The 288,358-nt window shown below is 44.4% G+C and overlaps 4 protein-coding genes and 2 long non-coding RNA genes across 17 annotated transcripts; 3 read left to right on the top strand and 3 right to left on the bottom strand.

Moving 5' to 3' along the window:
• Positions 1 to 53,611: 53,611 nt before the first annotated feature.
• LOC308472226 lies at positions 53,612 to 60,105 on the bottom strand. The gene is made up of 2 exons (XR_013983369.1): positions 59,555 to 60,105; positions 53,612 to 55,211 (listed from the first exon to the last, which is right to left on the bottom strand). It is a non-coding gene; the product is annotated as an uncharacterized lncRNA (long non-coding RNA).
• A 49-nt stretch (positions 60,106 to 60,154) lies between these two features.
• On the top strand, positions 60,155 to 144,812 carry FLNB (filamin B). Of its 5 annotated transcripts, XM_080996638.1 has the most exons (47): positions 60,168 to 60,614; positions 85,450 to 85,698; positions 86,844 to 86,941; positions 88,041 to 88,188; positions 89,733 to 89,851; positions 90,239 to 90,316; positions 90,865 to 91,027; positions 92,851 to 93,048; positions 94,807 to 94,944; positions 96,533 to 96,659; positions 97,734 to 97,870; positions 98,630 to 98,823; positions 99,228 to 99,341; positions 100,134 to 100,277; positions 101,344 to 101,467; positions 101,813 to 101,973; positions 102,924 to 103,014; positions 103,475 to 103,644; positions 108,138 to 108,255; positions 109,853 to 110,115; positions 111,210 to 111,807; positions 113,056 to 113,229; positions 114,024 to 114,186; positions 115,236 to 115,396; positions 116,154 to 116,321; positions 118,129 to 118,221; positions 119,470 to 119,593; positions 120,290 to 120,446; positions 121,677 to 121,866; positions 123,207 to 123,454; positions 124,137 to 124,214; positions 124,825 to 124,927; positions 126,991 to 127,131; positions 129,122 to 129,250; positions 130,032 to 130,205; positions 130,676 to 130,834; positions 131,465 to 131,668; positions 132,077 to 132,229; positions 132,933 to 133,055; positions 135,629 to 135,895; positions 136,128 to 136,265; positions 136,358 to 136,473; positions 138,916 to 139,048; positions 140,277 to 140,453; positions 141,740 to 141,958; positions 142,159 to 142,362; positions 143,128 to 144,812. In XM_080996638.1, the coding sequence occupies exons 1-47, from the start codon at positions 60,323 to 60,325 to the stop codon at positions 143,313 to 143,315; spliced, it is 7,908 nt and encodes a 2,635-aa protein (XP_080852764.1). In that variant the 5' UTR covers positions 60,168 to 60,322; the 3' UTR covers positions 143,316 to 144,812. The 5 variants fall into 5 exon arrangements, with proteins under 5 accessions (XP_080852768.1, XP_080852764.1, XP_080852765.1 ...); XM_080996639.1 differs by lacking the exon at positions 124,137 to 124,214; XM_080996640.1 differs by lacking the exon at positions 118,129 to 118,221 and having other exon boundaries at positions 60,169 to 60,614.
• A 2,123-nt stretch (positions 144,813 to 146,935) lies between these two features.
• On the top strand, positions 146,936 to 151,227 carry LOC308472072 (protein SPMIP1). The gene is made up of 2 exons (XM_080996558.1): positions 146,936 to 147,676; positions 149,398 to 151,227. Exons 1-2 carry the CDS (start codon positions 147,220 to 147,222, stop codon positions 149,514 to 149,516), a joined length of 576 nt encoding a protein of 191 aa, XP_080852684.1. The 5' UTR covers positions 146,936 to 147,219; the 3' UTR covers positions 149,517 to 151,227.
• An 11,237-nt stretch (positions 151,228 to 162,464) lies between these two features.
• On the bottom strand, positions 162,465 to 186,344 carry DNASE1L3 (deoxyribonuclease 1L3). Of its 2 annotated transcripts, XM_080995433.1 has the most exons (10): positions 185,633 to 186,344; positions 183,772 to 183,920; positions 182,143 to 182,231; positions 178,681 to 178,769; positions 176,955 to 177,038; positions 175,626 to 175,738; positions 173,201 to 173,313; positions 172,330 to 172,487; positions 170,259 to 170,355; positions 162,465 to 162,771 (listed from the first exon to the last, which is right to left on the bottom strand). In XM_080995433.1, exons 4-10 carry the CDS (start codon positions 178,746 to 178,748, stop codon positions 162,661 to 162,663), a joined length of 744 nt encoding a protein of 247 aa, XP_080851559.1. In that variant the 5' UTR covers positions 178,749 to 178,769; positions 182,143 to 182,231; positions 183,772 to 183,920; positions 185,633 to 186,344; the 3' UTR covers positions 162,465 to 162,660. The 2 variants fall into 2 exon arrangements, with proteins under 2 accessions (XP_080851559.1, XP_080851558.1); XM_080995432.1 differs by lacking the exons at positions 183,772 to 183,920; positions 185,633 to 186,344 and adding an exon at positions 182,492 to 182,929.
• A 346-nt stretch (positions 186,345 to 186,690) lies between these two features.
• LOC308472183 (monoacylglycerol lipase ABHD6-like) lies at positions 186,691 to 229,076 on the top strand. 7 transcript variants are annotated; one of them, XM_080996838.1, is made up of 9 exons: positions 186,691 to 186,876; positions 210,075 to 210,220; positions 213,173 to 213,329; positions 214,313 to 214,426; positions 217,218 to 217,350; positions 219,835 to 219,992; positions 221,991 to 222,045; positions 223,556 to 223,656; positions 226,137 to 229,076. In XM_080996838.1, exons 2-9 carry the CDS (start codon positions 210,102 to 210,104, stop codon positions 226,311 to 226,313), a joined length of 1,014 nt encoding a protein of 337 aa, XP_080852964.1. In that variant the 5' UTR covers positions 186,691 to 186,876; positions 210,075 to 210,101; the 3' UTR covers positions 226,314 to 229,076. The 7 variants fall into 7 exon arrangements, with proteins under 7 accessions (XP_080852964.1, XP_080852961.1, XP_080852962.1 ...); XM_080996835.1 differs by lacking the exon at positions 186,691 to 186,876 and adding an exon at positions 186,883 to 187,085; XM_080996836.1 differs by lacking the exon at positions 186,691 to 186,876 and adding an exon at positions 196,794 to 196,946.
• A 14,949-nt stretch (positions 229,077 to 244,025) lies between these two features.
• Positions 244,026 to 247,242, bottom strand: LOC308470751. The gene is made up of 3 exons (XR_013982626.1): positions 247,141 to 247,242; positions 245,396 to 245,568; positions 244,026 to 244,835 (listed from the first exon to the last, which is right to left on the bottom strand). It is a non-coding gene; the product is annotated as an uncharacterized lncRNA (long non-coding RNA).
• Between the last annotated feature and the right edge of the window lie 41,116 nt (positions 247,243 to 288,358).

Consider the following 288,358-nt stretch of genomic DNA (forward strand, 5'->3'; position numbering starts at 1 on the left):
CAAAGCCATGAGGTTGCATCAGCATCACAACAGTGTTTTGTTGACATTATAGTTATTTGCTGCTGATGTAAAGGAAGATACCAGACATCTCGGGGTATCCACTGTCCTTGTCCTTCTGTAGCCCTAAGCAACAGGCAACTTTATATGGTTACAAAGACGGTGCTGCCAAACATGGCAGCCCTGTATTGAGTCTTCTACCATCTCCAGTCTGCCATGTCTTGTACAACTTACCCCATTCCCTGATGCTATTACAATGTGTATTTCACCACATCACACCTATCTGTAGATATGCTTGTATGAGCTAATATTGAGGCAAAGCTGTGATAGGCATAACACCTTGTTCATCCAGTTTCTGCAGTTGTATTTGCACTCTTAAGCACACAGAACTTCACCCAGATTGTTAAGCAGTCTTCTGGACAAGTATGGAAGTTGGAATACACCATCTCAATAAAAGACTATATGGACCTTATATACACCTTTTGGGTGTTTCTGAAAATAGAGTTTGACAGGCTGTTCTTGCAATTCTCTTTGCAAATGTACACTGAAAAAAGCAAGAATTTCCAGAAGCTTTAAAAAAAGTGTGTAGACACTGAAACTGTCCTGAATTGCAGTTGCTCTTTAGATGGTATTCTGTTGGACCACAGTGTTTTTGAACAACCTGGGATTGAGTTTCTGTTGCACTGCCCAGTTTACTACAGATAAATTGGTGTGACCTACAATGATACAAAGGACTGCCCCCCAAAATTGAATGCTTCTATTTATTCAGGATTTCTTTTACAATTCGGCCAAAATACTGGTGCTTATGTTCAAAGGCTTGATTCATCAGCATATATGTAAGAGGGAACCTTGTGAATAAGTAGGACCACAGTATCATTCTTGCTCATCTTGTTTCCCATTCAAGACTGTCCCTGGATTAAGTTTGTGTGTTTATCATTCCCTGAGATAATATGGGTCCAACCAGCTCTGTAGCAAGATCTGTTTTGTATTAATGGCATCTCAAATTGTATTCAGCTTAATTAAAACAAAACAGAACAAAACACTGAGCCATCTGAAGACCTTTGATCAAAACTGCGGTATTGAAATAGCCCTGTTGTTTTTCTTAGCCACAGAGCAATCTCATTTGTGATATAGAACACATCCACAAATGTTGAGACGATCAGACACCTGCACAAAATGGGAGCCTTGGGTGGCAATGATATGGGAAAGGGGGGAGTGGGAGAGGGACCCAGTGGATCTGTGTAACTAGGGTTGCACATCCCTATATTGACTTACCCCTTTTCTCCACATCTTCAGCCTTTGTTGGTCAAAAACGGAATACATAAAAGTGAACAACTAATGAGAGAGCATGCAATATTAATTGTTAAGAGAATTTAACCCCTGAAGAGGGTTGCAGTCTGCCAAATATTGGGGTGGGGTTGTACCCTGTTTTCCTTCCCTCTGTATGTGTGTGTAGGCTCAGTTGTAATCAGGGCTTTTTTTCAACTGGAAAACCTCAGATGGGCACCGTTGCCATTATTAGAGAACAAGGGAGGTGTTCATGGTAAGTTCCAGCACTTCTTTTTGTAGAGAAACAGAACTGGTTGTAATCAACCTTCCTCATGTATTCCTGTCTGATAGTTTTTGATCTCACACATTTTTGGGCACTGTGCTCTTGCATGAGAGCATGGTCTCTGAAAACAGGAAGCCCTGGTCAGTTGACAGGTATGTGCTATGGACCCCCTGGGTGGGTTACCAATTGGGAACCACTGGCTTATAGGATAGCACCTGGCATAACATTGGTGTTATATAAATGCTCAATAGTAATAATCCTACTATAAAATACTTGTACAAAAATATATGTTACAATGAGTCAGTGTATCAATTCCTCTGATATCTTTGGGAATATTTTTATATATATATAAAAGTAAAATGCTATCACATCATACTTGGCAGTGTTAGCATGACCATTTGCAGAGGTGCTAATGTTTTCTTTTCATTGCTGAAACTTCAGATTCTGCTAGTTGGGCTCATTTACTTTGTCACAATGGTCATCATATTCATATTCATTTTCATTCACACAGTTCAGTTAATCTTTTCCCCTGCATGCTGGCATAAGGGTTTCTGGAAGGAGTTGCTCCTTTAAAAGAAAGAACTGGCAAATACTAGAGAAGACAGTTGAATTAGTCATCTTAAATTCATATCCTTCTTTGATCATGAAAGCCAAGCAGTGCGACACACAAGGATGGATGGCTACTTGTATTGAAATTTGTATTTTGTGTGAAATCGTCCGGTAGCTGTGCTTCAAAGCTGAGATTCTACCCCTTCTGAGCAAAATCTGAGGCAAGTGAGGCTACATAGGAATGAGAATGCTTCTTTCATGTTGGTTATTGTAATGAGTATGGGTTGCTCGTGCGTAAGTTGCCGCCTCTCCTGGCTTTGTTGCTTTGTTAAACCTTTCAGTCTGGGCAGCCCTTCACTTCGTGGCTGCCTCAGTCGCTAGCAGAATCCGTCAGTGGGCGTTTCTTAAACCTTTTCCAACATAAAAGTTGTTTGACACCCAGTCTCCTCCTACTCTCTCTGCGCGGAAGTCTTCTGCGCAGGGAGGGCGTGGGTAGCGGAGGACCCGTGCTCTCCCCGCTGGTGTCCGCTGAAGAGTCTGGGAGCCCTCTCGCCGATTCCCCCATCTGCCCCTCTTTATTCCTGGTGTTGCGCTGAATTGCTTCCCCATCTGCTGAGCTGCCTCTCTCCCGGCTGGGCCCTTCTCCAGCATCATTTGAGAGCCTTCCCTCCGCCTCTAGCTCTGATGTCAGTTCCCTGACAGTTATATTTGAAGTGCTATGAGGTCTAGTGGTGGGACTCTTGCTTATTTCTGATGATCTCCTCAGGTGAGTTGAAACACACCGCCAAAACCAACAGCACTTGCCTTTCATCACATAAGCTGCCAGCATTTTCTGTTATGTCTTGGTTTATATCTGTAGTATCCTGAACTTCCCCAGCTCTGCACATCAGAAGATGAAATTGCTCCTCCTTGTTTGTGAGGGAAGTGCACAAACTATCTTCAGGAGTGTTGGGGATCAGCGTTCTGCAGAGAGGTACCCTTGGGCAGTTCCTCAGGAAGCCTTAAGGTGTTAACTTCCTTGAACTGGGTGCTTGGGCTGTAGGGCAGGCCTTCCTGTTAGGCAAAGTGCGGCAGCTGCCTCAGACATCAAATTCTGTGGGGTGGGCAGCAATGATGAGCTGTCAGAACAGCTTTGTGATGCATAGCAGGCCCCTGCACCCCCTAAGCTAGCCTGCTGCCCTCAGTTGCAGTGGAAGATGCTGTTCCATCTCCAGTTGCCAGCCCAATTATTAACATGATTTAGATGCCACTTAATATACAAATACCTCAAAGGAGTTAAGGTAAAACAATGTAAAATATTCATAAAGCACCAGTAAAACCGAACCTGGAAAATGAATAAAAGGAACACTAATCAAATTATAAGGAAAAGCAAGTAGTTTAAAAAGAAACGGGTATGCCAGGGTAGAATTGGCTAAACGGAAATTTTTTTTTTGCAGGTACTGAAAGCAATTTAGCAAAGGTGCCTGCCTAATATTAATGGATAGGGAGTTTCCAACTGTAGGTTCTGCCATGCTGACGGACCGATTCCTTGCACCTGTGAAATGAACATTATTTGCCTCTTGATCTATAACCCACCCAAACAGCTTTACAGATTGCATTCCACCCAGCGATCTCTGTATTGCAACCCATTCTGTTTTGAAGGTTGGCTTCATTTTTTCAGTATGCCTAGCGCCTGCTGGTGAAAGGTAAAATGCAAATGTAATCCCTCTGTGGTCTCTCCTGAACAGAACAGCTGCTGGATAGCAGAACTAAAGCCAGGTAATTGCTCCCTGTCCCTGGAATCCTTGACAGAACGCCTTCAAACAGGTCAGCATCAGCCTGCTACTGGGACGCTCCAGTGACAGACGGGATATGTGCTGAGTGAGCTTTGAACTGTGTGGTGCTGGGCGACATCCTCTCCGCTTACTAACATATGAAAGGAGATATACCTGTCCGTTTGCAGACAAAAAGGCTAAGGGGATAAGAACATCACATGCATGCTTAATATTAACATTCTCTGTGCTGCTATTTTGGAGATGTGTCAGCAGCTGCTCTCGTATATGAAAACCTGACCCCCAGTATTAAGCACTGAGAAGTGATGAGACCTTGGCAGGAGGAGAGAGGAATAGCAAATTCCAGGGAGGCTGCTTCATACATACCTACGAAACTTACTTAAAGCTGTGATTCGATCACACACACACCGAAGCAAGCTTCATTCAGTGTCATGGGACTTATTTCTAAGTATATATGCCTAGAATGGGTGCAAAGCAACAACAATGGAAGAATGTAACTATTACAAGTCAGTTTCGCCTCTTCTCTTTTCATTGCATACTGCTGGCTATAGCTTTACCTGTTGCTGGTTTAACTGTTTTAATTAAATGGTCATACCCATTAAATAAGCCATATTGCTTGCTTTTATTGCTAATGAATAAAATTGCAAGAGAGCCAGAGTCGTTATGGCCAGCCATGGGACTGTGTGTTGTCTCTCTGTGTGTTGAACGCTGCCCATCTTGAAATACACCATGTGGAATTGTCTCATCTGGGTCAAGTTCTATTAACAGATAGTATGTTTAAATATATAGAATGGTTCATATGCAGATTGAATAAAGCAACAGATCCAATCACTAGGTCTCCTTTTCTGCATCTCCCCAAAGGTTACTTGTATTACTTTAGGTTTAACCAGTGAATTGCTCGCCTGTACAACAACTGCAGCCGCACTCTTAACTCAGAAGTGGGTGTATTGCTGAGGAATTGGGGAGGCATCACCCTTTGTGGTCTTGCTAATGCCTTATATCAAGCAGGGCAACTGTGGGTGGCCATCAACAATGTAATTAAAAGTGTGTTCATTCAGAGTCTATGCAGTACGACGCTTCCCTGTTTCAGCATTTCCTGAGCCTTGCACTACATTGAGTACACTTCAGTGCAGGCCGGTAAGTTAGGCATTATTTAAATAATGGAGGCACACCACTAGGCTATGATTTGTAAGAGGCGATCATAAACTATTGTGTCTAAAAACTCCGCAGCGCACAGATTTGCTCATCCACAGCATCTCTTAAATCCAGCGAAATGCTCAACTTGCAACATGGCCAAAGTCTTAACAGTATTCTCTGCACAGCCAGATTCTAAGCAGCTGCCCCCACCATGCACTGAGTCTACTCTTAGGTCTGCTTCAGCTGGTACTGAAATCCTATTCCACTAGCTCATCTGTGGATGGAAGAAAGCAGAATGCAGCTGTTCTGCCAAAACAAAACAGAAGCTAGTCGGGCTTGTGCTCGATCCCCGCCTTGCACCTCAAAAGTGGGCAGGGGGGGCAGTGCTGTAATTGCCCCCTTGTCATGCTTGGGGCCATGGGAGGTGATGTCCCAGTGCAGCCAAGGATATCCTTGGACTCTGCTCTGAAGCCATCTCACATACTTTGAGCCTTTGGCCTGGCCCAGGGGCCAGCCCAAACACAGCCTGCTCATTATGCTTGGAGGCCTCTAGCTATTTTTGGATGCTCATGGCCCAGCTGGATTCTTGCCTGATGCTTACAGCAGCATCCTTATTCTCAACCAATGTGAGGGATAGGCATTCTATCGTCACGTTGCCCAAAGACATTTTAGTGCCTAAAGTGAAAAACCTTGATTGTCCTCCCCACCCCCACAATCTACCCTGCGCCAGCAGTAGAAAATAAAAGAGAGGAAAAGAATAAATAAAATGACTGACCTGTGATTTGTCCTCATGTGTTTGTACCCAATTAAGGAAAAAACCATTGTACGCAAACCACTGAAAAGCAGCTGAGCGTAGGAAAGCAATCCTCTCTATATGTAGGTCACAGTATGTGATGATCTCATATATGTATTTGGGGGCATATGCACTCATTAGTCTGCCCCAGCAAAGCAAGCAAGTGTGAGGGTGCTACATGAAGTGTTGATCCTTAACACAGCATATTGATTCCTAAACTGCAATACATTTGGTATACCAGCATCGTTCGCTTCTTTTTATGTTTTCTTCTTAGGCATAGATACTGGCATCCAAGAGAAAGGACTGGTTCAAGGTAAAGCAATACCGTTTCTTCAGAGTGCCTGACATTTGAAAATGGTTATCTCCAAGTCAAAAGTATGGCTGCCCCCCTCAGGTCACTGAAGAATGGCAACATGCTAACACTTGCCTGGATCATGCCTTATTTCTCTGTGTTTTGACAAGAAAGCCCTTGATTTCTGTCCTTCTCAATGGATGCAAAGCACATTTGTTGTTGTTGTTGTTGTTGTTGTTGTTGTTGTTAATAATTTAATATTACTTGCGAGAGCAACCCTCAGCAGCAACAGGTCCATTTCTTTCTCTTTTTTCCTCCCTCCCCTCCCTCTTCTTAAGGCTTGATGGGGCATCATTACCACCACACTGAATTAGGCATCATTACCACCACACTGAATTAACTCACTTCTCTGTTTGCTTACATGCCATTTCCAAATTATGCCCTGATCTTGAACCAACCAAACCATTTCACTGCACAATATGAGTCTGAGAAAAACAAAAAAAGAGAAGTGCGCTGGTTTTTGGCTTTTGATGCCAAACTACCTTAGAATCCTGTTCCATTGTGCATATAAACATATTCCCCCTTTCCCCTTATTCCACTAGAATGGTATAAATAAAGCAATGCAGGGACTAGGAAACCGAAGCAATACTTCATCTGACTCAGAAGTAACATGATGCTCCCTGTCGGGTGACTCAATAGCATATTTCCTTCAACACTTACGTGTTTCTTGGAAATCACCCAAAAAATCGACCTAGCCCAGCTAAGGTCCTTAAGCTGCAAATGAACTGAGACTGCAAAAGCTGTTGACCTACAGACTTCAGTGGTTTCTAGTGGAAGCTGCTGTGAAGCCACAACCATAGGAGTATAAAGTTAAAAGTCTGTACAGTATCTGAATCAGCAGGTTTAAAATATGGCTTAATTCAGGGAAACCTTCGGCCAGTGTGTGCACCTTATAAAAGTGCCCCCCCTCATTCCTCCACCAGCCCTCACATCCACCTTTCCTCTCTCATCCCTTAGGGCCAAGAGGTCTCTAATTTTATTCCAAAGCCAGCAGGGAAGGAAAGAGGCTGAGAGAGCCAGTTCAGGAAAAGGATAGGAAATGGCGTGGCTGCCAGAACTGGCATCAGCACCTGGAATCCTTGGGCAGCTTCCAAGTTATTTAGCTGTTTGGTAGGCCCACCGCTGAGACCTCTCTTAGCTCTCCCCCCCCCTTTAAAATGTCTCCCTCAGGTGTCTCGATCTAGCCACCACTTAAATTCCCCACAATGGCCTGGAAGAACACTATGTCAGGAATTAAAATGGCAGCTAGAGCCAATCTTTTGAAGCACTCTTGCTGCTACCACCACATAAGCCCACCAGCAGTCACTGATGGATCGCAGCAAAGAGCTCTTTTCCCTGGGACCCCACAAATCTCTGGAGCTGGATCCTGTTGTTGCAGTCTTCCTTAGTGTAGGGGAAGAGGTGATTAGCTGGATTACCCAAAGAACTTTCTATATACCATAAAATACAATACAGTGGTGGCTGGTGTCCATTGAGACTGAAAGCAGACAGACCAACAATAGGTGGAACCAGAGCTGAGGACAGGTGGAGACTTCCCCCTGATAGGTTGTAAGTAAAGGAGGGAGGGAGGGAGGGTAGACTGAGGTTGGTAGAGCTGTGATTCATTCACTCTAATGGACAAGCCTCCACTAAAAGATTTTTCAATGTGTCTGTCTATAGATGTAACAGGTGAAATATGCTGCTGGTCTAATGGTTCATATTTGCTGCTCGGCATCCTCATGTCCTGGAAGTTGCAGTTTGCTCTTAGGATATGTTCTGTTGCAAGTTAACAACCTGTAGCTAGAACATGATAATCCAATGAGACCTCTGAGAGACATTGGTAGACCACTGGCCACCAAATATGACTCAGTCATATGGGGGATCAGCTGAGACCTGGGGGCTCCACCTTTAATTAGCAGAGGTCTTTTCTATCATTAGACTGAGAAGGTGGAAATGGTCATCATTTGTCCTCATCATGGGAGTTTTCCTTTTAACAACATTCCAGGTTCTCTCTTGTCACCCATCTTATAAGATTTTGTTTGTTCAAAATTGAGGCTCTAAAATGTTGGAGGTGAAGCATCACTGGTATAAAATAGAATGATACAAAAAAAAAAAAAAAAAGGAGAGATTGTGACTTTTCATTTGAGAAGTTGTGTTGGCAAAATGGACCAAACTTTGCTAATGGGACATGTGTACTGGATAAGCCCATTTGCAAGCAAGGATCAAGGTCCCAGCATTCTCATGGACACGCCTGCTGTAAAGAAGCAGACTAAGCTTACTGGGGGAGCACCTGCTTTGCAGATGGGGAGATTCCAAGCTGTACCCCTGGCATCTCCAGTTAAAAAGATCTCAGGTAGCAATGCTAAGAAAGAGCCCCCTCCCCTGCCAGAGAACATGGAGAGTCACTGTCAATCAGTGCAGATGAAACTGGGCCAGGTGGACTCATGCTCTGACTGACTCTGCACAAGGCAGAGATGGTGAACCTGGGGCCCCCAGGTGTCACTGGACTACAAGTCCCATCATCCCAGGTCATTGGCCATGCTGGCTGAGGCTGATGGGAGTTGGAGGCCAACAGCACCTGGAACTTCCCCTATTGCTGGCATAAGGCATAAGATTCCATTGAGGCTACCCATGCAGTTCATATCAAGTATTAAATATATCCCTTTGTGCAACATTTTTATTATGTCACTTGGTAAAAATAAATAAATCTATCACTGTATTGTGGGGAAATAGGCACATGCCTCTGAATGTGATCAGAAGTGAGAGGAATGAAAAGGGTAGACCTGTCTTTCTGTGTGATTAGAAGTGAGAAGAAAGAAGTCACACTTACAAATTGCAAAGCAGCTCAACATGTCCCACAGTGGCTCAATTGATGGATTGCCTTGTTGGCTATGAGCCAGCAGCATAGATTTAAACTTTGAATGATACGCACATGGGGGCGGGGAGATAAAATAGCATTTAACTGAAGCACTGTGCATGTACATATGTGCTGAAAATAAACAAGATAGATTGGGAGCAAATTTGTATTTTGCTCCCAGAGCTCCAAAGCAAACTTTCCCATAGAATTTGACAGAATGGATCTATATTTTAGCCTTTCTGGCAAATTTGTACTGACAACTTTTCACTTCTAATGTTTAAAACATTCCTGACTGATTCTCGGAGCAATTACTTTGATTAATGATGGCGGTGGGGGGAGTTCAGATGGTGAAAAGGAAATGAGCAAAGCAAGAGGACAGAGTCATCAAACCTCTCAGGGGGCAGGGATTTATTCCCTATGGGGTTTAATAGATGAGCTGATCTCCCCATTGAAAATTAATAAACAGTTCGGAGACCAATACTTCTATTGGTGTTAATTCTGCAAATGTATGTGAGCCATTGTGGTACTTACTGGAAACAGCGGAGAATTTACTAACAGACAGTCCCCAGATCTCAAGTCCCTGCAATGACTTCCAAAACAGCTCAAAGACATGGGAGTCTTGCATTTGGCCCCTGGGCAGCCTTGTACATTTCACCTGTCTTATCAGAAGGGGTACTTTCCAAAAGAGAGTATTGGCTCAGTTAGCTGATTGGTTTGAGTGGTTCCTGTTAGGTGCTATGCAGAAGAACTCAGAATTTGAAGGGGAAGGACATGGTCCAGTTGTAATTGCGCGCTCTCTCTCTCTCTCGGAAGTGGTTGTTATCTACCTTTCCTTTATCTTCTTTAGGACATTGGAGGGCAGTTAGATTAGAAACTGCTATTTTCTGCATGTCAGTTTGTGTTTAGTTTTATATGGAATTTGACAACTGAGCAAATCCCGAGTATCCCAGCGTTCCCTGCTTATTTTAAAGGGTGTTTGGAGATTTGATAGAGATATGATGAAACAAAGCGAGGTCAAGAAGTGGGGCTTTTTTTCCCTTTTTTTTTGCTGTGCACAACTATCTGACCTCCCTTCAAGGTCTTTCCATCACTCTGACTTCTACTACACTGCACTCTGGATCTTCAGAGAAGTGGTTGTGGTTCTTACATTTATTTGAAGTTATCGAGACTTTGGAGTGTAGAAGAGATCTGGTCAGGCAGTGCTAGTCTGGAGAGTTGTGTCTGCTCATCCAAAAACCAAACAGCACCAACTCAGATTCCTTCCAAAGGCCCCATCATTAAGCCAATTGTAACAACGCTGGGCTGGAGTTGGACACAGACTCCTTGGAGGATGAACTAGACCTCCCATCAAGTCTTGTCCTCCATGAATTTGTCCGCTTTGAAGGCTATCCAAGTTGGCGGCCATCACTGCCTCCTGGGGGAGCGAGTGCCATCGTTTAACTATGCGCTGTGTGAAGAAGTTCTTTCTTTTATATGTCCTGAACCTTCCAACATTCAGTTTCGTTGGCTGTCCACAACTTCTAGTGTTGCAAAAGAGATTCCCCCCCTCTATCTACTTTCTCCACGCCATGCATAATGTTATAAATGTCTATCATGCTGCCACCTCTGACTCTCTGTTTCTCTAAACTTAAAAATCCCAAACACTGCAATCTTCCCTTGGCACAGTCTACCTCACCACTTCATTCAGCTGTATATGGAACCGATTAGGCCTTAGAAGCCTGCCATCTAGTGAAACATGCTAAATAATGATTGCAGAAACACAGGGAGGGGAAAAGAAGCCAGGAAAAGCTGATGGGAACTTACCAGTGTTATTTTGGCTTTCAGGTTCTTTGTTCTGTAAAAGCACAAACGGGAATGTATAATGTAAATTAGCGTTTCATTACTTTGTGTTATGGTTTGGAGTGCTTACTGGATGGAGAGTCAGCATGAGTGTTTTGGTCTGGTTAATGGGGCAGGGGGTAACTAAACAAAAACCCTGAGGGAATATTCACAGGAAAGGGGGGGCAGGTGTGGTGGTCACCACTCTGTTGCCAATGTAAATCCTTTAGGGCCAAGAAGAACTGTAATTGACAAAATGCAGTTCTGCAGCAACAGAAAACTAGGAGACGGCTCTAGTTTTTATGGAGCGCAGAGAGACCTAACTCCTTCTGTGAGGAGGAACTGCTGGTCTTGCCCAGGGCTGGGGCCCACTTGCTCATTTTAGGAGCTGAGAGAGCTGTTCAGGAGTTGTAGCCCACATTGTAGAGCAGGATATGAAGACCTACGCAGGGTCTGTGTCCAACAACTTCCACTCGTGCAATGGAACTTCCTTCCTTCATCTCCCCCTGTGTACCTTCCCCCTGCTCCTTCTAGATCTGGTCCAGAGAATTGTGGGAAATTAGGGACACATGGGGTGGGGGAGAGAGGAGGGGAAGTTCCACAGTACAGGTGGAAGTCATTCTGCTCATGCAATTATTTTTACTTTGCTACAGCTCTAGGATCGGGACACGGGGGGCGCTGTGGGTAAAAGCCTCAGCGCCTAGGGCTTGCCGATCGAAAGGTCGGCGGTTCGAATCCCCGCGGTGGGGTGTGCTCCCGTTGCTTGGTCCCAGCGCCTGCCAACTTAGCAGTTCGAAAGCACCCCCGGGTGCAAGTAGATAAATAGGGACTGCTTACTGGCGGGAAGGTAAACGGCGTTTCCGTGTGCTGTGCTGGCTCGCCAGATGCAGCTTTGTCACGCTGGCCACGTGACCCGGAAGTGTCTGCGGACAGCGCCGGCCTCTTAAGTGAGATGGGCACACAACCCTAGAGTCTGTCAAGACTGGCCCGTACGGTCAGGGGAGCTTTACCTTTACCTTTTACAGCTCTAGGAGTCCAGTGGGTGGTGGTTTCTGGATTCAACACTGGAATGAATAGTCCTTAATTTCCTTGGAACTACCAGGATTAGGGGTCAGGTCTAGGGCTTGGGCAGCATCCTGGAAACAGCCAGGACACAATGACAATCAGGATCGGAGAACAAGCCAGGAGCCAAGACCAGACAAGATCCAAGGATGAACCAGAAGGCAGAAGAAGCAAGGAATTGGAAGCCCAAGAACAAGACCAGAAACACTGACCATATGGAATATCATGTTGCTCAGACTTGGCATGCTCACCCTTCTCTCAGTGGTGTGTTAAGGTGGAGTCCAAATTGAGTTATCATTCACCACTTTCCCTTGTGCTACATAGCTTTACCACGTGACATTTTTGTAATGAAAGGTCAGTGCTCATTGGTAAGTCCTCATGAAATATCACCAGCATTTTAATCAGATTTCTCCTTATACACATACAAAATATGTAATTTTGCCTAATATACACCATTTGCAAAGCAATTTCCCTAATACAATGCATTTTTTCATACTATTTTCAACAATATCTGCATTTTTATGCTCAACTGACAGTAGTATGTGCATTTTTGTACACATTACTTGGTTTGAGAACAGCATTGCAAAGTTCGGAGAAGTGTGAATTCTGAAGCATGGAAAGTGAAACTTCTTTATCAGCTTGGTTTGAATTGTTTGAAATGTTGAAAAGCTACCTACACTACCTTGCCAGCCCCTTATTTATTTTCCTTTCTCTGATATTTAATTCCTCAATGTTGTTAATTTTATTGATCAGCTTGTTGAAGATCTGCCTCTCATGCTGCTCTTAAAGCCACAGGCGCCCCACCAAAACAAGGCATTAACACCTCCCCACCCCACCCCACCCATGCAACCATTTCAATCAGTCCTAAACTGGAGGGTCTTCAAAGGAAGGAGGACGAATAATAACCATTTTGGATTAATGCCAATAAGAAACAACCTGAGGAATACGAAATGTAATGGCCTTTGGCAGGAATCTGAACACTATTTTTTCCAAGTAGTCCAGATCTCCAATAGGAGGACAAGGTGCTAATAAGTGATTTTTGGACTGCGGCCACTGGAAGCAGATTACCGTATTTTTCGCTCTATAACACGCACCCGACCATAACACGCACATAGTTTTTAGAGGAGGAAAACAAGAAAAAAAATATTCTAAACGAAACAGTGGATGTATGATTTTGTGGTTCATGCTGTGGCCACAGACATGTGATCTGACGGTGAGTTTGAGGTAGCCCAATGCAAAAATCCTGAGGATCCATGTGGATCCATGCTTTGTAACCATGTTTTTGCACCACTGCAGCCACAGGCAACAGTGGGTGCGTGATTTTTTTGGTGCAAGCTGTAGCCATGGACATGCTATGTGATCTGATGGTGAATTTGGGGTGACCCAGTGCAAAAATCCTGAGGATCCATGTGGATCCGTGCTTTGTAACCACGTTTTAAGTGGGGAGGGAAGGAAAAGCACTCAAGGGACAAGGAGCACGCGTGGGGTGGGTGGAGAAGGATGCTGTTAATAATGCAGAAGAGGGGTATAAGAGGAGAAGCAAGCAGGCTCTGCTTCTCTCCCTCCTCCCCAGCTCGCTGAAAAACTTTGCTGCTATGTAGTGAGCTGAGTGGGGAGGAGAGAGGGACAGAGAGCCTGCTTGCTTTAAAGGAGCCAACCGGACAGGAGCCGCTTACACTCGTGTAAGCGGCTCCTCTCCTCTCCCGCTTTGCTCCTTTAAAGCAAGCAGGCTCTCTGTCCCTCTCTCCTCCCCACTCAGCGGCTCTTCTCCCGCTTTGCTGTTTCAAAGCGAGCCACGGAGGAGGGAAGGAAGGGGAACCATGGATCCTCTGCTCAAGACTGCAGCAGATCCCCCCACCATCCGTAGGCATTCGCTCCATAACACGCACAGACATTTCCCCTTACTTTCTAGGAGGAAAAAAGTGAGTGTTATGGTGCAAAAAATATGATACTTGAAATGTTGACCAAGCTCCAGAATGTACAACCTCTTGGTGATTCATTTGTTGAGTTTTCAAGAGGTTTCTCAGGTGCTGTACCATAGAAAGACATATCAAGGGCATTATTCAACAAAACAATGGTGCAAGCAGAACTATTTCCACTAGCATGATAGGACTTCCCTCTTCTCTTCCCCCAACATGTGCCCTGTGCCATCTTGAAATCTGCCCCAAAGGGTCAGGAGAACCCCTAGAACAGATTTAGGGGGCACACAGGGAGAGGAAAGTGGGAGATTACTCCATTTGGGCAAGGTGAAATCCTTGAGCTGATAGAACATTTGCCTTATGAATATTATTATTTATTAAATTTATTAGTTGCTTTATCTTGCCCAAGGCAACCCAAAGCATCTTCCAACCAACCAAACAAGCAACCCCACGCAGACACATTAAAACAAAGGGCAGGGGGAGGAAGAAATAAATTAAAAATATCCCACCCACTTCTAAAAGGCCACAGATAGTTAAAAGCCAAAGGTCTGATTATTGGGGACGTTTTTGCCTTTTATCTCTCACTACATAGACACTATGCTTTTGTTGATGCGGCCTAGAATTGCATTAGCCTCCTGAGTAGAAATGCACAGGACTGCACTCCATGAGACTGATAACAACAAAGCAGAATTATTAGCAAAATTTGGAAGGCAGGCAGGCAATGCCAAATTCTCTCTCAGATGGCTGGGCAAATGGAATAAATCTAACACTGGTGACTTCTGCATAGCTTTACCTCACTTCAAGGTGTGTAATAGTCCTCTTATATTCCAGAGAATAGGCCTTCTCCAGTACATAGAATAGAAGCATAGAGTTGGACCCTGAGGATCCTCTAGTCCAGGGGTCAGCAAACTTTTTCTCCCAAGTGAATTTTTATTGTTTTCCTTACATATTCTTTTCCAACAAACTGTAATAGCACCATACATTCCCTTTGACTCTGCCGAGTCGCGACCCCCCTCCCTCCCCACAACTGGTATATTTATCCTCTTTCCATCACGCACATCATTCTCATATTAGTACTATTATACACTGGAGGTATTATGTCAATCCTGCTAGTGTCTTGACCTCTTTACAATTCTTCTTTAAATATTCAATAAATTTACTCCAGTTATTATTATTTTTTTTTAATGATATTTATTCCAAGTTTAGGATTACAAAAAAGAAAAGAAAAACCATACAAAATAGAATAGACATATAACAAAAAACAAACAATAAAAAAGACTTGACAAAAAATATAAAAATACATTACATTAAAATAAAGCAGAAATTAAACCTTTACCTAACCTTTTTTCCCTTCACTTATTTCCATGACCTCCTCTCACCTCCCAGCTTTGTATTCTAGTTCAAATCGTATTTCCAGCAAATCCTTCTAACCTTCTTTTCATTTACTTATTTTAACGTTCAATGATGTAATTAATCCTCCTCTTCAATTTCCATACCTCATTTTTACTTAATCCATTATATCATATCTGCTAAAACGACCTAATATTCTTTTTCCAACCTCTTTCTAACATTCTTTTATATTGCAATATTTTTGAAGATATATTTTAAATTTTTTCCAGTCTTCTTCCATTGACCCTTCTCCCTGGTCTCGAATTCTGCCGGTCATCTCAGCCAATTCCATATAGTCCATTACTTTCATCTGCCATTCTTCTCGGGTAGGCAATTCTTGTGTCTTCCAGTACTTCCCAATGAGTATTCTTGCTGCTGCTGTCGCATACATGAAAAAAGTTCTATCTTCCCTTCGCACCAATTGGCCGACCATGCCCAGGAGGAAGGCCTCTGGTTTCTTCAGAAAAGTATATTTCAATACCTTTTTTAATTCATTATATATCATTTCCCAGAAGGCCTTGATCTTTGGGCACGTCCACCAAAGGTGAAAAAATGTACCTTCATTTTCTCTACATTTCCAACATTTATTATCGGGCAAATGATAGATTTTTGCTAGCTTGACTGGGGTTAAGTACCACCTGTAGATCATTTTCATTATATTTTCTCTTAAGGCATTACAAGCCGTAAATTTCATACCTGTGGTCCATAACCGTTCCCAGTCAGCAAACATAATGTTATGTCCAAAATCTTGTGCCCATTTAATCATAACAGATTTAACCGTTTTGTAGGGATGCAATAGAAAAATAGCACCCTTGTGCAAGATTGTGCAAGAGGAAGCATCTGCTGACTTGTTCCCCCACACGCCTGGGTCAGTGTCGCGCTGCCTAAACCGCAAAGCTTACGCGGCTGTCATGCTGTCTGATAGAGAAGTTATTCTAAGAAATGCAAACCCTAGCTGTTTTGCACCCGAGTGCTACACGTGTATATGCAACATGATGTAATGTGCGCAAGGCTAATAAACATGCAAGGCTGCTGGGGGAGAGAGCTCACTCCTTGCTTAAACCTTCACCCATGACTCTTCGTCATTTTTCCTCCGCACCTGGTGGGCTGGTTCCCCGACAAATGGTGCCTCGTGTGATTGCCTGAACGGCTTCCAGGACGCGTGCTGTCAAAGACGGTCCTTCCTGCTACTCACCCGCCCGGCACGGGCTCAGGCGCCTTCTCATCTTCGGATCCCCGGTGAGTAGCTATTTTTCTATTTTTATCATGGGTTCTGCGCTCTCCAACCCTCAGAAACAATTTTTAAAAGACATGCAGCACCTCCTTCGGGAAAATAAACAGCAAGTACCTGAAGGTGATCTAATTGCATTGATTCTGGCCATAGATGAACACTGCCCATGGTTCCCTGACGAGGGGACGTGGGAAATTCCAGACTGGGATAGGATTGGCAACCACTTTCATGGCCATGGCCGCATAAATGTTCACGTCCTCAGTGCCTGGGCTAAAGTCCGTGGCTGCATGGCAACTCTTACGCCCAAAAACATTCTCTTGGCTTCATCGCAACCAAAACAAAAAACAGCATCTGCGTTAGACGCACCGCCTCTACCACCACCTTTTACACCTCCTCCACGACCGCCAGATTCTCAGCCTTCACCGGCACCGTCTGCTCCACCCATTAATCCTCAATCGCACCCACCGACGCCACTGGGGACTGCAATTAAACAAGCAGCCCCCCTCTTAGGTTTTTCATCTGGCACAGAACTTTTTCCTGTCTTGGTACCTGCTGGACCAGGGGGAGGGCCACCTCGTCATGAACACTTTGACTATAGACTAATTAAAGAGGTGCACGACTCCGTCCAGAAAAACGGCATCCAGGCTCCTTATACATTGGGTCTGTTGAACACTATTTTTCAGCAGCCCTGTCTTCCGGAGGACATAAAATTGTTGGCTAGGACCATACTGCCACCGTCTGGAGTCATTGTATTTATGCAGGAATGGCAATTTCTGTGCCAACAAGAAGCCCCAAATGTTGCCATGGCTTTAAACAATGCAGCAGCAGCAGCAGCGGCCGCAGCTCCAGCACCTGCCGCAGGAGGAGCACCTCCCCCCCCTCCTCCAGTCCTTACTCCTCAGGACGTTATGCATGGTCTTATTGGAACTGGCAATTTTTTTACCATCGCCCAACAGATTGCTGCAGGCGCTGCATATTGGGAAGTTGCTACCCGCTGCGCCCAGACAGCGTTTCAAAAGGTGCCTGACACGAAGGGTGACAGTACGTCCCGTTGGGGTACTGTTCGCCAAGGTCCAAATGAGCCATATGCTGCCTTTATCGATCGCCTATATGACTCTTTGAAGCGCCAAATAGCAGACACTCAAGTTCAGGAGGTGATCTTGAAACAACTTGCCTTTGATAATGCGAGTGAGGATTGTAGAGTGGCACTTCGCCCTCTGATCAGCCAGCAAGGGATAAACATAGCCGACATGCTAAAGGCTTGTCAGTCCATCGGCTCAGAAAGCCACAAGGCACGGCTACTTGCCGCAGCTTTATCCCAGGCTGCCAACCCTATGAAAGACAAACTTTGTTTTGGATGCAATAAGCCTGGCCATTTCCGCGCACAATGCCGCTCCACTGGCAGTCAGTCTGGAAAGCGCCCCCCCTCTAAGTGTCCTATCTGCAAGAAAGGCTTTCATTGGGCAAATCAATGCCACTCAAACCCTGCTAATCAGAATCAAACCTCTAGCCAAGGACAATCATCCCAGAACCAGGGAAACCGGCAGACGGGCCCTCCCCGGGCCCCAGTAAATCAATAGGGGGACAGTGTCTGATGCCACAACTTATTCTCACTCAGGATGTACGATTCCCGGTTCCATTTTGTCCTCACAAAGCCTTGGTTATAGCCTGTGGATTTGCTATAGACAATTCTCAACGTTGTCTTGTCTTGCCACTTGCCTCTGCACAAACTGTTGGGGTATATGCTGTGCCTGGAACCATTCAAGGACCCTATAATTCAATCACCATTACGCTATATGCTGATCGCCCCTGCCATCTCCCATCTGGCACGCCAGTGGCTAAAGTCATACTGCTCCCTGCGGATGCCACAACTCCTACAGATACCCCCTTAATTGCTGCTGCAATGCCTCTCACAGCTCAGCGCCCCACCTTAAAAATGACACTGGGTGGACGTGAGGTAGAGGGGGTTCTAGATACAGGGGCAGACGTTACTGTGATTGCTAAACAAGACTGGCCTCCCCAATGGCCCACGAAGGCAGCTGCCCAAGTTTTGGGTGTCGGGGGAGAAACCCCAGCTTGTCAAAGCCTTCACCCAATTATGATTCAAGGCCCTTCGGGTCTTTCTGTCACCATTTATCCTCTCATTTTGGACATTCCTGTTTGTCTTTGGGGACGGGATGTTCTTGAAGCCTCAGGCTCTTCCATTCAGACAAATTTATTCTAAGGGCCGCCCCTGCACACCCGAGGACCACGCTAGCCCTCACCTGGACATCAAACACGCCTGTTTGGGTTGAGCAATGGCCTCTGACTAAAGACAAACTTGCAGCGGCGGCCCAGCTTGTCTCGGAACAACTTCGCCTCGGACACATAGAGCCTTCTTCCTCCCCATGGAATACACCAATTTTTGTCATCAAAAAGAAAACCTCTGGCCATTGGAGGCTCATTCAGGATTTAAGGATGGTAAACAACCAGATGCAACCTATGGGCGCATTACAGCCTGGTTTTCCTAATCTTAATATGATACCAAAAGACCACAAACTTCTGGTGGTAGATATAAAAGACTGCTTCTTTTCCATACCACTAGCCCCGGCAGATCGTCAGCGTTTTGCCTTTACATTGCCTGTTCTCAACAATGCTCAACCAACGGAACGCTACCAATGGGTTGTACTGCCACAAGGTATGAGAAATTCTCCAACTTTATGCCAGCACTTTGTCAATTTAGCCCTAAAACCTTTCCGCCAGCGCCACCTAGAGGTTATTTGTTGTCATTACATGGATGATATCCTTGTGGCTGCACAGGACATATCAATGGAATTATTAAAAGACCTTACATCTGCCCTCACAGATTTTGGACTGTGTATTGCCCCAGATAAGGTTCAGCAAACTTTGCCTATGTTATATCTTGGACATAAATTGACACAACAAGCAGCCATTCCGGTTGTTCCCCAATTGTCTTTTCCTGCCCGCCTACGGCTGGTTGACCTTCAACAACTTTTGGGACACCTGAATTGGATAAAGAATTACCTTAATCTGCCTACTAGCACCTTGTCACCATTGTTTTCTGCCTTACAAGGACACAAACTACCTGGAGAAGTCATCCCAGTTACAGAAGAAATGCTACAAGCCTTACAACAGGTTAATGCTTTATTAAGAGACCGAATGGTGGATCGCATAGACACTCTGCACAATGTGCAGTTATCCTTGGCAATTTTTTCCACACCTTTGCTGCCTACAGCCATTCTCTACTCACAGAAATCGGCTGCCCCTTCGGGTGTCAATATTGTGGAATGGATCCACCTTCCGCATACTCCACCGCGCAACATTTATTCCTCTCCAGCGGCTGTAATGGATTTGGTAATTAAAGGGCGCGCTCGAGCAAAAGCCCTCTCTGGACTGGACGTTGAAAAAATTTACTTGCCTTTTTCACTCACAGAAACACAACACCTGATTTCCACCTCCGTGGCTACTCAAGTAGCACTTGTGGATTTTTTGGGAACCATCACGCATAATCCCCCCTCTGATCCACGCCTGTCTTTTCTTTCTCAAACTGTCTATACTTTAAAAACTGCTCTCTCTCCGACCCCCATCCCCTCTGCCCTTACCCTTTTCACTGATGGGTCAAAAACGCGGGGGGTGGTGGCATGGGAGGAGGGTGGAAAATGGAAAACTGAATTTACTGAGCAACAGAGGTCCGCCCAGCGGGCTGAACTTGCTGCTGTAATCCTTGCCTTTCAACTCTTTCCTGATAAACCTTTTAATTTGCTTGTTGATACACAATATGTGTATCGCCTTCTGTCTTCCCTGCCTGTTTCTTATATCACGCCTGCGTTAGATGCTGATTTGTTTGTTCTTTTTTCTACCTTGCAGTATCTGATTCAAGAACGCCGTCGTCCTTTTTATGTTGCACACCTTCGTTCCCACACCAATCACCCAGGGTTTTTGGCTCAGGGAAATGCCGTGGCAGACGCTGCACTGCGATCTGAAGTGTTTTCCTTGTTTTCTGACCCTATTCTCTCTCATTCTACCTTTCACCAGCCTGCTAAAGTTTTGGCAAAAATGTTTAAAATCCCTATTGCACAGGCACGAGACATTGTCTCTCAATGTTCTATCTGTTCTAAGGCTCCAACCATGATTCCCTTTGATGCGGTGAACCCTAGGGGTACGTCCCCTCTTGCGGTTTGGCAGATGGATGTTACTCACACCCCTCTGCTCGCACCATTTTCAAAAGTTCACTTGACAGTGGACACCTCATCTGGATTTATCTGGGCCACCCCATTGAAGGGTGAGACCGCTCGTCACGTCATTCAGCACACCCTGCGCTGTTTTGCTGTGATGGGTAAGCCACAAAGCATTAAAACGGATAATGGCCCAGCCTATATTTCCTCTCAGTTTTCATCCTTTTGTGATTTATGGAATGTGAAATTAATCCATGGTTTGCCTTTCAATTCAACAGGACAGGCGATTGTGGAGAGGGCGCACCTGACCTTCAAGACTCTGCTGTCCAAACAACTTGGAGGTCGAAATGCCCCCTCTGCCGAGATTCCTTCAATCGTGCATACTGTTTTATTCACCCTTAACCATATTTTGTGTCCCCATAATAGGGAATATACACCGGCTGAGATTCATTTTCGAAAAGCAGAGCCTTTGGCTCGACCTCTTGTATCTTACAGACAGCTACCTGATCCAACATGGCATGGTCCTGTGCCACTCATCTCCTGGGGACGCGGCTACGCGGCAGTGGACCTGGATGGATGGCCTACCTGGTTACCAGCGCGCTGTGTGCGACCCTGGCGAGCTTCTGCCTCGGAAGTGAAAGCAGCAACGAGCCATACTTCACCCTCTCTGGCGGACGTCGCCTTCCTGCAGCCCTGAGTCCCTACTGCACTTGGAGACATCGCCATCTGACCCTGAACGTGCCGTGGTTGGAATCACCTGTAACAGCGATACCAGTCTTTCCTGCAAAACTACCAAACCATCTTGTACCTTATTCTTTGCAAGCTCCACGACGCTCCTGGAACCACACAAAAAGGTTCCATTATGGTTTTGCCGCTGCCTGCTTAGGAAACTCTCCTGGCTATGAAGGATGCCCGCGATATACAGGTTTGGCATGGGTTTTGCCGCCCCGTGATAGTACCCCTATTTGTGTTCCCACCACAAATTGGGAATGGTCTTTCCAACATTCCCTGTCACCAATTAACAAAGCCTATATTGGTCAATTGGGATCATGTGTCTGTCGCACTGGTTGTTGGACTAAACCAGGTTTTTGGTTTCTGAAAAAAGGAAATGTTGCCACCCTCTTTCACAGAGGCTGTGAAGAAGTGGCAGTTGCTGTCCTTTTCCCTTATAACCCATATTGCCCACCTGCACAGCTCATCTGGTTCCTGCAACATTGGCCGAAACAAAAAAAATTTACTGGCTGGCTGCATCCACAGCATTTTCGAAGACATCGACGCTCAGCTAGCCATGATCCCAGTATTTTGTCTAAAACTAATCGTTCAGAGGACTATCATGCTCTCTGGACTGATAATACCTTTGTAAAAGACATGGCTCAATTGTCAAAGATTTTGAATTATACTAATTGTTGGATTTGTATGCATATTCCTCCACAGGCTCGACGCTCTGGCATATTGTTGCATGGCATCCCCATTAATGATTCTTTTAAGATAAGTAATAATCTCAAGATTAACCGCACACGTTTTCCACCAGTGGTATTGACCTTGTTAGAACCAGCAGATAGGTGTTTTAAGTTTAAACATAACACATCTGTATTTCTAGGGAACTACCCTAATTGTGCTTGGACTTATGAATATGTCAATACCTCCTCTTGTTTCTTGAACACAACCACACGCAGTGGAAGACCACCAGTAGTTATAGGGAATGTTACCCACCGTATGACATGGGGCCAGCATGCAATGTGCAATGATTTTGATGGATGGATATGGTGGATGAAAAAGAGTAGTAGGACATCCATGGTTTTACAGAATGATCTTTGGCTTTTCTGCGGACGTAAAGCCTATAAGGAAATTCCTAAAAGTTTTTCAGGGATTTGCACCCTTGGTATTGTAGTTCCATTGATTTATAAGTTAGACAATATTTCTTCGCTTCGGCTTCGCAATAAGAGAGATGCTAATGCTCCTATAGTTCATTATGCTGAAACTGCAATTGCTAGGGCTGCCCTGCCCCCTCTTGGTGTTGCCATGAATTACAGGGACCTCCACAGACTCTCCAACTGGACAGAAGGGCTATTCAATGCAACTATAAAAGCCTTGAAAGTAATTAACCAAGAAATGTCCAATATTCGTGAGGTTTCCCTGCAGAATCGCTATGCTTTGGACACCATTTTGGCCTCCAAGGGAGGGGTGTGTGGGTTAGTGTTATCACACTGCTGTATGTATATAAAAGATTATAATCTTAGTATTTCCACAACTATTAATGAAATGGAAGCCATGGTTAAACAAAATCCGATCTCACATCCTCCCATTCCTGACCCTTGGGAATGGCTTTTTTCCTGGCTTCCCGATGGATTTTGGTTTCGTCATTTATTGCTAATAGGCTTAGGATTGGTTATAGGATTTGTGTGTATTTGTTGTTGCATACAATGTGTTCCCTCGCTGATCACCCAATGTATGGGGTGGTGGTCTTCGCGACGCACTTCCTTAGGTGTCCCCCGCCGAGAATATGTTGCCAGATACACGCGCTTTCGCAATGAAATTTATGACTCTGATTAAATAATATAAAAAAGGAGGGCATGTAGGGATGCAATAGAAAAATAGCACCCTTGTGCAAGATTGTGCAAGAGGAAGCATCTGCTGACTTGTTCCCCCACACGCCTGGGTCAGTGTCGCGCTGCCTAAACCGCAAAGCTTACGCGGCTGTCATGCTGTCTGATAGAGAAGTTATTCTAAGAAATGCAAACCCTAGCTGTTTTGCACCCGAGTGCTACACGTGTATATGCAACATGATGTAATGTGCGCAAGGCTAATAAACATGCAAGGCTGCTGGGGGAGAGAGCTCACTCCTTGCTTAAACCTTCACCCATGACTCTTCGTCATTTTTCCTCCGCACCTGGTGGGCTGGTTCCCCGACACCGTTTCATCCTGTGAATTCCATTTCAGCAACAAATTATACATTCTTGACAAATTCTTAGTTTTAGGATCTAACAATTCAGTTTCCAATTTGGATTTTTCCTCCTGGAAACCAATCTTTTTATCTGAACTAAAAGCCTCCCTTATTTGATAATAATGAAGCCAGTCTCGAACTTTGGTTTTTAATTTGTCGAAACTCTGCAGCTTTAGTTTATCTCCAACTTGTTCTAAAATTTCACAATATTTTGGCCAGTTTGTCTCCATATTGGTTTTTTTCAAAGCCTTAGCCTCCATTGGTGACAGCCACCTTGGTGTTTTACTTTCCAACAAATCCTTGTATCTCACCCAAACATTAAACAGTGCTTTCCTGACAATATGCTTCTTAAAGGCCTTATGCACTTTAACCTTGTCATACCATAAGTATGCATGCCATCCAAAGACATTGTCAAAACCTTCTAAGTCCAAAATGTCCGTGTTTTCAAGAAGCAGCCAATCTTTCAGCCAGCAAAATGCGGCTGATTCATAATAAAGTTTAAGGTCTGGCAGGGCAAATCCACCTCTTTCTTTAGCATCAGTTAAAATCTTAAATTTTATTCTTGGCTTTTTGCCCTGCCATACAAACCTCAGTTATTTTGGTATCTTTGATCTCCCTGGTCCCGGATCCTCCCTGACAGTTTGGCAAGTTCTGCATATTCTGTCAACTTCGCCTGCCACTCCTGAATAGTTGGTATGCCTTGTACTTTCCATCTTTGGGCCAGAAGGGTCCTTGCGGCAGCTGTAGCATACATGAACAGATTTTGATCTTCTATTTTAATTTCTGTTCCTATTAAGCCTAATAGACACGCTTCCGGTCTTTTGGGGAAAGTATATCTAAATATTTTTTTGAGTTCATTATAAATTGATTCCCAAAATTTTTTTACATTATCACAGGTCCACCACATATGGAAATAGTCCCCATCTGCCTTTTTACATTTCCAACATTTTCTTTCTTTTTTCCTATACATTTTAGCTAATTTTACTGGTGTCAAATGCCATCTATACATCATTTTTAGCAAGTTTTCCTTTAAAGTCAGCAAACTTTTTCAGGGGTCAGCAAACTTTTTCAGCAGGAGGCCGGTCCACTGTCCCTCAGACCTTGTGGAGGGCTGGACTATTTTTTGGGGGTGTGTGTGAACGAATTCCTATGCCTCACAAATAACCCAGAGATGCATTTTAAATAAAAGCACACATTCTACTCATGTAAAAACACCAGGCAGGCCCCACAAATAACCCAGAGATGCATTTTAAATTAAAGGACACCTTCTACTCATGTAAAAACACACTGATTCCCAGACCGTCCACGGGCCAGATTGAGAAGGCGATTGGGCCAGATCCGGCCCCTGGGCCTTAGTTTGCCTACCCATGCTCTAGTGACTAGTCCACCCCCTTGCAGCACAGAAATTTGCAGCTGTCCCATATAGGGATCGAACCTACAACCTTGGTGTTATCAGCACCACGCTCTAACCAACTGAGCTATATAGTTTCCTCCTTACAAATAAGCTGCTGCTGCTGTCCTGTATGCATTGAACTGAGGCATTTTAGGCAAACTTTGCTTTGTAGAGCTAGACACCAAGGGGTTAAACTTTTTCCTTTTTAAGCTGAAAAATGAATTTATGATTAACCAAAAAAAAAAAAAAGGTCAGCCTGGGAACTTCCAGCTGTTAAAGCCAGAGTAATTCAGCAGCTAAATATCAGGACATACGTTTTGTGGGCTCTATTTCCAGGAAAAGAGAAGACGGCGCAACACTGAGATGGGAAATGCCTAACGTGAAGCAGCTGAAGTGGTAGGAAAACAAAAGCCTAAAAGATCGCCTTGGGACTCAGCAGAGGCTCCTGGCTGCTTCCTTTTTGCTGGTAGGTTGAAGGAGAAATGTTAACGCTTGGTCTGTGAGCCATCACTGAATGTAATATGCTCAAAGACCTTCCCTGTGGCTCGTATTTGATTCGTATTTGATTCAAATTGACAAATATGTGACGCTTAGGATGTTGTGGGTGTCAAATGCTATTAAAATTCTCTGTGCTTCATCATTTTGAAAGGTATAGAGGGAGCTATTGACTAGGTTTGCTCTTTTTTAGAAGAAGTAAATAGCTTCCACTCGTTTCTCGATAAAGCCCGTGAATGGTATTCAGCTACGTTTTACCCAGAGTAGACCTGTTAAAATTAATGGGCGTAACTTAGCCATGCTCATTAATTTCAGTAGGGCTACTCTGAGTAAAACGTAGTTGAATACCACCCAATGAATCAGAAGTTTCACCAACAAAGTTGTTTTTTAAAAAATCAGTTTAAGAACTTCTGTCACATCTTCCAGTGTTTCCCTGTTTAGAGTGAGAATTCTCTGTGCTGCAATGAACAATGCTGTGTTTTTTTCTTTGTCTTTCCTTTAAGGAAGGCATAAATAATGTTTCCCTTTCATCTTTGCTTAGACGGATCAGGCATTGTTTAAAACCAAAACAGTTAATGGAGAGGAATGTTTGTCCCCATGGGCTAAACAGCGGAAGACCATCCCTTTCAAGATTGCATAAACCACCCTTTGGGACACACTGCTCCTGTGTTAGGCTGTGTCAGATGTGCAGCGTGATCCAGTTTTATACAGTCTGCCTCTATCTCCTTGTCTTGCTGGTTTGTCCAATAAGAAGGAAAAGACAACTTCTACATTAGTTTGCAAGTTGCCAGGCTTTTTCTCAGATGATTGTGGATAGCTGGAAAATTATATTAAAATAATCTCATTTAGTCAAGCTAACTAACGTTACTTTAAACTACACATGCAATGCATTTAATTTAATTTCACAGGGAACAGGACAGAGCGCTGTCCAATTATTTGCAATCAGCAAGCACTATCCATTAATTAGTAGGAGTCACGTGTCATTTATGAGAGAGACCGCAATCTGAATATCCGGCAACCAACAAGGGATTCCTTGTTTTCCTCCATTGTCTGTTTAAAAGGGAGTGGCCCAATGACTACCTCTGCCTCTTCAGATTTCTGCAATTTCTTGGCTTGAGTTATTTTATGAGTACAATACACAAGCCATGATTTAAGAAGAGAAAAGGCAGCCAAACTTAAAACTGCTAAACATTAGCTCCAGACAGTTGAGTGGGAGCTGAAATAGGCTCATTACTTTGTGGGGAGGAAAGGCATCACATTTACTAATATGTCAGCTGATGGAAACAAATTCTCAGTCAACTGTTGTGGGGCGGAGATCGGGAAGAATCTTCTGACTTTGTTGGTATATATTTTGGACTTATGGTAACACATGATGTAGAACAGCAGCTCTAGAACACTGTGTTAGTGATGTCTGGGTCACAAGGTCTGGGGTGTGGCAAGAAAAATGCTGCATTCCCCTCAGGGTCATCACATGAAGACATGCGCCACAACCTCAGCTCAGAAATGAGCTCCCCCTTGAGATCAGGCAGGCTCCTATGCTGAATAGGTTCTGGTATTCTGCTTTTGGGGACGCGGGTGGCACTGTGGTGTAAACCACTGAGCCTAGGGTTTGCCAATTGGAAGGTCGGCGGTTTGAATCCCCGCGACGGGGTGAGCTCCCATTGCTTGGTCCCAGCTCCTGCCGACCTAGCAGTTCGAAAGCACGCCAGTGCAAGTAGATAAACAGGTACCACTCCGGCGGGAAGGTAAACAGCGTTTCCGTGTGCTGCTCTGGTTTCGCCAGAAGCGGCTCAGTCATGCTGGCCACAGGACCTGGAAAAACTGTCTGCAGGCAAACATCAGCTCCCTCGGCCAGTAAAGCGAGATGAGCACCGCAACCCCAGAGTCGTTCGCGACTGGACTTAACTGCCAGGGGTCCTTTACCTTTACCTTTTTATTCTGCTTTTGCTGGGCCTTTGAGTATCAGCAGTTACACTGTTTTTTTTAATGAGATAAATATTGTGAGGAAGTCTGCTGCATTCACTGGTTTTAGAGATTTTATTTATTTGTGGCTAACGGTTGTCATTTCTGTTTATGCCATTTGATGTTGTAATCTGCCATGTGACCTTAGGGCTAAGGGTGAGATATAATTTTTTAATAAAGACATAACATACACCAACTCCTGTTGGTGTAACTGACAGCACAATCTTACGCACGCCTGTTCCAAAAGTGAGTTCCACTGAGTTCAGCTGGACTTACTCCCAGGTGAATAGGTATATGGTTGCAACCTAAGGGCTAGTTCGCATAACCAAGTTTGTCACCTGACTTTAGCACCAATTGGTGAACTGGATGTATAAACAAAACAAGCTGTGACTACACTGCTGCACCTGCAGGGAGTAGCTAGCAATGCAACATCATCGGTGCCACGGCTGAAGTTTGAGTCAATTTCTGGTGTTGACAAATGATAAAGATGGGGAACCTGTGGCCTTCTGGATGCTACTGAACTACAATTTCCATCAGCCTCTGTCAGCATGATCAGTGGCCAGGAACGATGGGAGTTGCAGTCCAGCAACATCTGGAGGACCACAGGTTGCTCATCCCTGACAAAAGAGTTCCTTTTGTGCTGTTCCACTAGGATGCTTCTGCTCAAGCCCTAGAGAGCAGGTCCTCATAAAGCTAAATTCAGTTATACCAGTATTTATTTACTATCCATTGTACAAATTCCAGTGTTGCTTACAACTCAACTCCAATAAAACAATACATTAAAAACAAATGGAATAAAACATGTTACAATTAAGTAAAACAAAGTGCAGAAACTGCAATAGCAAGATAATTCTCTGTGCTTTGGTATTACATACCCACAAAAGCCTGGGTGAATAAATGTGTTTTAAGGAGGTGCTGGAAAAGCAACAACTGTTGCCTTATTTCAGGAGGGACATAGTTCCTAAACTAGATGCCACCAGAGAAAAAGCACGCCCTTGGAGGTTGCCAGATGTATTTCTGCAGACTGCAGCACACCAAAGGGCTTCAGCCTGTGATCACAACAACTGGGCTGGCCTACGTGGGCAAAGGTGTTCCTTCAGATAACCAGCCCCCAAGCTGTTTAGTGCTTCATAAATCAGCAGCTGATGTCAAAACTTGGCCTGGTAGCAAACTGGCAGCCAGGGCTGCTCATTCATTGGAGGTGTTGCATGATCCCAGGAGGCTGTTCCGGTTAGCAGCCAAACTGCTGTGTTTTGAGTAAGCTGCAGCTTCCAAAGCAACCTTAAGGGTAGTCCCACATACAGCGCATTGCAGTCATCCAGTCGTAAGGATACCAACGCATGGATCATGGTGCCCAAGCGATTCCTGTCCAGGATTGGCCAGAGCCATCACACCAGCCAAAGCTGGAAAATATCACTCGTAACTGCTCTGGCCACTTTGTCGTCTGGTGACCATGATGATTGAACAAACACAGACCCTCCAAGGGTCCCTGTTTTTCAGGGACAGTCCCGGATTCACAGAAGCCATCCCAGTTTCTGATTTGATCCCAGAAGGTCCTGCTTTTCCTTAGGGCGTCCTTAGTGTCATCAGCGAAAGGTTGGAGGGTATGCAATCACTCCCACGCTACATACCTGTTTCTTAAGGAGAAAGGCAACCCCATCCAGAATAGGGAGTCACTTAAACACAGCCTCTGCTCCCCCCAACCCCGGCATCTTGTCTGGATTCAGTTTCATCTTACTGTTTCCCATGTGCAGAGAGAAACTGCCACTGCAAGACCAAACCTCACCAGGTATTAGGGGGTTATGTCAACACCAATTCTGCCCTTGTTAGCATATACTCTACTTGTAACAGTTGTCTGACATTTTGTGGTAGCTTCAGCCATGCCTAATCAAAGCAAGTGTGTGTGTGGTACTAATGTGCAGATGACTGGTGCTTCCTATTTTTGTGCACAGTTTTTCCTCTCCGAAGCAGCAGGAAAAACAAACGTGTCGGGAAACAATTGGAAAAATGTCCGTCTGGGTCTCTTGGGGATACAGTAGAAGAAAAACAGCATGCCATTTGGATGGCAAAAGGCTTGAGAAAAGGGAAACACAACAGTAATCAAATCAAGGGGGACCTTGGAAGCACCTACACGAAAGCAATTTGCTTTCTGCAGCTGAAAGTCTTTGGAAAGCTAAAACTGCGACATCGATAACAGAACTTTTGCCCGTGCCATAAATCTGGTACTCAGAACAAATGAAGTGCCTGTTCAGACCTGCTAGCGGCTCTTGAGCGTGTGCCAAAGCTTTGAATCATAACTTCAGCCAGATCAAAATCGCAAATATAACCTTGGGAAGTTCTTGGTGTTAAGGATCCATTTGTTTCCAAATGGGATCAAGCCATATCTGAGTACAAGGCATCTCATGAGATGTAGCCTTTAGGCCTGAAAGGGCTGCGATCTAAGGTGGTTGTCCTGTATGCATTAATGGGATGGAAATGGGTTAAATTGTAGATCTCAGGTTTAAATGCACAGCTTGCTTTTGGGGTGGTGGAGGAGCATATTTTCCTCACCTTGGTAGGAACCTTTTAGACAAGACAGATTCTGGAAGAGAGTAGGGTCAGTCTCTTGTAACGCACAGCCAAAGCCAACAAAAGATCAGTCCCGTTCCTTGCTAGTGATTGTGATTAATTGCTTTCTTACACTTATTAAGATTAATTTAGATTTCCACCACAGAAGAAAGTATATGGCCATCTTGGCTTTTCCCCCTTCTGAATCATTTGGTTACAGACATACCACATCCTACATGCTTTTCTGTTTATAAGACCATGCTATTACCAAGCAGCCGAACATTCCTGATAAACAAAATTATGTATAGCTGCAGAGGCCTTGAGTTTTTCTTGGATTGCAACTGTAGGAATGTCCCCTTACCCTGTACTCATACAAAAACTGTATTCTCTCTAATGTATAATTTGGATGTTTCCATAGCAAATTAAAATCCTTCTAATTAAATATGTCAGTGCTAACGAAGGTATCCTTTAATTTTGGAGAGCCTTTAACAAGCCAAAAAGAGGGGCAGGATGAGTATATAGTAGTGGAACAGATCAAACCATTCTGCTGAGTTTTGACAGGATAATGCTTTGTCCTATGCTGGACAACTACTATAGTTGATTGACATGGGATTTCCCCCTCTAAGGCTCTTAGCGATGCTGGGAGCCTGAAGTCCATTTCAAGCGCAGTGAAGAAACAAGCCTTTCCTCTCTCCATACTGCCTTCCCCTGAATCTGTAGTTATTTAAGAAAAACAAGATATGTAGCTGCCTGCTGCCTATTGTGTGCATCTGGTTTGGCCCTACAGTAGATCTGGAGCAGATTCATAGGCATCAGGATGGGAGAATGGAAGTCCATTTAATCTGGAAGTAAAACCATTCATTTCAATGGAACTTTAACTGACATTGGAACCATGGTGCAAAGGATGGGGGCAGGAGGAGAAAGAGATCTTTAGCAATGGCGGAAGAGTCAGACAGGTTGGCAAAAGTTGCATACACTGTGAAGGGCCAGATCAAAAACATATGGTGTGAGTTGTATGAGAGGAGGTCTGTGGTGGAGATTGGTGTTGATGTTGCATCCAATGTTGTTGGACTGCTACTTGTGCACTTGAGTATTTTCTGCAGTCCCCTGTGCAGCCTCAAGATCTACTCCAGAAAGTTGGAGGACTCACCAGGGCAGATTTTGAGAACGTATGGGGAGAGGAGAAGAAGGGGGAAGCCCTGTTGTGGAAGTGGAACTTCACATGCGCAGGGTTGGATTAAGTCCATTGTTCTGTACCAAAAGGGAAGAAGGTGAGCATGGCACTATTGTGTTAGTCTAACAAGTCTCTCCACAGTCCCCCATGTGGGTGAGGGTGTGTGGACATCTTAAAGGTCTGGACCTCATGGATGTATGAAGGTGCTAAACTGCTGCCACGTTGCATAAAAAGACAACAGATTTGATTCCCATTTGGCTCTCAAAGTTGAGAAGTCAACTTTTCCACCAGTACCAAAGTCCAAACCTGAGCATGCCAAGATTTTAAGTAAAGCATCTTGGGAGGATTCTATATGTGTCCTTATTTCTATTTCATCTGTTTAATATGTGAATATATCATGCATGCTTTATAGGTGGTCTGGACCACATTTTGTGAAAATAAAAATAGAACAAAAATAAAAGGTCACTCTGAGCAACTTGGCTGATGGGATACAAAAACACAACAAATGAAAAGAAACACACCGTGTCTTCATGCTCCATGTTATGCTAAATCTCAGTTATTCTTAGAGAATCTCTTGCTCCCTGGGCTTCTCCCATAAGAGAGTAAACTTTGACTCACAGCGTTTCAGGTTCCTCTACCCCTGCTTTCTGGGTCATGTGGAATGTCATTGTAACCTCGTTTCAATAGCCCATTGTGGCAGAGACGTGCCTATCTTCCTGTTGAAAAAGGCTTCTCAGCGGTTTTCTGTGCCTCACTTTCAACAACACACTTCCCCCTCTGCCGTCTGTGAGGACATTCTAGTGTTTCCTCACAGCAGAAGGGCGATGAGGCAATTGTAAGGTGAGTGGGTTTTTCAATGACATAATCGCATGCCTGGAGCATTAGAGGAGAATGTTCACAAATGCTCTTGCCTAATTCTCTACCTTCGATTCATGCTGATCGACTGATACGCAGCCCAGGCTCCCCAGAAGTTTATCGACCCAATCTTATGATAGACCTGCTTTCACAAGGGAAACGTCCGTCTGTTTCTGTGCTTCCTCTATCTGCAATTTGAATGCAAAGCAAACATAGGGGTGCTTCCTGTTGAACCGACTGTGTTGTTGCTACCATTACCGGGAAAGGCGACATCTGGAAGTACCTTAAGATCAAATCCACGTGGGAGCTTCTAACATTCCCTGCTTAACTTCTTAGGACCCAGAATACATAATGATTTTTTTTAATGCCTCTTTTCCAAATTTTGTCCTGCAGCCGCCCCATTTGCAAGTAACCAGTTTCTCCTAAAAGGATGTTTACTGTTGCTTATGAAAATGCCATGACAGTGCAGGGCTGGTGTCACGGGTGAAGATTGTTAGGTGCTTGCCAAGGTCTGCACCCATGTGAGGACCACTCTCTAGAGCCTCCTAACCCTGCCTCCTCTTCAGCCTTTGGGATGCTGCCTGTTCATCCGCTGCAATATTGTGGATGCTGCCAGTTTCCCCACTGCAAGCATGCATGCATGGAATGACCGGAGTGAGAAGGAAGGCAATGACAAGCGCAGGGATGGACAACCCTGTCAATTTCATTTTCTCTCCGTTTCTCACTTTGTCTAGTCTTAAATTCAGTTCACCACTTTAAAAAAAAAAAAAAGACCTCACAAGAATTCATCAGCATCCAAGTGCACATTTCTCCTAACAGACACATTTTGCCATGCAGCTTGCTGTAATATAATGCATTTCCACAAAGCGTATTCTCCTTCATGGAGAGCACGTGTTGCGGTGGGGGCCACCAGGACACTCCAAAGTTGGGGGCGGCCTAATTGATCGTTGGCCACTGATGCGATTGGGGCTTCCCTTGTTGTTGGGAAGAAGTTAATGTTGCCATTTGTTGACTGGCAGCCAGAAATGCTAAAACTCCTTGCACGAGGCTAGGGCTTCCTCTTTTCGACCGTGCATCGGATTGCCCGTCCCCCCCGCCCTAGAATTAGGGTTGTTCGCTTTGACCTTTCTACGCCTGTCATGGGGTCGTCTGCTCTTGGGGCAGGGGCCCGGTAGGAATTTTGTTCATCTGGCTGATTGGCTGGAGCCATTTGGTTTTTGCCTACTGCGTAGCAAATTGTCACAACTTGTAAGGTTGCGGTTAGGCATTGGTTTATGGTTTGGTTGGTTGAGGGGCAGTGGTTGAGTGCCTGCCCTTGGTAGGTTGATTGCCTGCCCCTCTAATGCTGCTGCTGCAAGGCATTCCGTTAAAGGAATTGGGGGCTAACTATTGCTTGTCCACTCTGTCAAGGGGGCTCGGGCCATAGCAACGAGCTCCTGGTTGCATTTGGGGAGGGCTGAGGGCAGGTTCCCTGCTTCGTCGCTACCCCCAAGTGTATTCCCCTATTCTGACTTTCGCATCGTGCGGAATGTCAGTCTGTCCCCCATGGTGGGGGCAGATAGTCGCAACCAATGCCTAAGCAACCACTCACAAATTTGTATTTTAATAAAGTTGTGGCCAAAATTACGCCAAAAATCTTAAACAAAAAATTCTGTGTGATGTGTGAGTTATTGGGGTGGCCCTGGGGACCTCGACATGCAAATATAGGCGCACTTTCCCCTAATATCCAGATTTCCGCGCACATCATTTGGTTGGAGAACTGTACTGCAAAACTAAGAGAAGTGCAAATTTGGCATGCTGGATCGCGTATTGTTTTGGGAAGTGCAAATCAGATAGTTTTGCACTGAACTGCAAACCAAATGAAATTTCTTCCTCATCCCTAGGCAAGAGCAAAGTCTTTCCTTGTGCTCTTCCTCTGGGAAGTTGTGTGCATTGAGCAGAGAGTGGGAGGGCAAGCCAAGGGCAGTTCTGTGGAGAGTAGATGGGCCCAACAGAGAGGAGACTCTGCTGAAGATACCTTGCCCAAGAGCCCCTAAAACCTGGAGCCTCCAAGATACAAGTTCACAGGCACATATGTAAGAAAGCACCTTTGCACAGCATTCAAAATAACAGCCCTGAATATGTTGAGCTGGTTTAATCCTGTGTCTCTTTCCCCCGCCCTCCGAGTTTGGATGGGATTAACATAACACACAGGGCAAATACGCAAAACTATTGCAGCAGTGCTTCTGAGTACAGTGGTACCTCGGGTTACAGACGCTTCAGGTTACAGACTCCACTAACCCAGAAATAGTACCTTGGGTTAAGAACTTTGCTTCAGGATGAGAACAGAAATAGTGCAGTGGCGGCGCAGCGGCAGGCCCCATTAGCTAAAGTGGTACCTCAGGTTAAGAACAGTTTCAGGTTAAGAACGGACCTCCAGAACGAATTACGGTAAATTCTTAACCTGAGGTACCACTGTATTAGAAACGGGATGGAAATGTAATATTACATTTTTAAAAAACTGGCAATAAAAAATACATTGGGGGTGTTGCATCGCATGCTTCACTGGACAACCTTTTCCATAATAATGGTGCCACCCACAGATTTTACTGAAAAGAAAGTATTTAGAGGACAGCCCTCCCAGCAAGGTAATGAAGAGTTGCTCCTGAAAGAACACACAGCCCACGATTTTCTGGGCTGTAAAGATTGCCACTAGTATTTGAATGCTTGGTTTTAACTAACAAACCCCTTGCTAGTTTTATTTGCAGGCGGTAGGTGGCACCAGTGTTGTTTCTGTAAGGCCTCTGCATCCTGGCTTTTTTATATCCTCCATTAAGGGAATATTGCTGTTTATAGTAATGAATATTGGTTCTTTCGTTCAACTTTAGTCCAAAACACACACCACAAACTCCTCATTCGGCACTGAAATGTATCATTTATTTTAGTGGGAACTATAGCAATTCTTAACGATGACATATATTTAGTCATCCAAACAGAATGAAATGTTTTCCTTCCTTTCCTTGCTCAGCGAGTCAAATTTTGTAATCTTATGACTACTCCTCAAATCTGTGGTAGTCGGTTGGTGTAGAAGTTGCTTTACAAGCCCTGTCTCATTATCACAACCGAGATCTCTCACAATCATTCTTACTGTGCTCAGGCCAAAAGAGACGTTTACCAGCAAACTGCACCTTCCCATTCCTGTTCTGCTCGCCTCCTTGACTGATGATCTACTTTCCACTATCTGTTGGAATTAGTTGGTTGGTTATGACAACGCAACAAGCTTTCAGCCCATTTCATAAAAGTAATCAATGGGTAGGTAAAGAGTGCAGAACCATCAATGCAAACATTCATCTTTTCATTTTCTACTGCAGGTCTCTTAGATATTCATATAGTCACCAGATGAACTGGGGACAGGCAATAATGGACACACAGTAAAGCTGCAAGGAAAAGCAACTAAGTCCCTTCAGGGAACAAGGCAGGGTACAAACAAACAAACAAACAAACAAACAAACAAACAAACAAACAGCTTTGGGATCCTATTCATTCTCTCAGGCTAATGGGTCATATTGATTCTACTCACAGCTTGATAGGTGGGGTGGCAAGGAATTTGCCCATGAAGGAGCTGGAACAACATCAAACACAGCTCTACCTGTTATGGTTTAATCTCTCTCCCCACCCTTGTAAAGCCCTGGTGACACAATAATATACAGTAGTTTGCTGAAGTTGTAAGAACAGTGCACTAAACCAAATTATTCCTGGTCTGCTGCTGGAAATTAGTTAAGCCAGGCAGTGGGCAGAAGGTAAACTGGAACTACTGGCAGATTGCTGGATGATTTGCAGTTGATCAAGAAGAATTTCTCTTTCATAGCAACACAAAGCCCCCCTTTCCCTAAATTAGCCTGCCACATCACACATGTGGGTACTAGGTTCTGTTAATACTTTCTTGGGTGCAAACTCAATGGGAACTTACTTCTGAGTAAGATCTAGGATGGCATTAATCCCATGTAGAATGAACAGAGGGAAAGTAGGTCAGGGGGACAACAGGGGCAAAGAACAGGGGGTTTATTTACTTATTATTTCAAGTCTACCTTTTTCTCCAAGGACCTTGTTATGTACTGAAGTTCTCACCCTGGGCCAGCATGGGGATACTGTAGATAGTTATGCAAATGAAGGATCGAAAAGTGACGTTCAGTGATTGGATAGTTTTAGAAAATGGCAACAGTTACATTGTTCTGGAGCTCTATATAAGCAGGCTGACTGAGCTCCTCAGTTAGTTCTGTTCCAGCTTACAAAATAAAGAACTGCTTTGGAGAAATCGCTGTGTCGTCTGCTATGTCAACCCACAACTTAACACTGGCGACGAGGATGGAATCGATGGACATCCGAGCACAGCCAGATGCGGCCATCCTCTGAACTGAGCTGAATCACTGAGCTGAATCGCAGAGCGAAATCACTGAGTGAAATCACTGGACAGAACCAATTCAGAGCTGACTGTTCTGGCTGGAGCACTGTGTTCCATCCATCGCCCTTCACGCCGGCATCGGAATCATGGCTTCACTTGTGCCTCTACCGCCGTTTGCGCCAGCCTCTGAATCGTGGGACTCCTACCTCGCTCGGTTCGACTGCTACCTCCAAGCCAGTGAGCTGACAGCAGTATCAAAGGAACGGAAGCGGGGCCTATTCCTCAGCCTCTGTGGGCCTGAGGTGTTTGAGACGGCCCGAGCATTGGTTGCGCCTGAAGCAGTCCAGGCAACACCATGGGACACGATCCAAGAGAAGCTCCGCAACCACTACGCGCCAAAGCCGTCCAAGATTGCTGCCCGCCATGTGTTTTACCACCGGAACCAGGCAGAGGTGGAGGCAATCAGCAACTACACCACTGCCCTCAGACAGGCTGCAATGCACTGTGAGTTCCGAGACTTAGACGATGCCCTGATGGATCGAATCGTCTGCGGGGTCCGGGACATCCATCTGCAACGGTGTCTCCTCGCCAAGCCAGACCTCACGCTATAGAAAGCCATTGAGGAGGCTGTGGCCTCAGAAGCTGCTGAACGCTCCGCCCAGGAGATCCACAAGTCCAGCAGCCCGCATCTTGCTAGGAAGCCAGTTCCAGTGCATCACGAAGAGGCCAGCAGTGATGAGGCATCCTCCAGTGAAGACAATGACATGCACCAGACAAAGCGGGAGCGCAGGAAGTTCCAACAGAAGTCCAAGGGCCAACTGGAATGTGCCGGCTGCGGAGGCAACCATTCCCGTGCCAAGTGTCGATTCAGAGACGCCATCTGTCGGAAGTGTTCCAGAAGGGGCCACATTGCTAAGGTCTGCCGATCGGCTCCGTCTGACACCCCCCCCTTCACTGACTCGCAAGTCCAAGTCTTCACTCCAGTCTGCCAAGGAAAGCTGTTTCGCTCTCACCAACTGCCGCTGCCCATCTGGAACCACGATTGGCCAAACCGACTCGCCTACGCGACGCAAGCTGAACGTCACGGTGCTCATTGAAAGAGCTCCATGTGACATGGAGATCGACACCGGGTCTGCCCTGTCCATCGTGTCTTGGAGCACCATCAAAAGACTGGTACCCAGAGTGTCCAAAAGGCAACTCGACTCTCACCGTGTACACCTGAGAGACTACCAGGGAAACGACATTCCCGTGGTAGGCGTTGGCCGGTTCCGGATCGCCTTCAAGGATTTTTCGGGCCTGCTCTGGCTGGTGGTGGTCAAAGGTCAGCGGCCAAGCCTCCTAGGGCTAGACTGGTTTGATGCCTCGGCCTGGAAGTCACCGGCATCAACTGCATCTCTAACGCAGAGACTGAGGGTCTGGTCAGAGACTTTGCCGAGGTTTTTGACAGCACTTTGGGGCAATATACAGGTACGCCCATCTCCTTTAGCCTTGATCCACAAGTCGCCCCCATCAAGCTAAAGCCACGCCGGGTTCCCTTTGCTCTCAAGGCTAAGGTGGACGAACTACTGGACAAGCTGATCGCCCAAGGAGTTTTGGAGCCGGTTGACCACGCCAAGTGGGAGACCCCCATCGTCATGCCTGTCAAGCCAGACGGGACGGTGAGAATCTGCGCTGACTACAAGTGCACGATCAACAAGGCACTTCAGCAGCACGCTTATCCGGTTCCTGTTGTCCAACACCTGCTGCATTCCCTGAGTGAGGGTAAGGTCTTCACTAAGCTGGACCTTGCCCAAGCCTATCAACAACTGCCCGTCGATGATGCCACTGCTGAAGCTCAGACGATTGTCACCCACCGAGGGGCATTCCATTGCCGCCGGTTGCAGTTCGGGGTGAGTGTGGCTCCTGGCATCTTCCAAAGCCTTATGGAGCGTCTCCTGCAAGGGCTTCCGGGCATGGTACCATATTTTGATGACGTCTTGGTGTCCGCAGACTCACACCAGCAGCTGTTCGAGCGCCTCTGTGCCGTGCTGACCAGATTGCAAGAGGCCGGGCTCAAGATAAAGAGGGAGAAGTGCCAGATTGCCGTTCCACAGGTAGAGTTCCTGGGCTATCTTATCGACGCCTCCGGCCTTCACCCAACCACATCCAAGATCCGCGCTATCCAGCAGGCCCCCATCCCAAAGAACAAGACGGAGTTGCAGGCGTTCCTGGGGCTGCTGAACTTTTATAACATGTTCCTGCCCCACAAAGCCACGGTGGCTGAGCCTCTTCACCGACTCCTCAGCACAAAGACGCCTTGGTCCTGGGGTCATCGGGAGACGGCGGCCTTCAACGCGGTCAAGGCTCTCCTTTCATCGGACAGTGTGCTGGTACAGTACAGTGAATCCAGGCCGCTGGTCCTTGCCTGCGATGCCTCACCTTTTGGCATCGGTGCTGTCCTTAGCCACTGTTTTCCAGACGGAAGAGAAGCACCGCTCGCCTACTTTTCCAGGACGCTATCTCCGACGGAACCGAATTACAGCCAGCTCGACAAGGAGGCACTGGCACTTGTGGCTGGAGTGAAGAGGTTCCATGAATACCTCTATGGCAGGACTTTTGACCTCATCACTGACCACAAGCCGCTCCTGGGCCTCCTCACCGGTGATCATCCAACTCCACCGGTCCTCTTGCCGCGCATGCTGCGATGGACTGTTTTCCTGGCTGCCTACCACTACCGGCTCGTCCATCGCCCGGGGAAATTGATGCGCCATGCCGACGCCCTCAGCCGTTGCCCTCTTCCAGCGTTTGTGGAAGACCCGGCTCCAGCTTCATCACTCCTCCTGATTGAGGATCTTGCGGCAGCACCTGTATTGGCTGCCACTGTGGCCTCCGCATCTGCCCAGGATCGCACCATCAGCCAGCCGTGTGCTCAACTGGGTGTGGAGCGGGTGGCCACAAGGGCCTTTTGCATCGGAGTTCCAGCCCTTGGCAACCAGACAACATGAACTCTAGGCTCATCGTGGCTGTCTGCTGTGGGGAGACCGCGTCGTGATTCCCCAAAGACTCCGTCAACGCCTCCTGGAGGCTCTGCACGTTGGCCACCCGGGAATTGTCAAAATGAAGGCGTTGGCTCGGTGTTACGTCTGGTGGCCTAACATGGACGATGCCATCACTGCCTGGGTGTCCGCCTGTCAAGCGTGCCAAGAATTGAGGCCTGCACCACCGGCAGCTAAGGGACACACCTGGGAGACGCCAAAGACACCCTGGTCGAGGGTGCACATCGATCTGGCTGGCCCCTTTCACGGCCGGACCTTTATGGTAGTGGTGGACGCTTATTCCAAATGGCTGGAGGTGGCCCTGATGCCCTCCACCACTACCGAGGCCGTCATCCGGGTGCTGCGAGGCCTGTTTGCGACACATGGGTGTCCTGATGTCCTTGTCTCCGACAACGGACCGCAGTTCACGTCAGGCAGTTTTGAGCGGTATCTTTTGGGACTGGGCATCCGCCATGCCCTAACGGCACCATTTCATCCATCCAGCAAGGGGCGAGCGGAGAGAATGGTGCGCTCGGCAAAAGAGGCACTGGTGCGCCTGGACCGGGGAGACTGGCACGAGCAGGTCGCCGAATACTTCTTCGTGCCACACATCACCCCTCATGCGGCCACAGGGCGGAGTCCTGCTGAACTGCTTATGGGCCGCCGCCTCAGGTCACTGCTCGACCGGCTGCACCTGGACTTTGCCGTGGCCGAACCCCCAGGCTGTGCCAACGCGCCACAGTCATTTGTTCCAGGAAACCAGGTCTTTGCCCGGAACTATGTGGGGGACATTCCTTGGGTGCCAGCCACAGTAGTGGGAGTCACTGGACCTCGCTCGTACCAGGTGGCACTCGAAGACGGACGCTTGTGGCGCCGGCACATAGACCAGCTTAGGCGCAGGGTTGGGGACTTGGACACTACCGTGGTGCCCCCAACTGCGCTCGTGGCTCCAGAAGAGACACTTACAGATAGCGAGGCTCCACCTACACCTCCCTCGCAAACTGCCAGCGTGGAGCCGAACCAAGCCGCTTCAGAGGGTCTGCCAGACTTACCATAGGCTCAGACCACTCCACTTGCGGAGGCTCCACCCACAGCAGCGGATCCAGGGAATTTGTTATCAACACCACCCAGGGTCGCACCACAGCCTCAGCAAGAATTATGTGGCCCCCCAGACTTGGCTACCAGTCCCCGGCGGTCTGGCAGAGTTTCCAAGCACCCAACTTATTTGAAGGACTATGTTGTTGGACTTGTATCACTGTTGGTCTAAGTATGGGAAATGTAACCGATATGCTTTTGTGCCTAAGTGAACCATTACGTGTAGTGCTGTATATAAGGAAACCATTACGATTGTAACTAACGCCTTATCTCGGTGGGGAGGGGTGTTATGTACTGAAGTTCTCACCCTGGGCCAGCAGGGGGATACTGTAGATAGTTATGCAAATGAAGGATCGAAAAGTGACGTTCAGTGATTGGATAGTTTTAGAAAATGGCAACAGTTACATTGTTCTGGAGCTCTATATAAGCAGGCTGACTGAGCTCCTCAGTTAGTTTTGTTCCAGCTTACAAAATAAAGAGCTGCTTTGGAGAAATCGCTGTGTCGTCTGCTATGTCAACCCACAACTTAACAGACCTCATGGTAGCGCACAGTCTTTCCCCATTTTAGTCCCAACAACAACCCTGTGAGGTAGGTTAGGCTGAGCGGTGGCAACTGAACCAAGGTCACCCCTTGAGCTTCATGGCCAAGCAGGGATTTGAACCCTGGTCTTTCAAGTTCTAGTCTGACACTCTAGCCACTACACCACGCTGCCTTATTGAACTTCCTTATACTCTGAGTTGTACCCACTGCACATAAACAAGTGCCAGCCCTCTAACTCCTTTAGACTGGAAATGCCAAGGATTGAACCTCAGGCCATCTGCCTACAAACCAGGGATGGACAAAACTATCAATTTTCATTTCTCTCGCTTTATAATTTTCCCAATCTTTCGTTCACATTTCCACACAAGTTTGTGACCCCCCCCCATTCTCATCATTTTAGTGCAAAATTCTCCTCATATACACATTTTTGAATGCAATTTCACTCAATGTTCACATTTTTGCAAAGCAATTTTACCTTGCCTGATGTGTTTTGCCATTTTATTTCCACTAATAAATACACAATTACCCCTAGTGTATACATTTTTGAGGACGCTACTTGGCTAGAGAACTGTGCTGTGAAATCTGGAAAGGTGCAGATTTTGGAAGATGGCCGTTCCTCCTCCGTTCACGCATTGTGTCGGCAAGTAAAAATTGGGTAGAACTGAATCCCCACCCCGTACTACAAGCAAGACCCAAGGTCCAGCCACAGAGCAACTCTCACCTCCATTTCAGAACATGCAGTTTTTATCACTGCTGCATCTCCCCAAATCCCCCTGTGTGCTAATATTATCCTTACTGAGAAAACCCCTTGGCCCCAGCCGCGGCCCAAGACTTCTGCACGGCACCCTGGGGGGTGGATCTATGTCTCTGTGGTGAAAGCAGGTGCCTGTCAGGCTTGCGAAGATGCTTCCTCCTCCTTTATTGCTCTATTGCTTTATTATCATTAACTACAGCCTCAGGGCCTTTTCCCTCAGGTCTGACCTGCCTGGCAAGTACTGCAAGTTAGGGCTCATATTCGGCCCTTCTTGAAGGAGACATTTCTTTCTTACTTTCTTCTGTTGGTTGACGACGAAGCAAAGAGGCAGAAGGTACCGTAAGACAGGACAAACAGGACAAAGGCACCCCTTTTTTGGTCTATGTTCTCTAATACTCTTGGCTATTCTGAACCCATGTTGTCTGCCACACCCATGAGCCACAGAGTTTTCAGTACCCCCAAGCAGCTTATGGGACACAGGAGGGTGACTTAAGACTGAGTCATCCATTGATCTACTTAGCTTAGTTTTATCTATATAAACAAGCAGTGGCTCTCTAGGGATTCAGATCCAGCCCTACCTGCAGATAATAACAATAACAATAATTTTATCATGCATACCTCGCCCATCTGGCTGGGCTTCCCAAGCTACTCTGGGTGGCTTACAGCACATATAAACACATAATAAAACATCTAACATTAAAAACTTCCCGATACAGTGGTACCTCGGGTTACATATGCTTCAGGTTACATACGCTTCAGGTTACAGACTCTGCTAACCCAGAAATAATACCTTGGGTTAAGAACTTTGCTTCAGGATGAGAACAGAAATCATGCTCCGGTGGCACGGCAGCAGCAGGAGGCCCCATTAGCTAAAGTGGTGCTTCAGGTTAAGAACAGTTTCAGGTTAAGAACGGACCTCTGGAATGAATTAAGTACTTAACCCGAGGTACCACTGTACAGGGCTGCCTTCAGATGTCTTCTAAAACTTGTGCAGATGTTTGGGATTGATCCTGAGATCTTCTGTATGCTCTACCACTGAACGAGGGCTTTCCTAGAAAAGCTGCCATCTTCTCACTGGCCCCATTTCTGTATCTTTCACACCTTATGCAGATACTGGCCAATGAAGCTTTCCCCACTGCATGACAAGAGAAGCTACAACACAGCTGCCACCTTCCCCCGCCTCCCGCAAGCCTCATTGTGTGACAATTTGGGTGCGCGGGTTGGGTTGTGTCAAGGAAGGACAGGTCTCCTGCACCTTTAATATTTACGCAGGAAAGGGAATATCAGCAGGTGCAGCTTTGTGGGGTTGAGTTGGCCGTGCTGCATGACAAGCGACACCTGCTGAAAACCCCTTCTGCATAATTGTTAAAGAAGCCCTGTCTTCTTTTTCATCTGGCCACCGGAATGGCAGTCAGAAATTTTAGCGAGAGCAGCTTTCCCCCCAGCATTGAGATGCAGGGATTTTAACCACTTTAATTGTCATGCTTTTTAGCTGGCTTGTTTTATTGTCTATTTTAATTAAGGGTGTTTTACTGCTCTGGTGGAATCATTGTGTATTTAATTATGTATGGATTTTACAATTGAACACATAGTTGTAAAGTGCCTCGAGGCCGTTTGGGCATATAAATGTAATATAAATTAAATAATAAATATAATAAACAACTGATGCAATGCAACCTGGTTCTATATGCATGTTTGTTTGAAAAGCCATTCAACTGATTTCAGTAAGAATACTGTGCTATGCATGCAGACAGTGTAGTTATCTCAAACCCAGTAGACTCCACCTGTAACCTCCATATTCATTGACTCATTTTCGTATGTGGAGGTTGCGGGTGGAGCCTGAAGCCATAACCATATTCCTCTCTGCACCCACGCATTTGGTCTGTTTGCACTGGTGGCTTGAACAAGGCATTATTCTTTTAGGAGTGCAGCATGAACATGCAACCAGCCAGTTAAATAATTCACCCAAGATCAGACTTCTTGCTGTGAATAGGCCTAGCCATGAGTAACTGTGTCAAGCATACAATTTAAGCTGAAGACTTCAACCAATTTAAATATGATTATTCTCAGATAATTGATTTGAGGAATGCAGCCTCAGTGACAATATTTGCTTGTTAACATTTGTGTGGTCTTTACTTCTCTCTCTGTTTCAGTCTTCACCAGGAGGGGGAAAGAAGCACATAAAATACTGTATGATTTATTTCACTAGGAGGCTTGTGCGAGATGCCTCCTGCATGACTCCATAGCAATTAATTCAGTACTGCTTAAGCAGAACTCAGTTTGAATTAAAATGCATCTGTATTGTAATTGGAGTTTTTTGTTTTGTTGCTGTCAGCTGGACATGCATAATAGGATGGGCCCCTAATTTCCATTATCAGTCGCTTGCCGTCTTACCAGCGCAAGAGGAGGAACACCAAGCTACAAAATAAGCGCAGTGAGCCTTATAGTGCTGATAAACATACTGGCTTCTTCACCACCCATGACCTTTTGTCTAGTTTATGGCCAATGCTTTTTATCCACTGAACTTAGAGCAATTCACTAAGATGACTGTGATTTATTATCTCCATTGTAAAGATTGCTAAACAGAGATGAAAGGCAATCTTGTTCCTCCTCTGACACATGGTATAACAATGGTAGAGGCAAGTGTTGAACAGAAGTCTTCCATTTTTAAAATCTGGTCTCTAATCCATTGGAATGATGTTGACTACCCTCTCCCTCCACTGGCCCTTGTGATCTATCTGGAGATCTAACTCTGCCTCCCTTAGCTCATAGCAATTACCCAGTAGGGCTCAATCCTGCAAGATGCTAGGTATAAGGAGAAAAGCATTTCTGTGTTTGCTTTAAGCATACAAGGACAGACAATGGTGCTGGAAATAAATTTGGATGAAAATCTCTGAGTTAGAAAAAGTATGGATTTTCTCTGTCATTAAAAAGCAATAACACCTTATGAATCACTTTGACATTCCCAATGGAAGTTGGAATCTAAAATACTATATGTTCCACTATGCCAGGTTTGTACAATTTGTGACCCACCCAGAAGTCTCGGCGCCTTTCACCAGTCTCTGGATGAACAAGATGGGGGCACATTGTATGTATGAGAGCATTTCTGGGACTAGTTTGCACAAGCAAGCTCTCCATGCAATTCTTCTCATGTATAGGACAGAGCATCCAAAGTTCATTGTAGGGAAAGGTTTGCAGCTAAGCAGTCGAGGTCTCAGGAGGTCTCCAGGTTCAATCCCTGGCAACTCCAAGTGGGGTCAGGAGAGACCCATCTGAAACCTGAGAAAGTCATTGCCAGTCAGTGTAGACAATACTTAGTGAGATTGACCGGACTTACTTCAAGGCAGCTTCTTATATTCCTAGTGTAAACCAGGCTGGACACAAGTAGAGCACATGACAACCATTTCTGTGATTTTGGCAGCTTAAACTACAACAAAAAGCCAGCCTAATCAAAGGAATTGGAGCTGACTGCTGCAAAAAGTATTCATATAGAGTTTGATAACACTAGGAAGGAGCATGCAGATTCAATAAGGAGTCGATATACCTGCATGCATTGGCTTTAAGAAAGCCCGTGGAAAATAATGTGTGCATATGTGTTTTGGTTTGTAGGTTATTGAGCAGCGGCCACCCAGGATAGCTTTGATTGAACGTCCCTGCCCTGTAAAAGGCCCTCCAGATGTCTAAAGGAAGACCAGGGCCAATATTCTATACTTGTTTCTGTCTCAGAGTCTGAAAAATGACAAAGCAAAACAAATAGAGAAGTGTAGGTATTTCGTTTAAACATTCACAGCTTGGGCAAAATTATTTGTTATTCAGAGGCTGCAGTTGCAATGCAGATCTCTTTATGTCCACCTTTTGTGTGATTGGTTCTGTTCTCTGCTTTGGCTAAGGGCACCAATGTACAGGACAAAAAGAATGTAAATCCGAGACTGGCCAAATTTCTTAGCCATGTTTCTCTTCATAGGATGCCTTAAGCTAGGGAGGAGGGACCTAAGGCCCTCTGGATGATGCTGAAATTCAGCTCCCATTCTTTCTAACCATTGGTCATGCTGGCTGGGGCTGATGGGAATTCAAGTCCAACGCCATTTGACAGGCCACAGGTTTCCCATCGCAGCTTTAAGCTGCAGTCTCAAGGAAGTCCAAAACCTAGGGTGATTTTTGTTTTGTTTGGGAGTTGGGGTGTAATAGAAAGACTGTAATTAGAGTTGCATTGATATGAAGAGTCTTAACATTTACTTGGAATAGCTCCAACGGAAGTGGGTTGACTTCTGATTTAATGTATGTTTAAGGCTGGGTTGTAAGTTTCCCTGTTTTGATCTATTGATCGAAACAATAAATTTCGATCTATTGATCTCAGCCACTTGACAGCTAATTGTCATCTATCTATCTATCATCTATCATCTATCTATCATCTATATCTATCTATCTATCATCTATCTATCTATCTATCTATCTATCTATCATCTATCTATCTATCATCTATCTATCTATCATCTATCTATCTATCTATCTATCTATCTATCTATCTATCTATCTATCTACCTATCTACCTATCTATCTATCATCTATCTATCATCTATTTATCTATCATCTATCTACCTACCTACCTAATAGCAAATTGTTATGTTTCCCCAATACTATAGTTCCTGAATGCCGAAAATGGATATTTAGCAATATGTACCTCCCAGGTACAAAATGACTTAGAAGTGTATGCTAAAGTACCAAATGTGTCAATTACTTGAACTCTGTAGCTTGTTGTGATTCATGTGCTTTTGTTGAAACATACAAAGAGGCCTCATGTTTACACAAGATTCTTACGTGGCTGCAAACTTATAAATATTTTAAATCAAGTGCTAATTTTCCAAAAACATCTGGTTGCAACATTATTCTTTTTTGCCCCAGTTGTTTCAAAGGCAATACCCAGGCTGCCTGCCCACAAGCCGCGGAAAAAAATGAGGCACAAACCTTTCCCTGCACGTTGGATCATCCAGGGAGGTCTTTAAAAAAAGAAAAAGAATAAAGGAGACAAATGCCATCTCTTCTTCTGCACAAATCACTGCTACTGACATTAGATGCCTCTTCAAAGCGGAATGCCTCTTCATAAACTAATTGTTTACTCCTGCTGTGTAGATGCTGTGCAATATTTTTTAATGTGCATCTTTTGCTGCTATACACGTCGAAACTATATTCACCAAGCACAGCTATGTAAAATGCATGAGGGAAACTGGATTTTTGTTTGTTTGCCTGGCCAGTAGAACAAAGACCAATATCTTTAGCTGCAACCAGTTCTCAGTCTCCTAAAACTTTTGCAGATGTTACATTAGCATTTTAATATTAATCTCAATTGCTTTATCTCCCAAGATCATGGTGAGCTCTTGCTGCAAAATGCAGGATGTTTGGGGATTGATCCAAGTATGCACTGGATCTTTCTTGCCCCAGGGCTGTTCTGCAATCACTCTGCGATATGGAGGTCTTCAGAAATATACAAGCACATAAGATTATGATAAAAGCTGGTTAGCATGAAGCAAACCTCAAGGCTGCATTAGTCAGCCGCAACCATACACTCTCGTTTTACTAGCATCAGTGAACGCCAGCAATAGTTGTCTCTCCCACACCCTTCTTCCGTTGGAAGCAAAGCTGCAAAACCACTCCTTGATGAAATAATGACAATGAAATTGTTATTATCCTCAGGAAAAAACCCAAAAAGGTCTCCAGCAGAGAAGCTTTTCTTGCCGAGATCTAACTATGGCATTAGTATAGAAGCCAGTGGATGCTTTGTGGGGCACTGTCCCACCAAGTCTGCCCGCAGGCAGCCCCCACAAACCTGCCTCCTTACAACCAGCAATATGAGGGGTATGGGACACTAGTTGTCAGCCTCCTCCTTAGGCTCATTGTTTCCTTTATAGAACTTAGCAGGGAGGAGGATGGGAAGGAAACCAGAATTAGTTGGGACCACCTATCATTGGCTCTGGTGCCACCTGCTGGTTGGCCTCCCTGGCTTCCGCCCTATAGTTCGAATGAGCACCAGACATCAAAGGTGGAAGCTTTTCAATTTTGGAGAAAGGTATTTTTCGTACTTTTTTTGCACCCCACACCAAGAGCTCCCCAATATACAATCATATTGATTATATGGTATCAGACTTGTGCTACCAAAATATTGTGAATTGGGGGAAATGGCATTTTGCATCAAATGAACATTACGTGGGTGCTACATGCTAGGGGCTTGCAAACAACTACTTGTTCCCCACAAGTAGGAGGGACTAGTAACCAGGCTTAACTAAATCGTGCCCTGGAAGTGACCACATAAGTAGGTGTTTGCAAAAACCAGCCATGTAGTACCCAGTTCATGTTCCTTGTATGGGAAAAGTTACTTCTCTTGTAAGATTATTTTAAAAAAACAAAAAATTGGACATAAGTATCATAGGTAAGTGTGGAAACTGGTGAGCATTTTGGTGCACTAGGTTTTCCGGATCTAGTTCAAGGCTTTCTTTTGGCACCTCCACAACTTTGGTTAATGGGAAAAGATTAAGATCTATCAAGCCAACGATTTTAAGAAAACAAACGTAGATCGATGGTTGCCCATTTAGTGTTGTTTACTTTAAAGGATTGGCTTGCATGTGGTTTTGCATACCTTTGTCAGGCAGGACCAGGGAAGGCCATGGAATAAGGCCTGGAGTAAATATTATCTCTCATGAGCTGGAACCAGAGACAGAGATGGGGTGGGGTTTGTGGCTTATGGGAAGCCTGCAATGTGGGCTAGGCTACACAAAGGCTGAAGGCCAGAGCTCTTCTTACACACCCTCCAAGTGTCCCTGTTTTCCAGGGACAGCCCTGGAATAATGAAAACCACCCTGGCTTCTGATTTGATCCCAGAATGTCCCTATTTTCCCCATCAGCGGCGCTGCTCCCAAGCTCAGGGAGAATGAGCTGATGCTTGCCTGAGCAGTGGTGACAGCAGTGGTGGCTGCGATGGAGCATTTTGTTGCCTCTCCATGGCTGCCACTGTTGGCCTCCTCCTTTAAGCAGCTTGTAGCAGCTGCTGGAGAGAGGGCAAGGAGGAGCAGAGGTTGCTGCTGCTGAGGCCCAGCATCAAGTGACACACCGGCTCTGAGGGGCAGGCAGAGGGCATGGCTGCAAGAGCAGAGAGCAAGGAGTCTTGCTTGTCTTTTTAAAACAACAACAACATGCTTTGTGCATCCATATCAAATCTCGCCCCTTTTAAAATTTATTTATTGCAGTGTATTTTTCTTTTTTTGCAAATCTACCAAAGAATCAAATCAAATCAGGATTAAGGGGTTTTCTCAAGACAGTAGAGGGCATGTGTTCCGTTGCTGTAGTAGCACTTGCGATTCTTCTGAAAGGAAATGCTCTGTGGGAGTGGGAGACAAAAAATGGGGAGCTGAGGAGGGTCAGTTGGGGGGGAGAGTGAGAAATGTCCCTATTTTCATCTGAGGAGCATTGGAAGGTCTGTTACTATTGAGAGGGTGCTAGAAGCTGGGCATGCAAAGCCCTGGGTTGCTCACATGATGCCATTCTCTGACCATATGGATGACCTTCTTTTAAGGAATGGTAGTGAAAGGAAGGATGAACAACATTTTGACTGTTCAAAATGTATATTTCTCCTCTTGCAGGGTTTTTTTAAAACAAGAAGCCAGGTAAATGTTTCCTACTGGGATGATTTATGTTTAGTGAATCCTGCCTCAGAGAAATGAATACAATTCAACAGCACTGGAGGTCCCCTCCAGCCTTATGAATCTATAAATAAATGCCAGCAGGACATTCAACAGCCTTGATCCACAAGGCTCTGAACAGCTTTTTGACAGCAAATCAACAGGGCTATAGAAGAATGATGCTATTAACAAGCAAACCTGCCCCAGTTGCTATCTTTTGGCAGGAGGGTGGTGTTTAGTAATTTAAAAAAGCATATCTCCCTATCATTGTTTCAAGGAAGAAGCGGGAAGTCCATATTGGAAAATGCCCTCTGGATATCCATCTAAAATCATGCAATAAGTAAGGATGGGCAAGGAAACTTCCCTTCCCTGTGTTTGCTGTAGAAGTCAAACAAAAAGGAACAGGATCTGATGTTGACGATAGTGTGGAAGTACATGTGTGTGTAATGTACACACATATACAAACATTTGCTCATTAAATACACAGCCAAGATCTTTGCCTGTGCTCTAGTTCACTTGTAATAATATACAGTACGAAGAAGATATTCCAGCAAATTTGGACGCATGTTTCCAACGTATGTTTTCTTTCAGTGTCTCCTGATGAAAACATAACTTGGAACATGTGCTCGATGTTAATAAGCATTCAAATTCACTTTACAAGCAAACGTTAATGATACTCGTGGCCAGCTTTGGGGGCTGAATCCTGGCCCCCTAGACAGTCTCAGCTAAAGATCATGGATAAAGCACTTGGCCTGTCTCTGCCTCATGGCAAGGGTGGGTATTCCCCCCCCCTTCCCTCCCGAGTCTCAAAGCAGCTACAAAACCATTCTGTGATTACGACTGCAGCATCCTATGTATATCTACTCACGGGAGGTCCCACACATCTCTGTGAAGCAGAGGGGCCAGAGAGCTGCCACCTACATTGCTTCAGCCCTCACTTTGATCTGCAAAAAAGCAGATATCCACACAGAGGAAAATGACCCTTGATTGACTTAAATATGTACCTAGATCTGAAGCTGATTGTATATAAAACATATTCACCAACCATGCAGAAAACATGAGTCAAAATAGCACTTGGAAGGCAGTTGTGAACCAGACATTTGGAGTGGCATCTAACCACCTCTTAGTTACTATTCTGAAGCAACTTTAGCGTACTTGCGCTATGGAATAATCTCAGTCAATTACAGTGGTGCCTCTGGTTAAGTACTTAATTTGTTCCGGAGGTCCATTCTTAACCTGAAACAGTTCTTAACCTGAAGCACCACTTTAGCTAATGGGGCCTGCTGCTGCCGCCGCGCCACCGGAGCACGATTTCTGTTCTCATCCTGAAGCAAAGTTCTTAACCTGAGGTACTATTTCTGGGTTAGCGGAGTCTGTAACCTGAAGCGTATGTAACCTGAAGTGTATGTAACCCGAGGTACCACTGTATATATTTTGGGGGCATGGGGATCATAGCAGATATGAGAAAGCAGCCTTTCCTCTGAACACAGAGTTTCCAAGTAAATGTGAATAGTCTTGTGCTGTTAAGAGGTGGAGGTCATATTTACAACCAGACTTGACTACTGCAAGACATTATGCATGCCCTTGAAGATTGCTCAGAATCAACAATAGGTTCAAAACGTGGCAGCCAGGACCAGAATGCAGTACTGTCTGCTTGGAATGTATCTCACCAGCATTATACAAAAAAATAAAATAAAAAACTCCACTGATTCCCAGTTTGCTTTTCATTTTCCAGACATACTTTGGGACGTGTTTTTCTTTTCTTTTTTCTTTTCTTTTCTTGGTGGAGTAGAAGGACCATAGTTCAGTGGTAAAGCCATGCTTTGAATGCAGAAGGTCCCAGGTTCAAACCCCCCTATTCCTTTCTGAAACCCCGGAGAGGCACAGCCAATCAGAGTTGACAATACTAAGCTTAGATGGACCAATGGCCTGACTCAGTATGAGAACCTTCTTCTGTTCCTGTAAAGCCTATTAAGAATGAATTAAATAAATTTAATTTAATGAATTAAAGGAAGAAAGAATTCGAGATGGTTTGTTTTAGAACATAGCATCTGTCTTATCAATGTTACAAGGTATGATTCCTTTCTAATTAATCTTTGTCCAAAGTTAAGACCTTTAAGTAGCTACCTTATTACCAGAATACCAAGGAGGAACTGACAAAAGTAGCCAGTGAGTCCACCTTGCAAAAGAGATTGCAAACTAAAGGGCAAGCATTCAGGTTGTAGACAGCATCATGACTTTATAAGGCATTCCTTTTTTCCATCCATTCACCAGCCACTGAACATTCACAGGGCTGTTGCTCAGATTCAGGGGAACCTGGACAGGAATTTTCAGTGGGTACATCAGAAAGTACATATTCCCTTTCTGGGCATTGGATTCCTCTGCCAGCATGATGAAAGCACCAAGGGCTCTTCCACGTATCTGGCAATCTTTGAGTGTACTTTTACACTCCATGGATAAGTTGCCTATTTGGTAGGCCATTATTATTCCTAGTTTACAAATGGGGAACTGATTCTGAAAGAAAGCAATTTTCCCACAGCTGACCAGTGAGATCATAGCTGAGTTACAATCATGGCATTCTAGATCCCGTGGGAGTGCTGTCTCCATTGGACAACAGTGAGTCTCTGCCCATAAAGCAAAGGCACATTAGGTTAGTTATTTATTTGGAAAAAAATATACCACGTTTTCCTCCAAGGAGCTCAAAGTGGTGCACATTGTTCTCCAACTCCCCAGTTTATCCTCACAACAACCCTGTGAGGTAAGTTAGGCTGAGAGGCAGTGACTGACCCTAGTCCCCCAGTGAGCTTCATGGCTGTGTGGGAATTTCGTACCCTGATATACCAGGTCATAGTACAACACTCTGATGGCCATCAAAATCTTTAGCTTAACCAGCTACGTACCTCTAGTGCAGGCTTCCTCAAACTCGGCCCTCCAGATGTTTTTGGCCTATAACTCCCATGATCCCTAGCTAGCAGGACCAGTGGTCCGGGATGATGGGAATTGTAGTCTCAAAGCCTCTGGAGGGCTGAGTTTGAGGAAGCCTGCTCTAGTGCAATGGTAGTCCATGTGATGCCCTCCAGATGTTACTGGAGTAAAACTTCCATCAGCCACAGCTAGCATGGCCATTGGCCAGGGATGATGGAGGTGGTATACCAATAACATCTGGTTGGCACCATGTTGGTTACCGCTGCTCTGTCACTATGTACATGTTATTGGCTTGAAACACAGCTATGTCGTTCTTTTTCTCAATTTGGATTAAAGCTGGTTTGGCGGAAAACACATCAAAACAGGCCAAACCTTACGCCAAAGAATAAATGGACATAAATCTGACATCAAGAATCACAAAACAGAGAAACCAGTAGGAGAACACTTCAATCTCCCAGGACATTCTATACAAGATCTCAAAGTAGCTGTTTTACTACAAAGGAATTTCAGAAATAGACTGGAAAGAGAAGCTGCTGAATTGCAACTCATTACCAAACTTAAAACCATGGAGAGACCTGGTTTGAACAAAGACATTGGATTCTTATCCCATTATACATGACTAAGCCATTTCTCACCTTCTCACCCCTTGCCTTTTCCTGTAAGACCTATTACAGTCGTTAAGAGTCGTCAGCAGGCTCATCTCAGCTATCTGCCAATCTCCCATTCCCACCACCCTTCCCCACTATATAGAAGTAATACCCCTCCCCACCTTCTCACTATATAGAAGGATCTGGCAACTTCTGTTTCAGTGTATCTGAAGAAGTGTGCTTGCACACGAAAGCTCATACCAAGAACTAACTTAGTTGGTCTTAAAGGTGCTACTGGAAGGATTTTTTTACATCAAAACATAGTATTTAAAAAACCCCCTCTAGCATAGATATGAATTGTGGCTATCACTGTGCGTATACCACTTCGCAAACTAGTGAATGCAGAGTAAACAGAAGTTTGTGTACAGCTTAAGTGTATCAATATAATGATAAGTTGGAGGGGCTCTTCCACAACGGCAGTCTATGGATGGATGCTCCTCCAAGGAACATACAGGTTAATCCAGTTAAATAAAAATATCAAACATACACAGATTCAGAAAAAATTGTGAGAACAGATGCAAAAGCTAAGCATAAAATCTAGATATTTGAAATCAGTGGCAGGTAGATTCTATAGCTCCTATGACATACATACTTTCTACTGTTATCAGATCAAAAACTTTTTACTAAGTAGGTGGTTAAAAGAAACTTTATTTACTTTTACTTGCTGATTCCATCTCAAGTCTTGGGTGTTTTGTGTTAATGTTTCATAACGCTGGTTACCAGCAGCCCACACCAAACATCCCTCCTAACAACAGTATAACTATAAAAGCAGTTATTTCCCCCTTTATAGGAAGAACCAGAACAACCAGCCGAAGTATCAAAAGGCCATGCGTAGTCATGAGTTGCAGCTGGCAGCTAGCTGCATAGTTGCCTATAAGCCATTTACTGTGCTCAGTTTATCGAATGGGTGGGCCAGCCCCTTAGTAGGTTATTCATACTTAAAACAAAACAAAAATCCCACCTTATAATACTTTTAGGACAATAGCAAAAGTAAAGTTTAAATTCAGGCACTACCCATAACTGCTCTGGAGTTATTGGAATCTGGAGCAGGGAACCATAAGATGACCCCAACTATCCCTGGGGCTTGTTTCTGAGAGGCAACAGTGGCTCTTCCACCACTGGATGTCACAGCTAGTCTGGCAGGCAATTAAAGTTCTCCGGCACCTGCAAGTCCTTCACTGCTGGTGATGGCTAAGGCCCCAATCCTAATCCCACTTACCTGGGAGTAAGCCTCACTGAATTCAGTAGGGTTTACTCCTAAGTAGGCATGGTTGGGCAGCATCCTGGCCACAATAAGAGATAATGCTACAGTTCATCCACTGATGAATTCTGTTTTCCAGCAACTGCTGGGAACATGAACCTCCCTGCCAGGCTTGCTCCGATCATAGCTCTTTCCATGGCTGACAAGTCTTCCAAGCGTCTCTGACATTTGCATTAGTTTGGAATCTGCTTCTCCCTTCCTTCCCATCTCGGCAGCAAGCCATTGTGCTGTGGCCAAATCAGGATGAGCGGCAAGGCGCTGTAAGTTTGCAACAAACACTCCACCTTGAATCAAATTGGAAAGGCAGGAGCATGTGTCATTCTCACAGTGCCAATGGGAATCTATGAAATATCCACAACATTGCACTGAAGTTGGTTTCCTCCATGACCCAAAACACATTGCTTGGTCTCCCAGCCCCTCTGTCCCCATAAATACATTGGACTTGGCATCAGCTCAGAGGGCACCTCACAGGCATTGCTCTTCGCGGTATTTCAATGGCTGGCTAGGAAATGCAATTACTGTTCCTAACTATCATGATGACAGGAAAGGAATTATCCAAGTATGACATAGTCCCTTTAAATCTCAGGGAAGGGCTTCTGGAAGCACACCAAAAGACACTGCAGATGGGGGCTGCTGGAGTCCTTTCCGCCATGCCTCCCCTAACGTGACATGTGCTGTTTGTGGCACAGGCCACTTAGCCATATGCTATGATGTGTACATCCGTTATCTTGGGGATGTGCCAGTTACATTTATGGCACATAGCTCTTCTTTCCTGTGTTGTGGTTGAGCAAATAGCCACAGTCAGATACACAGTGCTTTTGTGACTAACCCAACCATACAGAGGAAGTTTCTGAAAGAAGAGGAATCTGAGCTCATGATTCAAAAAGCCAGTCGCCCTTACCAATAAATCCGAACGCAGAACAAGCTCAAAAAGGACCAAGCCCACAGCCAGAATTCTTGTGGTGAGAGTCCTGGAGGATAGGAAATTTAAGAACAGTCAGAACATAAATACAGGTAGACTAATATATTTAAGTGTCTAAGCGAGCATTTGGGTAAAAAAATTAGAAGCCTGCTAACTGAGAAGCACAGCAAAAGTCTACAAAGAGATCGTTTATTTCCACTTCTTTTAACTTTCCCCGCCCCATCCCTCTTTCTTTCTAGTGCAGCCTTCCTTCTCTCTCACATGAGCACCCTCAGATATTTTCCTGGGGTGGGTATTTTTCCTGGGGTGGGGCAAAATAAAACATTGAAAGGGTGGAGCAGGCAAATTTCTCACAAACAAAATGAGAATGGTGTTTGCATGCTTTGCCTCAAATCTTAGGTTGCAAAAATGACAAACTTACTTTAGTAAAAAAGCATGAAATCTGGGAATTTGGGGGTTGCGCTTCATTCCAGGGGCACCAAGGAAAGCATGGCACCCATGGGTGGTGATCCCTGCATTAGAACATCCAAACACGGCCCTTGGCTGAAAAGGCAGGTTAATCCTATACACATTTCCAATTAACAGGGGAAGGGTTTGTAGCTCAGTGGTTGAGTATGAAGAAGTTCCCAGATTCAATCCCTTGCATCTCCAAGGAGGAGTGGGAAACCCAGGCCTGAAACCCTGGAGAGCTGCTGCCAATCAGTGTGACCAATCATGAGCTAGATGGGCCAATGGGGCCATCTAGGTATAAGGCAGCTTCCTATTCATTCCAGGCAGAAATGAAAGTCAACGCTTTCCCACCAAGCTAGGGGAAAGACTTCACCCACTGAACTTCTCCTAGTCACAAAGTTGTTAAAGCACTGGGGGGTGAGGGGGGAATCCAAGCCCATGTAGGATTGGTATTCACTTGTGTAGACCACTGGGTGTTAGAGACTGTTCTAGAAGGCTAGAAACTGTTGTAAACTAGTGACATTTTTTATTATTTAAAACAGGAGGCTTCCACCTTGACTGATTTTCCAGCTTGTTCTCTCCCACGCCCTCTCTGCAGCTGGCCACACCTCCTCACTCCTTGGTGGCTTCCAGCTCATCATATCTTAAAGCAGGAGTGCACAACCTTTCGGGGGCACATTTAGAAAAAAACCCCAATGAATTGTTCTGGGCAGCAGAAAACACACATTCCACACGACGAAATCTGGCAATGCTTCAGAACCTTATTTGTGAAAGAGCGACAATGACCAACTCTCCCCAAAACAAATAAAAAACAGACAAAGAAACAGCAGGCAACCACCTGAAAACAGCACTGAAAAGCCTCCTTACACACAAATTGAGAGGAGCAGTGGGCCTTGCCTGAGGGTGCCAGGGTGCCTACAGGTGCCATGTTTGGAGACTTCAGTCTTAAAGGAAATTTACCCTCTCCACACTGACCTGATGAAAGTGGATTGTGCTGTGATTCATCACTGCTTCCATATTCTTGGGGAAGACCTCTTGGGCAAGATGCCCCCAGTGGGCCAAAATTGACAAAGGAAGGCATGGGGTTCAGCTGCAGGCCCTTACTTGGATGTGAGCCTAACACTGCTGCTCTCTGATGTTGATCCTACATGCATGAGACTATAAGGAAAGCCCTGCTTTTCTTATATTTCCTGCCTCTGGCACAGGAGGTAGAACAGAGCCACTGATGGCCATGAATTTGGCCGGTCCTCTTTTAAAGCCATCCGAACAGGCGGCTGTCACGGCATCCTGTCGTGACCTTGGGGGGCTGGCTCCGCTACTCTTTTGTTGTTGTTGTTTAGCTTTATTTTTTTTTTTAAAAATATTTTTTATTGCTTTTTCCCCAAATAGAAATACAAAGTCAATTATACAAAGAGATAACAGAAAAGAAAAAAGAAAAAGAAAAAAGTCATCCTTTCAAAGCATTTTTTCATAACCAACTGGACTTCCCCACGTCTCCCTCACCGTGCGTTCTTTACAATAAAGTTTTTCAGCAAATTATAACCTTATTTCATATATTCTTTTGTTCTTTCAAATACTTGTAGTTTACGTTTAAAATACTTATTTTCAATTTACACTAATGACATATATAATATTCTTTTAAACATTAGTCCTTTCCTTTATATAACTTAGTTTCCCATACCTTAATCTTATTGCTGGAGCTGAATTTCCCTAATCATGCGAATTCTTAACATTCATATAACTTATAAAATTTTTGTAAATAATCTTTAAATTTTTTCCAATCCTCCTCTATTGCTTCTTCTCCCAAATCTCGGATCCTGGCAGTCATCTCGGCCAATTCCATGTAGTCCATCAATTGCGTCTGCCACTCTTCCAGTGTGGGTAAATCTTGGGTCTTCCAGTATTTTGCAATGAGAATCCTTGCTGCTGTAGTTGCATACATAAAAAAGGTTCTATCCTTCTTTAACACCTTCTGGCCGACAATGCCCAGTAGAAAGGCCTCTGGTTTCTTGGGAAAGGTGTACTTAAACACCTTCTTTAACTCATTATATATCATTTCCCAGAAGGCCTTCACTTTTGGACAAGTCCACCAGAGGTGAAAGAATGTCCCTTCAGCCTCCTTACATTTCCAACATTTATTATCAGACAAATGATATATCTTAGCAAGCTTGACTGGGGTCATGTACCACCTGTATATCATTTTCATAATATTCTCTTTCAAGGCATTACATGCCGTAAATTTCATACCAGTGGTCCATAACCTTTCCCAGTCCTCAAACATAATGTTGTACCCAATGTCCTGAGCCCATTTTATCATGGCTGATTTGACTGTCTCATCCTGGGTGTTCCATTTAAGCAGCAAGTTATACATTCTCGAAAGAACCTTGGTCTTTGGTTCCAACAGTTCTGTCTCTAGTTTCGACTTTTCCACCTGGAAACCTATTTTTTTGTCCGACTTGAAAACCTCTTGAATCTGAGCGTAGTGAAGCCAATTTTGCACCTTATTCTTTAATTTTTCATAACTCTGCAGTCTCCAAGTTTCTCCTACTTTTTCTATAATTTCCCCATATTTCGGCCAACCAACCTCCATATTAGGTTTTTTCCGGGCCTTGGCCTCTGCTGGTGAAAGCCACCTCGGAGTCTTACCTTCTAATAAGTCTTTGTATTTTATCCAGACCATAAATATTGATTTTCTAACAATATGATTTTTGAACATTTTATGAACCTTTACCTTGTCGTACCACAAATATGCATGCCAACCAAAAGCATTGTCGAACCCTTCCAGATCTAGGACATCAGTGTTCTCAAGTAATAACCAATCTTTCATCCAGCAGAAGGCCGCAGCTTCATAATATAATCTCAGGTCCGGCAGGGCAAACCCCCCTCTTTCTTTCGAGTCAGTTAATATTTTAAACTTTATCCGGGGCTTTTTGCCCTGCCAAACAAACTTGGATATATCCTTCTGCCACTTTCCAAAACATTCCACTCTGTTCACAATCTGTAGGGTCTGAAACAAAAATAACATTTTCGGCAATACATTCATCTTTATAGCTGCAATTCGACCCAACAAGGAAAGTTTCAATCTTGACCAGATTTCCAAATCTTTTTTGATTTCCAACCAGCATTTTTCATAATTGTCTTTAAATAAATTCAAATTTTTAGCTGACAAGTGTACCCCTAGGTATTTCACTTTTTTTACCACACTTAGTTCTGTTTCCTTCTGAAACCCATCTATTTCTAAAGATGTCAAGTTTTTTCCCAAAACCTTGGTTTTTTGCTTGTTCAACTTAAATCCCGCCACCCGACCAAACTCATAAATCAGTTCTAATACTCTTTTTGTACTAGATTCTGGCTCCTGTAATGTTAAAACCAAATCATCTGCAAAAGCTTTCAGTTTATATTGTTTCGCTCCGACCTGTACTCCTTGTATCGACCGGTCCTCCCTAATCATGTTCAGTAACACCTCCAGGACTGAAATAAATAAAAGAGGGGATAGTGGGATAGTGTTGTTGTTGTTTAGCTTTAAAAGCAACAGCAGAAGAAGGCGGAGAACCAAAAAATTCAAAAGAGAACATGTGCTCCTCTGGTCTCACAGTTGCATAGTTGTGAGGTGATTTCAGCAGATACAACTTCCACAGACAGAAACAAGTATTTTTTCTTATTCAGAATTACATGTACAGTATGCCCCCCTCTTTCCTGAAAGGACCTCAAGGCTGGTTTCTCCCCACATTTTATCCTCACAACAACCCTGCGAGGTAAGATAGGCTAAGAGATAGTGGCTGGCCCACGGTTATCCAGTGTGCTTTGCGGCTGAGTGGGGATTTGAACCCTGGCCTCCCTCCAGGCCCTAGTCCTGGCATTCACCACTACACCACACTGTTGCAGGAACACACCCCATATAGGTGGCGCCATAAACCTGAAACTTAAAAGCCTACCAAATACCTTATGGCAAAGCTTCCATAGATGAGAGCACTATTAATCTTTAAGGTGCCTGTGCCCCAATATTATTTGACATTTCTTTCACGCAAGTGTTATTGGTGGAAGAGATTTGAATCTGGGCATCCCAAAGGAAAAAAGTTAAAACTGGGCGGCAGTAGGAGGTTTCACGGGCCTGAGAAAACCAGGGGTGCAATGGAAGGGGGCTGTCATGCGTTGTGCGCAGCGTCTCCGACGAGGGGGGGGCAGCGTTTTCTTCTTCTCCCCCTCCCCGAACAGTTGTGCCGCTCCGCGCGCTCCGCCCCCTCCCTGGCTGGGGTCCAATCCCTTGGCCGCCGCGGGGTATATATAACATCTCCAGGCGCAGACGGCGCGCAATAGTTCCCCTCTGCAGAATTGTTTGGCGGCGAGCACGTGTGCGCTCCGGAGGCGACGCTGGGCTGGTGGAGCCGGGCGGCTGGGGTTGCCAAGCTAACGGCGCTGTTCCTTCTCTTCCCCTGTAGGTTTCGCCGCTTGTGCACTTGGCTGCGACCCAGAAGCAGCAGCGCGAGGGAGGGAGCCAGGAGGAGGCGGGGCGGCGGCCTCGACATGAGCACGCAGGCGCGGGGCCAGGCTGCTCGCAGTGACTGGAGCGGCGGCGGCAGCGGCGGCAGCGGCAGCTTACAGCCTCAGTGGCAGGAGCAGCAGCAACAGCACCAGCAACATCTCCTCCACCACCTTCCTTCTCCTCCTCCCTTGGGCCGCAGCGACCTCGAAGGCGACCCCGCCGCAGCCATGCCGGTGACCGAGAAGGACCTGGCCGAGGACGCGCCCTGGAAGCGGATCCAGCAGAACACCTTCACCCGCTGGTGCAACGAGCACCTCCGCTGCGTGAACAAGCGCATCGGTAACCTGCAGTTCGACCTGAGCGACGGGCTGCGCCTCATCGCGCTGCTGGAGGTGCTGAGCCAGAAGCGCATGTACCGCAAGTACCACCAGCGACCCACCTTCCGGCAGATGCAGCTGGAGAACGTGTCCGTGGCGCTCGAGTTCCTGGAGAAGGAGAACATCAAGCTGGTCTCCATCGGTGAGCTTGTGGCGCGCCCGTCGGGGCTGGGCAAAAGAACGGGGACGCCTAGGCGGGCGGGCTTCCGCGTGTGGCGAGAGCAGCGCTTACGGGCTGCAGGCTGCCTGAGGGAAGCAGCTCAGTTTCTGCATCCTCGGACCTCTTTAGTTGGGCTTGGTACTTCGTTTCAAACCAGCCGCCCGGGCACCTCTTGTGCCTGGGGGTTACGGCTCAAGGTTTTGGGGGCAAACTCAAACCAGCTCGTCTGTTCGCAGCTGCGGGGAGGTGTCTGAATTCCTCCCGGCGTGAGGAAGGCAGAAGTGGGGCCAAAGCGCCTGGCAGTGGGTGCCCCGTCGAGTTGCCGCTCCGCTAGAGTAGCGAGCGGGTGGACGGGCGAGGTGGGCGCGGCTCTGCTGCTGAGCGTCTTCCTGAGGCGCCGACGAGCCCCCGGGAGCCCAGCGTGGAGGGAGGCTGTGGGGAGGAGCCGCCCAACCCGACCCTCCCGGGGCGGGTACCTGCCGGCTTGTTGCACCCTGCGAGCTTTGAAACCAGCTCGGCTCTTAGCCTACCGCCCGCAAAGGAGGACCCCTAAGCTATCTAGAGCCCCCCCCCCCCTTCTCGGTCTCTTAAGTACTGTTGTAAAGCACGCCGGTTGGGAGGAGGAGGAGGGACGCATGCTCTCTTCCCCCGCCCCAATTAATGGTGTCTCCACCATCTACAAACTGCCCCATCTCCGGGCTCGCATTGAACCGTAAACGGGGCCTGAGCCTAAGCCTGGGAAAGCGGAGAAATGGCTGGCGCTGCTCAGACAGGATTTCCTGAGGTGCCTCCCTCCCAGCAGGTAGAGCCACTTCCTTTTGGCGGCAAAGACTTCGGTTTCCATGCTGGAGGTTTCTGAAGGGTGTGCGCTGTATAAAAGCCCAGTCTCTGATCTGAGACCAGCTTCTTCTCTGCTTTCCTGGGAGAAGCAGGCATTGGGCTGCACTTGGTTCCCGTTAAAAATTAAAGATGGAAAAAGAGCAGCTGCGGGGCTTGTGGTGATAGTTTGCAAAGCAGTGCTCTGCCCCTCAAGTAGCATGTCAGGAAGAAAACCCAGCCGGCCTAATCATTTTATTCTCTGGAGAACGTGGTGTAGCCAAAATGTGCTGTGCTGTTGGTTCTGTGCACTAAGGATGCAGTATATAAGGAATGCTAATAATTCCTTGTTAAATTGTTTTAATACCTTAGCAAGCATTCTAAAGTGTCTGGATTTCTAAAAGTGTGACTGTGATAGTACATCTATTTTGACCATTAGGATTTGACATTAAGACTAATTTGGTAGAGACTATTCACACCTATTTTTTCAGTTGGCACTGCTGTTGAGTCAGCTGTGACCAGGTTCTTGGTTCAATGGGACAAACCGCAAAATGATAGGCTATGTATGGTAGTCTGGGTATACATATTTGACACATCACACCTATAAGGTGTTGTGCACTATTAACTAACTTGTCACCTAACAAAGGGATAGCTGCAGGAAAATACAATCTTCTTGAGCCCTTAAAGACTGACATCCTGATGGTATAAGCTTTCGTGGACTAGCCCACTAGATTAGATGCATGGTGTTATCCTGAGTTGCAGGTACATATGCAGTATGTGTTGTAGAATCAAAGTGTGAAAGGATCTCAGTCATCTAGTCCATTCCTCTGCGAATACAGGAAACTGTAAAACCTGGTTATTGGGACTCCCTTAAAAATTGTCCATGGATAATGACACTCCATATTTTCTTTTGAAGCTGCATTTTCCCAAGCTTACGAGTTGGGAGGTGGTAGAGAGGGAAGATACTAGTCAGCTTCAGTCTAGTCAGAAACAATTTGTAAAGGACTAGATGGCATTTCAGATGCTGTGATTAAAAGGCTGCCAGTGTCCTAAGCACAACAAACTTCCAAGATACAGTTGAACTATAGAATGGATAAATGTAGTCTGATTACAATAGCCATTAATTGTATAGAAAGCTCCGCAGCTAAGTACTGTTGCTTTGACTGTGTTTCTAGTGTTTTTTGTGTTGGGAATCTTTTCTTGCAAAATATCGAACTTGTATTAAAGGAGGGAATAAATAATGTAAAATAGCACTAGGAGATGTTTCTGGATAATATTGCATGGATAGAATGCCAGCTGAAATTATCGAGAGGCTAAACCTGATGCCTTGTGGACACCTGTAGTGTATAGCAAGAATGCAGGATATACTATGCATCTACTAGCAACTGCCCATAATTCCCATTTTAAGAGCAGAAGTTGCAAATGTGGTATCAGTAAAGTGACAAATACTCTTAAAACATTTTCACAAAGATAAACTTAATTGGCAGGGTTTTTCTGGGCAGAGATTTCATCCATTGGCCAAAACCCAAAACAAAAAAACACTGCCACCAAGCAACTTGGTAACCATTCTCAATGATAGTTTAATGCTCTCAGTTGCAGATGCAGCTTTTTTCGAGGCAGTAATGGATATAATTTGGGAGCACTGAATGCTACTCTGAACCTCCAACAGAAATAGTGGGGGCATGAGTATAAAGTACATCATTTGCAAATGAAGGCAGCTTTCAAACTTTTAAAAAGATGGGTTAATAGCAAGTGGTTCTCATAGCCAGATCTTGCTGTGTTCTCTATTAGCAGCCAAGTAGTAGCACAGAACTGGTGTGTTAACAAGCAAAAGAAAATAAAACTAATACCTGCCTGTGGGAGCTGAAATCTAACTTTCTAACAATTGTTGCCCTGTTTGGAAGTCTGTCTGAGTTTTAACTGGGGAAGTAACTTCGGTTCTCTCTGCAGTGGTGTCTCTGGAGTATAGAACTATGTTATGAGCAAAACGTGACCTTGAGTTAGAGACCTGAAACAGAACTTCAGAGACGTCCTGTCTGTGTAAATAGAGTTGAGGCTTCAAGGAAAAGTATAGGAGAAAAGAATGTTGGTTCTCTGTATGTAACCCATATGTTTTGAAGCACGGAAACCTTGCTGAGCTCTGAATCAGACTCCTTGTGGGAAAATACCTTTGACAGCTGTTGCAAACTTGCTTTTCCAGGGATTACTTCACTCTGATTTCTTTTCAGTTTAAATATTAACAGCAGAATATTGTTGGTGCATAGCGCCAACAGAAGTAACAAGCAGAATAATGTGTACTCCTGCAACTAGTGCTGCTAGTTTCAGAAACCCCATTAAAAACTGCTGTGGTGGGTGGGGGAAATTTTGCCTTTCACTAGACAAGGCCCCGCCCGTCCTGTACTGCCCCTGGGAGATGGCAAGCTGCCTCTTACAAGTTGGTACTCCAATGTCTGGGCAAAGTAGGAAGTGTTAGGCTCCTGCATGTGTGGATTACAGTACATTCTATGTAGCAGCCATATATTTGATTCTATCAGATTTATTGCAACATGTTTTAAGGAAAGTTTCTGAAATGTGTGCCCTGGGTGAGCTCAATGATAGCTGTGTTCTTCCTCCATTGTTGAAGGAAGTACGCCTTTGAATATCAGTTGGTGGGAGTCATAGGTGGGGGAGAGTGTTGTTGTGCTCAGGACCTGCTTTCAGATTTCCCATAAGCATCTGGCTGGCCATTGTGAAAATAGGATGCTGGAGCAAGTGCTCTTCCCAAATATCCCGAATTCTCCAAGCTGCTTTAAATGCTAACATGTCATGTCACCTAAAGAGAGGCATAAACTTATCTTCGGGCCAGGGAATAGCAGAGGTATAATTTGGTGGCGGCATCATTTTGATACATTCCAAAGGATTAGAGATCAAAGGATCAAGCTTTGCTTTACAGCTGCTTTAGCTTCACCTCCTGTGAGGCACAAGCAGGCTGATGGACTATCCTCCTCCTTGTAGGTATTTTGTCACTCATCATGGGACAGGAAGGGTCAAAAATTCCTGTGTGGTCTTGGAAGGCATTCTGTGCCATAGCTAGAACTTGAACACGAAATTCCATGCATGTTGCCTCCCAAGTTAAATCTCACTGAGTTCACTGGACTTTGCCCAGGTATAGGATTGCAGCCTAAAGCAAAGTAGGGGAACTTGAGAATCTCATGAAGGTTCCACCAGCATGCAGCTATACCTCTGATTCAGTTGCTGGAATAGGTTATCTTATAAAAGAATCACCTTGCTTGAAATAGGATTGAGCCTCAGTGTGATCTATAAACTTGCAACTTGTTAGGAAGTTCTTACTGAAATCTTAAGTACAAACAGCCCTACTAATTTTGCTCCAGGTGTTTATGTTCCTGAATCAGATAAAATCTGGCATTGCTATGGATAGCCCTGTTCAGCGGTGCTTAGGTCTAAAATATCACATTTCAAATATAAGTGCATTACAATAATCTAAAGAATACCTTATTTTGTCACCCTCTTTCTATATTACATTGCAATACTGAAACCTTAAATATTACTGCCGCAAACCCTTCCCTGAATGATCATCTCTCTAGTGTAATGAATTGTTCTCTGCTAAACCGGTAGTGGTAGCTGGAATTTAGACTCTTACTTAGTAGCATATACCTCAATATTGAAAGCTGCTTCAGTCAACAAGAGACATATGAATCCTTTTTTGGAAGATGCATAGTTAAGCACCTGTATTTTGGCAGTTAACATGCAGCTAATGACTAGCTATCAAATTTAATAACTGATATTTTAGTGAACCATTTTGGTTCATTTGCCCCAAGCAGGTTCCAATGTAGCTTTCTTCTTAGGCTCACAATTGGGTTGCAAATGAAAGTGTAAGAAGTGGGAATTGATCCAAACTTTTAAAATTGTGATTGCTGTGTGATTGAGAGCGCCACTCCTGAAGTACAGGTTATGAGTGTGCGCCTCATTCGGTATATATTGCCAGATCTTTGTGGGAATTCTTTTCCTTCAGTAAACCTGGCAGGTTTTTTCATGAGCAATAAAATCCTAGTATATCGCCTACACTACACTCCTTAATGATTCACCCAAGTGAGCAGTTGGGTTGCCTTCAGTCTTGAATAATACAAACTGCAGCACTGAATGCAGTGGTCTGCTGGTGGTAGGAGATGCAGTTTGGTTTAATGGCAAAGGCTCAAAGGAAACATGGAACCAAATGTCCATGAGCACTAGTAGACAAAATCATTTTTATTGTCCTGGGTCAGCTTGGAATTCAGAAGTCTCCTAATATATTCCTTTTTGAGTACCGATTGTAATGTGTGCATAAGTGGAGTGTGATGGTCTCTTCCGCGACTGATCAGGGATTGGATCCAGACTTCTTTGATCAGAGTTCCATTCTGATGATGCTTCTGCCGATGGAAGGGGGGAGCTATTTCCCCTCCCCAATGCCCCTGCCCCTGCCCCTGAAGCCTCTATGCCCCTGCCAATTGCTCAGAAGGATTGGGGATCCTTCAGAATGCTGTAGGCTGCAAGCAGAATTGGTGCAAAGGTCTTATCTCGCCTCCTCCAGTGAAAACCTCCATTGGATTGGACAGCATGTACCACAAGCAGAAGGTGCCATTGCATTTGCAGAACTGAAAGTATTGATCCAAACCATAATCTTTTACCCCCATCGTGTGGTAGAGGCAATAGCTCTCTGCAACATAGGGCAGATAACTTTTGAAGTAGAAAAGCACTACACCCATGCTGACTCAGTTCAACAGGAACACTGATAAGCAGTACTCAGATGTCACTATATGGAGAAATACTGAACCAATTCGTGCTAGACATTCAGTCATGCAACAGTTGTACTATTTATCAGTGGCTCACTAGGGTGTGTGTTTGGGTGTGTGAATTGAGTTGCAATTAGTAATGCTATTGAAGCAACTTCCTGTCTTCATGTTGCAGTTCAAGGAACGAACCTGTACTCGACTTGGGTTTTTTTGGGTGGAGTAGTTCAAATGAAATGTTTGATTTATGGGTTTCTTTATATGCAGTTGTCTCTGTGAACAGAAGTAGTAGCTTTTTAAATAGAGAGGGTGGTTTCACTGCTGCCAGCTAATGTCCACACCCCATGTTTATATATACTCAAAAACCTAGGTAACAGCTAAGCTAGCTACTGTTATGCAGCAATAATTGGCTGTTTTAGGATGTGGGGCCTAGAAACCAGCATGTTTCTAGTCTGTACAATGCAGGAACATACCTTGTGTAATTGCAGACTCACCCCCAGCCTAGTATGATGTTCATACTGTGGTAATCTAGTTTCCTCAGGCAAGGAGCGGAGTGATGAAAGTGTATGCCTTCGAATCCTCTTGACAGTGGTTAATGCACCCTTCTCTGGTCAGAGGAAGATGGCGTAATACTTTGAGCAACATTCCAAAAAAGCTTTCTGCCATATCGGGCCCCAGGGTTTGAGTGCCATTGCCACCCATTGAACTTGAAAAATCCAGACCTTCAACACAAATTCAGTATTGTCCTTTCTGAGTGGCAATAGTTTTATAAGGTCTTGGGCCGAGAGGGCTTCCCCAGTCCTGCAACCTGAAATTTCTTGCCTAGGGATGCTGATGATTAGAATTTGGGACTTAGTCACACAAAGCATGAAGTGCTGGGAGTTGTACAGAAAGCATGCTTGCCCTTTAGTATAGAAAAAAAGAATTTTTCTCTCTCTGCTTGTGAGTTGATAGCTTTGTTCAGGTTGGTGTGTGCAAAGAGGCTTTGGTTGCAATTAAAAATGACTCTGCTGGGTGAAAATGACATAGAAACCTCATTGGCAAATCTTGTTTTGGAGTGTGTGTGATAGTATTGGAACTACTGGTGCTTAGATTGTAGTCTTTAATCTTGAAATGGAAGCTTCTTAATGTACTCATAATAAAGGGTGGCATTGGTAGCTGAAATACATGTGTAACCTGAACTTATAAACAGACTTTGCTTGTTTTGTTTCAAAAAAGCATGTTCTTCTGTGTCTGCCTGATCAGAGCAAATGCTGCATCTTACAACTTACTGTTGAAAGGAATGTTGGCAGCTTCCTCCTCCCTCTCCTCCCATTTTGCAGATCCTTGCATAGGAACTATAAATGCCTAGAGATTATCACAGTGGAAATGGTGCTGCAAAGCGCAACTCGCCACCTTTGCTCCTAGAACAATGATTTAGCAGACAAACTTCCTGAGGAGGAACCTAAGGTTCAAGGATTGCTTTCTGCCTGTTGACTGACTCCTTAATCATCCTTAGTTGAAACTCCGTCTGCTTGAAAAGCCGAGTTACTTATCTCGGGGCTTTACCGCTGAGTTTCAGCAGGCATTACTGCTTTATTGCTAGTGAACACAAGAATTGTTATTCCTATGACGTGCTAGGTTTTAATAACGGGTGAAATGTAAAATCGTTGTAGATAAAATTGCTGTGTAGGAGGCGCTTTTTTTTTTGCCCAGCTTATAGTCGTGTGACACAGGGACATGAAACACTGACTCACTCTGCCCTACCCCTTGCAATGACATGTTTGTGTGACATGTTGTGTGGTTGCCTGGGCATCTAAATGTCCTGGTAACTTAGAACATATTCCCAGCCCTGGCTAGCTGGGAAGTTAGAATAATTCCTGCCCGTAGTATATGTAGTGTTGTCTGTTTAGAAGAGCTTGTTTTAAAATAAGTTTTTATCAGAAATTTTAATGCACATTTTATATTTTATGTAATCCTCTTAGAGGTTTGGATAAATGCTGATATCTAATGTATATATTTACAAACACACACACAGAATATGAATATGAGGGCAGATGCAGTTACAATGAAAGACAACTACCTAAATGAGGCATAAAAACAAACCAACAAAGACAGCTGTGTTGGGATGAAAAATATCTCCCAACACCCATAGCTATATAATACCTTCATTAGGAGAAGCCAGGAATCATGAAATGTGCAAGCTTTCAAGTTCTCCAGAACTCTTAATCAGGTGAGATGAGTTTCAAAGCAAGGGATGGGGATGGGGAATAAAAATTAAATGGGCTGGGCCTTCAAGTCTAAAGATGGAGATTGCAAAAACGAATTAGCCTGCTAGGTGCTTGCCAGTGTTATGATCCTTGCAGGTACAGTATTCGGTTAAACCTGGAATTCTGGCATAAACAAGTGACAACTGCTCCCATTTTTTTAAAGTAAAGTTTAGAAGCTAGAAGCTTCCTCAACCTCAGCCCTCCAGATGTTTTTGGCCTACATCTCCCATGATCCCTAGCTAGCAGGACCAGTGGTCAGGGATGTTGGGAATTGTAGTTTCAAAACACCTGAAAGGCCGAGGTTGAGGAAGCCTGGGCTATAACTTTAGCTGAGCCATGAAACTCACGGGGTGACCTTGAGCCAGTCACTGCCTTTCAGCTGAACCTACTTCACAGGGTGGTTGTGGGGGTTAAATGAGGAGGGGGAGAACCATGTGCACTACCCTGATTTCCTTGGAGGAAAAAAGTGGGATGGGAATGCAACAAAATAGAACAGCTTCCAAATGAGATGGGCTTATTGACTTTGGGTGTAATCTTATGCATGCTTACCTAGTTCAATGGGGCTTACTTCTGAGTATGCAAAATCGAGGGTTGCAAACAGATTCACACTGTTTGCCTCCGCTCTGAAGGTTTTCTCCTGTAAGAGAGAAGCAGGGACATTTGGGTTTAATAGACTTGAAAATCCTCTGAGACCCTTCAACACGACCAAAAAGAAAGGAGAGAAACTGGCGCTGCTGCTGCTGCTGGCAGTGCAATCATGTCATGTAAAAATGAACCATCTGTGCAGAATTGCGTTGTTAATCTGAAGAATGACTGTTGGCAAAGATGTACTCAATTCATCACGTGAAATATGCTTCTGTACAGTTCTAGAGAACTGTAGGCCGGGCATAACTCTTTGGTGCTATTGAGCTGTCATAGTGGAGGTAAAAGACCAAGGCTCCTACTGTGAGCCAGGAAAGACTATCCCTTCTATCCAGCGTTTGTTTGTGGGTGCTGGGCTTGCTGCCTTGCTGCTCCTGTTTTAATTGAGCGTTTAATGGATTCGCTCTATACTTCTTTTCTCTGTAAAAGGAATTGTTACGTGGAAAAGGTAACCTATGGCGGGTCATCTTGAGGGCAGGGCAGGGGTTCCACAAACTTACATAAGTCACTACAGTGGTACCTCGGGTTAAGTACTTAATTCGTTCCAGAGGTCCGTTCTTAACCTGAAACTGTTCTTAACCTGAAGCACCACTTTAGCTAATGGGGCCTCCTGCTGCTGCTGCGCCTCTGGAGCATGATTTCTGTTCTCATCCTGAAGCAAAGTTCTTAACCTGAAGCACTATTTCTGGGTTACCGGAGTCTGTAACCTGAAGTGTATGTAACCTGAAGTGTATGTAACTCGAGGTACCACTGTACTTGCAACTTTAGATTCAATTCACACACTGTAGGTAACTTTAACTTGGAGGGGTTTCTCACTTCATGCTGTGTGTACTGTTTTTGCCTCCCACAATTCCTCTACCACAGGTGTGGGCAGACTTCAGACTTGGGGGGAATCTCCTTCAGGGTATTTTCTGCTGGCATCTCAAAATAGTGTCTGCAGGTAGGGTGGGGCTGAATGTATCCTAGGGAGCTTCTGAGGGACATGCTCAGCCTAGGAATCTGTTTTCAGTACCAGAACTGCTAATTCCTTGTGCTTCTCTTCTCACCCCCCTTTGCAACTATGTGATTTATTACTCTGTTTAGAGGTGCTTTTTTTGTTGCTGTTGATAAAGGAAAGTAGGAAATGCTTGCTCCACTGCAAACAGCTCATATCTATCACAACCTGGGAACTTGGGAGGAGTGGGTAGGATTAATTAAAAAAACATTTTAGGCTTTGAGGAAGCTGGCTGCAGCAAGTATGTTTGCCACTCTTTTCTCCTCCCAACTCTTCCCATTAAATACATGAAGCAACTCTCTTGCTTTCGACTTTCCCCCCAAAGATTAGCATGAAGCTGAGATAAAAGTAGGGCCAGTGGCTTCCTGGCCCCTTTATTTACGGATGGGAGCCGCTCTCCACTTGCCTGCTTTATATTTCTGGCATGAGGGTTAGAAAACTCAGGCTTGACTATCTGTGGTCCACCCCCCCCCCAGTTCTGTTCAGTAGAAGTCAAAGACATAACATAGTTTTGTGGTGGTGCAAAGTCATATTCTTTATAGCAGTGCATTTTTTTTTAAGTGTGCTAAAAGCTAGGGTATTGCATCCATATGGGCTACAATGATAGAGGCCCACCCAGGCAGTCTGAGTGTTTCATGTGCACTTTGCATTGCGGTGCTCTGTGTCTTGGAAGTAGCTCAAGAAATGGGTGAACAATAACCACCATGATCTGACAACTGAACTGGGACTTGTGCCAACGCCCTTAACTCTGACGTTAGAAACTTGGTGTGGTGTAAACCTGACCAAGTACTATACTTTCTGATTTCATCGGCTGCTGTGGGATCCCTAATTGGATTAAACAGGTGAAAATAACGCTTAAGTTGTGCTCCTTCACTTTATGAATGAATAGCGAAATGGCTTAATGCTTTTAGCAGCACAGCTCCACTTGCTGCCTCTTAGGAAGTGAAGGCCGCTTTGACATAACATTGCTCTGAGTGGGACCAGGCCCAAACTTCAATTAAGTTAGTGGGGGTGGGAGGCAGAAATCTTAAAAAGACTTCTGTGTGGAGGTGGAGATAACTGTTTGATCTGCAGCATAGCTGACATGAAAATGTGCTTAAGAGCTCTACAAACTGCAAGGGAAAACTTCCCTCTGGGCACTGTGGCGGCTGATGGGGCTCTTCAGGAGTGGAGTGAAAGGTGGGATTTCTGAGTACAGTGGTACCTTGATTTACGAACAGCCCTGTTAATGAACTATTTGGTTTACGAACTCCGCAAAATTGGAAGTAGTGTTCCGGTTTGTGAACTTTACCTCGATCTACGAATGGAAGCCAAACCGTGGAAGGGCGCTGGCGGCGGGAGGCCTCATTAGGGAAAGTGTGCCTCAGTTTAAGAGCATATTTGGTTTAAGAATGGACTTCAGGAACGGATTTAGTTTGTAAACCGAGGTACCACTGTAAAGAGCTTGGGGAACTGAAACTCGGTAGGCAGCTGAGGAAATTAGTGGCCCTGCAGCAACAGTATCCTGCTGCAACTTAATGCAGGAAATGGAGATGGTCAGCTCAGACACTTGCAAGGTACTTTAAACTGCTGAGGAGCAGGTTTATGTGCCAGTGACTGAAAGACTTGGAAAGTCCCTATACACTGGTATTGCATCTTAACACACATTTTACTTAGGCTTTCCGCTCTCGCCTGCAGCCTCTGTGTTTTTCAGGGGAAAGACGCGTCGAGCAGTGAGCCAAGAGGGGAAAAAAGAACCCCTTTCAAAAATGGTGTTCCTGCCACTTCATTGCAAGGAGCATCCGCAGTGGGGCTGTAGCCAGTCTGAATTGCTGCTGATAGGAGGGTGCCTGTCTGATGGGGGAGACTCCGGCTAGCTCTGGTGGGATGCGGTGGCGGCATACCAGTTCCTCTTCAGGAGAGAAAGCTGCACAGATGGCTTGCCTGCTGCTAAAAGAGTTGCACTGGTTATGAATCGGCTATCTGGCTAAGTTCAAAGTGCTGGTATTGGTGTTCAAAGGCCACCAGGATACCTAAAAGACCGACTCACCCCTTTACATACCTAACCAATCACTGTCTTCTATAGAAGAGGGTCTCCTGCAGATATGACCTTATCAGGTGATCCATTCTGTATGATGTAGTATTTGGACCTTCATTGTGGTGGCACCCTCCCAGTTATACACCAGACCTTTCCTTTTTGACTTCCATTGAAGGCCTTCCTTTTTCAAAAAGCCCTTTAAGTGGATTTTTTTTTTTTATATATCCCAATCTGTATCAGATCTGATGCAGTTTTTACATATGACTTTATTGAGCATTAATGGCTTTGTGATGTTTCATGGGATGCCCTTCATAAACTTTAAAAGAGAGACTAACCTTGCCTATGTGTGGTAAATGTCTAATAGGTTGTGTGCAATTCCCCCTAGTCAGACATGTGTCACTGGCCTGCTTGGTGTGGGCACTGAAGAATGTCTGTGCTGGGCAGAGGAAGCAGTGCTGCCCATCTTCCTCTCTTGGAGGTGATGTTGAACTAATGAAGGCAGACTGGTCTCTCAAAGCTGCACAGGCAAACCATTTCCTCGGTTAATGTTGATGAGAGAGAAAGCATCCCTTCCCACAAGTACTGGTCCCAGTTGATCACTTATTCCTTGCAATTAAATCTTGGTTGTGGTCAAATTCTTCCAGGACTGACAGCCAAGATGGCCTCTGGCCTCTCCCCTATTCTTGCTTAGTCTAGGTGGCTGGGGACTAGATGACCCTTGGGGTCCTTTCCAACTCTGCAGTTCTACGGCTCTATTCTGTAATTTTTGGCCCAGGGCTTAATGTGGTGGCCACAATAAGTGTGATTTGGGTGAAACATTGGTTGTTTTGTTAACAAAAATGGGAACATCTTTTAGGCTTATGCCATGAGTCTTGCGTTGCTTGCCTTGATCAAAATGCTTTAAAACAGATTAGTTTGAGGAAGTAGCCAAAATATTGCGTGTATCAAAAAGTTTTAAGAGGTGTACCAGGCTATGAACATTAAAATGTTTTTCCTTTGACTAGAACACTTCCTTTTTCTGAATGCTGCTCTCTGCTTGTGATGGAGCCTGGCTGAACTGTGCATACTTGCATGAATGGGATTTCCTCTCACCAATCCTGTTATGTGTGGTGACTCTGGATGGTTTCAGATGGAAAAACTGAATCAAAGTGTACATTGTAGTCAAGGATTTCCCCAAACAGTAATCACTTCTGATTACTTCCAACGTGTTGGTTTTGGCTCTAAAAAACCCGTATACACTGTGGCTTTAGTGTTTGGCGTGTGCTGCACAGAAGATATTTGGCTCTACCATATCTAAATAGCTTCACTTATCTGTGCAGTCCTCTGCTGGTGTGATGGCTGCCTGGAAGCATCTTGACCCACACCCAGTGTGAGTAAACATGCTTGCTAATGCTATGGATGTTGGTCTTGGAAGCTCCCCAGACTTTGTCACTAACCATGTAGCCTCTACTACTGACTGATTGCTAAAACAAGCTGCTGCAGATGAGTAACTGGAATCTTATGAGACTTTTTTTGAGCATATTTATATGGATAAGGAACAAATATTGGGGTAAGCTAGTTGTGGGAAAGATGGCCACTTCCAGCTTCACCCCAAGCCTGCCTGGGTCAGATGAACCCTTTCCTGTTTCTGGGAGGTCTGCAGTATTTTGAGTCTGCATGCTTCTACTACTGGGGATAGATAAGGCCAGAAGAAGTCATTGGACTACAGCTCCCATCAGCCCCTGCCAACATGGCTAGTGATCAGGGATGGTGGGAGTTATCTGTCAGCAATTTCTAGGGGTCACCACATTGGCCATCCCTCTATGAAGCAGCCTTATCTGATCCCCCACAAAGGGCACCAGGTGGTAGTTTACTCTTCGTACTGAAGGTGAGCATTGAGGGCTGTGTCTCTGAATAGTTCCTATGAACAGTATTCAGTGATCAAAACTGAGCAAGATGAGAGAAGTTTAGTTGGCTGGTTTTGAGACCTAGCTAGTCTGTTACCTGAGATACCAAATAGTTTGATAGTTGGTATTGCAAAGGCTTTGGCTTTAGGAAAAGCTAAAAATAAACTCCCATTGTGCTTTTAGATAATGAAGCCTAAGGAGATCTTGCACAACTCCCTTTAGAGTCCAAGTCCAAGGTGTTTGGCCCTACTTATTCCAGGTCTACCACCCTGACCTCTGATAGGTCGCTGTAATAAGGACAACTTTAGGAAATGTAGACTGCCAAGAAGGTTGATTTTTTGTTCTGGGCAGGGTACTTATAGCAGAACATACTGCAGAGACATATAAAGGATGTCAATGCATATATCTAGTTAATAGTGTTGGGGGGGAAAGCGCATTGCTCCTTGATTGCTGCCTTCCTGGCAACAGGAACCTCAGATGTAGTTATGATCTGTGCATGAACTGTAAATAACAATAATTGTCTGCATAAACCATACATTTTGACAAGACTCTGTATTATCAAATGAGAGGGTATTGCCATCAGGAAATGAGAAGGCAACAGTGGCTTGAAGCTGACATAATTTTCACTTTTAATGCCACAGACTCAAAGCCAAACATACCTTAAAGATAACTGCAGGCTTAAATGAGGGTCTGTTGTCTGCAATTAGCCACTGAAATAGGAGTGTGATGTGCATAGTCCTTTCAGCCTCGATCTGAGGTGGCACTTTTCTTGTCCAATTGGAAAGCTTTTGCATACTGTTGATGTTTACTTGTAGTAGAATAATATGCATTGAACTATGGCATATGTTGATGATGGTTGTGTGGGTTGCCAAGCCCACAGAACCTGCATTCTTCTGCCTAGTCTTTCTGGAAGGATTGTTTTATTTCTGTCTTGCAAATGTCAAATTGCAAGACTGGCCTGCCTTTTGGAGAATGAAGTTCTGGTTTGTGAGAGGCCTTTTGTGGGAATAATAACAAAAATGACTGTGCAATTTATCATGCACTGAATCCTCCTAGTATTTTCCAGTTCTGTTGTAATTTCAATCTTCCCCCAACTTGGTGTCCTCCAGGGTAATGATCACCTGAACTCACTTCAGCCGGTGTAAGAGGGATTGTAGAAGTTAGTCCAGCAACAGCTCAAACTCACTAGTTTGGGGGAAGTCTAGTGTATTTTAGATACACTTTCATTATAGGTTTCTATACTTTCATGGGGCCATGCAAGGTCTCTGTAATGCTTCATACTTTCTGCCCCCCACCCACCCCCCAATTTCTTAGACAGCAGAATAATGGGAGTTTCTACTTATATTTACCTAAATTTAATAGCATTGGAAGATGGAGCATCTTATCTTACTCTGCAGTCATATGCTGTTGTTTTTGAAGTGAGGTTTGAAGACATGGAAGCATGCTAGGCAGGAGCCATAAGTGTAATGTGCCTTTCAAACAGTTATTTTATATGGCTGCCTTATTCCAGAGCCAGTGGCTAGTTGATCTAGATACACAGCTGGAGAAACATAAATACTTACCAGAGTGTTCAGTTCCTTTTGAGGCCTGGTGATGGGTGTCCTGTCTTCCTTCCTAAATGGCCTATCACTGGAATTGGTGTTTTCTCATTATTACTGGTTTTCATGTGCTTGTGATGTGTAGCCACTGACTAGTGCATTTTATTCGTGAGTGGGCACTCTAGTATTTCGGAGAACAGGCTGGTGGGATGCCTGCCTGAAAATAGACCCATGAACAAATATTCCAGACAGCAGCCTCAAGCAGCAAACTTGAAGGGGGGCATTGTTGTATGTCTAGACGGCTACCATGAACAATGTTGTGGGAAAGTTAATACCTTCTTTCTGGCATATCTGAAACGAAATGCAGGATTGGAGCCTTAATCAGCAGGCAGGGCTACTTCAGAACACTATTGTACTCATACGGATGGCGGCAGATTACTGGGAATGGTGGGTGAATGTGGGTGCAGACGTAACTGTAGGGCTTTCCAGACAATAGTTTTCCACATCATTAGCTGTTGACTATAGTGCTACCTCTGAAAGCACTTTCCTGACATTGTTTTGCACAACCTGTCTTGGACTGTCCCACCCATTCTGTTCCTGATTTGCCACTTGGCCTAGCAGCGATTAGCATAGTTGTCATGTGCTTCCATTGGAGCTGCCACTCCTTGACCGTCAGCGCCCTGGGGATCCAGTGGTGCAGCTCTGTTCTTCAGGATGCTTGCTTCCACAGCATCCATTCACCCGTCGGTTGTTGGATGAATGAATCTAGAACCTCTGAGGTAGGTTTGGGCTGCCAAAGTAATTGCCATAGAAGCGAGAACAAGAGATCTCTATAAACGCTTGAGGCAGCTTGCGTCGAAATGAATGGCAGCATTGGGGGGTTGGGGAATGATTCTGTGCATGTGCAGGTTAGAATGGCTGCCAAGAAAATCTCCTGGGAATATGTTCATCAATATTCGGATGCTTCGCAAGGCAGTGTTCCAGTCAAGCCAGTAACGAAGCAAACTGATCTCATCTGCAGCTTCTGGGGGCTTTTCACATACATGGGGAACAAGGGGTGACCTCACTAATGTGGAATGTGCTTTGCTTAGTGTAAGAGGGGGGCCTGTTCTCCTGGGGGTTATTGTCAGCATAACAAGTTTGCCAATGATGTCATTTATTCAAAGCGTGCTGCAGCAGGCTTTAAGGACACAGGAAGGGCTTTTCGAAAGCCGAAGTTTCTGTTTTAGTAATAAATGGAACCAAAGTTCTCCAGGTTGGCTGTAGAAAAAATTTATTGGAAAAGGAAGCATTACCAGGTGCTGACTCCTGTTATACCACTAGTGCCAGATCTTAATAGCCAAAAGGCTCTTAACTCAGAACTGTGGTGGTAAATGTTAAGTGATAACAAGAACTGGTGAAAAACAAACCTGAGCTTGGACTTAAATAGTGATCACTTAGCAAATGTGCCACAGATGTTTTCTAAGCAGCATAATAAAGCACCCCAAAATTCATTGCCATACTTCTTGGCATCCCACTTGTTGGCATCTGTCTCAAGAGGTCAAATTAGCAACACCAAAGTGACCTCCCTGAGGCACAAGCCTGGGCAGTGTGTGTGGAGCTCCTGGGCTGCCCAGGGTACAAGACTGTCCCCCCAGACTCACTGCTGTGGTTCAAAGGAAAGCAGAGCAATGCTTTTGGCACCAGAGTGGCTGCAGGAGTTGTCAGAAGGAGGGGTACAAGGCACCATCCAGCCGTCTTAAGGACTATACTCTGGATATGTGTAGGGTTTATTCTTGAGCCATTTCTTCTCCTGAAGTTATCTCATAAGGCAGTGGAGTTTTAAGACCAGAGTTTTCCTTCTAGATGGGCTACCTTCCCAGGTTGACGAGCTGCCTTCCAGGCTGTTGGAGTCACTATTGGTCTCGTTTGCTTAATCCACCAGAGTCTGTGTTTGCATGCAGGGGGAAGTCGCTAACTTACCAAGGGTTTGAGACCCATTGGTTATCCTCACCTGATTTAGCTGGCCAATGGAAGCCATTCCCGGGGTGTGGCTACTGTCACATGCTGACAGCTTCTAGGAGCCACAGGTGAGAGCTGAGTGCAGGGTGGGGACTAAAGGTGGACAAACTACCCCAGGAGGGGTACAATGTGTCCCCTACCAGAGTTACCATCCCTCCCCTAACACCCCATACCTTTTTATTTAAAATGCCTACCACATTCTTTAAAAGCACAATCCTCTTGGGAGAAGAACTTTGTTAATGTGGCTCTGGTTGCATGAGGTTCAGTTCACACTGCTTTCAGGGTAAATCACAAACATGAAAACCTCCCACTTCTGATAGTTGTGTGCTTTATTCGGAGGCAGGTGACGGGAAAGTTAGCAGTTCTGTTTTAAGGGGCAGTACTGCAAGAGTAACAGGGCAGGGTATGTTGCACACAGTACTTGCAGGACTAAATCATCCCTGCAACCATAAGATTTGACACTTGCTTAACATGGAGACAGTATTTCCATGTTAAATACTACAGCTGCCGAAGACAAATGGCTTGTGACTCTGTACTAAGAAACTTGAAACTTCTAACACTTACTCAAAAACTAAATGCCTTCTGAGAAGCGGGAGGTGCAGGGAATAGTGTTGGTCCTTGTGGTGGTTGGGGGTATAAAAATGCTTCCTTTAAACATGGCGGGGGGCCCTAAACCATGGGCAGTATTTGGCACCCCCAAAAGGTGGTTCTATGTGCTCTCAAGATGTGTTGCCCATTCAAAATTTTATTGAAAATTTAAATTTTACTGATTTTAATGATAAATGGTTTGAAATGATACACAATGGTGGATGGGACCATTGCAAGGGAGCTTTGAGAACTGCAGTTCGCACCACACGCATACTAACACTTAAGCCGCACCCATTTTGATATGTGGCCCCCGGAGGGTTGACAATGGGTCATTGTGGCCCTTTACCCAAAGAACCACAGGTCTGCAACAGACTCTTGATTTGAAACATTACGTGCAACAGCTTTATCTTCCCTAGTTTACAAGACACCTAAGGATGCATTTGCAGCCGTTGTAAGGCAACTGATGATGGCGGGATTGGGATCTTGTGGCCCTCCACTTGGTGGACCAACTCACATCAGCTGCAACCAGGGATGGTGGGAGATGTAGTCAGCAGCATATGGATAGCCACATATCCCCCCTCCCCCACGCCTTTTCTAGTATGTTCTGTATTTTCCTTGTAGTATCATACTCTGGCTCTTTCCTGGTGTCTGAAATGATTAGTGTCCAGAATGGTAGCTGTGTTAGTCGTCTTGTAGCAGGAACATCAAATTCATGTGGCACTATCAAGTCCAACACAGTTATTATGATGCAAGCTTTCATGGACTCTGACCACATGACTCTTCATTGAAAAAAATTAAATGGTGGAGTTCTGCCTTCAAGGAAATCTGCAAATATCATTTCTATTCACAACTCTGGTCAAGAACTTGCACTGCTCCTTCCTGCAACATGTTTATTCTCTGTACTAGAGTTGAGAGATCATGTCCTCTTGCTAGGGTTTGGACCCACAGGCTTGAGTCTTAAGGTCAGGAGGAATGACCTGTTTCAGACATTACGACAATTCATGTCCTACCATAATGGGAACAATTTGTAGTGAGACATGTGTACATATGCTTCCATTGTTTGATGGGTTGCAACATGCCATTTCCTGCAAACTCAACAAGCTGTGTCTGATGTTGCCTAAAAGACCTATCTTAAGGTAAGCATATGAAGCCAAACTCTCTGCTACAACTAGAAAGCTATTTGGCACCCTCTGTTTGCTTTGTCATGGGGGTGATCTGCTTCCAAGGAATACATCTTGCAGATTTAGGCATACGGGGCTGCTGCGACTTTCCTCAGAGCTATTTCTGGCCCTAAACATCATTTATGCTTTTAATGGTCATGTTTTAGACTCTTCTCTTGTCAGTTGTTGGTGGTTAACATGCTGGTGAGCAATGTGCCTCTCCCAAGTGAAAGTGTGTGTGGATGTGAGCATATGCACACCGCATTGCAGCTTGGTAGCAGAACCTTTGCTGCTGCCCCTTTAAGGCATATAGTAATCTTTGCTCAGTTCTAGTGGTTCTTTTTTTTTAAAGACTATAAGCTAACAGTATCAAAAATAACATGCTTCGGGTTTATAATAATCTCAGTGGTCACATTTGTCATTTTAAATTGCAGATGTGTCACTAAGCTCTGCCCTCTGTTCCAGCGGAAGGCCCCCCAAAAAGAGAAGTTACCAAATTATGTACTACTAGCTGCTGTTATCTGCATGATCTGCATCAAACCTACAAAACTGGCTTACACTTTTTCATGGAAAAATAGCTGTGCTATACCAGTGGATTTCAGCCCTTATAGGTTAGAGGAAACACACCTTTTTTTTAGTACCATGGTCCTTTCTCCCTACCCCCGACATCCACCTACAAAGTAAAAACAGGTAATGCATTGTAAAATGTTGACAGACCCAAGCATCCTGTGGAACTCTGGTTGGAAAAGGTGCAGTCTAGAAGGCAGCAAGCACGTTAGGTGGGTGTCTGCCTATAAGGCACACCGATTTTCAATGCCTGGAACCAAATGTAAGGGGTCACCCAAGGTGAAGGGGTGCATTTGGCTACAGAAGAAATCCTGCCATTTAAGTTATAGCGGCTCGTACCCTTTGAGATACTGTAAATCCCTTAAAAGAAATGTCATGGCTGGGGATACTGTATTTTAGTTGTATTGCCTTGTAGAATAATAGCAATCGCTCTGAACTATTACCTTAAGTTTTAAGTACAAAATTCTGAAGGCTTGCCAAAAGAAGTATATTACTCTCTGGACACTAGGTTTATAAATGATACATCTGTCTCCCTTCCCTAGGAGCCTTGGGTGTAATCTCAAATCAAGGCTAGGCCAGGAGAAGACAATCTCAGTGACATTATTCTTACTGAAAACATTGCAAAAAGTGGATACCCTTTCAAGAAATAGTGTGGCTAACAAATACAAATAAACTGGAGGGAATAAATTTGAATTTGCACACCATAACCGAGCTAATGGCAAGTATGATGACCTACAGTGGAACAGATAAGAGTGTGTGCTGCCCAGAGCCTGCTGGTAACCATTTAAAAAAATCCAACATAAAATCTTTTCTAGAAGTCTTACTTTCCTGCCCTCAACTTACTTTGCTCCCGGCATTTGAAAGCAAGCCCAAATAAAACCTATTTTGGGATTGGGTTAGGAAAATCTAGGGGATTGGGCTGCCATTGCAATGGAGCAGCCTTTTTCTCCATGCTCTTGCTGTTCTAAACTAGGTGCACAGGTGGCACAGTCAAGATGCCCGGTTGCAAAGTGGTGTCAAAGTTTGGAGTTTGTGCTGTTTGCTGAACTTCTTACTTCCACAATCCAAATGGTTGCTATGCCAGTGAATATGTTAAGAACTGGCCGCCTTTCATTCTTGGCCAGTAGTACTACATAGGAGCTTGTTCACCATAGGTATGTCCCAGTTTGGTCACTTCCAGAGTCATAATATCATACAACTGTAGAGTTGGAAGGGACAAGGGTCATCTAGTCCAACCCCCTGCAATGCAGGAATCTTTTCCCAATGGTGGGGGGACGGGACTTGAACCCATGATCTTTGAGACGTAAGAGTCTCATGCTCTACCGACTGAGCTATCCTGTTTCAAGTGACAGTTAACCTGGTTTTCTCAAGCTGCCAAATCTAGCTTATAACAATACTGTCCTTCCTTTGCCCATGTTCTAATCTCTTGCTCGTGCCAGTAAAAAGCATAGTTCTTCTGTGTATTCCAGTTACCAAGGAAACTGACCACAGTAGCTTATCGTGTTTCCGCTAATTGTCTTAAGAGCAAATTCCTTGTAGTACTGCAGCAGGACAAAGTTTTAAAAATTAACAAATTCACTTGGCTCTTATGCAACGAGGTTTTAGTTGGTGTTTCCCAGTCCAGGCACTCGTGAATAAACTGAGCCGTAAACTTTGTTTTGAACGGTGGTCCTGCAGAATAGTGGGTTGCTGGCAAAATGAGAACTGTTTCTAAGCAAGGCAAAAGGTCCTATTGGGTGTCCCTCTGGACTGTATTGAAAAGAATTCTTTGGATTGCAGTGCAGAACTTAACCCAGCTAGTAAATGCCAGTAATAAACCTGAATAACTATTCTTCTTTTTAGTAAATATTTAACGCTGGTCTCCAGGATCTGACTAATTCCCAGGGCTGCAAGTACATACTTGCGAGATTGCTCAGTTTCAGTATTGATCAGTCATGTGAGGTTCACAATGGGCTGTAAGTAGGAGAAGGGGCAGAATGTTACTACTGTTTTGAACGTGTCCCAGGTTTTAAAATGCATGGGTAACAACCAAAGATGTATTTGGAACAAATTACAGCAATTTCTGAAGAACTAGCATCTGAAAGTGAGAAGGCCACCAGCTAAATACTTAAACAATTCACTGTTGGAAAAACAGAAAAGAATCAGTGGTACCTCGGATTACAGACGCTTCAGGTTACAGACTGCTAACCCAGAAATAGTACCTCAGGTTAAGAACTTTGCTTCAGGATGAGAACAGAAATCGTGCGGCAGTGGGAGATCCCATTAGCTAAAGTGGTACCTCAGGTTAAGAACGGACCTCCGGAACGAATTAAGTTCTTAACCCGAGGTACCACTGCATGCTAAATTTGTCTTCTCTGGCGTAGACTGTCGGCTGATCGGCAGAGATGCCTTGCCGCTATTTTATTTTGGATTGTTTTATTTGCTGTTTTAATGTGCTGTAAGCGGCTGTTATAAGAATTTTAAGATCTTAGATATATAATAAATGTTCATAAATATACCAAGCAAACACGTACATAAATATATAAACCACATATCTGAAGCAGCACAGGAGGGCAGTCCTGAAACCATTTTAACTCCCAAACTGACCAAATGTTTCTCTGCAAGGAGGGAGAAAATGAAAAAAAACACACCAAAAAAAACCTTCCCATTGTCCCAGGAATTAAGTAATTACCATCTCAAAAGGAATGGCCAGACTACCAGAAAAGGCAATCAGATAAGGCATTATCAGATAACCTGGCAGTCAGGAAAAACAACAACCATCAAATTTCTGTTGTAGACCGCCTTTTCTGTGATGTAGGTATTATGTTTGTGGGGGGTGGTCTTGGGCTACACCCCTTCTGTGATGTATGTATGGAGGGGTGGTCTGGAGCTCCAGGGCAGGAAATTTCAAAATGGATATATAAGGCCTTGCTTGCCATTGTTCGAGGTCCACCTCCTCTCTCCTGCGTGTGGGGGAGCACCCTGTTGCAGTAAAGATCAAGCTTACTAGCTGCTTTGCTTCTCAATATTCTCTGGTTGGTCTCTGTTATTTTCTCCTACCGATAGAGAACCTACAAAAGGACTCTATATGGGCTCTTGGGTACCCCATAAGGGGAAAGGAGCAGTTTTTTAAACTTATATCACTGCATAAAATGATATAGAAATGAAATGAATAATAATGATTAAATCCCCACTCCCAAAAGGCAACTAGACAGTCTTGTTGTTATGACTGTAACCTAGGTTGAAGGTGCCATTTGGCGATGAGCTTATATATGAGCTTCTAACATCTCTGGATGTTGTTGGACCATAACTCCCATCATCTGTGACCATTGGCTTTGCTCACTGGGGCTGATGGTAGTTCAGTAACATCTGCAGGGCCATAAGTTATCTGCCCATGCTCTAGTAGTCACCACACAAGATCATATGAAGGCCTCCCCATTGTGTTTCTATAGACAAAGTTTCAGCCTTAAATTTGGAGCACTTTTGACCTGCGGTGCCTGTATCACTATGGAAGCCTGCTTCTGCCTGAGCCGTTTTTCTTCAGCGATGCTTGTAAATCTTTCCCTGTGGCTAATGGCTCTAAGCAACTTAATTCATTACATTATAGCTCTATCCCTCAGCAGCTAATGTAGGGCCTGCCCTCATATGACTGCATATTATCTAAAATACAATGATTCAGTTAGGAAATGCGCAGGTAAAAATTTGGTGCCTGCTACCCAAACACATTACTAGTTTTTGAGTAATGTTTTCCACATAAGGAGGAAATGTCCAATTGATGCAAAATGAGTTCCTACACTTTGTGCAACTTTTGGTTCACTGGTGGAATTACTTTAGGCTACTGTTTTCTTGCAAGCCCTTGCAGCTGTGAGAAGAGGCGATTGCACACCCCTTTAAATCTTGTGTGCATATTGTAGCTGTATAGTGAATTGTGCAATGACCCTCTGGAATCCGACAAATCTCAGACTTCACATGTTAAAAGACCAGTATGCAGCCACAAAGCTAACTTATCTTCAGCAGTTGATCTGCCCTGCAAACCTGGCTTGTGTGAGTCTACAGCTTAAATGTTGCAATTTAGCTAAACACTGTTCCTCAGGCCATGTACCTTCATAACCTCCAGACTGAAGCTGTATTGCTTAAGCAGTTTTAAGATGCAATTAGCAAATGACAGTGGCTAGATAGAAATTCCACTGTTAATTGCTCATGAAATATATTTGTGCTTGGGGCCAGAAACATTACAATAGAGCTTTGCAATGGAGAGAGTTGTGTAGGTGAGCAGTTCATCATGAAACAGTGCCTTGCCATAGTAAGTCCTGGTCTAGTTCAAACAGACCTGGCAAACAGGGCTTGATGTGAGTCCTGAAAATATTTGGATAAGAGTTCCCAGGAAGGACTTGTTTTCATAACTATGAATCTTTAAATTTCCCTGGTTTTACTACTGGCCAGAGTGGTGGTACACTGCAAACCGCTTCATAAGTTTTCTAGCCGCAGTATCACTTATGCAAGGACTCATTTTAAGTTTATTTCTAGATCTCTTTGGTACCCAGTCACAAATAGCTGTTGTAAGAGTCAATATAGAAATGAACTTTTGCTTATTATACATCTGAGCTAGGTAGTAGGGGAGCTTGCTTTCCAAGTCCAGTTTGGTCGGCATGATGCCATCTTAGAAGCAAATTCATCTGTTTGGCTTTCTAGTTTCATCAACATACTGATGTGTCCCGGGCAAATGTTGACTAGGGTACTAAGGAATTTCTAGCTTGGTAGAAAGTCTGCTACTAATAGTTGAGTGATAAGGAGGGGAAATACTTGGACTAAAAATAACATTTTCATATTGATGTGAATAAGCTGTAGCCAAATATGCAACAGGATGGAAATCTAGCTGTGTAAATGCTCCTTTTGTTCTCTAAATTCTAAATGACTGATGCAGATTGGTTCCATCTTGTCTTTGTATATCTTATTCACCATGTAATGTACCTTTCTACAATAAAGGTTTGTGTTGTAGAAATAGCTCATGGTTTCCACCCCCATTTTTAAACCCAAGGTCTGTTGCTGTCAATCTGCTTAATTTTGCAATTATGCAGATTCTGTAAGAAGCCGAGTAAAACATTAATCTTAAATCATGGTTGATTCATTCTTGAAGAGAAACCAGAGCAAAGGATTTCTACCGTTTTGGGATATCTACCAGGTAGTATGATTGGCTTACTGCCACTTACTATGGAGGTACATAATGACAGTATATAAACTGTTTAATGCTCTCCTGCAGGGCAAGGTCTTGGATTGAGGACAATAGGCTGGTTTTCCTAGTTCCTAAGTTCACATTATTATGATCTGTCTGTTGACAGTAGACAGCTGAACTGATGGCTTGAGAAGAAACTTGGAGGAAGCTATTCCAACCATGAATCAAGCATATAGTAAAATATGTGTAAAAAGATCTCAATAGAGACCTAGGTAGATAGAAAGAACCAATGTGTCTGCCAATCATACTATCCACCTGACTCTTGCACAGTTAGATTGGTGGCTCAAAGCAAATGCCTTTAAGTGGATTTGTTACCTTTCGGCTTGACTTGATGCCTAATGGTGGTTTTAGTTGTAATTCTGTGTTTTTTATTCTTTTCAGATAGTAAAGCTATTGTTGATGGGAACTTGAAGCTAATCCTAGGGTTAGTATGGACCCTTATCCTCCATTACTCAATCTCTATGCCAGTGTGGGAAGATGAAGGAGATGACGATGCCAAGAAACAGACTCCCAAACAGAGACTCTTGGGATGGATTCAGAACAAAATCCCTTATTTGCCAATAACGAACTTCAACCAAAACTGGCAAGATGGCAAAGCATTAGGTGCCCTCGTTGATAGCTGTGCTCCAGGTAAGCCTCCTGTGACCTTTCCATTTTCTCGTCCTATGTCAGTAGCAGTTGATTTATCTTTACCTTAATGTAAATAAGATTCCCTTGCTTTGAGAAGTCCTGTACTTGACTAGAAGTCACACCTATGAAAACAAGCTCTGAATGTATGTATAAAGGTCAGGAACCCTTAATGAAGGTTTCACAACTTTTAGGCATTGCTTTAAGTTTGCAATGCATCTTAAAAAAAAGTGGTACATATTTTATGGATTCCAAAATGTCCAATCATAGTTGTAGAGCAGCATGTTTTTAGCTTCATGAAGTATTGCACGGATTCTAAAAGCTTTTCTACAGTTGTTTTTTTAACAAAATATCCTGGATGTAAATGCAGCAGTAGAGCTGTTTTGTCATGTTTAGGAGCTGTTACCTTTGCTGCACCCAACTCTCAAGTGAATGAGAAGACTATTGGCTAAGTTAACCTTCTTGTGGTCCAGGAGTAGCCAGTAGCCTTATAGATGTTGGCACCTGTTTCTGAGCTAAGAAAAGAAGGATGTTGGTGGACTAAACCTGCTGTCACACCTGGCCCCTGGCATGGGCTGGTGAGAGTGTGGCAGAAGACCATTTTGGCTACTCCTGCTGTTGTCAATAGGATTCTTTAGCATCTTAATTATTCCTACATCTGGCGAAACAATTTTCTGAAAATTCAGCACTGCAGAACAACTTGATATGTTGCATCCAGAATTTTAGGGTAATCTTTAGTTATTGCATATTGTAAATTAGAGAGCAGTTTGTCAGAATCATAGAATTTGACAAGACTGGCAGCATGGAGTACTGGAAAAGCCAATCAGTGGTTCAGCAGTCAGTGTAGCTCAGTGGATAGTAGGCAGTTCCAATCTGTTAGATCTCAAGTTGACATTGAATCTCTTTCCTCACAAATGGGAGTGGAGGCCAAACAATACGAACAGGATTTATCTCACATATCCCGACTTTGCAGTCTGAAAACCTTGGCTACCAGGCTATAATCTCCACTTCCTACTCTGTGCAATGCAAGTTCACTTCTGTGGGTAGACCTTGACAGTTACTAGCTAAAATTAAAATGGATTTATGCTAAGTGTAAATGCTTCTGGATGTTCATAGTATTTTAAACTTTATAATTCTTGCTTCGCTAGGTCTCTGCCCAGACTGGGAAACCTGGGACCCTAAGAAGCCTGTTGATAATGCCCGTGAAGCCATGCAGCAAGCAGATGACTGGCTGGGTGTCCCTCAGGTATGGAGAAATGACATTTGAGCTTCAGCATATCCAGGTGGCAGGATATGAACAGAAATAATTTTATTTGTAGCATCTAATGGTCCCTGTCCCACAAATTCAGCTGTGCTTAAAAATACCTGCTGTGGTATGAAATGTCACCGTCTCAAATGATTAAAAACAGTGGGTCCTCCACACAGAATGCATTTGATGAGACTGCTTCCTTGAAAGCTGCCTCTTTAGTGTACAGTAAGCCCGTAACTTATGCATGGATTACATTCTGGGAATCATGCCTAAATCCAAAGTTCTGTATAGTCAGTAGATAATGGGTTCAATAGTAGGTGGAATTGTCAGTTGCTACCTGCATCCCCACGCACCCCTTTTATTTTTATTTGCCAAGCCTATAAAGCTGAATGCACACAAATTAACTGTGCGTAAATCGCAGACTTACAATATTGAAAAACTCGAGTTTCCCCTCTCATTTTTACAAGGATAGAAGCCCCCCTTCCTTTGAAGGTTGGGCTGGATCCTATCCCTGCTAGAAACACTTCTATAGTTTCCTCTGCCTTTATTGAAATAACTCATATTATGCCCATTATTTGCTCCAGTAAAAGAAAACACTTACGACTTACTGTGCCAGTGCCAGTTCAATAAATCTGCCTAGCTGCCCTCAGTGTTTCTCTATGATTAAGACCCTTGACTGCTGTTATGTACTTTTGAATTGGTGCTACTGAAGTATTTATTTGACAGGTCTAAAAAAGTTTGTACATAGAACCTAGGCAGTGTTTAGGGGGACCAGTCAAACACTCAGTGCAACTTCAAGCGATTGGCTGTTGGGAGGAAGGTGGCATCATAACTTTTTGACTGGCAGTAGTAACTCAACTGCAAATGACCCAGCTACAAAGCTATGTGTGCAAATAAAGTGCACTTATTCTATGTGTTGCAATTACATGGTGTAATCTTTCAAAAGGCTTCTTGCTCTTAGGAATGCTACTGGTTAACTATATTTCCAAACTTAGGGAATTATTGGACGGGCAGTGATTTGGATGTGTAGGAATGTATGAGGGGAACTCTGATTCACATGTTGTAATCCTAATGAAAATATGTCCTTATTTACCAGGTCATCGCTCCTGAAGAAATTATACACCCTGATGTGGATGAACACTCTGTAATGACCTACTTGTCACAGTTTCCCAAAGCAAAGCTGAAACCTGGTGCTCCTTTGAAGCCTAAGCTTAATCCAAAGAAGGCAAGGGCGTATGGCAGAGGTGAGGTCTAAAATGCTTTTCTTATAACTTGAGTGTATTGTTACTTATATCTTGTTACATACATTCAAAACTATTGTGCTTTAAAAGACCAGTTGGTTCTTGCTCTATTTAAATCATGTTTGTAGACAAACTTCCAAGTTGCATTGTATTCGTTTAAGTGCAGTGCTGAGATTCAGAAAAATGTGGAAATAGTCCAAAAGCCACTCCTCCTTTCACATGAAAATTTCCACTTTGAGAACCAGTTTAGCAAGGCTATTGTCTTGTTCCAAGATGTAAACCTAAACTTCATCATTGTCAGTGGGAGGGGACCAGTTGCTTCGTGTAAGGCGGTGGTTCCCAAACATTTTTCCATCATGGACCACCTGGAAAGTTGCAGAGGGTCCAGTCCACTTAATAGTATTTCTGCCTGTTGTTGCAATTGTAATGCACTATGTTGTATGGTTTTTAATTGTATTTTGATTGCTGCTTTTATTTTGCACAAATTGCATTAGTTTGTATTCAAATAATACAGCAAAATACAATATATCTTAGTGTATAATAAGATGGTAAGAATGTTGTTACACTGAAGTTTGCATTACTGCCCAGGCAGAGGGTTAGCAGGAAGGCATCCTAGGCAGGTGGGTGGATGGTTGGCCCAGGTGAGTGTTGTCAGTGGTGGCTGGTCTGGGCAAGTTATAGAGGAACATGCAGGGTTCCCCAGCAAGCATCCTGCTGTTCTCTCTGTGAACCTCATCAGCTTAGATGACCTCAGTATGAGGCGTGTCTGCTGAGGAGCTTCCCTAACCTATTCCTCCATAGCTGACTTGGGCTGCCATTTGGCCAAACTGTAAGAGGGGCATGGCTTTGGGTGGGTGAGTGACAAGGGAACTGGAGGTGGATGGAGGCAGGCTGGTGAGTGGGGTTGGAATGAGAGGGGATGGGATGAGAACCTGGAGAGGAACAGAAGTTCTACCGAAGGAAAACAAGCAGGGATCCTGTGAAGACCGTGAAAAACTAATGCACGTGTATATTCAGAAAGCTACCAAAATCTAGGGTATCAATGTTGTCAACGTTAGATTTTTTTCTTTCAGCAACACTAAGAATTTTAAAGCAAACTCCTAATTCATACATCACAGATGAATACACAGTTCAGAAAGTAATTATCTTTCGGATTCTGCACACCTCCAAATTTTGAAATATAATTCACTACTCAAAACCTGTGCGTTAGGATAAAATTCATTTGGAAATATGTACACTGAGAAGTATGTATTTACATTTATTTTAAAAATGCAGTTTAATGTGACGGTAGCTAAGACCAGCCCCATCACCGTGGATTTGTCTGTCAGTAGCAGTTAACCACATTAGCCACAAATTGAACCTCCCATATTTTATGGCAGTGCTTCTTTCTTCACCGTTTTGTCCCGATGCTACATTAAGAGCAAGGATAGCTACAAATTGGTGCTGATAATTCTAGGAAATAATGTACTTGCATCACAGTTTAGCAAGTAAAAGCTTTCTGCATGTCGTCTTTACAGCCAGCTAAGCACAGCCTTTTATTCCTGCAGGAATTGAACCACATGGAAATATGGTGAAACAGCCTGCCAAATTCAGTGTTGACACCATCAGTGCTGGCCAAGGCGAGGTATTGGTTTTTGTAGAAGATCCAGAAGGAAACAGAGAAGAGGTATGCATATTGAGAGGTCTTGGGCCAGGGAAGGGAAATGGGTTGACCACTTACTACTATTGTACACTACGGTAAAGGAATCCTTTTCAAATGTGTTGGCATTTGAGAGAGTTTCATGAATCATGAGGATGGACCATAGTTAAAGGGGTACAGGAGATATAGAAGGTCCTAATTTTAGTTCCTGGCATTTTATTTATTTATTTGTACTCCTAGCCCACCTTTTACAAAATGCTCTCCAGCGCAGGCTACAATAATGTCACTATAAAAATAAGCACAATGTGTAGAATTAAAATCATAAAACGACCACAGCAGCCAATACGATACCCAGTGAAAAAGATCAAGAGACTTAAGCATGACTGAGTTGCCTAATGCCTTCCTCTTTCTTAGGCCATGGTGACTCCTGACAACGATAAGAACAAGACTTACGCTGTTCAGTACCTCCCAAAGGTTACAGGACCTCACAAGGTAAGAATATCTGAAGATTCTGGAGGGAGACATGAGTTTTGGCTGACAAGTACATTTTGCTCAGGACAATGTTGTTGTAATACTATCTCAAAACAAGTTGGTCTAGTTTTGTAGCTGTAGTTGAGAGCGACAACACTCTCCCCCCACCCCCCCGCCTTAAAGTACTGATTAGCTTTGTTCAGGTAAAAGAGAAGGCGGAGGCAACACTGGTACTCAGTTTTGTTTTAGAGTAGCTAAGCTGCCTTTTTTATCCTGCCTTCTCTTTTGGTGAGAAAGTGAACTATATGATTGATAGACATTCAATGCCCTATTAAAATGTGTTTTTCCTGTAAAAATGTGCATAATTCATCTGGATATGGTAGCTGGTATACCACATTCAATGTTGGGCCTGCAGACACTTCTCCAGAAGTTTTGTTTTTTTTAAATTGGCTTTTAAATGTCAGCTTGTGAATTCAGAACTCCTCTGGATCTTCTATTGAGTGAATGCATACTGGCTACCTGCTTGCAGTGGTGCATATCTAACTTGAATACTGTTACTACACTTCTAGGTTACAGTTCTGTTTGCTGGCCAGCACATTGCAAAGAGCCCATTTGAAGTAAATGTTGATAAAGCCCAGGGAGATGCCAGCAAAGTGACTGCAAAAGGGCCAGGCTTGGAAGTAACAGGAAATATAGCCAATAAACCTACTTACTTTGAAATTTACACAGCAGGTAAGGTGGGCTGAATAGATTCCTTCCTTTGTGACATTGGAGCTGTGAGAAGGCTAGCCTTCTCTTTGTATGGGCCATGATGTCGCTTCTCCCTATAGTGTCCACACAGGATAGGGAACCTGGGGCTCTGCAGATGTTTTTGAGCACTGAATCTCACCTTTCCAGACGTCAGGAGTGATGGGAATTGGATGCATAGCCAGAGACTCCTCCCCTGACACAGAGCATATGTGAGGGTGGAAGGAATGCACAGTGCTCCATGGGTTTTATTAAAATATTATTATTTGTGGTGTTTTTGAAGGGTTTTCTTTATTTCTGTTTTTAATTAATATCATGCCACTTTATATAAACACTGACATATTTTTTATGAAGTGCTATATGAATCTTGCTAGATAGAATAAATGCAAATAAATGGGTTAAGGATGCTCAAGATGCATTTGAAGCTTCAGGGTTCAATTTGCAATTCTTGGCCACAGTACTTAATAACAACACCTAGTTTGGACATGAAGGGGTGTATATCTGCTTTACATCTCTTTGGTGTCCAGTACAGAAGCCTGCCTCATACCAGCACTTACTAGTCTTCCAAAAGGTGTGTTTTTTTTAGTAGGCATTGATATGAATTCACATCATTTTTTCTGATTTACCAATCGGATGGCAACGGCCTTGGGTTTCTTTGGCAAGAAAGGTTACCAATGTGTCTGTGTTCAGGGAGTGCAGAGTATAAGCTTTTTGTGCAAGGTGCATGATGTTCATGCATTTGAACTAAGCATTCTTCATTGTTCTTGGGAATGCATCTCATGTCTGTGGCATAGTGTTCTGTGTAGGTCAGTTCTCAAGCTGGTCCTTGGCTTTGACTGCAGCTACAGCTTTCAACAGGTATGGTGGCCCTTTAATGGTTCCCATTATTGTAGAGCCTTCCTACCATTCTATACAAGTCAGAGTAAACAGTGCTGCATGACAGCGATCACTTCCAGTTGGGTGAAACTTGGTTGGGTGTTTGTGTGCAATATGCTTTAGGCAGCTGTATGCACACTTGCATACATCCATGTGCACACTTTCTTTCCCTTTTTGGTATAGGTCTTTGGCTCCAACAAGGCAGTGGGAAAGACTGTATTTACTATGCACAATAACTTAATTTTGAAACTTGCTTTCCCACTTGACATAACCGTAGCTATGCCATTTGCATCTGGCCATGTAGCTTCACTATTGTTTCTTCAGAAGTCACTTAAGACGAACTTACTGAGTACTAGACTTAGGAGTTTTTAGCGCTTGAATTTTGCAGTAGTACTTTAAACAAAAAGGTGACTGCGAATTGAGTATAACGAGGATTTTCCCAACTGGGGGTGCGAGTCTTGTTGGGCTATATTGCAAAACTACAGGTGCTTTTAAATCCTTCCAAATAGGAAAACTGGTAGACATAAGTCTAAACAAATCTAGCAGTGTTTCTTCAAAACAAGCAGGACCTTGGTATAAAGATAAGGAGAATTCTGGCTGCAAATGTCAAGGATGTATTATCAGGCATTTCGCAACTCATTTCCTCAGGCTGCAAACCTTGAGGTCCTCCTGCCTTTTGTTATGGATCATTATCATACTCAATAGCTTTTGGGTTCTTTTTGGAAAAGCTAAACTGGAAATTCGTGACAAAACAATGTGTTCTTGAGGGGAGATGGTCTCCGTGTCCCATTTCCCAACACCCCAATTTGGCTATATAGAGTGTACATTTCCTTGGCCCTCTTTCCACTGGGATGGCTACTGGCCAATATAAGAAATGGGAGACTTCCCTAACTGTGGAAATAATTTTTGAGCTCCTATTTTGTATCTTGTAGGGGCTGGTGTTGGTGATATAGGTGTAGAAGTTGAAGATCCTCAAGGGAAGAACCCCGTGGAAGTTGCAATAGAAGACAAAGGGAATCAAGTCTATCGTTGCGTGTACAAACCTCTTCAAGCTGGTCCCCATACCATTAAAGTGGCGTTTGCTGGAGAGCAAATTCCCAAAAGCCCTTGGGGTATTCATGTTGGTGAAGGTATGTGTTTAGGGCAAACATATAACTATTTAACCATATTACTGGATACATGTGCACATTAAGTGCAGTATCTATGAGACTCTCTAAATGTGGGAATTTAGTCTTTTGGCTTGGATAAAGCAGTTCAATTCTTGCATGAAAGTCATTTCCCCAAAAAAACACTTGTAAGTGTTAGTATCTTATCACATTTAACTAACTGGGTTTTATCAGTCTTGTCACCCTAAATGACCGCATTGCTCCTTCTTACACTTTTAGAATTGAGCTTTCTTGCTGTGTCTCTTTAAAACCAACTATATTCACTTTATTTTGTATCACAACTCTCTTCCCTTCTTGAACTGACACTTGGCTTTCTATTCCATCCTTGCCTGCTCCTGTGCTTTCAGACCTCTGCTCACCTCTCCTGAGCTACTTTCAATTTGTGAGATGTTGGACTTCACTGCTATTGGCTTCATAGTTGGGCAAGCTCTGTCGGTAAGAGGGTGTGCAGGGTGACCTTGTGTTGCTGCGTTTTTTCTGAACACCTAGTCAGCAGGTTTGCAGCCCTAAGCAGAAGTGGCTGGGTTGTATGAAAATGTTGCAAGCAGCAGGTCAGGCTTCAGGCAGTCTCGCAAGAAGTCAAACGGCTTAACCACAAACTGCCAAACTTTGTTGCAAGGAGCTTGAAACTGAACTTCGGCTTGCTGCTACATCCCCGGTTTGTTGCATCTACAGATGGATGTAGAAGTAGTCGATGCAGATTGGCTGGGGATGAGAATTCCCTGCATGCTTGCAGCAGGACAGCTTTTCGTGGGATGAATTAGTTTTCCCTCCAAGGAAATGGTTGCCAACTCCAGAAGGAAATGCATGGAGTTGAGCTGTTGGGAGCCCAAGCCAGCATGCCTCACAGTCCAATTTCACGGCTAGGCCAAATACTGACAACTGTGAGCCTGCTTACCTCCCATAAATCATCATTCTGTATGTGGTCTTTTTCACACTGTATCCAGTGGTTTCTGCATACAGACCTGCTTTCCCTAACGGTGACGGTGTTCAGGAAAGCATGTTTAAACTCTTGCGTGTGAATTATATTTCCCCACCTCCATGGTATTGTTCATTTCAGGCACATCTGCGTGGGGCTTTCTCTGGGGATTAAATTTGCTAATTTAGGGGCAATAGCAGGATCAGCATAGCAACACTGTCTCAACCATGCAAGGTGCAACATCTCTATGAGATGCTCCCTGTCTCATGCTATGTTTCACTTCTTGCCCTCTTCTTCACCCCTCACCCCTTGGAACCTGAGACTTGACTGGGGAAAAAAAAGTCTGATTCAAACTGGAAGGTTTCATCTGCATGCATGCCCTAAGGCAATATGCCCTCCTAAGTGTGAAATTTTGAAAATGAGGATACTTTGCTCCTTTTACTATTGTAAGGCCAAAAACACTTTCCTTTTTTTAAAAAAACACAACAAGTTTCTCCAGTTTCCCTGGTCTCTCATGCTGATGTAAATTTCTTAGTTTAGTTCATTTAAACGAGACTTGTGTTTGTACATAGTGAAGCAAAAAACATGCAACCCCCAGTTTTATATTAATATAATGTGCATTGACAGCCTCGGTCTTGCCTCCTTAAGACTGCAAAATGGTGTTCAGGTTTTACATTTCATAAACTTAAAATCTCATCCATCTTAAAGCAAGCCGAGAGAAACCATTCCAGACTAGCTTGGCTAAGTTAAATATCTCTAGGAATCAAAGGCTGTATTGATGTCTGTCTGCAATTCGCTTGCAGCGTGCAATCCAAATGCCTGCCGTGCCAGTGGTAGAGGCCTCCAACCTAAAGGAGTTCGGATCAGAGAAACCGCAGACTTCAAGGTTGATACTAAAGCCGCAGGGAGTGGAGATATCCATGTGGCAATAAAAGGACCAAGTAAGTGCTCAGCTTCTTAGCATTGCTGGGGCTTTGGGGTGGGGCCAGGGAAGTTTGCAAAGGGCTTAAAAGTGTAATCCATCGGCTTGTGATTCTGGTATCTGTATGTTGACTTTATCCCCTGGGGAAACTCCAGAAGTGAAATGGAGCCGCTCTTTTCTCTCTCTCATATCTAATTGCACAAGAGGAGACTAGGTAAACATGGCTGGAAATTTGAAATGACTGGTTCTTTGGGTGTGATAACCGCCTTGTTTACCTGTTTATACAGAAGTAATCTGAGCTGTGCAACTGCTTTAGTGGGTTTGGAAAGGCTTGAACTTCTACTTCAGTATCTATGGTGCAAAGCTCTTGGACAAAAGGGTGTGTGTGTGTGTGTGTGTGTGTGTGTGTAGCAAAAAACGTTCAGTAATAATGTTTCATGACAACATTGCTCAAGAAATGTGAAGCAAACATGCAAAAGGGGAAGAAAGGTTAGGCCAAACTAGACAGGATGGTATCAGGTGCCTGCATTTCTTTGCTTATCAGCCTGAATGGAATATAAATAAGAGGCTGTGTGTGTCAAACTGATAACCAAATGAGATGTGTGGCTGAGGAGTTCCCCTCTGTTTCAGAAGTGGTTTACCTGGGGAAGTGTAAATACTGGAAACTAATGGAACTTGTATTAATTGTTTGAAATACTCCTCAGCTGCTTGAGGTAACTTGGACATGATTTGTCAATTTTTATGCATCTTAACTTGACTGTTTCAGGATTTCAGACCATCATTCTTTTCCTTTTCTCAGACTTGGTAAAAAAAAAGTGAAACTTAGCAGTTCAGGAGACTACATTTTACACATTTTGGGGGGTTCTGACCTTAAAGATGGGTACTCAAAACTGAACCCCAGGATCATTTCCCCTCTGCTTCGCTTTAGCAAGTTAATGCTCCATTCAGGAGTCATAATGGACAGAAAGTCCCCCGCTGGCTTGCTGGTCATATGGCAGACACCTTTTTCTACTCTTGGATCACAGTACAGCTTGAAATAGATGCAGGGCTTTGTTACCTTCTGGCCCCAGATCAAAATGAATGGCAATCCTTTTCAGCCTTGTACAAATTGGGGATTCTGGTGGGCCTCTTGCGAGCTGTAATGTGCTTAAAGCGTTGGGTATGGCAGGGTTGCCAACTGTGCACTGTTAAAGACAATAGTCTTGTATCAACAAACTTCGGCATATTTAGACTGTTGCAGGAAAATTAAATCAAGTAGGCATTCCCCAAATACTTGTGGTCATGAGGTCTGATGAAGCTTAAGCTTCCCTTGTTTTAACATGACACGCATAATTCTTTAGACTAAGGAATAACATAAGGGAATGAGTTAAGCGAGGTAATGTAACACTTTCACTCATCGATCTCTTCTGGAAATATTTATGCCATCTTTCTTGCATGACAACTTAGAGGCCATTTCTCCTCCTTGCAAACTATTTCTGGTTGGGGGGGGGGGATGACTTCATTCTTAGCAATTTTTCTTAAACTACTGGAAAGGGGCAAAATTGCCTGTAACCAGAGGATTGAGGCTGTAACTATGGAAGGCTAATGCTAGATTGATATTTCTGCAGAAGGTCTGGAGGAACTTGTGAAACAAAAGGAGTATGTGGATGGTGTGTATGCCTTTGAATACTATCCAGTAACTCCAGGAAAATACATTGTGACAATCTCATGGGGAGGCCACAACATCCCTAAAAGGTGAGTTAGAACATCCATTTCAGGTTTGTTTGTTTTTAGCAATGGATGTGTATTCCCTACCAAACACGTTGGAACTGCTTAAGTTTCCACAGCTGCCAAGAGCAAATTAACAGATGGTAGTACCGTTGTTCAGTCCCAGCTCCTGCCTGCCCACCTAGCAGTACCTATTTATCTACTTGCACGTCAAGTGCAAGTAGATAAATAGGTACCGCTTCTGGTTTGCCAGAAGCAGCTTAGTCATGCTGGCAACATGACCCAGAAGCTGTCTGCGGACAAGCGCCGGCTCCCTTGGCCTATAGAGCGAGGTGAGCACGCAACCCCAGAGTCGTCTGTGACTGGACTTAATGGTTAGGGGTACCTTTACCTTTTAGTGTCTAGTACAAGGGTACTACCCTGTTTGGACAAATTGTATATTTCAATTTCTGAAGAGGGAGACTTACGTCAGCTGCATTAAAAAGAAACCAAATCCTGTGGCACCTTAAAGGCCAACAAACTATTGTGGCACAAGCTTTCATCTGTATTTCTAGGTATCAGATTACTATTTGGTAGCACCAAGATTATTCAGAGTGGAATTTTAATGTAGGCAACCTTTGGAATATCTGCCATATTTTAACTTTCATTGGTCCCTGTCTGTTTTCCAAGTGATGCACCACATAGAGGTTAGGCTCCCGCTTCATCTATCTGTAGCTCCCAGCTCCCGGTCTTTTAGCTGGACAGAGGTGATTGCACAGTAAGCTCTGCTTTGTTCTGGATTCAGGCTGTAACTGGAATCGTTGACAGTGTAGGGAAGGATAGTGGTGACCATTGCTGCTTTCAGTCCCAAGCTTTTCCTAGAGTTCCAGGTGCATCATATCCTTCCTCTCCCTACCCAATCTATCTGATCTGATTCCAGTGGCAGAAATGGAAAAGAAAGGAAGAGGTTTTTTGAAGTCTGGATCCAATCCAGGAGGCGCTTACAAAAATGCATGAGGACAATGTTTCTAGTTAGCTACATCTCTGTAGCTGTACTTGAGCCCCTCTTTAGTATCTGATATTAATTGCTCCTAATCCTGTTTTCTGGTGTTTCTGTCATAGCCCATTTGAAGTTCAAGTAGGCCCTGAACCTGGTCCTCAGAAAGTAAGAGCCTGGGGGCCAGGCCTTCATGAAGGCGTTGTTGGTAAATCTGCCGACTTTGTGGTAGAATCCATTGGCCCAGAAGTTGGATCCTTAGGTGAGAACTTGCCTGGCTTGCCCTGCTTTGCTAAATGGTTATTGCATTTACGTGATGCCTAGCTAACTTCACATGGAGAAAGTCTCTCAACATCACATTGCAGTGGGTGTGGAACCACATCCAATTGGATTTAAAAGAAATTGGTTTGTATAGCACTTCTGACGAGAACAATGATGACACTGTCCTCCACCCAGTTTTAGCATGACAGGCAGTAAATGTTGGCTGATGCCTTTGCTTCTCATTGTTTTGTGAAGGTAACGATGTCTCTGGTAACTTCATTATTGATCCTGCCTTTCACCAGGCCCCAGTGCTATAACACCCAAGGGGATGGACTTTTAAAATTAATTAGTATAAGCCATTTTTTCCTCCTAGAAGCTCAAGTTGGCACACATTATTCTTTGTCCCACTTTCACCCCACTCTAACTTCACAACAACCCTGTGATGCTGAGAGACTGTGACTAGCCCCAAGGCCACCCAGTCCAGCACTCTAACCGCAACACTAAACTGGCTTCTGACAAAAGTGATGAGAAATTCAGCACACGGCCCCTGAAGCACAGTAACTGCAGTGAGTTTTCTGGTTTGCTTTGCAATAGATGGTTTCAGTTCACGTAAGGGTTACCTCAAACAAAACCTGCTTAACAGGCTTTGATGCTGTGGATTTAAAAAATGGTTTTGAACAGGCAACCCAAGGTCTTTGAGTCCTACTAGCTAAAGCATGGCACCTCTTAACAGCACTGCTAACATGTTTCCTTTTTTTAGGCTTTGCCATTGAAGGCCCATCTCAAGCCAAAATTGAATGTGATGATCAGAACGATGGCTCGTGCGATGTGAAATACTGGCCCAAAGAGCCTGGTGAATATGCCGTTCACATCATGTGTGATGACGAAGATATCAAAGACAGCCCCTACATGGCGTTCATCCAGCCTGCTTCTCCAGGCTTCAACTCTGACAAGGCAAGTATCTGAGGAGCTGCCTCTTAAAAAAAAAAGAAAAAAAGCTGTTAATCTGTCAGCCTTCTGTATAAGCTGTGCTAGATGGTATTCAGGGTCAGGATTTAGCCCCAATTTAAAGGAAACCCCCGGCAACACCAGATATGAGTCTGTCCCAGGTTAGAAGTTAATTACAGGAGAAACTTTCCATTGAGGACCGTTGCAAATTTAGGCACTAGTGCATGTATTCTTTGCATTGTGAGATGTTCCCAAGAACATCAAGTGGAAAACTGCTTATTTTAACAGTCCCATGCAAGGTATATCCAGGTATCTCACTCGAACAAACTTTGGGCATTGTAGTCTGAGGTATTAACAACCTGTAAAGGTATGTTGACATATTCTCTTACGTTTCTGCTGATCTTTCTTAGGTAAAAGCTTACGGTCCAGGGCTGGAGCGGACTGGCTGCATTGTGAACAACCCTGCAGAGTTTACAGTTGACACAAAGGAAGCTGGGAGTGCCCCTCTGAGGATCTATGCGCAGGTAAGGTCCAGAGTTCCAGGTTGCATTTGCTTCTCACTAAGTCATCTGGAACTGTAGCCTTGGAATTGTGTTCAGAAGTTGGGAGTTTTCTTCTTAAGGGTATTAGTCTGACGGGCAGAAATACTTAAGATGCCATATGGCCACAGGCATCACAGGATGCTGGACTTGATGGGCCATTAGCCAAGTCCTGGCACTTGCCATATTGGCGAGTGTGAATATGCCCTGAGCCCAAGTCCTTATAAGATACAGGATCAGGTTAATTCCTTGATAGGAAAGAATTGCACTATTGGTCTTGTCAGCTTGTCCATGTTACCCAGGTGGTTGCTGGTATGTGGTTCTAGCAACACTTGTTAGTGTGAATTTGGTCCTAAGTGGGAGTGGCTATTACAATCTGCCTGCTCTGTGAAATCTAGCTATAGCTAGATTAAAGTAGAGCAAGTTTTATGGCTCTTTACATGGTGGCAGTGAAGAGAAAGCAGGAAGGGCTTCCATCACTTACCAATACTGTAGATGAGAAGGTAAACAAAACACTTCTTCGTCCTCTATACCTGTGTTGTGTTCTTGCCTACAAAAGTTTTATACATTCTATGTACTGTTAGAACATACGGTGCCACAAGGTATTGGAAGATGTTCTGCATGGAAGTCTTAAATGCTGACCAGTAAGCTTGCACTAAAGACTCTTGACTCGCCATCATTTGTGGTAAACCAGCAGTGATAGGTTTCCAAAACCATGTCGGTCTGTAAGTCGCCCCTCTTTAAGAGGATCTACATTCTTCCTTTTTTTTTTAACAGGATGCAGAAGGGAATCCTATTGACATCCAAATGAAAAGCAAGCCGGATGGTATCTATGCCTGCTCTTACAATCCAACAAAACCAATCAAGCACACACTTGCTCTTACTTGGGGAGGAGCCAATGTGCCCAATAGTCCTTACAGGGTAAGTTTTAAAAGCAGCTCAATAGCTGCAGCTCTTTATCCTCCAGTTGTAGCATGTCTTACCGTGTCTTATGCACAAACCCTTGCTTATGTTAACTGGCATTTAGTTGGGAGTATTACACTAAGCCCAGAGGTGGAAAACTGGATCCATCTGGCAGGCTGGATCTTTATCTCCCTTACCTGCTTGCAGGCCAAGTTTGACAAGTGGGTGGTGCCACCCGCCTGTCAGTCACCTAATACCAGGTGACCAGTTTCTTTAAAAGAAAAATGTGCTTGCAAGACGCAACAGAGTTTTGCTGCTGCTGCTGAGCAGTGCCTGAAAATTCTGTTTCAGCCCTATTCCCCGAGCACCCTCGACATCATACGAGGCTGTAGGGCAGGTCTGTTTTGTTTAGGCCAAAATGGTCTTGTAGGCCAAATGGAAAAGCCTGGAGGGTCTGATTTGGATGTTCTCCACCGCTGTTGTAACCAAAAGTTCAGTCGCTTTGTGCCATCGTTGCACATAGTTTATGTGCCAGGCAAAAATATTCCTCTTTACCGAGGCCTTTGGCCATTAAACAATCTATGGTCTGTTAAAGCTTGGGTGGGGAAAACTGTTGTTATGACTATTTTATTATTATGCTGTTTGTCATTATGCTTTTTATTAAGTTTTTATAATTATGCTCTGTAAAATGTGTTCTTAACGTTGTGCACTGTCCTAGGATCTTTTGATAAAGTGTGGTATATAAATTGAAATAATAACAATAACAATAATAATAATAATGACAATAATAATAAAATTAATAATGCACCATTAAAGATGTAAATGAGATTAGGAAAAGTTATGGCCATAAAATAAAGCAGATTCAGGTCTACTCATGTTTTCTGGTCCTCTCAGTTCTTAAATACATTTTTAACTTTGGGGTTGCCACAGGTTTTGTTATCTTGTATTTAGGTCCCTGTTCATGATTTTATTTTGTCTCCACATTGTCGAATACTTACTGTAAGCCTTCCCTTTTATGGAGTGGCATACAAATGTTGTAATCAAAGTGGCTCCTCCTTTAATTTGATGAAATGTTCCCCCCTAGGTCCAGATTGGGCAAGGCAGTCATCCCCAGAAGGTGAAAGTTATTGGACCCGGGGTGGAGAGAACTGGTCTGAAAGCCAATGAACCTACTCACTTCACAGTAGACTGCACAGAGGCAGGAGAAGGTAAAACCAGAATCACTAACACCGTTAACCTAAGCTCTATTTGCTGCTGTTCCAGTGGAACTGTTCTAGAAAGAAATGTGCTAATGAAAGTGGGCTGACAAAGCTGTTATGCCTGTGTAAATGTGTTAAGCAGGAGTGGGGAGCCTTGGGCTCTCAAGATGTTGCTAAAATGCAACTCCTATCAGCTTTAGCAAACATGACCAATGGCCAGGGGTAGTTGGGAGTTCAACAACATCTGGAGGACCTAGGGTTCTCCATACTGGGTGTCAAGCCACAACTACTGATACGAGGGAGCAATTGTGAAGTCATTTTACTAACAAATTGATACTTTTGTTTTCTTCCTAGGTGATGTCAGTGTGGGCATTAAATGTGATGCTCACGTATTGAGTGAAGAAGAGCAGGACATAGACTTTGGCATCATACATAATGCTAATGATACATTCACAGTTAAATATACCCCCCCTGCAGCTGGGCGCTACACTGTCAAAGTGTTGTTTGCTGGAGAGGTATGCAGTTAAGATGGTGGAGGGGGCAGTTGAGATGCCATTTTATATTGCTCTCTGGTTAGCTGAAGCTTCTGTATGTATGACATTATTGTATGACTGATTTATTTTTAAGCTCTGTTTACGTCTCACAAGGGTTCACACCTGAAGGTCCTCAGGGTGGTTTATGACAAAGAACAGCAATTATAAAAACGTATCTGATAATATATAGAGATGGTTGTAGCAGATAAAAAAAAACACTTAATGGGCTCTTGATTTCCTGTTCTGCAGTTGTTTCTGACTCCCTTGCAGTTGTCACTAATATTTTAAGAGCAAAATGAAATTCAGTGCTTGCTCTTTAGAAATGAAACAGATAATACAAAAACGGATAATAAATTTGATGTTCTCCTGCTCTGTGGCCAAGGGCTGATTGTAGTCGGAACTGATTCCAAACAAGAGTCCTTACAAGTTTCTCATTTAGCATCAGTTAAACAAAAATTTAGGGCACTTCTGAAAGGCACACACCAAGAAATAGGAATGCTTGTTAAACAGATGGTGGAAAAGGTACCGTGCAAAGCATCACTTCCTCTCTGTATGGCACTGTGGCATTTGCTTGAATGACCACTTGAAATGTTCCATGATATGTGCATTTAGGCCAAAGGTGGTCTAAGCAGGATCAGCATTTGCGTTTTGACCTTCTGGAGCAGAAGATTAGATTAATATTGGGGTTTCTGGAGTACACACAAAGAGTTGATTACTTAAGGTGGTCTCTGCCACAAAAAGTTGATTTTATTTTGGTATTCTTTGTAAATAGAAGGAAATCAAGAGCTTCATAGTCTGGTGTATGTTTGAAGATATACATTTTGGAAATATGCCCCGGGTGTCTCATGAGCTAATTCTTTTGTATTTTCTTACTTGAAAAGAAAACTTACATTGCAACAAAGCTTTATTTATTTTTATTTTTTGTCTTGAAGGAAATCCCTTCAAGCCCTTTCAGAGTGAAAGTGGAACCATCACATGATGCAAGCAAGGTGAAGGCTGAAGGGCCTGGACTAAGTAAAACAGGTGAGAGTTCACCTTAACTTGGTGAGTGTGGAAGTTTGGGGGGCTGTCATGATAGCTGTTTGCTTGTTTCCTTTGTCTTCATATTAAAACAGAGCAATACCCAGATTGCGCATATTCCTTGTGCAATGGACTCCCAATTAAGCAGAAGGGAATTCCTTTCCCCCTCCTCCTTCGCAGCTCCCTGCATGTGTCCAAATCCAAAATGTGTTCTTTAGCCTTGGGGGACTGCAGTGGGAGGAGAAGGAAGGGGAAATCCACTAGAACACTGTTGGATCTCACCTGTACAATTCTGCATCTAGGAGAGATCAGTCCATTAATACAAAAAAAATTTAATCATGAAGAGTTCAGTTTGGTATTAGCCTGGCGTCTTCATTCTGTTAAAAGAAAAAGAAAGCATGGCACACTTTCTTTCTGAATATGCCTTAAGGGGTGATGATAAATTCTACTTTTTTCTACTTAGGTGTGGAAAATGGGAAGCCAACACATTTCACCGTGTTCACAAAAGGTGCTGGAAAAGCCCCTCTGGATGTTCAGTTCAGTGGACCGATGGTGGGAGATGCTGTCAAAGATTTGGACATAATTGACAACTATGATTATTCACATACCGTAAGATACACTCCAGTACAGCAGGTAGGATTTCCTATAAGAGGTATTAATGTGATCTCTTCTGTCTCATGGCTTAGCCCCAGGCAGCATGATAGCAGCAGGACCAGAGGAGGAGACCGTGATCTCCTCTCCCAGGGATGGTTTGGCTGAACTATCACTTTATGTTCAAAATTATGTTGCCAGCTGCAACTTTCATTTTTGCCCCTAGTAGTTTAAGTATAGTGACTGCTGTGTGCTTCTGGCAAGTGGTGTTTCTGTTGTTCCTTGTACATCTCCTTCAGGCAAGCAGTAAAACAAAACTGAAAAACCCAGCAGGTCATTCTGGATTGGATCTTTAACATCGTTATATGACTCTTCTTGTAATCCTGAGCAGAGCAGACACTGGTTTCTGCACTGCCGGGCCTCTGTATTGGTCCATTGATACAGGTGGTCTTTCATCTAAGCCGTGTTCATTTTCATGCCGAGATGATCCTTTGGGTATTTTGTGCAACTTTTAGGTGTCCATAATTTGGAGTAGCTGGGTTCTATAGGTTTTTGTTTTAGTTGGATCTTGGTAGCAGAAACTTCAATGCCAGCTTTCTATTTGGCATGCCACTCGTGACACTGGCTGGTGTAAATAGAACTGGAGTTTATGACTTCGGAAAACAGTGGTGCTGTGTACTATCCTCCAGCAACTTGCAGCAAGCTTGCAAGTGGTGGGGTGCATTTGAGGGACTGTCTTCAAAATATGGCTGACGCTTGTTGAATGTGTTCTTTGGAGGCCAGTTAACTGTTCCTGGCTTGCTTACACCTCAGAAAGTACTAATTTTTTCCTATGCTTACCAAATCCAAGATACACACGGATGACAGCTAAGCCATTTTACGCTTGAATCCTTACAGAATTGTAGAATTGTGGTTTCTACCCATTTGCATAGAGCTTTGTTTGTAAATGCTGCTTTGCATAAAAAGTTCCTCGCATGTCCCAAGAACATCCCTGCTGGTTCAGGCCAAAGGCCCGTTTCGTCCAACATTCTGTTCTCACAGTGGCCGCAAGTAGGACTTGAGTACAACATTACTTTCCACAATTGAGATTTCTAGAAACTGGTATTCAGAAGCATGATCTCGTTGACAGTGTAGGCAGTACATAGCCATTGCGGCTAGCGGCCAAGAATAGCCTCATCGTCCTTTAAAGTTATCCATGTTGTGTGTCATAAATTAGCAGATTTAGGAGAAGACTACACTGCACCTTAACTCACAGGTGATGCTGAATTACTTTGTGCAGGGAACCTCTTCTGGATGGAGAGCATTCAAAACTGCTACCCGCTTTGTGGGTACAGTGTAGAATATTTGGCCCATGGGCTCCCAGCTTAGATAAAGGAAGCGGAGATAAACCCAGGAAACTGAACCCTGGCATTCTGCCAGCATTCTGTTAGGGGTTGAAAATTATAGTAGGTGGTGGCACTGTTGAGAAATACTGCCTTATTTGAACACTGCACCATATGTACATTGCATTTTTGAAGCAAACGTTGATAGAGGTTCTGGAGGGGGAAGGGGAGAGCGAGCTGGTTAAAGTGAATAAGGGGTGGAGTAAGCAAACATTGCAGTCTGCTCTTTTGCTCTGTCAGTCTGTCAACATAGCAGTGACAAATACTGCTTATCAAACATTAAACTGCTCCGGGCCCTGTGAAAATGTAACTTCCATTCCCAAATGCCTTATCCAAGGGATTAATTTCCAGAACTGCCGCATTATATGCACCTTAGTCACAGGGAGTTAACATGCTATGCTTTGCTGGCCCATGCCCAACTAGCTTAACTGAAAAATCTGAATTTCAAAGTCTCTTCTCTATAGCCAGCCTCTGTTCCTTCAAATTTATTAGTGTTCTACAGGAAATGAACAAAGGGAGGCTGAAGATTCTGGATGCGTTAATCTTGTGCCCATATGGGAACATTGCAGACGAATGCATGGCAGTTTCTAGGCAGCAAATGCTTCGTTTCTTGGCACCTAATTTAGCTGTTTTACAGAATCAAAAGTGAAGTTGACCGTCTGTCTTGTGGTGTTAATAGGTGCAGCTCAGACTGTAACAGACGAATGGGAAACTGGGAAAGCAGGTTGCAGCCAACATATGGGTGGCCTGTTTTGACGTTGGAAATACCTTGGATACAGAATGTTGGATTTTGAATGGGCTTGGTCTGTTAGGTTTAAACTATTGGAGTTGATATATAAAACCACCCTTTGCCATACACAAAGGTTTTATCAACTGAAGATTTCTTACATTTTCATTAGTGGGGGTTTTTTTTTTTTTTTTTGCCCTTCCTGTATCTCTTATTTGTAGATTATAAATTTGATAGTTACGGACTTGGGAGTATACATATCCACATTATACACAGTGTAGACATCCATGTAGAGGTCAGGAGGGCGGCAGCACAAGAATGGGCCTTCTCTGCAGTGGCTTCCTGTCTGTGGAATGCTCTCCCCAGGGAAGTTCGCCAGGCACCTTCACTATACATCTTTAGGCACCAGACAAAAACATTCCTCTTCAACCAGGCCTTTGCCTGACCTGACATCCTATACCCTTTTTAAAATGCTGGCTCTTTTCCGGGGGAGGGGGGAATATCTGGTTTTTGTTTTGATTTTATGTAAGTGATTTTTAATCACTGAGACCTTCAGGTATAGGGCAGTATAAAAAGGCAAAGGACCCCTAAAGGAAGGGACTGGACGTAAGTTTTTGTTCCTGAACAACAAACCTCTGTAGAGATACCAGATTTCGGAATAAGAAAGTTTTAGCAGCTGAACAAGACAAGAAACCTGAGAAAGTAAGGAATAAAAAGAACAAAGGACTAACTACGACACGGAAAGAATAATGGGAGGAGCAGCAAAGACCAAGGAAATTAAAGGCATTTATTAGACTGGATTTTTGAAGTTAAACATTATTAAAATAAACAAATTAAAAGAAAACCGGCAAGGTGGAATGGGAAAAATCTGGCCATGGACTTGAGATCTCCAGGCTGACAACATATAGACTGATGGACATGTGGAATTCAAACCGGGGAAGGGAAGGGGGAGTTTTGGAATCCAAAGGCTAATGTAACCATCTTTCTGAACCTCTTTATATTTTTTATCTTTTATTTCTTTATATAACTTTTGTATATCATGGTATTTTGATTTGGCATGTTTAAAAAAAAGGGAATTCGTGGAAGGAAATTGGGGTTGATCTTGGGGAAAAATCTTTTTTCTTTTTCTGTTAATGATGAGGGATGATGATAAAATTGTATAATTTAAATTGGTTAATGGGTTAAACATATTAAGTTTTAAACTGGGAGTGAGAGCTTGTGGAACCAAATTAATGAAAGGGGAATACAGTCGGGGGGGGGAGGAGGGAGTCCTAGAAAGAAGATAACGAAAGTAAGGCTCTAAATGTATTCTATCTTTTCTTTTCTGTTTTTTTTCTACATTATTGGAAATTCTAATAAATATGATTTTTTAAAAAAAATAAAAAATAAAAAGGCAAAGGACCCCTGACAGTTAAGTCCAGTCACGAACGACTCTGGGGTTGCGGCGCTCATTTCGCTTTACTGGCCGAGGGAGCCGACGTTTGTCCGCAGACAGTTTTTCCAGGTCATGTGGCCAGCATGACTAAGCCTCTTCTGGCAAAACCAGAGCAGTGCACGGAAACGCCGTTTACCTTCCCGCCGGAGCGGTACCTATTTATCTACTTGCACTTTGACGTGCTTTCGAACTGCTAGGTTGGCAGGAGCAGGGACTGAGCAACGAGAACTCACCCCATCGCGGGGATTCAAACCACCGATCTTCCGATCGGCAAGCCCTAGGCCCAGTGGTTTAGACCACAGCGCCACCTGCGTCCTCATAGGGTGGTATAGAAATAAAATAAAACTGTAGAGGACCCCAACAGTATTTTTACACATTTATAAGAAGGGTAAAACAGCAAACCTTAACCTGCAGAGTAGTCGTTGTGTTATTTCTGATGTTTTGCCTAGTGCTTGTATTAAGCCCTTGCAGATTATCTGTAGTTAACTGATTTACGGTATCCTTGGTTCAAAAACTTGTATTTTCCTGAAATTTGTAGAAAATAGATTAGTTTGAAACACAGTATGCTTAAGAGTGAAGCTAGCAAAATACAAGTCCTTATAGGGCATGACTGGGCACAGGCTTTCATCTGTAACAGGGCAGAGCATCTTGGTATCCTAGTAAAAACAGAGTAACATTTTAGCCTTTAAATGCAGAACTTCTAAAAGCTTCATGCCAAGGCTGCATCTGCACAAAACCTGCTTCCACTACCAGTTGGGATTTCTCCTACCAGTTATTTACTTGTCTCTACAACTTTGCTTGTATATACTGTCGAACAATTTTAAGTAGAACTCTGGAGGTTTGGGATAAGCTTTTGCTTCCTGGTGTCTGAAGATATGCATGATGAAGTACTAGGGGGCAGTTGTATGTCAGACTCTGCTGCTGTAGTTTCTGGCTTGTAGCAAATATTGAAATAAGAAACAACTTTTTCCAATCTGTCCAATCTCTCTAGGGTAGCATGAATGTTCAGGTGAGCTATGGTGGTGATCCCATCCCCAGGAGTCCTTTCACTGTAGGTGTTGCTGCTCCACTTGACCTAAGCAAAATTAAAGTTAATGGCCTGGAAAACAGTAAGTAACTTAAGTAACGTGAGCTTTTTTTATTTTTTATTTTTAACTCGTTTACAGAATAAACTTATCTGGAATGGAGGTCAAGATGCCAGTAGACTCCTGAATTGACAGATATCACTGTTTTGTGTGTTGCGTAGAACTTCTGAGTTTGTTCAAACCTGAGAATTTTGGGTGGAGAAGGGTGTATGTATATGTTCTCGCTGTTAAATTGAAATTGGCCGTTCTCTGCTTTGGAAAGAGCAGCCCATTTAAGGCAAGTACTTGAAGCGAGAGTTCTGCCTGTATTGGCAATAAAAGAAGTTGCGAGCTTAAAGGTCAGCATTGACCTAGGACTTTCCTTGGATAAGTCCCGTTCAATACCCAAAGTATGGGGTAAGGGGGAAAAAAGTAAGGCGTTGAAGATTTCCTGAGTTCCGCCCATTAACCATGGGGAAGCAGGAATCCTTCTGGTTCTAAACCCTTCACCAAACCTTCCTGTATGATGTTTGCTCTTGCTGAAATGTTGGTTGAATACAGTGAGATAATAGTTTGGAAGGTAGTTCCCATTTTCATCTACTCCCCACCTGCAATCCCCATCTACAGTCTCCATCTGCATCTACTCCCCATCCAGTATTTCCTTGGAATTGGGGTTTCAGGAGTAAAGTGGAGAGGCAGGACAATAGGAAACAGCATTCCATGAACAGAGGTCTGCTCATGGGTTGGATCCCAAGCATGCTTTATTTTTTAAAATGGATGCACTGAGGGTTATGCAGAATTTTAGGGTGGCGGTCATGTAGCATTCCAGATCCCATTTGATGACTTCCTGGAACATAGATGTGGAGATGATACATTTTGCTCTGCTACAGGCATAGGCAAACTCAGCCCTCCAGATGTTTTGGGTCTACAACTCCCATCATCCCTGACCACTGGTCCTGTTAGCTAGGGATGATGGGAGTTGTAGTCCTAAAACATCTGGAGGGCCAAGTTTGCCTATGCCTGCTCTACCACTTTTCTAAGCCATTCCTTGAATTGATTGACTTTTAAAGAAGGTGCATTTGAATTTTAAGAACTTGAAAGACCTCCAGGCTCCTGAAGGGAGTGTTCTACTATGAAATACATTGAGCTACAATAAAGAGTTTTGCATCAGTGAGCACTGGAGCTTAGGTTAACCAAACGTTAAACTACCTTCTCCATTCTAGACTTCACATGGCACAATAATATTATGGTGAGGCAATATGAAAATGGCCTATATAAAAAAAGAGTACCTTTAAATAAGTTCTCACCCTGCATGTTGCGTTATGTGACCTATTGCTCTCTGTTGATTCCCCCCCTAAAAAATCACACCTTTCATGGCAATATTGGCACAGAGCAAAATCCTGAATGTTTCAAAATGAGTGTGTTCCAGTGAGCTGCAGGGGCAAGTCTCCGTTCTACTGAGTTTGGGCGTTAACTCTGGGGTTGGCTTGGAAAATGAAATAGTAACTGTACATATTTTGGAATGGACAGTCTCCCTATGTCATTGTATTGATAGCCGGTATGAATTTTGTTCTGAATATGCCCTAGGGTCAGTGTAGAGAAAGAGAACATGCCATAACCGAGTCTCCTTTCCTTTCTGAAGGAGTCGAAGTAGGGAAGGATCAAGAATTTCTAATTGATTCGAAAGGTGCTGGTGGACAGGGCAAACTCGAAGTGAACATCTTCAGCCCCAGCAAGCAAGCTGTGCCATGTCTTGTGGAACCTGTAGTAGGCAAAGAGTGCAGCACTGCAAAGTATATCCCACGGGAGGAGGGCCTTTATCTAGTTGATGTAAATTATGATGGGAATCCAGTCCCAGGAAGCCCTTACGCTGTGGAAGCCACTCTGCCACCAGATCCTTCCAAGGTAAGCTGTTGCTAACCCTTGCTACATGGGTGGGTAAGATTTGGATGCTTCCATTGCTTGGCAAGTTGTGAGGTATGTGCATTACATTGTTGAAAAGTGTGACAAATGTTATCTTTTAGCAGAAGCCCTTAGACGCAAATTTGGGGCATGGGCCCACAGACAGACGTGCATTTGCTAACCTTACATGAGTTTGAATTCAAATTTCACAGAAACTTAAACTTATTAACCACCCAAATTATTTAATTTGCACCCTCTCAGATCACCCCAGAGTACTTCCTCTTCAGTTAATTTGACCCAGTTTCCTAGCAGATCCTCCTTCAAATCAAATTGCCCTTATGCTATCCCCATTCATTACTCCTTCAAATAGTCTATTGATATTTATCCCCCACCATTCAATTTCCCTCAGATTCATTATGGACTTAGAAATGTTCCAAAAGAGGTATAGTAATAGCCATGGATCTTAATTGTTTTCTCTCTTGGCGTTCTCATATATTACAAATTGGTAAATTTGTTAGATTGTGCAATGAGTTGATATAAGACATTACAATTTACTCAGAATTATTTTGGATCATCTGTGATTACGCATTAATGTTAGGCGTTTTGGTAACGATCTAAGCTTCTGCGTTATTTTAATGCATGTTGAGCCTTGTAATAGCTGGCAGGATTAAAAGGCCTATTTCGTAGTTCCTGTTGAAGAAATGTTGGCAATTTCTGAAGAAGTTAATGATAAATCACATGGGACTGTTTTAGCTCTTGTTTTCCTTTGTGTTGATTGGGTCAACTCTCTTGCTTTCAAAACAGATTAGATTAATGAGAATCAAGTTGGCAGCAATATGCTAATTAGGCCAACTGTTGTGCAATGTTGCTACTTTTTCAAAATCGAAGAAAAACATGTTGAGCTTGAAATCTTGCCGACTTGTGATAACGATAACTTGTGATAGTGGTGATAACAGTACCTTTGAACAGTAGAAATACTGTTTGGTTCTTATACATCTATTTAGTGACTGCAGACCACTAACATAAGAGAACTCTAGAACTGGCTCCGAACCCTTCCTGGCTAAATACTTAATTCAGCACTTTCCTGTCCTTCCCAGGTGAGAGCCTATGGTCCAGGTCTTCAAGGAGGCCTTGTTGGAAAGCCTGCTGAATTCACAATAGACACCAAAGGAGCTGGAACTGGTGGTCTGGGGTTGACAGTCGAAGGCCCGTGCGAAGCCAAGATAGAATGTTCCGATAATGGGGACGGCACTTGCTCAGTCTCCTACCTGCCTACGAAACCTGGTGAATACCTTGTGAACATCCTCTTTGAAGACGTCCATATTCCTGGCTCACCTTTCAGAGCAGACGTTGAAATGCCGTTTGACGCTTCTAAAGTAGTCGCCACAGGTCCTGGGCTTGAACGTGGCAAAGTGGGGGAAGCAGGCTTGCTACATGTAGACTGCTCAGAAGCTGGGCCTGGGACTCTGGATATGGAAGCTGTATCTGATTCTGGCTCCAAGGCAGATGTTGAGGTTCAGGATAACAAGGATGGAACCTACGCAGTTACATACGTCCCTCTTTCTGCCGGGATGTACACACTCAAGATGAAATACGGCGGAGAACCAGTGCCAAACTTCCCTGCACGGGTCAAAGTTGATCCGGCTGTGGACACAAGTCAAGTCAAAGTGTTTGGGCCAGGAATTGAAGGAAAAGGTATGCCTTCCTTAGTTTCTCTTTAGGTTTGTAGCACTTGTAGAATCTAGTTGGAAGGTACCCAAGAGTCATCTAGTCCATACCCCTGCAATGCAGGAATCTCAGCTATAGCATCCATGACAGATGACCACCCAACCTCTGTTTAAAAACCTCCAAGGAAAGAGAGTCCACCACCTCTCATGGGAGACTGTTCCACTGCCAAACAGCTTTTACTGTAAGAAAGTTTTTCTGAATGTTTAGTCGGAATCTCCTTTCTTGCAACTTGAAGCCATTGGTTCGAGTCTTACCATCCAGAGCAGGAGAAAACAAGCATGCTCCCTCCTCCATGTGACAGCCCTTAAGATATTTGAAGATGGCTATCATATCTCCTCTGTCTCCTCTTTTCCAGGCTAAACATACTCAGCTCCTTCAAGCGCTCTTCATAAGTCTTAGTTTCCATACCCTTGATCATCTTGGTTGCCTTCCTCTCTGCACATGTTCCAGCTTGTCAACATCCTTCTTAAATTGTGGTGCCCAGAATTGCACACAAAATTCCAAGTGTGATCTGTCTAAGGCAGATTAGAGTGGTACTACTACTTCTCTTGATCTGTATAAAAAAAATGTCCAGTAGTACCTTAGAGACCAACAAAGTTTGTTCTTGGTAGAAGCTTTTGTGTGCATGCACACACTATATAGTGGTACCTCGGGTTAAAACACACCGGGTTACAGACTCTGCTAACCCAGAAGTAGTACCTCGGGTTAAGAACTTTGCCCCAGGATGAGAACAGAAATCGCACGCTGGCGGCATGGTAGCAGCAGGAGTCCCCATTAGCTAAAGTGGTACCTCAGGTTAAGAACGGACCTCCGGAACGAATTAAGTTCATAACCAGAGGTACCACTGTACTTTTGTTGTCACTCACATGACTCTTAACCTGCATATCCCAGTACATGCTTAGATGTGCCCCTGTCAGTTCACAGTGCTTTCCAGGAAAGCACCCTTCCCGCTACCAAATTACATGGCTCACTTCCTCATTTCTGTGGGTTGATAGTGACTCATGAGACTGTAGGAAAGCACCCTGGCAAAATATGGCTTAGGTGAGCAGGTTTGCGAGAAACTGCTTGGTTGGGATCATTCTTGCACGATACCATTTGAGTCTCTTGAGTACCATTGCTGTCTCAGAGTGGCTAAACCTATTTCCATGCAGAAGCATGGAATTCTTGGACATGGTTCTGCCCAAAACAAAGCTGTTTCCCAACCTTATTTCATAGATGTTTTCCGTGAAGCCACCACCGATTTCACCGTAGATGCTAGACCCTTGACCAAGACTGGTGGAGACCATATCAAAGCTCAGATTGCAAATCCCTCTGGAGCTTCCACAGACTGCCTCATCAAAGACAATGCCGATGGGACATATGCAGTAGAGTTCACGCCCTATGAAAGAGGTAAAGTCTGCTAGTTGCTATTGACTTTGGGAGAATAAGGGAGGAAATAGATTGTACTAAATGGCACTATTCTATATTTTAACACAAGTCAAAAGGCAGGCTTGCTCCAGGACAAGGGTAGCCAACTTGATGGCTTCCAGATGCTGCTAGACTAAAACTCCCCATCTTCCCTGACCATAGGCAATGCTGGCTGGCAGAGCCATAGCTAGGTGATCTTGCGCCCCTGGCAGAACCACCCAGATTGTGTCCCCTAGCCATGGACAAATTAGCTCTTCTTTCCGCCTCTCCTCCAACCCCCCACCTTCTACCCATTCAATTCACCATAAATTTGAAACTATTTCTTATGAGGCAATAATCAGTATTTATATTTATGGACATATTTTTTGCCAATTTTTCACACACACCCCCAATTGCCTGCTCCCCTGGTGGGGGCCAACCTCACCAACCCCTAGCTACGGTCCTGCTGGCTGGTGCTCATGGGAGTTGTAGTTGAACAACATGGGGAAGGCACTACATGTTCTAGAGCAGGCACCCCCAAACTCGGCCCTCCAGCTGTTTTGGGACTACAACCCCCATCACCCCTAGGTAACACAACCAGTGGTCAGGGATGATGGGAGCTGTAGTCCCAAACATCTGGAGGGCTGAGTTTGGGGATGCCTGTTCTAGAGTAAACTGTCTTGCATTCTGAAAATAGTTAATTCAAATAAGGTGGAAACTAATGGTCAAATACCTGTGATGTAACTTTTGCAATGGTTCAAAGACTTCTCCAGTAAAAGTTCATCTTCTGCTTGCAGGTCCTCACACTGTTGAAGTAACCTATGATGATGTTCCTGTACTAAACAGCCCTTTCAGGGTTGATGTTACAGAAGGATGCCATCCTTCTCGGGTGGTGGCCCAAGGAGCTGGGCTACAAGAAGCCTTCACAAATAAACCAAACCCATTCACTGTTGTCACTCGGTAGGTATGATGGACTGTTTTCTGATATGTTAATGTGAGCAGAGTAAGCTGCGTATTTGTAAAATAAAGTTGGAAGATCTGACTGTAGATGCATGAAGTAGAATTGCGGGTGTCCTTGCCTCTCCTCCCAAAGTACAGTGGTGCCTCGCAAGACGAAAAGAATCCGTTCCGCGAGTCTCTTCGTCTTGCGGGTTTTTTCGTCTTGCGAAGCAAGCCCATTAGCAGTTTAGCGGATTAGTGCTACAGGGCTTAGCAGGCTTAGTGGATCAGCTGATAAGCGGCTTAAGGATAAGCTGATAAGCGGCTTAACGATAAGCTGATAAGCGGCTTAACGATAAGCTGATAAGCGGCTTAAGGATCAGCTGATAAGCGGCTTAGCATCAGCTGTTAAGCGGCTTAGCCATCAGCTGATAAGCGGTTTAGCGGCTTGGGAAAAAGGGAAAAAGGAAAAAAAAACTGCAGGAACTCACAAGACATTTTCGTCTTGCGAAGCAAGCACATAGGAAATTCGTTTTGCGAAGCACCTCCAAAACGGAAAACCCTTTCGTCTAGCGGGTTTTCCGTCTTGCGAGGCATTCGTCTTGCGGGGCACCACTGTAGCTGATTGACAGGGACGTGCCATGGGCTAGGTACAAATAGCAAGAAGCAACTTGGAGATCTTGACGTTACCACAGGCCTAAACATTGTCATCTTCCTTACAAACCCGCCCACACACCTTCAACTCATTGCTTTGATTCTTGATGACTTTCCCCAGACTGTCTTTGTGTGATTCACACGCCTGCCAAGTAATGTCCTCACCAATGACTTCAGAATTCCCCAGGCTAAATTGGACTTTAAACTGAAGAAACCATTAATCAATCAACATGTAGACCTACCTGCATTACAGGTTCTTATTCTTCTCAACTGTCTAGTAGGCTACTGTCATTCTGAGAGAATGCAGCAGAGAACAATTAGTTGCAGTCATGCAAAGCAAAGTGGGCTCTTGAGTTTAAAATGCTGTAATAGAAACACGTTAACTGTTTTCCCCCCCTTTTCTTAAATGCTTGCAGAGGGGCTGGAATTGGCGGCCTTGGAATAACTGTTGAAGGACCCTCAGAATCGAAAATAAGTTGTAAAGATAACAAGGATGGCAGCTGCAGTGCAGAGTATATTCCTTACGTTCCAGGAGACTATGATGTCAACATAACTTATGGGGGCGAACACATCCCTGGTAAGACACCTTGCATTTTGAGGTTGGATTCAAAGTAAAAGCCTGTGAATTGACTTTCATGCTAGAGAACACTTTTTTTTTTTAAGGATGTTGTAATGTATAATAAATAATGTACGTTGCATTTGAAAAAGTCAACACATTTTGCTTTTGCAAGAACATTCCCAGTGGGAATCAGGGTCTCATAGCAGAGCCTTTAGATTTTTGGGAATACAAAGCAAATAGCCATATTGACCTATAACACAATAGTAGTATATTTTGCTGCTCTTTGACTGCACATAAGAATTTGTCTTACACAGAGTCCACCTAGCTCAGTGTTGTCTACACTAACTGGCAGCAGCTCCCCAAGTTTTGAGTTTGGGGGGTATCTCCCAGCCCTACCTGGATTGTCCGGAGATTGAGAATCTGGGATTTCCTGCATGAGAAGCTGATGCTCTGCCACTGAGCCACTGCTCTACCCCAAATGTATCTAAAGATTTTGTGGTGGGTGCTAGAACCAACTTTCAGTGCCCCAAAACATTTTTCTCACCTCATTAGAGCATCAAGTTCACATTGCATACAGTCCCATTTCAATTAAAATTTAATCCTTGTCCATCTAAATAGCCAGATAAGGTGCCCACTTTTATAAGGATAGTCATCAGTAGGGGACCAAGGGAGCAGTGTGAGAGGAGCTGGGCTCCTTAGGGGTTGCTGTTGACGCACCTTTACACAAGTTGCTACATTCCCCTTTGTACTGAGCTAGCACTTGCTTCATTGGCAGGCAGTCCATTTAAGGTTCCTGTAAAAGATGTCGTTGACCCCTACAAGGTGAAAGTCTCTGGACCAGGCCTGGGAACAGCAGTCCGTGCCGGAATTCCCCAGTCGTTTACTGTAGATACCAGTAAAGCTGGGGTAGCACCACTTGAGGTTACAGTAACAGCGCCCAGAGGTAATGTGTTCCACTGCAATCGCTTGATATTTCTCTTAAATGAGTTGTATGATTAGCAGAAGTCGTCACTTGGAAGCACTTGAGTGGTAACTGGTAGGAGTTGTTGAATTGGAGGTACTAAGAAAAAGTAGCGTCGTGTACAGTTCTGAAGTGCAAAGTTTTGGGTACTGCTGATATAGCTATTACTCTGTAGTGCTTCAGAAAGTTGGGAGCTTCAGTAATCAAGGTGCTCCTTTATAACTCAGTTGGGAGTCTTCAAGGCAAATCTAGTGTTTAAACAGACACGGGAGGACAGCAGTTTGAGTACAGTTGTATCTTGGAAGCTGAATGGAATACATTCCGGAAGTCCGTTCGACTTCCAAAACCAAATTGAAGCTTCTGATTGGCTGCAGGAAGCTCCTGCAGCCAATCAGAAACCGCGGAAGCCCCATCAGACGTTTGGGTTCCAAAAGAACGTTTGCAAACTGGAACCATCACTTCTGGGTTTGCGGTGTTCAGGAGCCAAACGTACGAGTTCCAGGGCGTTCGACAACTAAGGTACGACTGTACATGAAACTTGGAGTGGAGCATATCTGGTCATTGAACGAACTTCTTGCACTAAGACAATATGGTGTTCAACCAACAATCCCGCTAACAAGTCATTGTAATCAAATCTTGCATAGAAAGCGGCAGACAGGAGTATTAATATTTGATTGTTTTCATGATGTATTGATTTGCATTTTTGTTCTGTTGTGAGCTGCTATGAGAATATAAATTTAAATAATAAAAACAAATGGTACATGCAGATCCAAATATATTAATGTTGGGGTTTTGTTTTTTAAAAAATCAAGGTAGCTCAGGTAAAAATGGTACTGTATACTCGTAGGGTGGTGAGAAATGGCCTAGGATCATCTGACAGCTGAACGGGGGATCTGCGTTTTGAAACACTTCTTGGCTACCTTAAAGGGCCGCTTACAACCTGTTAAAGATACACCACCACTTACTTTGTATTTGTGAATGCACTAGAAAATGTTAAGGTGGTTAAATCTTTGGCAACAAGTTCATTGAGCTGCCCTTGGTCCTATCCACTCCTGTGAGACATAAGTGTCTGGCTGCCTTCTCTGTGAAGTGCTCTGATCCTTGATAAGAGCATGGAGAAAGATTGAGGGAGGAAAGGAGACAGAGGTGAAGGCCTGAGGAAAACGCTGTGAGGGGGTGGCTAGGAAACAAGGGCTGGAAGAAGGAACAGTCTGGTGGGATGAGGGCTAGTGGAAGAAGCCTAAAGCAATTCTGATGTTACTAGATGCTAAGCACTCTTGCGTGTCAACTATCTAACATTGCCAGATATAGAATGCGAATGTATTGAACCTCAGATGAATGAAACCCTCCCCCCCCCCCCCCAAATTGTAGTTGGGTCCCCTCTCTTACCTCATTCTTCCAGTTACTGAAGACCTAACAGGCTTTTATTTATTGTGTTCTGAGTACTGCAGACTTATGCAAGAATACTTGAGTACGTAAAATACTTCTTGGAGCAAGTACGTTTCAGCTGTTGGCAGATCTAATTCAGCTTCATCTTAAGAAGTCTTTCTTCACTGAAGTTGTGAAAGCAACTCAGCCCAAGGGCCAGGGGAGGCAATGGCATTTGGAATTAAATTGCATGTACACTGCACACTGTGAACCTATGCTGAATGGGATGCACTTGGTCTAACGTAGCCGTTGCATGAATAAACCACCTTTTGTGTAATTGGTTTTAAGGCAAACATGTCTCAAGGGACAACTGACAGAGCTCTGATTTTGTATTACTAAGTTAATAGCTTTTTAATTCTAGCTGATGAGCCGGATACCCAGTCATGGCGCAGTCCGCTGAAAGCAATTTCAGAGTTCTTTAAAGGTGACCCACAGGGTGAATCTAATGAGACAGGTTTGAACTTTTACTAACTAATTACCTGTGCCTCCAGCACATCTTCTAAACTGTATAAAGTGCTGCTGTGAATGAGCTTAATTGAACTTCTGTGCTTAACTGCCGCTGTACTATTAATTCTCCACTGAGTTATCCTTTTTACTAAACAATTCCTTGTTTGATTTATATGCACACTTACTTTGGTCCTTGATCTAAATTGTAACTGCAGGCAGTTCTAATCATGTTTGCAACTAATCTTGTGAAATAGCTGCATGTGCAAATCCACATATCTTGATTTTCTGGGAATAGGTCCTTGGAGCTCTTCTTACCTTGAACTAGCTGATCATAACACTTGTTTGGCAGCACCAAATTTTGTTGACTGCGCTCAACTTCTCAATGTCATACTGAGGGGTAGAGCCTAAAGAAGGCAGGGTATTTTTTTCCATTCTGCACCAGTTTTCATATATTTATTCATATGTCAGTTTGATCCCATTTCTACATTAATCTGCATTTTTAATATAAAAAAGCACGAGCATTAGTATTCAAATACATATTGTCATAATAAATACTTTAAAATGCATATTTTATCAGTTTCTCAACCTTTTAAATGCTAAAATATGCAGTTTAATTTTTTTACACATTTTGCTGTTTTTGAGAAGTGTATTGCAAAATTTGGAGAGTTGTTCTGATCTTTGTATTAATCTGGGAGGTGCAAATTGATTTGGTTTGCTCATCGATGCAGACCAAATAAATCTCTCCTCCATGCCTGGGTTATAACGAAAGTTACTAACTATTCCTGACTAACACACAGTACTGAATTGGATGTTGAGCCTAATCAGTAGTAGTGTTCAAATAAAAAAAGTATTCCTTTTTCTGGAAGCTTATATTTAAATGTGTCCGATAACTGACCTAACCAGCTGTATAATTTTGGAACAATAAATCACTCCAACCCCTATTTGATGGGGGTTTCTTAGCTTACAGCCATTGGAGTTGAGCCAGCCAAGGAACTGCTAGTGATTTCACCTCTCTCTAATTGATGAGGTCACAGACTGGGAATGATAGGAATAAATTGGCTTATCTGAACAGACCACAAAGCAGATGTCTCTGCAGATTTCTTGCAAAGCTTTAAATCAGCATTGTGTGTGTGTGTGTGTGTGTGTGTGTGTGTGTGTGTTGGTGCTCAAAGCGGCAAAAATTGCTCGTGTGTCATTGAGGCCTTTGATGAGAAGGTGGCCAAAGGAATTGAAATGTGGTCTTTTTACTACTTAGGCTTGGCAGAACCTGTAAATATAGTTGACAATGGCGATGGCACCCATACAGTAGCCTACACACCTACGAAAGAAGGTCCCTACACAGTTGCAGTAAAATATGCAGATGAAGAGATTCCTCGCAGGTAAGAGTGGGGTGCAGGAAACAAAGCTTATTGTGCAAACTGCAGTGCTGTTGGTTGGCCTCCAAATTTGAGGTGGGTTTCATTGTTGATCATGAGCTTAGTCTTTGCACTTAGTTTTGGTAAAGAGGCTTTAAAGAAATGCTTCTACAGCAAGGACTTGGTTCCTCCTGGTGGTTGTCAGAGAGGGGGAAGAGGCTACAAAGTGCTGTGCATTTCCTTGAACTGTAGAATCTAGCAAACATTCTGTAACTAGCCCAGTGTTTGCTTCTGCCAAGGACCAGCTTGTTTATTTATGTGCTGCTATTATTGCTTGAATGCCAAAATAGGCTTCCGAGAAGATTTACAAAGCACCAAAACGAGTTACACAAGCATTAAAATGCAAGAGCCCGTCGCTGAAAGGCACAATGAAACAACACAGCAATTAAAAACGGGTCTCTAGGGAATGCCTGTGTAAACAGAGGTGTCTGTCCCACTCTCTTCTCCAAATGTCTAGTAGGTTTGTACGTATAGTAATGAGTGGTTCCCTAACTCCTACATCAAAAAGGTTCAGTGACTAATCCAGTGTCTGGCCTTTGACAGTAATCTCGTACCTTTGTTTAACCTTCAGAAATACTTTCTTCATGCTGGTGAGGCATCTGCTTACATAAACATTGATGATCTTCAGTGCTGAAATATGTCGCTCTGTTCTTTCAACAGCCCGTTCAAAGTTAAGGTGCTTCCAACATACGATGCCAGTAAAGTGACGGCGAGTGGGCCAGGGCTAAGCTCCCATGGGGTTCCTGCCAGCATGCCCACTGAGTTTGCTGTTGATGCTAGAGATGCAGGCCAAGGACTTCTCTCAGTGCATGTGACCGTAAGATACAATTTCTTCCTACTGTTGACCATTTAACACAGGAGCTGAATCTTCACACGCTGAACTCAAAGACCTCTGGTATTTTGAGTAGGAGAACTAGAATGTTTCCTTCTGGTGCACTGCTGAGCATCACTGGGGGTTCAACAGGGCAGACCTCCATTCAGCAGTGCCCTTAAAGCTTTCCTTTAAAAGTATCAGTTGGCAAACTTCGCTCGCTTTATATATCACCCAAATTTAGCAAGGCTACTGTGTGCCGACTATTTCTAGGCAAAGCTTGTGGCTCCTAATACATAGAGGATGCCCTGGACATAGCACAGTGCTTTTTGATGTGAACTATTCCTAGCCTTTTCAGATCCCCATAAACTAGGCCAGTCTGCAGTTTTCACCATGAATGAACATAGACAAGGTTTTGTGGAAGGGCCAGTACATACTTCAGAGGTAATCATAGCTGTTCTGGGCTCTGTTTCAAGGCAGCTTTGTCATGAGCATTTGCAAAGACAAACCTTGGTTTCGAGGGGTGCTAGTTAACCCCCACAGCGCATTAAAGATGTTAAAGCAAACAAGTATGTATTAGCCAGAATAATGTATGGTGCCCCACTCCCCTGTCTAAGAAGCAGTGCTATGAAAACTTGTTATACAAATATAATGGAAGAGTAGAGCTTGCATTTTACCCAGAGGACCTTTGACTTGCAGCTATTAGTCAAAAACTGCACAGATACAACACCGAAAAGCTGTCTGGTGGCATTATGATATGCAGTAGTCTTGCATTAGACTCCTGTTTCAGTATAAACCTAGACCATTCTTAATCAAGAAGAAACAGGTTAACAAAAATGACTGCTTCCGGTGTAACATGGAAAGTGTTTGCATTACCCACAGAAGCAAGCCAATTGCACATTGCTCATCCAAAGCCTGTGATATTTCTTGCAGGATCCAGGCAATGTGGATATTTACTGCCAAGTCTTGTCCTAAGGATTTTTTCTTGTCACAAGATTGGCTTTTACAGGCAGCAACAAATCACATTCGTTTGAACTTCCATGTCAACCTCAAACTGCCCTTTGATTGCTTAAATACCAGGTCCCCTTGAAAATAAAAAAAAACAGCATGTTATAGAAACTGTCAAGTTCAGGGTAGATGTAAACCTGAACGTCTGCTGTTTTTAGAGCTTACGCTCTGCGTCTTCTTTGTGATTGAGGCTTTCTTGCTGATTGTGGCTTCGCTTCTGGCATTCAGGACCAAGAAGGCAAACCAAAGAGGGTTGACGTCCAAGACAACCAAGATGGCACTTATGCAGTGACTTACCTCCCTGACAAGACTGGTCGCTACTCAGTTGGCATTAAATACGGTGGGGATGATATCCCCCTTTCTCCATATCGAATTCGTGTGTCACCAGCAGGAGATGCTAGCAAGTGTCAGGCAACAGGTAAATTCATTCTGTTTTCTCACTGTAAGCAAGTGTTTTATAAGAGTACCGGAGTCAGGCAAGCTATGCAAACTGCTCTCCTAAAAGCCTTCGTACAGATATATTGAAGTGAAATGGGCTACCTGCCCTATATGATCAGCACACATACTTAAACAGTAACTTTTAAAATCTGTATTTGTGCCAAGATAGCATTTTGATGTACAGCCTTTAAACAAACAAAATGCCTTGCACTAGGTCTGACTTTTGGTTCATCTAGCTTAGTTTTGCCTTAAACTGACTGGCAGTGGTTTCATGTAAAGGGCCTTCTCAGCCCTACCTGGAGATGCCAGGAATTGAACCTGAGCCCTTCTGCATGCAAAGCAGATGCTCTACCACTGAGCTGCACCCCTTCCCCACGCACAGTGATTCCCCTTGGTGATTGCAGCTTGATGCAAGAATAAGTTGAGCCCAAATGTTTGCTGCAGAATTAGTTCAAAGTGGAGCCTGTGGCCAGATGCCAACCGTGGGCCCCCAATAGGCATCTTTCAAGCACAAAGAATGTGGAAGTGTTGGTAAGCTTGCCAGTCTCTTAGGAAAGCATCCATTACAGCCTGAAGCAAAGCTCTAATGCTAGAGCCTAGGGTTGACAGCAGGGAAAGACCATGTTTGCACCAAAGGAGTGACTGCACTGTTGCCTTGATCCACAGTGGTTCATTTCTGGTAGGGTGTATGTCGTGACATCTTCTTGTTGTTTAAAGGCATTAAGGGGGCACAGTGGGCTTCAAGGGAAAGAGCAGCTGTCTCTGCTGTGATAACCACCTACTTCTTTTCACACTCCCCACCTTACAACCAGCAACCTGTCGTTTGAAAGCTGACACAAGGATCATGCTTTCTGCATGAATAAAGCTTTGTGTTGCTCATGCAGATGGCAAATCGTGCAGGGCTCCTTTAAAGTTAAGCCAAACTACTTTAGTGTTCACAAACTTACAGACCTCTCCTTATCAAAGTATGCTGTGGTCCCCTGATAAAAATTCTCATCTGTAAAACATTGCTGTCTTGTGTGAAAAATGCTTTTGATGTGTTACGAGTGCCAGATAAAGGAGAAATGGATCTGGAGGTGCAAATGAATCTCTTCCCCACTTCATCCACCTCCACATGCACCCAGGGGGACCTTGCGCTACAGCTGGGGTGGTTTGCAAAGGTTTCATGACAAAAGCCTGAATTAGGCTTGCTTGTCTGCAGAAGTTTGGATTAACTTGTGTGTTTCATAATGCAGGTGTCCAAAAGGAAACTGCACAGGAATTTCTTAGCAGAAGATATGAGAATCTGCCCTGATGCTCACCATACCATTTATCTCCTAGGTCCTGGCATTGCAGACACAGTGAAGTCAGGCGAGGAAGTAGGCTTTGTAGTTGATGCTAAATCTGCAGGCAAGGGCAAAGTGACGTGCACTGTCCTGACACCAGAGGGTACAGAAGTCGAAGCAGAGGTCATTGAAAACGAGGATGGAACATACGACATCTATTATACAGCTGCTAAACCAGGAACCTATGTAATTCATGTCCGCTTCGGTGGAGTGGACATTCCAAACAGCCCCTTCACTGTCATGGTAAGATGCCTGGCTTTTGGTTTTGAAACCCTTTGTGTGAACTTAAGAGTAGACTGATAAGTAGTGAGCATGTTAGCTTTAATAAGTCACATGAAGTTTGACACAGTCATTTGCAGCCTGTTAGTCCAATCCTTATCAAGAGTAATGAGAAGAAAGTTCTGTTGAGTTCAGTAGGACAAACTCACAGGTAAGTGGCGCTAGGATTGCAGCCTAAATTAGCATTTGGAGTGAGCCGAGTGTTTTGCCTATGTGGTTCTTGTGGACAAAGAAGTGTTTTTTCGGCTATGAGAAATACTACCTCACAAAACCCTAGTGTCGGATGCCATTCTTCTGTTCAGATCTGCTGTTGTACCACTTTCCCCCTTGTTCAGGGCTCTTTGCCGTTGTGGTCCCAGCTAGTTGTGAGCAAGAAGTCAGCCCAACGCAGAGTGCGTGCGCAAGAATGGAGTTCCGTCACAAAGGGCTTTGGGGCACATTCTCATTTCATGCAGAAGAGAGGGAAGGTGGCTAGCTTGGAAGTGCCACGCAGCCCTTGCATTCTGCTTCTGGTGCTTTCACCTCTCCCACGCTGTGCGTGCCACAGAACCCTATGCATATGTACCTCTAAGTTGCGATGTTTTTTATAAGCTCTATGAATGAAGAGGGTTTTTAAAACTATACCTTGCCTTTTGCCACTAACTAGGCTACAGATGCAGATGAAGTTGCAGTGTTGTCTCAGGAGCCCCTAAATGCGGCATGTCCCCCTGGATTCCATCCCTGGGTACCTAGTTTTGTTTTTTTACACTGTCTTCCGTGTTCCATGCAAGAGTTGACATCCTGCCTCTTGGGTCTGTTTGAGCTTGCTTTCTTGTCATATCTTACTGGTGATCAAAAAGCTACTTTGGGGCAACTTGGGTTTGATTCAGAACCTTCCTTCATATATATATATATTTAACAACTCTTAACATCACAATCATTTTAAACGGTGCATCTGTGGTACTTTGTCCTTAGGGAGCTATTTTCTTCTTGACTTCAGATGGTGAACGGCTTCTTCCTAGAGTATTGTCACTGACCATGTTGCTCTGGCTTTATGTTTTGGTTTCTCTTCTGCTTTAAAAAAAACACAACTTTCTTCCAGACCATAGCCAGCTTCAGTGTTCCTTTGGACGGAGCTATCCTTGCATCTTTTACTCTTCCATTTTGTATGTTTTTAAAACTCTCTTCTGAATGTTTTTCACGTTAAACAATGAATGGGAGCAAAGCTTTGTGTGGTGGTCAGCAGTCTGCAGTTGAGTGGTGTCTTCATTCTGGATGCAACTGTCTGGACTGACCAAAAATAGCTAAGCAAACTGTTTTGTGCTAGAATGACAATAACTTTTTCTCCACAATAGGTCACGGAAGAAGCTTATGTTCCTGATGGTGACATGAATGGTCTTGGGTTTAAGCCCTTTGATATGGTCATTCCTTTCGCAGTAAGAAAAGGAGAAATAACTGGTAAACAAGCTTTCAGCACACAGTTGATCACTCTCTTTAAAGCAGTGGTGAGGACCCTGTGGCCCGCCAGATGTTGGGCTCTTAACTCCCACAGTCCCTGAGACAGCTGGTTGGGGCTGATGTAGGTTAGAGGCAACATCTGGAGAGCCACAGAGTCTCCATCCCTTAGTTAATGTCAAGGAAAATGCCTTGCCCTCACCTGTCTTATGAGTGCCCCTTGCATGGCTCAGTAGTTTAGCTTTCCAGTAGCACCTTTAAGACCAACTAAGTTAGTTCTTGGTATGAACTTTCGTGTGCAAGCACACTTCTTCAGATACACTGAAACAGAAGTTGCCAGATCCTTCTATATAGTGAGAAGGTGGGGAGGGGTATTACTCAGAAGGGTGGTGGGAATGGGAGATAGGCAGATAGCTGGGATGAGCCTGCTGACGACTCTTAACGACTGTAATGGGTCTTACAGGAAAAGGCAAGGGGTGAGAAGGTGAGGAATGGCTTAGTCATGTATAATGGGATAAGAATCCAATGTCTTTGTTCAAACCAGGTTTCTCCATGGTTTTAAGTTTGGTAATGAGTTGCAATTCAGCAGCTTCTCTTTCCAGTCTATTTCTGAAATTCCTTTGTAGTAAAACAGCTACTTTGAGATCTTGTATAGAATGTCCTGGGAGATTAAAGTGTTCTCCTACAGTAGGAGTCGTCAGCAGGCTCATCCCAGCTATCTGCCTATCTCCCATTCCCACCACCCTTCTGAGTAATACCCCTCCCCACCTTCTCACTATATAGAAGGATCTGGCAACTTCTGTTTCAGTGTATCTGAAGAAGTGTGCTTGCACACGAAAGCTCATACCAAGAACTAACTTAGTTGGTCTTAAAGGTGCTACTGGAAGGATTTTTTTTATTTTGACTATGGCAGACCAACACGGCTACCTATCTGTAACTAGTTTAGCTTTGTAATACATTGTAGTAGAAGCATAGATTTCACCCTGCAAGATAATCTTTCAAAAAGATTGTGCTATTGTTTGGCCTTAGCAGAGCTGGGAGGAGATAAAAATGAAGCCCTCCTAGAGTAGCCATGATTGTCCTGTCCTTGTGCCCCACTGCGCAAGTCTATTTAATCTGCTCTTAAGCATCATCCAGAGCAACAGCTCTTGATTGGGGCCTTCGATTATTATTTCTTATTATTTATTGAATTTCTATATTGCCCTTCATCCGAGGATCATGGAGCGGTTCACAATATAAAAACACAAAAATACATACCACAACAATTATCATTATTGTTATTTATTGAATCTGTATACCACCCTTCATCTGTAGATCTCAGGGCTGTTCACAACAAAAACAAGAAAAAGCCTTGTACAAAATGCTAAAACCAAAGCGTCTGAAAATAATATCCCACCCCTACACTGTTAAAAAGGCCATAGATTGTTTAATTAGCCAAAGGTCTGGTTGAAGAGGAACATTTTTGCCTGGTGCCTAAAGGTGTTACAATGAAGGTGCCAGGCGAACCTCCCTGGGGAGAGCATTCCACAAGTGGGAAGCCACTGCAGAAAAGACCTTTCTCATGTTGCTGCCCTCCAGATCTCTTATGGAGGAGACTCACAGAGGAGGTCCTTTGATCATGATTGCAAGGTCCGGGTAGATGGGGAAAGGCTGTCCTTGAGGTATTGCAGTCCTGAGCTTGAAAACAGTCAGCTTTGGCAGGCCATGGCAAACTCTATAGAGAGTTGTAGATGCCACCAGACCTTGATGGCTTGATGGATTTTGTCTGTCTAAGCCAACCTTCAAGGACACAACTTGTGTTAAAAAATATTAGCGTGTTATACTCTGGTTGTTATCAGAAGAATAAATGGATCTCCAAGCTTCAGTGCAGGAGAATTTTTGGAAGTGCTTTCAAAGAAATGCAGGGAAACCTTTGCACCTTTGTATAACCTCCCCTCCCCTGTTTATATGAGTGAAAGGGAGGGCCCCAATACCATGCGGATTTGAGTGTGAAAACACCAAAACACATGGCTTTGCCTTTTGAAGTATTGTGCAGTTTGAGTTCAGTTTGAGCCTTGTGTTTTCAGGGGAAGTTCACATGCCCTCGGGGAAGACTGCACCAGCAGATATTGTTGATAACAAGGATGGCACTGTAACCGTCAGCTATGCCCCTGTTGAGGTTGGATTGCATGAAATGCATATCAAATACATGGGCAGTCATATTCCAGGTGAGTGCCAGCTGATCTCAAATCAGCACTACGTTATGTTACAAGAACTCGGCTGTTGTTGATTTGCTGCATTTGCCGTTGTTGAGGGCTTCATTTATTCACACTTTTTCTTCAATTGTGGACACTTCAGTCCTATGAGTTGCCTTGGTCTAGGGTTGTATTGCATGCCTCGTATGGTGAAGGCAGCTGAGTGAAGGCAGGAGGAATTCTTAGTGGGTTTACAGCCTGTGCCAGACTTAAAACAGATTTGGCTTTTGTGGACAGAGTTTTGTGGCCTTACTTTTGCAGTTAGCTTGGAACTTATAATTAACTTATTTTAGTGAGGAGGTACTACAGCTAGAATTGAGAAAAAGTTTTGAAATGCATGTGTAAAATATTAGGTCTCCTTTGCTTAAACTATAATCTGTGGAAAGGATCAAGCTATAAAGAGCTCAGCCCAATTTCCTAGTGAAGTACTTACGTTGCCAGTTTTGACTGCCTGCACCACTTTTGCTGGCTGACTCGCATGCATCGTCTTCATTGAGAAGTTGTAAAAATGAAATCTGAATACAATCCATCTGGCTTCCCCCCCTCCCCCGCCTCCTCTCTTAAGCCAACACTATTAGCTAGCTTAAGGTTTACTACTTGGCAAGAATTTTCAATTAATTTTTATCTGGGAAAATGGACAAATCCCTGGTAGTTCAGCTTTTGCATACATATTCTCCTGGCTTACAGGTAAGAATTCTGCATGGATATTTTTCCTCTTTGGCATGCTGGTGCTTCGGGGGTCATACTTGGTGCCTTTCTGGACCTGTAGTGCCGCTGCTCAAATAATTTTTATTACATCACTTAGAGTTTTGTGACTAAGCAGCTTTCTAAATAAATAAAACAGAAAGAGGTGGATGTCCTGTTCCATACTACCTGTGTGTACAGCTCCCTATCTACTCTTGGAAGTGGCGGTCCAGGTTTCTGCCCATGTCAAAAGGGGCTTTTTGTTCCTTGAACTGGGGCACATCTAGACAAACTGGAGCCGGCTCATAGCTTTTGAGGACAGGGACACGTTCAGCTATTTCAGCTTCGAAGCCTGTGGCAGAGCTAGAAATAGAAGCGCCAGTTAAGTCCCAACCACAAGAACAGTCTGCATAAATCTGGACTTTTTTATTATAAAAAAAATAGCATTGGCTTTTTTAGGTGCTCCGTGATGACTGGTTTAGTGAATCTCTGGCAAACTCAAACTTCACTGGCAGCAACCAGTTGATAAATTTGTAAGGAATAGGATCCTTTACATGGGCATGACTGAGGACCTGCTCTTTTCTTGCTGGTAGAAAGCAACTGCATGGGATGGTTGGAGTTCCTGCTGTGTGGATGTATAAACTGGGAGGTGTAAGGCAAAGTCCTGTGGGAGACTTTGATGGTTGGGTGCTGCATATGTTAATTATTTGCAGTAGTAGGCTTTCTAGAGTGCTCTAGTAGACTTTGGGGCACTGAATAAATGTGCAACCTAAATGGAAACTAGTGAAACATGGAAATCAGAAGAGGATAAAGCTACTGGAACTGAGCATAATGCTTGAAAACTTTCCTAAATGCTCATGATTGACAGTGGATCTTGCATTTAATTTCTTGCAAGGCTCTCCAGCATCAGAGGCATCATGCCTCCATATATGAATGGCTGGACAACTGCAGCACAAGAGAGCAATTGCCCCCATGTCCTCCTGCTTGTGGGTTTCCTAGATAAGCATCTGGTTAGCCACTGTGGCAAATGGATGCTGGAGTAGATAGATCTTGGTCTTATATAGCAGGGGTCTTAATACGTAGCATTCTCTGTCATACGGAAGGGAATATAGGGAAGAACTGAATCAGTTCTGTGTGTGCAAGCTTAAGACGTATTAAATTGCTGAGTAAACACACAAATTTATATTCGTTCTCTTTGGAGAGATGTACAAAAAGATGTTAAAATAATTTAAATATCCTATCTCAAGTGTGTTTATGCATAGTTTTTCAACCTTTGCAGAGAGCCCTCTACAGTTCTATGTGAACTATCCCAACAGTGGAAATGTAACTGCTTATGGACCTGGCCTTGTCTATGGTGTAGCAAACAAGCCAGCAACCTTTACCATAGTCACAGAAGATGCTGGTGAGGGTAAGTGGTCTATTCCATAGTCTCTGAAGAATTTACTTGACATGAATCCTGTCTGATTTTTGGTGGAATATTTAACTTCCATGTAAGCATGCCCCAAAATTTAAATTCCGAGGTGGAGCTATAATCATACTTCATAGAGGTTGAATAGAAATAATTCATCATTTTCTTCATTTCCCCAGTAACTTTAGGGATCCATAAATATACCAGTGCATGGTTCAACATAGCATCACTAACAGATTGTATTTCTGAAGCATTTTGCAGATTACATGATGTGTTACAATTGTCCCATCTAACATTATGGTGACCCTAATGATGGGTTAGGCTGAGAGCTACCCAAAGCCACGAAGTGAGCTTTGTGGCTGAGCTTGGATGTGTACCTGCAAGTCCAAATACGATTCTGGACACTGAACCCTCCTTTAGGAGAAACGTAGGTGTTTCTGTATAAAGCCATAGAGTTGGGACCCAGCGTCTTACTGCCCTTGTAGTCCAACCCCTTGTTTGCAGCAGGAAATTCAGAGCTGATTACAGTCAGTTTGACACAGACTTAATTCCCTTAATTCAAAGTTGCTTGTTTTCACTCCCAATAAAACATTTTTGAAACTTGTATATGACAAATGAGATCTTCAGAGGGCTAGCCATGATGCTCAATCCAAGCAGGGCTCCCCACATCTGGAACTGCAACTTGGTTCTTAATTGAAGTTCACTGATTTTTATTTCAGACCATGTCTTGAAAAATGTAAGTTTGAGAATTCTTTTGGCACTTTTTTCTCCAACGTGACAGGTGGCTTGGACCTAGCAATTGAAGGTCCCTCCAAGGCAGAGATCAGTTGTATTGATAACAAGGATGGCACTTGCACCGTGACTTACTTGCCAACTCTTCCAGGAAACTACAGTATATTAGTCAAATACAATGATAAACACATCCCAGGAAGCCCATTCACTGCCAAAATCACAGGTACGGAGCACTTGAAACAGCTACAATGGGGCTAAAAGCTTTGTGTTTGCAATCCGTTGCATTTAGTATAAATTTATATAAAGAAAAGACTTGCCTTCAACACTCATACTCTGTGTAGACTGCAAACGGAGAACTGACAACTTGTTTTTAACCATGTGATGAAGTCATGTTGTGTTTAGCTGGCTTTTGCCCAGTAATTTAGTATGAATTGCAGAAACAAAAGGTTCCCTGCAATAACTTCTGAGCTGTCAAGTGTTGTCCAGTTACTGTCCACTAGAGTCCTGGTTTCGTGGAGCATAAATTTGCATTTGTAAGCAGCATACATGTCTTCTGATTCTCATCGATGCTTTCTTTGTAAATTTAAGTGGAAAGGCATTTGGATGGTTTGCCCAGAATGTTAAGATCCAGTAATGTTAATATCTAGTAGTGTTTTAATCCAAAGTCCTAATGGGAAATTTTCCTTCTTAAAGATGACAATAGGAAGCAATCTCAAGTTAAACTGGGCTCTGCTGCTGACTTCCTGTTAGACATTAATGAGACTGATCTTAGCCTCTTGACAGCCAGTATTAAAGCCCCATCTGGCCGAGATGAACCTTGTCTTCTGAAAAGGCTACCCAATAACCACATTGGTAAGTCTTAATCATCTTCTAGGGAGGTTGCTGTATTGGTTGTGTGGTGCTGGCAGGGTGGTCTTGGGGAAGCTTGCGAGCCTGGGCTACAATTGGAATCAAATAATACTTTTAATTTGTGGCTAGAGTGGGATTTTGATGCCACAAATAATATTTAATGCCAGCTATCTTCCAGGGACGCGGGTGGCGCTGTGGGTTAAACCACAGAGCCTAGGACTTGCCGATCAGAAGGTCACGGTTCGAATTCCCACGGTGGGGTGAGCCCCCGTTGCTCGGTCCCTGCTCCTGCCAACCTAGCAGTTCAAAAGCACATCAAAGTGCAAGTAGATAAATAGGTACCGCTCCAGCGGGAAGGTAAACTGCTCTGGTTTGCCAGAAGCAGCTTAGTCATGCTGGCCACATGACCTGGAAGCTGTACGCCGGCTCCCCCAGCCAATAAAGTGAGATGAGTGCTGCAACTCCAGAATGGGTCACGACTGGACTTAATGATCAGGGGTCGCTTTACTTTTGCTTTTACCTTTACCTATCTTCCAGTTCTGTATTGTGATTTGACAGTGTGTGTGGAGGGAGGGGGGCCAAAAGATAAAGTGTGGTTACAAATTTGTCTTGCTGCTAACCTCTGTCTGGCAGGTATCTCATTCATTCCACGGGAGGTGGGAGAGCACCTGGTCAGTATTATGAAGAATGGGAGCCATGTCCCCAACAGTCCGGTGTCCATTATGGTGGTCCAGTCTGAGATTGGTGATGCGAGCAGAGCAAGGGTTTCTGGACGTGGCTTGGTCGAAGGACGCACGTTTGAAATGTGTGACTTCATTGTAGATACAAGAGATGCAGGTCAGTACTTGGATTCCTGGGCTGCCAGAGAGTATCTAAGGGATGCCTGTGGGCTGCGGGTTGCCCACCTGTGATGTGGTTGATCCGCTGTTGCCGTTCTCTGACCATCACAGCAACTGAGCAGAACAAAATTGCCTCTGACTTGTAAATTGTGGTTGCCATGATGTAGAACAGGTTTGGATTCTCTGTCAATCTGCTAATTTATATAGGTTGAAACTCACAGGTCTATACTACAAGCAGCTTATCAAGCAAAATCCCATATGTGACCATGAGCTGAAACGGCTGGCTCACTTGTAATGGTTAATATATAATGACTGCAATCCGTAAAGCCGTCCATCAAGATTTAGGCAGTGCTCATTGGAGCTCTTCACAACTGCTTGCACTCATCCCAGCTGCTTTCTTTTCTAGGTTATGGTGGGATATCGCTGGCAGTTGAAGGACCTAGCAAAGTAGATATCCAGACAGAAGATCTAGAGGATGGAACTTGCAGAGTTTCGTACTTTCCAACTGTACCTGGTGTCTACATAGTATCTACTAAGTTTGCTGATGAGCACATCCCAGGTAAGAGAAAAGAAGCCTACGCAAGCGAGCCATTGCTGGTCCACTTCCCCATCAGCGCCAACCTCTTGTAATAAGTGCAGAGTCTATAGGACACTATCTAGGCTTCCCACCAGGGCCTTCATGTACTGAAAATGCCTGAAGAAGCTTGACTGCTAAATTTTGGAAGGCAGGATAATAAACTTCTTGCGCACCTTGAAGATGCTTTTGTTTGAGGGGCTGTCTCCTGCTGCAGTGTAACACTTATCTCTTTGCTACTCAAACTAGAATATTCGTTTGGTACAGGTGACTCTCAACTTACATGGGGGTTGCGTTCTAGGGTGTAGCTTGCAAAGCCAAAATCATGTATAGTCAAAATACATTGGGGTCATAGGTGGGTGGGATTGCCAAAGACTTTTTTTCCCTGGACACCTGCCCCGCCTTTAATTTAAAATTCGTGAAGCATGTAAAGCTGAATGTGTGTAAATAGCAAGTTAACCTGTGTAGGAAGATGGGACTTCCTTGATGGTCATCGCTGATAAGTGTTATGCTTAATGTGCTTAGTTAACAATGCAGCGGTCCAGCCTTCCTCAGTGGGAAAGAATTCTAAGATGGTAGTGGAAATAACTATTAGTAGACGATATGTTACGTTATTGCCTGTGAAAGTCTTGACGCTTCCTGTACTGATAGATGGAACTCAATGTTGTTTTGTCTCTATGAACTACAGGGAGCCCATTCACGGTGAAAATAAGTGGTGAAGGAAGGGTGAAGGAAAGCATTACACGTACTCGGCGGGCTCCTTCTGTGGCCACGGTTGGAAGCTTGTGTGATCTTAACTTAAAAATTCCAGGTAAGTTAGTTCTACTAATACATTTACTGTTTTGGAAACCATAAACCAATAAGTCACTGAATCTTCTGGGCATTCTTTGCAATCAGATTTAAAAATGGAATGTTATCCAAAGAATTCTAGAGATCAGGGAAGGCATTCTTATTTAGATCGGGGCTTTGCATGGTAGGACTCACACACATTTCTTCCTAGGCCCCATGAAGCAGCAGTGGCATTTAAATTTTGCTTTCTAGCACATCACCCATTGACTCAGTTCTAATAGCAAGTGATCTGGTTCACATGTAATGCTAAGCCAAACCTGGACTTAAGGTGAATGCACAGGCTATTCAAAATGATACAATTATTTTTGCCTCTTAGACCTTCCTCCTGCTGCCAGTCTACTTGAGTCTAAGCCACAATTTGACTTAGCACATGGCTGAACCCAGATTTGTTTTATTAACCAAGTTTTTTTCCTGGTTTCACAGTTTATGGTTTGTCTAGAGGAAACAAACCATGAGCTTGAGTTTGGGCTACATGTTAAGCCAAACCATGGCTTAACTCACTGTAGCACAGCAGTACTGGATGAAGAACAATATGCCCAAAAATTCTGTTCTGGGAATTCATTCATTCATGCTATGTGTGAAGTACGGGTGTTAGGATGATCTCAGAAGGTTGTACTTGAGTCACTGTAATGCTTGAGCTACCTTCAGCCGTATTTTTGGAAGGGTAGGAGCGCAGTTGCTGCTATAGAGATCTGTATCATGTGGATCTAACTGGGGGAGACACATAAAATAATTGGCTGGTTAAAGAATAAATGCTATCTTGCTCATAGAATGCACTAATATACAGAATATATTCAGCATGCCGCTTCAGTTTAATACATATTCTGATGTCTGTTTCTGTCTCTTTCTCTGCTGCTCTAATCAATCTTGGTCTTCCTGTCTTCTGTTCCTTTCTTTCCCCCTATTGCCTTCTCATAGTTACATGGTTCCAAATGGCTATATGTCTGGAGAGATTGTCCTGTGTTTCACACCAGTTCATTCCCACTTTCCTGTGTGTTGAGCAGAAGGAAAACTGCCAGACTCAATTGAGAGAACCTTGGTGTCCTAGTTTCACAAAAAACCCAGCCAACATCAGACAACAGTGTTTCCAATCAGTCCTTCTATGGGATCTACAGATGTATTACATACCTGGCTCCTTAGGGGTAGTGGGTACGTTGTAGTACTGAGGTTGTTCTATAACTGCATTACATACTTCAATAAAATCTGCTTTAAGGCACAATGCATGGCAAGTAAGCAGCAAAAGTATTTGTTACGAAGACCTGTAACAAACCCTCAGTCAGTAATGGAGCCTGTGGCCCTCCAGTTATTGTTGAATTCCAATTCCTATCAGTTCTTAGAATGGGTGATGTTCACTGCATTAAATCCAACTCTGTTCCCAAATAAAATTAGTTTCTTCTTTCCTTTCCTTTCCTTTCCTTTCCTTTCCTTTCCTTTCCTTTCCTTTCCTTTCCTTTGAGAGAACTTCAAAGAATCTTAAGCACAACCCCTCCTGGACATATTTGTCTGTAACTTGGTAGATTTGACCTCCTCTGTTGTGGAAGGAGTCTATTATGCCTGCAAATTCCATCCTCTTCTGTCAACAGGAAAAGGTGTTTTTTTTTTACTTCCCAGTAGTTATTGGTGTGGGGGATGAAGTGGACTTAAGTTGGGTGATTCAATTCTTGATTCATTTGACAAGTGCTTCAGAAAGAGGCAGACTGCTTTCTGAATTGTGCACCTGCTGTATACATTGATCAAGTAAACATTCAAAAAGGGGGTGGGTGGGCTCAAATTTAACTCATCCCCCACACTTGAATGCCTGTGACTCAGTGTGAGTGCAGTTGAGGCTCTATCCCAATTCCATATTTTGCAAGAAAAGGGAACGGCTTAATATGCTTAAAGCTTTTGAAATATTCTCTTTTAATTTCATTTCGCTTCAAAAATGGATGGTGGGGGCTCAAAGAGCGATGTATTGATTTCTCATTACCAGCTGCAAGCTCTCTTAACTCTGCTTTCTGCAGTCCATGGAGACACCGTGACTTGCTTGTCAAGGGTGGTGGGTGACAAAATAACTGGATTTGTGAAGTTTCTTGGTTTTTGAGGTGAACTGATAAGTATGTGCTCGTCCCTAATATATATATATCTGACACTCTGCATGCACAGGTGAATGCTTGGTATGCACTCACTTAATCGTTATGTTTTGCTGGTTGCAGTTCTGGGAAGTTGAGTTCCATCAGGTTCCCAGCAAATGTCTGCCAGGTAAAAGTGTTTTGGTGTATGATCTATAGACGAATGTGCACTCAAGGGCCACTTTGCATGTAATGTTTGAGGGCATTTCAAACATCTGAAAGCAGCTGACTTTGGAACTTTCTATAGAACCTCAGTTGTATAGTCAACTAAACTTGGTGACTGGGTTTCCTATGGGGAAGGTTTCAAAACAACTGAAATACTGGGGAGCTCTGCCCTCGTGCACTGGGCATTGTGTGACAGAGTAAGATGTTTAGAAACCGAATCTACCTGCTCCCCATTAATGGTCAGTTCCTTTCTTTTTTTTAGAAATCGACATTGGTGACATGTCAGCTCGGGTCACTAGCCCATCTGGGAGAATGACAGATGCAGAAATAGTAGAGCATGATAAAAACACGTACTGTGTCCGCTTTGTACCACAAGAAATGGGGGTCCATAATGTTGATGTGAAATACAGAGGACAGCATGTGCCAGGCAGTCCATTCCAGTTTACCGTTGGGCCGCTTGGTGAAGGAGGGGCCAATAAGGTCAGAGCTGGCGGTCCAGGTCTTGAAAGAGCAGAGGCAGGCATCCCAGGTAAGACCTTCACTAAATTCCATCTGAATACATGGGCATGGGTCTAAGGCCTTGCAGTGAGAAGGGACTATAGCTGTAATCTTAGAAAAGGGTGCTTACATCTTGTAACACTAGAACACATTTCTGGAGGCCTAGTGACCCTGCCTTGTGTTGCAGAGCCCCTTATCACAAAGGGATTGGAGGGTCACTTGCCTGCTTCTAATTCCTGGGTGGTGATGGTTGTTTTTAACAGCTGAGTTCAGCATCTGGACAAGGGAAGCTGGAGCTGGAGGTCTTTCCATTGCAGTAGAAGGACCAAGTAAGGCAGAAATTGCTTTTGAAGACCATAAAGATGGATCGTGTGGTGTATCATACACTGCTCAAGAGCCTGGTATGGATATCTTAAGTATTAGCAAGTTGAAATGAAGCAAAACACCACAAAAACAATTCCTCCTTGCTTAGCAAAGTTCTTATTTCTTCCAGGTAACTACGAGGTGTCCATCAAATTCAACGATGAGCATATTCCGGAAAGCCCTTACCTGGTTCCTGTGATTGCTCCTTCCGATGATGCTCGTAGGCTCACTGTTATGAGCCTTCAGGTGAGACATAAGGAAGCATCTCCCATAGCCTACCACAAGCTGATACCATCCTTGTGCTCAAGCTCCTTAAAATTATTACTTGCTCACTAGCTACACTTCTTCAGAGGAAATCCCTTGGCACGCATGTAGGCCTTCCAAGTTAGGAAACAGCTTCTGAAAAGGGGTGACTCTTTCCTAGTGCTATTCAGCTAAGGAACAACTGTGGCCTCCATTCTCCCCGCACAGTGGCACTAAGCAGTTCTATAAACCTTGCTGTTAATTTTCTCACAAGGTTTGTCTATGTATGACAGCGTTCAGCAATGAAGCAATACTAAGTAGGGTAAGTTGGCTTGCATGATTGCATGCTGACAAGGCAGTTAGGCTAACATGCAACATTTCTGCTTGGCGTATGCTCCCAGAATGCACATGGTTGAACAAATGAGGCTCTGGGGTGAGCACAGAGCAGTAATTCACACATGTGCAGATGTTGCAAAACCACAAGCTTGTACTTTAAATGATTCTTAAACAGCAGCCAAAGTCAGAGTGGATTCCAGACTTCTAGCTGCTTGAGTTTGTACATAGTCCTGACTTTCTTGTGGTGTGCATCTAGCAACATTTTAAAGTGACTGTCTTTAATCTAAAATAAGAAGCCTGGAAGTTTCAGACTGAGCGTCATCCAGCCCATCATGTATAGATTTGCTGCAGCTTGAAGCAGCAGTATTGGTTAAATTGCACTGCTTTTCAGAACTATGGTTTTATAGACTGACATTTGGTGTAACTTTCTAGCCAGAGCTGAACTTAAAACAAGGAGTTACAAGGACGATAATTAGCTGCTGTGGTACTGATGTTTTTCTTGTGTTTCATTTAAAGACTCTTGACAGAATGTGTGGTGTCAACTGACTTAAACCCTGAAGAGGGAAATAAAACTGATTTTTTTGGGGGGGAGGGAGGAGTAATCTTTTTACAAAAGATGCATTTTGGCACTCCATAAAAAACTTCCTTGGTGTACTTTAGCTGCCTGTTTCAGTTTATTTCTCTCTTGAGGATAAAACTATTAAGTGGAAATTAAGGTAAGCTCTGCACTGAAAGCAAAAGCGCAGCATTCCAGCAACCTTCCCTCCAATGGAACTTCAATTTTCCAGTGGCTGGGGGCGGGAATCACACATGCATAACACCAGGAGACTCTGGTTTTTTGTATGTGTGGTGACCGCTACTGGGGAGCAGGTGTGCACTGATACATGCTTTTGGTTCCACCTTTGCTGGCGTGTTAACAGAAATCTCCAAAACGTTGTATTGGTTGGCATAGGGTGAAACATGCTTTGCTTAATCAGAAAGCTCCAGGCTTAATTCTAGATGCAATATGGAAATTTGTTTTTGGCAGCATGTTAATGAGTTAGCCACACAATTAGGAAAAGAGATTTCAAGTGATTTTGGGAGTATAGCAAAGCAAATTTAGCCCAGACAACCATAAAGATTTGGGCAGCACAAGCATTTTGTTTTAAAGCTAATGCATTTGATGATTTTGGGGCTGGCATCCTACATTTGTAGCAAAATGATGACCTTGCATACTTATAGTCAGACCAGAAAAAAGTGTGTGGGTAGACAAACTTAACCAAGCCCACACTTTGGGAATATATTGTACTGCTGTTCATCATATAATTTTATTTATACCCCGCCCTCCCCGGCCAGAACCGGGCTCAGGGCGGCTAACACCAATAAAATTACAATAAAACATAATGGGGGGAGGGAAACAACAGTTAAGTAAAATATGGGTTAAAATACTATTTAAAATGCAGCCTCATTTTAGTAGTACCCCATAAATCAAAACCATAAGGGGAGGGAAACATAAGGGTCAGACTGAGTCCAAACCAAAGGCCAGACGGAACAGCTCTGTCTTGCAGGCCCTGCGGAAAGATGTTAAGTCCCCCAGGGCCCTAGTCTCTTGTGACAGAGCGTTCCACCAAGTCGGGGCCAGTACTGAAAAGGCCCTGGCCCTAGTTGAGACCAATCTAACCACCTTGCGGCTCAGGAGCTCCAAAGTGTTGTTATTTGTGGACCTTAAAGTCCTCCACGGGGCATACCAGGAGAAAAGATCACATCACTTGGTGGTATCTGGAATCCTCAGAACTAAGAAGTTAAAAATAAAAAATATTCCTAGTTTTAAGACATGAGAATACTCAGTTGAGAAAAGCATAACATATAGCAGGGTTAGGGGTGCTTGTGTCCTTGTCAGACACATTTTTGTAAATAATGAGACTGATAATCTCATCTGATAATTTTTCCACAATCATAACGTCTATGATGCAATAACAGGGCTACCATGTGTCAAATATTGGTTCTGTGTTAGACAAAATATGCAAAGCTGCTGCTATATTTTGGAGGCAGTAAAGGACTGAACTGTTATATATTCCTTGCAAGCCAAATGTCAATATGTATGTGAGGATCTTACTATTGCGTTGTTAGGAGTCTGGGTTGAAGGTTAACCAGCCAGCATCCTTCGCTATAAGGCTTAACGGGGCAAAGGGCAAGATTGACGCTAAAGTGCATAGCCCAATTGGAGCCGTAGAAGAATGTCATGTTTCTGAATTGGAGCAAGGTAAGGATGTGTCGTAAACTTGGTACTCAAAACTGCTTTAAATATGTAAACAGTCAAAATGGTTGTCATAATTAAACAGGAGGTGGCCGTTTCAGTTCATGCCAGTATAGAAACATGTTCAACAGTGATTGGATGCTTATTGTACAAAGGACTGTGCTCCACAAAGGAGTTTAGTACTACTTCCTTGGTGGTAAAAGGAAAAAAGGAAGTACTGAACAAAATACTTCTGCATAACCCATTTTAAGGCTAATTGGCATGTGTGCTTTACCACAACCCCAGTTGTTGTTTGTTTGTGCAGAGAGGAAGTCCTCCTGTGAACAGAGGTGTGCATGAGGTGGCATGTGCTAATAGCTCAGTTGAATGGCTGCATGTGCATCTTTCTGCACAGTAGGGAGATTGCTTCACAACTTTTAGCTAAATTGTGGACCAAGGAAAAGTTATAATCCTACATAGGGCAGGTACTTGTAGACCTTCCTCAACCTCAGCCCTCCAGATGTTTTGAGACTACAATTCCCATCAGCCCTGACCACTGGTCCTGTTAGCTAGGTATCATGGGAGTTGTAGGCCAAAAACATCTGGAGGGCTGAGGCTGAGAAAGCCTGCTGTAGATATTTCAACTCTAGCTACCTGAAATGGCTCCTGTCTTTCCATCCTGCCCTATACATTTTCATTAACTTTCTCCCTTCATCCTTCACTTTTGAAAATACATGGTATACCTGTAGGCTGATTCCAACAGGGTCTCATCTGATGCTGGTGCCAATTTGTTTAAATTGGCCTTACATTTTTGATAGCCATTTCTAGCTACTTTTAACTATGCAGATCTACCGTTCTATTATTCTATGTTTCCCAGACAGTTTTCAGACTAGTCGCTGATTAAAAGGAACAAGCTATACTCAATTGTGCTATAATTATAATATTTGCTGTAGAATAAAGAAATGCAGTTTTCTGCCAGTGCAAGTGGATAACCATTTTGCAGCACGCTGGTGGTTAAAGCAATAAGAACGGATTTTAAAGTGACAGCTCCAACTCCTATGCATGTTCTCCACATGAGGATTGCATTTCAGAGGCTTTGCTTCTCCTTAGGCATGTTTCATGTGCCACCTTCCCATGGCCCAGGCATGTGAGTCATAGAAATCTGGCGCAATAGTTTTAGATGCTGTGTGCCCTTCTTTTTAACATCCAGTTCTCAACCTAAATTTATGATGATTTGCCTGTATATGTATTGCAGATAAATACGCTGTTCGGTTCATCCCGCGTGAAAACGGCATTCATTCTATTGATGTGAAGTTCAATGGTAGCCATGTGGTAGGCAGTCCTTTTAAAGTTAGAGTCGGGGAACCAGGTCAAGCTGATAGCCCAGCTCTTGTCACCGCCTACGGGCCAGGCCTTGAGAGTGGCGTAACAGGTGAGAGGTTTCCTCTTTCTGCGTTAGAATTCTGAAAAATAGGATGGTCTTGACCCAGTGATTGCCTTTGTCTCACTAGCTAACACTCTTCTGTCCAGTGTGCACAGTTGGGCTATACCTTTAATAGGCTCAGCCAATATGTTTCGAAATGGGTGGTGGTCTCGGTTATTTCAGTTAAAACAGGGAAAAGCTAATATGCAAGAAAATGCAGAAATGGATGCTGAACTGATTTGAACAATTCAGTTTAGCAGTTAATCACACCGTCGCATCATTCCTGACCATTGGTCATGTTGGCTGGGGTTGTTGGGAGTTCCACAACATCAGTTGGGGGGGGACACAGGCTCTCCATCTTTGGCCTGTGTAGTTTTCAGTGGGTCACATGGGAGTAGTGCCTGTTTATATCTCCTGAGGCCCTTGAAGGGAGAAATTAACTGAAATTCGATAGATGAGTTCGATGAAATTCGACAGATGAGTACCAGTAACATACCCATTCGCCAGTGTTGATGCTTAACATTTTGGGTTGGGTCCTTGCTATTGATCAAGCCGTAATGGATTCCACACAGCCAAACATTACTTACTGATGGTCTGGCTGCACTTAGGACTCAGCTATACAACTGCAAATAAAACATTTTAAGTGTAACACTAGATGGTAATGGTGACCCTTTTGGAAAATTAAATGTATTTTAAAAAACGCTTTAAAGGAAAGCATTTTCAGAACGTTTTATATGTGTGTAGATTCCACCTTAGAAGAAGCATTCATCAGTCGTTCTGGGTTTTGTTTTGCTTTTTGCTTGTCTTCGCACACTTGCCCAGGCATCCCCAACCTTTGGCCCTCCAAGTGTTTTGGACTACAATTCCCATCATCCCTGACCACTGGTCCTGTTAGCTAGGGATCATGGGAGTTGTAGGCCAAAGCATCTGGAGGGCCGCAGGTTGGGGGTACCTGCACTTGCCTGTGCAGCAGCATGGGAAAGTGTGAAATTTGTGATCGCAAGGCATCAAAGAAAGGACTGCTTTTATTAGGAGGTGGGACAAGTTTTTTCTAAATCTTTTGGAGTATTTGCTTTTTTGATGGATTAGTGGTCGTGACTCACTTTGGGTATTTCTTGAGAAAGTGGTCTTTTTTTATTATTATTTAAAAAAATACACAATTTGCAATGGCAGATTGTTGCGGGATGGGAGGCTGTATCCATGACATATACTTGGCAAACAAGATTGCTGCATGAAAGTGTGAAGTGACAAACAGTCTTGGAACTCATGCTTCCTATTTCTCCTTTGCTTTCCAGGGTTACAATCGGCATTTACTATAGACACCACCAAAGCAGGCCCTGGAACCCTTGCTGTTACAATCGAGGGGCCGTCAAAGGTGAAAATGGATTGTCAAGAAGCTCTGGAGGGCTACCATGTAATGTACACACCTATGGCCCCAGGGAACTACTTAATTGGAATTAAATACGGAGGGCCCAATCACATAGCCGGCAGCCCTTTCAAAGCAAAAGTGACAGGTAAGACTCATGAGCCAGTATTACCTACCTGGTTGTGTTCTCAGCGGGAGGGTGGGTGCAGAGAGATGGACTTTCCCAAGGTGGCACAGTGTCTTTGACTTGACTGGCATCTAGTTGACGGTAGCCATTGAGCTCTTTCACTTAGCAGCAGGGGAACTGCCACACTGTTTAAACTGTGCTCTGGTTATCTTGCTCTGTAGGCCAGCGGCTGGTTAGCCCAGGTGTGTCCAATGAAACATCCTCCATCATGGTGGAATCTGTGACCAGGTCAACAACGGATACCTGCTATAGTGCCATTCCCAGATCGTCATCTGATGCAAGCAGAGTTATCTCCACGGGAGCAGGGCTCTCTAGAGCTTTCGTGGGCCAGAAAAACACATTTTCTGTCGACTGCAGCAAAGCTGGTAACTTCCTTTTTTAAAAAATTAATAAATGTGGGTTTCTATTACTGGTCCAGTGACCAAAGACCTGAGCTTCTCCACCTTCTAAGTGTCCACTAAATCTTTAGTGCCGCTTTCACCCCAGAGAAAAGTATTCAGTTGCCATTGGCAGTGGAATGTTGGATCTCCCACCGCTTTACAAAGCATTTAAGAGCATCTAAAGCAGGCTTTCCCAAACTTGAGTCTCCCGTCTGTTTTTGGACTACAACTCCCATCTTCCCTAGCTAGCAGGTCAGGGATGGTGGGATTTGTAGTCCAAAAACAGCTGGAGAGGCAAGTTTGGGAAAGCCTGATCTAAAGATGAACTGCTAAGAAAAGAACTAGAATTCTTTGTCTTGCACAGGAGTCAGCAAGGTTTACTTGATAAATTTTGCCCAGTGCTTTTTCTCTGCAGAAATACCTTGCCCTGCAAATAGCATTATCGTCCATGAGCAGCATGCTGTTAAAGACTACTGACCGTAATGGCTGTGTTCCACTGTGGGAGGCAGTATGTCTCTGGACCCAAGTATGGGACTCTCAAATGGGGACAGTGCTGTGAATTCAGATTCTGCATCCCAACTTCCCATAGGCACCTGTTTGGAGAAAAACAGGGCGCTGGGTTAAGTGAACCTTTGGCCTGATCTAGCAAGGCTCTTAACTTTGAGTCTGATTGGTCAAAATATTTAGGAAAACTGGATTGGAGCCGCTTGAATTTGGGGTGTGGTAGTAACGCTCTTCATTCTGCCTTAGGTTCAAATATGTTGTTAGTTGGTGTCCATGGACCTACAACTCCTTGTGAAGAAGTATCTGTGAAACACCTTGGGAACCAACAGTACGGTGTAAAGTACGTCGTCAAGGAGAAGGGTGACTATATTCTAGCTGTGAAGTGGGGTGAAGAACACATTCCTGGAAGCCCCTTCCACGTTACAGTTCCCTAAGTTCGTATTGTTTCAAAACATTCAGCTCTGTTCAAGTGAAATCCGAACAATTCAATACTGTGAGCATTCCTGTGAGAAATAGAGTATACCTTCATGTATACAGAACACATTTTTTAATGCACCCCCAACTTAAATTCTGCAACTTTTTAAAAGTGTTCTATTTGTCTTAAGCATCCCTCCTATACAAATGTAAACCAATGTACCTTTCGGATCGATATGCAATCATGTAACAAGGTCACTATCCTTTTTGTGGATTTTAGAATTTACAGGTTAAACTGGAATTTGTGTTTGATAATTGGGTAGCTTAAACTACTGACTTTTGATGGACATTTTTTAGACTGGAAACTTTTTAAATTTAGCTGTAGAAAATCACTTTGGCTATTGCCAGTTAAAGTTCTTCTGTAAAGAAAATGAGGTAAAACTGGTACTTACTGTGCCTTTTGTATACTTGATTTTTTTTTTAAAAAAACACGTAACATTGAAAACTCTCAAGCGTTACAGCTAAACACTAAAACACCATAACAGAAAGCTTGGCTGTTTACATTAGCAGAGAATGAAAACTGCAAGGGGTATCAAACTATTCCTGGAAGTCTTTGCCTCTTTTGCTGTGTACAGTTACGATGCTAGCTTACTTTAACCATGATTGTTGTGATTGACAGGATGCCAAATTAGCTGATATTCTGCCACAGGTGCGTTTTGCTGGGTGCTTGGTCGATTGTGTGACACACAGTAGGTGCAACACGTAGGAACTCAGTTTCTCCTAAGATTTACCTGCTTGTTTCTGCACTCAGTGTAAAATTCATGCTTGTGCAGCTCACACCTTGGCTATGTTAGAAAGACGTTTATCTCCAGCACACGAGGCTCTTAGTTGAGTAACAAAAAGTAGCTTCTGACTTGCTCATCGTGTCCCTGATCATGATGATGTGAAAACTAGCCTAGTCAGTCAGACAATATTAAGTGTACCTCTGAATGTTTCTGCTAATGGTGCGAGTTTATTGAGCCTGTTCATGCACAAAGTGTTTATCCCCTTCATTGTTTTGGGATAAGGGAATGACCACATGGCCATTCCAGATTTCAAAAGACATTCCAGGTATGCAACTAATGGTTACTACAAAACTCCTGTGGCTTTTAGCAGATTTTCTCTTTCTCAAAGAGCTTTAAATGTGCCTAATGGAAGAAGAGACTTGATGGAAATTTGTTCCCTCTGTTTAGAGAAAGATTTCTACTTGGTCAGCTTTATTTTTGTAGTAGTATATCAGTGCACTAAGTCCGAGCACAGCTTCTTGAAGGAGGAGCTAGAGTAACAAGACATCCTTTTTTTTCTTTTCTCTTTTTACTGTGCTGTGTGCCTTAATGTGAAATGCTCACTACATTGTAAACTATAAGGAAAAGCAGAATAAACTGGAATAATTGCAAGATTGTAATATTGTATCCCATAACTTATTAAAAACCATGAATGTTGGCTTCATGAAATAAAATGTGCATGTTAAAAACAAACTCAGGTGGGCTTCTAAGTATTTTTTTGGTTTTGCCATGACTCATGTCTGTCTAAATGGACTAACTTGTATTGTACCTGCATCAAATGTCATTCCTGCTGGTGGTCGAAATAGCATAAGGCAACAAAGTGCCTTACAGTAGTACGGAGATCTTGAACATGGACCATAATTGGCAATGGTAAAAGCAGATGTGGTCTTTAGTTCATCATGCTTGATTTTAAACACACAGGCACCCTAGCTCTTAAGACTGTCTCTGTGGCTGAGTTAGGTATGCTCTGTCTTTTCCACAGATTTTTACACTAAATATTCTAGGTCTTGTGCTGTGAAAACAAGCTAGCCCTTGGTTCAAATATTTAGCTCTTAAGCCTCCTACTTGTTGGCATGGCTCTGCCGAAGTCTACCCCTAATCCCTAAAATCATTTGGTTCTTGCCATGCCATTGAAAGGCACTCTAGAGATCTCAATTTTGGGGAGGGGGTGTAGTTCAGTGGTAGAGTATACACTTTGCATTCAGAGGAACCCAGGTTAAACTCCTGGCTTCTCCAGATAAAGACCAGGTAGCAAATTATGTAAAATGTTTCTTTTTTCAGAGCTGCTGTCAGTTGACCATAGCCAGCTTTCCCAATGCCTTCCTGTTTTTTTGGACTACCAACTCATATGCGCCCCGGTTATCATGGCCAATGGTTGGGATGGTGGAAGCTGGTAATACAAAACATTGGGAGGGCACCAGGTTGAAAAAGTCTGAGCTGTGTTGACATGGAAGCAGCTCATCAGCATTTTATTGAGGAGTTTTTCCAACCTGCTCTGGAAATGCCAGGAATGGAACCCAAGATTTCTGCTTGCATAGAATGCACCCTTCTTCTGAGCTATGGGTGATGGGGACAGTGTATGTGGAATTTATCAGTCTTTGTAACTAGTGCTATCATCGAACCAGAAGTAATGATTGCTGTTTTCGTTTTGTTTGCAATGTTCTTTTTTCGGTGCTAATATTCTTCCACTGTGGCCCTAGCTTAAAAGGGCTGTGCCGTGTTTTCTAATAGATGTCAGATTCTCACATCTGTGGGCAGTTAATAGCTAGAGCTACATACAAAAGCTTTCACTGTTTTCCATGCCACTCCTAGGCACACACCACAGTTTCAAAGTTCAGTGTTATGAATTTGTTCAGAATATTCTCTCTCCTCTTTATATTAGTTTACTCACTATGTACTCTTTGAAACTTGGGTGGAGGCCTGGCATTTGAATCTTATAATTTATGGCTTAACTCCAGAGGTCTATGGGTGTGGTAGTTCTTGCATTGCGATGAAAGCATTAGAGGAGGAAACCAAATGGCTGGCATGGAGTTCATCTCTATACAGCTGCCTTACCCATCTCTCGGCTACAAATGCTTTTGATTCTGTTATTTTAAGATGCTTTGCTTTTAAAGGGCAACTGCTCAAATTAAGACCATGGGACAAGAAAGATAGAGGGAGTACCTCTGCATGCATTTTAATTTCCTCTCTGTAGCTGTGTGCTATATACATTTCTCTGAAAAAGATTTATCCCCCTACTGTGCTACCTTTTAGCTATCACTATGACTACTGCATTGTAAGGCAGGGGGCTTTTAAGAAGGTGTTTGAATTCTTTGTGTAACACACAGAGAGCCAGTCAAAACTTGCCTGCTTTGGGGCTGTATTACGTACCCAAACCCCAGGGTGGGTTTTGAGCAAGGGCACACAGCCAGTTTTGTGGTTTCAGAGAGAGAAATCACAGGCACCACATGGAATGGTAGCCAATCTAACTTTTTGTGGCTTCCGCTGAGTTTGGCTTTGATTTTCTTTGGGTTGAGTCCAATGCAACTTAAAATCGGGGAAATGAAGATTGGCAAATCCCCTGCTTGCTTGTGCACAACTTGCATTAAAGATGGACTGCTAACGTCCAACCAAGTGTTTTTGTTAAATCACTATTTGTGTGCGTGCTTGCGTGCGTGTGTGCACACTTGTGTTTGTCTAAGGTGTAAATATTCTCTAGTCAGCACAAGTGGGAAGGGTGAGGAGGGCAAGGTTATTCTTTATTTTCAGTTTGATTTACGAGCTCTGCAGTTACAAAGCCCCAACTAGGTTGTAAGGTAACTAATTCCACCTGTCAGGCAATTGTAGCTGCAAAGAAGCCCACCTAAGGTTTGCAACATTTCACCAAAAACAAACCCTTCCAACGCAGCTTTATGCCTTATAGTCACCTAGCTGCAGGAGGTGTGTGTGTCAGAGAGAGAGAGAGAGAGAGCGCACACACACAGGCCTTGTTCAGAGGCTGTAATTTGAGAATAGCTTCACTGGCCCTTTTGTGTATGTTTCCTTGGACACCAGAGGCAGGAAGTAACATTTGCCGAGCACACGGTGGTCGCCACACAGACTCTGCCATCTCTCTGGGGCCATGAGGGGTCTGCTGACCACGCGGGAGCAAGATGGCTGGAGGGAGCTTATTAACAAGGAGGCCTCCTGCAGGGTCAGCTGGAAGGCAAAATACGGGCACAAATACCCCAGGCGGGTGACTGACTATGGGGTGGCCAAGAGGAAGTGTTTCTTGCCTGCCATCTGCCCTCCTGAGAAGAGCGCAAGCTCCCTCCGGTGTCAAGAAGTAACTGTGCAGAAAGAGGACAGGTGGCAGCTGTCAGGGAAGGAGGAGAAGCAGCAGGAGGAAGGCCCAAGCCTTCAGGAGCCTCTTCCCGAGATGAGGGTTCCCACACCACAGACAACTCAGCTGCTATACCAGGGCTTCTCCCATGAAGGCAAAGGGAGGCACCACTACCTCAAGCAGAGGAAGATGAAGAGCCCTGAGGAGAAATTCTGCTACCCAGTGCTGTCGTCGTGGGAATACGGCTGGCGCTTAGGTAAGAGTAATGAACCAGTAATGGCTATTGCATGGATTCCAGAGCATGAGAGGCATGCAGTAGGCTTAAGAGAATGCTTCACCAGTGACAAGAAATATTTCAAGTTGCTTCTGCCTACTTGCTTCCCCTACTTTGTCTTTGTGAGGGAAAATTATTAGGGTGGAATGCAGTGCAGCGCTGTCTGTTGCCCATATGTAATCTCCCCTGCCATGACATGCTTAAATTTGTTGTAGGACTTCCCCTGATCTCTAGCAGATTTGGGAAGGCACAGGGCACTAACAGGATGTGTCCCTGACAGCTGTCTGTCTTTCCTTATGCACATATGCCGGCTCCTGAACAGTTTTAAGTATGGTGGCCCACTTACACATTGGCAAAAACCTGAGGAAATGTATCTCCACAAAAGAGGCCAGAAATGAGTGCAGTATTTTGCATAAGGTAATTTATATGTTTGCAAATTTGAAAATAATTAGTATAGGTCAAATGGGAAGACTGTGACCAGGTGGCCTGTGTGCCTGCAGTCCAGGTATCAATTGTAGATTGACAACTCCAGTGATGTCTGTCTCCTTTGGAGCAGACTGTTCTTCAGTAGAGGACTGTCCTTTCTAAAGTAGGCCGCATGGTCACCCTCCCTTTTAAGCTTTGTTCAGAAACGCATTTTTGAGGTGCAGGAGCTAAATTGTACCTTCCGCTTACTCTAGTTGCCCTATGCCTGCCTTTCTATCTGTTACCACTTAGCAGCCTTCCTGTTTCATTCTGCATAAGCCCCCAGCAAACCACTGAATTGCCAGCTAAGCATTATTCCGTGAGTCACGGTGACAGAAGCCAATCTAGTTCTGTATGCCAGAGTCTGAATAATGTTGCATTTGCTTACATGGTGACTTTGCTCTGAGTGTAAGTGTTAAGAAGAAATACAAAACAGTAAGAACTAAATAAAGTGAATCACAAGCTGGTGGTGTTTGCCTGGGATGACGCCACCTTTACAGGCCCCACTTCAGAGTCCAGATCCCCATGCAGTCATGAACCTTTGGTCAGGCACCATCTCTCAGCCTAAGCTGCCTCATAGGATGGTTGTGAGGATAAAATGGAAGGAGGGGGAAAGCCACATTTAAGCTCCTTGGAGGAAATGTCTGCCTGCCTCCCCCCTGAATGGTAGAAATTGAAGCTTTTAAGATAAAATGATGGGCAAGGGTGCACCTGCTGAATTTCTGTATAGTCTGTTGCTATTATAGACAGAGAAAAAGTTTGCCATCATCTAAGCCAGGCATAGGCAAACTCTGCTCTCCAGATGTTTTGGGACTACAACTCCCATCATCCCTAGCTAACAGGACCAGTGGTCAGGGATGATGGGAGTTGTAGTCCCAAAACATCTGGCGGGTCGAGTTTGCTTATGCCTGATCTAAGCATTTATATATTTTATTAATAGTGGAACTAAGCTGCTGTTTTGTGCATTATTGTTTTATGGAGCAGAGTTTTGTTCAGTGGGAGCTATAAAGCATTGCAGCTCTTCAGATTTGTATGGCAGTCAGTTAAATGCCTGGTGATGATTTCACCAAATCCAGGAAATGGATGACAGGTTTATACTGCTCCTTGCTTATCAGTTTACAAATTGTGACTGTTCTGTAAGGGAATCTGAAAATCACATCATGTGGCAGCTGGCATTCTGCTTTAGGTTATCTTAGGCATGCAATTTTTAATGCTCAATTACACATTTATTTTTCCAGGAGACGTGGTTAAGGACATGAGGACACCAATTCATGGCAAATCCCGAATTGTAAAGGATACTTTCTACTTCAAAAACGGAATCTTCTATCATCCATCAAAAACTGACAAGCTGTCATGAATATTGTTGCTAACTGACATGTGGAAATGTTTGTGCAATGTTGCCTAGCATGGGTATTTGTTGTGGTATTGGATCAGACAACCCTCTATAATTACTTCCCTCCATAATTACTCCATCAGATTTAGAACTTGCTTCTAGCCTTCCTCTCCCTTTAGCATGTAGCTCTGCTTCTTGTGTGATTGATGCACAGCACCTATCATTCTGGCAGAGTAACATACTGGGTTCTTTGTCAAGGATGTGTATATAACCTTGCATACATTTGGGACCAGAGTCTGATTTAGAGCCAATTAATTCATATGGCTGTTGTGATGTTTCTTGTGATAGTTTCCTTTTGTGGTGACACCTTGAAAGAAGACCTGCCGTAGGCTGATTTTTTTAAAAAGCACCTATCACAGTTTATACTAAGATGAAGTTAGAGAACTGCTTTGAAATTCAAAAAGGGTGCAGGTCTGTAACAAAAACTTTTGTGACAAAGTATTCCCAGTTCTCCAGGTATTGGATCTATGAAAGACCTTTGACTGAGGCCTTGGAGGGCAACTGGCAGTCAGAGTAAACAGTATAGGAGTAGATGGACCAAGTCTGCTCCATTAGTGATTGGGTACATTATCGTATTCTTCCCTGGAGGTTGTGTGAGCTGTTGTATTGGTTCTTAGTCATGGGGTGGAGTACCACAATGACTTTACTATTTTCACTCATGGGAGCGAACCCATCATTCACTTGTATAATAAAGGTAGACTATGAGGAATTTATAGCCGCAATTATGTGTATGTCAGACATGGGTATGCTGATCAGCTGGTCAGTCATGGAGACAACGAACTAATGGTGAGCAAAAATTCACAGGACACAGCCCTCGGAGACTGGTAGCTCTGTGGTTTTTGCTATTTTTCCTAGAGCTCTTCAGGCATGGATGTGACTGACTTGTGAGAGTACCCTGGTTTCTTTAAAAGATCGTGTGAGAAAGCCATGCTTTGCTGTGTGTCATATGCACAGCAAAGCTCAGATTGAGCAGGAAATTGATCCATGAGCCAAGGTTGCTGCCTGCAGGGGACAGAGGCCCTCCAAGTGAGGTGAACCTGGGGCTACCAGAATTCCCTTGTTTTTCTAAGGGTTATTTTCAGATATGTGATTCCCCACTCCATAGAATAGTCATGACCGCCTCAGAATGCCCCTTGTTTTGGAAGCTTTTTGCTGACAGGCCTCCATTGCTCCCAACTGCTGCGTTACAGCCAGGAGAGTGAACAAAAGCTCTGTTGTTACTCGCAGCTCGAACAAGCCTGGCTGAAAAACATGAGATTTAAAATTAAAATGGGGGTTTGTGTGGGTGCTCATGCTCATTTTAAGGGTGCATAAGGCAGGCATGCTTTTCAAGGTTGTCTCCACAGCTGTGACATACAAGTATTTTATATGAAAATTGAGATACCCGAAAAATTGAAGGTGCTCCCTGGAGCCAAGACAAACTGTGCTGCTGCAACTCACAGCTTGTGTTACCCTCATTCTGTATACACTCATACAATGGACTTTGTAACTTCAGCTACTCTCCTGATTTGATCCGGAACCAGGGTGGTGATAATTTTTCTTTCTTTCTTGGCTTTGTTTGCTTGAGAAGTCGAAGAGATCCAGTGACTCACTGCTCCACAGAGACCACTTGACTAGAACAAAATAGCATAAAACAAGAGAGCTGAAAAATAAATTTAGTGAATGGAACCATAAATTTATGTGTGCTAATGTATCTAAAAGGTGGCTCTTTTTCAAGTATATGTGAATAATTTCATAGTGTCTTATGTCTCACTTGACTGAAATTTGATAGTAACATGAAATATACTTTCAGTGTTGTGATTTACTACAGGAATGTTGTCTAATGGGCCAGCAGGGAATAAGGGATGAAAATTTCAGTCCGTGTGTGATATATATTGCTGATATTTTATCTGCTCTCAGTAAAGCCACAACTTAGTCCTGCGATTCAGCTTATGCCGATCCATGGACTGAATAAGAGGCTGCGTCTAGACCAGGCACCTCCAAACTCGGCCCTCCAGCTGTTTTGGGACTACAACTCCCATCATCCCTAGCTAACAGGACCTGGTCCTGTTAGCTAGGGATGATGGGAATTGTAGTCCCAAAACAGCTGGAGGGCTGAGTTTGGGGATGCCTGGTCTAGACCAATACTTACCCCATTTCATTTTGGTTTTAGGCTTCACCATCTCTTTGCATTTCTCTGGACAGGGCTCAGGACAGATAGCAGTATGATAATTATTCTACACCCTCCCTGACTAGCAAATATCTTTAATTTAATAAAAACATCTTCTGGATATATGGATGTAGGAAGCTGCCTGAATTCAGATCACTGGTCCATCTAGCTGAGTATTCTCTGCACTGGCTGGCAGCAGCTCTCCAGGGTTTCAGATACTACTTTTTTCTAGCTGTACCTGGAGTTGTCAGAGATTGAACATGGGAATTTCTGCATTCAAAGCAGAAGTTCTACCACTGAGCTATGGCCCTTTCTCATGCTTGGCCATTGGAAATCTCTTCCCCTAAAGACTCGCTTCCTCTAAAGACCCCTAAAGTTAAGGAAAAGCCACAGGGAGCCCCTCTTTCCATGCAAAGCCAGTGAACTTAAGAGAACACATCAATTTCTGGGAATGCAAGTGTAGGATTTTATTTCCCCAAGCAATTTCTATATGTGCATACACATGAAGGATGAATGAATGATTCACAGGAAGATCCACAGCCACCACACAAGCAAATCAGGATTAACACTGTCATATAACTGCCCTGCAAACGAAGTGGAACAAAAGCAGGATGAATGTCCAATAAGCCAGTTGTCTGAATGAGCCCCACATCTGAAACTGCTTGCCTTATGTGGGTATGTTACTTTAGGCAGCATTTCAGCTAGGAAATGACATCTACATTACACATAGATTTTGTATTTGAGAGTGCAGTATTATTTTGATGATGGGAAATAAACAAAGAGGTGATCTCTAAGTTAAGCACAGCTTTCTTTGGAGATCCCTTCAGAAATACGGACCAAGGAGGAAGCAGCATGATGGAGCCAAACTATTTTTTGGCATCCTAATCTACGGTGAGCCACCTATTTTAAAAGGTTATCAAAATAGCTTCACTGAAACTTGCTTGCTTATTTGTTTTGTCTTCCCAGAATTGGTAGTATTTCCTGCACAGGAATTTTTAAACAGAAGCAGGCCTTTATATCAAATCCTGCAATTAATTTGTCTAATTAGTTTACATAGAAGCTATAGCAAATATGCTTTTTAGTATTTTAGCCTCATTTTATAAAATAGCACATGCATGAACATTTAGTGGTGAGGGCTTGAAGCTGTGCTAATTTGTACAGGAGGAAGGGCGTTGTGAGGAGTCACTAGTAGAATGACAGGAGTGTTGTCTTTGGATGTGGGAAGCCAGATTTTTAATCCCCATTTAGCTATGAAGCTGCATGGGAGGCTTAGAAGTCAGACTAGTCAGGAAGCCAGAGAAGAAAAACAGCAAGAGGAAACTCCTGACTCTGTCCAGACACAACTAAGCCTAATGCCACCTAGTGACTAAAGGTTATATTCAAAGAAGGGCTAAGTCACGTCCCTATTAGTGCAAGGATTTCTGCTTGAACAACAAAACTCACCCTGTGTGCCCCTTAAATTTGTACTAGGGGTTCTGCCAACACCCTGGAGCAGATCTGGGGAGGGGGTGGGGGGTGGGGAGAGGGGAAAAGTCCCACTGCCCAAATAGATACCCATGCACTATAGAGACACATTTATTGAAGGCCACCCTACAAAAATAGAATATACAGTGGTACCTCCAGTTGCGGACGGGGTCCTTTCCAGAGCTCCAGTCAGATCTTGAGGTTTCCGCAACCAGAGGTGCTGCTTCTGCGCACGTGTGCGGCATGAAAAAGCACTTCTGTGCATGCGCACACAGCGAAACCCAGAAATATACTTCCGGGTTTGCCGCATGCGTATCCCGAAGGATACGCAAGAAGAGGTGCACATAAGTAGAGGTACCACTGTAATCCCCACCTTGAAATTTACAGTGAGTATGTAATTTGAAAGTAAAACCTATAGTCTAGAACGCTCATACACAATTAAAAAACCAAACCACTATTCTCTTCTGTGTTAACAATGATCAAATATTTGCACAAAGAGAATGGGAGAGGTTTAGAGGCATCTTAAACTTCACATAGCATAAACATTCCCAAGAATGTGAGCTGAGAACTAAGTGGTTCAAATGTCACAACTATAAATTGCACTAGAGGTGTCTTAGGCCAGGCACGATCTTGCAGCCTCAGCTTCCCCATGTGGAATGTGGGGATAATACTGACCTGGCCTACGTAACAATAATCCTCTTACAGAGCAATCTTTTAGTTTGATGGGACTTATTAATTTGTACATTTAAGATTGCAGCCTTTGTTAACCTACCTCGCAGGGTTGTTGTGAGGCAAAATGAGAACCGAGTGTACACTGCACTGAGCCATTTGAAGGATACAGGTGTGACACATAATGCTGAAGATGGGAGAGTTTCAACCCAGAAAAAGGAAGACTGCATTTTACTCACACAGACTTAATATTTGTACATTATGGAAAGTTTGGGGAATTATTCCAATCCTCACACCTGTGTTCATTCCAATGGCTCATTCATTTTTATCTGTATACATTTTTAAAAGACTATATGTTATTGCAGGACTGTGAAAAAGATGTGGTTAGAAATCTGTGCACTAAATATGGCCACAGCCTGAAATAAGAACCTGGGTGGTATTAGCAGCAGCCAGCCATAAAATCAACACCACCTTTCTCGATGGCCACACAAAGATTTTTCTTCTTCACTTTCCCCCACCCGCTTAATGCATCAGGATGTATACAATTTGTGGAGGTGACATATTTCAGGTATCTACAAGGGGCATGTAGGTTATGAACAGAAAAGGCCGGGTGAATCCTTGACATTTCTGCTCCAGCAAAAAATAATAAACACTTGTGTTTACTTTGGCATTACACAATATACTTACTTTTTGCTTGTTTTTGTCCTCATGGGCTATGCTGAGCTATGAATGGCGGGAGGACAAGGGGGCACATTGTGGCTGGGTGGCTAAAGGCCAAGCAGTTGAAAAGTTATGGTTTTGATTAAAATTGACAAGTTAACACTGCTTAGTTTTATTCTTCTCATTTCTAATTGTTGTGGGGTTTTTTTAAATTCCCGCTTCAGAAACAGAGATTTGAGCTTTCATATCTGGCATAAGAGGAGAGGGTCCTCAGTTTCCTCCAGACTGTTCTAGTCTCTCTCCGTTGTTACTTTCCACTTTGGTGGTCAGGCAGCCCAGAGTGAGAAATCAGAACTTGTTCTATCATTTGGTTGAATATACATCAATATGTTACTTCAAAACAGGAGAATAAAATTTAAAACACAGCAAAAAATGTTTTATGGGAGGTGGATTAATGATGTCACATCTACAGCCCAATCAGCACTAGAGATGGAAGGATTTGTCAATTTTGTTTCTTTCAGTTTCTCATTTTCCCATTCTTAAATTCAATCCTGCAGCAACTAGCAATTTGAAAAAAACAAATCATTAAAATTATTCAGCATTTTAGTGTGAATTTCTCCTAAGACACATATTTGTATACAGCAATAGATTCATTTTTGTAAATATTTGGCTGGAGAACTCCCTTGAAAAATTCAGATAAGTGCAGATTTTGATGGTTATACTTGTTTTGGTGCTGACATTGTTTTGGAATGTATGAAATCGATTGTACTTTAATGAAACTGAATTGAAATGCCCTCCCATTCTTAACCAACTCTACCCAAATGACTTCTGCTGTAGACAGAGTGAATTGGGACTCAGCTACACGGCTGCAAATAAAACATCTTAAATGTGTTGTAGAGTGCAATATACAAATGTGACACTAGATGACAAAAGTGAGCTATGCAAAATTCAATGTATTTTTCAAAATGTTTTTTTAATTAAAAAAAGGATTTTCACAGCGTTTTTATATGTGTGTAGATTCCATCTTAGTTTCCCCTGAGCTTGATCCAGAAGATATGATTGTTTAGAAATACAAACACAGTGAGTTGCACTTCCACAGTGGGTTGTTCACTGCTAAAATAATTGACATCTGAATATAATGCTTTTCTCTGCAAAGATGGACAATGAGGTCATACCAAAACTTTAAATGTATCTCTTTTATAGGCCAATTTGGCTTACCCTGAAGAATCACGGGAATTATAGGATTGTAGTCAACGAATGTCTACTCAAAGTAGACTCGCTGAAATGAATGGACTTAAGTTAGCCATGGTCATTCATTTCAGTTGGTTTACACTGAGTGAATATGACCCATAGCTTGGTGGTATGATGAAAACATAGCAAAGCTTATGTTAGGATTCCTTCCTTCCTTCCTTCCTTCCTTCCTTCCTTCCTTCCTTCCTTCCTTCCTTCCTTTGATTTATGAATGCCTCAAATCTTTTTCACATTGTGTAGTTACATTAGTCTGCCCACCAAACCCAGCTACAAATGGACAGTTATTTATTTTCCAGTTAGCCGGTGAAGTCAAGGGCAGACAGAACAAACAAGGAGCTTTTCAACACAATGCAACGTAGACAAAAATATATAAACAATCCCAAACATTGATTTGAGTGAATAAACAAAGAAATGAGACCATGGCAAACAAGCAGAGAAACCCCACGGAAGGCAAATGGGAGCCACATCAACCGCACTTGTTTATTTTAAAATGTGAATGTATTTCACTGTGGGGACCAAGAGTTGATAGCTTTTTGATGGAAAGAGAGGTGCGGTTGTGCATTTCTGGCTTCTTCGGAGTGGAATGAAGCCATTTTAGAGGAATAATTTCATTGTTGACACACACAAAATTCTGTAAACCATTATCTGTGGATATTCCCAGACGAGTCACAAGGAAATGACTTCACTAGAGAAAATGGGAGTTTGTCCTGAGTCAGAAGTACTGAGCCCTCAGTTTTTCCTATATGAGCTCTGTATTTGCTCAACTAGGATTGTTCTAATGAAAACATGGCTGTCATCTTGGGCTTGGCCAGCGAGGCTTCAGAGGACAACTGGGCTTGTAAAAGCGTGGTTTTATCCATGTATATGTATGTGTGTGTGCGCACGCGCACACACACTTGTAGAGCTTGAAAATAAATCTCAGGGGAACCTGAAGTAAACAAAACGCAGACCAAACAAATATTCCTGAATTTTTGTCAGAAAAATAAATCAAATGCTTTATATCTGAATCATTGCCTTGTTTTCAACAGCAAGGACTTCATGCTCCCCCTGGTGGGGAAAATGTGATAAAAAAAATATATAAAACAAAATGTAGAAATGCTCCTGCTTTTGAGAGCTGCAAGGAAATAAGATAAGATTTTCAAATTCATTTAAGTTTTCTCCCCACAATGCCCTTCTAAAGTCTCAGGAAGGGCTTTGACCAAAGGATATAGTGGTGGTTGGCCTATTTATTAATTTATTATCATTGTGTATTACTCCTTCATGGATCACTGCCTTGTCGTGGCAAAGGAGCTTGAATAACTCAAAGAAGCAAGAAGATCAAACCTATCCATTCTTAAGGAAATCAGCCCTGAGTGCTCACTGGAAGGATAGATCAGCTGAGGCTCCAATACTTTGGCCACCTCATAAGAAGAGAATACTCCCTGGAAAAGACCCTGATGTTGGGAAAGATTGAGGGCACAAGGAGAAGGGGACGACAGAGGACGAGATGGTTGGACAGTGTACTCGAAGCTACCAGCATGAGTTTGACCAAACTGTGGGAAGCAGTGGAAGACAGAAGTGCCTGGCGTGCTCTGGTCCATGGGGTCACGAAGAGTTGGACACGACTAAACGACTAAACAACAACATTGTTTATTAAATTTATATACTGAAGATCACACGGTGGGTTACAGCACAATTCTTTAGGGTAGAGAAGCCAGCGGCAAATTTAAAAGCTACCCCCTGCTGAAATATGAGAACAAAATAAGTCTCTTGTCCTAGACCAATAGAACAGGGAATGATTAAGTTCTTGCTTGGTTGCATTTCCACCGGAAGCAGGCAACATCCCATCTGAAGCAAACATGTATTTTGATTGCAACACAGAGCCTTTGCTGCCCTGACACACAGAAGGGGCAGCAAATTCATGGTGCATAGTACCCAAGGCTGGTCCAATTATTTTTGGCAGAAAATGCCACAGGGTCTCTTCCCAGTAATAAAACTACAGCAGTAATAAATGAAATCACAATTTGCTACCATTGCATCCAAAACCAGCTGCCTGGGCAACAAACTCACTCTACCTAGTGGTGTGATCAGCCCTTCTGGTATATCACAGCATGATTCATCATGAAATACCTCTTACCCTGACCTTTGACACCTGAAATGTGTGTTTTCAGGACCCACCCTAGTCCTATGACTGTCATTTAACTGTTTTTTTTTTAATACTGAACTTTAAATTGTTGTAATGGGATGTACTGGTGAAGGGTGTGTAAGAAATGAGGTGGCAGTGATTATGACAATATTTTATATGCAAGCAGGTCCTGCTATCTGCATGCTTGCTATGCGAAAGGTCACTTATCCAAACATAATTATCCCCAAACTCTACTATACACTCCAGGTTCTGATTCTGATATCCAAACAGACAGTTGGCCCACTTCCTTAATTTCTTGCTTGTTTCTGCTTTGCTGGTCGGCGGCAGCCATTTTGAGGCAGAAGCCATTCAGGGAGGGGAAGATTGGGTGAAACAGAGAGCAGGAGCTATTGGAAAAATAAGTTCCCCCCTTTGTCTCTCTTTGTTGGTTGGCTGTAGACATTTCAGGAAGAAACCATTGGAGGGGAAAGTGGGGGTGGGAAGATTGGAGCAATCCCGAATTAGGAATGTTCCCATAGAAATCAATGGACACCGTGAGCTCGTTATGCAAACACTTGTCTACCAAATGATTGTGGGAATGGATTGTGTTCAGTAAGCAGGACCTGCATGTACAGCACATATAAAGTTACAGCACACATAATATCTCCATTATTTGTACAACAGACCTATAATTATCTCCTTATTGCCAATTGGTGGCGGTGGAGAGAAGACAGAGGCTGAGAAACTGATGGCATACCTATGACTCCTAGTAAATTTGTGCCTACAGTAAGATTTGAATCAGGGGCTTGGGAGCTCACTACACCTGTTTTCATTGGATTGTGGTTTCTTGAGTGATATGCATATAGCTTCTTTCTGATAGCCTCTAAGAAATCCTGCATGTCTTGTCAAGTTTCTCAAACTTTGCAATTCTATAATTTTATGATTCATGCAGAACATGTGCCCTAACTACCGAGTCCTTTCCCTGTCTCAGAATCCTATTTTTCCTGGAATGTGCCTTTCCTAAGGGAGGCCAACCCCACATTTTGAGAATCGCTGCATCAGGTCTGGAGATCATGGTAGTTCTTGTGCAAGAACATGTAATTGAAACCTATCTGGTCTGGTGTGAGCCAGTCAGCATGTTCTATATTTATCATTATTCTGTCTTCAGTCTTGGGGGATTGAGACAAGGGGAGGTTATGGAATTGTCTATTCCTGTTTTGTTTCCCCATCAACTTCTTCCATTGTCCTAGCTTGAGCGCATCCTCCCTATGGGATAATTGTCTCCATGTGCCAGTTCGTGTTCCTTTTAAAAACAGTGTCTTGTTTGCATTCCCCAACTACTAAATGTTAGAGAGCATTGATTTCGGGAGACTGCCATGTTTAGAGTCACTGTGTCAGCTTTCATATATTTTTGTCCCAACAGCCGGACCAAAGGCCAAAGTATATAAACGGAAGTTGAATAATTTTGTTTTTTGTAGGGAAGAAAGCAGAGGGAAGGGTGGAAAAACAGAATACTCATAGTCATTAACAAACATTTCCCATGGCATTTCAAAAATCTGCAGTAGAGAGATGTCTGGGGAGGGTGAAACCTCTTTGTTAACAAAGCAGTTATTTGATATCTCCATATTTCTCTCATAAGAAATCACATTAGAGCCCTGATCTATAGTATGTAGAGGAATATGGCTGGCTGACGAAAGTAAGAGAACAAGTAGGGCATTGTTGCATTACTATCTGGCTGTTTGCCTGCACAAAAAATACATTTCTCCTCTGTCTCTGATATATCATTGGCTAGTTCAAATATTCCTCCTTTGGGGCAAAATTAAGTAATGCTGAGGTTCTGCAACAGATTTCCGCTTGCACAACAGAACGTATTTTCCCTTTCTACCACAGCCCTCCTATTCAGCTGCAAAATCTGCTCCAGAGGGTGAGGGATGGAACATAATCACATTTTGGGGGCACAGGGAAGAGAGAGAAAGAGGAACTTCCATTGCACTTCATTGTGCACCAAGTTGGATGCAACCTTATGGGCCGTATCCAAATAAAACTCTCACCAATTGAATTTTTCACCCCAGCTGCCCAGCACTGGTGGGCTACACTTCCAAGAAAATATAAGTCCTACCATCCATCAAATTTTAAAATAGGAGATGCCACATTCCCTTTTCACTCCAATTCCTGCCCATTTTAGGATTGCTTTCACTATATCTCCATGCTGATCCTTCTACTGCTGGCCCGTGTGGTTGAACATGGAAGCACCATGGGCTCTGTGGTTCATGGTAGTGAGTGCTGGAACATCAAAATGGAGAGCCAGTTGGTCCTGCACTAAGGTTAAGGCCTTCTGGGATATTATCTACAACGAATTAAAAAAGGTATTAAAATATAATTTTAGCAAAAAACCAGAGGCATTTTTATTGGGGTTAATTGGCGAGGAAATTCACAAAAAGATGTAAATTTGTTTATGTATGCCACAAAGGCTGCAAGAATCCTCCTGGCTCAAAGATGGAAGCAGCAAGAACTCCCCACCCTGGATGATTGGAAGATAAAGATGGTAGAATTCATGGAACTGGCGAAATTGACGGGAAAAATCAGGAATCGACCCGATGAAAGGCTTCAAAAGGACTGGAGCAAATTTATTTATTATTTGAAAGAAAATTGTAAACATTTGAAATCGTTTGTAGCTTTAACATGAAATGTTTGGTAATGTGGAATTAAGGAGCTAATTTACAAGCTAGAGGGTGATTCTAAAGGTTGATATAAGGTAAAGAAGTGACTATTGAAATGCGATAGATACGTTATAGTTATAGGGATGACAGAAAAGAGGGAGGGAAGGAGGTCGATGCTCTTTTTGAGTAATAATGTAAGCTGTAGATATGTGTAATGTAATGAAATGAAATATGGAAAACTATGGAAAAAATAAAAATCATGATAAAAAAACAAAACAAAACAAAAACCAAAATGGAGAGCCAGTGTGGTGTGAGTGTGAGTGAGTGAGTTAAGAGTGTTGGACTGGGACTTGTGAGTCCCATTTGGCCATGCAGCTCACTGAGTGACCCTGGGCAAGTAATTTCAACTTAACCCCCCTCACAGGGTTGTTGTGGGGGTTAAATGAGGTGAGAGAGAACCATGCGTGCCACCTTTAGCTCCTTGGAGAAAAAGGTGATATACAAATGCAATGAATGAATGAATGAAAAGGGTAAATGCACCAACCAGCTATCTTCCACTCCCACTGGTGTTCTGCAATATGCAAAGAGGGTGGTGGGAAAACTGGCTGTACATGATTACAGATCTAAACAAAGGTGTGTTCCTCCTCTTCAGTTCTCACCCGTTTTGCTGCTTTGCTTTTAAGGACAATCCTTTTTCTAGGTTCATATCAGCCTGCCATGTAATGCTACATTTCACTGTGATCTTGGAGAACAGCCCTGGGTTACTTGTATCTCACTTCCAACATGCTGCATATTAATTGATCCAACAAAGGACATCACTTTGTGCATGGTGTGCAAAGACAAACAATTTGAGTGAAGATAAAACAGATGGTTCCATAAGAGAGAGAAAAGGACAAAAAGCCACCCAAGTCATTAATCAGTCTAACTTGAGGATAATTTTCCCTGTCACCTTAATACGGGAAGAAATTAGATCCTGAGCACCCAAGCAAGATCAAGCTGTGAAATAAAATTTAGTCTAGCATTACAACATTCATCCTACTGGCCCATCTTTAAAATTGCAATAATCTAGAAAGGCAAATGTAAAGCATCATTTTCCAACCTACTTGCATGGTTTCGGTTCATCCAGACTGAGAATTTGGGTTTGATTAAGGATGAGGGAAAGACTTGATTAAGTTTGTATGTAAGGTGAATATTCAGTAATTCACACTCCTTGGAACCATAGGCTAACAGAAACACTGCCATTGTTGAATATTTGAAGTTCTCTGAATTTTGCAGCAAAGTTCTCCAACCAAGTAATGTGCATGAAAAGGCATATTCCGGGGTGTGTGTGTGTGTGTGTGTGTGTGTGTGTGTGTGTGTGTACAAATGTGTATGCTAGTGAAAATATCACTCAAAAATGCACTACATCAAATGAAATTGCTTATGTTAGGCAAGCTTATTTATAAAAACGTATGTATTAGAACGCTGGTGAAATTTCTTGAGGGTTAAACTGCTCCCTCTGAACTGAACTTAAAATTGGAAAAACTGAAAAAACCTTAAGGCACATTCTTCTTGGATCTGATCTGAGGGGAGAGTTGAGTACTCAGTGTCTCAGTGCTAGGTTTTTATTTTGGTAACCTTTGGAGTTCCACCTAAATCAACAATTTCACATTTCTCTAACTTCAGAGAAGTAATGTGACGTGTGTGTGTGTGTGTGTGTGTGTGTGTGTGTGTGTGCGCCCGTGTGCATGCACCCACCTACAAGATTGGAGTCAGTCAATGGCAAAAAGTGTGTTTCTGTAGCTTCTTTCTGAGTTCTTGATTGTAAAATATCTTTGGCCAGAAGACCAAAGTTGGGAACAGGCAGAGATGCCGAACAACTCTGAACAAATTGTTTCACCAAACAACCCCTGCTGAAGACATTGCTAAGGCATTCAGATTGCCTCACTGCGTTTGTCTTTCAGGTTACGGCAAAGTTAATTTTAGCTCATTTATTTTATTTAACCTTGAATGCTTTTAACAATAAAAATAGTTTCGGTTTGCATATTTTTGGTGAAATAGGCCATATGGGAGGCCGACATACATCAAGGAAAAGGTCAAAAACTAAACCCACTCTTTTCTTGTGAATATACATCCAATTTCTTTTCTCTTCGGAGAACAGCAGTCTCTTGTCTAGCCCTGTTGCAAGAGGCGCCTACGATTGCTTGCTCTTGCTCGTCTTGGGGAATGTCTGCTGGCTCTCAGCTGGAACTCTACTGGAAAGTGATCGCTCACTGCTAAAGCCTGCAGAGTAAGGGACACAATAGGTGGATTAATTGGACACCCTGTCCCTTGCATACAAATATTTAAAAGCCATACTATGTTGAGTAATTGCCATTTGTTGCTATATGAAGCCACACAAAGATAGCCCCTAAGTGAGGTGCATAGCCCTTATTCCAGGGAAGCCACCAATAAATCTGGCTGCTATGCTTTCAAACATCCAAAGCCAAATTGCTCAGGAAGGCTATGTGTCATGGGCTCAGGGGCTGAGCCACAGGGGAAGGAGGAGATGGAGAGCGAAGGGGAACAATCTGAGGGGAGCTCAGGAGGGTATGCCAGTGATCAGAGAGATTCCATGAGTCTCTCCAGCGAATCAGAGGATTCCCAGAAGGGGGCCCCCAGAGGCAGGGCAAGGGGGGCCAGTGGGGAGTCTCCAAGCGGCAGCTGGAAATCAGGGGTAGCTTCCCCACCAGAGCGTAGCGGGGGGGGGGAAAGAATCCCAAGGATTAAAACAAGAGCCTCCTGCAGGAGGAGAGAGTGAGGCTGGACTGACCACGCCTCCATCAGAGAGTGGGGGGGCGGAGGGAAGAGCAGGTCCGGCCAGCCTCCCTGAAGGAGAAAGCAGTGAGGGGAGCAGTGTAGCCGTTAGGAGGAAAGTAGGCGGCTGGGCGGGCGCGCCAAGTTCAAATGTGGAGGCGCGCGGGCCAGCAGAAAACCCGGATTGGGAGCCAGGTCCTAAAGCCCGCCGGAAGGGTGGGGAGGAGTCAGAAGAATCCGCCTCCGAAGAAAGTAGGAAGGAGGTAACCCCAGAGGACAGGAGGACCCGGAGGAGAAAGGAGCAGAAGGAGGAGAGGAAGAGGTGGAGCAAAGCTCGGGTCTTGAACTGGTGTAGGGGAGGGGAGGAGTCAGACGGAGCTTCGCCGGTCTAAGGACTCAGACGTAGCGCTGCGCGCCACGGATGTCAAACCAACAATGAACCACAATAAAGACTTTTGTTTATAAAGAGCAACTGGCGTTGGTCCTCTGTGAGCTAGGACCTGAGGCAGCGCTGACACTATGGATGCATCTGTCCGACAAGAACACATATGGAATATGCAACCAACCTGAGAGCTCTACTACATTACAGCACAGGGAATAGATCGTGAATACTGCAGCACAATGCACTGTGTTAGTGTGGGTTTCCCCATGTCACATTAGCCTTCTTCGGGGAAACTTCTTGTGCATTCTGCCAATATGTGAGAAGGCTGTGCTGAGTAGTCCTGACCATGACATCACACCCTAGATCCATGCTTGCCATCTGTACATCCTTCCAGTGACATAGCATGGGTTGCCAGTGTCTGGGGCAAGGCAAGTATCCTTGGCACTGCCTGCCAATAGGCTGGAGTGAAGGGGCAATAGCTTGGCAGCCAACCCAAGTGGCAGCGATGGCCAAGGGAGAGTGGTCATGTTTCTAAAGCCCATGCAGAAGGCGCCCTAGCAACCAGCCATAGCTCAAATCCTCTCCGCAGCCCATCCACATGAACATTGGGAGATATTCTGTGTTAGCAGGAGGGTCCACTATTTATTTTTTATTAATATTTTTATTTCCTTTTGAAATTTTGTGCCCCTAAGAATTTTGCACCCAGGGTAAGTGCCCCGTGGCTCCGCCCACACTACGCCCCTGTGCCCTGCACAATCAGGATTCTAGATGCACATGGGCTCCATTGCGTGTGTAGCAGCCTGCACAAAGTCTCCCTCCCTGCAGACACTCCTGCTGTGTGTGCATAGGAACATAGGATAAGACCACTGGTCTTTGTAACTCAGCATTGTCCCCACTGACTGGCAGTGGCTCTCCAGGTTCAGGACAAGAGTCCCCCCTAGTCCTTCTTGGACAGCTCAGTTGGTTAAAGCATGGTGCCGATAATGCCAAGGTTGCAAGTTTGATCCCCGTATAGGACAGCTGCATTGCAAGGGGTTGGACTATAATAATAATAATAATAATAATAATAATAATAATTTATTATTTATACCCCGCCCATCTGGCTGGGTTTCCCCAGCCACTCTGGGCGGCTTCCAAAAGAATATTAAAATACTATGATACATCAAACATTAAAAGCTTCCCTAAAGAGGGCTGCCTTCAGATGTCTTCTAAAAGTCTGGTAGTTGTTGTTCTCTTTGACATCTGGTGGGAGGGCGTTCCACAGGGAGGGCGCCACTACCGAGAAGGCCCTCTGCCTGGTTCCCTGTAACTTGGCTTCTCGCAGTGAGGGAACCGCCAGAAGGCCCTCGGTGCTGGACCTCAGTGTCCGGGTAGAACGATGGAGGTGGAGACGCTCCTTCAGGTATACTGGACCGAGGCCGTTTAGGGCTTTAAAGGTCAGCACCAACACTTTGAATTGTGCTCGGAAACGTACTGGGAGCCAATGTAGGTCTTTCAAGACCGGTGTTATATGGTCTCGGCGGCTGTTCCCAGTCACCAGTCTGGCTGCTGCATTCTGGATTAGTTGTAGTTTCCGGGTCACCTTCAAAGGTAGCCCCACGTAGAGCGCATTGCAGTAGTCCAAGCGGGAGATAACCAGAGCATGCACCACTCTGGCGAGGCAGTCCGCGGGCAGATAGGGTCTCAACCTACGTACCAGATGGAGCTGGTACACAGCTGCCCTGGACACGGATTTAACCTGTGCCTCCATGGACAGCTGTGAGTCCAAAATGACTCCCAGGCTGCGCACCTGGTCCTTCAGGGGCACGGTTACCCCATTCAGGACCAGGGAATCCCCCACACCTGCCCGCCTCCTGTCCCCCAGAAACAGTACTTCTGTCTTGTCAGGATTCAACCTCAATCTGTTTGCCGCCATCCATCCTCCAACCGCCTCCAGACACTCACACAGGACCTTCACCGCCTTCACTGGTTCTGATTTAAAGGAGAGGTAGAGCTGGGTGTCATCTGCATACTGATGAACACCCAGTCCAAACCCCCTGATGATCTCTCCCAGCGGCTTCATATAGATATTAAAAAGCATGGGGGAGAGGACAGAACCCTGAGGCACCCCACAAGTGAGAGCCCAAGGGTCTGAACACTCATCCCCCACCACCACTTTCTGAACACGGCCCAGGAGGAAGGAGCGGAACCACTGTATGACAGTGCCCCCAGCTCCCAGCCCCTCAAGACGGTCCAGAAGGATGTTATGGTCGATGGTATCAAACGCCGCTGAGAGATCCAGCAGAACTAGGAAACAGCTCTCACCTTTGTCCCTAGCCCGCCGGAGATCATCAACCAGTGCGACCAAGGCAGTTTCAGTCCCGTGATGAGGCCTGAATCCCGATTGGAAGGGATCCAAATGGTCCGCTTCTTCCAGGCGTGCCTGGAGTTGTTCAGCAACCACTCGCTCAATCACCTTGCCCAAGAATGGAAGATTTGAGACTGGGCGATAGTTGGCCATCGTGGCCGCATCTAAAGATGGTTTTTTAAGAAGCGGTTTAATAACCGCCTCTTTCAGCGGGTCTGGGAAGGCTCCCTCACGGAGGGAAGCATTCACCACCCCACGAAGCCCATCGCCCAGCCCTTCCCGGCTAGCTTTTATAAGCCAGGATGGGCAAGGATCAAGGAGACAGGTGGTTGGTTTCACTCGTCCAAGCAGCCTGTCCACATCCTCGGAGGTAACAGATTGGAATTGATCCCACACAATTTGACTAGACAGGACTCTAGCACTCCCCCGCCCCGGCCCTGCTCCCACGGTGGCGTCTACCTCTTCCCGAATCTGAGCGACTTTATCTGCAAAAAACTTTGCAAAATCATTGCAGGAGATCATGTGGCCCGTATTGGGCCCCGATGTAGCAGGTGGTTCCGCTAAATTGCGGACCACCTGAAAAAGTCTCCTGCTGCTGTTTTCTGCAGATGCAATAGAGGCGGCGAAGAAAGCCTTCTTCGCCGTCGCTACCGCCACTTGGTAGGCTCGACACTGAGCTCTAACCTGTGTCCGGTCAGCTTCAGAATGGGTCATCCGCCACCGGCGCTCTAGCCGTCTCAACGATTGTTTCATTGCCCTCAGATTCGTGGAAAACCACGGGGCCATCCGGGCTCCATGCAATCGGAGAGGGCGCTTCGGAGCCAAACAGTCAATAGCCCTGGTTAACTCCACATTCCAGCGGGCCACCAGGGAATCAGCTGAAAGGCCATCAACATGGGATAAAGCATCCCCTACCGCTCTCTGGAAACCATTTGGATCCATTAAGTGGCGGGGGCGGACCATCCGAATCGGTCCCACCTCCCTGCAGAGGGGAAGGGTCGCGGAGAAGTCAAGTTGCACCAGGAAGTGGTCTGACCATGGCACTTCTTTTGTTTCGCTTTTACTTAGTGTCAGAACACCAACATCCATGGAGGTAAACACCAGGTCCAAGGCATGTCCGTGGCTATGGGTTGGGCCAAACTTATTCAGGGACAGCCCCATGGAGGCCATGCTTTCCACGAAGTCCCGAGCGGCCCCTTGTAAGGTCGTGTCGGCATGGATGTTAAAATCCCCTAGGACAACCAAACTAGGTGTCTCCAGGAGAACATCCGCCACGACCTGAAGCAGCTCGGGCAGGGAATCCTTGGTGCAGCGGGGAGGTCGGTACACCAAAAGGAATCCTGTACTGCCCCTATTGCCCAACTTCCAGAACATGCACTCAGAGAACTGGGTCTTCCCAATAGGATGCCTGGTGCAAACTAATGACTTCCTAAAAATCACTGCAACCCCCCCTCCCCGCCCACAGGGCCTGGGTTGCTGTGCGTAAGAGAAACCTGGTGGACAAGCAGCGGCAAGAACAGGCCCACCTGCTTCATCCAACCAAGTCTCTGTTACACAAGCCAGGTCAAATCCTCCATCCATGATCACGTCATGGATGGCAGTGGTCTTATGAATCATTGACCTGGCATTGCACAGCAGCACCTTCAGGCTATGTGGGTATCCCTTGCTGATTCTAGTATCCGTCCGGACAGGACCAGACCCGGAGGCAGGGATAGTCCTCAGACAACGACTAAACCTGCCTCCTCTGTAATGACATGGTCTGGTCTTAGCGTAACTCCTCCTCCTACCCGTGATCACTGAGATCGGTTGTCCCAGCGCATCCCCCTCCGTGGAACATACCCCAGCCATTTTGTTGGCTGGGACCCACTCCCCGGCAGCCCTGACCCTTCCCCTTAAGAACAAAATAAGACCTTAAAACAATAAAAAACCCCAGAAAACAAAAAACAATACAAATGAAAAACTATAAAAATTACAAATCCATTAAAATCAAACAAATTCCCAACTAAACATCCATCCCACCCCCATCCCCGTCCCCGCATATACAAAAAAATGAAAGGAAAAGGAACATTTTAAAACAAACTCTGCGCCCCTCCGGATCCCCCTGGGTCGCAGCAGCAGTGACAACAACCGTCCCTGTGAGGCCTGTCAGGCCCCGCCCTGGGCCAGGTGGTGAGTGGCAGGAAGGAGCAGGGCCCTCAGACACCCACACAGGAGAGTCCTCCTGGGCAGCAGAACGCAGCAGTCCCTGTGAGTCCTTCAGGCCCCGCCCCGGGCCAGATGGTGAGTGGCAGGAAGGAGCAGGGCCCTCAGACACCCACACAGGAGAGTCCTCCTGGGCAGCAGAGCGCAGCAGTCCCTGTGAGTCCTTCAGGCCCCGCCCCGGGCCAGATGGTGAGTGGCAGGAAGGAGCAGGGCCCTCAGACACCCACACAGGAGAGTCCTCCTGGGCAGCAGAGCGCAGCAGTCCCTGTGAGTCCTTCAGGCCCCGCCCCAGGCCAGATGGTGAGTGGCAGGAAGGAGCAGGGCCCTCAGACACCCACACAGGAGAGTCCTCCTGGGCAGCAGAGCGCAGCAGTCCCTGTGAGTCCTTCAGGCCCCGCCCTGGGCCAGGTGGTGAGTGGCAGGAAGGAGCAGGGCCCTCAGACACCCACACAGGAGAGTCCTCCTGGGCAGCAGAGCGCAGCAGTCCCTGTGAGTCCTTCAGGCCCCGCCCCGGGCCAGATGGTGAGTGGCAGGAAGGAGCAGGGCCCTCAGACACCCACACAGGAGAGTCCTCCTGGGCAGCAGAGCGCAGCAGTCCCTGTGAGTCCTTCAGGCCCCGCCCCGGGCCAGATGGTGAGTGGCAGGAAGGAGCAGGGCCCTCAGACACCCACACAGGAGAGTCCTCCTGGGCAGCAGAGCGCAGCAGTCCTTGTGAGGCCTCAGGCCCCGCCCCGGGCCAGATGGTGAGTGGCAGGAAGGAGCAGGGCCCTCAGACACTCACACAGGAGAGTCCTCCTGGGCAGCAGAACGCAGCAGTCCTTGTGAGGCCTCAGGCCCCGCCCCGGGCCAGATGGTGAGTGGCAGGAAGGAGCAGGGCCCTCAGACACCCACACAGGAGAGTCCTCCTGGGCAGCAGAGCGCAGCAGTCCCTGTGAGTCCTTCAGGCCCCGCCCTGGGCCAGATGGTGAGTGGCAGGAAGGAGCAGGGCCCTCAGACACTCACACAGGAGAGTCCTAGATGATCCTCAGGGCTTTTCCCAATTCTATAGTTCTGTGATTCTATAATTATATGATCCTGGGCCCCTCTGCATGCATAGCAGATGCTATGCCACTGAGCTCTATCTCCTCCCAGGGACACTAGGGGGGAGGGGCTAGTTGGAGTGCCCTATCAGTGGCAGGACTCGCTGACAGAGCACATGGGCCATGTCACGGCTAAAAATTGGCCGCTGTTTCTTTAATGCTAAAAGGACTAAGTCAGCATGAGTCAGCGGCCTACAATGACTCATGCAACCTTTCACCTAATTGTACCTGTATATACAGAGTGGTCAATGTTAGTGTTGGGTGTGGGTTGGTTGGATGGTAGAAAGCTGGTTGCGTTTGGTGTGTGTAAAAAGCTGTCGATCTCGATTGTGGTTGGAGAAGATGACTTTTTAAGAATAAAAGCAGCAATACTCTGCAAGAATACTCTTTCTCAAAGACTCTTTTGTGCCAACTAAGGTCTGAGGATTAGGTAAAGGAGTAAAAAAGGAGGTCAGAACCTTTTCTTTTTCAAACACTGGCAGGCCATTCATCTAAAGACTGCCAAAGTACAGCTCTAAAGTGGCGTATTTTGTTATCAGCTCACGGTTTAGCCACTGATGCAGCTGCAGGTACTACATAAATCATGTTCTTGGCTCCTCAGTCATTGGAGTTGTGTTACTCCAGCTGTTTACGCAGCATGATCCACACAGGTCTCTGATTTGCGTAGACAAACACAGTGGGGGATAAAGTGATGGAAGTATGTTGGCTGTACACATGGCACACACCTGTCTATCTGTGCAGATGGGCCTGCAATTCTGTTATGTGATTCCCTATATTTCTCAGCTCATGGTTCTTCCTGCTTCTCTGTTCTACCTGCTTGTTTCCCCTCGACTGGCTGCCTGCCTCTCTCACTGGTCTGCTGCCCCAGTTTTGACGCAGCGCAGCTGTGGACTCAAGCCCCGGCAGATGCAGGATGAGAATGCAAAAACACTCCGCTTGTGTACTATTCCTGTCTTACACAAACCTGTGCTTCAGTCATCGAAAAGGCCCTCTGAAAATCAAAGATGCCGGCTGAGTCTGGCACAACAGCATTTATGAGTTTATCCCCACGGAGTACAATCCTGTAAGAGGCGAAAACAATACCACTGGGTGTTAGCCTGCTGTGCAGGAGGAGAATACATATGCTGCTGTCAGAAAGAAAAGGTGAGCAGGGAGCATGGTGGGTTTTGATAGCAGAAAGATGAATTTGCAGCCGACCCAGAGGCAAGGCAAGGAAAACTCCAGCAATTAAGCTGATCCACAAATAGCTTGTCTCTTAGTTGCTATTTCATCTTTCCGTGGGTGGTAGAGGACGATGGAAAATGGCAATTTAAGTGCCTCAATAGTGCATCAGTTTCCATTAGTCAAAGATAGGAAAAACAAAAGAATAACCAATTAAAATTATCCCAAACGTAGTGGGTTCTCAAGTATTTCTGGCTGAACTGCACAGATACAGGTAAGCTTTAGTGCTTGTTATTAGGACTGCTTCTGATATTGTTGTTCTGGTGTAAGGTCTTACTTGGTAAGTCAAAATTCTGAGAAGCATGACGGTTAGCCAGCTGCGTATCTCAGATCATGGATGGAGAACCTCAGGCCCAGGGGGGAGCAAAAAGGCCCCCCTCCAGCCTCTCTATCTTGGCCTTGAGACTCTCGCCAATTCACCACTGCTTAGGAATGCATTTACTAACCCAATGATACCAGCCTTTTTCTCTATCTAGTTCTGCAACGTGAAGTCCTCTGGAGATCTTCAGGGATTGAATGTTTGCTCTCAGCTGGGTGAAGTTCATTCCACTGCAGGTAGGCTGCCACAGGGATACCCACCCACCCACCTGACACATTTGTGCAGTTCTTTGTGCAAAAAACAACCAGAGAAGAGCTTCCCCAAGTGATTTCTCTCTTTCTCCCAAACTGCCCGTCCTCACACGACTATGTTCAGACATCACTAATCATCCTGGCACTACCTGATGCACAGTGCTGGGAAAGGAGGCTGGATTGTGACTCAGAAGCACACTCCTATCTAACACAGCGCTTGCTTGCCAGCTGTTTCGGGAACAAGGGAGGGAGGTGATCTTGCCAAGGGTAACAGCGTGGGCAGAAGGAGGGAAAGTGCTGTGCCAACAGCAGGGAATGAGCTCATCGTGAGTATCAGTATGTTCAGGTGATTATCCTGGCAGACTTCATGGAGGTCAAAAGTTTTCTGTCTGGAAATCAACCAAAGGGCTTGCACAGGGAGGAAGACAACGTGCAACCCAGGAATGCACAAAAGATGCAATTAACTTGCCCTTACTGCCTCTCACTGGGGGATTACAGTGGTGGCTAACCTGCTTCCCTGCATCTCCGGATCACTGATGCAACATTTTGACTCTTTTGTAGACTTTTAAATATTTCAGAATGGTTTCAGTTGTTCATTCTTTTTTTCTTGCATAGCGCAGTAGGATGTGCAAGAATGATGGAATATAATGAATTAAACAAAACATGTGCAACAAGGCAGGTATGAAGTATGAGGAGGTGGCCTTCAAGTTCACACAGTAGTACATATAAGAACATAAGACGAGAGCGCAGGATCAGGCCAATGGCCCTTTTAGCCCAGCATCATGTTCTCAGTGTAGCCACCTAGATACCTGTGGGAAATCTTGCTTAGAGAACAAGATGCTGGACTCTGATAGGTTTTTGGCAGGGCTCTTACGTTCCAGTGTATGTTCTTAAGAAATAACGGAGCAGTGGACGCTAGATTGTGGCTTTCCTGGACTAGAGCAGATTGGCCAGTCTCCAGCTGCCTAGGCCCATTTCTTGCACTTGTCACAGATTGGTTATTTATAGATTAATAGCTAGATGTGGTGTCACACAGGTAAGAGACCAAATATGCAATAATTTATCCATGCATAGATAGCCCAGGTGCACATTTCCCCCCTCACAATATTAACGACCTGTTGTAAATCAACATGCATTTTGTTAAGGTAACCAGCACAGTTCTTCTAACACTGCAGATAATAGGTAGCTCAGCAGAGGCTGTAGATGGGAGGGTTTCATAAGTCAGCTCTAAAAGCAGCTGTTACCTGTCATAGGGGCAGCGGGTGCTGGCTTTCACCGTCGTGTCAGTTTTGTCATCAATCAGCCAAACAAATTCAGTGTGATTTCTCAGTCTGATATTCTTCCAGTGTTTCTTGGCAACATAGCCACAGCCAGCGTTGAAGTCTCCCATGAAGATGAAATTCTACAAGGTGGGGCAGGAGATTGTGAAAAGACAAATTTGAAGAGACAGGACTGCAGAAAGCAGGGCAGAAAGGTATGACAACCTCCTCCTCCACTTTTTAATATTGGGAAAGTAAAGTGATCTATTTTGAGCTTCTTAGCAAAGGCGCCCTATCATGGCAGCAGGCGCACCCAGATCAGACTGGCTCACAGAGTCACTGATGAATTTCCCTGCGTGTGCCAACCACATATGAGAATTATCTCAATAGATCTTCAGGTGCAAAGAGATCTATGGGGAGTATCAGAGAAATGGAAAAGGAGGAAGTTAAAGGTGTGTGATTATGAGGAAGAGGGAGAGATAAAATTCTGAAATGACTTCATTCATTAGTACAGATGGCAGGCAGTAGTAATCCTGTCTCCAGGAACATAGCTGGGCTGCTCAGAACAACCAAGCCACACTTTGACTAGGAGCTTTAGGAGAAGGGCAGTAGCTCAGTGGTAAAGCCTTTGCTTAGCATGTGGAAGATCACAATCCCTGGTCTCTAGGTAGGGCTGAGAGAGACCCCCCATCTGAAATCCTGGACAGCACCTGCCAGTCAACACAGAGAATGCTGAGCAAGATGGACCATTGGTCTGACTCAGCAGAAGGCAGCTTTCTAAGTTCCGATGTTCACAGGGGTGGGGTGATATTCAGCACAACTTTAGCACAAATGCACCAAGGAAACAGCGACTGACCTCAGACTTCAAACGTTGTCTTACATCTAAGTACACGTCATAGAGTTCATCAATTTCCCGAACAGCCATTTCAGGTGTTGTGTGCAGAGGGATTATCACAAATTCCCTGACCACTTAAGAAGCAAACATTAAAAATTAAGATGATCAGCATTTCCAAAACTCACTCCCATCATGGTTAGAAAAACTGACAGATCTAATATGTTTATTAGGTATATTGCCTTTTAAAGGTCATGGATATTGGAGGGTCTTGAGTTAAGCTCATGTGGCACCTGAGCCTACCAAAACATAACAGTCTTTGTCTTTCTAAAAACAAAACAACCCCCATTGTCCAGCTTTCTTCCAGTATCAAGTACATTAAAGTTTTTTAATTATATAAGAAGTTTGATTGTTAGGGCCCAGATTGGTTTCCAGATCTTAGCAGGCCCATTTTGCCTCTGATTCTGCTTAGCATCAATTCTCATGCTACACTTTTGTACATACAAATCTACACCTCCTGAATAGCTCCTTCCTTCCTTCCTCTTGGTCTGTATACCCATTACTGGCTTAAAATGCAGCTAGGTTGCTCTTTTTCTCAATTAAGATCAAAGCTGGTTTTGTGGAAAACACACCAAAAGACAGCACAGTGGTACCTCTAGTTACAAACTTAATTCATTCCGGAGGTCCGTTCTTAACTTGAAACTGTTCTTAACTAGAGGCGTGCTTTCGCTAATGGGGCCTCTTGCTGCCGCTGTGCCACCGGCACACAATTTCCGTTCTTATCCTGGGGCAAAGTTCTCAACTCGAGGTAACTCTTCCAGGTTAGCGGAGTTTGTTAACCTGAAGCGTTTGTAACCTGAGGTGCTTGTAACTCGAGGTACCACTGTATTGCATAAGAAAGGAACAGCTAGATACAGGATAGGCATGGTTTGTGGCTAACACAATGTGTACCCTACTTCCCAAACCAGTGATGGGAGTGCACTGGGTGCAGAGTAAAAGGGAGTATTTACACAGTTTTGGACTCTGCACTTCCTTTAAAGATCTGAGTGGGTTACAGATGCTTTGAGGTGGCCTTCCATACAGCTATGTGCTCAGACCCAAGAACCACTTAGCATCTGCAGTGGAACTGCTCTCACCAGCATGTGGTCTTTTTTCCATTCAAGAATGTGTGTTGGGAATCCTATCCTTATATCCAATTTGAAAACTGGGATGAAAAAGGACATCTAGATGTTGACATGTTAGCATTGCAAAATATGCATATTCCCAGGCCTGGATCAAGGGGAGGGGAAGGGGGCACATGCCCTGGGCAGCAGGTTGGGGTAGCGGCAAAACAGCATCCTGCCCTGCGGCACAGGAGAAAAAGGACAGGGGTACACAACGGCCTCGGTACATGTTTGGTGACTCCTTATGGTCTGGCAGGCTGCTGCTGATTAGAAAGGCCCATCTCTTTGCCTGCCCCAGGAAGAGGAAGGTGAGAAGTGGCTGTGGGACAGGACATGAACCGGCAGGCTTTATTCTCTTAGTGGGAGACAACAGGGACAAACGCTTTCCCCCCTTCCTTGTTGTCCCACTGCCATCACTACCACCACTGAGAGACGGAAGCCTGCATGGGACATAAAGGGGGGAAAGATTTTCTCTCATTGTGTCCAGTCCCCTGTTGGTGCCATCGAGAGAAGGAAGCCTGTGCCTCCATCGTCCTCTCAGTGATGGTGGTGGAGACTACATGAAGCTGCAAGAGAAGGGGTGGTGGCACTGCAGACTTTTGCCCCCTCCAGCAAAATTTGTAGACCCAGCCCTGCACATTATTGTATGGACCTTTAAGCCTCAACATATTAATGAGAATTAGAATTCAACCATTTAAATCATGTGCCACACTGCATTCCTCTTGCTACTTACTACCCTATCTTCAGATGTTTTCTATGTGCAGCTATCTAGCTCTAGGACATTAATCACGCTTAGAAGCCTAGCTGCTATGCAGTGCTGGAAAACGTTGAAGTCAACAGATCTCATTGCAAAGTGCTTGGAGTTTTACAGTCTTGACTTATTTAATGTTTAGGACCTTAATTAAATTTGGCACAAATAAGTCAACGTGCGGCGAGTTCTGGATTATGCTTGTGGTTCTACAAAAGGCTGCAATCAAGGGTGGATTAATCATGAAGTTAAAGAAGCTGCAGAGTAACCTCAGCCAAATTGGGATTGAAGAGTGCTCTGTGGCTCACAGAATCCCATGAAGGCCCATAATCCATTTCCACTCCTGAAGCTAAGCAGGCCTGGCCCCATAAGCTGCCTAGACAGCAGGCCCTACATTAAGGCTTGCCATTCGGAGCTCATCAGTAGAGTCTAAAATAAAGATCTGGGGCTTCCCTAGTGCTCATCCTTTTCCTGTATCTCTGCTTGTGGGTTATGAAACACGCAGGAGGAGGATAGTGCATGCTCAGCAATGTCTCACCAGTTTTTGGAGAAGAGAACCAGACAACATAAGGCTCCCTGGAAAGTGCATCTTCGTCATCAGGCTGCAGATCGGGATACTGATAGATTTGCTTCACTGACACCATTTTTGATCTGAAGTGTGAATTAACATACAGACAGAATATCAGCTCTATCAAATAGTTTAGACCTTTTAAAAAAAATGTATAGGCTGACTTTCTGTCCCAAGATCCACAAGGTAGCTAATAAGACTACAATCAACAATGAAAATGCCGCAAAAAAGCAAGCTAGTTTTCATAATCTCAAATTTTCTGGCTCAGTAATACAACTACCTGAAGCTATGAAATCCTTTCATGTTCTGCTGTATAAGTGGGGTGAAAATGCATTTCAGGAACAGAAAATCATGTGTTCAGAGTTATGTGGTGGTGGTTGTTTTTTGTTTTGTTTTTACAGAAGCATCAACCCACCACAGTCCTAAAAGACGGAAGCATGTATATATGAGAAATGTTCAGAGCTTAATGCTTGGATGCCATGAAGCCAGTGAGATGCTGTGAGAGGGCAATATAAAAGAAAAAGTGATGAAACAAGGGGATGTTAGTGCAGATCAGGGTTAGCCAATGTGGTGTCCTCAAGATGTTGTACGACGACTCCCATCGTTGCTGACCACTGACCATGCTGCCTGGGAGCTGATGGGAGCTGAAGTCCAACGTCTGGAGGCTACCCTTGGTGAGGATACTTAAAGTAGTTTTGCAAGTTAGTTTTTTGCTTATTCATTAAAAAAGGCAAATGGGAGATACTAGTCTTTGGATCCAATAACATCCATATATCTGAAAGAAATATGAATACTGCTTCTGTACAGTGAGTAGCACTGGAAGAAATCCTTGTTTGACCAATGGGCCACCATGGTCAATGGTCAATAAGGCCATCACTTCCAGGGTGCTCTATAGGCATTTTCCCAAGGGGAAGGAAGGGTTGTTTTGCTGGTTTCAGTGTGGGAGTCTCTTGCAAAATCCAATGCTTTCAAGTCATGTGTGAATGCGCCAATAGCACTGTGAGCACAAATCATCACGAATGTGCAATAAAAAGGGTGTCTGGAGAGGCCCCCAATATTACAGCTAGTATAACCACTCCCAAGTCTGCCAAGCCAATCTAGATGCCCCAGAGGAGTCTTTTATTCTTATTTATTACCCAGTATCATCAGAGAGTACAGAGTGTAATAAGTATACAAAAGACAGGTCCCTTGCCCCAAGAGATATACAATCTAAACTGGGAATTGAAGGCTAATGCACCAGCTTATTTCCCTGCAGTTTCCAAAGAATGCCACAAGCAGAAAGTTGCAAAATGCACTTACCTGTAGAAAAAAGCATATTGTTCCTTATAGGTCCTTCTTCCTAACCGATTGCTGACCACATAACTGTACTTTTCTTGCGAGTGACTGGAGAAAAATGATTATTTTTTATATATTTGAAAGAATACACAGGAAACACACACAGCATTGTGAAACACAAACAGTGGCCAATGCTTCTGGCTCTGGCATGTGGAGGAGCTCACTGCTTAACTATCTGAGCAAAATCCCCTTTCTGCCCTGAAACAGTCCATCCCAAGGTTCTCCTGCTCTGCTAGGTGGGATGGTCTGCAGCGTGGATAATGTTTCTGGGGGGAATATCATACCATAGGGAAGGGGAACCAGTAGTCCTCCAGATGTTGTTGGACGCCATATTCCATCAGCCCCAGCCACCATGGCCAATGGTCAGGGATGATGGGAGTTGTCTAAGAAGACCCACAGGTTCCCCATCTCTGGCAGAGAAAGAGGGCTAGTGCAGTGATTTCCCAAACAATGTGTCATGAGGGGGCCTGAAGTGTGAGTTAAGGAATTAATCCACCATATTGGAGGCATCCACCATGGCATGCTTGAAAAGGGGAGGCCTCCTTCAGAATTGATTCTCCTCTCCTCTGCCATAGTTGGTCACCTCCCGAGGCCTACATGCCAGAAGGGGCCTACTTGCCCTTCTCTTCCTACTCCTAGCTTTTGCTACTTAGAAACATTGAAAGCTGCCTTTCAATGAAATCAGTGTTGTCCTCATTGACCGGCAGTGGTTCTCAGGGGTTTATAGCAGGGAATATTCCCAGCCAAAGGTGTCATGGGCTTTGAAGATGCTTGAACTCAGAGCGAAAGAGAGAAAAGCTCTAAGAGGAAGGCATGCTTGGCAAACCCTCACCATGATCAACTCCTGCCCGGAAACCTATGTCCCCACTGTGGAAGGATATGTGGATCCAGAATTGGCCTCCACAGTCACTTAAGGATTCACTGTTAAAACCATGTTTATGGAAGACAATCTTACTCGGCTACGAGTAATTGCTAAAGAAGAAGATCCTCAGCCCTAACTAGTGTACAAATGAATTTTATTATTATGGTCACAGACCAGTTCCGGCTCACTTACAATCAGGAAAATCATAAAACACAACTGGTGATGTCAATTTGAGTCACACAACTCAAATTGATTCACTTTTTTGTTGTATATACACCTCAACAAAGTTTGAGAGTGTGGTGATCTGTCGTGGAGCAACCCTATTGAAGAAGACAACAGTGGCTATCCAGACCTAGTTGCTGGTTGTGAAGGGGCCTTCCATGACAGTTCAAGCTTCAGGGCCCTAAAATTGTAGGTCCTCCACTGGGTGTCACATCCTGTTTAGTCACCTGAGGTGAAACAGGAAGCTGGTGCCACCGCTGCCAGTCTCCCTTACTTGGGTCGTGCAGCAGTGCCCATGAAGCTGCGGTGGATTCTGAAGAGATCTCGTGAGATCTCACCAGAAACTACCACTGCTTCGCCACCATTAGTGGGGGTGGTGGGGTGGGGAGTCTCTGGGGGTGCTGCCTTGTAGCACTCTACCACCAAAGGAGGCTGCCTCATCCTGCCTCATGGGCCACCAGACCCTAATGAACAGCGATGGCAGTAGCAAGGAGGTGGGCCAGCTGTGAAGTGGGCCCACTGAATGCTTTTTGCCCAAGACCCCAACTCCAAAAAACCCTTGATCTGACCCTGCATATTTTAATAAATTTGACATTCACATCTTACCCATTCAATTTCTCTAAGAGGAAGGGGCATAGCCTGTTGCTGTTGTCTTTTATTTCCATCAGTAGCATGATGTCACACTGAGAAATAACCTGCAGGAGGAAAGAAAGAACATTCTTAAGAATGCTTTATTTGACACACTTGGAATTCCCAGAATGAACAGGCTTTGCATGCCTCCTGAACATTTCACCTATCAGAAATGGGCTTCAAAAAAATTCCTGGTCTTTCAGCTCCTGTACTAGAGAGCTCCTGAGTCAGAGGGAAGACAGAAGCAAAATTCTGAGAGTAGCAGCAATATTCTGGAAGCACTCTCACTAAGTTCAGTCCAAACACATCTATCCTTTTCCAAATCCATACTATGAAAAAGATCTGTTTCTGCAAGTTTGAAACAAACTGTCTGTGTATGGCGCTGATTAGCTGATCCCTCAGTGATTTTGCTCCCCCATTTTCCAGAGTACTTTTGTGCAAATCCTCCCAACTCTTCTTTAAAAAGGTGGATAAATGTGGGAACAGTTATGTGGTACATGGAAAAGAAAGTTTAGAAAGTGTACAGCCCATCTGCAGCCCACTGTTCTTGATAGATGAAGGGATTTAGAGAGAGGCAAAGCCAATTAATGTCTTGTGTATTCTAGAATTCCAGATATCTCAAAGCTAGTGGCAGAGGCAGTATTTGATTTGCTGGTATTCACATCTGTTGTGAAGCCATGGAAAATAATGGGTGGAAGACTATATAAATACTGTGAGACTATCCTTTAAGAAATGGGATGATGTTCCAAGAGATTGAAAGGATTGCGTAAGTGAAAATTCTAAAGTGTCTTAAGGTACACAGACAGGTTCATGCCTCTGTACTCTGTATTCATTAGCAGCAAACCAATAAAAGAATACAATTATGATTTATATTATATTACATCAACTATTAAATTTCTATCTCACATCCCTCCCAAATGAGCTCTGGGTGACAACCAAAGAAACCCCTGGCAAAACGATGCAATTAAAAATGAATAAAGACCTATTAAAACAGTTCAAAACATTAAGAACATCTAAAAACATTGTCACAATTTCATTCATTTATTCAAACAATATATAGGCTGCTCTTCGAAGCAGAACTTCAAGGTGGCTTACACAGTAAAAGCTTTTTAAAAACAACACCCCACCTCAAAAATATAAACACAAGATGATATCGACAAAATGCCCCAACACTAAATGAGGCGGCAATAAGCTGAGATGGGTTTCTTATGGGGAGAGTTCAGCTATACAGGCACTCAGCTGAGGTGCCCAAACCTTCTCTCTTTCTTGCAGAAACAACCAAAGTGAGATGGAGTCTTTTGGCAAAATATTTGGAGAATGAAGTCTACCAGGTCAGGTGCAACCAGACTGCCAGGGAGCTTCTTTGAAACATTTGAAAACACCCTTTATTTGGCTTGTTATCACATTAAAACAGCACATGGTGGCTAGTGTCCCGGATATAGACTGAAGTGGAGTGGGGGAGTCCCAGTTTAATATGCTGCTCCACAATACAGTGGTACCTCGGGTTACATACGCTTCAGGTTACAGACTCCGCTAACCCAGAAATAGTACCTCGGGTTAAGAACTTTGCTTCAGGATGAGAACAGAAATCGTGCAGCGGTGGCACGGCAGCAGCAGCAGCAGCAGCAGCAGCAGCAGCAGCGGGAGGCCCCATTAGCTAAAGTGGTACCTCAGGTTAAGGACTGTTTCAGGTTAAGAACAGACCTCCAGAACGAATTAAGTTCTTAACCCAAGGTACCACTGTAAAACTTACTGGCTGAACTTGGGACAGTCACTATCTCTCAGCCTAACATACCTAAAGAATTGGTATGAGGATAAAAATTGCTTTATGGCTAGCTCAATCTTTTCTGCTATGTTCCTCTACTGCTGTTTTGATGTTGTGCTATATGCTGTGTTTCTGCTGCTTTATCAATATGCATTTTGCAAGGACATCATGTTGTCTTTAATATTATTTTATTGTCCTCTTGTGTGATTGCAAGCCACCTTGTGATTCCCCCCCCCCCCCCAATGAAAAGACAGGACATGAATAAAATAAGTCTGCAACCCAATGCCCTTGTACCTGGGGAATAGGCCGCATTGAACTCAGTGGAACTCCTGAATAGACATAGAAAGTACATATAAAGTTGAAACATTGACAAAGATATTGTAGGGGATGAGGAGAGAGACACCCCTGTCCATGTTCCTGAGCTCTTTGGAGGGAGGGGAAACATTAAATATAGAGTCAGGGAAGAATAATGCATTTAGCTTAAAAGCAAGCCCTGGAATCAATCAACCTATCTTAGACATGTTCATTAACTTCAATGGGTCTACTCTGAGTAAACTTGTGCATGTTCCAGTATGAAGCTATTGGCAGGCTTCATTTGGGGAAGGATGATGGTCCATGACAGAGGACTGTGGAAAGTCTCCAGATCAACCCCCAGCATCTCCAAGTAGGGCTGGGATTCCTCTCTAAAATCCTGGAGATCCTCTCTCAGTCAGACAATACTAAACTGGCTGGACCAATTACCTGTCTCAGTATATGGCAGCTTTCTGTGTTCCTATGTTTAAAGGACAAACTATAGCTGTAATGGTGGCAGAAGATCCATAGAGGCATCTGAATTGTTGACTTGAATTTAGCATTCATGTATTGTGTGCTGAATCACTGGTTTAAAGCCACTCAGCCAAATTAGCATTTTGGGCCACTTTTTAAAAATAAAATAAAATTACAGAAATGAGTCTGCAAGCAGATACAGAAATAGTCATGTCACGAAACGCTGCGTGTGCCCTCATTTTGTCACTGTCAAACAAAATACTTGAAGTTCATAATTTGCTGGGAGACGAAGGATTCAGAACAGCAGTTGCATTTGTACGTCTTCTTGTAGACTTTAGAAGCACTAAATGACTTCAAGCAGAGCTCGTTGCAATGCAAAGGTGATGTATTGTTCTTGTTTACAAGCATCCGATGCACAGGTTTCTGAATGGCACCAAAGTGCTTAAATCACTCAGAAGGTGTTCATAATACAATCACTTTTGTCTGCAAGGGTCCAACTTATTTTGTGATTGTAATTTCTCCTTAATGAGACCAGAGTACTTCATAGTGGAGATTAAACAAATTAAGCATGCTAGTAACGAAGCAACGTCTGATGAGACTATAGATGAGAAGGGGACAATTTTTCTTGCCCATCAAAATGTTCCCATAATCCCTCATGTTCATCTGCAACAGCATTCAGCATTGTATTTCTGCTAGATTTAATGTGTAAATAAATCTTGCTGAACATATGGCTTCAGGTCTGCAAATTGATTCTTCCGCTGTTAGGAACACAGCAGATTTATTAATGCTCAGCCATTCATTAGCAGGACTTGGCTGTGTGAAGATAAAATACCCTGAAAGATGAGCTAGATAAAATGTCCCTCCGTTCAGCTGAGTATTTATTTAATCCCGTAGAGCGAACAACATACCTCTACAATGACGTCCAAGATTTCTGGTCTTGTTCGCTTGGCTTCTCCAAATGACCTCACGTTGAAAGAGCAGATTTTAAGGCTCAGAGCTGCGTGAAAAGAGAAAAGCAGAAGCAGAGAAACGCACAACATCTTTTCAAACCTGGGCCAAAAGAAAACGCAGTGAGGTGTCCTTCTGTCACTCAGCACTTGGTCTGCAAAAACCAGTGGAATTTAGCTCTTTATATTTCATGATTCCTATGCAAATTAAGGTGCATGTCACTGGCTTCTTCCACAGATCATCAACTTCTCTATTTTTGGGACTAACATCTGTTGCTGAGGAACTCAACTTTTTGCCATAGGGGATTACCTGAATTTAGAGCCAACTTCCACAATTGACTAGGCTTCTTCTTGAACCTCATGGGAGAATACAAAACTGAAGTTTGTTCCGAGTTCCTTATTTACGGAAACGTTCACAGCAAAGTTTGATAAGAAGACTTAATAAGGAACTGGTTGATGTGCTCTTGCACCTCATAAGAAATGCTGACCCACCCCATATTTTGTGTGTGCGTGTCTGCTTTCAGGTCCACAACAATTCTCTGCTATCAAAACTGTTGGTTTGCCACAACGCTCTTAAACACATGATGACCCCCCCAGATGATGATTGCAGATAAGGGAGTGGGAATGTGCACCCCAACTAAGATTTTGGAGCAATCCACATCTCTATAAAAGTTTCCCCTATGACATGGTACCCAACTGTACCTAATCTAATGCTTTAAAAGGGATCCAGTTCTCCTCTACTGTCCAGTCAGCAAGAAGGGAAGAAATGGGTTTTTCTTTTTACAATATTAGGTATTATGTGGTTTTATATCTTGATTTTATTCTGTGAACTGCCCTGAGACCCCAGGTATGGGGCGGTATATAAATTCAATAAATAAATTCAAATTCAATAAATGAATTAATGATAATAAATTATTAATTAAATAATTATTAAATAAATGAGTCCCTTTGTCTCCATCCCCCTCCCGGAACCCTTTTTGCCTGGATTAGCAGAGGAGAGGGAGTGAACAATCAGGGCAATGGGACGGAGCAGTGATGCAAACTTGGTAACACCACTACTCCCACTCTTAAGAGGACCTCCAGAGAGGACTATGGAAAATCCCTAGCATGAAACCAGAGGCATGCCTAGGCTTCTTTGCACCCTTGGCAAGGAGATGTATTGGCAGCTCTGAAGCCAGGAGAGACCATGGAGCAGAAACTCAAAATTTCACTCTTCTAATAGTGCCACTGGCCAACTGGGGAGGAGCCCCCGCAGTACTGCAGTGATGGTCCATGCCAGCAACCTCATTTGCCAAGGGGCCCAGAGGAGCCTGTGTGCCTTGCCCCGCTGCCCAGAGCAAAGGAGGAGTGGCCCGGAGAGCGTGCAGATGGGTGGGCAGACTCCTAGCAAGAGTGGAGAGTCACAATTCTCGCACACCCCCCAGGGTGGGAGCCAACCTCGCCAGCCCCTAGCTATACCCCTGCATGAAACACCCTCCAGAATGACATGCAAGAGGTTTGTGAGCTAGGGCAAGTGTCTGTGTCCTTTCCACACTCATGGCTAGATCTATAGACCCCCAAAGGGGAAATGGTAAAGAAGGGGTGGCGAACCTGTAGACCTCCGGATGATGTTGGACTACAACTCCCATCATTCGTGCCAATCCCTGAATATGCTACCTGGGACTGATGAGATAGATAGGCTTCGGGCCTAATCCAGCAGGGCCCTTTTTCTGTGAGTGTTTGTCCCCGAAACAGAAATCCTGAGAAGGAAAGAAAAAGTAGAGAAGCCCAAAGCCACATGAGGGAAACTCAGAGCAGAAGTGGGAAGTCAACAGGGAATTTCCAAGGGCAACAGCTGCTAGTTCTCTAGCCACCTGGCAATTATTCTGATGATCCTTTCCAAGGCAGAGAGGAAGTCTGGGGGGAGAGATAAGAGAAATGTGGCGCAGATTGCTTCTCTAGCAACAGCTAAACAGGAAGGGGGTAGGGATCTTCTGGAGATAGGCTGCTCAGGGGGTGGGGGAATGGGGGACGTTCAAGAAAATGCCCATTTGGTGAATTCTGAACTGGCACCCCAGCTCCAGTTCTATATTTTGCTGTACACTGCAAATGCAAATGAGCAGCGGCTCTGGAAGGTTTTCATCAGTTCCATTTAGGTGGCAAATCTTAGTCTTCCAAAATAGCTCTGGGGTCAAGGCACAAGCAACAATGAAAGCACAGATGTGAGTGTTCCAGGACTAGACAAATAGAGGGAGATGGGAGCATACGTGACAAAAGGAAAGCACAAAACATAACAAGTGGTACTTCAGCCTGGGAGAAATATGAAGGCAGAGCGACATGAACTTTAAATGGAAATTTGGTGTGTGTGGGGAGAAGACTGTGGAATACAAAATATGCCGCATTCCATCGGATATTTTTAATTTGTATCTCACCCTTGGATACTAATGATCGTTTTACTACTATTTTTTATTTAGTTGCTAACATAAATAATAATAATAATAATGACATATCAATGCATCAGAAGTTGGCAGGCGTAACAGAGCATTGTTCTTGGCTTAATAAACCTGGGCTTATTCCTTTTGCTCAGTGCCTGGCACTTTATGAGACTGGTTGCATTGTCAATAAGTGGATTCAAGCAAACTTCCCTTGTCCCTAGCATATACGTGCATGTGTGTGTCTGTAGGCTTTTGTAGTCCCAATTGATCTCCTGACCTGTTTTAATTACAGTACTCGTGTTGTTTTAATGGGACTGTTTGATTACATCTTTTAATTATGGGTTTTTATAGTTTAACGTTACTGTAATTGGTTTCTATGCTTGGAAACTACTTAAAAGCTTATTTTGGTATTAAGTGGCATGTGCATTTATTATTACTATTAACAGAAATAAAACAAATTGTCAGGGACACCCCCCCAAAAAATTATATTATTGTTGGCATCTGTCTGTCTTGGGAGACAAAGGATGAGTGAGCCTTCAAGGGTGATGTCAGACGGTGGAGAGTTACAGCAGCTGCTGTGGCTGTAGATAGCAATATGGGAGAGAAATGTTTTGTTGCAGCCGGGGCAGATGAAGGCATCCTAAGCATAGAACTATCCTGGTACCAACTTTGCAGGAGGGGAAAAAACCACCACCATCATCAAAGTCCACTCTGAAGATGAGTTGGCCTGGGGAACGGGAGTCTAAGGAACCTATGGAACAGCTTGGGGTTGGCTGAATCTATACTTACTGTCCTAATTTACAAGGGGCAATCACTGGTTGGCTTCAAGCTAATAATGTTTGCTGTCAAAAGTCTGGAAGCAATAACATTATTGCACCTTAGATCAATAATGGAGAACAAGTAGTCCCCCCAATTTCATTGGACCATCAGTCTCCAGTGTCATAGTCCTGTGCTGCCAGCCATGGTGGAGCTCAGTGGAGGGAGAAGCCAGCCAACCAGCTGAGTCTCAGGGAGGGATTGGGTAAGTACCCAAGTGCCTGGAGGTAGAGTCTCCAGGTTCAGTCCAGTCCTAAGGTCCGGAATATCTCAGTTCACATAGTCAGACAACCCAGGAGTCAAGAAAGCCCAGGGTCCAAGGTCACGGGAAGCAAGAAGCAGCAAGGTCTGGCCAGGAATGACACATGTTTCCAACAACTGACTGAGGCTGGAAATCCAGCTTAAGAAAGCTGGAGCCAGCTGGTTCTCATTCGGAGCAAGAAGGTTGATCGTCAGCAGGTGTCACTTTGCCTTCTGCTCCTTCAGGCTGCTGCTCAGCAGGTGAAGCTGCCCATGACACCCAGCCTGCATGGCCAAAGCCAGAACCCTTCCATGTGTCCTTTCTATTGTGCGTCCATTGTGATTGTGCTCATGATGCTATTGGTGGGGTCACATGAAATTCCACTTTGCAAAAGTTTTGGAGTGATCACACTGCTTCGTTTCCAATCAGTGCATATCCTGCTGAAATCCCAATGTTCTGATTTCTTTTTGTCCTTTTTTCGTGTTGTAGCTCCTCCGGCAGCAATATGTGGCAGCATGGGGAAATCCACCTCAAATGCACTCTAATTGTGCTATGACTTTATTGCAGGATACATCCACCATAAAACATCCATCTGAGATGATGGAGTCCAACCACATCCCTGCCTTGTTTGCCGATTTGGACCACGTAGCAAACAGTCAGTTAGCAACCCTCTTCTGAAATCTGGGACTAATAAGAAGTCAAGTTTTCTAGGACATGATAAATACCATGTTCTTACCATCTGAAGGTGCATCATCCAAAAATGGATGGGTGTTTGCAAACGCACACATGAAAACCTGGCCACAGTCACGTGTGCCCTTTTATCCCCCTTATTACAATTTCAGCAATACGTGTAACTACTTAATTATCACATGGTGACCTAATTAAAATTAATTTGAAACTCCCATCCTGGATCAAAATGTGTGAAATGTCAGTGAAATAGACCAGGCGTGGTTTGAGGTCATTAGCTCAACTCATATTTACTTTCCTGGGTTAATGTGAAGTGTTGGCAGGTATGCCAGAACATCCCAGGTTGTCAAAGTGCTAGGTGTCGTTTTACAGTGCAAACACGCACACAGGGTTGTAACTGCAGCTGGCAACATGGCCTTTGAGCTGAGGAATTGTGTCCAGCAGGTGGCAGGGTTTATAATTGCTTACTCAGTCATCTGAGTCTTTTAGAAAACCCCAGGATTATCAGGCAGCACAGGAAGGGTACTTTGCACTCAGGTGAGTGAAAAGCAAGATTTTGTGTTTGTTTTCTAAACTTCAGGATCCAATTGTGAAACACAGTTTAGATCAATGGCATGGATTCCATAGTCCAGTCAGAGGGGAACTGAATATTTTTTGGGCCTCAACACAAGTGAAGGATCCTAGGAGAACGCTGGATTCGGCAGCAAAAAGTTTGTTACAGCAGTCCTATGAATGTCTACTCAGAGGTAAGTCCTACTGAATTCACTCGGGCTTACTTTCAGGTAAAGTGGCTTTGGATCACAGCCATACTATTTCACTCTGGCACAGGGAGCTGGTTTGTCCCCCTGCAGCCAAGCAGCAGTGATCAGTATGGCAGTGTGAGGTGCAAATGGGAATATGCAATGTAGCTAGCAAGAGGTCTGAAAGCTAGCATAGAACTGCTTTGAAGAAAGGCTGTGTAAACAGATACCGTATATCTCATTAGAAGCTACTTGAATCCAGGCAGAGCTGTCTAGCTGCATCCTTGCTTGTCTCATCGTTAACTGTGACATCTGGAGCCTCTGATTGCACCAAAACAGCTGCAAATAAGGCGATAGGACAAAATACCAAGGCTAGTTAACATAGCTGGATTTGAGGGGAAACAAGCAGCAGTGTGGGTGACGAAGTAATTTTAGGGCATGGACTTAATGGTCTTATCCTCTGCACTCTGTTTAGATTGCAGTGTGTATTACTTCAGTTGTGAGACACTCACTTCACATAACTCTTCCTTGCTGGTCTCCCTGCAGTCATTTCATGCTTTACAATCGTTTTACATTCCTGATACATTAGGGCAACAAATGAACAAAAAGCAGTTTGCTAACCCTGATCAGAAAGAAACACTGCAGGCGCCTGCACTTTTGCAGTTTAAATGCCCTCAAATTATAGCAAATTTGTTTAGGGAAGCTTTTAATGTTTGATATATTACTGTATTTTAATATTTTTTTGGAAGCCGCCCAGAGTGGCTGGGGAAGCCCAGCCAGATGGGTGGGGTATAAATAATAAATTCTTTTTCTTCTTCTTCTTATTATAGCACAATCACATATTTGGGTACAAAATGGTAACTTCTACTGCTCTAGTGCTCAATACATTTCTTTGGAAAGAAGCACTATTTTGTTGTAGAAAAGGATAATATACATTTAAAATAAACATAATACATGGACATCTGAAACCATGTACATGTCTAGCCAGCCACACTGGGCTAAAAAGTCAAGGAAGGAAGGAGAGATACTGTGGTGACCTGCCCCAATCCTCCTCCTTCTCCTCCTTCTTCTTTATTGAATTTATATACCACCCTATACCCGGAGGTCTCAGGGCGGTTCACAGAAAAGATCAACATAAAAAACAATATATATACAACAACCCAATAACATTCCACCCCCTAAAAAGACCCACATTTTAAAAAGGGATAAGATGTCAATCAGATCAACCAAAGGCCTGGTTAAAAAGGAACATTTTTACCTGGCGCCTAAAGGTGTATAATGAAGGTGCCAGGCAAACTTCCCTAGGGAGAGCATCCCACAGACGGGGAGCCACTGCAGAGAAGGCCCATTCTTGTGTTGCCACCCTCCAGACCTCTCGAGGAGGAGACACATGAAAAACGACCTCAGAAGATGATATCAGGGTCCTGGTAGGTTCATATAGAAAGAGGCGGTCCTTGAGCCATTTAAGGCTTTATAGGTCAAAACCAGCACTTTGAATTGAGCCCGGAAACTAATTGGTAGCCAGTGCAGTCAAACCAGTATTGGTGTAATATGATCAAACAGTAGTGCTCTGGTGAGCAGCCTGGTTGCTGAATTCGGCACAAGCTTAAGTTTCTGAACCGTCTTCAGAGACAGCCCTATGTATAACTCATTGCAGTAGTCTAACCTTGAGGTTACCAGAGCATAGGCAACAGTAGTTAGGCTATCTCTGTCCAGATAGGGGCATAGCTGGGCCACCTGAGCCTCGAACGACAGCCAAAGATCCAGGAGTACCCCCAAGCTACAAACCTGCTCCTTCAGAGGAAGTGTAACCCCATCAACAGCAGGCAATCTCCCACCCATCCAGTCTAGAGAACCCCCCGCTAACAGTGCCTCAGTCTTATGTGGATTGAGCTTCAGTTTGTTGGCTCTCATCCAGGCCATTACTGAGGCAAGACACTGGTCCAGCGCTTTTACCGCCGCACCTGCAAATGTAAAGGAGAAATAGAGCTGAGTGTCATCAGCATACTGCTGACAACATACTCTGAATCTCTGGATAACCCCACCCAGCAGTTTCATATATAAATTAACCAACAAGGGGGATAGGATTGAGCCCTGCAGAACCCCACATTGAAGGTTCCATGGGGCTGAAGAGCATTCCCCAAGTAACACCCTCTGGGAACGACCATCCAAGTAGGACTGGAACCGCTGCAAAGCGGTGCCACCCATCCCTAGTTTGGAGAGTCACTCCAGAAGGATACCATGGTCGATGGTATCGAAAGCCGCTGAGAGGTTGAGAAGAATTAACAGGGATGTTTCCCTTGTCTCTCTCTCGACAGAGGTCACCATACAAGGCAACCAAAGCAGTTTCTGTGCCAAAACCAGGCCGATTGAAATGGATCCAGAAAATCAGTTTCTTCCAAAAGCACTTGGATCTGGTCTGCAACCACTTGCTCCAGAACTTTGCCCAGGAAAGGGAGATTAGCAACTGGTCAATAGTTAGTTAGGTTTTCTGAATCCAGGGAAGTATTCTTAAAGAGTGGTTTTACCACTGCCTTCTTCAAACAGGCAGGAACCACCCCCTCTTGTAAGGAGGCATTGATTACCTCCCTGGCCCAGCCAGCTGTTCCCTCTCTGTTGGTTTTTATTAGCCAAGAGGGCAAGGGTCTGGTTGCTCTGACTGATGGTGCAAACAAGGCAAATGTTAGCCTTTAACCTCATTATCTGTCACTTTCTGGGTACTGGTTTGGGAGCCCCTGGAGTTTGGCCTTCAAATCCAGCCCAAGCCACATGTACTGATCTTTGGTAGGCAAGCAAGCCCTGATAAGAAGGAATGACTCTCCGGCAGTTTTATGTATGTAAGTTTATTTTAAAAAAGACACATCCAGAGCACAGCTTCTCGCCTGCTTGCATTTACGATAGTTGGCCAGTCTGAATCTTTGTCCATCCCGCAGCAGGTAGGACGCCAAACTCCCGCCTTTTCCCTCTTGCCCTTCCATTGCCCTCTGATCTTATCCAGTCACCTCGAACGGGGACTGAGAGGCTGGCCTGCCCCCTCCCCACTTCCACTCAACACAGACCGCTGCTTATCTGCTGATTGCCTAGCAACACTCTGGCTGCCTTCCAACTCTTCCTCTTCTTAGAGCTAACAGAATCTTCCCTGGGAAGGGGGGGGGTGTCGAACTGCCCTTTCTCGACTCTGTCAGCCAGCTCTCATCTGCAGAGTCGGTCCCTCGTCCACTTAATTCAATTTCTGAGTCTAACTCTTCCCCTGCACTCTGGGAGTCCATGTTCCTGATACCATACCCCTGGAAGTGATATGGTAGGTTAGCAAACTTATTTGTTAGCAGAAAGGTCCAGACCTTTCCTGGCTTCCTGAATTGGAATATGCACATGGTGCCATATATGGAAATAGCTGACCATTTGCTCTGTGAGTTCTGGAGGGTCATTCACACAAACTCTTGCCTTATTTGAATATAGCAAGAAAAGGTAGTCTTTGTAGTTGAAAAGCGATTGCATGAAACAGACTTGAATGTGGTTCCCATTCTTACATCAGGTAGCACTGAATTCTTATGGGAGCACTTCTAAACACACTTACTAGAGAGAAAGTCCTATTAAATATAGTGGGACTTAACTTATTCTGAATAAACATGTACCGTTTTGCTTGTATGCAACTGAATGGTTGAATTTTTGGACCATGTTACTTAATTTACTGTACTCGGCTACTATACAGGCAGCCCCCACCACCTTATGTGGTTACATTGCAGGACCTTGGGTGCGTAAGTGAAATAAAGTGGGCAGCACCCACTAAAATGTTTCCCCTGCTCTTCAGATCTCTCTCCCTCTCTCCCGCCACACAACTCTCTCTTCAACTACAGTTGAAACTTTGGGGCCAGTTGGAGGCTGAAGGACATGTGGGAAAGTGACTGCTGCTGTTGCTGCTCTACGCTGTGTATCAGCTGTTAGACGGGGAAGCTGAGCAGCCTAAACAAAGGCCCGGTGTACCTCCAGTCTATTTGGGGCTTCCTCCACCCTCACTGACAGTCTCTTTGGGCTCCGGGGAGGCTTCTCATGAGCCATGAGGACTCCCCAGCTCTCCCCAGCATTTCCTAGTATGATTCTATTTGTTTGTTTATTTCCTGGAGCCATGTGAGTAGTACGCAGGTATGTGGGGAGGGGGAAATGCCTGAACTTCACTTCACTAGCTTTACTTTAAATTTACTCCTGTATAATTTAAAGCTTGTAGGTGAACAAACATATTCCTTAAGACAGAGTCAGGAATGATAGCACAAAAGGCAGTCTCTGTCAAACAAGTTATTCCTCTTTTAGGTTTATATAGAACATTGCATAAGGAAGAGCTGGATAATAGGTTCCTTGTGAAAAACGGATCAAAATTCTTTTTGGCAAAGAGACAATTATCTTTCGTCAACTGATGATGCCATTTGCTTACACCATAGTTAATTACACTGGCAACTAATGATGCCAGTTGCTTACACCATAGTTAATTACACCTGGTAACCAAATTATCAGGAGGCTTAAGCCTTTCAACGTTTCTGTATCACTTTCATCAAATGGCTTATTGTCTCTCACACAAAGTTGCATACCTACTTAAAACTAGAAGTAAACATTTGCCAGGTAACATAGTGCTGCCTTGGGGAGATTATGAAACTGGTGGTATGGCCTGCTTTTGTATGGAGTAGCCGGAGGCAGGGCTTCTGCATCTTCGATAGGAATGCAGAACAGGGAGATATAGCAGATGAAGATGTAGCTTGTCAAGCAAACTCCACCTCGTCTACACAACTATTAAAGGTGCAGGAGCCCTATCCCGCCTTTCACCTGGCCACCTTACTTCTGCTCGTGGTTAGTTGGTTTGTTTCACTTCAGAAGTCCTTCAGCTATGGATACAAAAGCTTGAAGCATACACAGGAATGGACTAGCTTTCTGACAACCACAGTTGTCTCCTGAGTGAATGGTGACTGTTGGCAGATGAAGAAAATGTCCACATAGGTTGAAAGCAGGGCAGTAAACAAACAAACAAACAAACAAACAAACAAACAAACAAACAAAAACAAACAAACCACATTCCAAAAGAGATAGTAGATAAATAACCTGTACAGTAGGCCAACCAATTGCTGGGAGAAGGATTTTCCCATCATTCCTGCTTCCCACCATCTTTCACCTCTGTCCCCCCCCCCCCCCATTTTCTTTTTGAAGCAGTGCTGGGAAATGCTGACATAGATAAGAGACCTAGGATGCAGGATAGTGGGACAACAACACCATTGACCATTGATCCTGAATTTGAAGATGCAGTTGGTGTGTTGGAGCTACTTGTTAATGCTATTCTAGGCTGCATGGACAGAAGTATAGTGTCCAGATTAAGGGAAGTAATAATACCACTCTGTTCTGCCTTGGTTAGACTACACCTGGAGTACTGTGTCCAGTTTTGGGCACCACAATTTAAGAAGGATATTGACAAGCTGGAACATGTTCAGAGGAGGGTGACCAAGATGATCAAGGGTCTGGAAACCAAGCCTTATGAGGAACAGTTAAGGGAATTGCATATGTTTAGCCTAGACAAGAGGTGACTGAGAGGACATATGATAGTTGTCTTCAAATATCTAAAGGGCTGTCACTACTGCTACTACTACTATTACTACTACTAATTTATTTCTACCCCGCCCATCTGTCTGGGTTTCCCAGATGGAGCAAGCTTGTTTTTCCCTGTTCTCGAGAAAATCAATGAATTCAGAATAATTTTAATTAGTTTTAAATTACAATCCAATAATAGCCTCATTATAACAATACCAATTTATAATACAATTATTAATACCAATCATTCAAATACCGAATTATATAATTTAGATAAAGTGCCCCCCCCCGCATGCTAGATTTGATGATTTTCTTTATTTCTGCATTCCAAAATCTTATTAATTTCCATTACGTTCCGGTAATAATAATAATCCCCTATACAACAACTGCAATATTAATAATTTCTATTCATGTTGACACTTTAAATGATTTATAAAACTACAAGTGAGGAACTCAAAATATATCCTTGTTTTTCCTGTGTGTGACACATCCTTGCTTTTCCTTTGCCAGCGATCTCCCGCTGTCATGGTGGCTGCCTCCATTAAGGCAGAGCGGAACCAGGAGCCAAGGGAACCAATGAATTCAAGTTCCAAGAAAGGAGATTCTGACTAAGCATCAGGAAGAACTTTCTGACAGAGCTGTTTGACAGTGGAACAGTCAGACTCCCTCAGAAGGCGAAGGCCTCTCCTTCCTTGGAAGTTTTTAAGCAGAGGTTGGATGGCCATCTATCCTGGATGGTTTAAGATTCCTGCATTGCAGGGAGCTGGACCAGATGACCCTCGGTGCCCCTTCCACTGCCACAAATCTATGATTCTATGACATTCACAGTGCCTGTGGAAACAGGGCCACATCCCACCAAGCTGGGGCCATGCTGGGGATGCAGCCAACATGAAACATAGATAAGGAAGTATCTGGCCTGCAGGCCAAGGAGGGGGCATGGCCATCTTGTTGCCCTGCCCCTTGCATATCAGACAGGTGCCTGTTCTATTGTCCTTTTGGCATCTGTTGAAGACTTTCCTCTTTCCACAAGCCTTCCAAATAGATGTTGGTGTTGGGTTTTTTTAAGCTCCAGTTGGTATCTCTACTGGATTTGAAATTGTCTGTGTGTGTGCACGCGCGCACAATTCTTTTAAACTATTTTTCCAATTACTTTTATTGTACAGTGGTACCTCGGGTTAAGTACTTAATTCGTTCCGGAGGTCCGTTCTTAACCTGAAACTGTTCTTAACCTGAAGCACCACTTTAGCTAATGGGGTCCCCTGCTGCCGCTGTGCCGCCGGAGCACAATTTCTGTTCTTATCCTGAAGCAAAGCTCTTAACCTGAAGCACAATTTCTGGGTTAGCAGAGTCTGTAACCTGAAGTGTATGTAACCTGAAGTGTATGTAACCTGAAGCGTATGTAACCCGAGGTACCACTGTAGTGTGAAATTACTTTGAAGTGCTTTAGGAAAAGTGATTCCTAAACAGATAAAAACAATGCCCCAACATGCAAGACACCAAGAAAATTAGACAGTATTCACCCACTGCTAATCTGTAATCTGTTAAGCCTGTTTTGAAGAAGTTGCTTTAGCAAATAAGCCAAATATATCCCTCATGCTCCCATTTTTCCTTGCACCTGAACAGGGAGTTCCCTTTGCTGTGAAAACAAGTGTTCACTGCACTAGAAAAAGCTATTTATTAGTGTCAGGCTTTTCAGAGTGTAACTAACCTTTACTTAGTTTGAAGTGATCCCATTTTGATACATCCTTATATTCTTTAAACATTATTTTATCAACGACTATGGAAAGTTCTATAAAGACCCAGTTAAACTTTGACCCATGGATTTCCTTTATTGGCTGTTAGCATTATCTTTAATAAATCATTCCAATGGTTAGTTCAGGTACTTCAAACAGCCCCAATACAGTGAAGACTGATAAGACATTTTCAAATTGATGGTGGTGGTTTTCATGCTTTCTAAATGAGATCTTGAAAAGCCGGGCTTGATGGTAGATGTTTTTATAGTGGAGTAGCCTGAAAATCTGAGCAAGGAAGGTATATATTGGCTAACGTCAGTGACAGCACAAACGCATCTCCTCCCTAGGCAATTCTGCATCATTAAACAAATTAAAAACCTGGGTGGAGGTTTTGTGCAGGATAAAGTATTAATATTAAAACCAGCAAAACTGGTTGCTACATGGCAAGATTACCGTACTTATCTATGAAATGCCAAAGAATTCAACATCTATCATGGGTTAATAGCTTCAAAGCTAAGAGACCAGCTCACACCTACATATTCAACAAGGTCGTCACAGTGAACAAGGCAGATTTTGTTAACGTAAGTAATTCTGGCAGGAAAGGGAGTGGAAACAGAACTGCCAATACTGTATAATAATGCTATTATGCATATCTAAAGTGCAACTGGACTTGAAACTCTGTATACAATTCTTGTCACAGTAACTCAGAAAAGGATATTGTAGAACTGGGAAAGGTACATAAAAGGACAATCAAAATAACCAAGGAGCTGGGGCAACTTTCTTGTGAAGAAAGGTTACAATATTTGCAGTATTGAGTTTAGAGTAAAGGTGAGTAGTGGGGACATTATTTAGATGTGTACAATTATGCATGATATGGAGAAAGTAGATGGGTTTTCTTTTTTCTCCCTTCCTCGTAGTATTAGAACCCAGGGCTACCCAAAGAAGCTGAATTTGGAAGATCCACAGGACAGGCAAAAGGAGGTACTATTTCAGCCAGCTCACAATTAGAATTATGGCATTTGTTCTCCACGAGATGTAGTGTTGACCACCAACCTGGATGACTTTTTGAAGGTGTTAATATGAATTCATGGTGGATAAGGCTATCAGTGGCTACTAGTCATTATGGCTATGTACTACCTCTAGTATTGGAGGTGGTATACCTCAGAATACCAGTTGGTGGGGATCCAATGTGGTTGGCCACTGTGAGAAGGGCTGCTGGAGGAGGGAGGTCATTGTCCTGACCCAGCAGGACTCTTCTTATGTTCTTCAGACCCTATGTTGGAGGTAACAGTGCTTCAGAATACCAGTTTCTGGAAACCACGGGAAGGCAGAGTGCGCTTGAATCCTGCTTGTGGGTTTTCCACAGGCAACTGGTTGGCTGCTTTGAAAACAGGAAGCTGGGCTAGATGGGCTGTTGGCATCATCCAGCAGCCCTTCTTCTGTTCTTACAGTTGTCTGGAAGAGACGATGTATGTGAAGTACTGTGCATTGCCATCTAAAGTGTCAATGCACCCAGGGTCTAAAAGTGCCAAAGTGCACCCCAAGGGCACCTTACAGAAGTCTGTATTATATTTTACTGTTTGTATAATAGGCAAGCCCAGGGCTTTCTCTTTTTTTTAGCCAGAGCTCACAGGACCTCAGCTCTGTCACTTCTCAGGTAGGTGCCATTGCCATTCTAAGAGAACAAGAGAGAAGTTCGTGGTGAGCCCTGGCACCTCATTTTCTAGAAAAATAGGACTGCACAAGCCTATATTATAATATTGTATCACTTTTCAGCGCAGGAAAACAGCAGCACATAAATGCTTCTAATACACCCCATATGAATGAATGAATGAATTTATTAATACGGTCACAGACCAGCGCACAACATCACAGATCATAAAAAATATATATCCAAAATACAGATGACAATATGAGTATAACAAGCATTTAAATATAAAAAATTAAAATTAATACACCCCATATAACAACTGCGTTTTGGGGGCTGGGTTTTCTGAAGAAGGAAAAAGCACCTTTTGGTGCGAAATGAAAAAATTTTAGCTCCGTTTTATCGTTTGCATAGGGATGAGGGGGGAAAGCATTGCTCGGGATGGGGCGGCGTGGAGGCATCCCCAAAGGTGCCAGCGTGAAAGTGCCGCTTAATTTGAGCCAAAGGCGAATCTCTCCGCGACTCTACACTAATTTTGGGTCGCATCCCAAGAATCCAGTAAGTGCAGAACGCGGCGGGCCGATCCTTCGCCGCTTTTATTCCCCATCTCCGTCCCTCGTCTGGCGCGGGCGAGCGCAAAGCCGCCTGGGTGGCCTCGGCCTGCCTTGTCGTTGCGAGGAGGCGGGGAAGGGCCTTCCGTTGAGCCAACCCCTTTTCTGTCGGAGGGTGGGGAATCACGCGCGGCCCTTGCCTTTAAGGTTCAATCGACAGAAAAGAAAGGGGGTGGTGGCCAAAGGCGCCGGCCGGCCGAGCCGAGGTGGTGGTGGTGGTGGTGGTGGTGCTGGGGCGCTGCGCGCGCGCGCGCCGATTCCCGGGGTTGGAACCCGCCCCCCCCCCCCCGCGCAGCCGAAGAAGCAGGTGCAGCCAGGCGAGCGAGCTGGTGCGGCGCAAGGTGGGGGTGGGGGGTTTGCATCGCAGAGCGGCTGGGCGCCGGGGAAGGGGAGAGGGAGGAGGGCAAGCCGGTGGGGAGAGGGGCTGGGAGGTTAACAGGCCGGCGGGGGAGCGGGGAGAGAAGACGGCCTCTGCTGCTGCTGCTGCTTGCTGCGATGGAGTGAGGAATGCAAGGCAGGCGAGCGAGGGCAGCCGGAGGAAGGCGCTGCGGCATCGCTTGCGTACGGTGCTCCTCCTGCGCGGCTCGCCCCCAGGCGCCGGCCGGTGGCGCATCGGGGACCGTGCGACGAGCGGAGGGCCCTGCTGTGTCACGAGGTTGGCAGCGGGGGTCGGACTCCGGAGGGCCCGGCCGGTGTGGCCCAAGGGCGCGCTTGCACAGGCATCCCTGACTTGGATGCTGGCCAGTGCAGCGAAGGCAGCCGGGCGGGCGGGCGAGGGAGGGAGGGAGGATGCTTCCCCGGCTAAAATAAATGCCCAGGCCCGACTATCCTCCTCGCTCGTTCTTTAGGCCGGGCAGCCCCCTCTCCTCCGCCGACTGACCGACCACGCGTAATGTATGGGTCGAACGATCCTCCGGTTTGCGTCCCCTCTGCGAGCGGACGTTTTTGCTGTGTCAGCCCAGGAAGCGATGTCGCTTCTGGCGCATTCACACGGTCGCTTGGCACGTCGGCTAGGATCCTCCTCAGGGAGCCAGCCCCCGTTGGACACGGCGGCACTCGCAAGACTTCTCGTATCGGGCTGAACGGCTCCAAATCCCTCTGTAAATTCCCCAGGGAATCGGGCACCTTCTCCGTTACTCCGTCGAAGGGACGCTCGCCTCTCCTTTGTTTCTCGGTTTGTTGCTGTCTGTGCTCGGAGTGGCAGCTGTAATCTGCTTTAGTGCTCGGAGGACAGAATCAGGTGCTGATAATCGGTGGTTATTCCGGATTACTGGAAGATAGGTGTGTGTGATCTGATCTCATGAAGGACCCCTGGTGACCCGCTTCTTTCCCCATGTCTGTAATGTCAGTGTAAAAGGTGCACTGGTAGTAGAAAGTCGGTTCGTTTCTTCGTCGTCTTCTTTTTTTAAAAAGGCTTTCTTCAGCTTCTTATCCTGCCCTGCCATCCATCTGGCATGCGAAAAGCATCTGAAGCGTGCCTAGCTCTGTCAAAGGACTTGGCATGTGTTTTGTGGACAGCTGAACCAAAGGGCAATAACACCTGGTATGTGGTACATTTCTGGTATAGAGAAAATGGAGACTATACAAAGTCCTTAATATTTGATTTTGCTATCTTTTAGGTAGGAGACCCTCCAGGTTGCTATGTAGAAATCTGATGGGGATAAATGAAAGTTTGTTTTTGCATTTAACCAGTAATGTGGGTCCCCCCCACCCCACCCCATGCAAATAGCTGTGGTGGTGGAGGACTGTGGTGGGAAGGATTGGGACCTTGCAGGCAGGCCTGAAAGGTTTAATCCCCACTAGCCATTGTCATGACATTGCCGTGAAATTTTGTGATGAAGGGTGGTTGAGAACTATTTCATATAAATCACATGTAAGAATCCTCTCCCTCACTGGTGTAGCTATTTGCATTGAGACAAAAATTCCCATCTGGTGCCAGTGTTCTTTAGGTTGCATGAATTCCAACCCCCCCAATTCTGTTTCCTTATAGAGTGGTACCTCGGGTTACATACGCTTCAGGTTACATACGCTTCAGGTTACAGACTCCGCTAACCCAGAAATATTACCTCGGGTTAAGAACTTTGCTTCAGGATGAGAATAGAAATCGTGCTCTGGCGGCACGGCGGCAGCAGGAGGCCCCATTAGCTAAAGTGGTACCTCAGGTTAAGAACAGTTTCAGGTTAAGAATGGACCTCCAGAACGAATTAACCCGAGGTACCACTGTAATATGGTTCTTCCAGTGGCAAAATATCGGAGAGGCAGTGAAGCTGATTTTCGGCATACACCAATTATGCCACCGCTGCTGCTGATAGTAACCAGGGATTGTGAGAGTAACCAGGCAGCGTGCCCCTGAATACTGATTGCTAGGAAACACCAGTGGGGAGAGAAACTGTTGCGCTCATGTCCCGCCACTGTGGCCAGCAGACCACAAGTAGAAAGCAGCTACCTTGCCAAAAGATGCCTCCAGAGCAAATGGCTCTGGGTGGTGCCAGCCAGGAATCCATGCCACATATGATAGCTGAAGGGGGAAAGGAACCTCCCAGTGCCAACGCAAGGCAATTGCTGCATGGGGCAAAGGACAATGCAGTGTCTCCCTATAGAAGCTGAGCAGCTAGCCATTGATTCTTACTTCAACATTTATGGTGGGACAGCACCCTCCATGTAATTGAGGGCATCTGTCTAGCTTGGGGGTGGGGACAGGACACACTGCATGATGCACACATTTTGTTGTTGTTGTCCTCTAACAGGAGAATGGCTTAGAAGGAGTGACTGGCACTGCTGCCCCCTGCATCCCAGAATCTACTGCCTGAGGTGACCTGTGCCTGACGATAGAGCCGGCCTTTATATCTTCCTAGGCTCAGATGTGAACTTTGATATATGCCAGGCCTAACGCAGATATGTCTGGAATTCTTATGGCACAGTGGAGGATGCCACATTTGCTACCCTGATCTAGCCTTTTAGCTGTGAAAGTGCCACAATTTCAGCCCAGCGTTCTAATATGAAAGCAGTAAAATAATGTACTTTCTTGCACTGCCCCCCTTTTTATTAATACTTTAAGAACGTTCTATTCTGAAGCCATGACTGGAGGGCAGGAAGGTTTTGCCGCTTGATGCTTTGAGACTTTAATGGAGGACCACGCCAGTCCCGAGAAGACTAGAGGAAATATTGGATGCGGCCGAGAAAGCTTAATATGTCAGGGAGGATTTGTTTGGTTATATGTTGCTCACTGCACTGTGCAAAGAGGACTGTGACGTACAGCTTCGTTTTTGCAGAAGGGAAGAGAGACTATTAATCAGATGGGTGTCGAGCCAAGAAGCATGCACTTAATTTTTGAAACAATGTACTCTAAAAAAAATAAATAGAAAAGAAAGAAAAATGGATTGATTTATCTAAAAATGTTGCAGGACTGGAAAAGACCCCTTTGCAGTCATAGTAGACGAAGCCAGGCTTATCTGGCAAAGGATGAGGTGGCTTTTTATAGTCAGAAACTTGTTAACAATCAAGGAGCCAGAGATTAATCCACATGATTTCCTTATACAGTGGTACCTCAGGTTACAAACACTTCGGGTTACAAACGCTTCAGGTTACAAACTCCGCTAACCTAGAAGTAGTACCTCGGGTTACGAACTTTGCCCCAGGATGAGAACGGAAATTGCGTGCCGGTGGCACGGCAGCAGTGGGAGGCCCCTTTAGTGAAAGTTTGCCTCAGGTTAAGAACGGTTTCGGGTTAAGAACGGACCTCTAGAACGAATTAAGTTCGTAACCCAAGGTACCACTGTAATAGCATTTCACCAACAGGAAGCCAGAGGAGACAACATCCAATTCCAGGAGTGCTTTATTTATTATTATTACATATTTTATATCACCTTCCCCCCACAAGGAGCTCAAAGTGGTGCCCATGGTTCTCCTTTTCCCACTTTATCTTCACAACAGTTTTACGAGGTAGGTTGATCTGAGAGACTGTGATTGGCCCAAGGTCACTCAGTGAGCTACCATATCTGAAGTTGCACAGTCTTCTATATGCCTCAAGTTTCTCTGAGAAAGGCAAAACAAAACAAAACAAATTTCTTGTACAAAATTCATTCCCAAATCTACATGTTAGTAGCTAGAAATACAAACCTAAGTTGAAAACGCTGAGTTAACATCTGAAGGATTCATATTTTAAGTTTAGATCATTAATAATTATTCCATTTATATACACCATCCTTCCTCTTAAAGGATCCCAGTGCTGTACACAATGTAAATAATAGTGCTGGAGAGCTCGGTCGGTAGAGCATGTGACTCTTAATATCAGGGCCGTGGGTTCAAGCCCCACGTTGGGCAAAAGATTCCTGCATTGCAGAGCGTTGGACTAGATGACCCTCGTGGTCCTGTCCAACTCTACAATTCTACAATCAGTTGTTAGAATATGTAAAAATTACAGTGCTAAAAACAAATACGGCAAAATAAGCCTCATAATAAGAACATAGGAAGCTACTTTGTTGTGAGTCAGACCCTTGGCTCATCTCACCCAGTGGCAGTAATGATGGCTACCTGGCAGTGGCCCTCCAGGAATTCAAGTTGGAGATCTCTGCCAGCCTTACCTGGAAATGCCTGAGGGTTGAGCCAGGAACCTTCTGAATGCACAGCATGTGCTCTGCCGCTGAGCTATAAGAAGAGAACAGTTGAATTCCAGAGCCAATGTCTGCCCCAAATGCCTTGTGAGAAGCTTTCTGTAAAAAAAGATTAAAAGGTTGCATGCTTAAATTTCAGGTTAAGCAGTAGGGGACCCAGGTGAGAAAAGAGGACAGGGCTCCGGCACTTTTAAGGCTTGTGTAGATAAAGAAATTTCAGCAGGGTGTAGGTGGCTATTTGAAAGGTCCCGGGAGATGAAGGAATTACTAGAGGATTGGGATTTCCAATTATTCCTTGGCTCTTACTCCTGTGGGTAGGATTGCCAGCTACTTGGGGAGAGGGGGAAACCTGCTGTGGCCTCCTCATGCGCCTTTAAAAGCATTAAAAGCGGCTTGAGTTGCAGAGAACCAGCAAGATAAGCGTGAGCGCTTGCTACGTGCTGCAGATCAAATGGTTGTTGGAAGCCCAGCTACTCACATCAAGACCTGCCAACTGGTGGAAATGTTTTGAACACACCTCTAAGGGAGTCTCTGGTTTAAATTGGACTAGGACTGTGCACAGGGATAAATCTTTTTCATAGAAAGGTTTTAGGGAGGACAGTCAGATCTTTGCTAAATAGGAAGATAAGTAAACTGGTATGTTGTAACTGCTTGTTGTAAGGTTGCATGAAGGACATCAGTTAGATTTGATAGTGGATGCCAGAGGATGGGGTTAGGTGTAAGCCATGAAATGGCAAAGTTTGCAGCTGTCACCAAATTATTTAAGGTGGTAAAAAAAAGAAAAAGGGACAGCAAGGATTATGGCTCATGGTGCAGTCGGTAGAGCATGAGGCTCTTAATCTTGGGATTATAGGTTTGAGCCCAATGTTGGGCAAAAGATTCCTGCATTGCAGGCCATTGGACTAGATGACCCTTGTGGTCCCTTCCAACTTTACAGTTCTAAGGAGGTCACAAATGATTGTTCCAAACCAGAGGAAAGGATGTTAAAATGGCAAATGTGAGTCAGTGTAAGCAAATGTAAAGTGATGCACATGGGGGGGGGGATTAAATCTGAACTTTGCATATATGCTGATGGGATCTGAGCTGGCAGCAACTGACCAGGAAAGAGTTCTTTGGGTTGTGGTAGGTGGCTCAAGGAAAACATTGGCCCTATGTGTGGCTGCAGTGAAAAAAGTGAACTCTTATATTGGAGATCATTAGGAAAATAGTTGAAAATAAATCTGCCAATGTCACGATGCCCTTATACAAATCTGTGGTGCAACAGTGCTTGGAATATGTGACCATTTCTCATCACTGTACTTCGAGAATAATACTGCACAGCTTGAAAAAGGTGTAGAAAGGAGCTTCTCTGAGGATATCATAGAATAGCGGTAGGCAACCTAAGGCCTGGGGGCTGGATGCAGCCCAATCGCCTTCTCAATCTGGCCCATGGACGGTCCAGGAATCAGCGTGTTTTTACATGAGTAGAACGTGTCCTTTTATTTAAAATGCATCTCTGGGTTATTTGTGGGGTACAGGAATTCGTTCATTATTTTTCAAAATATAGTCTGGCCCACCACATGGTCTGAGGGACGGTGGACTGGCCCATGGCTGAAAAAGGTTGCTGACCCCTGTCATAGAATCTTAGAGCTGGAAGGTACACAAGGGTCATCTTGTCCAACCCCCTGCAATGCAAGAATCTCGGCTAAAGCATCCATGACAGATGGCCATCTAACCTTTGCTTAAAAAACTGTAAAGATGGAGAGTCCACCACCTCTCGTGGGAATCTGTTCCACTGCCAAACAGCTCTTACTGTCTGAAAGTTTTTCCAAATGTTTAGTCGGAATCTCCTTTCTTGTAACTTGAAGCCATTGGTTCAAGTCCTACCCCCCAGATCAGCAGAAAACGAGCATGTCCCCTCTTCCCTTTAGATATTTGAAGATAGCTATCATATCTCCTCTCAGTCTCCTCTTTTCCAGGCTTAACATACCCGGCTCCTTCAAGTGGTCCTTGTAAGGCTTAGTTTCCAGACCCTTAATTATCTTGGTTGCCCTCCTCTGCACACGTTCCAGCCTGTCAACAGCCTTCTTAAATTGTGGTGCCCAGAATTCGACACAATATTCCAGATGTGGTCTGACCAAGGTTCTATTACTTCCTTTGAAGTTCCCTTGGACACTACACTTCTATTGATGCAGCCTAGAATAGCATTAGCTTCTTTTCCTGCTACGTCGCATCTGCTGACTCATATTAAGCTTGTGGTCCACCAAGACCCCTAGATCCTTTTCACGGACCAGGGATTGCCATGTGCCACTTAGTTACATCACTTGAGCTTCTGTACTCCAAGTCTTAAAGGCCATACTTTTGGGGGGAAGGTGTTCAACTGAACCTGTCATGTAAGAAGAATGGTTTGGGGCCTTCATAATTAGAAGATAGCAGTTGGGCGGGAAACATGTTGTCAATAAAAGTAATTATTAGTAAATAGGGGGAAAGCCCTGGTTTATTGATACCTGCAATTTGCTATGCTTGCCAAGTCTTCATTCCAATACTTTTTCAAAAGTTGACATTTCTCTGAACTGCAGATTGTAGGATTTGTCTTGAAGTTTTTCCTGTTGATCTACTCTGTTCCAGAAAATGCTTGTTAGTTATATGCTCGTAAAATCTACTTGCATACCTAACTTAAAGCTTTGCTAATATCCAGTGTGCTTCATATGCTGGTTTATAACAGGGATGTGAAACCTGTGACCCTCCAGATGTTGAACGTCTACTATCATCATCCATAGACCATTGGCCATGCTGGCTGGGCTGCTGGGAACTGGACTTCAGCAGCATCTGGTGCCCTACATGTGTTCCACTCTTGATTTGTAAAGCTGGAAATGTGCATGAACATGTGGAAAAGATCTGCCCAGTACAGATCTAGATCTTCCTGTAACTTTATGGCTGCTTCTCCTCAATACACTTTCTTTGGGTCTGAAGTTTCTTCCGTGATCCTGTTCATCTCCTGTAACATCCCTGCTTTACTCTCTCTGAGCAAGACAGGCAGTTACCTGCAGTTATCGCAACTGCAAGCATTTTAATCTGGCCTGCTGTCCCAGCATTTCTGGATGCTGCCATTTATCTTCAGTTTGCTGAACATCCCTTGAAGAAATTTGCTGTGTAGATTATGTAATGCATCCTGAGAGAGAGAAGGGGGGGGGGAGGTGCACTGAACAAGAATCTGCTGACTGCAATGAAAAATACTCTGCACTTATTGGTCAGAGTTGTAGAATTATGTACCTTGGTGCTCGTAGATTGAAGAAAATTTTGGTAAAAGAAGTGAGAAGAGGAAACATTCAGAGGAATCATCAGGGAGGCAATAGCTGAGTTCTGCCCATCACAAGTTAGATGCATCTCCTGTGTGTGTACATGGTGCCTTCAGAATGTATTCTGAGTTGAGGCTACTTTCAGGTGTGAAATGTATTATACCTCATTTAGCTATCTCTGATCTGTTACTATGTATTCCCCATTTCTGAGCAGTGAGATGCTTGTAGCCTTTGCTCCATTTGGAAATATCCACACAGTGGCAAAGTAGAAGCAAGCAGTTGCCTATAAAGTATATGCAGGCAAGCAGATCTACTCGTCCTGTACCAGATTTCCAGAGAGAAAGAGAGAAGATTCTGCACTTTAATATGCTTCACTTTCAGGCAATCCTTAATTCTCAGTCTCCTAGTTTCCACTCCTCATTCAAACTGCAAACTAGTTTCAAAGTGCTTTTCTGTTGCTTCCCCAGAGCTGGAGTGCTCACTTCCTGAAGAGGAATTCCCACAAACTAGTTACAGATGGGTAGCCGTGTTGGTCTGCCATAGTCGAAATAAAAAAATTCCTTCCTGTAGCACCTTAAAGACCAACTAAGTTAGTTCTTGGTATAAGCTTTCGTGTGCATGCATCTGTGTATCTGAAGAAGTGTGCATGCACACGAAAGCTTATACCAAGAACTAACTTAGTTGGTCTTTAAGGTGCTACAGGAAGGAATTTTTTTATTCCCACAAACTAGGAAGGGTTAGCATTGTTTTGTTCCTGTCTATTGCAACTCTCCAGTTGGCCATTCATAGTGATCAGGATGTCTCAACTTGTCACACCCTCTGTATAGTACATTCAGCACTCCTGGATGCTGCTTGCATCAGACAGAGATATGGTTTTGATAAAAAGATGAGCTGGCATGGTTAGCTGTTGGCTTGTGTGGTAAGGGTTGCACCAATTGTTTTCTGAGTCTTTTTTGTGTTTCCAGCTCATAAAAGCTGCCCTAGTATCCTTAACATAAATCTAGAGGGAATTTTATTTCAGAATAAGAAACTTCAATGTGTCCAGAGGGAGATTGTTTGAAGAAAATGTCTGACATTTCTGTGTTTCCTTAATCAGTTCTGATTAATAATACTTGAGTAAGCAGCATTGTGTATTTAATTTCCAGATGCTTCATTGAAATTGTGATTGAGAATATTCACATTGTGAATATTCACACTGTGAATTGCATTTTTATATAAAATGTGCTTGTAGGTTTGGGGCCTTATTTATGCTCTGGGGAAGATATTTTAGGAATGCAGCTTTATGCGATCTCTGTGGTGGAGAAAGCGACACTTGTTGAATTTCCGCTTGTGATGTAGTATTTAAATTGTGGGTAGAGAACCCACTGCCCTTCCAGGTGGGGTTGGACTCCATCTCCCATCAGTGCCAGAGAACATGGTCAATGGTCATACAAAATCAGTTCAGCAAAATCTGGAGCGCATCTGGGTGGGAAAGGCTGCTCTAGGAAATTCTTTGTGAACTGGGGCAAAATGTATGCGAATAGAATCATAGAATCATAGAGTTGGAAGACACCACAAGGGCCATCGAGTCCAACCCCCTGCCAAGCAGGAAACACCATCAGAGCACTCCTGACATATGGTTGTCAAGCCTCTGCTTAAAGACCTCCAAAGAAGGAGACTCCACCACACTCCTTGGCAGCAAATTCCACTGTTGAACAGCTCTTACTGTCAGGAAGTTCTTCCTAATGTTTAGGTGGAATCTTCTTTCTTGTAGTTTGGATCCATTGCTCTGTGTTCGCTTCTCTGGAGCAGCAGAAAACAACCTTTCTCCCTCCTCTATGTGACATCCTTTTATATATTTGAACATGGCTATCATATCACCCCTTAACCTCCTCTTCTCCAGGCTAAACATGCCCAGCTCTCTTAGCCGTTCCTCATAAGGCATCGTTTCCAGGCCTTTGACCATTTTGGTTGCCCTCCTCTGGACACGTTCCAGTTTGTCAGTGTCCTTCTTGAACTGTGGTGCCCAGAACTGGACACAGTACTCCAGGTGAGGTCTGACCAGAGCAGAATACAGTGGCACTATTACTTCCCTTGATCTAGATGCTATACTCCTATTGATGCAGCCCAGAATTGCATTGGCTTTTTTAGCTGCTGCGTCACACTGTTGGCTCATGTCAAGTTTGTGGTCAACCAAGACTCCTAGATCCTTTTCACATGTACTGCTCTCAAGCCAGGTGTCCCCCATCTTGTATTTGTGCCTCTCATTTTTTTTGCCCAAGTGCAATACTTTACATTTCTCCCTGTTAAAATTCATCTTGTTTGTTTTGGCCCAGTTCTCTAATCTGTCAAGGTCGTTTTGAAGTGTGATCCTGTCCTCTGGGGTGTTAGCCACCCCTCCCAGTTTGGTGTCATCTGCAAATTTGATCAGGATGCCCTTGAGTCCATCATCCAAGTCGTTGATAAAGATGTTGAATAAGACCGGGCCCAAGACAGAACCCTGTGGCACCCCACTAGTCACTCTTCTCCAGGATGAAGAGGAACCATTGATGAGCACCCTTTGGGTTCGGTCAGTCAGCCAGTTACAAATCCACTGAGTACAAATCCACTGAGAATAGAATAGAACAGAATAGAACAGAATAAAAACAGAACAGAATAAAATACCTTTATTGTCAATGTACAAACTGTGTACAATGAAATTAACCAAGCCTCCCCTCCCAAACACTCAATCTCATTGCACTCTGTGTGCTTGTCGCACAACACACCAACCCCGAAAATCAGTTGCACTATATTATTTTCCATTCAGCAGCCTAACAGCCCACGGATAGAAATTGTTTTTTAGCCTGTTGGTACGACTGATTATATTTCTATATCTCCTGCCCGAGAGCAGAAGATTAAAGAGGTGCTGGCCAGGGTGTGAATCGTCACTGAGAATTTTTCTCGCTCTCCTAAGGCAACGATCCCTTGCGATGTCATCTAGCAGGCTCAGGGGACAGCCCATGATATCATGAGCTGTGTTCACCACCCTCTGTAAAGACTTTCTGTCCATGGCTGTCAAGCCAACGTACCACACTGTGATACAATATGAGAGGACACTTCCTATTGTGGACCAGTAGAAGGAGGTCATCAATTCTTGTTTAACGTTGTTCTTTTGCAAGACCCTGAGAAAATGGAGTCTCTGTTGGGCCTTCCCAACCACCTGAGTTATATTGTTTTTAAAAGTGAGGTCTTCACTAAGGTAAACTCCCAGGAATTTAAAGGAAGAGACTCTCTCCACACAACCCCTGCCTGATATACAACGGGGCTAGTTCCCCTCTCTTCCTCCAAAAGTCCAACACCATCTCCGTTGTCTTGCTAATATTTAGTTGCAAGTTATTCTCTAGGCACCATGTAGATACTTTTTGAACCTCCCCCCTGTATGCTGATTCATCTCCACCTGTAATTAGACCCATTATGGTAGTATCATCTGCAAACTTAATAATTACAGTGGATGGATCAGATGAAATACAGTCATATGTATACAGCGAGTATAGGTAGGGACTCAGCACACATCCCTGTGGGGTGCCAGTGCTGAGCTTCAGGGAGGTAGATGTAACAGGCCCAATCCTCACTGTTTGTGTCCGATCCTTCAGAAAGTCTTTAATCCAGTCACAGATGGTAGAAGAAAGGTCTAGTTCCATCAGCTTTTTGGTAAGAATGTCCGGAAGGATGGTATTAAAAGCCGAGCTATAATCAATAAAGAACATTCTAACATAATTCCCCGGTCTCTCCAGATGACTTGTTGCAAGGTGAAAGGCTGTAGCTATGGCATCATCTGTTGACCTATTTCTCCTATAAGCGAACTGAAGTTTATCAAAATCCGAAGGAAAACATGTCCTAAGGTGTTGAAGGACCAATCTCTCAAAGCATTTCATCACTACAGATGTTAATGCAATAGGTCTGTAGTCCTTTAGGCAGTTAGTTGCTGTTTTCTTTGGGACTGGGACAATGGTGGCTGCTTTAAAACATGATGGAACACAAGCCGTTTGCAGAGAGATGTTAAAAATGGTTATGCCATGGTAAAGCTTGAGAGAAGTTTTGTTGACTGATGTCATAGAAACTTAAATTAACACCTTTGGAACAGGGCAATGTGAGTTTACTGTTTCAAAGCTCTGCTGCTTCACAAATATTACGTGTATTTACTATTTTTATAGAATGGTTTTCTGTCAGATTGTCATGGGCAGTTTATATATTATAATACAGAAATGGCTTGCTGTGTAGGGGATGGGATACAAAAGGAAAGGAGAAGAAGCAGAAGCAGAAGCAGAAGAAAATCCATGTGCCAATTCCATATGTGGTGTCAGCATTGGCATGGTCAGGCAAATGCTGGAGCTAAATATGGCTGACATTGGCCTCTTCATTCATATATATATATATATATATATATATATATATATATATGTAAATAGACTCTCTGGGTGAGATAGCTTCAGCCTCTGCTTCCACATCATCTTCCTTCTCTTCAGTCCCTCTTGGATCAAGTCTGGCTCTAGGAGAGGCCCAGAAGCATTGGGAAGGGAAGTCCCTTTGCTTAGGCTTTACTGAATGAGTGCTGAGGGCAGAACTCAAACCAGGGAGCCTAGACTAGTGCAGGTGTTGGTCCTTCTCTTTCATTGCTGGCCTCTTGCTGCTGTCACCACCCATCCAGAGTAGTGGAGCCTTGGAGATACCTCTGCTTTCACTGCTGTGGGCTGCCAGCAATGGAGGAGAAGCATTGCCACCTGCAGGACTCTGGGTTCCTCAGGCCCTTTAACGCTTTCCCTTTCTTTCCAAGCACTTTGCGCTAGGAAAGAGAGAGAATAATTAAGGTGCTGTGGGGCTTAGAGGGCTACAGGTGGTGGTGCTCCTCCTACATCACCCACTGACTGGTAAACCTGCAATCCTTGCTTACAAACCCTCCAAATCTGAGCCTTCTTTTGTACTGTTCCATGGTGCAGGTGTTTAACGACCTGGGGGAATATTCACTTCAGGAGACAGTTTGAAGTCAGGAGGTGCTAAATGGCAGCCAATTCCAACTGTGCTGGTTGGGCTTTGCTGCCTCACCTTTCCCTCAGCTGCAGCCTGGTGGAATGAAATTAGTGATGTCATCAAGATTTGCATTTCTAGATGTGGAGATTTGAGTCAGGCTCACTGTGCTCACCTGAAGTACCAGACTCTGGAGTTCTTCTCTGGCTCGGACCAAAATCTGAGCCAGAGAAGTATTTCACTCTTGCCTCCAGTACCATCAGAGGCCACAGGGAGAGGGAATGAAAGGAAGAATACCTCCCATCCTTTTTTTCTCTACAGCCACTGACTCTCTCCCATCGCCTTTCTTTGATGCAGTTGCATTTGGTCTTAGAGCACAAATGGTGAGAAATGGTATGGAAACAGTCCAGGGGGGGGGTTTGCAAGGGTAGGGCAGGGTTTCAAAGCATTGTTTGTGGTCTGGAAAAGTATCTGTTGCATCCTGGGATATACTTGCCTTCTGCCTCTTGTTTATGATTTCCAGTGCTTATAACTGACCATTTTTAAAATCTATTTTTGCAGCTGAGGTAGAGCCACCAAGAGAACAAAATGGACCTTGATGTGCTGAACATGTTTGTAATAGCGGGAGGCACTCTGGCTATCCCAATTTTGGCATTTGTGGCATCCTTCCTTCTGTGGCCTTCAGCACTGATCAGAATATACTATTGGTAAGTTATTCAGAATCCTGGCTCTGATTGGTGTTGCCTTCCTAGAAAGCCTATGTACTTCCCAAAACGTTTGCCACAATTAGAGTGAATGATCAATAGTGCTTAAATTTTTTTAATTTAAAAACCAGTCTGAGTTCTTTTGGCAGCTGATTGATTGCAGCCTATTTGCATATGATGCTTCAGGAGCACCTCTTGATTAATGCCAAGTATCCAGATTGAGGAGGAACCTTCCACAAATCATGCCATAACGGAGGCTCATCCATGGTGGGGGCACACTCCAAGATCGCTCCCGTTCTGCCTTCCAAATTGGCAGACATGGGATTGTGTGACACTGCAGGTTGCAGTGAACTTCCTAGACCCCACTGGGAAACATCAGGAGGGTTTATGCCTCCCTTCCTTTCCCCACCTGAACTCCTTTACAGCCCCTGGAGGGGCTACGGAGAACAACCACCATTGAATCGTGGGCATTGCTAGAAACCGAATGATCAATACAGTGGTGCCTCGCAAGACGAAATTAATTCGTTCCGCAAGTCTCTTCGTCTTGCGAGTTTTTCGTCTTGCGATGCACGGTTTCCCATAGGAATGCATTGAAAATCAATTAATGCGTTCCTAGGGAAACCGCCTTCAGACCAGGTCCGGGGACAGTCTGTCCCCGGAGCTCTTCTGAAGGCTGGGGGGGGGGGACAAGGGCTTTTCTTCCCACCCCCAGCATTTTAAAAAACCCCAGGACAGCGGAGGACTTCTCCGCTGTCCGGGCGATCTTAAAATGCTGGCGGGCGGCATTTTAAATTCTCATTCTCTGCTGTCCCGGGGAGATTTTAAAATGCTGGGGGTCGGCAGCGAACGCTTCGCTCCCGCCCGCCAGCATTTTAAGATCGCCCGGGGCAGGCGGGGGGGGGAGGCAGGCGGGGGGGAGCAAAGACTTTTGCCCCCCGCCGGCCTTCAGAAGAGGTCCTCTTCTGAAGGCCGGCTGTGGGCGAAAGTCTTTGCTCCCGACCGCCAGCATTTCCCTATGGGCTTTCGTCTTGCGATGCAAGCCCATAGGGAAATTCGTCTTGCGAAGCGCCTCCAAAACAGAAAACCCTTTCGTCTTGCGGGTTTTCCGTCTTGCGAGGCATTCGTCTTGCGGGGTACCACTGTAGTTCTTAACTTCTGAATGAGCAGTAGTTGCAAAGGTTTCCTTTCCTTGATCCTTCTGTTGTTTAGACTCCTGCTTCAAAGGTCCCCTTTGGCAGTGGCGTCCAATGTAGCACTGTTAGTTCACAGTTGGAAGAGGTAATTGGCCAAAGCCTGGTGTGCATGTAGAACAGCTTTGGCCAACCTGATGCTCTCCAGCTGTGCAGGAGCTGATGAGAGTTGAAGTCCAAAACATCTGGAGGGTGTCAGGTTGACGAAGACTGACTTAGAACCATTTGGGAGCACGGAGCTCCTTCAACTTGTCCACTAAACTCGGACTGCCTTAAGCTGGCCAAACGGATAACGAATCCTTTTCTCATCACCAGTGCTGATCAGATAGTGTTTGTTCCTAAGCCTGCTTCACATATTCAGCTGAACTGGCTCATCTCTAGGCATGGAAGTATGAAACACTTATGCGCTCCCACCATACCTGTGGTGTTGGGTGATCAAGCATATAGACAGAAAGTTCACAGTCTTTCCCCCTGACCACCTCCTGAAGGCTTCATCTGCGCATACAGCCTCCTCATAGCAACACAGGAAGGTGCCTTTCACTAAGTCAAACTACTTGTCCATCTAACCCAGTATATTGATTTACTTTATTTATAAGAGTGCTTATAAGCTCCTAGTAAATATGGCAATGTACACTAAAATGCCGTAACATAAAACACAAGGCCAACGTACTTCTTAAAATACATGTATTTTCTACTCTGCCTGGTAGCAGCTGTCCAGGGCCTCAGGTAGAGGTCTTTCTGAGCACCTGCTGCCGTTCCTCCTTTTTAAACTGGAGGTTCCAGGGATGGAGCTAGGGACCTTCTGCATGTAAAGAAGGTGTTCAACTGCTGAACCAATCATAACAGTTGTAGTGTATGTATGTTGTAGGTTAGTGGAGTCGCACGCACACTCATTAACACTAGGCTAGGGGATCTTTGGCCCTCCAGATGTTGTTGGACTCCAACTCCCATCAGCCCCGGCCAGCATGGTCAGGGATGATGGGAACTGGAGTCCAACAACATCTGGAGGACCAAAAGTTCCTCCCTGCCTTACAGCTTCCTTATGCTTATAGAGGGGCTACTAAGTCTACATATGTATGTATAGATGCATAATCTTTCTTAACTGGGAATTTTAGATCCCTTCCTGTATAGATGGTTATTGCTGTGGCTGTTCCATTAATGTAAATGCTGCTGGGAGAATTCTGCATTATCTTATTACCAAAGCATGCCTGTTGCTAGGCAGGCCTTTATTACCCCGGTTACTCCGGCTGACTCGGAGGATTAGCTCCCCATGGGCACAGATGTCATTGGTTCGTTTCTGAGTGGGGATAAATTGCTTGCCAGGAAGGTTCATCAATCAGTAAAGCTATTTTAAATGCCTAAGCAGGGGAAATTGTTACAAAGGGATTAGAGAGGCGGCTCTGGTTGTTTCAGTAAAGGGAGAACTGTGAAAAAGATTGGCGCAAGGGAAAGTGGGAGAGGGTCACATTGTGATTTCACAACCTTGTGGGAAGGAAGGCATGGGATGCCAGGGGCTGTAGCTCAGGGTGGAGAGAGTGCTTCACATGTGGAAAGTTCCAGGTTCAATTACCAGGTAGGGCTGGAGAGACTGCCTGTTTGACACTGGGTGTTCCTAAAAACAAGTTCAAGTGTGGCAGTCGCGCTGCGGTCTCCTGCAGGGGGAGCAGGCAGTGGTGATTTGAATTCATTGCAGAAATGCTTTGCTCTTGTGCTGAGGCTGCTGTGTTGCAACCCTTCTCCTTTGTTCTGCCCCTGCTGCTGTCAGGTACTGGCGCCGCGCCCTGGGCATGCAAGTTCGATACGTGAACTACGACGACTACCAGTTCTGCTACTCCTACCGAGGGAGGCCTGGCCACCGGCCCTCTGTGCTCATGCTGCATGGATTCTCGGCCCACAAGGATATGTGGCTTTCTGTAGTCAAGGTACACTTCTCCTTCTCTATGAGGAAATAACAGTTTCACCTGGGAGGGACAACGTTCTGCTCTTGGGCTAAGTTGCAGCCAATTCCAGTGTGCCCTTGTCACTTTTCTTTTACTGATTTGTGTATGTATTACATCCCAAAGGTGGAGAATCTGCGCCCTCATTATGTAGATAGGCTCCCATCAGCCCAAAGTTCAGGGATGCTGGGAGTTGTAATGCAGTAACCCCCGGCTTCCCACTGCAGGTCATGTGTTCCTTCCATCAGCGCTGCTACAGGGGAAGCACCCATGTGATATAAAATCCATATATTAGTGTGCCAGCAGTGGGGTTGTGCTATCAGCCATGCTGAAAAAGTAACAGGTGAATCAGCCTTGAGGTTAAGTTCAAATGGTCCACTTGGTTGGGATCATGCCTGGCTTTCACCATGGGAAAAGGTAGGTACCACTTTCCTGGCCACCCATATGTTCAGTATGGAAAGCCAGCTGCTCAAAATGAGCATCCCACAGTCGTCCCTGTTAGTTCTGTGGAAAGTTTGGGCTGTCACACTTCTGTATCTACTGCGGAGCCACCTGTGCTCAGAATACTCCTATTTTCGATCCCTGTGAGGCTGCTGCTTGCTAACTGCAAATGAATTATTGTGATGAGATTGGGAGGGGAGGTTGCCTACTTGCTTACTTTGGGATTAGCCTAAAGTGCCTAAAAAAAAATAAAATCATATGCTGAGGACATTAGGATTCAGACAAAAGACTTTGTGGTAATGGCATGTGCGCATGCTTCTCTTCCTCTCTTTTATAAGAATTCTCTTCATATATTTTAGCTTTTAAGGAACAGCTTGCATGGGGCCAGTGTTAATACAATTCATCCGTTGGCAATGCAAGCGCTCAGCTCCACTTCCACCATGATGGCAGTGGTTGGAAATTTGTTCCGATTTGCTTCTGGTGGGATCTCTCCTCCATCCTAACCACATGACACTTGTTTCCTGCAGTTCCTTCCGAAGAACCTGCACTTGATTTGTGTTGACATGCCTGGCCATGAGGGTACCACTCGCTCATCCCTAGATGACTACTCAATCTATGGGCAAGTGAAACGAATACACCAGGTAATAAATGCTCCAGAAATGACCCTGGAAACGCTTGGGATGTTCTCTCTGTTCCACCTTCTTGAGTCCATGGACTGATTCAGAACTCACTGTTCGGAGGTGACTAGTGTTTTGATTTGGAGAGTCTGGGGAAGACTAAGCAATGTTGTAAAGAGTGATGGGAGATGGGTTACAGCAAAGCCTTGGAGATATATCCCAATATTTCAGTACAGCGACTCTCCCTTCTGAAAGCTCTCTCCTTCCTTCCTTCCTTCCTTCCTTCCTTCCTTCCTGGCCAGCAGACATGCCAGCTATTTACAGTCTCAAAAGATTCTCTTGTCTTCGTTCTGACTCTCAAATCCTTAATCTCTTTAATTCTTCACATCCTGTTCTGTGAAGATCTAAGTCCATCAGTGATCAAAAGAATTGGTTTGCAGGTTGTGAGGTGACTGTCTGTTTCCTCCTTTACAAAGGGAAGAGCTGCCATTTGAAGGGCTGTCTGCTAAAAGACTGGCTTAAAGAGAAAAAAAATCATGAGAGCAGGAAGGGCCGTGGCATTACCCAGGCATTACCTCCACAGCAGACTCAGCCATGTCTGAACCGCCAGGCATCATGGCCTTCCATCCTATGGCAAGATGGATAGTTTTTAAAACTTAAATTATTGCAACTATTTCTAAACTTGCATTTATACATATACAGTCAGCACATGGTAATTTACATAAATCTTTTAGCGTTGGCGTATTTCCCGTTTCCCTTTGGTGATATGTAAGTGGACACCCTTCTGACTGGGTGAGTAGTCAGTTCACGTTTTAACTGTGGGGTTTCTCTGTACAGTGGTACCTCTAGTTACAAACTTAATTAGTTCCGGAGGTCCATTCTTAACCTGAAACTGTTCTTAAACCTGAGGTACCACTTTAGCTAATGGGGCCTCCTGTTGCCGCCACAGTGCCAGCGCGCAATTTCTGTTCTCATCCTGAGGCAAAGTTCTTAACCCGAGGTACTACTACTGGGTTAGTGGAGTCTGTAACCGGAAGTGTTTGTAACCCGAGGTGTTTGTAACCTGAAGTACCACTGTATTCCAAAGGAACTGAATTGCGGAGCACGCCTAATATCTTCCACTTCCTTTCCCATCTCCCGTACATCCTGAGTTATGAGAAGTTATCAAAGAAGTAGCTTCTTTACCTTGCAGAAATGGCCCTCTCCTTTCTGTCAGCAGCTGAGCTGCTAATATGTGGCCTGCTTTGTCAGACTTGTTTATGCTCTCAGCCTTTCCATAAACATAAGTGGATCAAACATATTAAAAAGACAATTCAGAGCCAGGGTCTGAGAATCAGTGGACAGCCATCAAACTCTTAGCTCGTAAGCTTTCTCTCTGGTAAGAGGTTTGTTTTCAGTTGCTTTGGGCCTGTTCATAGGATGTGCTGGTTTTCCTGTCTGTCCACTTAGCAGTGTTGAAGGCCGCTGTTCTGAACCCCTGGGGACAGAAGCCCCATTTACCTGAGGGCTAAAATGAAGGGTGAGGAGGGGTGCACCCACAAGTCCCACCTACAATGTCACTGTGGACGTCGGGCGCCTATTCAAACCTTTCCATGTTGGCCACGCACGCCCTGAAGGGAGATTGGAGGAATCATCAGAGTTTACTTAGAATACTCCCTGTGATCAGGAGCCTTGTCTTAACAGGGTTTTGGATCTCAAGGATTCTATGTTCATTCCCTCAGACACATGTAGACATCCTCATCAGATTTTCCCTCTCAGCATGGGAAGGGAAGGTCTGAAGTGAAGCTGACTTTCATGGGGATGTTGGGGGCGGGGGCTTCTTTGCACACCCCTCCCCTCTTTTAACTCCTTACGCACCGAACATGCCTAGAAGCCCCCTTCAGACCTTCGTGACTGATGAGCAAAATTTTCCTGTGGGGATGAGGACAAAGAGGATGGGGTTGTGTGCACACAGAAAGCCAGCCTGGTGCAGTGGTTAGAGTGTCAGACTAAGACCTGGGAGACCAAGGTTTGAATCCCCACTCGTCCATGAGGCTCGCTGGGTGACCTTGGCCTAGTCACTGTCTCTTAGCCTAACCTACCTCACAGGGTTGTTGTGGGGATTCAGTGAGGAGGGGGAGAAGCATGTACGCCAGCTTGGAGGAAAGGTGGGATATAAATGAGATCAATAAACACTACCCTTTCCGCACATTTACTCTGAATATCTGAAGAGGCTTTTGATGCCTGTTTTTAGCTTTCCCAGACCTAGGATAGAATTTGGCTGCTGTTAAAGTTGCAGTACCTGCTCTGAGAGCCAGTGTGGTGTAGTGGTTAAGAGCGGTAGACTCGTAATCTGGGGAACTGGGTTCGCTTCCCTGCTCCTCCACATGCAGCTGCTGGGTGCTAGTCACGCTTCTTGAAGTCTCTCAGCCTCACTCACCTCACAGAGTGTTTGTTGTGGGGGAGGAAGGGAAAGGAGAATGTTAGCCGCTTTGAGACTCCTTTGGTAGTGATAAAGCGGGATATCAAATCCAAACTACTACTATTCTTCTTCTTCTTCTTCTTCCCCCCAGCACAGTTAAGCCAATTCCCCCCAAGCATAAGCAACACTAATGCTTTCTTAATACTACTGAAAGAAGAGCCAGGTAGGGCACTGCACATAACCTAACTTCCTCTGGGCTGCCCCTTAACATCTGTTATGGTGCTGAATCTCATGCGCTATTACTTGTGTGAGTATTACGTAATTTCCAAGCCAGTTCCCCTCATCTCTCCCAACTCTACTGCAATTGCTGCCTGCCCCCTAGTAACCCAAGTGTTGGTTTTTTTATCTTTTCAGTTTGTTGAATGTATCAATCTGAACAGGAAACCCTTCCATCTACTTGGAACTTCCATGGGCGGAAACGTTGCAGGAGTTTATGCTGCTCAGTACCCAGCGGAGATCTGCAGCTTAAGTCTTGTATGCCCTGCGGGTGAGTGCCACAAATGAACTTCGCCTCCTGAGGCAGGAGATGTGTCCACGGTCCATGTGTCTGGTGAATTTACTCAGGACGTGCACCAACCACAGGAGTTGATTGGTTCCTGACCTGGTGCTTTGGAAAACAGTCTGCTCATGTCAAAGGTGCTTTGGCTGCCTGGTGGAATGGCCACCTGACACGGATGCTTTAGTTGACACGGATGCTTTAGTTGAGATTCCTGCCTTGCAGGGGGTTGGATTAGATGACCCTCAGGGTCTCTTTCAGCCCTATGATTCTGTGATTTGGGCTGCGGTCAGTCTAAGTCCCCTTCTTTTCGCCACTGCCACCGCCACCGCCACCCAATTCACAATTCTGCTTTTGACAGAAGTGAATGAAATTTGCAGACCTCATAGCTGCTCCTGAGTGGCTAAAGCCTGCCAAATTGTAAGCAAATATGTCCAGGGGGTGTTGTGCTGGGCAGCTTCATTCTCCCCTACCCCCATTTTAAAAGTAAACATCTAAAACTTTATTTTGGATCAGAATTGGATTAAATCCGTAGACAAGGACACTCCTTCTGAAGGTGTGAATCCTGCCAGATTTCAGAAGGATTGCCTCAGGGGTTTACCTGAAAGGGTAGCCTTTACAGTTTGGGTGTGCAATTGATTAACACCTGTCAAGTTGCAAACAAAAGAGAAGTCCAGGGGTGTTTGTTCTAGGTACATTGTAAAGTCGATTGTGGAGGGAACAAAAAGGGATTGACTTTTTAGGTAAGATCATTCACTCTGATTACAAGACCAACTTGTCAGCCACAGTGAGGCTCTTCTTCCTGCTTCTCTCCATTGTGGTGTTTGCTACTCCTTCCCACATCTCTCCACCCTGATGTTATTTTTTCATAGGATAACCTGTACTTTACCTTTCAGCAGATGATAATATGCACCTTTGTTTATGTCCGGATCACTGAGGCACCACAAAGTGCTTCAGGGAACCCAGCTTCAATTTGTACTACCTCATAGACATCCCTCTTCATCCCTAACAAGCTGCCAAACCCTCCAAGACACATCACTTTGGCTCAGGATCCATCCAGCTTTGCTCCTATTAAAAGCTAGAATTAGGCTCAATGTTTACACGTTAAGACACTAGTTAAAAGCAGCATTCGTGTGCTTGCTACCTTGGCAACCCCCTTGCCCTTGTAGTTAAAGGCAGGCCTACATCATCATCATCATCAATACCCAATACAACCCCCCATTTTAAAAGGGCACTGAATATCAGTCAACCAAAGGCCTGGTTAAAGAGGAACGTTTTTGCTTAGTGCTTAAAGGTGTATAAACAGCCTTGGCCCAGTATACCTGAAGGAGTGTCTCCTTCCCATCATTCAGCCCGGACACCGAGGTCCAGCGCTGAGGCCTTCTGGCAGTTCCCTCACTGCAAAAGTGAGGTTACAGGGAACCAGACAGAGGGCCTTCTCGGTAATGATGCCCGCCCTGTGGAACGCCCTTTTCCCATCAGATGTCAAGGAAATAAGCAGCTATCTGACTTTTAGAAGATGTCTGAAGGCGGCCCTGTTCAGGGAAGTTTTTAATGTTTGATGTTTTATTGTGTTTTTAATATTGTGTTGGGAGCCGCCCAGAGTGGCTGAGGAAACCCAGCCAGATGGGCGAGGTATAAATAATAAATTCTGATGCTGATGAAGGAGCCAGGCAAATCTTCCTGGGGAGAACATTCCACAAATGGGGAGCTGCTACAGAAAAGTCCCATTCTGTTATAACAGACACGTGGCTGTTATTGGAAAGAGCAAATCAATGTCTAACTACCTTCTTCCTAATCCTAATGTCAACACATCAAAGTGCTGAGCATCCTGCAGGCCCTCCACCAGCAGCAGCACCCAGCAATGGTTGGGAAACGCAGCTCACCATGAGTCTGAGTCACCCTAGATGAAAGGTGGCCGACACGGTATCCCCCAGAGCAGGCATAGGCAAACGCCGGTCCTCCAGATGTTTTGGAACTACAATTCCCATCATCCCTAGCTAACAGGACTAGTGGTCAGGGATGATGGGAATTGTAGTCATTTAGAGGGCCGGAGTTTGCCTATGCCTGTCCCAGAGCTTGGATCACTGAACTCCTGTCAGTCCCAGTCAGTGGCCAGGGATGATGGTAATTGTAGTCCAGATACATCTGGAGGGCCCCACCCTGGCTATCTTTGCCTTTGATATCCCGAGAGGAATCCAAACGCGCAGGAGGTGCCTTGGTGACAGCCATGTATGCAACTCAAAGTGTCATTTCACCCTACGTGACGAACGTGGTGGTTCTGTACTTGGGAGGTAAGATTAAGTCAGGTCCTGACACCTCCACCCCCTCCTTCCTTGCTTGTGACTTTAAGAAATAATTGGCATGTTTTCTCTGGAAGGATTGTTGGAGGAATTAAAGGCTTGTCAAGGCCGCCTACCTATTGCGTTGCTTCTGGAGCTCAGCATATGGCTGTTCTTCTCTTTTTTCCTGCAGGGCTGCCGCCTGTCGCGGAAAGCAAATTTGTTAAGCTACTGCGGGAGCTGAAGGAGTCTAAGTCCCTCAGCCAGATTCCCCTGATTCCATCCACTCCGGAGGAAATGGCAGAAATGTTAAAGCTTTGCTCTTACGTACGCTTCAAAGTGCCCCAGCAGGTGAGAAGTATGAATGGCAGAGGCACCCTTAATTGGGAATCTTCTCTAGCCCCCTCACCCCCACCCCAAGGCTGTTCTTCTTAAGTCGAGGCTGGTTGCTGCCTTGGTAAACATTTGATTAAAGCAAAGTACAGTATCCACCCCCCTCCCGCCACCCACAATGTGGCCTCCTAACTGGTTGGCTTGTACCAGTTCTGAGGTAACATGCATTTTAATGAATGAATTCCATTTGTGAATCGCTTCCTATAAAGTGCCTTAAAGCAATTAGACAACGAATACAACAGCAATAAAAACAAGAAGTGTTTCCTATGTAAAAATGAAACGATTTCCTATGTAAAGATAGTTTCAAATCTAACACATCTACAGACTGGGGTTAAAAAACAAAAACAAAATCCAGTTATAGGTCTTGTTGAAAAAGGAAGGTCTTCAATTACTATTTATGAATGAATTCTGTCCCTTTAATTCTTAAAATTTTAATTCAGCACCTGTACAGCTGCTTCCTGGTCCCTAGGTAGGCTTGATAATAGGAAGTCCTATTTTTTTCCAACTTAGAAAGCAAAACTCACCATGAATCAGTACCTCAGTCACAAATCAACTGTACAAATTGTAACACTTGGAAATTAACACACTCTTGTACACCTCCTGTTTAGCTTTCTGGTTTCTGAGCTTCAGATATAATTCCTTATCTCAAAATCCATGAGGTCTAGCGGATTTTGAAAGCCATGGATTTGAACCTAACCCACGGTGTACTGATAAATTTGGAAGTGTAGGACCTCATCACAACAGCCTCCAAGGAGAGTCCAGGTTATATAACACACACTCATGCAACATAGCAAGGGACAGCCCTACTTTTAGCACGATGGCCAATATAATAGGATTAGCACAACTGCAACCCTATACGCAGCCTCCTGAGAGTGTGCTCTGCTGAACTCAGCGCCACTTGCTTCAGATTGTGTTTTAAATTTTCATCTGGTTGCTTCTCCACAGCATTAATTCTTCCCCACCTTTCTCAAGCTCTGTGCTGAATGTTCCTTAGTAGCCATGTGGGTGTTTGTACAGAGAGTAGATAGATACCGAGGTGCTATATGCAAGATACGATTTTTAAAACTGGGAAGAACAAGTGAAATGGATGTGGTGTGTGTGTGTGCAGTCTGTTCTGAAGAGCCAAGCTTTCCCTGAAAGGGAAACCTGATTTCCCTTGAAGTCTGAGCTGCGTGGGTTTACACAGCGCAAGCAAAGTGCGAAACAATTGCTTTAAAAATTGTGCAGAGCTGTGATTCATCCTCCCCTCGGCAATCTTTCCGAAGCAGAATTTTAACTTTCTCTATGTGGAAGATTTGCCCCCCTTTCCCCTTACAGTTTGGATGAGGAACCTGAGGCCCTTCACCTTTCCCCTTCCCTAGCCAGCGTGCCTAGTTATCGGGGACAATAGGAGTTGTAGTCCAGCAACTTCTGGAAGGCCTCAGGTTCCCCTGCCATGCCCTACAGATTTGTAATCTTTAGTTTGAGTGCGTTCCATGTTGGCTCCCATCCTTCTAGCAGCCCCAAAGCTTGTTTGCCCAGGTTCCTGCCTCTACTTGCTGCAGTGCGTCTCCAAGCGGGTTTACTCCTCAGCTGCGTTATGCAATGCTCAAGAGTCCTGATTGCCAGCATGGATTCTGTGGTGTGTCCAGAAAACCGCTCCTACTGGGAAAGAGAGGGGGAGCAGATGGACATGGTGTGCTTGCCCTGTTATGTAACATAGGGACATAATAAGAGCCCTGCTTGTTCAGGCCAGGGGCCTGTCTGGTCCAGCATCATGCTGTCTCACAGTGCCCAACCAGATGCATGTGGGAAGTCTGCCAGCAGGCCCTGAGCACAGCAACACTCTCCCCACCTGGTGTGGAGAAGCACAATGCCGCTGACAGTAGAGGCAGAGCATAGCCATAGTGGCTAGAAGCCACTGAGAGCCTTGCCCTCCACAAGCTATTCTTCTAAGACGCCATTATGTGTTTGTAGATCCTGCAGGGCCTCGTCGATGTCCGCATCCCGCACAATGATTTCTACCGCAAATGTAAGTGCATAACGTCCTTTCTCTAGCTTGGGATTGGAATTGGTGCTGGTCGCTTCTGTTATCTGAAGGTGCAGGCTACACCGTGGGTCGGATGCTTGCCTGCTCCCCCCACTCCCCATGGTGTGATTTGGTTTTAAGGCCCATGGGACGGCAGCTTTGCCCAGTATTGAAGCAGCGCACCTGTTAAAAACATCTTTAAGGAAATGAAACAGTGGGGCTTTGTGTATGCCACCATAGGAACAAAAGAAGAACTCCTGTGCCTCAGACCAAAGGTGCACCTGGTCTTAGCATTCTGTTGCCAACAGCAACCAGCCATATACCCTTGGAAAATTTACAGGCCAGAAACGAATCTCATGGTCATACACAGAGATGGAGAGAACCTCTGGCCCTCCAGAATCAGTGCGACCACAGCTGCATTCACACGTGGGGTTTACTGCGTTAGTTCAACTGATTGTAAGGCTAGCGCTTCGGCCCCACTTTCTAACATTCTTTTTCGCAGTGTGTACGCCTGTTCCACCGCTTCACCACCACCATGTTGCGGTGAACGTCATTGACACATGTCATTTCTCTATGCTGTCCTTCTCCCTCTAAGTTCTGCCATTCTTCTAGGATATGCCTTTTGGGCATGACTTTCTGTGCTGAAATAACAAGGCACGTTCATGTTAGGCCAAAAACAAACAAACCCCAAAGCGTGGACAGGGAGCACTGTGCATGCTGCCTCACGACTGGTCACGTGAGCCACTGGAGTGTGAACCTGTGGAAAAGGCGGGAAGATTGTCATGCAGAACTCCCGCAATTTTCTGGGTCGAGGGGCCTGCAAACTGATTTATTTTTTCTGGGGATGATGGGGATTGTGGTGCAACAACACCTGGGAGGCCACAAGTTCCCCATTCCTGCCATGCCAGACACTTTCCCCTGGAATCGAGTATCACCAGATCAACAGCCTCCTGGATCTTGAGGTTCTGTTTGACTGTTGTGTCTCACAGCAGAGGTTTGGAATTGCAGGCACATAGCTTAGGGGTGGAGAACCTGTGGTCCTCCAGATAAAATTAGACTCCAAACCCTATCAATCACAGCCAGCATGGCCAGTGCTCAGGGATGATGGGAGTTGTAGTCCAGCAACTTCTGCAGGGGCATGGATTCCCACCTATGACCTAAACTATATGGGGAAGTGTTGGCGTGGGTGGCGAAGAACAGAATGTGGGGATGCAGATTTTGATGTCAGACACACATCAAGTGACTTTGAAGAAAGGGAACTTCCTCCAAAGGCTTTTGCGCACATCCATCTCTGGCCAGGAAGGTTTTCCTTTTGTGATTTATGCCGTGGGAAATCTTTTTCTTCTTTCTGCTGTTTCATTGACCCAAACTGCATGATGGTTTTCTTTGGGCGGGGAGATAGGAGTAAAAGGTTAAAAACCCAGCTCGTTAAAATTTGAGTTGTGTGCAATGAAGCTGAGCTAGACTGATTTTCTCTCTCTCTCCTCCTCCTCCTTTTTCCTCTTCTGGAAAGTGTTTTTTGAGATTGCAGATGAGAAGTCCGTCAACTCACTTTATGAAAACATGAGCAAGATCAAAGCTGCAACGCAGATCATCTGGGGAAAGCAAGATCAGGTGCCTCAGCCAATTTGTTTCTGCTTCCTTCTCCTCTTCTCTTCTTAGTGCAACATGTAAAGAGAAATTAGAACAGCAGAGTAACCAATAGGGAGAGCAGGCCGTTAATGACGGCAACTTAAAGATTAGCAAACGTGCTATATGGTGTAAGACCAAACCCCACCTCATCAGATTGGGGAAGCTGCTTTTGCACCTGTCTTCTACCGCTCATTTTCCTTGTATGTAATGTGTGAGAACAAAAGATCCCTGCCTGCTCAAGTGGACTTTTGTCTTGATTAAATGTAGTGGGAGATGAGGGGATGATATTGGATAAGAGAATTGCACATAGAGGCAGAGGAGAATTTTGTTGGTCCACATTTTTAAAGAGACGGACGTAACTTGTGCCTTGTGCAGATCAGAACACCATTATTCTTCAGATTTCCCCCGTCTAAAAAAACTTAATGAAATGTGTAAAAATAAAAATGCATTTTTGGGTGAAATACATTTAGAATTGCATACGCTGAAGTAAAATATGTATTTAAACAGTAAAATACATATTTAAATACAAGTTTTATATAGTTAAAAATAATAATCATGGGACAGAACTCGCTTTTTAATGAATGCGCGCATTCAAACTGCACTTGTTCCTCTAACGGAGCTACAATTCCCAGCACCATTAACTGACTATAGTTCCCAGGATTCTTTGGGTTGTATGTTTGTGTGCTATAAAAATATGGAGTGTACACAGACTCAAGGTGCAAATCGACTGATCTGCCCATTCCTTCTGCATTGGACACGCCAAACTCTTACATGTGCTCAAAGATTTCCCCATTCATTTCGGCAGAGGTAGCAGACCCGTGCGCATATTCCTGTGTATACAAATTTGCTGGCTCCATTGAATTGAATGGGAATGTTGTGCTCCCACACCTGTACAAAACGGTTGGATGAGGGATGAGTGAGGGCTGTATGATTATTTTTTTTTTAAAAAAGGTTGCGCCGAATACTACCAATTCACCCTGAGTTCCAAATGTGTTTTGAGAAAAGGTACCATTAGCACAAGATCTGTAAGTTAGCGAGAGAGACGTTGCCATGACAACTAAAAAGGGGAACTGTTCAATGATTTGCTGGCACAGTTAAGAAGAAAGCTGAAAAATGTTAACTAGGGAAGGAAATGAGGGGAATGTGAAGAAATTATCAGTGAGTAGGAGGAGGAAATGATTGTGTATGGAGGAGCGCCGTTGCAGGGGGGGTGGGATGGGGACGGAGGGCAAAGCTGAATGTAAGCAAGGCTGATTTGGATGAGCAGGTACAGAAATTGGTTTGGGGGCTAAGAATATGTAGTGTTCAGAAAGCCTCCAACAATCGTATCCTATTTCCTGCTGGTAGTTGATCTCTTTCTCTTCTCCCCAAGCTTGCCTGTCCCTAGTTGCTGAGCAACTGCAGCAATGCTGGAGCGGGTACAAATCAGCCCTGCCTGCCGAGATATTTTTGGTCCACAAGAGTTGACCATGATGAGCTGCTTCAAATGTCAAGAAGTTCCAACACTGACAGCCGCTCTCATGAGACCGATAGGCAGTTTTAACATTTGTCCATGACGCTCTGTGTGTTTGTTCGTGGGGAAACGGTAGCTCACTGTGGTTTCTGTGTATGCTCATGTGCTTATGCCACACACACAGAATGAAACAGCGTGATTGTTGAATGGGGCACTCCTTAGCGACAGATCTGCAGGCAAGGAGGAAATCTGTGGGGAACTGAGGGCAGGGCAGAGGTCTTGGGAGATAGAGATGGAGCAGGAGACAGATCTGTGTGAGATTTCTTACGGCATGAAGTCTTCCTGTGGTTTGGCACCATAGAAATGAACTGTCATCAGGAAAAAATGAATGTGGGTTGATGCAAATCTGGGGGATACACCAATACAGTGTTTGGGTTATATATTAAATTCAGGTTTAGTGCTCAGCTGTCGAGAGTGTGAGTGTGTGTCTTCTTTGTTTTTGCATCCCCATTATCTTTGGTTTCCTCCTTCAGTTTGGTCGAGTGTTGCTGTTTACATATGGGCCAAACTAACCGTGGCACAACTGGATCAGTTAGCAGTTGTGTGAATGCAAGAGTGAATGGTAAGAGTGTGGGGGCCCTGATCAGAACCTGGGGTGCAGCTTTGACACCTCCTCTGCAATCCAAATAAAGATCACTCCCCCCCAAAAAATACCCCACATGCCCTTGCTATTTGTATTGGGCATTCCATTAGAGCCAACTTTGTTTAAACGTCAGTCTTAATTTAAAAAAAAAACAAAACGCGCCATCCTCAAGAGGCACATTATATCACAATGCTAGCCTTTATGGAATGCTTCTTCTGACAGTTTTTCTGATCCAGGCCAAGGAACTGAGCAAAAGGTTGCCCTCTGCTTCCCCTTTGGCATGTTTCTACGGTCTTTTGACAAGCATGTCGTCCACATGAGTGACACCAGTTCCTCTTTAGTTGAATCCTTTTTCTCCTCGTCTAGGTCCTAGATGTTTCAGGAGCGGACATCCTAGCAAAATCGATTCCTGGCTGTCAGGTACACATTCTGGAAAACTGTGGACACTCGGTAGTCGTGGAACGGCCCAGGAAGACGGCAAAGCTCCTCCTGGAGTTTTTAGCTACGGTGCAGAATATGGATCACAATAAGAAGCTGGCTTGAACCGCCCACTGTCAAGTTGAACCCTTAAGCTAGATGTTTCAGTTATGATGAAATACTGCTGATTTGATCAATTCTCAGGGGTCTCATACAGAACTTGGTGACTGTGCCAAAATCCCTGAAGAAACCAGATTAATTGATATATTTAATTTGTAGGACCGTCAGTGAGGTGGCTCATGGGATACTGAGTCCAATAAAGTCCAATAAAGTTTACATTATCCAGATATTTTGGGTGTAGTAAAAGAGCCATCAGAGTTATGACTCTAATTTTTCCGTTCAGGCACTTTCCGTCTATTTTTTGATAACGTTTCCCACTCCTTTCTATCCAAGTTGGGCTAGATAACATGCATGCTAGCTAGACAGAGTCAGGAGAGCCTCTGACCTATTACCTTACCTTGCCAGAAATGTACCCATTTCTTAGACTGTCTTTGGTAATTTTTCATTGAATTGTAAATCTAGTAACATGAGAAGAAGCTGGAATAAGGACAGATCTTTCAGATTCTTTCTGACTTTAGTGAATTTCTTTGCGAAGTTCCTGAAGTATCCGGAAAGTATGTACCCTGCATATCCATTGGCCTTTACCTTTAGCACCCATGTAATATAATTATTTATATATTAACTAGACTATGACCTCAGTTCAGAAAATTCTATATCACAGAATGTACTGGCCACTCCTAGGTTTATGCAGCTGTGTTATGTGATCTAGCATAATATCTGGCTAATTGGAATGTAGATGCCAATGACATTCATCTTGAAACATATAGGAAAAATCAGTAAGGAGCAAAACTTCATAGACTGAGAGCGAAGGGATGTTCCTGCCTCTTAGTATATATGGCCTTGCATGATAAACAATTGTTACAAATGATTCTTAGGATCCAGGTGGTTGCTAAAGTGCTGTTTATGTTGCTCATCAATTTATGATTTCAGCAGAGAAGGAAGGCAATGCATAAAATTTTAAGGGCACGGAAGTTTTGGAGAATCTGCAACTCTGCAATGTTTACACTGATTTATTATGGATGAGTTTTTGTATCCCTCAAGAGCTCCGTTTCTTACGTATGTACTGCCTTAATAGTCAGTAATGCTGAAATAATTGGTATAATCTGATTTGAATCAGGAAAGGTTTTTTTATGGTTGTAGTATTCAAGCAATTTTGGGGTAACTGGTTTCGGGATTCAGACTCAAGGGGGAAATTCACTGACTATGTACTAAACAAACACACACACAGAGCTTAGGTCTACTGAAATCAACAGGACTGTTCCTGATTCAAGCGGTTAGCATATTCCCTGTGAAAAGTGATCTTTCTGTGCAGTTAATAAACCAAGCGGAGCCATTTCTGGAGCCATTTTTTTCCATCTAGATGGGACTTTCTCCAAGCAATAATGCTGTATGTAGATAGATGCACAAGTGATCCAATTCAGGTTAAAGTTGGGATGAGCTGTTTTCTCAGCTCTTTTCTTAATTGTTTGTTCTGCTGAGTTATTTCGATGTAAATAATTGAGTTTCTTAATGAATTCTGTGAATTCTGTGAATGGTAATGTCTTGGCTGGGAGGGGAGGGGGGGAATGTCTACATGTAAAAATAAAATCTAATTAGGGTACTCTAAAGTGAATTCTTTATCAGATGCATTTTCAAGTTTATTGGACCAGAGCTTAGAAAATCTGATCAGCCTTCCTTCTTCTAGGTATTTGTACTCATTTGCAGTTTCAGCTCTTTAGCTGAGCAAAGTTTCTGAACCAGGTTTGTTTCATCTTCTTATTTGTGATGCTCCTTTTTAAAAAAACCAAACCAAAACAAAACAAAAAAACCACACACATTAATGAGGTTTCTGAAAATCTCCCATACTGAGAAACACACAGCAAACATCATTGTCGAGTCTACAGTAGCTATAATTTACAGTGAGTGGTATGGGTACTTAGGCAGTAGTGTAGTGGTTGGGAACCTGTGGCTCCCCAACAGTTGTTGGACTCCAGTTCCCATCAGCCCCAATTGGCATGGCCAACAGCCAGGGATGATGGGAGTTGCAGTTCTGTATCATCTGGAAGGCCACAGTTTCCCCATCCCTGCTTGTAGCCTATTGTACGCTTACTCCAGAGTATCCCTAATAAGTCAGTGGATCCGTTCCAAAGTATGCTGATTACATATTGCAACTTCAGAATGATTTTGTAGGCACACTTTGGTTCTCAGCGTTCCTTCTGCTTTTCTGTGGGGCTGCTGAGTTCATGGGACCATAATGTAGTTGTATGGCTACTCCATTTCTTCCCCAGTTGAAAGTGCTAAAGGTTTGGTTTCTTCTAATTTGTAAGTATTTGTGTATTTTAAACTTGCGTTTATGACTGCCATAGTACCTTTTGAAAAGTGATACATAGCATCCCTGTGTTTGAGCCATTGCTGGTCTATCTCTTGCACAGGTGGGGAAAGGAAACTTTCCACCTTTTTATTCGAGGGGATCGGGAAAATGTGTGCTTTTATCCAGTAATTGCTTTATCAACATTGCTGCGACTGATGGAAATAAAAACAAAGGGTGGTATCCAACTAAGACCTACTTAGAGCAGACTTGCTGGAATTAATGGACACGACTAACTTAAGTACATGGATTTCAGTCAGTCTGCTCTGAGTAGGACTTGGTCATCTGCCACTCAAAGAGACTGGCATCTTAATGCCTACAAAAACCAGAGGAGTTAGAATTTTATTTTATTTTGGTATGGCTTTCAGAAGTCAGTGTCATGTCGGCAAAAGGACTTAATTAAAATGTAAACTGAAAGAAAACTCTAGTTCTCTTTTAAATGTTTTCATAATACTGGGACCTTATTCAGTTTGCAATCCACCCCCTCCATACTAAATATCCTCACGCTAGAGATAGTCTTGATATGCTATAATGCTTGTTTTTATGCTTGGATTTAAAAGAGAATGTGAGTGCATGTGTGAATGGACAGCAAGTGCAAAGACGGGGAGAAACGGGGGAAGGCATCTCCAGAGACTGGCACTCCACCCCTACAGGGATGGAAGCCTTGGCAAAGGCCCATTGATGCCAGCCTCTGGAAACAGTTCTGAGTAAATGGCGTCCTGTTTGTAGGCAAATGGATCATCTACATCCAAACCTGTTTAATTCTATTCCCTTCTTGGGCCATTCAGGTAAAGAAATGTGGAGGCACTTCCAGACTGCCTCTTATTTGGGGGTGGGAGTCAATTGCATTCAAGCAAATTAAAGGTGATGTGGAGGTCACGTGCAACAAACCAATTTCCCTCCAAAGATCAGACTTTTTCAATAAGGAAAGTGACAGGTGAAATATACTCGGAGTCGAGAGTGGATTTCATGCTCTTTATTCAGCTCATAGTGGTGAGGAGGAATGGAAGTTCCCCCAGAATGTCTGCTTTATATACATTATTTACACAATGGGCCCCACGTGATTGGCTAATTCCGGGATTCACCTGTAGGCCAATCAGGTTGCGAATTCACTTCCACCTGGAGCTGGATTGGGTGGCTCCTGTGGACCAATCAGACTGCTGCATTCTGAACCCTATTGTTCTGGGACCAATCAGACTGCTGCATTCTGAACCCTATTGTTCTAGGACCAGTCAGACTGCATTCTGAATCCTATTGTTCTAGGACCAATCAGACTGCTGCATTCTGAATCCTATTGTTCTAGGACCAATCAGACTGCTGCCTTTTGGATCCTATTCAACTCAGTACACAACAACAGGGAAATGCATTGGAGCACATGGGACAGCATTTCCTTTGAAGCAACGTTGTTGAACCTCCCCACAAGCAAATCGTAGCAAATGCTCATTAAATAAGAAATGTTGTCTTTCTTTCCGCAAACAAATCCAGATGGATGTTCAATGCAAGCGCCACGGGACTACGTTTAGTTAAAAAGCAAGGTCCAAATACTCACAAAAAAGTTATTGACGCTCAGGAATAATGCATAACCTTCACTGACCAATCTCTCTTGTGAAATGGTAGCGCTTCAGTACTGCGGCAAAACAGGATATTTGGGTTTAATGCACCCTTGGGGGGGGGGAGTGACTGAGAATAATTCTTACTCTGGGTGTGTCCCTGTTGCAGAACTTGCTGTGAGTCTTGTATGAGAGAGAAATAGGCATATTGCTTTATTGAGATCAGTAAACAGAGGAACCAGCAACATCTCTCTCCCCACCATTGTCTGGTTTTAAATCCCGGTGGCTGTGGCGCTTATATTAGTGATCCTTATGGGGATGCTGAGCTAAATTTTGCATCAAATAGCATAACGTGTTCAGCCTATTAGAGCAGGGATGGAAATTCTGTCTGTGTCTGTTAGCGGCTTTTTGCTCCATAAGAATCCTCTCTTGTAATTAAAGTGATTACAATAGATTTAATCCTTAACTGTTGTTATTCATATATGCACTGCTAAGTACTTAACGAGAAGCTGTCCAGTTCACCAGTGACAATGAAGGGCTTAGATTTTTTCAGGCTGGAGCATGTAACTGTTTAAAGGCCTGCCTCATACAATTTATTTAAGCATGACATCACCTTCACCTCTGTTTCACCTTTCTTGCTGTTCCAAGACTGGGCTTTATTACAGCTCTCTTGCAACTTGCAGTGTGTGTGTGTGTGTGTGTGTGTGTGTGTGTGTGTGAGAGAGAGAGAGAGAGAGAGAGAGAGAGAGAGATTTGCTTTCTCCTGTTTTCCAAAGTGGCTGCACCTTTCTAGACCTAACTATCCTCATATGACATTTCAGTTTGTAGAGGGACAGAAAGGTTTTAGCAGTGCATTGTTTTGAAAGCCCGAGTTAGGAAAAACCCTTGGAGGGCAGCCTTCTTCTGCCTTTGCCTTTATGATAAATTCATCATGTCTGTCCCACAACAGAAGCAGAGTTTTCTGCTCTCCTTTTAAGATGCAAGGCGCTGGGAGAACCACCCTGCATGAATAAAGAACCGGTTCTTTATTTTTAAATCAATGTCATCATAAAGGTTCTTTTTTATTTGGGCGTTGTGCCATTCAGTGATGTGCAATTCATACTCCTGCACGTTCTCTCTGAACCTCCAGCAGAACGTTACAAGTAAATTCCTGGCTTGGGAGTTAGTAGCAAACGATCTAAACCAATATTATGGACATTAGTGAACTGTGACTCTTATATCCAGGGGCTCAGGTAGAGTTCTGCTAAGCTCAAGTCCTTTAAAGTGTGGTTGTTGGGTTAGAATGCATGACCCCATTTGCATGCTTTTAGTTGAATTTTAGATTCCCATAATGGGAACAGAGGAACGCGGGTGGTGCTGTGGGTTAAACCACAGAGCCTAGGACTTGCCGATCAGAAGGTCGGTGGTTCGAATCCCCGCGACGGGGTGAGCTCCCGTTGCTCAGTCCCTGCTCCTGCCAACCTAGCAGTTCGAAAGCACGTCAAAGTGCAAGTAGATAAATAGGTACTGCTCCAGCGGGAAGGTAAACGGCGTTTCTGTGTGCTGCTCTGGTTCGCCAGAAGCGGCTTAGTCATGCTGGCCGCATGACCTGGAAGCTGTACGCCGGCTCCCTTGGCCAATAAAGCGAGATGAGCACAGCAACCCCAGAGTCGTTTGCGACTGGACCTAACAGTCAGGGGTCCCTTTACCTTTACCTTTAATGGGAACAGAGCAGGCTAACAGGCAGCCAGGTGTGATATTCTAGTCATACTTTCTTTTTTTTTTGGCTGCTACCTTTTTAATGCCTACGCTGAGCAGTCACCCAAGGCTCTGTCTGTGCTGTCACTGCCTACGCATCAGATGTGGCCTTGCCAAAGCTTCAAGTTCCTGCTGAAACAGCTGCCATCTGGAGAATTGCCCATGCTCCTCCAAACCCTGCTTGTGTCTGACAGTGCAGGTAGAGCTCATCTCTTGCAGGGAGTTGCCACCATCTGCCCCTGCTTTAAAGAGCTGTTGCATGCATGTCGTTTGGATACTTTGCGCTGCCTGCAGAGAATGTCTACCTGCATTTTCCTGCAGGGGTGTAGGTATCACCCCGACACCTGTGAAATTCTGTAATTTTGGAAACAGTTCCATTTCCCCCGTAACCTGCCCCCCTTCTCCCCATAAGCAGCTTAGCAGCTGCTAATATGCATTCTCTTGTGGGGCATACAATGTTCTTTCTCCTTCCCTCCAATTAAGAGAGACCAAGAAAGATCTGAATAATGAACACACATACCCCTCTCTCTCACACAGCTTCAAAAAATTTGTTTATTCTGAATAACATTTTAATAATCATAATAACACAACATTTTAATAATCATAATAATTTTCTTTTTGTGTGTGGAACTGGGGGGCTGGATGTCATTGACTGGTTGGGGTGCAGAGGAATGATGATGATGATGATGATGATAGTGATATTATTATTATTATTATTATTATTATTATTATTAATTTATTACTTATACCCCACCTATCTGGCCAGGCCTCCCCAAACACTCTGGGCGGCTTCCAACAGAACATTAAAAACACAAGAAAACATCAAACATTAAAAACTTCCGTAAACAAGGCTGCCTTCAGATGTCTTCTAAAAGTCAGATAGTTGTTTCTTTCCTTGACATCTGATGGGAGGGCGTTCCACAGGGGAGGTGCCACTACCGAGAAGGCCCTCTGCCTGGTTCCCTGTAACCTCACTTCTCTCAATGAGGGAAGTGCCAAAAGGCCCTCAGAGCTGGACCTCAGTGTCTGGGTTGAACAATGGGGCTGGAGACGCTCCTTCAGGTATACTGGGCCAAGGCTGTTTGGTGATGGGAGGAACTAGCTGGGGAACCCTCAAAGGAAGAAGGCTTGGAGCCCAAGGATTGGTGGTGGGTCAACGATGAATGGTCAGAGGGAGAAGACAGTGTCAGAAGCTGAGCTGGGGGAGTCTGTGGCAGGGAGAAGTCCAGAATCTGAGGCAGAAGCTGAAGCGAGGGAGGAAGGAGGCCAGAGGCAGAGAGAAGTCCTCCTGGTGAAGAGGCACAGGTGTCTCCCCCTCCTGCTGTGACAAGCTTCCCTTCCCACTGGTGTCCCAGAACTAGAAGAGACATGAAAAGGGTGGAGAGGTTGGTTTCACACAGGCGCAGTCTCTGATTGCTTGGGAAAAACCCTGGAGAGGATGGGACTTGTATGGCTGAGGAGAGGTGGGAATTTTCAGTCCCAGCAACTCATCTATGGGGCAAGACCTCCCAGGGATGAGCTGCTGTGCTCATTAGGCCTGAAACACTGCCAAGTCTGTGCAGATCATGTTCTTGCTAATAAAGAGTTAACTCCAACTTGCCTGGTGTGATTTACTGCTGGCTTGCTCCTGGCAGTGGGTGGGAATGATGCTGTCCTCTCTGGCTTGGGTTGGCAATGGCCAAGAAAACAAAGGGGTGGCAGAAAGTACCGTATTTTTCGCACCATAGGACACACCGGACAATAGGACGCACTTTGTTTTAGAGGGGGGAGAACAAGAAAAATTTTTTTTCCCCCTCTCTGCCCAGCGCCCCTTCAGTGAATCAGCAGGAGGCGCTGCTCAGAGAGGGGGAGAACTTTCCCCCTCTTGTTTTCCCGCTCTAAAACAAGGTGCCGTTTAAGGTGCGTTCAGGCGGCTACCTTGGAAGCATGGAGAGCGAGAGGGGTCGGTGTGCACTGACCCCTCTCGCTCTCCAGGCTTCAGGTTCCTTTCGACCTGCTCTTTGGGGCTGGCGGGGGGAAGCCCACCACCAGCCCCAAAGAGCAGGTCAGGGAGCAGCGGAAAGGCGCAGCGGAGAGCCATAGCCGCGCGTCACCTCTCCAGCCGGGAGAGGGTCGCAGGGCTATGGCTTCTTTAGCCCCGCACGCGCTCTCCCGGCTGCAGAGGTGACGTGGGGCTGTAGAGGCTCCTGCCATAGCCGCGCGCCACCTCTCCAGCCGGGAGATGGTCGCGGGGGGCTGCTTTAGCCCCGCGAGTGCTCTTCCGGCTGGAGAGGTGACGCGCAGCTATAGAGGCTCCTGCCATAGCCGCGCGTCATCTCTCCAGCCGGGAGAGCACTCGCGGGGCTATGGCATCTTCGCTCCATAGGACGCACACACATTTCCCCTTCATTTTTGAAGGGGAAAAAGTGCGTCCTATAGAGCGAAAAATACGGTAACAGGGACGGGGAGGGGGAGTGAGGGCTCTGGCCTTGCCCACTGCTGGTTTGCAGTCTCCAGCAGATTACACATGAGGCATAATGCCTCTTGACAGAAAAAAGATCCTCCAGAGGTGGGAGAGAAATTCAATTCCATCTGCATTTAAAGGTGGACTGAAATGGTACATTAACTGAAATGCAGCCATCCTTCGAGACTCTGAATTTTGCAGTGCCGTTCTCCCGCTGAGAAATTTCTACAAGAATGCATATACTTGGGTAAAGTATCCATTAAAAATGCATATTTTAGTCAAAATAACATACACTGATGCATTATTTTAGGGGATAGTTGCTTTGCAAAATTGTCTATGTGAGGCACAATTGCATGCAAACGTGCCTGTTAGGAGAAAATTGCACTACAAAGCTGGTGGATTTTCGTGAGGACTTAAAAAATATATATCCTGAAACTGATGTGGAGGACTGAACTTTAGACTCTGGTGTATGGGAAGAGAGCCTGGACATTGGCCTGTCTGTGTATTGGCTGCAATGTGAAAACATGGCAGCAGTCCATTTCTAAGAGACCTGGGCTCAGAGCTCAGTGGAATCTCAAAAGTGCTGCAAAATACAACCATGCAGAAAAGGAGCTCAATTGCTGTTTATAGGGAAAAAGGCTCTTCCAGTCTCATTCATTTCAGTGAGGCAGATTTGAGTTTGAAAAATGGCACTTGCTCATAGAGAAGCTGTTTCCTTCATCCAGGAGGAGCAGCCTCCTGCTCTCCTGTGGTAAATTTGGATAGAAGGAAGCCACATTGTTTTGCTTTGCGTGGGAAGGCCTGAAGTGATGTTCCTACTCCCCTGCTGCAAAGGGCTTTTATTGTTTATCCATCGCTTTTCCCCATGTTCGCCTTAAATGCTTATGAATATGATATATTATAATGCTCCTGAGGTGGAAGGGAAGATTAACAACAAGCTGCATTGAGACACAGAAGGTGCACATGCACCTTCCATGTAATTTCTGAGCAATATGGGGGAGGAAAGGGAGATATTTGTAGTTCTTGTGACTGAAGAGGTGACAGTTCTCCATGTTGCCCTTTGTGAGGGAAATGCCACAGGAACACACAAAGCTGCCTTAGAACATTGCTCTACCTGGCTCAGTGTTGTCTAGACTTTGCACCAACACCTTCCATCTTCAGTTCCTAAATGATGTCAGACCACAACCCCAGCTTAACCCAATGGTCAGGGATGATGGGAGTACCTGATTGGATCCACAGTTGAAAGAAGTCTGGTCCATACAGACTGGCAGATATTTTCCAGCCTTTCAGTGAGAAGTGTTTCCCAGATATACCTGGAGATGCTAAGGGTGGCACCTGAGGCCTTTTTGAATGTGCTCTGCTACTGAGCTGCAGTCCTTTTTTTGCAAAGACATGTCAGTATTCCTAACAATACTGCCCTGTGGTTCTCAGACACCATTAAGGCGACAATATGGATGGTACTTCTGCTTGGCAGGATCTCTAGCCCCATCCCTTGTTTCTCTCTCTTTTTTTTTAAAATGATATTTATTAAAATTTCAGAAACAAAAAATTACGTAGTTAAAAATAAAAAAGACAAGGTAAAATACAACAAAAAAAGAGAAAAAACATACAAAATACAAAGTATAGAATTTTTTTTTAGAAAAAACACTTAAAAACAAATTAATCTCCCTTGCTGTGTTATACTGTATTGATTAATTAGTGTTTTTATGGAGCAGTCAAGTAATTTCGTTGTCCCCGAAGGGGGCAATGACAATAAAGATATTATTATTATTATTATTAATCCTTCCATATCTTACATTTCATTTCCTTACTTCCCTGGCCTCCTCTCACCTCCCTTTTTTGTATTCCAATTCCATTGGTTAATTCAGCAATTCCTTTCCCTCTTTGTTTTTATCTTAATCCTTTAACTTAATATATTATAGCTTTAGATTCTCACCTATTAACCATCCATTTTTGCTTACACCTTTATGACATTGCTGCTAAAACCACTTAACTTCATTCTGACATCATTCTAACATTCATTAATTTTACAATATTTCTGTAAGTAGTCTTTAAATTTCTTCCAATCTTCTTCCACCGACTCTTCACCCTGGTCTCGGATTCTGCCAGTCATTTCCGCCAATTCCATGTAGTCCATCACCTTCATCTGCCATTCTTCCAGAGTGGGTAGATCTTGTGTCTTCCAATACTTTGCAATAAGTATTCTTGCTGCTGTTGTAGCATACATAAAGAAAATTCTGTCCTTCTTTGGCACCATTTGGCCGACCATGCCCAGGAGAAAGGCCTCTGGTTTCTTCAGAAAGGTATATTTAAATACCCTTTTCATTTCATTATAAATCATCTCCCAGAAAGCCTTAATCCTTGGGCACGTCCACCAAAGGTGAAAGAATGTACCTTCAGTTTCTTTACATTTCCAACATTTATTATCGGGCAAATGATAGATTTTTGCAAGCTTGACTGGTGTCATGTACCACCTGTAAATCATTTTCATAATATTCACTCTTGAGGCATTGCATGCCGTGAACTTCATACCTGTGGTCCATAACTGTTCCCAGTCAGCCATCATTATGTTATGTCCAACGTCTTGTGCCCATTTAATCATAACAGATTTCACCGTTTCATCCTGAGTATTCCATTTCAACAGCAAGTTATACATCTTTGATAAAGTCTTAGTTTTGGGTTCTAACAGTTCTGTTTCTAATTTTGATTTTTCCACCTGGAATCCAATTTTCTTGTCCGAATTATATGCCTCCATTATCTGATAATAATGAAGCCAATCTCGCACTTTGTTTTTTAGTTTCTCAAAACTCTGCAATTTCAATCCGTCTCCCTCTTGTTCCAGAATTTCCCAATATTTCGGCCATTTGGCCTCCATATTGAGCTTTTTCAGTGCTTTCGCTTCCATCGGTGACAACCACCTTGGGGTTTTATTTTCCAATAAATCCTTATATCTTATCCAGACATTAAACAATGCTTTCCTGACAATATGATTCTTAAATGCTTTATGTGCTTTGACTTTGTCATACCACAAATATGCATGCCATCCAAATACATTATTAAAACCTTCTAAGTCCAAAATGTCTGTGTTTTCAAGAAGCAGCCATTCTTTCAGCCAGCAAAAAGCTGCTGATTCATAATAAAGTTTAAGGTCTGGCAGGGCAAATCCACCTCTTTCCTTTGCATCTGTTAATATTTTAAATTTTATTCTGGGCTTCTTGCCCTGCCAGACAAATCCATCCCTTGTTTCTCAACCGCTCCTTTATCAACCCACTGCAGAGAGAATTTAGCAAGACATCAGGTGGGATAAACCATTCCGAAGGCTACCCCAGTGTTCTTTTAAGCAACCTGCCTTGTTGTTTTGAAAGGATTCTTGGGCTGTGATATAGCTGCTCTGTGTAGCGTTGCCAGCTGTGGTGTTCTGAAATAAGGAATGCCTGCTTTGTTCAATGGCGCATTGATGTTCTGGGGACATCTGGCTCCCCTGTGGGTCTGCACTGTCGCTAGTATTTCCACCTGGCAAACAATGGCCCTGGATAAATGAGTGGCATTGGTTTCCTGTGGAGAACCCCCAACAGGAATCCAAGTTTCAGCTGAGAAATCCCTTTCTTAGTAATGATGTATTTGCATTTTGCACGCAACAAAATCTTCATCGCAAAATAACATTAGCTTTATGGGATTTTCAAAGGGGATGGCACCACCTAGAGACCGCAAAGGGCAGGAAACCATAAGGCTATGAGCTTAAGCATGAGTTGTGAAGGTGGCAGCAGAGGCAGGTGTGTGTTTCAAGAGCAAGCCATTTACGAGGACTTACTTTTAAGAATATGAGAGTACAAGAGTAGAAAATCAGTTCTGTGCCACACTCAAAGGGCTGAGAGCAAAAAGAAGAAAGGGTGTGTGTGATCTGTTGTATAATGAAGCATAAGGACATATTCAGGCATGTTTTCAAGACCAGCAAAGAAGTCAGAAAATCCAAGCAACTAAACGGGGACTTGGAAAGAGGAAAATATATTGGGGGAAGGATATGCACTAGAGGAGATCTAATTATTTAAAGAGCCTGGCTACCAGTCTCATGATGGAGTGGCAGAATACACTTACAAAGCATCCAAATTATTTTGCTCTTTAACCTAAAAGTAAGAACGGGGATGGGAAGATGGGAGGATCCCTGCTATTTTAGAAAGTGTGCTTGGTCTCTCTTGGCTAGCATGTATCTGTGTGTGCGCATGTTCATACCCTCAGATGAAAACAGGGACTTTTCTCCCCCCCCCCAGTGGCCTTCCTTGACTTCCCTGTTTCTTGTCCCCTGCCCCCACAGACAATTTCCCTTCAGAAGAAAGGCACCACTGCACCAATGGGACACAGCATACACTCCCTCCCCCATCCTGAGAAAATCCCTTAATCCCAATTTTATTTTATTTTATTCCTTAGCAGATTTACGAAAAGAAACATGCACACCAATAAATAAATTATAGAAAGGGACAAGATTAGACGAAGATGCAGAAAGCTCTCTTTTTTAATAAACAAAACCCAAGACTCCTTGAGCTCTGCTCTGCTTCCTCTTTCTTCCTGCCCTCTGCCTACCCCTCAGAGCTGGTGTGTCCCATGGGGTTAACAGCCTCTCCTCCTCCTGGCCTGCTCTCCAGCAGCTGCTACGGAGGGAGGAGGCCGGCAGTCACCAAGAGGCAATAGGATGCTCCCTCACAGCCATGACCACCACCACTGTCATCGCCACTTGGGACAAGTGCTGGCTCCTCCTCCCCCCTGAGCTCAGCAGAGGCATCACTGGCAGGGGAAACAGGGGCATTCTGGGATCAAATCAGAAGCTGGGGTGGCTTTCATAATTGTGGGACGGTCCCTGGAATATAGGGACACTTGGAGGGTATGCATGCATGTCCGCACAGAGAATAATTTGCTGATTCTTCTTGTGACAGTAAAGGGGCTGCAAACCCCAGAGATAGAGGAGCCAGTTTTCTTGAAGGGATGCTGGAAGACTGTTGGGAAGTCCTTACAGGGCTGGCTCTCACACAGCGGCTGTGTCACTCCCATGCAGCCTCCCGTCATTTGGGTGAACAATGCAGAAGAGTGGCTTTTGTGCATCTTGTGGCTGCACCTGAAGGCATGATGTAATGCTGAAATGTTCATCGCTTTGCATGTTTTCACTGAGAAGCGATTCGCTCGTAAACAAACCCTTCAGCTGCTCCTGAGCACACCACTTCATCTACAACATTTCCTTTAAAAAAATGTTATCTGACAGCATGGCCATCTCCTGGCAGAAGGCTAATCCAGCTTTCTTGCTTTCTGCTAGAACCAGGCTTGCGCAGTTTGATTGCTGCTAGCAAAGCCCTGCAAACAGCATCATTTATTCGGAAGAAAGAACAGCCATATTTGGAACGGCTTGAAGGAACTGTGAAGGCACAGAGGAATTTCAACATGAGACCTTTTAGTGGAGAGCAAATGAAGAAAAGGGGGTGTAACTGCAAAAAGCAAACCCGTTTTGTCCCAGCAATGTTCTTTGGGCTAAGAGAAAAAGGATAAGGGAAGGAGATTTGACAAATTTCTGGATTTTGTCATTTTAAAGCTCTGGTACAGAAGATGGTGCAAGTTCCTGACAGTGGCAGCAGGTGGCAGCATTGCCTCCCTTAAAAGGATTCTTTTAGTCACTAAGACAGCTGGAGTTTTTGTACTTTTCCTTAAGCCAATATATTTGTTTTTCCTTCGTCCTACAATGACTGCTTGTTGGGTTTTAAACACGGGGTCCTGATCTTCATCTCCTGGCACATTGTGTATCCTATTGTGGCCACTGATGTTTACTCCAGGATTTCTGTACAGTGAATATCTGTAAAGGACACAAGATTGCCTTAAGTGATGGTAAAATGATATTGGCTAGGTGCTTGAGCTTGCTTGTCATCTTCCCTCCCTATCCTTTTTACCTTTTGTGTCATGTCTTTTAGATTGTAAGCCTGCGGGCAGGCACTGTCCAGTGTAGAGCATATAGGTAAATGATGAATTATACTGTAATTTAGAAAACGAGGTTGCTAACAAAATAAGTGACAACAACGGCAAAGGAAATACTGTCTTTGGAGCAAGAATTACGAGGATCGCTCATAAAAACGTGTCTCCCATTTGAGTATTATCTGTGGCAGCCAAGTTAAAACCACCCTTTTTACTGAGCTTTTTATACTAGTTGTAATAAATGTCAGGAATGGCTGCCCTGTCCCTTGCGATGGATTAAAGCACTGCTCTGCCGCATCACAGTCTCTTGGCTCTTAAAGTTGCAAAGTTATTAGGATGACCAGCTTGAATGCAACTGTTCAGGGATGGTGGGGGTCAGGGTGGGGAGACAGGTGGACCCACAGTTAAGCTGATGGTGTGGGCGCTACAACCTCCTTATTCCATTAGCTGCAGCTGGCTGGAGCGGCTGCTGATAGATGCCAACTGTGAAAGAGAAGACCAATGCTTTTGTGCTAGTGTGACTGGAGGACTGCATTGGGAAGATCAGTGTTCAACTGTGGGCCTCAGAGTTAGAAGAATTCTTTAAGCCACCTGTCAAATTATGCCCGCCCCCTTCTACAAACAGGAGCTGAAGAAGCCATCACAAAAGGGGAAGGAAAGAGATCACTTCTCCCTACTTGTTCCCCCCTTGGTGAGCTGAGCACTGGCTAAGATGTGGCTTAAGTAAATCTCTTCCATTAGATGGGTTGATGATGACTATTCTGCTTGGTACAAACCTAGGTATTTCTAGGTGTGGCTAACCAGACGTGGAGCAAGCCTATTCTGATTACCTAATTTTAAATATATTAATGTCTCATTCTGCCCATTCCTTGCCACCCAATCAGGTGGTTCTTTGAATTCGTTTGAGAAGTTCAGTAGTAAAATTGTTCTGGACCATTCAAGTGACTATAAGCAAGGGCAGGCAGACTTCAGGAGACGTGGGAGCCAGGCTAAGTTAATTGAATTTGGCTCCCATTGAAACCAGCGAGACAATGGGACTTAAGCTCAACTTACTTAGGCTGTATATACACTGTGCATTTTAAAGCACCTCCTCCAATAATCCTGGGAAGTGTCATTTGTTAAGGAGTGCTGGGAATGGTAGCACTGTGAGGAGGAAAACTACGCTTCCCGGAATTCTTTTCTGAGTGAGTGGGTGTGCTTCAAATAGTTTGGATTCAACCTTTCATTTTTACTGGAACCCTGAGACTGACCAGCCAAAGGTAGATGTAAAATAGCAACTCAGAGAAACAGACATATGCTTAGGATTAAGGAATGGGGTGCCTCTGAGTTCATGCTCAGTTGAGGATTTTGTTTTTATTACCAGAACTGAGCTCACAATCCTGTCATGGAAAAATCCACTCCTGTTTTACCCCCCACCCCCAGCAAGCATTTTAGCAGCATCATTTGGAGGTGGGGGGGGGGGCTTTTTGTTTCTGCTCTACTGCAAATCATCTACAATATCTGTTAGTTAGTAGACCCTGATCTACTGTTAATCTACCCCAAAAAGGTAGGGCACAGAACAGGAGCAGGTCAGACAATCTGGATGGAGATTCAGTGCTCCACTTTAGCAAATACCCTGGAAGGTGAAGAAGGACCCTTCCATTCTAGTTGCACAGGAGACCTCTTGTCTAGATTCATCAAGCTGTTGTTTGTTACCCTTTTTATCTGAGGAGACAGGTGTGGTTGCAGTGATTATTTGATAAAGGAATTGTGTTCAGTGCTGTCCTCTGGAAGTTTTCTTACACAGCACAATCTAGATTAGGGGAATGTCCATTGCACTGCAATGAGTGAGACTTTGCTATGTGCAGAGCAAGCTGTGTCTGTGGTTGAGGTTTCAGACCCTTTGGAGCTGATAGCTCTCAAGGCTAAAGCTTATTCCATAAAATGTCTGGACTTGGAAGTTTAATGGCAAGTTAGCTCAGAACAGGTTAAATCATTAACCTGGTCTACAAAAGGACCCTGTAAGAATTTACACCTCTGGATCAAGTCATTCAAGGTCTTGGACCCCACCCCCCACCCCCGTCCGAAACAAACCAAGGGACTGTGGGGAAATCCCAGCAGAAGAAAACAATAGCAGGTACCTTAGAACAGTGCTTGGTTCTCAGACAAGCAAAATTCCTTTCCCTGGAGCTGGCACAACAAGCAAATGGGCCCTGGGCTATGATTTGGGAACAAATGTTACCAGGTGACTCCACCAAATTTTAATCAAGGTGTGGTGAAACATTTGTCTGCATAAAGGGAAGACCTATGTTGTAAACAAAAATTGCCCTTTTCCCTTATGGGGTATCCAAGAGCCCATATGGAGTCCTTACATAGGTTCCCTATTGGTAGGAGAAGATAACAGAGGCCAACCAGAGAATATTGAGAAGTAAAGCAGCTAGTAAGCTTGATCCTTATTGATCTGTTGCAACAGGGCACTCCCCTCACCCGCAGGAGAAAGGAGGAACCCAGAAAAATGGCGTGCAAGGCCTTATAAAGACTTTTGAAATTGCCACCCTGTAGATCAAGACCACCCCCAGAAACATCATACATACATCACAGAAGGGGTGTAACCTAAGGCCACCCTTCAGATACATCATACCACAAAAAAGGCGGTCTAAACAGAAATTTGAATGTTGTTTTTCTCCTGTCGTTGTTTATCTCCTGTCTAGCAGGTTATTTGACTGGATTTCCTGGGGAGCCTGGGCAGTCTTTTGTAACGATAAATACTTAGTTCCTGGGCCAGGTCACAGGCTCACACCCTATTCATATCTTAAATGTGCCCTTAAGACAGGATTTGTGAGGAAAGAGACAATGGAAGGTTTCCCACTTTGACCTTGCAGAGAAAACATTTGCTCAGTTTAGGAATCAAAATGGTTCCAGGTTGGTCTTCCTGTGCTGATCTATGTACGTGCTTGGTTGGTACGCTTATGAACATTACCATATATCTAAGACCATAAAATTCCTATCAGACCTACAAGATCTAGTGATGGCCACCAAAGTGGAGTCCATCAAAAAAGGTTTATTCATGATTTTTAAAATAAAAAATTCAGCGGCTCCCTGTCTGTGGAATGCTCTCCTCAGGGAAGTTTGCCCAGCGCCTTCGTTGTGCATCTTTAGGCGTCAGGCAAAAACGTTCCTTTTTAACCAGGCCTTTGATTGATCTGATTGACATCCTATGCCCTTTTAAAATGTGGCTTTTTGGGGAGTGGGGTGTTATTGGGTTATTTTGATTATATGTATTGTCTAGGGGTGTGGGTGGCACCGTGGTCTAAATCCCTGAGCCTCTTGGGCTTGCCAATCAGAAGGTCGGCAGTTCGAATCCCTGCGATGGGGTGAGTTCCTGTTGCTCGGTCCCAGCTCTTGCCAACCTAGCAGTTTGAAAGCATGCCAGTGCAAGTAGATAAATAGATACCGCTCTGGTGGGAAGGTAAACAGCGTTTCTGTGCACTGCTCTGGTTCGCCAGAAGTGGAATTTGCTGCCAAGGAGTGTGGTGGAGTCTCCTTCTTTGGAGGTCTTTAAGCAGAGGCTTGACAACCATATGTCAGGAGTGCTCTGATGGTGTTTCCTGCTTGGCAGGGGGTTGGACTCGATGGCCCTTGTGGTCTCTTCCAACTCTATGATTCTATGATTCTATAAGTGGCTTAGTCATGCTGGCCACATGACCCGGAAAAACTGTCTGTGGACAAACGCTGGCTCCCTCAGCCTGTAAAGCGAGATGAGTGCTGCAACTCCAGAGTCGTTTGTGACTGGACAGGGGTACCTTTACCTTTTTATATATATATTGTGGTTTTTATGTTGATCTTTTTTGTGAACTGCCCTGAGACCTCCAGGTATAGGGTTGTATATAAATTCTAATTCTAATTCTAATAATAATAATAAAAAAAAGTGTTGTCAGTGGCTGGTAGCCATTTTGATTGTGCACTATTTTCTCCAGGATCAGAGGTAGTACATCTCTGGGTTCCAGTTGGAGAGAGTGCTGCTGTGCTCATGTCCTGCTTCTGAGCTCTCCACAGATGGATGGGAACAAAATGGATTAGATGCTCCCTTGTCTGATCTAGCAGGAGCCATCTTATATGATTATAAATCCTTTCAAGTTGTAAGACAGAGATAATAGACTCATAGAATTGTAGAGTCGGAAAGGACACAAGCGTTCTCTAATCCAACTCCCTGCAATGCAGAAATCTCCACCAAATTATCCCTGGCAGATGGCCATCCAAACTCTGCTTGAAACCTCCACCACCTTTCAATAGTAAACATTTTAGCAGTAGCTGGAGCTGATGGGAGTTGCAGTCCCAGCAATATCAGGAAGGTCACAAGTTCCCCATTCCTGATATAGAAGAACAAGTCTTGTGAAGAAGAATAAGCATGGCTTCTCCAAAGGTAAGTCCTCTCTAACACTGATGAATTTGTTCAGATGGTTGATAAATATGTGGAAAGGGGTGATCCAGTAGTATCCCATATAAATTCTTTCCCCTGGTTCCTACAGGTAAAAAAATCCTGTTATTGGTTTCTTTATTTACCTGTATCATGCCTTTCCAACCTAATGTGACTGCTTTGGGCAAATAGCACAGAGGAAAGGGTTAAACACCTACTTTCCCAGTGCTACTGCTTTGATAAGAATCAGAGATGCTTGTGGTTGCTTTAGTTTTTAAAAAAACAAATCAGGAGATCGGATCACAAATTTCCAGCATCACGCCATGAGTGTTTCGGCCTTAGGTGTGAGGTGCCACTGCTTGTTAAAACTTGTCCGTTATCCTGAGCAGAGACTCATTTCCCTTCCGAAGAACCACAGACTCTCTCATGAGGCTTCTCTTACCCTTGCCAACACATCACCCAAGGAAACAAACAAAATCCTGTAGCCAAGAAGAATTAAAATCCCTCCCATAAATATTTCCCTGGAGTTTATATCCAGCACGTACACACTCCTACACACAGGCACCGAGAATTAGTAAAGATTTATTGGTGTAAGAAGGCATGGCGCGCCTCGGGATATAGTCACTGGCAAATAGAGTGATGTCAAATACGGTAAGGAAATCATACCTGGTTTGAAACCTGTAGTTTCAGAAGAAGTGATTTAATCTCAAGCATTAATTTGGATTTTTAGACTGGCTCCTCCTCCTCCTCCTCCTCCTCTTCTTCTCATCATCATCATCATCATCATCTATTTATTAATTGCCTTCTAAACAACTGTCTCAAGGCAGTTTAATTAAAAACTCTTAAAGACAGAAAAAACAGCAAATATACTTAAAACAAGACTAAAACCCCAACAAGAGGACACTCATGGCAAAACAAAAACAAAAACAACCCAACCATTTACCCATCTGGGAAAGCCAGTCAGAACAAAAACTATCTTCAGTTGTTCCTGGAAGATGCAGATAGTGGGCTCCTGTCCTATCTTGACACGAATACTATTCCCCAGAAGAGAGGCAGCCGCACTAAAAGGCTGGCTCTGAGAAATTTGGATAACCATTTAGAAGGACATAATGAGGCCAGTTCTATATCTTGGTTTCAAGCGGCCCAGGAGGTTTTCATCTGCTAGCCCCACTAAAACATCTATCAGCTTTCTGAGCATGCTACTTCACAAAGTTCCCTTTCTCACCTGCTCTTCCTCCGAAGCTTTTTTAAAAAAAAACTCTTGCAGCTCAAAGATGCCATCAAGAGACTTCGTGCAAGGGCCATGAACAGACCAAGGAATGAGAGCGACGCTGAAACATGTTTAAATCTTGAACTGAGCCCTGAGAAAGTTTTGTGTAAGAAATATATATAAAGCTAGATCTTCCTTTTAAAGCCAGGGTGAAACTCTAGCTTGCGGGGATTATTAGGCCCAGATGGGGTGGCATGCAACTAAGTTTTACTCAGAGTAAACCTATTGAAATCACCGGACCTAACTTAGTCATGTTCATTAATTTCACTCAGAATAAAACTTAGTTGAATGCTGCCCAATGACTGTAATGATAAGCATTGCCCCATAAGTGTCCCAGTGCTCAAATTGTAGGAAGAAAGGCTGCTAATGAAACACATAAACCAAGCCAAGCCCCCTAATAGGCTTCTAAAAGCACTGAGTAAGTGAACATTCCACAAAAAGAAAGAGGAGCCATCTTCTTCTGGCCTGGCTTTCTGATAACTTCCTCAGTGAGCTGCACTGCCATCACCCCAAACACCATCTTTCTTTCATTTCCCCTGGATCTTAAACTTTGGGTGGCCTACCTGATTTAAGCCCAGTTTAAACATAAATAACCCTAAGAAAGAAGGGCAAGGACCTTCGGTAAGGTAAGGCAAAGGACCCCTGGACAGTTAAGTCCAGTCAAATGTGACTATGGGGTGCGGCGCTCATCTTGCTTTTCAGGCCAAGGGAGCCGGTGTTTGTCCACAGACAGCTTTCCAGGTCATGTGGCCAGCACGACTAAACCGCTTCTGGCGCAACGGAACACCGTGACGGAAACCAGAGTGCACAGAAATGCCATTTACCTTCCCACTGCAGCACTACCTATTTATCTACTTGCACCGGTATGCTTTCAAACTGGTAGGTTGGCAGGAGCTCGGACAAAGCAATGGGAGCTCACCCTGTCACGGGGATTCAAACTGCCAACCTTCCAATTGGCAAGCTCAAGAGGCTCAGGGATTTAGACCACGGTGCCACCCACATCCCCAGGGACCTTGGACGTACAGGGAACACACCTAGAATGGGCAGGTGCTCAAATCACCTGGTGGTGGCAGCCTTTGCCTGCTGGGATGTATAGTATTTCTATTTAAATTGTAATAATTACTTCTGAATTTGCACCTACTTTGTTGGGGATGCACGAGCACTCACCCTCCTCACACTTCCAGTTCGTGCCATTGACTTCCATGCTATTGCTTTAGCCCTCTGTGTTGTTTTCGTCCCGGGCGCCTGTGATCTCAAACCCTCCCTGGCTTCTCTCTCAACTTCCCGCCTCTCCTTCCCTCCCTCCCTACTAGTTTTCAACTTGTGTTTTTGGCAGAAACGTTGTTTACATTTCTCACTCGGCCATCTTCACGTGTCCCTCGGGTTGTATAACAGTTCAGCTGAGGATAATATACAGAAACTGGGTTTCCTTCTCACCAGCTGCAGATGATCCTAAACTGTGGGCTCTTTATTCTCAAATGGTCGTACTGCCTGGAGACCCTTTTATGGACACAAATAATGGGAAGACAGTGTAAATGGAGACCACGGAACCTATTGCGGTGATTGTGATCTAATATAAGTTCCCTGAGGTGAAACTTCTCAGTGTGCTGTATTCCCATTCATTGTTTTTGTTGACCCTGGTCTCTCATTTTCATTACAACATCCTTATTTCCCCCCTTGGAGTTTGGCATAAGGAAACCACCTGGCAATGAGCCGCTGCCTAGCATCACTTCTCTATTTTGTTGGGGCTTCCCCAGTCTGGTGTCTTCCAGATGAGGTTGATCTCCAACTCCCATCAGCTGCAGCCAGTGTGGCCATCAGTGAAGGATGAAGGCGGTTGCAGTGCAAAACATTTGAAGGGCACCAGGGCTACATACACATGAGTGCAGAGCTTTCCAAACTTTTCATGTCGGTGACGCACTTTTTAAACAGGCATCATTTCACAACACAGTAATTCAGTTTTACTAGCAAAATGGGTTAAACTAACCCATTTCCAGCCCCGGGAGGAGCATGGGGAGCGTTCACACGACACACCGACACACTGCAGCCGACACACTAATGTGTCACGACATGCAGTTTGGAAAGCTCTGTGTTAGTGGCTCAAAATGCAGCAAGGCTTTTCCAATCCGGAAGGGAAGCAGGGTGTCTTTGCCCAGTGCATATCACCCGATTCAGGGCTGTCTTTAGCATATGCACCGCCGGGGTGCAAAGATCTGCCCAGCGTCCCCATCTTTTGAGGGGGGCAGGTCAAAGTTGTTGAGATTTTTTTAGGGCCACAAGTCTAAGTTGTTCAGCTTTTAAGGAGGGGAACAGCGAAACCCGCTAACATGAAAAAATAAAAAGTGGCAGCGATAGCTTCATCTTCCGTTTTTGTGATCATGTGGAAATGAAAGACACCACTGGGGTGCTGCCGGATGCATTGATTTTGCAGCTCTTCCACAAAATAGAATGGAAATGACCCAGCGATCAACTGTGATCATGGTTAAGAGCTAAGGCGGCTTCAGTGCCCAGGTGCCCCGCACCCCTTGCACCCCCCGGGTAGAGACGGCCCTGACCCGATTTGCTTCCCTGCACCTGCAATCCCATTCTATGCAAGGAAATTGTCATCTGTGCATTTGCTGTCAGCTGAGCATGTGCAATCACATCAAATGGGGGTATTTCTCAAGAAACTCCAGGGTAAAAATGGATTGTGACCAGGGCTTGCTTTTCAGCAGGAACTCACCAGAACTTAGTTCTGGCACCTCTCAGGTGGGTGCCATTGCCATTCTAAGGGAATGAGGGAAGTGTTCATGGTGAGTTCTGGCACCTCTTTTTCTAGAAAAACTGCACTGATCGTGGCTAACATTATGTGTTTTGTTGTTGTTGTTGTTTAGTCGTTTAGTTGTGTCTGACTATTCGTGACCCTATGGACCAGAGCACACCAGGCACTCCTGCCTTCCACTGCCTCCCACAGTTTGGTCAAACTCATGTTCGTAGCTTCAAGAACACTGTTCAACCATCTCGTCCTCTGTCGTCCCCTTCTCCTTGTGCCCTCCATCTTTCCCAACATCAGAGACTTTTCCAGGGAGTCTTCTCTTCTCATGAGGTGGCCAAAACATTATGTGTACTTGGCTTCAAACATCAGGGATTGGAGTGCAGTCCATGGTAATGTGTACACAACCCAGGTCTGGTGAAGTCATGGACTCTTGGAAGGGAGTTGGAAGGGATCCCGAGGGTCATCTAGTCCAACCCTCTACAATGCAGGAATCTTTTGCCGAACGTTGGACTCGAACCCACAATCCTGAGAGTAAGAGTCTCATGAACTATCTCCTTAATCCTCAGTCTGATCTAGGTTGTATCTTCCCTATTCATGTAGAAGGGGGCAGGATATAATGTTAAAGGTGCATGGATTAGGGCAGCTCCACTTTATTTCCCCATGGCCTGTTGCCACAAACATTTTCCTCCTGACTGAGCTCACTTTGGTATGGGAGCCAAGCTGGGAGGAAAAGTTGTTTGGCCAATGAGCCAAAGACTCTTCTAATACCTATATGACCCACTGCCCACCCCCCTGCTTTAGACATGAACAGGGTAGTCAGGCAAACAACAAACATGGTTGCCACCATCAGCTTTGGCTCTCGGCCTGCTGCGTTCCTGTCTGGAATTCAGCCAAATTTAAAAAAAGAATATGCATTGCAGTTCATTGTGTGGTCTTCATTTCCTAGAACCGTCGAATTAGGGAGGGAAAATGTTCTCGCTGTACAGCACATTTCCTGAGCAAATGCTTTCTTTGCCGAGTGTCTCTGGAGAGGGGTGAGGAAAGTGCAGGGAGGAGACGCTCTGGCTGAAAATGCTCTTAGGGTACAATTCTAGGCACAGTTCTTCCAAGGTGGTTTTTTCTTTCTTTTAATCGATAAGGATTTGCTTCAAGATAATGAGTTTGGGACAGAAAATTTTGCAATGCTTTGCTTTTCATAAATGCATCCCTTGGCCCTGCTACAAGACAACTGTGCTTGAAGGACCTAGAGGCATTCGTAATAGGCAGTGCTTTTTTCTAAAAAAAAATTAAATGTTTAGGGGTACTCTCATTTTAAGACATCCCTCATTCACCAATCTTAACATTCAAGGCCCACTCAGCCTATGAGTCTACTTAACCCCATCTTTGGCGCAAGGCAGAAAATCCACTGCTAGAGAAATCCCCAGCAATTGGTTGTCCAGTTTGGTTTGAAGACCTTCAGCTAGTTTCAGGGCACCTGCTTAGCACAGCACCCTGTAAGGAGCTGGCTCTGATCTAGCAATAGATTCATTTCTTACTAGCAAAAGGAAAACCGCATTCTTTATTCATACACAGGATTCTCTCTTCATGCATTCATATGCATGTAATTATGTTTTTACATGTGTTGGAAGCCGCCCAGAGTGGCTGGGTCAACCCAACCAGATGGGTGGGGTATAAATAATAAAATTATTGTTCTTTTATATGCAGTTTTTAAATTGTTTTGATACATGCAGTAGTTTGACATATGTGTTCAATGCATTATGAGACATTTGAAAGGAAATGATTCATAACTGAAATAATAATAACAATATCTATCTTATCCACTTTAATAGCCACTCTGAAGGAAGAATAGGTGAGTTGATCCTAAATACCTTTCCTCCCAAAGCACAGCCCCAGCTATTCTGAAATGCAAGAGGGGCAATGTCCCACTACCCAAATCCATCCTCCTTCCATGGCATCCCTGGCAGAAAAAAAGTGTCTGAGGTTTCCTTTACCCTAAAGCTACGCACAGAATCTAGCAAGGCTGCTGACCAAACAATCCTAGTAGTCCATTGCTGTGGCTTCAAGAGAAACTATCCGAGGGCGATTTCTCAATAGTCAGTTGCCAATCTCTGACCTGGGGATTAGGAGGACATTCCAAGCTGCACTTGCTCAGTCCTTTTTCCAGGCAGGTTGGCATTTACAGGAGGCGGAGGAGACAAGAAGATACAGCGGTGGTGGGAGAAATATCCTATCCTGCATATTTTCCTTTCCTTAAAAGGCAAAAGTCACAGGCTCTGTCAGCTCTTTGTAAGGTACAAACAGCTAATTATTTACTAGCCTCGTAAGCATCTTTGGGATAAAGTATCAAGGGACGAGGGTGTGGGAATGATAAAAAACAAGGTGTGAAAGCCCAGCAGCATGAAGGAGAGTTTTTTTGCTGTGTGAATACAGACCCAAGCTCATTATTCTTGTCCGAAATCTTTCAGATGTTTCACAGCCTCCTCCAGCCTGGTTCCCTCCAGATGTTTTGGACTTCAATAATCCATAGTTCAGACTAACTATGGTTTGGATAGAATGCTAAACTGTGGGTGAGCGACGGGGTTGGTGGGGTGTGTGTGTGCCCCAGTTTGCCCTCTGAAAATGTTGGAGGAGGGTAGGGGTTTGAGCCCTCTGCGCCATCCATGTATCAGATCCCCTGGTGTGAAATTGAAGTGCCCTGGTTTGTGGTTTGTTCCAGGCACAAAGCAGCACACCTGAAGAGTGGGCACAGCATGGACTTGGCAGCAGAAGAGAATGGGGTTATAAGGCAGAGAGTAGAACATTGTCCCTCAATCCAACCTGGTCGATATTCCCACAAGTGCATCAACAATCTTTTCTGATATGCCGGCTTGTACTTTGAACATACCATAGTTGTTTGTTCCCCTAGTGCAGGGGTCAGCAACCTTTTTCAGCCGTGGGCTGGTCCACCATCCCTCAGACCATGTGGTGGGCCGGACAATTTTTTTTTGGGGGGGGGAATGAACGAATTCCTATGCCCCACAAATAACTCAGAGATGCATTTTAAATAAAAGGACACATTCCACTCAGGTAAAAACATGCTGATTCCTGGACTGTCCGTGGGCCAGATTGAGAAGGCGATTGGGCCGCATCCGGCCCACGGGCCTTAGGTTGCCTACCCCTGCCCTAGTGGTATCGCTGTGTTATCTCTTCATCCTCTTCTTCCACTGCTGTCATCTTTCCCTGAAAGTCCTCAGCTGCCCTTTAAACTGGCTCTGACATGGTGCAGTCTAAAGGTCGTACAGTCCCAGGGCCTGTGTGTGTGCTGATCCAGGCTGACCTTGTTTGCTCTCTCCCTTCAGAACAAGTGAAAATAGAGGAGTTTCTGCTGTCCACCAGGCTAGATGTTTGAAAGGCTCTGAGCTTCCACACTAAAGGGGAAACCTTTCCTCTTGTAGTAGTGTGGGATGTCTCACGCACACAATATTGTTGGGTGAAGGGTGATTGCCGCCCCTGTGGTCTGGTTTAGTAGCAACTGCGGAGGCATGTATCTGTCAAGGAGATGTGATTTGCATCTATATTGCAGAGTACCCAAAGGAATCTCATCCATTGAAGTGTCTCTGGGGTTAGAAAAAACAATCTAAAAATGGTGAGAAAAAGCTGGTGGGAAGAGCCAGAAAGAATAACAGGCTGAGTCCTGGAGAATTTCTCTTTGTTTTTGTGGGCACAAACTACTTCTGCAGAAGGAAATGTTCTACTGAGGAAATATTTTATAATCTATTTTGTTTCCCCCTCCTGTGCACCTGTCCACTCAGGCTCTGTAATAATTGCATTATTAATCATTATTAGCCCATATTAACATTAACCTACCCTAATCCAGCACTGTGTTGTACTGTGGCCTTTGAGTTAATGCAATCTTGCAGACGTTGTAATCTTTAACTTCTTTTAGTCAGTGTAAAAGAACCCCCCCCCCCTGCCTCCCTTACCACCGTCACTTCAACTTTCTTTGTGAGCAGTATCTGTTGCATTGTGTAAAAGTTAGAGGTGTACACAAGCCTCAAGACTGGCTTAGATCTCAGTCCAGCACTTCAGAAAGCAAGGTGCTTCAGAGGCTGCCTGCTTTGGCTTGGGGCCTGAATCTGAATATGCTTTAGTGTGGGGGTGGGGGAGAACCCTTATTTTTCTCCCATTCACTTTTAAGGGGAATCAAAACAGCTTTTGACAGAAGGGGATAAATTTTGCAGGCATACGCAGGCTGTCCAGAATGGATAAATCCTCTCAAATTACAGTCAAACAATTTCAAGGTTTTTTCTGCAAGACACCTTTAATGCTCACCCACCTACCACCACCACCTCCGGCAAAAAAGGAAATGTATGTAACTTTTTAAAAAGATTTTGGCAGAAACAGATGAAATTTGTAGGCATCGACTTCTGAGGATGAAGCCTCAGAAATTTTTAGAAAAATAGGTGCAGTGGTTTTCTTCCTAAGGCAGCCATTACTGTTTTAGGTAGATAAAAATGGAATCACTTGATCTCCCCTGAGATAACTTGTTGTTGTTTAGTTGTTTAGTCGTGTCCGACTCTTCTTGACCCTATGGACCAGAGCACGCCAGGCACTCCTGTCTTCCACTGCCTCTCGCAGTTTGGTCAAACTCATGCTGGTAGCTTCGAGAACACTGTCCAACCATCTCGTCCTCTGTCGTCCCCTTCTCCTTGTGCCTTCCATCTTTCCCAACATCAAGGTCTTTTCCAGGGAGTCTTCTCTTCTCATGCGGTGGCCAAAGTATTGGAGCCTCAGCTTCAGGATCTGTCCTTCCAGTGAGCACTCAGGGCTGATTTCCTTCAGAATGGATAGGTTTGGTCTTCTTGCAGTCCATGGGACTCTCAAGAGTCTCCTCCAGCACCATAATTCAAAAGATAATAAACCTGCCAATGTACATACAAGGTTTCTGAGGTAGATAATTTTGAAGTTTTGTTTTTTGGAGGGAGGAGGGAGAACAAAAAAAGAGATCTACATCTCTTCCTTAGTTGCTTTAGAAGGCAACTATTTTATTATGAAAATAGCATAAATCATTGAGGTGCCCCCAGGAAGTAACTCACAACATTTCAGAATGATGTTGGCAGGGGCTAGAGAGTTAGGATGAATGAAAAACACGGCCAGCTTCAGGCTTGTGTTCTGTTCAGTGGGTACCAAAAGTCACAGAAACTAAGTGCAGAACTGATTTGACAGGAATGCATATGTGGGTCATGTGGCCTAGAGACAGAAGGACTTGAATGTTCAGCATTTTCCAAGCAAGCATCACTAGCAAAACTGGCACGAAAAGACAAGTCCAAGCTGATGCATTACCTCAACAACCCTTGCCCTGACTGACTCCATCTACAAAAGCTGAGGCTGCTGGACAGACTCTTGTTCTAGGGTGTTGTTTAGGGTTTTAGTTGGGGAAGGGGTTGTTGCTGTTATTGATAATTGATTTTCGCTGTTATTGATAATTGATTTTCGCCAATATAATTGGTATATTTTATTTTTTGTTCTTATGATTTATGTGAAAATTGTTCACCTTGGTTGTGTACTTTTTGATGTTTTATTTATTGTTTATGACTACTTTTGTTATGTTTATAATTATGCAATTTTTGTCATGTTGTAAGTCCCCTTGAGGGACGTGGGTGGCGCTGTGGGTAAAACCTCAGCGCCTAGGATTTGCCGATCGTATGGTCGGCGGTTCAAATCCCCACGGCGGGGTGAGCTCCCGTCTTTCGGTCCCAGCTCCTGCCCACCTAGCAGTTTGAAAGCACCCCTAAGTGCAAATAGATAAATAGGTACCGCTTTATAGCGGGAAGGTAAACGGCGTTTCCGTGTGCTGCGCTGGTGCTGGCTCGCCAGAGCAGCTTCGTCACACTGGCCACGTGACCCGGAAGTGTCTCCGGACAGCGCTGGCCCTTGGCCTCTTAAGTGAGATGGGTGCACAACCCTAGAGTCGGACACGACTGGCCCAAATGGGCAGGGGTACCTTTACCTTTAAGTCCCCTTGAGCATGGTTTTGGCTATGGATAAGCGACAAAGAAAATGATGAATGAATCTATGAATTTGACAGTTGGCTGGAGCAGCTAGGTCAAGAGCCTTAGACTCTTCTCTGTTTCGTACCTTTCTAACTGATATTTAAGGTCTGAAGAGCTAGATTGGTTCATCTGGAAGCTATGACTCACTGTTCAGCAACCCTATCTGCTATGGTTGGCACACGAAAGGAAGACAGACAAGAGTAATCTCAGAGGCGCTGTTGTTCCAAGGAATTAGGGGTTTGTCAGGAAATCCTTACATCGCACTGAACCCACAAGAGGAACAGAACACGCAAGCGATGTCAGGCTCCTCTTTGTCACATCATATCACAGGCCAAGCACAAACATTACCAGAAGTCACAGTCCCTTCCTTGAACGGCTCACGGCCAACAGAGGCAAAGGAATACTGAAAACAAACAACATTATCATTTTGCTAGCTGTCCTAGCAATACAAAAACTCAGAGCTTCCCCCCCCCCTGGGATGATAAACTGTCCATTGTTGCTCTTACAATGCTCAGCAGTAATCTGTAAACATAGAGTACCTACTTATGAGAGGAGTGCTGCAATATCAACAATTTACCAAGATAAAGTTGTCCCTCTCTTTAGCAACTGGAAGGCAGGCAAGGCTGCAGTCCAAGGCACACACTTACTAGAGATGTGAACCATCCTGAGATCTATGGATGAAGGGCGGTATACAAATTAAAGAAATAAAGAAATAATAGAGATCCATTGCTATCGAACTCAGTGGGATGCTCCACTTCTGAGTCAACTGGCCTAGACCTGTACCATACACACACACACACACACACACACACAGAGTGTTTTTTTTCTGGGGGGACGCAGGGGTACATACATCCCTTAAACATTTTGTGAATCTTTGTACTTTTGTCCATTTACTGTATTTCTTTCCATTTGAACTATAAAATGGTGATTTTCTTGAGTCAAAGTGAGAGTACCCGTAAACATTTTATGAGAAAAAAGCACTGCACACACCAGAGCACAGAGAGAGAGATCAATTTTGGTTTCTCACTTTTCCAGTTTTAATTTCAGTTCTCCACATCAGTTTTCCAATGAAAATTCACCAGCATTTTAGTATATGTTCTCTTAACATATGCAATTTTCCTAATACATGCATTTTTGTATATTTTCCTAATATTTTTGAATGCTATTTTTACCAATATATGCATTTTAATGCATACCTTACCCTAGTGTCGTTACGCACGTCTGAACCCACACGCACATCCACATTCCCTGTGTATACTACACACAACTCAAGAGGGTTGGGACCAGTGCCAATTTTCTAGAAAAAGAGGTGACAGAACTCACCATGAATGCCTGCCCCTTGTTCTCTTATAACGACAGTGGCGCCGACCTGAGAGTTAAAAGTTAAAAGAACAACACTCAACAACAGCAGCCTTTCAATTTCCACCAGTCAGGGGACAGGTCAAAAAAGCATTTAGAGCTCCTTTCCTTCCTCTGGTTCAGCCCCACTTTCAAGTTTCTTGGTTCACACAAGATACACCAGTTTCACACCTCCTCCCAGTCTGCAGTAGGTGTGAGGGATGACCATTCAAGAGCATGTTCCTAGGTGGCAGAGGTGATTTGCTGCCTTGATCACCCACCAATCGGCATTCTTCATCTGCAAACACACCTCTGCATAGTTTTGAATAACAGGACAGCGTGGCCCTGTTCTGGGCAAGGCCTGGCTTTTCCATCACAGTGTGTGAAACACAACGGGTTATGAATCAGAGTTTTATTTTTGCACTGCAGCATCTAACCATCTCTTTGCCTGTCAGAACAGCCTGCAACAACTGTTCCTTTCAAGTCAGCAGAACCGGAAGGCAGAGCACAGGGGGCAGAAGGTTCTGCTCTGGCTGCCAGGCTCTTTCCATCAGAATGGACTTGACAGAATCATGCCAGTGCCCATTTAAGGCTGCCGGGTGAAGGAGGCATTCTCAGAATTGTAGGCAAGATTGCCAGCAAGGAAAAGTCTTTGCTGGATACTGATAGAAGAGGAGTGCTTTCATTGCTCTTTGTGAATCAGAAAATGGCTGTTTGACTGTCCATGCAATCTGCTGAAAGTTAAGCTGCGGTGCCCATTTACTCCACGGAAGGTGGAAGCCTGATGTTGAGTGGCAAGTTTGCTTCTTTCTCCTTGCTCCCCTCCACAACCTGCACTGCTATGATTTATCCCCCTATATTGGCTTCTTGCATGCTGTAACATTGCAAAGGTAGAAGATGGCATTTTGGAGTTCTGCTGTGATATGAAGCCTTAAGGATATGTGAACCTCAGGACCGGCCCACCAATGAGGCAGATTGAAGCAGCTGCCTTGGGCAGCACCCCTGTGGGTGCCTCACCACTCCAGCCAATGCTACTGGAGAAGCAAGAAGCCAACGCATAACCTCTGTAAATGAGGCTTTAGTGGAGGGGGAGCAGCAACTTCCCGTTTTGCCTCAGGTGGTGAAATGGGATGAACCACCCTCGAAGAACCTCACCTGCCTAGCAAATAGAAAATCTAGCTGCATAGTTGACAGTGTGGCCCTAAGTATGTTGAATCCGAAGTCCCACAATTGAGTGGGGCATCTTCTTGGTAAGTGTGCTATTTAGGGATTGCAGCCTTTGCATTATGCAAACCACCTGGGTATCGAAGTCCTGATCCAACATGGTTTGGATTTGGACACCAATCTTGCTAATTTCTCTGAAATAAATTTGAGGAAGATCAAACGATTTGTCCACAAAATTCCCTAGCTTGAAATGATTATTGTTTCCTTTGCCTCAGCATGTGGTGGGTAGATGTTTGGCTTTGCCCAAATTCTGTATAAGGCAATGGTTACTATTTTTCAGAGACATTATTGAGGCTACATTTACACATATATTTAATGAGCTAATATTTCTCCCCCTTGCACATATTTGATATGCATTGAGTTGCTTTACATTCCCAGTCAAGATGGTTTTCAGATCACATACCACCACAAAGCACCTTCATTTTCAAATGTCGCAATTAGACAAGGTGCAGGAATCCATGAGGTTGAGTAACATGCAGAAGCCATATAGAATATGCAGCGCTTCAGTGTATGGAAGGTACACTAACAATTTACAGGTTCAAATTCTCAACTTCCGCTCCACCCATGTGAACTTTGCATAAGTGGAAGTCCACTGTATTTGTCGCTTCCAAGAAGCTGTGCTGACCAGCAGAAAACTCAGAGAACTATGTGTTATTCAAAGCTGTGATTATTGGCTGCAGGGGTGCTATATATGTCTAATGAGTAACCCTGATATTTAGTTGTCAGTAAAAGACACACACCTACTAGCAAAACCTTTCTGCTCCCGTTTCTACGAGCAGAGCAGCAATAAAAATGCTTAATTGTGTGAGTGAGGCACTTGTGTGGGTGTGCACAGGTGTGTTTTTGTATGAAAATGAATGACTGTCGCAATGAGTCAGAATGAAGCCTCTCTTTCCCAGTAATATAATTTACAATGCAAAGTTGGGGTTTCCAACACACCTTGAGAAGGTTACAAGGCCTACGAGGGATGTTTGGGACTTCTTAGTTTAGAGAAAAGACGGTTAAGAGTTGGCACGATAGTTGTTTATAAAATTATCCATGGCATAGAGACAGTGGATAGAGGAAAATTTTTCTCCCTCTCTCATGGTACTGGAACTTGGGGGTCTCCAAGGAAGGTGAATGTTGGAAGATTCAGAACAGATGAAAGTATTCTTCATGCTGCATATAGTTAAACTATAGTAGTAGTAGTAGTAGTAGTAGTAACAACAACAACAACAACAACAACAACAACAACAACAACAATTTATTATTTATACCCCGCCCATCTGGCTGGGCCTCCCCAGCCACTCTGGGCGGCTTCCATAGAAACCAAAAATACAGTAAAATATCACACGTTAAAAACTTCCCTGAACAGGGCTGCCTTAAGATGTCTTCTTAAGTTGTTTATCGCTTTGACATCTGCTGGAAGGGCGTTCCACAGGGTGGGCGCCACTACCGAGAAGGCCCTCTGCCTGGTTCCCTGTAGCTTTGCTTCTCGCAATGAGGGAACCGCCAGAAGGCCCTTGGCGCTTGCTTCCACATGGGGCAGTGATTGCCACCATCTTGGATGGCCTTAAAAGAGGCTACTAGCAATGCTGGCTATGCTCTGCTTTAATGGTCAGAGGCAGCAATATTTTTGAATACACAGTTATTGGAAAACACAGGAGAGGAGAGTACTCTTGTGCTTGGGTCCGACTTGTAGTTTTCCACAGGCATCTGGTTGGCCACTGTGAGAACAGGATGCTGGGCTTTGATGGGCCATTGGCCTGATCCAGCGGGGCTCTTCTCGTGTTCTCGTGCCCTAGAATAGGGATGGGAAACCTTTCTCAGTCCAAGGGTGTGGGATGCGAAACACAGAGCAGTCAAGGACAACATCCCTAGAGTGGACATAAAAAGGGGATGTCTGAACCAGCCAGTCAGAACTTCTTGTTTCCTCCTAGGCTGGGACAGACTTCCTCTACATGTGACCAGAGGTGGGCGTGGCCTCACCTGTGCAGGTAACAAAAGCATAGGACTGGTAGCCATCTCTCTCTCTCTTGACTCCATTCGTCAAAGAAGCAACATCTGCTTAGCCTAAGATGCTCTCTTGGCTTCTAGCCAAGAGAGGACAAAGGGACTATCTCTTTATGGGATAGATTCCAGGTGTATATATTTTGTAACCTAAGTCTGCCTTCTGGGATCTTTCTGTTAACAGGATGTGTGAGTAAATTCTTTTATACTTTTATACAAGACTGTGTCGTGTCTAATCTTTTTATGAGGGAATAAAGGGGAATTACCAAGGAACCTTATATTAGAGGTTTATACAAGCCTGGCAAACGCTACCCACTGTACAAGTTTAAAAAGGGGAATGTTACTCTGCTAAATTGTAGAACTTGCATCTTGAGGCCCCAAGACCCACCCCCAAAATAAATACACATGGACACTTATATTAGTTTAAGTTTTTGGGCAAATTTTTTGGCCACAACTTTATTGAAATACAATCACGTGAGCAGTATTAATTTAGGCATTGACTCCCCACTATAACTGGCTCCACCTCTCATGGTGATTGTCAAATGGGGTAAACCAAACGAGGGAGCTAGGTCGATGAGGACCAACCTAAGCTCACCCCGGGGTTCCTGTGGTCCTGGCATGGCCCTAGCCCCTCAAGCGGACTTCGGACGAGATCCAGGACCCCCAGATTCCTATAACGGAATACCCAGTTCCTGGAGGGGCAGGTGATGGCTGCACCTCCCCTCCCCACAATCCAACTGAGCCAATGCCTAACTGCCACCTTACAAGTTGTCACGATTTGCTAAGGGGTAGGCGAAAACCAAATGGCTAAAGCCAATCTGCCAAATGGAAAAATTACTACCCAGCCCCTGTTCCAAAACAGGCGACCCAAACGAAAGCAAGGCCAAGCGACTCTAACTAAACTAAGGAGGGTGGGCAGATGTTCAACAGTGCGAAGCAAGTGCCCCTCCTTGCACCACACTGCTGTTTTTAAAGCCCCTGGGATCACACCACCCACTGGCTATTGGTTAAAATCACCTGGTGTGATTCCAGGGGAATGGCCAGGACTTCTTGCTTCTCCCCCCCATTTTAACCCTATCAGGTGAGCTCTTGGGTCCCGCGCGCAACCAGGACCCTCTGTTATGAGGATCCTATTTGTTAACACAAGCTGGAAAGGATATAATTAAACAATATATCCTCTCCTGCCTCCCTGAACATTCCCACAAAGGGCCACATTTCCCAATAGGCAACCTTCCTGGGAGCACCTGCTCTTAGTAGGTGTGGCCAGAGACAAATGTGGGCGGAGCAACAGATGTGACTCTTTACCTAGACAAGCGGGTGATGGTTCTCTGGACATACAATATGTTATACTTTAGATCTGTTCTCTTCTTCCTGATCCCATGAGATATCAGTCTCTCCTAGGAGAGAAATGGATTGGGAAGGAAAACTGTGTTCTTCTAGCCAGGGGACATTTAGGTGCCTCTGTGACAACCTCTCCTGGTCTCCACTTCCTTAATTGCACCAACAGAATGGAAAGAAAAGGCTTTAAAGGCTTTTTTTAAAACAACAACAACCAAACAGTGTGTAAATTATATGAAATAAATAGAACATCTACAGCTGACTATTTTTAGAAAGCAGAATGATACCAGAGAGGGAAGAGAAGAAAAGAGAAATTCACTGGTTTTGAATAAGTAACCTCACCCTTGTTGAAATTGTTCTTTCCAGCCTACCAGGAATAATCTACCCATGCTGGCTCAAGTGATTTTTGTGTGTGCTTATTTTCACTTCCATCAACTGTATTTAAAATAAACCGTTCTCTTATTCCCTCCCTTCCTCCCTCTGACCTTTTAATATCTACTGCTATTGTTAACATAGCCCGGCAGCTCTCAGCTGCTGTGTCACCGTCCAGCAATGGCCATACGCCTCTTCCTTTGCCCCCACTGTATATTTTTTTGGAGGGGGGGAGAGATTTAAACTCAGAAACACATACTCATCACACACACACACACACACACACACACACACACTGCTAACAGCTACACTTTGCACAATGCCGTCCTCACATGGCACAACATGAGCAGATTTCCCTAGCTGCCGCCTCTCTCTCCTCCCCTACACTTTTGTCATTTGAACCAAATATTCTCCTTTGCAGGCAAATGGGGAAATGTGCCACAGAGCAGAAGGTCTCCAGAACAGGAGAAGCATTTTGGTTCTCAGCGCAAGAGGGGCTTCTTCCTCACTCCTTGCCCTGAGTCTTTGGGGGCATTAGATAGCTTTCCTTCCTGTGATTTCTCAGTCAAATATCTTTGAGCACTGAGGGTGCGAATCTATAACTGATTCAAAGAAACCATCATTCTATTTCTATGTGCAATATACTCTCTCATGAATTTAGGTCCACTGTGGATGATTTGCCTCCAAGTTGCTGGATATCGTGAGGAAGAGAGTATTGCAGAATTGTTGGGGGGGGGTTTGAGTGAAGAAAGCAGCACAGAATATTTGGAAGGGTTTCTGAGAGACGGATCATACATTCTTGTCTTGAAATAACGAAGCACGAATTCTCTTTATATCTGGATCTAAGCACATGTTTAACTTTCTCCATTGGGATTACCAAGACAGATTCTTTGACCCAATCTAAGCAGGAGCTGTATCCAAAGCAAGATAGTTTCATTCAGTGCTTTTTTTCTATAAAAAAAAATGTTTAGGTGTACTCTCATTTTGACTCAAGAAAAATCACCATTTTATAGTTCAAATCGGGGAGGTCCAAATCAGTAAGTTCAAATCAGTAAGTGGTCCAAAGTACAAAGATTCACAAAATGTTTAGGGGTATTGTTGGGTACCCCTGTGTCCCCCTCCCCAGAAAAAAAGCACTGGTTTTATTACTTTTGTAAGCTACTCTGAAATATGACTGAAAGGGAGGAGGGTGATAAAACTGTTGCTTCTTCTTCCTCTAATACTTCTATTAATAATAATAGATAAGGGCATAGATGCAATTCTAAAGCCTGATCTGAAAACTGGGCTCTCTCTGTATGTATCTGTGTATGTAAAAAAAAACTTCTTAGGACAAAATGCAGGATATGAATAGATACTGGATTCATCCTTCCCATCTTCTTTGATATATATAGCTGACTGGAATACCAGTTTCTTTTATTCACTTATGCAGATAGCACCTAGCCCTACTTGTGCAAAATGTGTACTCTGTGGAATTTGGGCCCTTAACTTTGGATTGCGCCCTTGTATGGAAAGTTTGGGGCACGTTCTGCTATATCCTGGTGCCTGAAAATATAGCCAAGTAGGTCCTTTTTAAAACCAAAGACTGAAAAGAGGAAGCAGTATGAAGAGGTTATCCCAGGATACTCTGATTATGACAGACAGGGCTTGTGTGCTGAGAGATCTGCAAAGCCAATGTTCACGCAAGCATGGGTCTGTCTGGAGACAAACTGGAATTGGGAAATTCTAGGAATCCAAAGCCATATGTTTGCTTCAAAGCTGTGAGACACAAATGGCATATCCCATCTCTTTTCCTTTCCCATGCCCAGCCATTCATAAGGGAAAACTTGAAGCAACTGTGAGTAGAAAATAGCTTGTTCCAGTAGATTTTGATATCCTTGGTCTTGTTACCCATGTTTTACCCCAACCGATTTGGTACATGAAAGCCACTTTTCCATTTTCCTTTAGCTATATATGTCTGGCCTGCTGTTCCCACATGTTTCTCTTTCTCCATCACCCTCTTCTTCCTACTTCCCCCTCTCTTCCTCCTTTTCTTTATCAATCCCTCTCTAAAAAAGAAAAAAACACATTTTTTTACAGAGGTTGAGTTGTTAGTGGAACCCACCTTAGGTTGGTCACAATGCAGTTTGGGGTCCTGATTCTTAAGTTATAGGTAAATGTGCTAAAATATTTGATAAACAGTAAGTGTGATATAGGGGGAGATTCATTCATTCTCTTGAGTGTGCTTCCATGCTGAACATTTACTGTGGAATAGCTACGCTTTGGCTCAGGAATGGAAGAGGAGAAAAGTTTTATCCCTCACCAACAGTTCTTAAATTCATTCATATTTGCCACCTCTGAGCCCCCAGCTCACTACCACTCTGGACAATCTTCCATTACCTGATGGCTACAAGCAACAGAAAATGAGTTCCCTTTCTCTCCTCTCCATCCATCAATCTTCCCTGAATGGGCCTGCCCTACCATTAGACCAAGGAAAGCAGCCACCTCGGGCAGCTGATTTTGGGTGTCATTAAAAGATGACACATTGTTAGTTATTTAGTTTATTGCTATTGTATTTTTACTTCCAGGGAGGAGAGGGGCATGCGGGATTTCCTGCCCCAGATGCCAAAATAACTTGGTGGCCTTGGGCACTGTGTGCATTGACTTGGGAGAGGGGTGCCATTTGCTACTGCATCTCAGGCAGCAAAATATCTTCAGCTGGATCTGCTTCTGTGGCAGCATTAGTCAGGTGCCCTGGAGAAGCAATATTTCCCAGGGTTCTTTGTGCTTGAGATGCTATTGCTGGGGCAGCATTCATTGTATGAAGGAGGAGGGCAATGTTATTGCTGCTGGAGTAGCAGTCATAGCAGAGGTGGATTGGAATGGAGGTGTTCATTTCTGACTTAGATTGAAATCAGAGCTGGGGATAGTGCATAGAGCATATAGCTTGTGCATAGTATTGTATAAACGGTGAGCACTGCAAGCGGTCAAAATTAATATTCATATTTTTACTTCACCCCCCAAAGACGCACTCCTCCATTGTCTCCCAAGAAAGATGGATGCCAAAATTCCAAGAGAAGGAATTGCAAACTTTGTCAACATCACTAGTAGCTAACCTCCAGAGTAGTCAAACCTTCATATGATAATCTGCCCATTTTGATATTCTAATTCAGAGTTTTTGCAAGCATATATATATGTGAGACAAATCATGCATCCTTGGGTCATTAAAAAAAAAAAAAATACTCAACAGGATGGAGTCTAATTATTGATTTCCAAAAAACCTCTTGTGATTTAAGGGCAGGTTGGGACCGTGGCAGGTTTTATTTTTATTTTTAATGGATTATGGTGGATCTGATAGGCAGGGCCAGACAGATAACGGGCAGAGCTGAGCTGAGCTGAGCTGAGCCTAATAGATTCTGGCTTTTCAGACTCCTAGCTATTTGCAAGAACATCATTTTAGGGATCAAACTGAGAAAATGCTGACTGGTTGGTAGATCTAACGATGATGGCAGGCAGTTGGGAACATTCATTGTTTTTGCCAATTCAAATCACTTTGCCAAACTGGTTAGCCTTCAACAATTTAACAGTCATTATGGCCTTTTACTAGTGAAGCTGTTAAAAAAGAAAGAAATGCCCGTCTCAGATCAGAGGGGTGTTTGGAAAGCAAAATTCACCGAGTCATGTTCACTGATTCTGCAGTCCTGTCATTCACTCCATCGGCTTTGGCAAGAAGTCCCTATTTACCTTCATGTCCTTATTGCTAAAAGAAGGGAGATTAAACAGCCTGCCAGCCGGCCTCTTTATACAGGAAATGCTTTTGTTTAATTGTTTAAAACCTCTACTTGTCTCTGACATCTCTTTGCTGTGCAGGGAACACCCAGTAATGTTTTTCAAGGCACCCAAACCAGTCCCGGCCACTTCTGAATGTGGCTCAGTCACACTCATTCTCATCAGCTCACTTTGGGTGAACCATTTAGACTGGAGGCGAACTCTGTACCCGGACATCTTCCAATGAATCTTGCGTTAGCCTGGTTTTTTTCCTCCCTATGAGCGAAGGACAGGGCTAAAAACAAAGCAACCTACTCGTCTTTCCCTTCTCGGTCAACATCAGCTCATCTGAGTAATAAATTAATTATGATGGCATGGATATAAGCAGAGGGCAAGGCGATCTGGGCAAAATGGGAGATAATGTTTGATGCTGCAGAGGACAGTCTGCCTCTCCCTGCTGCTGTTTACTCAGTGCTGCAGCGTGGCACTAGAGGGCGCTGTAGGGCTGGAGCGTCTGCCTCGCAAAAGAGAATTCGTGCCTCAGGAAGCATTTCTGCTGCACTTGCCAAAAACAAGGCTACGCTCCGTTCTGCCTACCCTTATTCACAGCCTTCCTCTCCTCAAAGAATTGTGCAGCTTTGTCAATGGAGCCATTTCACCAGTTTCTGTCCTCCGCAGGCCATGCATGCTCCAGCATTCCAATAGGCCAGAAGGTGGTGGATTGTCACATACCCATCCATAAATGAGTGTTCTGTTTCAGGGGTGGGTGATCCCCACAGTTCTGGAGCCGTGTAAAGCCTGTGGCCAAAAAGTGCTCCTGAAAACACATCAGCATTTTAGCTTTCTCCTAATATATACATTTTGGTATGCAATTTTCCCTAGCTTATTTTTGCAGTTTCTCTTAACATATCTCTCACTTCATTACTTTCACCAATAAATGCATGTATATGCACACTTTGCCCCACTATGTGAATTTTGTATACTTTGCTGGCGAAGTGCATTTCAGAATACAGAGAAGTGCAAATTTCAAATCACAGAACTGTAGAGTTGGAAGGGGTCGTGAGGGACATCAAGTCCAACCCCCTGCAGGAATCTGTTGGGAATCTTTTGCCCAATGTGGGGTTCAAACCCACAACCCTGAGATTAAGAAAATCATGCTCTACTGACTGAGAGTGCGGTTGCTTTTCCATTCGCATGTGGTTTTGGAAAGTGAAAATTAGGTGATGAATGTGAACCTAATCGAAATCCTCTCCCATCTCGTTCCTCTCTCGGCATACTCTTTCCTTTAAGTCCTGCTGTTATGGCAAAACTGGGAAGGTGGAACATCTGCTACATAATGTTTGCTCTGTCCATATAATGGGAAACTGTGGCTGGCAATAGCACTGCCGGTTTTTATTTATTTGCTTGCTGTCATTTAGGAGCACCATCGCAGAATGTGGTCTACAGAGCACAGAAGGATGATTTGTGTGGCCTTCAAATGACTGCTCTTTTTTTAAAAAAAGCTCAGGTTTCGTTTGCCCTTGACATGGCAGAGAAATGCTGAAAACATGACCTCAGCATAACCAAAAAGCTCAGACTCATTGCAGTGAATTGAAATCAAAAGAGGTACTGGATCTATTGCGTGCATTGCTGAAATCTATTGTTCTGTGATTTTGTTAAGGGCTGTTGACTCATGTTTTTGAGCATTTGATGTCAGCAATACAAGTCGCTCTTGGCCATCTCAGTTGGTTGGAAGGCTCAGCTAGCCAAGAGGAACTTGTCATAGTTCCCAGCATGCCAGATATTGTTTTGCACACATGAAACTAAAATGTGGCATGGAACCAGCGATATGCGGCTCTATGGCGAATCTGTGCAGATCAAAGGAAGGTTCCCTTGTTAAAGATGAGAGGAAACTGCTCTCCCCAGACCATTTTTAATGGAGACCTCAGTTAAATGAGAGTGATCTTTACTTCTAGTATCATAATGAAAACATTACTTATTTGTTGTGCCTAGTAAGCTACACTGTCTCAAGAGCTTCAGCATACAAAAGCATACCCTTACTAAAATCCGGGACAGCTCCCCGCACCATGCTACCAGGGCGGCTGCTGTAAATCTAGGATGTCCCACTTAAAGCGAGACACTTGGCAGGTATGCAAAAGAGAACTTTGTCAAGGATGATTTTGCATTACTCAGGGCTCCCCCAGACTTCCTTTCATGTCATGTTTCTAGGTACAGGTTCATGCTTTAAAGCTCCACATCTCTTTTTTTGCCCTGACACTTTCCCCACGAAAATCCACTCTGTACCATTAAAATGGAGCAAACAGCAATCTGTGGAAAATGTGAATTGCTGTTTGTTCTGATTCAGCGTTAAAGTGAACACTGTAAGGGTGCCTGGACCACGTACCTACCGTGTGCAAGGCCTGGAAACTTAAGCAACTACGGTGAGGTCAAGAGGTAAATGTCCTAAGAACACACAAACACAGAGGGAATTGTCAGGACAGGAAGTCTTGTCCAGTTGCAGAAGCATTTTGCTAAATATAACCTAAGTCGGTGGCTCTGGGCAAACAAAACAAAAAACCCAGCAGATAAGCTTGCAGTCGGTGCCCTTTGAGACCTTCACATAATGAATCACGTGAAATTCTTTTACCTTTTACCCATTTGAGTTCCCGGTTGTCCCACATTCTGCTTGTTACCCAACAATCCTGAGAAGAAAAGGACCAAAATACAAAGCTTCCTCTGTCCAAAGGGGTTGGCCTGCAAACCTTTGTAAAGAATGGATGCCTCACCTCTACGCAGGTATTAGTGTGGCAGATTGTGGCGGCTACCCTAGGCAGCTGGTTTGGGGGATGCTTCCAGATGAGTGTTGAGAATATAAGAATCCCATGATTCCTGCATTGCAGGAGATTAGATTAGGTAACCCTTTGGGGCCCTTCAAACTCTACAGTTCTATGATTCCTCTATAAGGAACCAGACCATTGGTCCATAAAGCTTGGCATTGTCTACACTGATAGCGGTTCTCTCCAGAGTTTCCGGCAAGACTCTTTCCCAGCCGTAACTGAAGGTGCCAGGGACTGAGCCTAGGAACTTCTGCCTGGAAGCTACAACCCTTCCCCATAGTTATTGTGGTATGGGTGTTTCTCATGCATGGAAGTTTTTCACACTATCCACATGAGTTGTTGGCATCAAAATGCCAGCCTGCATTTTTCCTCCATTGAATCCAGATTGTCGGGGGGGGGGGTCCATGTTGCCAATTTCCTGTCTGTGATATCAGAATGATTTGCAATATTAAGTCCCATCTGGAATCACTCTGGGTTTCGTGAATGGGTAGTAAGCGGTTAGCTATTTCATTGATGATTGTCTGTTTACTCCTAGGGAAATACATTTGTGGGATTGTCCGCCTCAGGTGCTGAAACAACCTGGGCTCCATGGGTATGATGCATACTTGGAAGTGGGCATCATTTGCTGTTCTGCCTCAGGCAATAAAATATATTGAGCTGACCCCTGCCTAGGTAAAGCAATAATTTGAGTAAATTCTTCAGCAATCATAAATGGGGGAAACCCCTTAATTTCTGATTTGACCCCTGTCAAATGGGTACTGTCATCTACCATGACCTGTCCGTATTAAGTCTGTCACCAAATCATGCCACTTCTTCCTCTTACATTACAAAAAATTATGGCCCTTCCTCTCTGCCCCCCTCTGGGCATCTTTCATCTTAACTATTCCAACTTCTCCTTTCTAGACTTACGTTATATCAGCTGCACCCTCTTACTTTTGTTAAGAACTCTTGTCTGCAAAATCATTCACTTCTCGTTGCTTCCCAGACACCTCTCCTTGCATATCTCTAGCCATACCTGAATGCAGTACAGTGGAACCTCAGGTTACGTACTGCCCTCATTGTGTATTCTTCAGGATACGCATGCGGCAAACCTGGAAGTAATGGGAAGGCTTCCGGCGGCCGCGCCTGCGCAGAAGCGGGCTACTGCCGCGCGCACCTGTGCAGAACAGGCACCTCTGGATACGAATGTTTCAGGGTGCACACGGACCCCCAGAACAAATTAAATTCATATCCAGAGGTGACACTGTACAGCATTTGCTCCTCGTCCTTAACTTCTAAGCTTTCTGAGAATCATGCCCCCCTTTAAAAAGAAAACAAATCATAATAAAAACTGCCCATACTCTAGTCCTGTCCCCTTCAAAGCAGTAGCAGGGAAGCTTGCCAACAAATCTGGCAATAAAACAGTGTTACTGATAGCCACAACTGTGGGGGAAGGGGTGGGAAATTACAGTAGTGAAACAGGAGTATGGGGAAAGTTTCTCTTGCATCACTCCATTTGGTTAGCCGGTGTTACAAAATAGACCCTCGTTAATAGGATCAGGAAATGGGAAGTTTCTTTGGCTCTCGTTCTGCTGAGGCTAACTAAGAATAGGCACTCACAAGTAATCACACAATCCCGTTCCTTAGTAATCCAGGCAAAAGAGGCTGAGCCAAGTTTCCGTATCTTGCAGTTAACTGTCTGACACCTCAGGAAATGCCAGAAATAGGTCTCCTGGAAGAACTAGGTCAGCCTTGACCCCGAACTTTCCCACAGTTCCATGAGTGGATTGGAAGGAGTGGCTTTACTCCCTATCCATATCTACACCTACAAAAACAGTAGGAGCTTATATTAGATTGATGGATAGATGACAATTATTGTGTGACTGCTATTTACAGTCAACTCACCTGTGATCAAACAACAAATTGCTGTCCAATTTCCAAAGATCTAAGCACTTAACCTAGAAACCTAGTTTCTGTGATCTGGGAGAAGGAATCGAAGGAATTAAGAGGGCTTATATAATGCCCCTAGTAAGAAGATCCATTTACACACCCCACTCCAAAACTTCTCATGCCCTTGACCAATTAAACAGAACAAGATGGACTCTCCGTATTTAGAAGCAGCCCGACGAATTATACGTAATACTGTTAAGAGTTGTGGGGGGAGGGGAGGTTAGATCCCCCTAAATTCTTAGGTTATCTCTGAGGGCCTGGACCTAGCAACTTTAAGACATAGCAAGGGGCATGATAAATAATTTTGAGACCTGCCAGACATCTTGTAGATCAGAAGGGGAATGGCAGAGTGCTGTGGGGAGCTTGGAACATCAGGAGAACAGTGTAGGCTGCCTTGGCCATCAGTATGCCCTTGAAATGTCAGGAAATAGATCTATACATAACTCCTTCCTGGATTATGGCCAGTACTTTTACAAAGGAAGCACTAAAAATGTTGAAACTGCTATATTTTAACCCAGCCTTTGCCCCTGGCTGAGTCTGATGGGAATTGTAGTCTAAAACATCTGGAGGGCACCAGGGTATCAAAGGCTGAGTTAACCTGAACCGTCTTGCACTGACACACTTTCTTCCCAAACATACAAAGTTTTATAAACATTGAGAGTGTCTTCCGTATAAAGTGTTCTTGCCTTTGTAATTTGAAAGTGAGTCAACAAAAACTTACATGCCAGTGGGAAGTGATCCATCACTTAAAATAACATGAAACCAGAGACGGTTATGAGCCTTTGAGATGACTGGAGACATGCAAGGAAAAGTGAATTCAGTAACTAAGCTAGCACAACTGGGAAACTCCTGAGGACAGCACGCTGCAAACATATTGCTCAGTTGCTGGAAGGTGATTCAGGGAATCCAGTAAGTCTCAGCTTGGTCTTCTTGGCCCTCATGAAGGGGACGAACTACCAGGATATTGGTGAGAAGCTGGGCATGGCAGTAACATTTATATTTCACTCTCAAGTTTTCTGATTGCATCCTGCAAAGGCTACAGGGGGTCACGGTGGCCTTGTCAAAGTATACAAATCAAGTGAGAGGAAGCTATATTTTAAGCCTCCCAATGTTCCCTCACTTAGGGTGTCCGCCTAGACAAAATAAGATAACAGGCAGAAACTAGGCAGAATGAATTTAACTCCCACTAGATTAGCTGTGGAATATTCCATCCGTTTCATTAACATAAAGAATTTGCAGGCTTTAGATCAGAGGTAAGACCTTTATTCAATTTGGAGTAGGCTCATACCTAGGAACTGATGTACTTGCCTTAAGCTGAGTCAGTTCAGTGCTCCATCTAGCTCAGTGGCAGTCGCAGTGGCTGCCATGATCAGGTAAGGGCTGTAGTTCAGTGGCAAAACCTTGCAAGCAGAATGTCCCAGGTTCAGTCCCCAGCATCTCCAGGTAGGGCTGGGAGAGACCCTGTCTGAAACCCTGGAGAGCTGCTGCCAGTCATTGTAGACGAGACTAAGCTAGATGGACCAATAATCTGACTCCGAGGAAGGCTGCTTCCTAGGTTGCCATGGCATCATGCAGGGGATGTTCCCAGCACTACCTGGAAATGAGAGGGACTGAACCTAGACTCCCAAATGCCAGCCCCACAATAGCCAGTAGTCACCAACCTATTGTGTCTTTAAAACACAGACAAGCAAACAGTTTTGTTATTGTTGCAATAATCCCTAGAGGGCCTCTGGGTCTCTTGTGGGTCCAGAGAGGTATTCTGAGAACTGAAGAGGGCAAGCTTTGCTCCATTTGCAGCAGTGCACCTGCTGGACTTTTTATTTTATTTTAAGGTGCTGTGGGGGCTGCAGCTGCCTGCCTGGGAAGGAGGAGGAGGAGCAACAACAACAACAACATGGGAAGGTAACTAGGCAGGCAGTGGGGAAAGGACCATTTCCCCTAACTTTTCTTAAAAAGTTAGAGATTGCTGGGTGTGCTAGCAACCTTTGTAATTCTCTAATCCCAGTTTTAGATGATGATGATGATTCCCACTTTTCCACCTGAAGGAGCCTAGGGCAGCAGCAGACACAGCAATGATCACACATTAAAAACAGGTGTTTTTTTACATTCCAAAAAGCAGTTTAACATGTTCTAATCAAAATGACAAAGGGGCTCATTCCCCACTTCTTTTAAAAACAAACAAACAAACAAACAAACAAACAAACAAACAAACAAACAGGTTGGGTGTGTGTGGAGGGGTGAACAGATCCCTTTTCACTTATCAAGAAAGTGAAATGTTCTCCAGGTTGGAGGAGAGGGAAAGTGACAGGGTGGCGGTGGGGTCCCCAGAGGGCATCTTTCCCAGGGTCCTCTGAAATCTGGACATGGCACTGCATGACTCAGTGGCACGTCACAACCTGCCAGTTGAAGACCGCCATCACAGAAGATAGGAAAATCTCCTGCGTCTTTAATTGTCGCCCTGGAGACTCACTTTCTCAGCATCTGGAGTTTCTCTGTTGAATCTGGCACCACTGTGTTTTCATTCTCAGAAGAGATGTTGAAACTCTTCACTAGCCATTACGACGGGTTCCAGAATTTTATCTCTGGTACAAAGGCCATTACATTAACCGGGCAAGCTAGACCGGGCAAATTAGCATGAATGGTGTGCTTCTAAAGATTGTTAGATCCAGATAATTCTATCCCAGAGTAGCAGCTTGCTGTTCCCAAGCCAATAAATCCTGCATCTCCCGCCCCCTGCCTGCCCCCCCCCCCCAGCTGCTCTCATGCAGGATCCATTAAAGACCACTTCAAAAAAGCTACTATTCAAGCATTCCCATGTCTCCAAGCCTTCTTCTTTCAGGATTTATTTGACCAAACCAAACTGGTTTGTAAGAGTAAATTTAAGAAAAAGAGCCAAAGGCTGTTTTATGCCATTTGGTGCATTTGTGTTAGATGCTGTTATGCACCCCACTCCCAATTCCCCGAGTGGAAAGAAGTCTAGCGGTGATGTTACACAAGGTTTCATTTCCTTTGAATGAGATTGGCAGAGACTTAGGTGTCTTTGTACTATTTGTTTTGGTAGTTAATGTGCAAGCGGAACACAGTGGAAGCAAATGCAGACCTGTAAGCAGGCAACATAATCACTAAGACAGTCATACCTTGGAAGTCAACTGCAGCCAATCAGAAGTTGTGGAAGCCCTGTTGGACATTCGGCTTCCAAAAATAGTTCGCAAACCAGAACACTCACTTCTGGGTTTGTGGCATTTGGGAGCCAAAACATTCAAGAACTAAGCTGTTTGAAAATCAAGTGACAACTGTAGTGCATTTGATTCCCAGAAATTTGCTGTTGCAATTACTGCAAGGTTTCTCCCCCAGTAGAACCTCTCAACGTAGCACTATTTCTCTTTCCCCTCTCTCGATTCAAAATTACTATCCTCACTCCAAATTCTTCCTAGCTGTCTCTGGGTCGCTTCAGACAATACCATGGGTAGGCAACCTAAGGCCTGGGGGCCGGATGCGGCCCAATCATCTTCTCAATCCTGCCTGCAGATGGTCCGGGAATGAGCATGTTTTTACAAGAGTAGAATGTGTGCTTTTGTTTAAAATGCACCTCTGGGTTATTTGTGGGGCATAGGAATTTGTTCATTCTTTTTTTTTTTCAAAATATAGTCCGGCCCCCCCACAAGGTCTGAGGGACAGTGGACCGGCCCCCTGCTGAAAAAGTTTGCTGACCCCTTCTTTCCAGTCTAGCCCAATGCATGGAGGGGAGTGAATGTGCACAGGTCTTCCCTGTTACCTAACAGAGTGCTCAACCCTATGCTATTCCCATCTGCACACGAGGGCATGGGTTGTCTGACTGCTGCCTATGAATGTACAAATTGTACAGTTGTTTTCCTGGTGATTCATTCATTCATTCATTCATTCATTCATTAATGTAACACTTAATGCCAGTGTCAAAATAGGCTTCTGTGTGGTTTACAAAGTGTAAAAACTAGTTATACATACGTTAAAATATAGACACCCATAATTAAAATACACAGTAAAACCATCTCATGAAAACAACCCAGCAATTAGAACAGGAGACTCAGGGACAGAGATCAAGGAATGTGTTTTCAAAAGCCGTCAGAATGCCGATATAGATGGGGCCTCTTGGTTCTCATCAGGGATTGCATCCCGTAACACAGGTGCCTCCAGCGAAGCAGCCGGCCTTCTTGTTCCTGTGAGCTGATCACATTCAGGTCATAGCAATCGGCAGGCGATATATATAATTCGGAAAACAAATATGTTATGTGCATGCACAGATGACCATCAGACAATCTATCCACATGTGGAGACCACCTGCTAGATTGGGGTGGGGTCTGTGTGCAATGGTCCCCATCCATATGCTGGAACAGGGGAGAAGTATTGTCAAAACCAGCCTCCTCTTCTCCAAACTGTGACAGATGTCACATTCCAAAGGCTCAAGCCGTCAAGGAACATTCTGTTATTTGGCCATCAGGTGACTTTCTGAGTAAAACCATAATGATAGGTTCATTCACTATGATCAAGAGAGCACACACTATAACAAAACTAGTAGGTATGGCAAGGCTGATTAGCATTTGGAACAGTATGTCTTCATATCTCTAAATAGTTTCTTGTATATGCCTGGATATGGTTCCAGAGTCTCAATTTTGATACAGCCACCCAACCAGGATTCAGATTACATTTCCACGTAGGGTATACAGTGGTACCTCGGGTTAAGTACTTAATTCGTTCCGGAGGTCCGTACTTAACCTGAAACTGTTCTTAACCTGAAGCACCACTTTAGGTAATGGGGCCTCCTGCTGCTGCCGCGCCGCCAGAGCGGCTTCTCATCCTGAAGCAAAGTTCTTAACCCGAGGTACTATTTCTGGGTTAGCGGAGTCTGTAACCTGAAGCGTCTATAACCTGAAGCGTATGTAACCTGAGGTACCACTGTATATGCAATAAGGTCACAGTAAGACTGTTGTGCATGGTCAGTAGCCTTGAAATGGCTTTGTATGCAAAACAAGTTGATCATCCCTGTTCTTGCACCTTGGCTTGTTTGGAGCTCAGAACCTCAAGGAACAAAGGGATGCATTCAACTACCATACTGGCCTGAATATAAGCCTCACTTTCACCCCAAATTCCGACCATGAAAAGCTAAAGTGCAGCTTATTGTCCTGATCTTATGGTATGTAGGCAGGAACACGGGCAAACAGCACCAGGAGTGTGGCAAAGCAGTGCCTGCCCCGTACATAGTCCCCTGTCCCCTCCCCCAAGGCCGGGAAGGGAGAAAGTGAAGAAGGGGGAAGGCCGCTGGCAATGCAGCCCCCCCCCCCAGTATGCAGCCAGAAGCAGCGAGGAATGGAGTGGCTTATATTATATATTTTCTTTTTTTCTCCCCCCCTCCAATTTTAGAGGTGCGGCTTCTATTTGTGTGCGGCTTATATTTGGGCCAATACGGCACATCATGTTCAGAGTAGGGCGACTGAAATCAATAGACTTAAGTCCATTGATTTCAGTGGGTCAACTCTGAATATCACTTAGTTGGATGTAAGTCAAAGACCTCGGCATCCCAAGCCTAAAGTGAGAGCCAGTGTGGTGTAGTGGTTTCAGACCAAAACCTTGGAAACTAGGGTTAAAATCTCCACTCAGCTACAAAGCTCACTTGGTGGCCTTGGGCCACTCACTGCCTCTCAGCCTAACCCACCTTACAGGATTGTAGTGAGGATAAAATGGGGAGGGGGGATAACCATGTGCACCATCTTGAGCCACTTGAAGGAAAAGTGAGGTATAAATATAACAAATAAATACACACACACACACACACACACACACACTTAATTTGGAACCATTTGAGTTCCACAGTATCTGCTTCCTAGTACAGTGGTACCTCGGGTTAAGTACTTAATTCGTTCCGGAGGTCTGTTCTTAACCTGAAACTGTTCTTAACCTGAAGCACCACTTTAGCTAATGGGGCCTCCCGCTGCCGCTACGCCGCCAGAGCACGATTTCTGTTCTCATCCTGAAGCAAAGTTCTTAACCTGAGGTAATATTTCTGGGTTAGCGGAGTCTGTAACCTGAAGCGTATGTAACCTGAAGCATATGTAACCTGAGGTACCACTGTAAATATATTCAGGACTGGGTCATTGCCTTTGTGCAGCCTTTGTGCTTCTCCATTTTTTGGCACAAAACTTGGCATGGCAAGCAAAATTCACAGCTGCCACTTGGGGATATGAGTGGTGACTCATCCAGCTGTCCGCTTGTGGGCAGGAGCTGACCAGCACCTGCAGCAAAGGAGCCTCTAGGCAGGCTAGTTCAGCTGTCTGCTAGCAGGATGATGAATGGATCGAGCTGATATGGCAAATCTCTGGCACCAGCATTTTGGGGGATAGTTTACTTAGCTGGAAAAGTAGGCAGAGGAAGATACTGACTTTTATGAAATTATGGGGGAGCAAGAATAATCATAATCCCTTCCTGAGATTTTAACAATTTGCCTGTGGCTATATTACAGGGGAGGATGGTCCATTAGGGCAAATGCAACACGGCCCCACCATCCTCTTATTTACAGCCAGTCAGGGCATGTATTGGCCTGTCATTGGCCTCCCTGCCTTACCAATCCCAATAGGCTACGAACCACTGCTGGTTACAAAGAGAGTAATAACACAGGTGATTGTGGGGAGAGGTAAGCAAAATAGAGTAATCCTAATCCTGCATTGATGAAGGCATGTCGTCCATTTTTTGGAGACCCAAAACCAGGGTGTGAAGCTAGCCCAGGCACTATGGATGAAATCGCACTAAAAAAAAATCACCCGGTGCAAGGATTTCCACTTGTGCAATGGAACAATGGAACTATCCCTTCCCTCTCCTCTCCCCATGTGCCCCCATGCCTTCCCAAAATCTTTCCCAGAGGGCTGGGAGATCCCCAAGAACAGTTTTCAAGGGACACAGGGGATGGACAAGGAGAGGAGAGAAGTTCCATTGCACAGCTAACAGTCCCTGCACTTGCAGATGAGGGGAGAGAATCCATCAGGCAAGGCCTCTTTCCACCTGGCTTGCCCCACCCTCCGAACCTAGGAGTCCTCATAAGGGAGCTGTTCCTGAAGGAAGAACTGTGAGGGGAGACACTCCCATCAGGCAAGGCCTCCTTCCGCCTGCCTTGCTCTACCCTCTAGTCCCTGCTTCTCAATGTGTATTGTATTATTTTATGTACTGTGGCTTGCCGTTGTTTTATTGATTATAGTTTAGATATTATTTATTGTAATTGTTGAGTGGATTTCTGTAAATTTTATATCTTGATATTATTATTTTATACTATTCTAATGACTGTTAAATGTTACTTTTTTGATGTAGATTGCCTATTTTAATGTTATGTTTTATTATCACATTTTTGTATTGCATTAGATTGTTGTAAGATGTATTTGTTTCTTCAGCTTGTAAACCGCCTTGAGTATTGTAAAATAGAAAGACGGTATACAAATTAAAAATGATGATGATGATCTACTTCACTGGACAATGCCCTCTATTTCTGGTGCTGTTCCATATGACACCCTCTCTTTCTTTCCAGCCAAGAGCTGCCAGAGGCCCTAGCCTAGACTGTGTTTTGTCATCTGAGTGAGACAGACACTTTTGCTACTGTCCCTGAAGATGTGACAGTCCCTTGTTGTCTGATCATGACACAATGACCTTTGCCCAGATAAGGTATCGAGTGGCTCATCCTTAATGTTGTTATGCACAATTATCACTATTAATCTGATTTTCTTAAAGAGGGGAGGAGAGAACGGAACATTTTTTTGAAAGCCACTAATCCAAGGGGATTAGGCTGGAATGTTCCCAAGGGCCTTTGAAGTGTTTGTAGGTTTCCAAAGGCAGGCAAAGATTACTCTGCTAAAAAGAAGCTCTCTCCTGCCCTGATATCTTGAGCTCTCCTTGGAGAATGAAAAGTCGACTGCATGTTTTCCACAGTAGAATTTGATTTGTTACTAGGCTGCTTTGAATGGATCGAAAGTAAAGCAGGGGAGACATATATTTGAACAAAATACAGAACGGCTTTGCAGAAGGCTTCTGCTCCTTTCTGTAGATCAGATGAGTAGTTTAGAGTTTGGAATCTTCTTGGGCTGTTTGGGGCGGGGGGGGAGGAAAAATTTGGGACCCGTTTACTGCACCTGTAAAGAGATGAATTTTATGCTAGGGATCATTAGGAGAGGAATAATAGATAAATCTGCCAATAGTGTACTGCCTTTAAAGAAAGCCATGGTGTGATCACAGTTGGAACAGTTCTGATTGTCACAGCTCAACAAGGCTATTTTAGAGCTGGGAAAGGGGCAGATCAAACAATATATAAATTGTGTTATATAAATAAAGCCATTGCCTTACTGCCTTGTGAAGTGCCTTGATATGTCTTGGTATGAACTGCCTTGGTGTGCAGTGCAGAGACGGGGAGATATTGCTCTTCACCTGTAGCAAATAGGCAATACCATGGAAACAGAAAACCAACCTTCAGGATTCCCATCTGGATCCCTGCTTCAGCCAAGTACCAAATCATTGTGCAGAAATATAAGGCCACCTGTGTCAACAAAATGAATGTAGAGAGTGGGGGGTAATTAGGATTGTGCTTGAATTCAGAAGCGCTGACTCACTGGACTCGCTTAAGCAGGGCATTTGAACTTCCTTCTTCTCTGTTGTGAATTGGAAAAATTCCATTTTAGGAAGGTGATCCAGTTACTTGTCTGCCTCTTTAGCTAGTCTAGCCCTGAACTAATCATAGTGGGTGAAATGCTACAGCTGGAAAGGATGAAAGCATCTTAAAAATGCTGCTGCGGCTGGCCCGCTCGAAGCCCTCTGCTTATTCCACTGAAGCATTTCAGCTGTCTTAAAATGTGACATATCAGACACCTTCTCTCCACTTCTCTATTAATCATGAAGAGGAGCCGGGCTTTGTTAAAAGAACATCGTGTATGTTCTCAGGCAAGTGCTAGGACTTGGGAAAACAGCATTTGTGTCTATTATGGAAATGAGCCTTTCTAAAAGATCTTTGTCTCTCGCTAGGAAACTATGAAGACGGAACCAGAACGATCAGATAATTGTGCACATTTATGTAATTTTTGGTTCAAAGGCTAGTTGGAATAACATTGTTGAGAAAGGCCAGGTTTAAGCCTGTGCAGTGTTAAGGAGTGAAATGAGTCAGTATGTTACAAATGCTGGGGCCGGGGGGGGGGGGATGGGCGTCTGCCAGCTGCGAAACCTACTGGCAAGGCAGAAGATAGCCGTGGCCTGTGGCTGTTTTGAATTTGGCTACCTGCAGTGGGTTTAGATTTCCAGACCTGGTCCATACAATTGAGTCAGGGATGATTGGGAACTTTTGGCTCTGCAGATGTTGTTGGACTCCCAACTGCCCTCAGCCCTGGCCAGTGTTGCGATCACATGGGAACTGCATGCACACACCACTTTGGATTCCATGGTAGAAGTAAGGTAAGATGTAAATGTGATAAAATAAATAAATGAAACACACACCAGGTTTCCTGTCCCTGAATTAAGTGAAGCCTTCAACCCATGCTCTCCTTTCCCTCTGAAAGCAATTACCACCCATCAATCCCACACTTTATAAATTTTACCAATCCCAACCAATATTTGTCTGAGTAGTGCCCATTCCCTACCACCTAAGAAATACCTAAGTGGCTTTTGGCCCTACTTTCAACAACTGTCTGGAGGGCAAATGCTAGTTATGACATTTCTAGAGCTCAGTAACTTGCTACTTCAGCTCATTGTGAAGATCTTATCTTTGCCATCTATTAATAAGGCAGGCTTTTATTGATTCCTGGTTTTCCAATCTTGCCTGCATCTGACATTCTGTCTGTGCCATCTCATCAAACTGATCCCATGTGATTTTGCCCTGACGATGGGATCATGAGGGGGGTCAGGAGTGATCCATCCCTGAGGTCTTCCGTCAAAGCATGCATGTCACCAGGCAGGAGGGGCAAGACACCAAGGCCATGTGGCCACAGAGAGCACCAGAGTGACCTTATGTCAGGCAAACTCGCAATTTTCATAAACACACACACACTTGCAGCACAGGGGCCCGGAATAAATATTTGCACGAGGAAGTTCTTTCCCCCTGGCAAAGGACGTCACTTAGTGGCCTTGATGTTGGCAGCAGGCGAAATCCCGGGGTGTTTTATTACTTGGAAAATGTCAGAAAAAAATGAATAGCAATCCAAGCCAAGTGCGATAACCTCAGTCCTATCCCACGCATCCTGCCGCTGGTGCAGCAAACTTTGTGTATGTGTAGGTAGACCTGTGCCATACAGGAAAGAGCCCATACAAGTGAAGAGCCTCAGCTAAGTTTATCTGCCAAGCATTTACTCTTTCCTTTGCAAACAGCTGGGGGCTTAACTATAGAAAAGAAATCCAGAGAAACTATAAATAGTTCAAAGGACTAACTGATGTGCTGGGGAGCTCCCCACCCTCGTCTAAGCTACACACCCATTTCCAACATTGCAGGGCAGCAACCTTTCCGGCACAGGGCATTTCCGAAGTCATCCTTTCCTTTGGCTTGGAAAACAGGAACATCACACTCTATGAACACATTCGTCACATAAGGGAGCAGCAGTTTGGGAGACTAAAGACAGATTTGAAGTTCAGCTGAAATGAGGCTTGGAGGAGGAAGGGGCTCTAAAGCAGGTTCTACTGACAGTGTCGCAGGGCATAGTTTCAAGGCCCACAGTTCTTGTTCTGATTTGAGCAGTCCATCTTGTGCAGGAACTAAGAGTAACGTTGTACCTCGGAAGTCAGACGCCTTGCAAGATAAACGTTTTGGCTCCCGAACACCGCAAACCTGGAAGTGATTGTTCCGGTTTGCAAACGTTCTTTGGAACCTGAACATCTGTTGCGGCTTCCGTGGCTTCCAATTGGCCGCAGGAGCTTCGTGCAGCCAATCAGAAGCCGCACCGTGGTTCCATTCGACTTCCGAGGTACGACTTTACATACAAAGCATGCAGAAGGCACCGGTTGCAACCCCTGGCATCTTCAGGTTGGGCTTGGAAAGACCCCTGTCTTAAACCCCTAGCACTACTGGTTAATGTAGACCAGGACCAACTCACACATGAGACAAGGGGAGGGGGACTGCCTCAGGTGGCAAGGTGCACCAGGGCAGCAGATCCCAGTGTTTATCTTTCTTCTCCTGGATCAGAGATCCTGAAGGACCAGAAGAAACTATTTATGTATGCGACCACAGCTGCGCAGCGTGGGGATTCGAACCGCCGACCTAGGCTGAGTGGTTTAGACCACAGTGCCACCCACATCCCATATATATATATTCTTCTCCCTCCCCCCTCCCTTGTTCCTAATGTAGATCATCTCCAACCCCTTCTTCCTTGGCAGGGAGGGAAGGCACCATTTTGGGGTCTGCCTCAGGTGCCAAAATGTGTTTGGCTGGTGTAGACAGTATAAGGCAGCTTCTGATTTCTCTGTGTTTTTGCAGGTAATGAAATAGATACAGTAGCTCCCTGTGGAAGCTTGTGATGCAGCGAGACGGTCTCTGTGAAGCCACAACACCTTTCCTCTTGGTGATACTGAAGCAGCACATTTTGGAATGTGTTTTCTGTCCCAGTAGCACCATCCTAATAACTTTGCACATTTTTTTATATAGAATGGAGAACTGCATCCCAGTCCAGTTGGAAGGATAGCTTTGTTTCAGTTTGTGTGTGCCTTTGGAGGGTGAGAATTAGGTAGGTCTGCATTAAAGTGAGTATTGGGCCAAATCTCTCTCCCATCCCAACTCCCAGCAGCATGCCAGGGCGGGGGGGGGGGGAGGCAGGGGGGAGAAAGAAGCTATGCTACTGGCACTGTGAATCTCCATTCCACCAAAAACCTGTGGAATATTTCTCCTGCCCCTGGAGCAATTCAGTCAAATTGCTGCCATCTCCAATTTCTATGTTCAGAAATAGGATGGGGGGGGGGGGTCTGAGAGTCCATTTGTGCAAATCTGTTATTAATTCCTGATCCAGGACCAAGCTGTCTCCTGCTTCCAAAACAAGGGCAGGAATCTTAAGAGGACCTTTGTTGTTGTTTAGTCGTTTAGTTGTGTCCGGCTCTTCGTGACCCCATGGACCAGAGCACGCCAGGCACTCCTGTCTTCCACTACCTCCCGCAGTTTGGTCAAACTCATGCTGGTAGCTTCGAGGACACTGTCCAACCATCTCGTCCCCTGTCGTCCCCTTCTCCTTGTGCCCTCCATCTTTCCCAACATCAGGGTCTTTTCCAGGGAGTCTTCTCTTCTCATGAGGTGGCCAAAGTACTGGAGCCTCGGCTTCACGATCTGTCCTTCCAGTGAGCACTCAGGGCTGATTTCCTTCAGAATGGATAGGTTTGGTCTTCTTGCAGTCCATGGGACTCTCAAGAGTCTCCTCCAGCACCATAATTCAAAAGCATCAATTCTTCACCGATCAGCTTTCTTTATGGTCCAGCTCTCACTTCCATACATCACTACTGGGAAAACCATAGCTTTAACTACACAGACCAGTATCCCTGCCAAGAAAACTCCATGGAGAAAGAGGACCTTGTTGTTGTTGTTGTTTAGTCATTTAGTCGTGTCCGACTCTTCGTGACCCCATGGACCAGAGCACGCCAGGCACTCCTATCTTCCACTACCTCCCGCAGTTTGGTCAGACTCATGTTTGTAGCTTCGAGAACACTGTCCAACCATCTCGTCCTCTGCCATCCCCTTCTCCTTGTGCCCTCCATCTTTCCCAGCATCAGGGTCTTTTCCAGGGAGTCTTCTCTTCTCATGAGGTGGCCAAAGTATTTGCCCATCGTTTTACTTCATATAACAGTTGATTGCTGGTCCTCAGCTCCACAGCTGTTGTCAGGACTGATCCAGGATGTGGCACTTGCATTGTTGACTATTTGGTTTTAGCACTAAGATGGTGAAGAAGGTAAATGGCTATTGTTTGGCATTTGAGAGTTTTATGTTATTTACGCCTGCATGAGTCATTTGCTGTGAGTCCCTCCAGAGACCCTGCTATGAAAGCACAGGCTGAAGCAGAGAGAGCACAGAGGCAAACAGATTGCAATTTTAAAAAAAGAACCACGGATACAGAGTAAGGTGAATCTTGGAGACTTTAAATTAAAGTAAAAGGTAAAGAACCCCTGGATGGTTAAGTCCAGTCGAATTTGATTATGAGGTATGGCACTCATCTCAGCTTTAAGGATGAGGGAGCCACCGTTTGTACACAGACAGCTTTCCGGGACATGTGGCCAGCATGACTAAACCGCTTCTGGCACAACGAAACACCGTGACAGAAGCCAGAGCACACAGAAATGCCCTTTACCTTCCTGCCGCAGTGATACCTATTTATCTATTTGCACTGGTGTGCTTTCAAACTGCTATGTTGGCAGGAGCTGGGACAGAGCAACGGGAGCTCGCCCCGTCACATGGATTCGAACTGCTGACCTTATGATCAGCAAGCCCAAGAGGCTCAGTGGTTTAGACCACAGCACCACCTTCAACCCTATTACCTTTACTTGCCTGAGGCCCTAAAATGAATTGCAAGAAATGCTGCTGAAGCTTTGCAAAGACTTTTTTTTAAAAAAAATTGATGGATAATTCAACTTAAATTGCTGTGAGGGAAAATGAGAATTGGAGAGAAGCCAAAATTGGCAGATCCACCCAGCAAGTGGCGGCAGCAGCAAATGGCGACCACTACTTTGCATCTACCCCAACATCCTGGACTTAAGTGTGATTCCACTGGAGGAAACTGCAGCTACCATTAAAAAAAACTAACCCAAGGCTTTCTTTTTCTGGGGAGTGGGGGGATGAGAAAGAGTGGGGGAACTCAGATGTTTTCTAGGAAAAGTATCTTCTGAGAAATGTCAGCTCAGCTCTAGGATTAATATACCTTTAATCCATCCATTGTCTCAAAAGGGCTGTTTTTGCACTGAAGACAATAAGACTATTGATGTATTAGGGCTCTGGCTGCAGCTCACCATAGCTGACATCAGGGGGATATTGTTCCTAGAATGGTATTTATTTATGAGACACCATGTCATCCAAGGTTGCAGCGGATTATTTGTCCCAATAATATTCTCCCATTTTGTCCTTGTACTCTTTTGCAGGTAAGAGATCATTCATGTCGTCCATTGCTGAGATTGCCAGGTGTGCCTTGCTGATAATGTTGCCAGTGGAGAAAAAGCAGAACTAGAAAATGTGAAGAGATAACATCCCAGAGTGCTATTTGGCCGTTACAAGAGGGGGGAGGTCTAAATTCAATGCAGCAGATCCACCAGTGTCCTTGGGGTATGTATTTAACCCACTTACATTGAACACATTAACCACATCACAGTGTGCATAGCCCAAGAAGTGATTACCGGAATATCATGTGCTGAGTGTGATGTGAATGATCAGTACAGATCCCATTGCCCACCTTTGACAGGATCAGTTTTGAAACTGGTTAAAAGCGAGTTGCACTGACCCACTGTGCCACAAATTCTCACAAAGACTGAACCTGGGATCTTTTGCATGCAATGCATACACTCCAACACTGAACTACAGCCTTTCTCCAAACACTCATGCTTGCTGGAACACTAAATATCAATAAAAACGAGACAAATAGAATTGCCACTTCTGTTACCTGGATGATGGGGGGGGGGGAATCCATGACATTAGGATCAGGATGGAAGTCGTGACTGTTCCTGAGAAAGTTAAAAGAAGCAACGAAGGCACTGGAAGCACTGGAGGCTAGGTACCTGAGGCTACTAGAGGAAACAAGATGGGAGTGTTTTCCTTGTTCTGCCTGGCAAGGAAATGCTAAGTGCTGCTGCGAAGGGGAGTGGAGGGCGAGCCAAAGTAAAAGTTGGATAGGAGCCCTCCAGTCTTGGCTGCCTGTAGTAGCTGTTGCAAGCCAGGGCAGTCAAGAAGAGGCTTCCAAATCTGCTTGCTCATTAAGATGGTATCACCATCAGTAACAATGATAAACAGTTTTAGGGTGCCTAACATTTCTAAGTACTTTACATATATTAAAAGAGGAGACCAATGTCCCTGTCCCTGGGCTCATAATCTAATAGAATATATGATATGACCTTCAGCATGCCACATGAGTAGTGAAGTGTATATGAAGTTTGGAAAGGAGGCAGGCAAGAGAGTGTAGGTCAGTCATCCGTGGAATTTAGGGGAAGGGGTGTGTTAAAGGGACATTCAAAAGATACATTTGGGTTGTACTTGCAGTTTTGTGCCACTTGTTTGTTGGAACACACAGATAGCACTTCTTATAATCTCTTTTTAGGCTATTCATCAGAGTTTGGACCATGTTGTCTGAAGTATGTATCTCTGGGTCACCAAATCACATCAGATGCTATCAGAGATGTGTGTGTATATACTGTATTTTTGTGCAGTTACACACACATTTATAAACATACACATGTATTGTTATTGTTAGAATTTTGTTTTGTGCATAGGGATGGTTGCATTGCTCCTCAAACAGTATCTTCCAATAATTGGTTTTCCTTGCTGCACTCATCATTACCCATAGACATAGAAAAGGAACAAGGTCCTTTTCTTCTCGTGGGACATATAACTAGGGACAATCAGACAGCTGAAAAAAATCATGACTACTAAGTGGTTAGGTAAAATGACAGTGGGATCATCAGAGCTATGGCTTACTGTAGTGCGTTCTGATCTTTTGGTATTCTCAGAATCAGATCAAATCAGATGAAGTAACACATACTGATATAGTCTGAAGGCATACAAGGCTATCACCTTGATGAAGCTAAGCAGGTCTGGATCTGGTCATTGGCTGGATAGGTGACAGCCTAGGAATCACATGTATGCTACCTTGGGTTCTATGATGGAAGAAAGGTGCACTAAAATGTAAGAAAATGATAAATTAGTAAAAATATATTTTTATATTTATAGTCTGCCCTTCAATTATATTCCTGGATGTGTAAGTGAAGAAAGAACCTGCATTAGCAGTGTGAATGCACAAGAGACAAAAAAGATAGTGGATAAATTCAAAAATATACAGTGTTGTGCCATCCATGAGAATGTTTGCTCCTCACTGCAGTCCTGTATGCAGTCTACCCAAAAGGAAGACTTACTCCTACCTAAGAGTACATTGGATTGAAACCTAAAGCATCCAAGCAAATGTTAGAGAGATGCACTGTGAGGTTGGGAATGTTGACAGGTTTGCAGAGAAATTCTCTGTGCTCTCTGCTCGCTGCTAGTATATAATTACTGCTGCGTGATCTCCTCCCCCCTCATGTTTTTCGATCTTGCTGTGTGCCTCTGCTAAAGGGAATGTTTATGGAGAAGTAATTGAAGGGAGCTGTTAAGAGCTGACTCCACTTGTGAGCAGCTCTTAATGAGTCATTTGGAAGGATTGGGCTTTGGCAATGCAGGAGGGGATGAAGTCATTCTGCAGTTGTTTGATGTGTATTTACATGGCCAAGAATAATCTGTTGTGTAGGCCTTGCTCCTTCGGTCTCCCAGTGGGTGACATGTTTAAATTACCCTTGTTCTCTTTCCACCACTTGTTCCATACCAGATCCTACATATTCTAGGCCCCAACACCTTTCCTCCTCACCCACACCTGGTTTGGAATACAGCTTGTTGTTGTTGTTTAGTCGTTTAGCTGTGTCCGACTCTTCATGACCCCATGGATCAGAGCACGCCAGGCACTCCTGTCTTCCACTGCCTCCTGCAGTTTGGTCAAACTCATGCTGGTAGCTTCGAGAATACAGCTTAGCGTGCTTCGTTTGGTGGAGTGGAAATGTGGTTGCACCACCACATGGCCAGCTCACAACTCAAGTCACACTTATCACTCTGTGCCGACACTCGGTGTACCGTCAGCAGCTTTGTGGGACCTGTAAACTGTGTTGCAGCATGAGTCTGTGGCTGCTTCATCATGCACCCATGGCATGCATCCTGCACTCATGTTCTTGATACATCGATTTATTTTTCACCATTTGTTCTACAAAGATCACAAATAGCCAGTGTGACTGCAGCTGGCTGGCATGCAGGACCATCCAGTGCACAAGTCCTATTAACAGGGGGAAAAGGTTGCAGGAAGCAGCTGTGTTAGCCTGAAGAAGATGATAGCACTCTTCAAATATCTGAATACCTATCATAGAAGAGGGCAAAGACTTGCTCTCTGCTGCTTCAAAGGGCAGGACTAGATACAATGGGATTAATTTACAGGTGGACAGGATTCAGTTGAACATTAGGAGAAACACAGTGACAGTAAGTGTAGTTTGACAAGGTAACCAATTAGAGAGGTAGTGGGCTCTCGTGCACTGAAGGTCCACAAGCAGAGGCTGGCCAACCATCTGTTGGGGATGTTCTAACCCTGGATATACTGCATTCAGCAACAGATTAGACCAGATGGCCTAGAAGCTCCTCTCCTTAACTCTATGATTTAATATAATTGGTCGTTGGTAGTAAAGCTTTATGGAGCACTGGCATGACTCTCTGCATATCCACGGGACTTGGATGTACACTAAAGGGATGAGGTCTTGGTTTAGCAGGCAGGTGGACCAACCAGCCAACAACTTATGCATCTATTATCATAAAATGCTTTGAGGCCAGTGTGTCTGAGGGTATTAATGCTATTTCATATGAGCTTCCCTTTTGAGTTATTGGGATGTTTTTGTTCAAATTAGCCTGAGCTAACCACATCATTCAGATGACAGAGGGATCACAGAAACCTGGAGGCATCTTATGCCAGTTATGGATGCCCAGAGCGTTGGCTTTGGTTTTAAATAAAGTAACAACATGTGTGAATGAAATTCTGTTGGGAAATTGTTAGATATTAGAAGACAACATGGGTGATATTCCAGAGTGGTTTAATAACTGATCCCTCTTCCAAGGGGACTCTGGGAATTGTAGCTCTGTGTGGGGAATAGGGGTCTCCTAACAACTCTCAGCAGGGACGTGGGTGGCGCTGTGGGTTAAACCACTGAGCCTAGGGCTTGCTGATCAGAAGGTTGGCGGTTCGAATCCCCGTGACGGGGTGAGCTCCCGTTGCTCAGTCTAGGCTCCTGCCAACCCAGCAGTTCAAAAGCACGTCAAAGTGCAAGTAGATAAATAGGTACCGCTCCGGCGGGAAGGTAAATGGCGTTTGCGTGTGCTGCTCTGGTTCGCCAGAAGTGGCTTAGTCATGCTGGCCACATGACCCGGAAGCTGTACGCCGGCTCCCTCAGCCAATAAAGCGAGATGAGCGCCGCTACCCCAGAGTCGGTCACGACTGGACCTAATGGTCAGGGGTCCCTTTACCTTTACCTAACAACTCTCAGCACCCTTAACAAACTACAGCTTCCAAAATTTGTTGGTGGAAGCCATGACTATTTAAAACGGTATCATAGTGTTTCAAATGTATGGTATGAATGTAGTCTGGATTCTTATCTGTATATGGGACATGCATGGTTTCTATACCTTACATAGCATAAATACAGAAGCACTGTAATTATGTGAGGCCACTTATTAAAAGCACATGCTTTGCCATGCACTATGTTGATTCATGCTTGACACAGCAAACATATTTGCCACATGTATATTTTGTGTATCTTGTGGTGAATGCAGGGTGGACAGAGTGTTTGTAAAAATAAAAAATAAAACAGGAACATGTGCTTGTTGGGTGATAACGCTGAGGCCTGGTGCCTCCCCACAACGCAGCGTTGGCCGGGATTCATCACTCCGGTCTCCCATCACGCTGATGTGACCCATATCCAGGGACATGAGCACACGATTAGCAGAGTTCAAAATAGAAGTTCTGCTTTGAGGAGTAACATCTAAGCCTAATTTATTGCAAATTAAAACAAACAGAACAGAACAAAGAAAAACATGGCTTCTCTCTC

Source organism: Podarcis pityusensis (assembly GCF_964106645.2).
Source record: "Podarcis pityusensis genome assembly, chromosome: 2".
NCBI lineage: Eukaryota > Metazoa > Chordata > Lepidosauria > Squamata > Lacertidae > Podarcis > Podarcis pityusensis.

What these genes read in the sequence shown, in the direction of transcription:
- FLNB (XM_080996638.1), top strand. Translation starts at nt 60,323, where the DNA reads ATGCCGGTGACCGAGAAGGACCTGGCCGAGGACGCGCCCTGGAAGCGG. An exon ending in CCCAGAAGTTGGATCCTTAG is followed by an intron (nt 97,871 to 98,629) that starts GTGAGAACTTGC and finishes TCCTTTTTTTAG; the next exon opens with GCTTTGCCATTGAAGGCCCA. An exon ending in GCCAGGAATTGAAGGAAAAG is followed by an intron (nt 111,808 to 113,055) that starts GTATGCCTTCCT and finishes CTTATTTCATAG; the next exon opens with ATGTTTTCCGTGAAGCCACC.
- LOC308472072 (XM_080996558.1), top strand. Translation starts at nt 147,220, where the DNA reads ATGAGGGGTCTGCTGACCACGCGGGAGCAAGATGGCTGGAGGGAGCTT. An exon ending in GGAATACGGCTGGCGCTTAG is followed by an intron (nt 147,677 to 149,397) that starts GTAAGAGTAATG and finishes TTATTTTTCCAG; the next exon opens with GAGACGTGGTTAAGGACATG.
- DNASE1L3 (XM_080995432.1), bottom strand. Translation starts at nt 182,543, where the DNA reads ATGAGGTTCAAGAAGAAGCCTAGTCAATTGTGGAAGTTGGCTCTAAAT. An exon ending in TCTTGGACGTCATTGTAGAG is followed by an intron (nt 178,770 to 182,142) that starts GTATGTTGTTCG and finishes TTCCTCCTGCAG; the next exon opens with GTTATTTCTCAGTGTGACAT. An exon ending in TTTCGATGACTGAAGCACAG is followed by an intron (nt 162,772 to 170,258) that starts GTTTGTGTAAGA and finishes CTTACTCTGCAG; the next exon opens with GCTTTAGCAGTGAGCGATCA.
- LOC308472183 (XM_080996838.1), top strand. Translation starts at nt 210,102, where the DNA reads ATGGACCTTGATGTGCTGAACATGTTTGTAATAGCGGGAGGCACTCTG. An exon ending in CTGATCAGAATATACTATTG is followed by an intron (nt 210,221 to 213,172) that starts GTAAGTTATTCA and finishes TGCTGCTGTCAG; the next exon opens with GTACTGGCGCCGCGCCCTGG. An exon ending in GCTTCAAAGTGCCCCAGCAG is followed by an intron (nt 219,993 to 221,990) that starts GTGAGAAGTATG and finishes ATGTGTTTGTAG; the next exon opens with ATCCTGCAGGGCCTCGTCGA.